We start from the raw sequence: 280,422 nt of genomic DNA on the forward strand, positions 1-280,422 counted from the left end.
GGCAAAGTAAATTTTTTTTGGGTGTTGGCCAGGTGGATTTTCATTGACATTGAAACCTGACGTCATCACTTTGTCATGTAGGCTTAGGTACCATCGGATGTTAGCGCCGGACGCCGGATTTTCCGCTTCATGTGGCGTATAATGCTTTCGCATTAAAAAACACGGCACAACCAGAAACCAATAATGGGTCACGTAACGAAACACGTAACAGTCAATGGAAAATATTAAATGGGCAGCAGCAGATGGATTTTCGCATGAAACCAATCCCAGCCCATTTTGTAGGTGCCAGCAGTAGAATGCAGTTCATTTAAGTTTACTCAACATAATTACATGATGGTAAGGGCACAGCCAAAAAACCATTTTGATTAATGGCTTGAAGAAGTCTGCTTGAATATGTAAAAAAACACCGTGTTTCAAACTTGACGCATGTGCGGCCTCACCATCTGAAAAGCCCACTGCCACATTAAAAATTCAATTATGACGTTCAGCATCACGAAATTGAACGGTGGGTTATAAGAGACTCCGTAATAGGAGGCTCCTGGTTAGTGTCGACCACCTGGTATTAATGAGGGCAGGATTTAAGAGCCGGACCAAGAACATGCGCTTGTAAAAGACCACGGGTAGCACAGTTACCACAACCATGAATACTGCATGCCGTTGAAGTAACTCCCGGGCTTACAATTCCCCTACGAAGATTGCTGCCACCTGTCATCACATAGTCAACATCATCCAAAACTGCGCCATGCAAGACGCTGCTAATGGCTCGCATGAGCGAGAAGATTGTTGAGACATGTCGCTGATGCCTTTTTCTTCAGATCAATCGGCCGAGACTGTTCATAAAAGGCTGTTTGCACCGAAAGCAAATAACGTATGAAATTTTTCGTATAACGTATGAAAAAATTTTCTGAACACAGTTTAAGAGATTCTGAGCAAGCATGTCCTCACACTGAAGATGGAATATAATGTCTAGAAAACTTTATTGGAAAATGTTCATCTTTAATGACAAAGGTTCAGTTCAGACAAGTTATAGAAATATTATGGGCTGTCAATGTAGTCACGAGAATTAAATAACTCCAAGTGTGGCTTAACACTAACCGCTTTTATTAACATGTTTCTGGAGCCGCCATCCACATCAGTTCCGGAAGCTAGGAGCATCAAACTCCCACGCTACGCTATGGTGCCAAAGAGAGCGCACATAAAAGGTCAAGAGAACGGGCGGTATGCCGAGCTGAGAATTTGTAATGAAATATTTACAAAGAGGGACATAAGGCAAAGGATGGCGTTCAGTACTTCTGCGCATAGTACGGGGCATGATATCTTCCATGCGTGCTCATGGTTGCATGAGGACCAAACGCCCTCGAAGAACCCTCCGACCAACGCCACAGCAGTGAACAGGAAGTGTGCATCTGAACAGTGAAATAAAGCGGCAGTATACGATCCTTCGGTGCGTGCACAATAAACAAGAAAACATTTGTCCCTATCTGTGACAAGTGAACGTAATCGCGAAGACCGCTCAGTTGGCGCCGCCTTACGGAATGTTTCTTGGCGAACAGCAGAGCGGGTGGGGTTCACAGCCACAGCAAACAACAAAGGAGACTGCATTCAGTAAAATCGCTAAATGGAAGCGTTGGTACAGTTTCACAGAAAACTGAACAACGTAAGCCACAGGGTTCAGTGAAAGAAGACATGTGCTGATTCACAACTAACCTAGTCGAAGCTAAGTTGTGAGCCAGCGCAACTCTTGTTTTGCTGAATACGCTAGTCAGCGCAGTTTTCTTTCACTGTCCTTAGTTGGCACTGCTCAGTATTTTGTGACCAAATAATCTGTTTAATTATTACAGATGAACGAGAATGAACAAATGCGGCTCCTTTGGTACTTGACGACGGCTGAATCTGAGTACATCAATATATTTGTTTACATCATCGCAGCACTTAGCCCCCCGCGTGCATTGTCGGTCAATAGTGACTTGACAAAAAAAGGATCGTGCAGAACGACGCGGTTCGGTAGATGTCAGCTAGCGAAACTAGTTCAGCCCTAGAATTCATGCTCAGTGACGTAGATGAAAATCTTTGCGAGCGCACTGCCACTGTACAGGCCGTTGTGGTAGATGCTGGTTCGAAGCTCCAGCTGAATGTCCTGCGGTCCCTGCAGCGGCCGCACGATTGACACCATGGCCTCGTTGACACCGGTATTTCGCAAAAAGAAGTGCTCCCTGGTTGCCACCTCGACGCCGTGGGCCCTGCGCGCGCGAAAAATGCGTCAGCGCATAAGCGTAAATCCATGTTAGCAGTATTGCTGGAATCCCGCACTTCACGGGAGGAAACATTACAGCACAGCTTTACTCTGGTGTGAGCTGTTACGCTGTTACGTGACTCGAGAAACTTACATCGCTATATATATATATATATATATATATATATATATATATATATATATATATATATATAACACTTAAAAAAGAGACGAACGTTATGGCATATCTTTTTACTGGCGTTTCAGCCGGAGGACCGGCCTTCATCGGAGTAAGCTGCAGAAGCAGGATAATCCTGCTTTTTGCCGCAAGGCGGAAGACAGCGCTCGCGTTCATTTTATATACACGTGTGCAGCTTGTGGTTTTTTAGCACCGCATGATTATGTGACTATATAAGGTGATGATTCCTATCTGCTGTAATTTTTTACATGGCATAGGGGGCCCCCGTGACACGTTGTTGCTGTAAGGTGCTTGAACCCGTGAAGAATCAGCATTACACATGTTACATTTGCTGCTCTACGAACCTGTACGAACTTGTCCGTACAATCATGTCGTGGTGTAAGGAATTTTTTTAACCACGTTTGACATGTGTTGTGTTGATTCGTCACGTGTTCAAGCACCTTACAGCAACAATGGGTCATGGGGGTCCCCTATACCGTGTACGTATTTAAGCACAACGCCTTACCGTTTCATGTATTCCCTGACGAAGGCCGGACCCCGGCCAAATCATTGGAAATAAAGCACCTTTTTTTTTTTTCGTAAGTGCATCCTCAACCTACAAGTTCCTGTTCCACTACCGGATCCCGGCATACCCTCACTTTATATATATATATATATATAGTAGTAACTGGATTTTTCAATGGGCCAAGCGTATTTAGGAAAATCAGAAGCACAACTTCGCGGTTATCTTAGGTTTAATATTTTCCCAACAGTTTCGGTCGGTGGACCGACCTTTTTCAAGTGATACAGGAAAATCTTGCAACAGTCTTTTTAGATCTTCAGGCAGAGAAAGAAGGCACCAAAAAAAAGGGTGAGAAAGGAGAGATAGAGAGATATGTGACAAAGTTGAACATGCAAAAAAAAAAAAAGGATGGAGAGTTAAAGGAAAGACCCCAAGACCTGGTCGTGCCAGACAAAGCAGAGGGCAAGGTCGCTGTTAAGCGTGTTTCACATGCACAATTGACGGACACGCCTGTCATGTTAAAAAAAAAAGAGAGAGAGAGAGAGAGAGAGTTAAAGGAAAGACACCAAGACCTGGTCGTGTCAGACGAAGCTTAGGGCAAGGTCGCTGTTAAGCGTCTTACACATGCACAATTGGCGGACACGCCTGTCATGTTAAGTTGAGCATGCAAAAAAAAAGGAAAAAAAAGAAAAAAAAAGAAAAAAAAGAGGGAGAGTTAAAGGAAAGACACCAAGACCTGGTCGTGCCAGACAAAGTAAAGGGCGAAAGACGAGAAACACGAAAGAAGAAGGAATAACCTGCAAATGTAGTAACAGCGTGGCGAATTCAGCATGAAATTGAAAAGCAAGGGCAAAAGACGAGAAACACGAAATCAGAAGAAGCAGCCTGCAAATATGACAGTAACAGCGTGGCGAAATCAGCATGAAGTTGAAATTGAAAAGTAAGGGCAATACACGAGAAACACGAAACAAGAAGAAATAACCTGCAAATATAATAGTAACAGCGTGGCAAAATAAGCATGAAATTAAAAAGCAAGGCACAATAATGTGGGTGGTTCGGTCCGCTCCCCCACTGGGGTAGTGGGCATTCTTTCGACATCACACACGTGTTCGGCTTGCCTATGCGGGGATTAAGTTCTGATTTTAGCTAATTTAACTTATGGACAAAGAAACGAGAGGTTTCCCATGTGTTCATTTATGCCGTGCGTGATTGTTCTAAATTTGTGGATAAAATATGACTCTCTTTGTTCCCGTTCACGAGAAGAGCGGAAGCCTGACTGGAGAAGAGTGACACGTATTTTATCAAATGAATGCTCAGGCAGACTGATATGTTTTGAGAATGGGAGATGTGGTAGTGCGCGGGTGTGAGCTCTGTGGTTGTTTAGACGGAGTCTGAACGCGGTTCCAGTCTGGCCTATGTACTGTTGGTCGCAGACTTCACAATGGAGCATGTAGATCACATTGCTGCTGTCACAATTTAGAGGTTCCTTAATTTTGAATGCGAAATCAGAGGAAGTAGCCTTAGCAAGACAGGTTGAAGTCATGTGCTTACAGACCTTGCAGCGGGGTTTACCACAAGGTCTGCAGCCTGATTCTATGTTTTGAACCGTGGTTGTCCTAGCTCTGACGAGGATATCTCTTAGATTTCTTCCCCGGTGATAGACAACTCGGGGTGGCTTTGTGAAAATTGAAGACAAACGTGTGCTCTGCTGAATGATATTAAAGTGTTTGGCTAGGATGTTGTTCACGTGCGGTAATGTAGATGAGTAGGTGAGGATAAGGTTGGTTTGGTTTTTCGGATGGCGGGGCTTTGAGCCAGTCAAAATTTCATTTCTGTCTAAGGCTTGTGCTCGGCTTATAGCATCATCAACAATACGTTCCGGGTAGTGCTTCGCCACCAGGGCCGTTCTGAGTTCCTTTGCATGACATTGGAAGTCTTTCTCGTCAGAGCAGATGCGGCGGTATCGGTGGGCCTGTGAATACGGGATGGCTTTCTTGCAATGTTGTGGATGGCTACTTTTGAAATGAAGATATTGGTGGCGATCTGTTGGCTTTTTATATAAGGTTGTGAATATGCGATTATCTTTAATTTGTACCGTGACATCAAGAAAGTTTACAGCTGATTTAGAATAGCTGTAAGTGAAAGCGATTGACGGATGAACTGAATTAAAATCTGCTACAAATTTAAGGAGACTTTCTTCGTCGTGGTGCCAAATAAAGAATATGTCGTCTAAGAACCTTTTGTAGATGAGCGGCTTCAAAGGTCTGGCCGCAAGAAAAGGTTCTTCAAGTGATGCCATAAAAATATTCGCATAATTAGGAGCCATCTTCGTGCCCATTGCCGTTCCGTTTATCTGGAGGAAGTGTTTCTCGTCAAATTCAAAGTTATTGTATCCTAGTACTAACCGCAGTAGCGTTGACAGCGTGTCCTCGTCTAGACTTACAGGCGTGTTTGCGTTCATGTAAGCGTTGACTGTCGCGCCAATGCCCTCTGCTTGTGGTATGTTTGTGTATAGGGATACTACATCCATTGTCACCAGGAAGCTTATATTATATTTGCAGGTTATTTCTTCTTGTTTCGTGTTTCTCGTGTATTGCCCTTACTTTTCAATTTCAACTTCATGCTGATTTCGCCACGCTGTTACTGTCATATTTGCAGGCTGCTTCTTCTGATTTCGTGTTTCTCGTCTTTTGCCCTTGCTTTTCAATTTCATGCTGAATTCGCCACGCTGTTACTACATTTGCAGGTTATTCCTTCTTCTTTCGTGTTTCTCGTCTTTCGCCCTTTACTTTGTCTGGCACGACCAGGTCTTGGTGTCTTTCCTTTAACTCTCCCTCTTTTTTTTCTTTTTTTCTTTTTTTTTCTTTTTTTTTTTTGCATGCTCAACTTAACATGACAGGCGTGTCCGCCAATTGTGCATGTGTAAGACGCTTAACAGCGACCTTGCCCTAAGCTTCGTCTGACACGACCAGGTCTTGGTGTCTTTCCTTTAACTCTCTCTCTCTCTCTCTCTCTTTTTTTTTTAACATGACAGGCGTGTCCGTCAATTGTGCATGTGAAACACGTTTAACAGCGACCTTGCCCTTTGCTTTGTCAGGCACGACCAGGTCTTGGTGTCTTTCTTTTAACTCTCCCTCCTTTTTCTTTTTTTTTTTTTTTGCATGTTCAACTTAACATGACAGGCGTGTCCGTCAATTGTGCATGTGAAACACGCTTAACAGAGACCTTGCCCTCTGCTTTGTCTGGCACGACCAGGTCTTGGGGTCTTTCCTTTAACTCTCCATCCTTTTTTTTTTTTTTTTTGCATGTTCAACTTTGTCACATATCTCTCTATCTCTCCTTTCTCACCCTTTTTTTTTTTTTTTTTTGGTGCCTTCTTTCTCTGCCTGAAGATATAAAAAGACTGTTGCAAGATTTTCCTGTATCCCTTGAAAAAGGTCGGTCCACCGACCGAAACTGTTGGGAAAATATTAAACCTAAGATAACCGCGAAGTTGTGCTTCTGATTTTCCTATATATATATATATATATATATATATATATATATATATATATATATATATATATATATATATACAGTGGTTGCATCTTTTGGAAGATTCCTTGCGGTCACCTAAGTACGACGGAAGTGGTACATGCCAATGAAATGCCAAAGGCAGCCAACCCGTTGTTAGCAGCAATCAGCAAAACTGAGCAACGTGAAAACGCGCGTGTAGGGCTAGCCTCCCTGGGCTGTCAAAGTTCATCATAGCGGTTGAGCGCTATACGTGAATACTCGGCACGACAGACACGGTTGTTTTGACTGCAGCATTCGTTGATCACTCATTATGCGTGTTGAGTGCTTATTACAGCGGAAACAACCTTGGAAAACGGCTCGGCAGGTTGCAGGATACGCTTTGCATATGAGGAAGCTTCGAAGCGCTCGCGCAGTGGCGACGATTTTGCACTCCTGGGTTACAATGGAGAGTGGATTAGAAACGAGGCAAATAAATCGCACTTCCACCTGACTGCCACAGACCTCTGAGGAAACCTGCATCTTGCAGCGAGTTTGTGCAGCGACGGTTAGGCGTATACCTGGAGGAAGCGCGTGCCTCGACCAGTTCGAGCTCAAAGTGGACGGTGGAGAAACTGAAGCGTGGGCCCCGCATGGTGAAGAAGTCCTGGTGACCCGACGGCGGTATCTTCATGTTGTGCGGCAACGTGAAGTAGTTGAAGGATAGCGACAAAGGCTCCTTCCGGCACTCCTGGTCCTCCGGGGCGCAGTCACGCTTCTCGCGCTTGCAGCGCCTGCGTGCGACAAAGAAGCACAGCATGAGCGATGCTGAACATATCAGACACGGTGTCGCAAAGGTAGAGTGAAGGTCACAAGTAAGTCTGTATTTCACTAGGTATCCTAACATCCGAGCCCTTCAGATTTTCGAGTAGTTTTCCCCGAGCAGCTTTACTCATCGGTTCCCATAAACAGACTCGCACTCTGTTGTCTTTCTCTCGCTGTATCGAACTGCTCGGTGATTCTTTATGAAGACGACAGAAGCAAGTTTCGTTTGGGGCCGAAGCTCGGGAACGAGAAGCTTGAAAGCGACGAGGGCGCGATGATGCCGAATTTATCGTGTCCCACACACATCGCCTCAGGCTGGAAGAGTGGCACAGTTGTGTTAAACATTGTTGCAACGGCTGTGGTCGCCATCCGAAGATGCGACCTCTCGGCAGAAAGACAACAAGGAAAGCAGAGATTCAGTATATGTCACAAAACGTCTCGCAAAACCAAAAGATTGGAAAATCACGATGAAATTCTCACACGAAATACACGTGAAGTGAAAGACTGAGTCACTGCCTCAGTGCTGGTTAGCCTATTATAATTAACAAAATAACTAAGCCTCGTCCAGGCAATTTCTGTAGACTTACCCAGCACAAAGGCCAAAACGCGCGAAAATATGGTAAAAATTGTGACGTCATAATAGATTTACCCGCACCTCAATTTGGGCCCTAAAATGAACGAGAAAAGCTTGGTTTTTACTTTCTGTTTCTACAAAGCATCATTTTAAACAAAGAAAATTCAGGGGGAGTTCCAGAAGATAATTTATATAGGTCTAGCCTGATTTCGTGCGTTTTCGTAGTGAAACCGTAAGAACACAACCACCGATGTATTTTATTATTGCGATAGCAATTATATGGACACTTCAACCGGATTTCTGCCGTCGGCGTCGCCGTGAGGTTCCGTATAGATTCCAAGGACGATAAAAGCGTCGCCGCGCGCCCTATGCGCGAGCGAAAGCGCGCGGGGGACGCGCGCTATACGGAGGGCGAACTCCCCCCGCGCGCTATCACGGAGAGCGAACGCACGGTGGAAAGCAAACGCGACCGTCGCGCGAAAAGCGGTGGGGCTATGGGAGGGAGGGATGCGGGGCGGCGCTGTGCTCCGGCACCAAAGGCGTATCTTGCCCCTCAATCTCCCACACGAAAGCAAGAAACGGGAAGAGGGGGGGGGGGGGGCAGCTTCTCCTCTGCCAACAACTTCTCCTTTGCAGTTTGCCCGGCGGTGCCCGTCGCCCGCAGCGTCTCTTATCTCCCCACGGCTCTGACCTTTGTATGCGCTGTGCATTCGCCGCTCAGTTTCCGTTGAAGCGATAGACCGCGCGAACCTGCGCTTGCTGCCAGCGTTTTGACAGTCATTGGCTGTGGTCATTCGGTGTGATCTATTCATGTTTGCTTGTGGGCGCTGACACCACGATTGTTAATTCAGTTAGTAAGCCAATGTGTCCAAGTTTATGCAGCCGATAAAACTACTATCCCTACTCCGAATAGCTCTCTACTAATTTGCTATCGCAAACGATGCTTCGCCTTTCGGGCGAAACTGCGACATTTTTTGTTAGGTTATTTTATGAACGTCGATATCTTGTTTATGCCTAGCCCGCGCCACACCGTTAAGTTTAAATTGATGCAAGCAAATCGAGACGCTTTGCTGCTTCAACCGCAGTGTCCACGAGCAACATGAAAGCATTAATTACACGATATCAGTGCCACCCGCGGTGGTGACTTAGCGGCTCTGACTTTGCGCTGCTAAGCACGAGGTCGCGGGATCAAATCCCTGCCGCGGCGGCCGCATTTAGATGGCGGCGAAATGCAAAAACGCCCGTGTACCATGCATTGGGTGCACTTTAAAGAACCCGAGGTGGTCAAAATGAATCCGGAGTCCGCCACTACGGCGTGGCTCATAATGAAATCGTGGTTTTGGGACGGAAACGCGCAATCTTGCAGCGTCACGCAAGATTGAGCCGTACAAAGCAAGCCATTGAAACGCTGCAGTGAGTTTTGCTATAGTTGACCGCAGGAGCATAGAGTTTCCTACAATAAATACTCGAGATAAATCTGGCGCTGAAATCGTTCAGCCACATATACGAAGGAAAGACTTACTCAAGCACTCACAAATATATACTGAAAATAAAGGGGAAGTGGAGCGCAGCAATAATAAAACATATAGAGCACTTTGTGGCCACAAGAAATATGAGGTGGTGCGTGAAATCTGAAAAAGAGTAACGGGGACAGCGCTAACGTGCGCAAATGCTATCTTAAAATCGGATGTCTTGTCGGGCTTGGAAGTTGACCATATATCTGTAGGCCGATAGGCTTTGGGAGCGCACGGCAAAATCACAAATGAGCCAGTGCAGGGTGACATGGGTTGGGCCTCGTTTGAAGTCAGAGAAGAGCAGAACAAAATTAGTTTTGAAGAAAGACGCAGAAACCTGAATCAAAATAAATGGGCGGCTAAAGTGCACAAGTATCTGTACCTCAAAATCGTGGACACAGAATGGAGGAATAGGTCAAGAAAGTTGGCAACCAAGTAAAGGGGAAATGAAAGTGTAAATAGACAACAGGAATCCCCAAAAACAAAGTGAGAGAAACAGAGACAGTGAATTGGATGCAAAGAATATAAACGAAAAATACCATGAAGACTTACAAGAATGAGAAAAAAGTTGTCGCAGTTTCACCTGAAAGGTGAAGCATCAATTGCGATAGCGCTATACGGAGCTTTGTAGAGAGCTATACGGAGTAATGATATTAGCTTTATCAGCTGTATAAACTTGGACATGCAGCAGCACCGGCAACGCGCAGAACTGTTGTCGACGCCGTCGGCGTTTTGCCCGCGTTCGCTCAAAATGCGTGCGGCGTTGGTGACTGTTGCCGGAGCCTCTCATATAAATAGGCACTTGGTGCCGCAGCTAAACGTCGCCTCCCTTCCCTGCCCCTTCCCCCCCCCTCCCCCACGGCCTCTCGCGCATCGGAAGAAGGCGCGTTTGCTCTACATATATGGTGATTGTAAAGGAGGAAAGAGACGCCTACTTCTGCAGCCCTTAAGGAAGCACGGCGCAGAACGCGCGTTTGTTCTCCGCCGTGCGTTCACTCCCCGTGAAAGAGCGCGTCCCTCGCGCCCTTTCACTCGCACATACAGCGTTCGGCAGCGCGCGGCCACGATTTCATCCCCATTGACGTCATACGGAACCTCACGGCGACGGCGACGGCGACGCGACGCCGACGGCAGAAATCTGCTTTTGAGTGTCCATATAATTGCTATCGCAATAAAAGAAAATAGAAGGGAAAATCTGTACGATAACACGAAGGGAAGGGCCTTGCTATTCGAGGTTCGAGCTCGTTGCGTAAGGCCAAAAACACACCGGAGCAAATATTCGCAACAGGCTGAGGCATGTGTATGCTGCAGCAAAAAATGTTGCAGTTTCACCCGAAAGGTGAAGCATCAATTGCGATAGCAAATTAGTAAGAGCTATACGGACTACGGAGTAAGGATAGTACTTTTATCAGCTGCATAGACTTGGATATGCAGCAGCACCAGCAACGCGCACAACTGTTGTCGACGCTGTCGGCGTTTTGTCCGCGTTCGCACCGAACGCGCGCGGCGTTGGTAACTGTTGCCGGAGACTCTGGGGGCGGCTCGGAGGTTTTCGACGAGATCAGAACGGCACACTCGTCGAGCAGCGTCGGAAGTCTTTACCACCTTTTCGCCTCGCAACGTTTTTATATAATTACACATTTGGTACCAAAGCTATAGACGTCACCTCCCCTCCCTCCCGGGAGGGAGGGGTAAACCTTCTATATAGAAGCGCTTGGATTTAAAGCGGACGGAAGCATCAACCAGTCAGCAGTCGAGATAAGCAAGAGACGTTTAGAGTAGTGGTGGTGAAAAAAAAATGTCACAGTTTCGCCCTAAGGGCGAAGCAATGATTGCGATAGCAACACAGCAATGTCATACGATGTAAGGTGAGCGGCTTTGGTAGCAATATAAATTGTAGTAAACATGAGCTGATTATGTAAGCAGGTGTGCTGCGGCGTAAGTAGACCGACATGAAGAGAGACTCGATGACCACGAGAAGGCGCGTGTGAAACGGTGGTGTTGATGAGAAGCGCTTCCCGTGGGCAGCGCGTGCGAAGCGACACACCTGTAGCGCTGCACTGCCGATCCGGGCAGCATTACATGTGTAGCGTGCGTTGGAAAATGTGGCCCGACTATTACTAACTGAATGAACAATCGTGGTGTGAGCGCGCACAAACAAACATGAATAGATCACACTGAATGACTGCAGACAACGACTGTCAAAACGCTGGCAGCAAGCGCATATATACGCCGCAGCCGCGAAGGTACGTGCGGTCTATCGCGTCAACGGAAACTGAGCGGCGAATGCACGGCGCATAAAGGTCAGAGCCGTGGGGAGATAAGAGACAGTGCGGGTGAGACGAGCGCGGTTGTTGGCAGAGGAGAAGTGCGCCCCCCCCCCCCCCCCCTGCTCCCTCCGGCGCTGGCTTTCCGCTTCCTTGCTTGCGCGTGGGAGAATGAGTGCGTTCGCTCTCCGTGATAGCGCGCGTCCCCGCACGCTTCCGCTGGGGCATACGGCGCGCGGTGAAGATTTTATCTATACGGAACCTCACGGCGACGGCGACGGCGACGCCGACGGCAGAAATCCGGTTGAAGTGTCCATATAATTGCTATCGCAATAAAAGCAGGCAAGAGATTGATACGACCGAATCCGTTACAGACAGGTAGCGGTACAAGCAAGCTGAATAAATTTTAAGGGAGAGAAAAAAGATGAAAGAGATGTATACAAAAATGTCGCAGTTTCGCCCGAAAGGCGAAGCATCAATTGCGATACCAAATTGGTAGAGAGCTATTCGGAGTAGGGATAGTAGTTTTATCGGCTGCATAAACTTGGACACATTCGCTTTCTAACTGAATTGACAAGCGTGGTGTCATCGCGCACAAGGAAACATGAATAGATCACACTGAATGACCGCAGACAACGACTGTCAAAACGCTGGCAGCAAGCGCAGCCGCTACAGCGGGCGAAGAATCGTGCGGTCTATCGCTTCAACGGAAACTGAACGGCGAATGCACAGCGCATACAAAGGTCAGATCCGTGTGGAAATATGAGACGGTGCGGGCGACCGCCACCACAGCCAGTGCAAGCGTATTTGTTGGCAGAGTAGAAGCTGCTCCCCCCCTCCCTCCCGCGCTGCCTTCCCGCTTTTTTGCTTTCGCGTGGGAGATTGCGTTGCCAGTTCCCCTTGCGCTCGGTTGCAAGATACGCATTTGGTGCCGTAGCACAGCGTCGCCCCGCCTCCCTCCCCCCCCCCATACCCCCACGGCCTTTCGCGCGACGGTCGCGTTTGCTTTCCGCCATGCGTTGGCTCTCCGTGATAGCGCGCGTCCCCCGCGCGCTTTCGCTCGCGCATACGGAGCACGGCGACGATTTTATCGCCCTTGGAATCTATACGGAACCTGACGGCGACGGCGACGACGACGGCAGAAATCCGGTTGAAGTGTCCATATAATTGCTATCGCAATAAAATGCTAGAATGAAAAGCATGTATAGCATACCTGAGTAACTCAGGCAGGCTATGTGGCTATTTGTCACCTCCCCGTTTCAAAGTGGTTGTCTATAAATCATCATAACCACAATGGGAATGATGGGTAGTACGGATGAGGTTAAAGAAAAAATGTCACAGTTTCGCCCTAAGGGCGAAGCAATGATTGCGATAACAACACAGCAATGTCATACGATGTAAGGTGAGCGGCTTTGGTAGCAATATAAATTATAGTAAACATGAGCTGATTATGTAAGCAGGTGTGCTGCGGCGTAAGTAGACCGACATGAAGAGAGACTCGATGACCACGAGAAGGCGCGTGTGAAACGGTGGTGTTGATGAGAAGCGCTTCCCGTGGGCAGCGCGTGCGAAGCGACACACCTGTAGCGCTGCACTGCCGATCCGGGCAGCATTACATGTGTAGCGTGCGTTGAAAAATGTGGCCCGACTATTACTAACTGAATGAACAAGCGCGCACAAACAAACATAAATAGATCACACTGAATGACTGCAGACAACGACTGTCAAAACGCTGGCAGCAAGCGCATATATACGCCGCAGCGGCGAAGGTAAGTGCGGTCTATCGCTTCAACGGAAACTGAGCGGCGAATGCACGGCGCATAAAGGTCAGAGCCGTGGGGAGATAAGAGACGGTGCGGGTGAGACGAGCGCGGTTGTTGGCAGAGTAGAAGAGCGCCCCCCCCCCCCCCCCCCCCCAGCTCCCTCCGGCGCTGGCTTCCCGCTTCCTTGCTTGCGCGTGGGAGAGATAAGAGACTGTGCGGACGAGCGACGAGCGCGGTTGTTGGCAGAGAAGTGCCCCCCCCCCCTGCTCCCTCCGGCGCTGGCTTTCCGCTTCCTTGCTTGCGCGTGGGAGATTGAGTGCGTTCGCTCTCCGTGATAGCGGGCGTCCCCGCACGCTTCCGCTGGGGCATACGGCGCGCGGTGAAGATTTTATCATACGGAACCTCACGGCGACGGCGACGGCGACGACGACGGCGACGTCGACGGCAGAAATCCGGTTGAAGTGTCCATATAATTGCTATCGCAATAAAACTGCTGGGGTGGAAATAATGTCACCATTGTGAAGCCGCACCGCAGCCATCTTAGGAGGGACATGACAAAACCATAAGTCGACAATAAAAATGACGAAGAAGCGCTTTTCGCACACTTCCCCGGAGTTAACAGATAGTACTTATGTAGGTTTATCTCTGTATTACTGGTATTAGAGTGAAATCTGAAGATCCTGGCAAATTTTATTGGGGAGAACGTCATCAATATTCAGAAGAAGTTACTATTTTCGTTCGGAACAACCAGCTTTTATTTTCTAATTACCATAGCATTACAATAACAGAGCCAAATCACTTACTCTGTAAGCGCACATCATCTGTGAAGGCTCTATTTCAGAGGTGAAGGAGGGGCAAGCATTGGCGTCACCTCTCCTGGTATGAAGCTACCGGAGCTTCCACCTTCAGCAGTTTTTCTTTAACCTCCTCATGCCTTTGCAAAATTGATTTAAAAAAGAAAGACGCCTCGCCCTGAATTATTAGACTCCGATAATTGTTTTCCTTCAATCACCCGATTCTTGGCCAATCCCCCATAGTGGGTGCGAGCCACTTTTGAAGGCAAGCAAGCAAGCAAGCAAGCAATTCGCAAGGACAAAACGAGCAAGTCAACAAACTCATGGTGCTAGGATGTGTGCGCTGCTCGCGTTCCCTCCCCCCCCCCCCCCCCCTGGAAAAAAAAGCTTCCTTGTATTCGCGTTAGCCACAGCACACCACTTGCTATGGACATGTCCTGGCCTAGCCTCACTGCGAAGAATCTGCCTTGCTGGGCTGCAGAGTTCAGTCGTCACACTCAATGACTGGATCCTTCCTAGAGGGACCCCTCAACACCGCAAAGCTATATATGACAGCTTGCTCACCTACCTTATAAGAAGCGAAACCATTAACTTAATCTAGACACCTCACCGGAAAAACCACTGGGGTTGCCTTTTCATACAGGTACAATTTTCTATTTTTTTATGATTTAATAAACGTCTTTCTCTCTCTCTCTCTCTCTTTAACCTCCTCGGGTAGAACATGGATTTGTCTTACCTTCGTATTTGCGGATGTAGACGTTCTTGTGGCTTTGTCTATCACACTTTATCTGCCTTCATTGTCCTAAATTTCAGAGCAATCTATACTTTTCTAAGCACAGAAGACTGCGAACACGCACAATCGCTACTATAAAAAATTGGGAGAACGCTTAAGCTTCGCTTTGGAGAGTGGAACGCGATAGAATTCAAAGATCCCTGACTGCTACTCTTGGTTCCCGACGACTGCAGCTTTTGTTGCTGGCAAACACTGGCGGCGAACGCTATGCAGGTAGGCGAGCTTTCTGGTGGAAACGCGGCCTCTTGCGTGGGCCGATCCCGGAGATAGTGCACAACCGCGCCAAAGAAATTACATCATTTTTAGGTTTCCGTATTTGTTCCTCACTTTTAATATTTCAGTCTGAGAAGATTTAACATAAAAGGAATGTGCTGTGGGTGTTTTGTTTCATGTCATTTGTTTGTGGATTGTCATTCTCAAAACTCCGAGGAATAGCTTTGCCAAGAATGCAGGACAAGGTATGAGCAACATTAATGATAGAATGGTGTGGCTAAACGTGGTTGGGGGTGATTTTCTCGGCCGCGGGTGCCAATGCCGACGCCGAATTTGGTGCGACACGGGGTCCTGTCGAGGTGGCCAAATAGAAACGCACCAAGTGTCTCAACGCGCTGGCTTTCCCGCGAGAAATTCATAAGCGCGTTTGATGCCGTTGTCGATGCATGCGTCCGTGGGGTAATGGTGTCTATATCGGACTTCTATGCTAGAGGTATTGTGTTCAAATCCTGCCGTCGGACGATTTTAATAATATTAGGGGCGAAGCACCTTAGGGCCGAGCCTTGCCCCATCTCGTCGTCCGTCGTCCGTAGCTCTGGTTTGCGGTCCGTAGCTCTGGTCGTCCGTAGCTCTGGTCCGTCGCAGTCAGCTAGGGGCGCTGCGGTGCACAAGGGCGTTCGTTCCCGAAGCACGCTCTCTTTCTCGCTTCAGCCATGGATGATAACGGTCGCTTCTGATAACGGCGCGCCCGCTATCGATGAAAAGGCGAGAGTGGCGGCTCAACTGCTGCAAGCGGACTCGAGGGCTCGCAAAGCTGCTGCAGTACAGCAACGCCGGCAAGCGGACTCGGAGCTGAGGGCTCGCGAAGCTCGCGCTTGAACCGAGCATCGGCGCCAGCAACCTCAGGTAAAGAACGCTTCCGGCGTTTTGCCGCCACTTCCCGCGCTCTCGCCGCCTCTGGGACCGCTTGCCGGCGTCGGGGGATTCACGGTTAACCGAATGATCCCCCGGTGCTTCGCTCACTCATCATCATTCACTTCGTGGATATGCGGTAATTTTTTTATTTAAATACTTATAACGCACTAATTCCTCTAACATGATCCGTTTGCAAAGTCACAAAGCTATTTACAGCCAAAAAGACAAAGTCTAGGTAAACCCATGTACTAACCATCATGAAGGCTGAACCGCCTGGCTAGAGTGAGCTAGGTCGCTCTAGCCGCGCTTTTGCAGCTCCCGTAGACACCATTCTCTCTATAGTAATTATTGTGTGAAACTCTTTTCATAGGAGATTCCCGTGCTTGGAGGAGCAGCTGTTATCAACGAACTTAGTGGCCCATACAGTTTCCTGCAATAATTATGAAACTTTATGCAGCGGCCCATAGAAGACATATGGGTGACGGGAAGATGAAATCTTGAAGCGACCAACCGAGGGCGAACAGGGGAACCTCAGCCCGAAGCCAATATTTCTACAAGGCCATTGTCGATAAGCTGGTTCAGGGGTAGGGCTTCCAAAAACTCGTATACGTCCCATAGCGATTATTTGAGTGACATGTGTGCGCGACACATCATTCGGGTTGCGTTTTTTCTCTGGAGGGTTGTGTGCTTGCGTGTGATAAGGTTTAACGAGTCCTACGTTTTGTGGTCGGCGTCCCTGAAGTATCCGGGTGGACAGTCCAGCTTGTTGCATCGGTAGCCGCCGCGAGTGTTCAGGCACACCTCGTTCTCACCCCGACAGATATCACCACGCTCGCATTCGTCGATGTCTGCACAGATTGAAGACGGTAACCACACCGTAACATCACGAATTAGAATACCACTTTGTGTTTAATTACCTTAAGTGCCAACATTGCAAAAGACAAGAAAAAGACGATCAAACCTTGTCTCTTTCATTGTTGTCTCCTATAGACGGTTTCGTGCTCGCGATCACAGCACCGAGCGTGCCGCCTCCAAGAAACTTCCGGTCACGTGCCTTATCAGTCTGGTATGTTTTAACGCATGGGTGCTTCTTTGCCAGTTACATTTAACAGCTACGTCAGTGGGCAAAACCGGAAGACGTGCAGGGCCTATCTTTGTAATCAGTGAAAAGGTCTATAGTGAGGCAGCACTGAAGATCATGGATTACACTGGCACTAACACGCCAAATCACGATTTACAGCGATAACAGACGCTCACATTCCCGTTAGTGACGTCATGGCCACAACAAACGGAGTATGTATGACAATCTAACGATTCCACCGTCTACATCCGACAGCAGTGACGCTGCTTTGATAGACTGCGCGGGTCACTCCATGTTTTCAAGATGCCCCACACCTCAGTAGACTGGAGCTTCTGCATTCGCACTTCAAGACGCTGTCGGCGCAGCCGGTGGTTGGTCTTGCGGCAGCCTTCGACAAAACAGAACGTCAGTGCGGCTGTTACTTGGAGAGGTGCGCGTTAGTCCGCTAAATAAAAATTTAACTGGCATACCCCATTAGCAGAATGTCTTAAAAGTTTCTCAGATCTTCCCAGAAATTTCAGAAGGTTCTTGGGAAAATTGACACAATGATTGCTAAAGCTGAGTCAAAATAGCGTTAAATGTGGTTAACAATATACTGGAGCTGTGTGGCTCTTGCAGTGACTAATTGTTCGAACAACACTGCGAAAAGACAGAACCGTGTCGTATTCGTGTCACCTATACCAGAATGTACAAAAAAGGGCACAGCATCCCGTAACGTTTAAGTTTATAACTAGTAGCACAGCTCATAAACAGAACAGGAGCGGAAGCCATACTACAACTAAGGAGACAAATATTTCCCAGTCGACTGCGCCTGCGCATACCATTATGTCAAAACATGACTAATGAATAAAAGTGATAACACGTGTAGCCCAAAAGGGGAAAATACACATAGCATTGTATGAGCACTCGTTAAGTACCTTGGCAAGTCCTCTTGTCATTGTTGAGCACATAGCCTTCAGGACACGTGCACGAGTAGGATCCCGGCTCGTTGACGCAAGTGCCGATACAGAGGCTGCCCCGACCTTTCCACATTTCACACTCGTCCACGTCTGCAGACCAAGGAGCAGCGCATGATGAAGGTTAGCATTCGCGTATGCACGAACTGTTTCTACTTTTACGTGCAAGCGTACATGTCCCGTCTGTTAAAGTGGCGAGATTAAATCGGAGGCCACCGAGCTGGGGGTGGCAAGCGAGTGCCGGAGGAGGAGGGTTCCTGGAGGTGGAGAGGAGGAGCGCACGTTGGGAAAGGATGGAAACGCGCGCGGAGGAGGGGGGGGGGGTGGAGGAGGGTAGACGGAGGCGCACTGGGTTCACCTCCTCTGGCAGTTACTACGGGCTCTGTGTGGGCAATGGATGTACCCGGTTCGTCTGGCGATCGAGAAGCCGAGCGAGAAGGACGGAGCAGCGACGCAAGCGGCAGCAGGCCGAGCGCGAGTCGAACGACTCCGAAGTCATCGGCAAGCGACGGGCACGAGCTGAAGACCGGCAAAAATTGGAGGACGCTTAAGATGGCGCTCCCACTCCGGCGGCACGATCCCCCCATTTTCAGTACTTTTGGAGCAACCGTGGCGGCTCTCCTACTTAGGATATAAAGTTGTCGTATATGCCATAAAAAAGCTTAATTCTTGTAGATTCCAACTATATGTAATATAAAGAAATTGATTAATGTGATTTAGAAATAAATGTTAAAGAACAAGCATGAGATACATGGTTTTTGCGAACTGCGTCTCAGTTGTGACCACATTTAGAAGAAACTACCGCATTTACTGCATTGCGGCTTGCGCTGTAGCTTTAGGGCATATTTATCTGTTTCCTACACGCAGCAAAATAATTTTGAATTTTTACTTTATTTATAATTTGCTTTTGAAAATGGCCAAATATTGCAAACTTCTGTTCTAAACAGCCCGGCAACTACACGCTCAAGGAAGCTAAATTTTGGATAAATTAGAGGTCAAGGAATTTCCATTTAATACGCAAAATTTCATTCATGTACCTTTATTAGTTTTAAACTGCAGCTTCGTAGCTTTAGTACCTTCCCGCAAAAATGGGCAAAAGTAAAACCACAATTCTTAACATTGCTTAATTTCGGCCACATTATTAGGAAAACTAATAAAGGTACATGAATGAAATTTTGCGTCCTATATGGAAATTCCTTGAACTCTAATAAGCCCAAAATTTAGCTTCGTTGAGCGTGTAGCTGCCGGGCTGTTTACAACAGAAATGTGCAATATTTGGCAATTTTCAAAAGCGAATTATAAATAAAGTAAACATTCTAAATTATTTTGCTGCGTCTAGGAAATAGATGAATATGTCCTAAAGCTACAGCGCAAGTCGCAATGCAGTAAATGCGGTAGTTTCTTCTAAATATGGTCACAACTTAGACACAGTTCGCAAAACCATGTATCTCATGCTTGTTCTTGAGCATTTATTTCTAACTCACATTAATCGATTTCTTTATATTATATACAGTTAGAATCTACAAGAATTAAGCTTTTTTTATGGTACATACGACAACTTTATATCCCAAGTAGAAGTACTGAAAACGGGGGGGCTCGTGCCGCCGGAGTGGGACCGCCACCTTAAGATTCGCCTTTAAGAGTGGAACACGATAGCGTTATCGGGACCCGTTCGCAACGCATTTTTATTTGAGTCCTGTTTCACTGCAACACAGGACGTGGGAAAGCCAGCTTACAAAGACCAAGCTTGCACTGATCCCTTTAAAGGTCGGCTTCACTTTTAAACAGAAATGCATTGCTGGGAAGGCGTTTTTCAGGGGCAATATAAGTCTTCCTATATTAAAATGTGAAAGCCCTAGGGCCTTCTTAATATTATTTTATTAATTGTTTGCTATTGCCCCGACGCGCACGCGTGTCCAAAACGCATTAGGCAGGCCAAGTCTCAATTGACCTGCCGAGGATGCGAGCGCCATCTGGATAAGATTTTCGCAAGTAGCACGAGCCGGCAACGGCGAGCGGAGACCCGCGCCGAGTAACGGCAACCTCGTAGACGACGTAGGCCCTCGTCGGGGCGCGAGAGCGCCCAACTGCAGGCACAAATAAAGTTTGCTCCAATCCAATCGGTTTTCCAGCGTATACGTTGCTGGAAAACCGATTGGATTGGAGCAAACTTTATTTGTGCCTGCAGTTGGGCGCTCTCGCCCTTCACGCAGGCAGAACTCCACGTAGCCCTAGCCAAGCTGACTAGAAATACCAGCCCCGGCAAAGACCGGATTGCAAACAAGCATTTACGCAACCTACCGCAGCAGGCCACTGCGGCTCTCCTCCGGTACTACAACGAGTGCTGGGAGAAAGGAGAACTGCCTGCTGTATGGAAGCACTCGGAGATCACTACGATACCGAAGCCCAACAAGCATCTAAGCTTGGAGAACCTACGCCCGATCTCCCTCACCTCGTGCTTGGGAAAGCTCTTCGAACATATGGTGCACGACCGCATTACCCAGTACCTCGAAGATAACGGCCACCTACCAGACACCATGTTCGGCTTCAGGCAGCACCTTTCAACGCAGGACGTACTCTTACAACTGAAAGAAGGCCTCCTCGATCGCCTTAACAATCGAAGCAAGTACTGCATACTGGCAGTAGACGTCAAGGGAGCCTTTGATAACGTCAGTTACGACGCGATCCTCCACAACCTCGAAGGCACCGGCTGCGGCACTAGGACCTACGCGTACGTCAGAAACTTTCTGACAGACCGCACGGCAACCGTCGGGATCTGTAACATCCGCAGCGAAAGCTTCCAACTTCCAAACAGAGGCACCCCGCAAGGGTCGGTCATCTCACCGCTACTCTTCAACGTGGCTATGATCAAGTTACCCAAACTCCTCGAGACCATACCAGATCTGCATCACGCGAAGTACGCTGATGACATCACGTTCTGGACCAGAGCTGAGAACATTGGAAGGCAAGAAACCGCCCTACAAGAAGCCGTAAACACCATCGAAAGCTATCTCCAAAACTGTGGCCTCCGCTGCGCCCCCGAGAAATCTGAGCATCTCGTCCTGAAAGCAAGAACGAGAGGCAGGCCACCCAGCTACGAAGAGCCCGACCCCTGCGTCACCCTCAATGGGACGCCAATCCCGAAAGTCGATACGCTACGAATACTGGGACTCCTTATTCATAAGGACGGATCCGGAGCGGCCAGCCTACCAAGACTACAACGCACCCTTTCGCAGCTCACGCACCTCGTCAAGAGGATCTCAAGCCAAAGAAGCGGCCTCAAGGAGCAAGACACGCTCAGAATAATACAAGCACTGCTCACCAGCCGCATCACATACGGTATGCCGTACCTGGCTTTAAAGAACGCAGAGATCGAAAAGATCAACATCATGATAAGGAAGGCAATCAAAGTCGCCCTGGGACTCCCCCCCATGGCTTCTACTACACGTCTCCTTAAGATGGGCGTCCACAACACGTGGCAAGAGCTCGCTGAAGCGCACAAGAACAGTCAACTGGAACGACTCAAGCTTACACCCACCGGGAGATCAGTACTCCGACGCCTGAACTACAGTGAGACGTACGTCGCAGACACGGACAAGAAAGAACGAATTCCATCGGACGTTCGAGAGTCTCTCTGCATTGCACCCATCCCGCGCAACATGCATCCCATATACCACAAGAGTAGAAGGCAAGCTAGAGCCAACGCCATCAAACGAAGATTCAAGCAAGACCCAGACGCCCGCTACACCGACGCGGCCAAGTATCCGCATCGAAACGCATACGCTCTCAGCGTCGTAGACTCCCGAGGCCGCGAGTTAGCATCGGCAACCGTCAAGGCACGCAACCCGGAAACGGCGGAAGAAGCGGCAATCGCTCTCGCCACCACCACATGCACAGACGCAGCAGTCATTTTCACCGACTCTCAGGCCGCCTGTAGAAATTTCTCGAGGGGCCGCATCTCGGCTGATGCACTCAAGGTACTACAACGACGTAGCACTCCGCTCCCGTACACCTGCGTAACGTGGGTACCCGGACACGAGGGGCTAGAGGGGAACGAAGCGGCCCACACCGCTGCCCGCGAGCACGTCAGCCGGGCTCCCCTCGCCCCACACGCCCTCCGACTCGCGGCAGAAGAGGTGGAAGCCGTACCCAACAACTATAAGGCGATATTGCAACACTACAGGCTCGAGCGCCGCGTGTACCCTCCACCGCACCCAAACCTCGGCAAAGAAGAAAGCGTGGTCCTCAGACGCCTACAAAGTAACACCTACACTCACGGCACTATAATGCACCGCCTCTACCCGACACTCCACAGCTACCTCTGCCCACTCTGCCCACTCTGCAACGTTCCCGACACCCTGGCACACTTGCTCTTGGAATGCCCGTGGCATGAAGACAGCGAAATGCAGCCGGAAATGGACGCTAACCGAGCACCACAAGCAAACGAAGACCACCTGTTTGACACGTGGGAGGCCAAGCTCGCCCTCGGGGACCTGGAAGACCAACGACAACTCGTCGCCAGGGCCAAGAGGGCAACCGAAGCCAGAGGGTTCCTGGACTAAGGAACCTTCCCACCTCAGGGTGATACCGGGCCTCGCTCGGGACACTGCTTCAATAATAAACGTTTCTCTCTCTCTCTCTCTCTCTCTCTCCAATCCAATCCAATCGCAAGTAGTATACCCGAGCGCGCCCCTGTTGGTATGGTAGAAATGCTGGCAAAAGGGGTTTGTGTTTGAGTTTCCTCGTAACAGAATTATGTTTTCTCGTACATTCAAATAACAGTTCGACGCCGTCATGTATGTAGGTTGTGGCTAAGTCATACTTTACCATTTTTCTGACGGATTCCACTCTGAGAAATTCTATTTTTGTTCACTAACACCTTGCACCACGCGGAGAGGCCGGCGCGGTCGGGGTGGTTCGGAATGATTTTGTCTTGCACTAACACCTTGCGCCGCGCAGAGAGAGAGAATAAACTTTATTAAAATATCGCGGAGACCAGTTGTGCCTCGAAGGTGGAGCCCTTAGTCCGGGGCCCCATAGGTAGCAAGCCACCGCCTCGGCACGGTCGACCAGCCATTGCTGGCCAGTCGCCGTCCAGGAGGTGAGGGTGGGGTTTGGAACGGGATGGACGTTGGGAATGTCTTGGCAAAGCCAGACCATATGCAGTAGGGTGGGGCGGTCACCGGAGTGTGGGCATTGAGCTGGACCACGGGAGGGGTAGAGGTAGGAATAGAAAAGGGGCGTCGGGAAAGTATTCGTCTGTAGTTGTCGCCAACAGACAGCCTGTCGGCGAGTAAGGGAAGGATGAGGTGAGGGGTAGTGTTGCCGAGTTAGGCGTATCTCAGCAAGTTGGGATGCGTACGAGAAAGGTTGCGGTCGGATGATGGCAGAGCGATCCCCAGCGGCTCGGTATACGCAGAGCCTGCGCGGTCGGGGTGGTTTGGGATGATTTTCTCTCCCACGGACGCCGGATTTTCTGCGACACGGGGCCCTTAACGCTCTCGCGCTAAAAGGCGCGGGCTAGGCGTGCCCAGGAGGCTCCAGAAGAACGTGCTAGGCGTCTTGCGACAATGCGGATGTGTCAAGCAAGACTGCATAGGTTAGAAACTCCGGAGCAGCACCCATACGCTTGCGCGTAACCCGCGTTCACGAAGTCAAACGTCGATATAATTTTGTCATCCCACTTGGACACACTCAAGAAACTGTATTTCATCGCTCTTCTCTCATAAATACAGCGGCTTTATGCCTGCGCTTTGCCTTCAGAAAATTTTATTTTCAGTCTATAGCTGTTGTGAAAGCTTCATGAATTTAAATTTAGAGATCCAGACGACAATCATTGTCACGTCGCCTCAAGATGCATTTAAATACTTGCAGCTACGTAAAGTACCTATGTGTGCACCTTTCTAAATGTTTTGAACTATAATCGCCAGTCGGTTTAGGTGTGTACATTCGTATTCGGAAACAAAAACCCGAGAAACTCTACCGCTTTTCTGTACTGCGGCAGGCTTGTTAACATCTTATTTATGCGTGCATGCGTACGTAGAAGTCGCCAGCGCCTCTTACCCACGCACATCCTCTGGTCCTCGGCGAGGCGGAATCCTTTCTTGCAGATGCACTGGTACGAGCCCCACGTGTTGATACACGAATGCTGGCACGCGTGCGACTCCGCTTCGCATTCGTTGACATCTAAACCGTAGCAGAGTATAAAACGCAAGCTGTCAACCCTGCTGTGGAAACGCCACTCGGCGCAGCATAATATGCCAACTTATGTCACGCAGTGAATTAACGCGGCATCTCTGATGGAGACCGCGTGTAATAAGTACATGGTGTAATAAGTACATGGCCGAGTAACCTTGCACCACTGATCTGTAGCGTGCGAGGTCACTGGCTCGACTCGGTGTTGAAGTGCCCGCATTTCAATGGAACCAATATGCAAAGCGATATTATAGAGATTATCAAGCTGTGCTTATTTCTTTTGGGTATTTCCATCACCGGGTGTAGCATGTGAATGACCGTCTTCCGTTCCTCTGCATCTCCGGTCTCAGACCATGGTGTATCCTCGGAGCGTGAGTAAGCCAGTAGGCATGGACAGCGTTCGTAGCACTCGTAAGCATCATTTTAGTACACCCCCGTCGCCCCTTCTCCATTTTGATTATGCTACAGAGGAATACTTGGTTCATGAAAGTTGTCTTACCGATGCAGGTGCGTTCATCGTAGCCCCTCTTGAATCCTGGCTTGCAGTGGCATGTGTAGGAACCCGGCGTGTTGATGCACTCGGAGTTGACGGAGCAAACTCGGCCCGCGAAGCGCGTGCACTCGTCAATATCTGCGCGCAGAAAGTAAACGGGTCCAGCCTTCGTAATTCGCGAGATTAAGTGTTCGTCGGCGGCCACAGCTAACGCTCAAGTGCTGTTTCAGTGTGATTGGCGCGAGCAGCAAGAGCGGGGATCCGGGTTTGCCTCGCAAAAATTTAATTTAATGAATATTGATTTATTACGATGCAAAAGGCCTATTTCAGAAAGAGGGGCAAGGATGAGCTCGCTAATATGAGATAAACTGATAGATTTTTGGCTGCAGCCTATAAACGATGAGTGGAACAATGCGTCACGATAAATTTTCACGATATTCGGTGCATCACGAATATTATTGCGATAGCAATTATATAGACGCTCCAAGCGGGTTTTTGTCGTCGTCGTCGCCGTGAAGTTCCGTATAAAGTCCAGGCGCGATAGAATCGTCGCCGCGCGCCGTATGCTGTATGTGCGAGGGCCGCGCGCTTTCGCGGAGAGCAAACGCGACGTCTACGTCGTGCGAAAGGCCGTGGGGGGATGGAAGCGAGGCAGGGAGGGCGCCTTTGGGTGCGACTGGTTTCGCAACAAATCCGGGCAGGGGCGGGGCCTCGCTTGCGATGACGTATCACCATGTTCTTTTTTTCTGTCTCTGTTTGGCGGCGTTGTCGGTTGTGCCCCGGTGCCGCTGCGAAAGCCGCGGTGCCGGACGCCGACGCGAAGCGGCGGTCGTTGGGGTGTTATGGAGTGCAGCATAGCAACACCCCAAATAAAAAAATACTCCTCCAGTCAGGTAGGCTGCTCCCTCACTGATAGCGAGATTATATTTGGATCATCAAAACAGTGATGCGTTTATTTAGGAATAGCCTCGATCCCTTAACAGCAGCCACAGTTGTGCCTAGTCACCACCAGCCCAGCGTGTTCTCCGAACGCCGCCAAACAGAGAAGAAAGAAAGAAAATGGTGATACGTCATCGAGGCGAGGCCCCGCCCCTGCACGGATTTGTTGTGAAAACAGTCGCACCCGGCGCCGTTGTGCTCCGGAACCTAAAGTCCTTATACAGTAAATGTACCGCCATCTACTCTTTCCTCCGCCTATCTCCTCTCCTAAAGCGTTTGTTTTTTTCTTTATTCTTTGCTTGCGAATGTAAGTCGATGGTGGCGGCCCTAGAAAGTCCACGTTGAAGCTTTCAGGCCGGGCGCGCGCCGCCGCCGCCGCCGCCGCCGGAGACTGCGGCTGCGCAGTGACTTTCAACATGGCTCTGAGACGGAAAAAACAAAATATAAAGAAGTCAAAGCGCGCGCTATCATCGTCCAATCGGTGATACAGGAGAGAGGGAAGCGGCGTTAATCAAAGGATGGCGGTACTTTTCTTATATAGGGACTTTACCGGAACCAACTGGCATTTAGCGACCCGACGCAAGGGGATCTGGCCATTCAATCTCGCGTGCGAAGGGAGGAAAGCGGGAAGGCAGCGCGGAAGGGAGGGGAGGCTGCTTCTACTCTGCCGGCAACTGCGCACTTGTACTTTGTGCGGCTGCGAGCGTTAGCGCGCACCGTATCTTGAAAGCGATCTGCACACGGTTCCTGCCTTTGTATGCGCTGTGCTTTCGCCGCTCAGTTTCCGTTGAAGCGATAGACCGTACGAACCTTCGCTCGTTGCTGCTGCCGCGCTTGCTCACGTTTTGACAGCGGTTGTCTACGGTCATCGAGTGTGATCTATTCATGTTTGCTTGTGCGCGCTGACACCTTACTATCCTTACTTCGTATAGCTCTCTACTAATTTGCTATCGCAATTGATGCTTCGCCTTTCGTGCGAAACTGCGACTCTTTTTATTATGGATTACGTGCAGACATGCGTGCTTCCAAGCGACCGCATCACCGATTGGATTGTCAGTTAAGTTAAAGAAAAAGTATGAAAAATATGTCCTCTGTCTCAGTGCAACAACATTAGGCTGCAGCTCGACTCCACTCAAAAGGTTCAAAATACGAAGCCTGTGGTATCATAAGACAGCTGGCTGGCGAATGCTGCTGTTGACGCCACTGTATTTTCGAACTGACTTTAGTAATACAAGTGTTCTGCCTGTGATCTCGATGCTCGGGGCCGATAACAGACTCGGAAAAATACAATATTACCAAATTATTCGGCGAAGAAATAAATTATAGCTATTCTGCTATCGGCGCGTCCGTCCAAACAGCTTGCTGTGACAAAGTTGGGGCACGTCGACGATGCTTACTATCGTTATCTTCTTTTTTCTAGAATATAATAAACCGTTTTGGTTTATTCATTTTAGCGTTTTTGTTCATTTAACTGGGCTTCTGCTGATTTTTACACCAAAACTTTATGAAAACTTCCTCGTTTGCACGTGCTACTCATCACAAAAGAAAACAGCGACAGGAACCGTAACCACTTCCTTTTGTAACGTTTAGTGAAGCCACTCGCTTCTTATTTGGTAGTCAACATGACCATCTTTCTTAATATTGCTTAATTGAGTGATTAATAAGTATTATGAACTTTCCATCCATATCCATCATTGGAATAATATCTGGCCCTTGCTCCAATAAACGCCAAATATCATCACCATATGGGTCACGCTATAAGCTAACAGCAGTAGCTCTTGCCCAAAGTGGCTTATGAACGCAGGCTGCTATATAGCGGCATCCATGACGGACGGAGTTCGGTGAAACTGCGAGATTGGTGACAATAATGGAAAAATTGCGAGACCTTAGTCGAAACCTTGACGTCTTTTTTAGGCGCATGACGCTCATAAGCATTCTTGATTATATATGATGTTTTCATCCGTATAGTTAGTGCCGCAGAGCGGAGTTCAAAAAAAAAAAAAAAGAAAGAAAGAAAAAGTCAGCGCCTGCGTAGCGTAATTTACGGAGTCGGTTCCTGGTTGTCCGCAGCTTCTAACTGTACATACTACTACCGCCCTAAACACACATCTCACAGACGTCGACGATGCGCTGGTCGCATTCAGTTATATAAATGGCTGGTGCGACCACCTTCATGTTTATGCGTCTCGAGTTCGGACCCTTTTATTGTTGCTCACAGATAAACAGTGCTCGACAACTAGTTTTTGTGTGCAATCCATTAAAAAAACATGTGCGGCCGCGGAAAGAATCTTCGTTGCTAACGGCTACGTCGATTAAATTTTTAACGGATGGTTGTAGCTGTAGCCTTGAAGCAAACAAGAAGCTCGGTGAACCTCTTCATATAAGACCTATTTTCCCGCGTCATAATGATCAGACAAAAAAATGCAGCAATTAAAATATCTTCAGGGGTAATGTTGGCATTGTTCGCGTGACACTTGGATCTCATAACAAGTATTACACTCTAAAGAAGCAAGTTGCAAGAGTAATGCGACATCTGCTGCGCCCACGCGGCTGAACTGCGTGCCACTGACCTTCACAGTCCCGGAAGGAGTTCATTCGGAACCCGATGGGGCACTCGCACACGTAGCTGCCGGGCATATTGCTGCACGTCTGGTTCACCCGGCAATCATGCGTGTTGGTGGCACACTCGTCGATGTCTGCGCAGTCGTTGTAGAGAGAGGGATAAAAATGAACGAAATGCTTCACGGTCAATTTTGCTGCTACTTATGCTGATCATAAACTGAAATTTGTGCTCATACTGTCGCTACGTTGCTCGCATGGACAAAAAAAAACATAATGGGGCAGCGTACACCGGAATGTGATTGGTTGACAGCATTTAGCGTTATGAGGCACACCGTAATGTAGGATGCCGAATTAATTTATTGGGACACTACAGGCGCGTCGTCAGCGCCTTCGTGCTATTCTGAAATCGACGGCCCGCGCTTGGGCGGTTAGAAGGTCTCCAGAGGCGCGCAGTGCGTTGGGCCGCAAAGCGCCGAATCCAAGCGGACGCACCGCCACGCTCCGCTCAATAGACTCTGCAGTGAAACCAGGGTAGCGTTCTGGCTTCAGTCGCTGCCACGAGCGTTGTGCGCGCACCTGCTCAGTGTGCATTCCTCACCGTGGTTTTCACTGGTCTGAGCGAAACGGCACGCTGACTCTCGTACTTTCAATGGGCGCTGACAAACGCCCGCAGTTTTCCGTCCGTCTAGAAGAGCAATAATTATGTCGTGCGAGTTGGTTCTGGGCAGAATCGAAGATACCATCTTAATTTCTAGGACGATCCCTTTTGGCGATACTATCGCCTTCGCGTGACGTCATCAGTGTGCGCCTGATCGCCGAGGCGATAGTATCGCCGAAAGTGATCGTCCCAGAATACGTCCCCTGGTGTACTGCAGCGCAAAAAAAGAAAAGAAAAAAGGTGCACCATGGGGGTGCGACGACCGTCTTCGCGCTAGCGTTTTTGCTACGCCTGCTATATCTGCACAGGGCGCTTTCCCGCTGCACAACAGCAGTTGTCTCGCGTGCCGCGTCGCACCCTGTCGCCTCCGCGTATTGCAAGAACACCGTGTGAAAAGCTCGAGAACAGCAACGCTACACCATACTGTTGCATTCAATGCTTTGCCTTTGACCGAAACTGCAAACTTTTTCACGACCACCAAAATGTGACCACCTCCTTTGGGAACCAAACCTGCTCAGCAGCCGGACGCCGTAACCACCGAGCCAGCGCTGTGGGTAGAGCAGGATGCCACGCAAAGGAAACATTTGATGCCTTTAAAAACAATCTGACACTGCAACGAAAGCGGCGAGGCGCGCTTTGGAGCTAGAGACCAGACTTGCACGTAATGAATTGCGTGTAATTGATTGTTCGTAATCAGTTATATTTCTTGTAGTTATGTAATTGATAGAATACTTATTTTACTCACTAACGTTCACTGTAATTCAATTACTTTTTCAGTATCCAATTACATGTCCCCCGTTATTTTATTGACGAGACAAGCCGTAACAGGCGACACACCTTTGAGCACTTGAATATGACTGGAACTACAGTAGAACGCCCACAGTTGTGCCACGCAGTAGCCGTGCGAATGCATATATATGCAGCACGGCTGGCGCTCAGTGTTTGTTTCCTCATCTCACCATTCCACCAGATAAGCTGAACCGGCGCTGCTCGATAGCGATGGCCACTGCGGTCGTTGATGCCAGTAAATCAACTGCGGACGATTTCTCCAACTTCTATTTGGCCCTGTCGGGAGCGCCCTCCTCGAGCCCCAGCAACAGTGCGCTTCATACGAGCTTCGCGGCATCAAGTAACCACAATCTTGTGCGTAAGGTGTTCGTATGTTACAATACCACCCTCCTCGCCAGCGCGCACATCGAGCGAGCTTTCAGTGTCGCTGCAGACGTCTTCACAAGAAAATTAGGGATGATTACCGAAGAAAATTTTGAAAAACCAATTGTTAGTGAAGATAATGTGTCAAAATTTGCAGAGGACGGACTCAATTTTAATTAAAGTTGGAATCAAAGTAACGTAAAAGTAATCGATTGCTTATTAGTAATTGCTGAATTGCTTTTATGTGGCCACTAATTGGTCACTGTAATCAATTACATTTTTCATAGAAGTCATTGTAATCAGTGCCTTTTTTTCTGTAACGTGTACAAGTATGCTAGAGACTAAGCGCGGACGGCATTCTCACGCGAAGGAAGACGTGTCATAGTGACGCGAACACTAGCATGATCTCGCTCCTGCGAGATCATGCTAGTCACCGGCGTGCTACTCTTGAATACATTGAAACAAGGCAGCGAGCTCATCCGCATCGCCAGTTAGATTATTGATTGGGGCTTTCAAACGTCCACAGATCATTATAGCCAGCCCCTGGCTCCGTCAGAGGTACTGTGCCGCTTTGTGAGGAACTCTTAGCAAGAAAGCAGCTGCATTCAGTTGTAGTTTTAACTGAAGCACATCAGAACTGATGACCTCGTGGTGCGAAGATGTCGGACGTCGATTAATCCTGTTTTCCGGTTCAATATTTGCCTAACACAAAAAATAAAGCACGCACAAGTCCAGTGGCCTACTAGAATTCCCCTTCTTGATTTTTTACATAATGCGGAATTTCTTCCTTTTTTTTTCACTCTTCATTTTCTTTGTTCTTTTCATTTGTACAGCGTCTTCTTGTGAAGGTATCTCTTTCCTATCATTTTATTAAACTTAAGAGTCCTCGTTTTGAGCTTTTTAAATGCTCGCGTGGCTTACAAATCTGAAAAAGCTGGCCAACGTTCCATTGCGGCCGAGGGAAAAAGCAAGATTTTTGAAGCCAAATAAAACAAGTGCTAATTCGACTACATTTATGGCATAACTGTTTGATCATGCTGAATAGTTGCTCTTTTTTGGATGAGCGGAGATGGGGGGGGGGGGGGGGGTGCAAGGTGTAGGTGCGTTAAGTTCAAAACAAAGGAAACTTGGAAATTTACTGTTGTTGTTGTTGTTGTTGTTGTTGTTGTTGTTGTTGTTGTTGTTGTTGTTGTTGTTGTTGTTGTTGTTGTTGTTGTTGTTGTTGTTGTTGTTGTTGTTGTTGTTGTTGTTGTTGTTGTTGTTGTTGTTGTTGTGGCGCCTTCCTATGCTAATGGCAACCTGACATGTCAGCCGGCGCTGCTTGAATGTAATAGAAGAATATGGCTATTGGCACTGGTTAAATCGCTACTGCTTACCGAGACACTGGTTTCCTTGTGAATTCGGCTCGTATCCTGGCGTGCAGCTGAGCAGGCTTTCGCATTGGTAGGAACCCACCGTGTTGATGCACCGATGGTAGCGGCCACACAGGCTGCGGTTGTGCGCGCATTCGTTGATGTCTGCGGCAGAACAAGCGGCAGGAAGTGGGGAAGGACATGCGGAGGGGGATGAATACGTTGATAAAATGACTTGCATGGAAACGTACATTTCGCTTGTATTTACATTTGCAGTACATTGTGCTAGTATTTATATTGCCACGAAATATTTGCGCAAGAAACAGTATTTCAGACAGAACATGATGATAAACATCACAGACCAGGCTAGTTCGTAGTTTTCGCCCATTGCTGCTTAAAAAAAGAAAAAAAAAGAAGAAAAGACATGGGGCACACAGGCAGGCTCAATTCAATAACGGTCATTGCAGGCTTATGTTTCTGAGAGTCCACCGCACTGTGGGATGGCACCATCATAAAAAATGCTCATTGACGGCGGTCTTGCCGAGGATAGTTCCGCCTCTCTCACAATGTTGCCCTCAACCATTACGATCATCGTCTTGTACACACCTGCGCAGTTTCCGAAGCTGTCGCTCGTGTGTCCTGGCGGACAGTTGGTGGCCTGGCAGCTGCCGTCGTCCAAACGGCGGCTTCCGACAGGGCACGTGCTCCTCACGCAGCGAAAGGAACCCTCCGTGTTCTGGCACTCGAAGTTGGGACCGCAGTTGTGGATCCCCAGTGCACACTCGTCATCGTCTGACATTCCGACCGAATGAAAAGAAACCGTAATAAATAATGCGCGCCCACCAGCACTAAGATGACATTAGAATTCTTCCATCATGCCAGACAGACATTCTGATGACTACACCCAAGCATATTGATCATCTGCAAGGCTTTTCATCTTTGCAAACCCTATTTTTTATTTATTTTGTTTGTACACATAAAAACAATCAACGAGAAGAGAGCTAGCGGGCGACTGCCGCCAGGAGGGACACGACGCCTGCCGGCTGTAGAAGAGAAAAGGTATAAATAGACCAAAAAAAGTTTACGGACCACGGGATCTCAGAAAACGCTAAATATCAGAGCAGCCTTTAAAAGTAGCCAGTAAAACCGTACATCACAATGTTGTTCGCATATACCAGTAGAGGCTGAAAACGTGAATGAGGCTGCGGAGATATTCAGCTTTTTGTCCGATCCCTTGGTCCGTAAACTTTTTTTGGGCGATAGTACATAAACGACCGCATGCAATAATTTATTTCATTTTTCATCAGAGTTGGGCGTTTTCACAAACCGAAGCACATGCAGGTTTCGTTGCCTAAAGTAGCACTTCCGCTTTAGTTGCACGACAAATGGACTGGTTGCTTGACAGTCACCAAATATCTACTAGGTTCTTTGACTAACACTTCTTCAAAACTTCGCAGAACGTGCGTGAGATAAGACTAGTAGCATTTCACCATTTCATGACTGCCCAACCTGTCACTACCTATGCCATAATTTGCCCACGACACTTGCTATGCACACAGTGGAAGAACCGGTATAAGCTGTTCACTAAATACATCGCAGTTCGAAGCTACTACTGGACGCCACAAGTGCCACATTCGCACTACTTCGTATCAGGTAGGCACGCAGACTCGCCCGGCAAAACAATTTGTTAAGATAATCTGCTCAGTAAACACGTGCTTCAGTTGCTTTCACTAGGTTGCAGATATAACTTGTCTTGACGTTGATTGCCCCCTGCCGTGCTCATCAAGCCGGCCAATTTCACTTAGCTCGGCCAGTTTCACGAGCATGTGCTCCTAAGGAGTAGCCCCTCATTAGAAGTTGTCAGCTGCTGCACTCGAAACTATTTTTCTATGCGCTGAAGTCGTCACTCTTGGGATGACTGAGGTACTCAACGATATGCTTTTACGGAGCTAAATTCTGCATGACAGAATGGAGGTGGCATCAATTAATGCGATAATGCAAGGAAAATCTATATAATTCATTATTTGGCTCATCCCTCGAACTTCGCGGTAGCTGGTTAGGTTCCAGTCTCTCCTCGTTTCGGGTCTCATCAATAAAAAAGAAGTTCAAGTGCCCGACGATCAGATTGAACCTCTAACCACTAGAGCCAAACTAATTTTCTGTCTTTATTACATAGTAACACGCACGCACGCACACAAGCTCCTAAAGCTTCCAATGAAAAAAGAACTCGGGCTAACAAGCACAAGCGTCTATAAGCGAAAACCGCTCAGGAAAAGGATGAAAGGTCTGTCTCTTCTCGAAAGACACACCTTTTCAAGCAAGGTGGCTCGGCGTGTCTGTCGATCATGATGTGCCTATATAAAGAACACACATACCTATGTCGTACAATGCATTGAGACATCTGGCGCGTGCGTTTTCGACACAGCGTTTCATGTGACACAGTTCCAGCACAGAGTTTTGACATGCATCGCCTTCGGGATCGGCTCTCTTTTGCCAGACCTTTTCTTGTAGCAGCTAACGTATACGTAGGAGCTGTCCGACATTGTACCGCCTTCGTTATCGGTCCAGGTGCAGATTCTTTTAGCGTTTCTTCACCGGACTACTGATTTCATTGTCATATTACCATAGACCACATGACACAGGCATTCGCACGAGCGATTGTGTAACGTTTAGTCGCAGATAATGCCAAAATTTGTGCGTTTCTCGCTTCCGTCCGTCGAGTATGCCTACATGTATGCAGAACCTATAACAATCGTGCCTTAGCGCCGAACGGCCGGAGTAGAAATCGTGCCATCGCGGTTATGCGACCGTCGTCACTGTCTTGCTGCTGTCGTCACACACACGCTTGCTCCACACATAAAAGTGGTCGTCTTACACAAACACGTCAGTCCACCTGGTAACGCTTTACGAAGCTCCTAACGATACTGGATAAGCAGCTACCTGTAAAATGTATGCTTAGCATAGCATCGATTCCCACAATGCATGTAACCTGCATTGTTTTTTTTTATGCAGATTCAACGCACAATTTGGAATTTATGTGAAGCGATCAATCAGATGCTACAAATTTGCCCATTTCATTCCTGCGTCTTTGGCGTAAAGGGGACCCGTGCTACGCAATGTGTCACAGCAAAGAGCTATTTGGCGTTGGCACGATACAAGTGCACGAGCGACTGTGTCCGGTCAGCAGTGCTAGGGCACAGAGGTTCGGGACCGCAATTCGACGTTCTATTTAATGAATGACCTATTCGGCAAGACAGCGGCAGCGCCCGGTAGCCACGGTCACGAAAGTCTGCGGGAGGGTTCGCGAAGGAAGCTTCGCTTCAAAGAAGGCGCACGTTTACCTTCGCACTGTCCGGTGGCGGCGTTGACTGTATAGCCGGTGCCGCAGCCTGAAATGCGGACGCAGGTGAATGATCCCGGTGTGTTGTCGCACCGGAAACCGATCTGACAGTTGTGGCCGCCGTACTGGCACTCGTTCACATCTGCGTACGCATGGCAAGGGGGGGGACAACTTATTAGAGAAAAGGCAAAGGAGGCCGACCTGAGCTAGTATGCCCCGCTTGCTACTATGCACAGGGGGAAAGAGAAAGGGGAGAAAACAGAGTGAGTACAGGAAGAAGGGGGGACGCGTGTATGCAATGTAGCACAGTAGTTCTCCTAAAGTTCCGAGTCTAGTCCGGTGCTCTTTAAATAGCCCCTAACAGTCCTTGCAGCTCTCGTTGGTACTGCGTGGGCACATTGCGACCAACAAAGTGTTTGCCTTCCAATGCGTGCCTGTCAGCGTAGAAGCAATGGGTCTCACAATAAACATAGGTCATTCTCATGGTGACATAAAGACTAGACATAAGTTAATGCTACAGCGAACACAGGCATTCCGTAGGAATGACCGACAGGTCCTCACTATTTGGGGATTACAGGGGACATAAACGTCGCACAGGGCGACAGAATGTGGAATTCAGGGTTCAATCGAAGCTCATCTTAGCATCCGTCTTATCTATGGCGTCAAGTGCCCCTCGCTGTAGACACTACCATGCTCGCGAAAAAAAAAAGCAATTCTCAGACCATAGCTACAATTTTCTATTGCACATAAAGCTACGACAGAGCTGGCGTAATTTCTTAAACGGAAGCTTTAGCTCGAGAGCTCCTGAATACATGGCAGGAAAAAAATAGTTCTTTTGGGACACAATTGCACCCAATTTGATGAGGTTTGTTGCATATAAAAATAACTTTAGAACCTAATAACTCTAGTAAGCGGATTTTCAATTCATCCTGTGAATTTTCCAGAAAAGCTCTCGAATGCTAAAAGAAAAAAAAGAATCTCAAGTATCAAGTATACAACTCTAACTAAACAATAAAAGACGATACACAATTTTGTGAGCTGCACCTAAAAATACATTTAAAGCGGACAAGACAGACGTGTTCTACACCACACTGAAATATACGACTAAGTTGTGCTAGAACTTTTTCAAGATGCTCGTAAACATAGTAAAAACTTCACGTAAACTGGAAATTCATATATTTAGTTTCACTGCTTGAGATGCTCTAACAGAAGCAGTTTACAGAACTACGATATTTGTTTTTGGTTCAGAGTTACGGGTTCCTAAACTTCTTGCTTCTATTTTTTCCCTATACTTGCCAATTTGTCACATGTTTTGTAAAAACTTCGATGTACTAAATCAACATTCTTCTGAGAGTTACTAGAATCCAACCTTCTCTCTCAAATGCAACATATGTATTTAAAATCGGTCCAGAGGTTGCCTCATAAAAGGATTACTGCGTTTTACATGTGTTTGAATAGTAAAAAAAAAGTTGTCGCAGTTTCACCTGAAAGGCGAAGCATCAATTGCGATAGCAAATTTGTAGAGAGCTATACGGAGTAATGATATTAGCTTCATCAGCTGTATAAATTTGGACATGCAGCAGCACCGGCAACGCGCAGAACTGTTGTCGACGCCGTCGGCGTTTTTCCCGCGTTCGCTCAAAATGCCTGCGGCGTTGGTGACTGTTGCCGGAGCCTCTGATATAAATAGGCATTTGGTGCCGCAGCTAAACGTCGTCTCCCTTCCCTCCCCCTCCCCCCTCCCCCACGGCCTCTCGCGCGTCGAAAGAAGGCGCGTTTGCTCTACATATATGATGATTGTAAAGGAGGAAAGAGACGCCTACTTCTGCAGCCCTTAAGGAAGCACGGCGCAGAACGCGCGTTTGTTCTCCGCCGTGCGTTCACTCGCCGTGAAAGAGCGCGTCCCTCGCGCCCTTTCACTCGCACATACAGCGTTCGGCGGCGCGCGGCGACGATTTCATCTCGATTGACGTCATACGGAACCTCACGGCGACGGCGACGGCGACGGCAACGGCGACGGCGACGGCGACGCCGACGGCAGAAATCTGCTTTTGAGTGTCCATATAATTGCTATCGCAATAATTGGAGTTGGCCTCGATCTAAAGCTTCCTGTGGCCAGTAATATCAGTAAACACTGCATATTCTTGCCGCGAGGCATTGCTCATTTTCAATTTTTTTAAAGAATATGCACGGTCATGAAAAGCTGTTTACAGGGACAGCTTTCTGTAGCCATGTATATCCTTGCGTTTTAAGTATTTGGCTTGATATAATTCTCCTTCATTAATTCATTTTTTTCACAGTGCACGGAGGCAAGGGAATTTGCGAGTCTGGTTTACCTCTCTGCCTTTTGGATCTCGTTGTCTAATATATCTGTCTTCCTCAGACCTCCAAAGGTTGTAAACGGTTTTGTTACAAAGGCACGTGACGTTGAAATGGGTATGTGATTAAAAAAAGTTATGCGCATCCAGCCCGTTTTGCCCGCGTTCGCTCAAAATGCGTGCGGCGTTGGTGACTGTTGCCGGAGCCTCTGATATAAATAGGCACTTGGTGCCGCAGCTAAACGTCGCCTCCATTCCCTCCCCCTCCCCCCCACGGCCTTTCGTGCGTCGGAAGAAGGCACGTTTGCTCTACATATGTGGTGATTGTAGAGGAGGAAAGAGACGCCTACTTCTGCAGCCCTTAAGGGAGCACAGAGCAGAACGCGCGTTTGTTCTCCGCCGTGCGTTCACTCCCCGTGAAAGCGCGCGTCCCTCGCGCCCTTTCACTCGCACATACAGCGTTCGGCGCGCGGCGACGATTTCATCTCCATTGACGTCATACGGAACCTCACGGCGACGGCGACGGCAACGGCGACGGCGACGCCGACGGCAGAAATCTGCTTTTGAGTGTCCATATAATTGCTATCGCAATAAAAGAGACGCCTACTTCTGCAGCCCTTAAGCGAGCACGGCACAGAACGCGCGTTTGTTCTCCGCCGTGCGTTCACTCCCCGTGAAAGCGCGCGTCCCTCGCGCCCTTTCACTCGCACATACAGCGTTCGGCGGCGCGCGGCGACGATTTCATCTCCATTGACGTCATACGGAACCTCACGGCGACGGCGACGGCGACGCCGACGGCAAAAATCTGCTTTGGAGTGTCCATATAATTGCTATCGCAATAAAAGTTATGCGCATCCAGCTCGCATGTTGCAATCTGAGAAGCGAAGGTTTCGTGAAGCGGCTAAAGAAACGCCATGCAACTTATACGTATTTTGCACAGCATCTTGCACTGCATAGCGTTTACCTGTCTGCCAGTGAAGACGGCAAGACGCGGAGAACCTCACCACGTGACCGCGCATTATACTGTCCCCTGCTATGATACTGTATTGACGGTCGACTAGAGCGGGCCGATCTCGAAAAAGTAAACTACGCTTTACTCGGCGATCAAGCGGAGGCGCCAATCTCGAGAAACGTAGACATACAAAGGTTTTCTGCATTAAAAGAATCGCGCTCTTGATGACTTGTCACAATGAGGATATTTAGGTATCATTTGTTTTATCACTGCGTGATGCCACAGAACGTCACCAGTCCAATATATATTTTATGCAAGACTGATGTAATCCTTCCGTTTATGGCTCCATTCTTATTTTCTTTTGTTGTTGCGATTTTTGTACTCTTATGCATACGACATTGAATTGCATATTCTTATGCGAACTATACCTTTTGTTTTATACTCTAATAAGCACATCACCACTATAATTATTTTTGTGTAATCATCCAGCGTACGCGGGAAACCATGAGTATCCATTATTATTATGCCCATTAATCGTGTATGTATATTATGTAACCATTATGCATGCTGTTGTCCTTTTTTTTTTCTAATTCCCCCCTTACCCATGCCTCCCACGAGGTCCGCAAGGACTTTTTAAATAAAATAAATTTTAATTACGACGCGCTGTACGCGCTGATTTGACTCGGTGACGATTCAGTTACGTGCTTTGTCTTGCGCGTTGTATTAGTGTGTCAGTTACGTGCTTCGTCTTTCGCGTTGTGCTAGCGTGTGCAGCGTAGTGCAGCTTCCATATGCACGACGGTTGCTCATGGTCATCGACGTTGGTAGTCGTGATGGAGGAGACGTGCCACCAGGCGTCAGCGTGGGTGCATCAACGCCTAAGGGCGCTTTAGCCACAAAACACCAATAGACATTATATATCAATGTGCAATAAACATTACACTACTTCTGTGAAGACACGTTTCACTTTCGTGTTCTATACCGATTCCTATATAAGAGGGATCAACCACATTTTTTTTCTAATGCCCCCCTTACCCATGCCTCCCACGAGGTCCGCAAGGACTTTTTAAATAAAATAAATTTTAAAAAACGACTTAAAAAAAATTATGGGGTTTTACGTGCCAAAACCAGTTCTGATTATGAGGCACGCCGTAGTGGAGGACTCCGGAAATTTGGACCACCTGGGGTTCTTTAACGTGCACCTAAATCTAAGTACACGGGTGATTTCGCATTTCGCCCCCATCGAAATTAAAAAAACGACTTCAGCAATCCGGAACACCTATAAGGGTAGCAAACATGGTAGTGCTAGCCTGCATATGAGCTATTGGGCAAGACAGCAGCACCCAGCAGCCAAGCTCAAGAAACTGCGGGAGTGTTCGCAAAGAAAGCTTCGCGTAAAAAAGTACTTGCCTTTGCAGGTTCCTGAGGCCTGGTCGCGCTTGTACCCATGGTTACAGGTACATTCGAAGCCACCGTAAGTGTTGCGACACACCTCGTTAGTGCCGCACGGCTTGTCCTCCTGGCACTCGTCGATGTCTGCATGCGCGTTACTTTAGTTACTTTAATCAGCAAGACGTTTATTAAGGGAAACGACAACGTTAGATACAAAATGTGCATGCAGTGATGAACGATTCGAACGCGATACGCAGAGCGCATGGGTGCGCCACCGGTGGGCGCAGGGGAAACCAAGCGGGCGCATTCTGGTATACGATGAGGGCGAGATCATTTGTGACAGATGGTGACTGCATTGCCCCCCCAGCGCTCTTCCAGAACTCAACGGTGGCGCAACAAGTACCGGCTGCCATGCGGTCCGAGTATCGAGTTTGAATTGCTGAGCACTGCTCCTAGCCGTAGACAACTCATATTCTTGCACTCCGCCCTGCCCCCGTACGCCCTCCCCAAACTTCAAAAATAATAATGTTCATACTTCGAGTCAATCTTGGCGCACAAGTAATCGACTGTGATCAATATATTATGGACAGTGGCAGCCCTTCAAGTCCCAGCCGTGTCTGTGAAGCTTCTTGGTTACCACAATATTCTAGGCAATTTTGCGAAATAACTTTGCAGTGCACTCATATTTGTACGACAAAGAAAAATACCACAGCTGACTTCCGCGTTGGAACGCGTGCGTTTTGCAACGAATTCAATTCGTTATAGAAAATGATTAAATGTACTTTGGCTATATCTCTCTGATGCGTTACGTTTGAGAACATTTCTTTAGGTTAAATGCCCTTCACCAGGCCCCATAGACAATTTTGGTTATACGCTGGAAGTGTTATGTGACCTCCAAGGAGTGTTCTACCGCAAATAATTTTTCAAATTAGTTCATTAATAGCAGAGATAGAAATATTTGAAGTGCCACTAACCCATTATTTCAGGAGGCGAGCGTCACTGCCAACATAGACTCTCTCCGCTTTCCACACCTAGCCTCCGCAAGCGAAATTCCTTCCCTGTGTTTTCTCACACCGGAGCCGCAGGTTCGCGTGACGAATACATCACGGACCCCGCCTTCTGTTTTCTTTTTCGTGTTTTTGCTGAGTGACGCACTTCCGGTGACGGTGTCGGGCGCGAGGTGTTGCGTTTGTCTCGTTTCGCGCAGCGAACGACTTTGCGCGCTCTGCAGGAGAACACCTGGGCCGCGATTTTGCAGCGATGACTTATGACTTATTCTATACTAGTCTTATCATCCACCGCTCACGGCCGGCTGATCCCGTTGATAACGCGAGCGGACCGTCGCTCTGACCACTGACAAAGTGCGATAAGCGCGAAAAGGCATTATTACCGAAATAGCATCGCTACAAAATACCGGCCCTGATTAGCGGTGTAAGTCAGTGCCACAATCACGAGCACTGAGACAGGCGTGATAAGATGAAAGAGCATGATCGTGGAGCTGGGACACATTAGAAAATGTCATAGTTTCGTTCCCTGCGTGCGCGACTGCACGACGTGGGAACAAGCAGACTAAACGGAAGTACCAAGCAAAATAAAAACACTCAGACATTCGTTTTGTATGCTTTAATTATTATTATTGCAATAGCAATTATTTGGACACTCTAGGCGCATTTCTGGCGTCGGCGTCGCCGTCTTTCGCGCGCGAGGCACAGGGGCGAGGCGACGGAGAAGGAGGGGTGCCTTCTGCTCTGTCGGTTGCTACTCACAGCACGGCCGCGCGGCCGCCGTATCTTGAAAGCGGTCTGCGATGTGGGCGAATTGCGCGCCCGCGTGGGTCTCATCTTCAAAGCGAACTGCGATGGGGACAAAGCGCATGCGCTGAGTGCCGGTAGCTTCGTATGCGCTGTGCTTTCGACGTTGCTTCGTATACGCTGTGCTGGCGCGCTTTCACACTCCGGCGTTTTCACGGCGAGTTTCCGCGATCATCGAGCGAGATGTGTTCATGTTTACCTGTGCGCGCGTGACACCGTACTTGTCTGTTTAGTTAGTAAGCGAATGTGTACAAGTTTATAGGGCCCATTAAACTACTATCCTTGCTTCGTATAGCTCTCTACTAATTTGCTATCGCAATCGATGTTTCGCCTTTCGGGCGAAGCTGCAACTTTTTTTTTCGCTAAAGTTTAATTGGTCTATTAAAGCAAAAGATTAAACACATAACTGATGTTGCCTTGAATAATTCTCGAAGTCACGTGTCACTATGAGCGATGTAGCAGCACTGCCATGTACGTAACTCTCCGGCTGGGAGCGCGCCGCCCGCGAGGAGAAAGGCAAACGGCGTTTGGTTTAAAATTTAAGCTAGCTCTTTCCGTGGCGCGTAGGGATGTAATACTTAGCAGACACGATCGTTAGCGTGCATCGTATACACTGAGCTTGTCAGCTCAAAATGGCCAGACCTGGTGAGGGGCCTTTATGCTGAAGTAAATACCAAAGTAATCGATGAGCTGCGACGAATGCCCACAAGCCGTGTCATGAAATCTTAGCGTGTCGAATTTGGTGAAATGAACATACGAGCTCGCCGACATTGGCATAAAGTGTTGTCAAGGGTTTACATATGCTGTGCGCGTTATCAGAGCTACAGCATGGCAGTTTGATAGACACCTGTAGCATTGATGGACCTCGAAAGCTTTGGACAATGAGACTGAAAGTCCTCTTTACGCCTGAACCGTCGCAGTACAGGTATCGTGATACAAGACACTCTGCACGGCTGGGAGTCACCCAACTCGTGGCTCGAGAATTTTTCACAAAGACTGTACCTCTGCAGTCTCGTGTGAGCGGATCGGTGCGGTACCCGGCACCACACGTGGGGTCGTCAGGCCTTAATCCCTTGCTCGCGGAAGAGCTCGGACCGGCAGGCGACGCATCGGGACGCCTCTCGCACAGGTAGCTGCCCCGTGTGTTGACGCACTGCAGATGGCCCTTGCAGCTGTGCACGTACTCCTCACACTCGTTGATGTCTGCCAGAGGATGAAGTAACAGAGTACGACGCCATCGAAGCCTATGTTGAACGATTCATATGATTTGTGGAAAGCAACATGTCAGATGAAAGGCGCAACACGAAGGGGAGAAGAACAACAGGACCGGCACTGAACAGGACAGGACCCTTTGTGCTGCGTCTTTCGCGACGTTTCTTTCTTTTTTTTTTATTCTTTTATTGCGATAGCAATTATATGGACACTCAAAAGCAGATTTCTGCCGTCGCCGTCACCGTCGCCGTCGCCGTCGCCGTGAGGTTCCGTATGACGTCAATGGAGATGAAATCGTCACCGCCGAACGCTGTATGTGCGAGTGAAAGGGCGCGAGGGACGCGCTCTTTCACGGGGAGTGAACGCACGGCGGAGAACAAACGCGCGTTCTGCGCCGTGCTTCCTTAAGGGCTGCAGAAGTAGGCGTCTCTTTCCTCCTTTACAATCACCATATATGTAGAGCAAACGCGCCTTCTTCCGATGCGCGAGAGGCCGTGGGGAGGGGGGGGAAGGGGGAGGGAAGGGAGGCGACGTTTAGCTGCGGCACCAAGTGCCTATTTATATCAGAGGCTCCGGCAACAGTCACCAACGCCGCACGCATTTTGAGCGAACGCGGGCAAAATGCCGACGGCGTCGACAACAGTTCGGCGCGTTGCCGGTGCTGCTGCATGTCCAAGTTTATACAGCTGATAAAGCTAATATCATTACTCCGTATATCTCTCTACAAATTTGCTATCGCAATTGATGCTTCACCTTTCAGGTGAAACTGCGACAACTTTTTTATTCTTTTTTTTCCACGATGAAAGTGCACCAACTTGCCCAGTTGTCCGTCCTTCTGTAAACTTTCTACGGATAGAGCTCACGTTTTGGGAAATTTCAATACGTAGTAGTTGATGTCACGCTGGAGTGCCGCAGTTACTGACAAATAAATTAAAAAACCTAGCTTTGCTTAGGTTTCAGCGCCAAACATTCTACGCGTCTTCATCTTGAGTCCTTAATCATCCAAACCATGGCGCACACTCTTAATTGCAACGAAGGCAATCTGCCGTCCATGTATGCCAAATGCCTTAATCATGTCTTGAGCCGTACATAAAAAGGGCGCAAGCTCTGCCGCTTGTTTCATCGTGAACAAGGCTCCCGTGGGGGAGCCGAAGCGTAAGTATATTTTTAAACCGTTTTGGTCGGTGTCCGGATTTCTTACTTTTGAATTCTGTTCAGCTTTTGTAGATAACAACTTGAACGAACTTTTAACATTGTTGCAGCTCCAATTCACCTTCGCAACGTCCAGTGTCGGTATTTCTCCGGTACCCAGGTGTACAGCCGCTGTTAGAGACCGGCACGCAGCTGAAAGAGCCGACACCATTGACGCACGCCTCGCCTTCGGCGCAGTTACTCAGCCCTTCGGTGCACTCGTTCACATCTGCAATTGATCACAGACAAAGCGAAAAATTATTTTTCTTTTTGCAGCAAGGCGAGATGTATTTCTGAAAAAGAAATAATTTTCGTCAGTCCAAGAGGGAACGACCATATTCCAAGAAGCTGCACAATGATTGAGTGGCTTAAGGGCAGTTCTCGGTAACGTCTCCGAAACTCTTATGCAAACTCGAGCATACAGAGACAGCAGAGTTATTTTTTTCTTTTTTTACGATATGCTCAGGTGATTTTTTGATGCAAAGGTCCCACAACTACTCAGAACAAGGTTTCTGTTTGATTTCATATTCTGGTCTTTATAATTGCTCTAGCAATAAATAATGAAGCTGCGATCGAGCCAAGCTTCTTTTTCTAAAAGAAACATATCTGCAGAATTTTGTGAATAAGGAAAGAAGAGGGTAACAGCTTTAAAGAAGCATTCTTATTCGGGTACGTAAAAACCTCAAACGCTGGAAAAGGCATCAAAGATACGGGCAATCAATAGCAAAACCCCATCGCCGCCTTTTTAACGACTCGGAAGAAGATTCCTGCTTACGTCATAAACTTCGCAAGGATAAAGTTGGCTCAGATAATGTTGTCTCACATAAAGTGGCTCAGCAACCTTAATTCAGAATGGCTGTTTTTCTAAGTTATCTTGTGGTGGAGGATTTTGATTCTGCAGGGGCACATTTAAACGACTAGAGTAAACAAAATTTTTCTACTCTGTCCTAAGACCAAGAAGGGGATGACGGATGGTGCCAAGTGAATGCTGCAGCCTACACTTACGTGCACGACAACTGATATAGAGCCCGAAGGCTTAGCCGTGTATACAATAAAGTGATTATATATAAAATAAAATCTTGTGTAGAGGCTCTAGAAATGATTTCGCTGATTGGGGAATCCACCGTGGTTCCTCGAATGATAGAGGTCGGCTTTGCCTGCATGCGCAATGCATATTCGCCATGTTCTGGTGGTTTTAGGATGTAAAAACAATTGTGCTAGCACAGATATAGTGCATACCACGTACACGAATTTAAAGAACCGTGCTTCCGTGAACGCGCATGAGCACTGTTGCTTGCATGAGGTCGTTTGATGTTTTTCCGGGTGATTGTAAGTAAGAGAAAGTGTAAAAGCGGTGGTTGGCATCATCTCGTAAATATTATTTGCATAAATACGGTGGCTGGCATCATCTTCTGAAAAGTTCATATAAGCTGAGCGCCACGGAAACGCGTTTACCTGACAGTCAATTTATGCGCCACGTGCTAGTAAGCATCGTTGATCAATTGGTGCTATTATTCATAAACTCTGCCAGGTAAGTTTTTAACTGTTCCCTATAACACTTAAATGAAAAAAAAAGCATAAAACAGCAAACATTGTGCGAGAACAAATGTTGCAACAGGTATTTTACTCCTGCTGAATCGATATCTTTTTGTGCTCGGTTCTCTCCGGAGCAAGAAATTGAGCAACGTTTGCCACGTGGTGTTTGTGCGGGACATATGTCTTTCTCCATCGCACAGCCTCCAGTTGCTTCTAACTCCAGCTGTTGGTGCCAGCACCGAAAGTGTGGCCCAGGGTGTTCCATCAGCAGCGATCCCAAAGCGTGGTGGTCAAGGGCAGAAGCTGGGAGGAAATTGCTATAGCGTGGAGCAGCACCTGGCCGTGCCATGCAGGATAACCCAGAAGGGCAAAGTCCCATGCGATGCTGTAAGGCGGGAGGCAGTTACGCGAAGACTCGGACGCGCAACAACACGTTGTCATGCGGGGAACCCGAAAGCGATCCATTCGCAATTGGTAGTTCTCGCTAGAGGAATAGGCACCAAGAAGCTCCGAAGCATCAAGCCTGTGTTTCACCGCCCGCCGCCGTCGCTTCAGAACACCCGTGGAAGCTGCCCAGCCGAGTGTAGCCACCAGAACAAGTTGCGTCGAGGCTTGCGCGCGCGCTGGCTTGGCCTGCTTATAGAAGTGGCGGCACCTTGGCATCCTTTGACCCGAGGATCGTAGCGGAAGCCTTCCTGGCAGGAGTGATGGCGGGACTTCTTGACACAGCGGTAGCTGCCCGGCGTGTTAACGCATTGCGTCTCCCTTTGGGGACACACGTATCGGTCTTCGGCGCACTCGTCGGTGTCTGGAATGACAGGCGGCACTCAGTTAACGATCACTCTGTGTTGCAACTTGATAACTTCCACTTAATTAAGATCCGATGTGGTACGGTTCTTGTAATGACAAATATGCAAGCACTTGCATTCACAAATGCAGGCGCACACAGGCAAAACAACAACAAAAGAAACAACACTTCGCGTTAGGAGCCACGTGACCGCGACCTCGATGTTATTCATTAAAACTATTCAAATTACTAGGTTTCACGTGCCAAGACCACTATCTGATTATGAGGCACGTCGTAGCGGGGGGACTCCGGAATAATTTGGACCACCTGGGGTTCTCTAACGTGCGCCTAAATCTAAGTACACGGGTGTCTTCGCATTTCGCCCCCATCGAAATGCGACCTCGTGCTGCAGCCCAACACCACAGCCACTAAGCAACCATGGCGGGTCTGTTCTTAATGCAGAATTTTGAGTCGCCAATTCTTTTTCAGACATTTACGGTGCAGTTGACGTACCTTCGGACACACTTGCTGAGAAAAATGTTGCTAAGAAAAAGCCGCACGACTTCTCCTGCTGAACTTTGAAAAAGCAGAAATGCAAAAAGAGAGGGGGACAGAATGCTTCGTATGACTCGTATTACGACCCCAAAACTTAAATGCTTGCCTGCATTAGGGTACATGACATGAAACGAGCCGAGCGCGTGACCTTAAACTCATTATGCTATGCAAGACGATTAGATGCAGAAGTTTGCTCATAAAAGTTTAAGGTTAGAGATCGAGTGTGGCGGGTGAGACAGATTTTGACCTCTCTACCTTTTTTCAGGGTTTTGTTGTGCCTACAGGGTGCGACAGAATTTTGGTGCGGGCTCTTTCCTCAGAACAATTCACCACTAAGGAAAACCGCGTGTGGGGCCGAGGGACGCCTGTGCCCATTTTGATAACCGGTGGGTAAGCGGCGACAGCGTGAGCACCACCGATACGTTTCTGACCATTCCCCTTTTTCATGCATGCTTCCTCCCTTCCCCCCAACGCGTGAAGGACATACAGGATACCGTGCGCTCTCTAATATTGCCAGGCTTTATTATTTGTCACTGGTATGTTATTTCGCCGGTTCTACTTGCCAACACGCATCGAGATACCTTACTCGGAAGGCTGACAACCTTGGTACTTCTAATCAAACCGCTTCATCAGGTATGTCACGTCACTCCTAGCTTTAAAGCCGAGCTTGCTTTGCCAACTTCCTCGCGCTTTGGCATGGGCAGATGGTTTCGCGCCGGATAAATTTGTGGATATACATGCGAAGCTTACATATGCTCCGAATGCAAGCACCAGCTAACATGCTCGTAAACCAGTAGTGCGAGTTCCTACAAAGAACCTGAACACATTATGCCGGCTCATCTCTAAAACACACCAAGCTCCTAATGGAATAGCGCAATTTATTAAGCGGATTCTTTGATTTCCTTGATGTTTTATAATAGTGACACATGCCCATTTGGTGTGTGCGCATTCTCGGCTAAGCCTCCAGAATGAGTATGTGACACTGTACAATTAGTATGTTCCATAGTGAAACAACAAATGATCCTAAATATCTTCAGTGCAACAAATTTGCGCCTGCAAGCGCATAATTCTTTTATTAAAGCAATATTTTCTACGCTTTTCTTTTTTTTCGCGGTTGGGCGGGTATGCTCGGTCGGTTTCTTGCCGAATAAGCTGGGGCGCTATAATGTAAAATGATTCCAAACTGTTTTGATTCCAAACTCCTGACGTCAAATTTACGTAACCACCGACGCAAGCATCGGGCGGTGACCCGCAGCGTAGTCTGAACAACCCAATCAAACACTCTCCTCGTTTATAGGAGGTCACCTTTGTTCGCTTTCAAAACCAATAACATTGTCTACACTTAGCGCTTTTTCTTATCTAATTGGCTGACCAGAGGCGAGGAGCACGCTCTAATGGAGAGGGTTTCGATGGGGTCGAGCCAGCACAGTGAAAATAGATAACCGCATGAAGAGGGTGGTGCCGGCTTCTCCGATTGGTCTGCTTCGCCTTACTTAGCATGCGGTGGCTGGTCGAAAATCGCGGCGGCGTGCAACGGAAGGTTAAGAATGCCGCTAAAACGGATCCTCGACAAGGAAGAGTTGGCAGAGCGATGTCATATGCTTGCCGGAAGGGCTCGATGACGTTTTACTGCCACGCAAAAAGGTTTATCATGCGCCAATAAATACATGCTCACCGGCAGGTGCGAGTAGCGAGGGCCTGAGCGATCGGCGGGCAGCCATCTTCTATTCCTTTCGGAACGGGGCAGTCTGTGGCTATTCAGAAAAATTTTCACATTTTTTTTGGCATATTAACGCATTTTTTTCGCGTACACGTCACTTTGACGTGGTGATTTCTCGCGGTTTTGTGAGGTGGCGTGATAGACAGGTGAAGTTGGGAGTGGCCCGAAAATATTTTGACCAATCGTGGAGGCTGATTGAAGAAATTGGAATCAAAACAGTTTGGAATCATTTTACGTTATAGCGTCCCTGGGCCTGTTCTGAAGTTAATGCAATAAATAGTTAACTGCGTTGACTCCGGAGATGGCGCGATGAAAGGTGGGACGATCACGGAGACAATGTAATCCACGGTTGCGTGCATCACGCGTGGTAGGATTCTCGCGTCTTGCTGATTTGCAGGGCTGAGACGAAATCGCTACGCTGCAAAACGCGTTGCAGAAGATGAACATTTTTATGGAATTTAACTGCTTCCCGAAAGCTTCGCTTACAATATATTCTAGTATGCGCGTCTGATCTGCGTAGTTACTTGCACACTAATGTTAGCCATAAAACAACACTGCAAAGAACAAAGTCGTCAACGCGCATTTGTGGTCTAGTTAATCCGGATCGTTTTACTGAATATGACTCAAGAATGCTCAGGCGGGAACACAAAAAGACGTTCACGACGACATGCTGTTCTATATTGAACCAAAGCACACACATCTTTGTTGTCCGGCGAATTAAGTTACAATAGCGGTGACAGGTCTCCGTATATTGCCGGATCGAGCTCACCAATACAAGAGCGGGTGTTCCGGTCCATGCGGTATCCTGCAGGACAGGGATTCCTGTCCCGGCAGGTGAAGCCGCCCTCGGTGTTGACGCAACTCTGCGTGGAGAACCTGCAGTTGTGCGTGTTTTCCCGGCACTCGTCCACGTCTGCGGGGAGGAATAAGAAAACGGAGCACACGCACAATCGGTGGCGTAAACAACAACGCTCTGTACAGAATGGGTGTATGATGACGATGGTGAATTTGGCGCTTTGTGACGCAAGGTGGCCAAAGAGCGCTAATGGGAGTATTTCGTGACGTTAAGTCTTAGGCGAATCTCCCGTTAGCAGCACCCAGAAGTTTTTGTCAAACGTAGGAGCAATGGTTTTTATAAGAACACCTGTTCCAGGCCCTCAATAATGTGCTCAGATTTCTCTATTTTTTTCTATAGCATCTTTAGGATGATTTCGCGGACTGTACAATTGCTTTTGTGACTGCGTAGAGCCCGGCACAAGAAAGGCGAGACATGGGTAGGGGTAGGCGAATATTCAAAGCTTTCGAATGACCACTTGAATATCGGCCTATTCGATGCGAATCAAATAGGGCACTATTCGTAAGTATGATTGTTCTACGAATATAGAAAATAGTTTTTCAATATATGAAATCGCGAACATTGCTCGATGAAGCATGACAATTGAGTAAACGTGCAACACATTTAATCCCGGCGACCATGGCACACATAATACACGAGAAATTTCATAGTGGAGCACGCTAAGTTACTTATCCCGCCAAACCGCTGTCAATCGCGCTCACCATTGAATCGTGAATATGCGAATAAACTGCTTATTTTCTCCTAATTCTCCATTTGCGCTTTTTAGTAAAGAACGCTTAATAACGTGCACTGTAATGACAAAAATATACTAGGATTCGAAGATCGTTTTACACTAATAATAAAAACGACTGTACATTATAGGAAAACTTCTATAGGATTCCCTTCTGGCACATTTTCATTCGTATTCAATTCTTTCTCGAATCGCCCCTACGTGACATAGAAAAAAAAACTGTCGAAAAAAGAAAACTGTTTTGCTGTTCGTTGCCGAGCGGAAGTTTTTTGTCGTCCTTATGTCTTGTGTAATTATGTCATCTTCTAGTGATGAATTCACTCACTGTAAAAAGCAAAAATAATACACGCTAATACTGTATTCGCCTCTAAGAACCTTCACTGATGTCACAAACATCTGACTGTACCATCTTCCGCATATTCCACCTGCTTCACACGTAAAGAGCGGCATTTCTTAGACCCCACTAGGGAGATGATGTCTATCAGTAAATGGAGTAACTGGTCGACGAAATGAACAGCCAGGATTTAGTAATAATTTTTCTTTAATTTATAGCACATGTTGTAATTGAGTAATTGAAGCCAGTCAGCGCTCAAGACATGTACATCTTTAGAAATCCTCGGATTAGCCCGACTTTTAAGATTACTTCCGAACTTGCGGAGAAATGCATAAGTTGCTCTAGTTAATATTTGCCCAAGAAGTCCACCTACGTGCAATATCGGACAAAACTAAGTGAGACACGAATTCTTTTGGTGACAGAGCTTCAGAATTAACATCTTCGAGCTAGTGCTGCAAAAGTGTGCGACGTTGAGCTAGTTGATTCGTCTTAGCGTAAAACCAGCACGAGAAAAAACAGATTGAGAGTACTGGTGGGCTCGTCTACACTTGGACTTGTGGACAAGACGACCTTGGGTCTGAGGACCAAGGAATTTCGATGCGAATAGAGGAAAAACCGGAAAATTAGTGGGCCTGTTATTTCTTTCCCTGCTGATACCCTAAATAATAGAATTGTGACAAGAAAGTAAATAATGATGCTATGTGCAGAACAAGTGAAGTGGTCCGAAGGGCCTTGCTTCAGACTACTCGCCTGCCAGTAGCGTAATACGGCACTTTGTCCTTTTTTTTTTCGGTGATCGGAAGTAATTTGCTGCCTGATAAAGTTACTTTATTTTCGCTCGCACCAATTAACGCTAATATTTCACACCATTTCCTGCTATCAAGAGCTCAAAATTCCGTAAAAGCAAAGCATAGCATAACCCACCTAGCGCACAAGCAGGCTTGACTGATCGGGTTTAAAGTCCAAGATCAATGATACACAAAGCCGTAGTGGATGACACCGGATGAATCGCATCGTGCACCATGTATCATGCACGGTGCAGGAGCGTTCCTGCACTTTACCCCTATCGAAATATGGCAGCCGTGGCCTGAAATTGAACCCGTGACCTTGTGCTCAACAGAAGGACGTCATAGCCACTGGGCCCCCGTGGCGGTTCCCGCAAGTGCGATAAGCAGGGGCATTATCTCTCCACTCTCTTCTGCAAAGCTTCGGCAATTGGGGGTATTTATAATAAATAAAGAAATAAATTGCTCGCACAGTACGCTTTTCTCCCCCTGTGTACCGGTGACCCGTGCAGACGTTTGCCCGGCTTTACAAATATGCGAGTAGTAAGCAACTGCAGAAAGAGTACAGTAACACAATCAAAAGATATTCAAGAACGTAAACTGAAGAGGGGCATAATAGGTGAAAAGTAAGAGGGGAGGGGAAGGGGGGTAGCTGCTACGACAGAAGTTCGCTCATGAAAACAGCGCAAATAAACGCATCAGTGATTACCATGTTTCGCGCACGCTTTTTATTATTACTATTTATTCAAGTACATTTTTGGTAACGTCGAATTTCTCAAGATGAAATATTAGGCAATGTTCGGTCTAAGTTGGAGGGCACTGCTTTTCAAGGAGCAAAGAATTTCGAATAGCGGTCAGTGTGCACGCACCTTGGCATTGTCGCGTGTGCCGGCTGTACCGAAATCCTCGCGGGCACTGGGCGACCCGACCAGTGGCGTGGGTGGCGCCGCGCAGCTTACACTGGAAGCCACCCTCCGTGTTCACGCAAAGCGCCACCGAGCCACACGTGTGGCTGCCTTGCAAGCACTCGTCGATGTCTGGCGAGCGAGGAAAAGTGTCACGACACGCATGTACAAGTACACACACGCACACACATTCATTACTTGTGTAAAGATGGCAAGTTTACCAGGCAGTCTTAAGTACGGTCACCAGCTATGACAGCGTCAACAGCAATAAGCTACTCAATAAAGTCTAAAAACGTCTGTTTGCGTTTGCTGGAGATAGCGGCTGCCATGTGGGAACGAGAGCCGCTTTCTGAATTTAGTGTCTACTGGTTAAGTGCTGACGAAGCTTAGATAACACATGATTATGCTACGCTGACACAAAGTTAAACAGCTTGAGTGACACTATTTATTTTTGGGGTGAACACGCGATCACATGCGTGCCACCATTAACTCTCTGACTTCTCTCCTTTTGTTCATTTATTTTACCTTGCTTTCTCTAGTACCCCAACGCAAAGTGTGAGAGTGAGCTCAGTACTGGACAACTTATTAGCGTCGGCCTCGGCTCGGATGTAAAGTGGAGCTCAGGTCAACGTGACAAAAAGAAAAATAAGGATAGATGCAAGGGCGTGTGTTCAGTGATCAATCCTGCCGTCTACGTGTCGGTTATCCTTTTCTTTCGAGCTCTACAAGTTCTATTTCTTTCCCTGCTATCTCTGTTTCCATGCTATGTACTAACAAAAAAAGTAGCTTAGTGGCTGTACTTGATATATATATATTTTAATTCGCACCGGCTCAGTATATACCAGCAAAGTACACAGAGCTCAACACTTACGGAGTGGTTGAGTGAGTAAAGATCTAGCTTCTGAACACTTTAAGCATGTCTCAGCACTTTAGGCATGTTATAAGCAAATTGTCCAGATGTGTGCCTATCGAACTCGATTGTACTGCCTCACTCCATCACTGGCACAGGTATTTGGTAACCATGTTTCTCCTTTACGCTTGCATGTAGCTACTTTTATGCTCAGTTATAAAATATGATTGTGCGTTTTATCACTTACATGGAATATTTCACTCCAAAACCAGAGAAGATGAATTCACGAGCAATAAATAACAGGGCAAGTTTCATCACTGTGCGTTCGACCAGCACAGAAGCTGACTCTCCGAGTTTGTGAGAAGCAGGGAAAGACTGAAAGCTGTCACGTTCTACACTGCACCTGCACAAATCAAGATACGTATTGCCGATCGATAACTCTGGTGGACACCACCTTTAGTGCGCACCAATCGGCTAATCTAAGGAGAGCGCTAATAAAGGCATAGTCATGTGTTTTACTCTGCTTGGGTTTACATCCATTTTGCGCTGTAATTCACATGAATCTTAGTTAACTAACTCTCTCGGCTTGCTTCAATCTATCTCCTTTTCAACAGGGTCGGCTTTTCCATTATAGTGCTCGTAAACTGCGTGAGCCTACGTCCTTTCGTTCCTACGCAAGTGCGTGTAAATGCAGACGGGTCAGTTTAGTGGTTCGCCTCCAAGAAGAAACAATCATGTGCTTTGTCAGCGATCTGCTTGTTATTTCTTTACCCCGACGTACGCTACAACCAAGATATCGCCCTGCCATAAAACATATTATGTCAACGTCGCTCGGTCGGTCGGCCTATCTCACCTCGGCTACGCCATTTGCATCGGCTTCACGTAAACAAAGGCTGCCGGCCGTTGCGTAGCTGCCCAGTGAGTTGACAATGTGCGTAGCATTTGCTATACAAGCAAATGCTCACGTGCTGCAGAATACCGCAGAACCGTGCCGGCGTTATCAGTCTGCGATGCTTCGATTTTCAACTTGGTGCCATAAGGAGTATCAAGCAGCCTCAGGTGAGGAACTTGCTAAGTATAGGATCCGACCGTCTCAACGCCAATCAATGCTGTTACTACGTACGGGAAACTGTGTCTTTATTCGCATTAAAATCGTGTGATTGGCTTCGAATAATGTTCAGTCGGTGCCTAACAAAGTTCTTGAAGCAGGCTGACCAATACATCTCGGTTTGCTGATTACCTGCTGTAAGCGGTATAAAATGGCCAACAAATATATGCCCGTCATTTTGTTATCAGTTTTATGAGGACTTGTTCACCAGCTTTGCATCCCCATGTCTACAAGTGTTCCTCAATTCGGACGAGAAACATCGGTTGGGAGCTGCAGCAAGTGGCACAAAAATAAGAAGTTATCGCACAGCCGAGTTTACGCGACAGCCTAACGAATCCAGAACTAATCTACCTAAACAAATTATGGCACCAACGGCAGTTTCCCGTAATGCACGGACTGCTGTTACATATAGACATTCGGTTCTTCAATTTTAGTTGCGTTTACTATTCTTTCAACAAACAGAGAATGGATTGCAAATTTGAAGGCGTGAGTGGCTTCCGAAATTAAAATGGTGTTCTCGGCTCCTCATTGTTGACTACTGACATAGAGAAACGGCATCCTTACTGAAAGTATTCCTTAGCATTGCGAGTATGTGTGGCTAGACAATTTCCTGTTGAAGGTCTATCACGAAGGTGCATGGCTCATCGCCCTAACTGTCTTGCGAATTCTCGAAGTGCTTTTCATTGCCTTCGCTTCTTATATCACTCTGTCTCTCTGGAAGTACTTCTGCAGTAATTAATCGTGCAACGTGGGTGAATGAAGCCATTCGCAAAAATAGAGACCCATCCACGTCTCTGAAATGAGCTTGATCCCTGCCTTACTCTGTAACACCCCTCCCACTCCCTGATCTCCATACTCGGAGAGATCAGCCAACTGCACCGAATACATTGCACGTTTTGAAAACGTCACGCGTGCCACATGCAGTCGTGTTTGTTAACGCGAATCTGCCACTGTTCACTACGCACGCATCGGTCAGCACCGGTGAAAGCGCACGCTTAGCGTCAGCACGGCCGCGGCCGTTCGCTTACCGAGGCACTTGTCATAGAGGGTGTTGTAGCGATGGCCTTGGGCACAGATCGGGTCGCACACGTATCCGCCGACTGTGTTCTTGCACTCTTCCTTGTGTTCGGCCTCGCACGCGCTCAAGCCTTCGGAGCATTCGTCTACGTCTATGGACACATACATAACACAACGCATGTGCGCGCTTCCACCTCTTTTCGTTGTGATGCAACTGCATAATGCAGAATCCTTGTCAACCGAAGCACATTTTCGCGATCTCTATGATTGTGGTCACAGAGAACAGCAGCTAGCCAATTTTTACATATGATCTACTTATTAAGAAAAAAGCTATACTCATATTGATGAACTTGGTGGTATTTTTGTAGACGGTAATATCAATATGCAAAGGATTTGCAAACGATTTCTCTGCTTTGTACAAAAATTGTTGCAAGTTTTTGCAAAGTAGGCGAAACCTAGCATGTGCTCTCGCACGGAAAAAAGAAAAAAAAAAGAAAATAAAACACATTGAGTACAAATTATTTCAAACAGTGCGCAAACGAAAATTATTTAGAAAGACGAACTCTTGTAAATTTTTGAGGCACAGGTCGCACTGTCACTGTATGTTAAATATGAACTAATCTATGCTGAAACCACGTTCCTGTTTGTAGTAGCCAAGTGCTAAAGGCAGCCACTGGAAATGAGAGTCAGAACCTGCACTTAGACAACGGATTTATCGAGCAGGAGCTAGTTTAGTGGCAAGCACACCTTGTGCACGGAACATGTTCATGTTAAGCTTAGCATCACCTTTGAACGAATACCGTCTCCGAACGAAAACAGTGAAGACGAAAAACAATCATAGCTGCAAATAAACAATTGTCGCCCTGTAATCTCACTCGCTTAAACAATGGGCGCACAGACATTCACGCGCTGACCTGCTAATTCAAGTACTTTGATGTCCTTGCCTACACAACGGAGAGCTTTTTGCGCAATAGTATGTCCGTTGAATTCAGCGCTGACATGATGCCTTGATAAATGGAATAATAAACTATGGGCTATAGGTATCGTTTCTATGCGCGATATAAACAATGACAGGGGGACTTGGTAACGTAGAGAAATGTGGACAATAACATGGGCAAGCAACTGCAACATATAACTTGATACTCTTTCTTCTTTTATTGCTAGACAGCGCCTTGCTGAGGTCTCTGTGTGTAAAAATGCATACGAAATAACCTGTGGTGCACGTCTTGTAGGGAGGTTGTCTCAGGAGAATAATATATAAATGAAATTACACGTGCCCAGAATATTGTAGTGATTCATGGGAATATTGGACTAACAAAGTTTTAAAGGCAACTTTCGCAAACCTCACATCCGTGCTTTGCAATTTTTTTCTTTTTTTTTTCGTAGACGTGACGGCAGGTATTGGGCAGATACTACGTGACAAAAACACGTTAACAGAGACAGATGAAAGCATGTTTGTGTTACATGTTTTTGTTTGTACGTGGTTGTGCTAAGCATGTTCTCGTCCATTAGTTCATGCGTAAAATCTGCCCTTTTGGTATACAGATACCAACTCGTACTTTCTTGGGGACGTTTGCTACAGGACTCACTAACAGCTGCCTCAATAATGAAAGTTACCATAGGCAAACCTTCTTCAGTGGCTAAAGCAAAACATGGTCAAATGCATGACAGTTTCCGTAGCGCAAAAAATACAGAAAAAGGAAAAAAAATAACTTGCGACGGAAAGAGCAAAAAGTGAAACAGCCGCTAGACTTAAAGCTGTTTATTAGAAACAAAGCTTGCTACCTATATACTGCGCAAACAGGCCACAACACGGGGCGACAAATAGCAAGAGAAGAATCATCCATGCCAAGAACTTAGCAATTTCATGTCAACAGCATATAAATAAACAGAGGTTTGGCTATCACAGGGTTGACCATTGATTTGAATTAGATACGCATCTAACAGTTCCCGCGTTGTTTTATGTTTAGATCTGCCCAGTATCCTCAATTCAGGAAAACATCGTTCACAGCAGCAAAATCTACAATGCGCTGAAAAATGCAACACTCAAATCCGAGTGTTCCTTCATTCGTTCGTTGACTCAATGGCCAATTTGCCCGACGTAGGTTCGTCCACAGCTCAGCGGAATCTGGCACACCACTGCAGTGGAACACAGCACGTAGCGATTCGCATTCTTGACTGCACATCTTTGCACAGTGCATCCCAGGATTAGGGGACAGAGACGGGCCAGTTTGTTTGAGATCGAAAAAAAAACGAGAGGTACTCCATACCTGTTTGCTACCTTCGTAAGGCTGTGGCTCACTTTGTTGAGGTACGGCACTGTTTGGGTTCTTTTTAGAGCAATGTGTTCGACTTCCTCACCGGCCTTGGGGCAGTTGTTCTAATAAGCTTTGTTCCTAACAAACAGTTGTCAATGTAGCGCCTGTCTCACTTCCTGCGCTGTCTGTCGCTTGTTATTTTTTGCCTGTATTCCTGCGGTGCAAAAACTGTATATAGCATTCACCACGTCGCAAAAAAAAAAGTTATGGTCATAGGTGTGTAGAAGGAAGAGAAGATGTTGGGATGATCGCAACAGAGCCGAATATCGCGTCTTCTGCGATCGCTGTACCGAGCCTATACCAAGACTCTTGATACGAATACCCTCTTTAGTCATGATTAAAACCAGAGTGTTATTATAGATCCTCCAAATTTATGCATATTTACGATAAACACGGCGCAAGTATTACATAATAAAATTTAATACTTGTAACATGAATATTTCGGCCCAATAAGGTCAGTCACCATAATTACAAAAGTTAATTCATTACGGATAGTGAGCTATTAAGCAATGCGTTATATCCTGGAAATTACTGAAATCGTTGTTAGAAGTAGAATCGCTGGTTACTGTTGAGCTGAGGGCCTCCTGACGCAAGAATTAACAGTATTTAAGAGCAGCGATACAGAGCAACACCTTGTAGTTCGCGTAAGACCTGGTAGTGCACCTTTTAAAATACCAGTGTTTGCATTACTTTCTATAATAAAGGATTACGATTATATTACGCATAGGTTAAATATCTTTTGTCGTCCCTATTGGGAACATTCAAAAGTACGTTGCGCCTTCAGAGACTGAAAGGAATACGGAAAAGCAAGGAAGCATGCGACACTCGCTTTAGCGCACTTTTGTTTCTTCGACAATTCGATACCGTGTGCCAAGCCTGTTCCTAGTTTCGTACGTTTTCGCGTTCCTTGCTGTAAATTCTGCTGTTAGGCGTACAGTACGTTCCCTTCTTATAAGGGGAGCACCTATATAGCTAGTAATATAGTCAATGTATCAAACACTTCAGCTCTTTCGGATAGAGCAAGTGGTTGATATGAAGCGTAGGCAAGTAGACTGCATGCCTTCATACCACTACTAAGCTGTAATTGGTGGCCACATACTAAATCAGTGTTCCTTTAGCATAGGACAGCACGATAAGCTTTACGAATCTATACACAAGTCGTTCACTCACCGACGCATGCCTCGTCCTTCCACACGTATCCACCGGGACACTCCTTGCTCTCTTTAGAAAGACACTGGTATCCGCCGTGCGTATTCAGACAGCTCTGGGTGTCCAATTCGCAGTCGTCCAGTCCCTCCGAGCATTCGTCCACGTCTGCCAGAGCAGCGATCCATGAGCTTGGTGCCGTAGTTATATAAATATGGCGCGCAACGTCATCTTAGGCATTCCCGTAAAGCGATTTGCGCTGGGCGACGTTTATCGTGCGATCAAATTTCACGCTTTGCTGCTCTCAGTCAATAAAAAAGAAGGAACTATTAAAAGCCAAGTAAACTGAGCAGAAATTAATTTAACTTCAGTTTGATCCTGATCGTCAAATGCTGCTTAATCGTATAAGATTAGCTCGTAGCTTTCAATACGGAGCCTTTCTGCATCATCATCTTGCAATGTGTGGCAATAGTGTGACATTAGCTTCAGAACTGAAACTTTTCATATTACCCATAGTAAATCACTTTATTTTGGTGCCATTTACAGAACGTGGACCGATCGATTGATATAAAATTCCGCTCTCAATGTAAGCTTAAAGAAAATGTAATCACAGAATGAAGCAAAGTTGCTAATTTATGTTTGCCTCGACTGAAGTTACGGTTGGCACCATATATACTTCAGGCTGCCCAGGTGCACAAATGAACATGTCATAAGTGATTCACTAAGTGACTGTACAACGAACGCCTGTGCGCGTAAGGCGCCAGAAGCTCGAACTACGGTTCCACTTACCTATGCAGTCCTTGATGGCAGTGTTGTATTTGAAACCAGCGTCGCACTGGGGCACGTCTCCGCCGACGTCCGGCAGAGCAACACTGTCTGCGTTGGGTATGCACTTGAAGCTTCCCGGAGTGTTCATGCACTGTTCCCGGCTTTCGTCGCAGTCATCCATTCCGTCAGAGCATTCGTCAATGTCTGCGAGAAAAACGGGTCGCCCATAAAGAGCTCCCTATACAGGCACCATAGCCACAGCCGGTGTACGCTCCGCAAGCCAACCATTCTGCTTGTTGATTGAACAGCGTCAGAGTAGTGTTACCTGCGCAGCTGATCAGGTCGTCCTCCAAGCGGTATCCTTCATGACATTTGCAAACTGGTGAAGAGTTCACGACATGGCAAATTTGTTCGCACGGATTATTCCGGTCACACGGCCGCTCGTGAGCGCCCCCTGCAAATGGCAAAATTGGACTGATAACATCCGGTGCTACTATAGATTAAACAATGCACCCCTTCCAACATTTCATGATCGTGCTGGATTACGAGTAGCAGCAGATGATGTCGTATTTTTTTTTTGTAACATATGTCAAGGAGGAAGAGGAGGAGGAAAAGAAGGAAGGAAAGGTAGGGAGGTCAACGAGACACACTTCCGGTTTGCTACCCTACACGGGGGAAGGGTTTAAGGGATGAATAGAAAGAAAGAAGAGGAAGGGAAGAAGGTACTCTCAGTGTGAACACGTGCGGTTGTCAATCACTTCACGCCTACAATCGGTCACTAAGGCCAGTCAATTTCCTGAATCGTAGCAATGCCCACGTCGCTTTGTAAGCCTGCGACGCTTGGGGCCATGGTCCAAGAATATTTGTCTGTGAAAATGGCCTGCTGCCAAATCGTTTTAACACACTCCGAAGAACGTCGCGTTAGATTTCATAAAGATTGCAAAAAACACAACACGTGCTCTATCATCTCTTCCCAGTTGCATGAGTCACAGGTAGGTGTATCGGACATTCCAATAAGGAATGAATAGGCTTTCGTACATGCCGCCCCTAACCAGAGGCGGCGCAGTAAAGTTGCTTCACGGCGGGAGAAGTGCGATGTAATCTGCAGTTTCAGTGTAGGATCCAGTCGGTGGAGAAGACAGTTCGAGAAAATTGGGGTGTTCCACGGAGTATCATTGTTGTTTTGAGAAAGTAAACGAAGACCCCTCGCAGCGTCTGTCCTTGATAAGGGTATAGGAACTGTCAGGCTTCCTTTATGGGCTGACCGGGCGGCATCATCAGCAAGGTCATTACAGATGATGCCACAGTGCCCTGGAAGCCATTTGAAGATGATGTCATGTTTGTTTATGAGGGCTTGATGGAGAACCTTCCTAGTCTCAAACACCAGTTGTTCATGGGTCTTGCGTCGTAATGATGACTGCAGATTCTTAAGGGCTGCCTAGGAGTCACAAAAATGACCCACTTCCGATGTTTTGCTGTGATGTTGAGCGGCACGTAGGGCGGCAAGTTATGTTGCCGTAGAGGTCGTTATGTGGGACACGTTGAACTTCATTGTGACTTGTAAGGCCGGGATGATTACAGCGCCTGTGGAGCTGGTGACTGAGACAGTCCATTGGTGTAAATGTGCGTTCTTTGTTCACATGCCTCGTTCAGTAATGATGATGTCAACTGTCGTAGAGCCACTGTAGAATGACGGGTAATTCCCGTCATTCCGGTAATGGACTTCGTAATTCCCGGAATTGTGAGGCGTACTTGTGGCTGTCGTAGGCACCACAGGGGTAACAGTGGTCTTGCTGCTGGTGTAAAGGCCGACGGAAGGCAGCCTTGAAGTGTCGCAACAAGTTTGGAAAATGGGGCTTGAAGTCTTTGCCTACATTGTTATATTTAATGGTTTATGCCGTTAGGCGAACTTTCGAAATAAAAAATAAAAAAAGTCTTTGCGCCAGCAAAGCCGCAATGTAGTGACTTGGTACGCGACACAATTGTCGAATCTGTGCTCTGAGGTTGTCAACTGTGATGTATGTTGAAAATAAGTAGTCTCTAGCAATCATGATTGTTGCCTGAGTCGAGGCGCTTCGTGGTAGTTTAAGACATGTCCGCGGAGCCTGGCCTTGCAAACTTTCGAGGTTGCGAATATTTGTTTTCTATGTGTTCGGCAAAACCGGCAAACTGTACCGTAAAAAGCCCAGAAACAGTGTTCTGTACACCTACAGCATGGACAGTACCGACGTGCGGCAGGTTTTCCCATGCAGGAACTTAATTATATGTACAATCTTAATTAGTCTTCCCTTCAGGTAGATGCAGTGGGGGCTCCATGAAATCTCTGTCAATAATCACACCTAAGACGTGATGAGACTTCTGGTACGTATGTGATAGCCTGGCCATTGAAAGGAACAAGGTACAGTGTCATGGGTTAGCGCGTAAACGCGAGTAACGCGAATTTTTCGATGGACACACTAAAGTCTTGTTTGTGGAGATACGAACAAGCTAGGGTGCCTGCCCGCTGAATTCTTGCGCGCACTTGAAGACGAGTCATCGCAGAGGAGGAGGAGGAGAGAAAGAGAAGGGAGAGATGTTAACCAGAAATGCGTCTGGTTGGCTACCCTACTCTGGGGGATGGGAAAGAGGGAATAGAAAGATGAAATAGAGGAGGGGGGGTGGGGGGGAAGGACACGGTGAGCTCGCGCACGCACGCGGAGGGCCTAAGCAATTCAAAGGCGTTCACATAGGCCAGTCGCGAGTCATCGCAGAAGACCAAAGACAAATATCGGGCTAATAATACTGACATAGTTCAATATCTTCCGACGGGTATACGTTGTAAGCTTGCCAGTTAGCTTTAACAACATTTAGTTTTTTGGACTAAAAGTCAAAATAAAGAATCATCAGGAAAAAGTATATAATTTGTCACTCAATTAAAACGCCGATGACGTTACACCGGAACAGCGAAGAATCACTGCAGCGCTACCCTTCGTTCTACGGATTACGGAGATCACTTTGTTGGAGTGAACACAGTCATTTATAAACAATTTCCGAACATGTCAGCGACGTATGCGTACACGTGTCAGCAGGCGCGGATCCAGGGGGGATGTCCGGATGTCCTGACCCCCCCCCCCCCCTCAGATTTCTGCATCGCCCCCTCGCTGACAGGGGGATGGCCCTGTCGCAAAAAATACGGCCACCAGCATTCTTCAAAATTATTTTTCGCGAGTACCAGTGGTAACAGCCATGTAGAAGTAAAGCTAGCTCGCTCACAAGCTTAGTTGTGTTCCGTAGGGGTGTGGTGTCGCGAAGTTGCCGTAGTTATTCTCATGCACACCTTGGACCTCCTGGCGCCGGCCGTGCCTTACTCGTCCCGTCGGTGGCGTCGAATGAACGAGGGGACGTCCCTTTTGCAAGCATGCCGATGTCCGCGCGAGCGCCTTCGCGCCTGATCAACTTAGTTCCCCATTGGGGTGTCAACGGTTGCCTCATTGGCTGTTATCAGTTCCGCGACCAACCTGCTTAATGAAAGAGATCTCTCGCTGAAGTGTTCATATATAAATAATACCTAACAGCTAAACTAAGAACTACGCATAGGTGACTTTTTTTAAAAAAACTGTAGCACCAATTGTGATCACAGTTACACGTTGACAATATCCAGTACGAGCACCGTACCGTTCGTATGCTACAAGTTTTTCATTGTAACTTCGCAGTTGCATTGTCGTACATTAAGCATAGGAGGCTCAAAGCCGCCGGATACGTTTATCTGAGTGGCCGTGCTCGCGGAGCGGGGCGAAGCCTCGAGCAGCGGCTGCGAAATGAGGGAGCGTGACGTCAGCGGCCAACGCCAGCGCGCGGGCATAGAGAAAGGAATTGCGCGGGCATAGGATGGCGTCGCGTGGTTACAGAAACGGGAGCAGATGCGCGCCTTGTGTAAAAGGCTGACTTCGCGTGGGAAACAAAACGTCAAGACGCTAGCTGGCCAGCGCTCACGGCTACTACGCCACATCGTTCTTCTTGTAGGTGGCGTCGTGAGTCTTCATACGCGGTGATTCGCATATCGTAAACAACCAGCGTAGTGGTTGCCGCGTTGGAGCGGAGCTTTTCTCCAAAGCAAACGAAGGTGTCTCAGCCGAACACAAAGAATCTTCTTGAGGAATCAAGGTGTCCCAACAGAACTCCAAAGATGGACCCGTGCTTACACGTTTATAACGAACCTGCGACAGATCATCCAAATTTTATTTTAAGAAACAATACAGGCTAGATATACCGGGTGTTCAAAATTAAGCTTTATGGTTTTCTTAAAATGAGGCAATGGGAGGCACGTGAAAGCCACCTGCGCAAATAAGTTATATGGCCAGGGGGACACAAAGTGAGATGATAATTCTCGCTAGTCAGCAGCCGAATTGACTAAAATTGAATAATTAACTTTTTATTGACTGCAGTAAGTGTGTATGTTTGTATTCAAAAGTTAAATGCAGTCGTGTTTCTACACAGTTTCACTTCGAAGAATCCTTCTATACTCGCGGACAACTTTCTGTGGCAATGAAGGGAAAGCTACGGAGGCAAAGCGCTCACAAGTGAGGGTGCTTCTGAAAAAAGTCCCGCGTTTTAATCCACGTTGGTTTACGTTGGCGAAGAGTAAACATAAGCAGCTTATTAGCAACAGTTAAATAAGACAGAACACACCACTGAGTGTAAAAGTTTACTCATTTTGCGGCTTTTCCCTTCCGCGTCTGGGCAAACGCGAAATCGTCACACGTGGAAGTTGCGTCGATTCAGCGTCTGTTCCGAGCAACCAAAAGCACTGTCAAACGCTGCCGAACTACTTGGCGCGGTAACACATGTGCAGCATCCACGCGCCCGTAGCTTTCCCTTCATTGCCGCAGAAAGTTGTCCGCGAGTATAGCGTGTCTATGCTCCAAGATTTCCAACTACAAATTTTAATTGTCGTTTGCGTGATTACGCATGCAAGAGAGTGAGGATCGGCGCAAAGCTCCTCCCTGGTGTGCCGTGGCTGTTGGGTACGGCGCTTAGTCTGACAACGCGGCGGAGGCATTGGAAAAGATAATAACTGTCCCCCTTCCCCTCACGGCTGGCGAAATAAAAAAAAAATCGAAGAACCCGTAACCGCTGTCGTAACACGCGACCGCGCAGCCTGTAAAGATGGCGGCAGCTGCCATGCCGAGATAATGGCGCGCGCAGAGAATCCGGAGGGCAGTGCGCGTGCGTAATGGTGACTAGACGACCGGGCGTGGTCCTTGCCTGGGCTACGCAAATAAAGTGACTGCTGATTTCCAAGTATTGTAAGTTTTATTGAAATCAACAGCAACAACTGTACCATCACAGCAGAAACCTTTTTAGCTATGCTAACGAATATTTCATACTGTCGCTTTAAACTTGGTGTCATGCACAAATTTTATGACATCAATTCACCCATCAAGATGTCAATGCCCTAAAAATGTTCAAAATGCCTCCCTTCCACAGCAATGCAAAGCATAAACCGCTTTCGCGTCGACTCGATAACTCTGCGAAGTACGACAATTGAAATTTGGAGTCGGATATCTCGGAGCACGAACACGCTAGAATAATTCTTCCGACTGATGCTGTGCAGACACACGACTGCCTCTAAGATTTCAATACAAACATACCCACTTACTGCAGTTGAGAAAAAATTATTGTTCAATTTTAGTTAATTGGGCTGCTCACAGCGATAATTATCATCTCACTTTGTGCCCCCCTGGCCACATAACTTATTTGCACAGGTGGTCTTCGCGTGCCTCCCAGTGCCTAATTTTAAGGAAAACATCAAGCTTAGTTGTGAACACCCTGTATTATCAGGCACAGCCGCCAAGCACATGGCTGTATTGGGTAATGTCATTTTCCTATAAGCTCGGAGAAACCGATACCTGGCTTCGCTATAGGGCTCCTTCATCTTTCGAGGGTTTTACGTAGATGATAACAAGACGTTTAGTCAAATTAAAGTACGAATGTACAGTTAAAGAGTGGCACACGACCCTGTCGGCACAAGTAACCGAGATGAATATTTGTTGGACGGAAGGATGGACAGACGGATTGTCGTATGAATATCTACCATTGTTTGTCTTGACGGGCACGCAAGTTCGCCCGTCGTTGTGGAGTTCCTGACCACTCGGACATGTCGGTACGTCGTGCCCTCTGTCACCAGGACCTGCAGGCACTGCAGTTGAGAAAGCAAGCGGCTGAGTGCCAGGAAACATATAGGAAGATGCGACTCATCATGGTGGAATGCATTCCACCGGCTATATTGTCCAAAGCCTTGCACTACAGACAGCTGTAATTTTCAAGGACCGCGAAGCTTTGGTTGAGCAGCTGGTCACCGCAAGATATTCAAGAATATACTCTCCTACAGGGCGCTGTTGCCTTCTGTTTACATCTTCGTTTTCCAGAAATTCGGAGTGTAAGTATTGTACATGAAGCCCTAATATCAAGGAAAACCGGGATATATGTGGGGCAGTCTCCTAGTGGGAGCTCGAGCACAGCCATACTGCGAGCTGAGACGCTCCTCCTTTCACGCACCGAATTAAGCGAAGAACACCTTTCGAAGCAAACGATAGTGTAAAATGTACACTCCGTAATAGTTATTTACTTGTTAAAACTTTATTTATTTATTTATTTATTTATTTATTTATTTATTTATTTATTTATTTATTTATTTATTTATTTATTTATTTATTTATTTATTTATTTATTTATTTATTTATTTATTTATTTATTTATTTACAACGTACTATCATAGGTCCATGCAACGCAAAAGAGAATTGGAAAACGGAAAGAGAAATCCGAACCATGTTGGGTCAGTCCAATTATTCATGAGATGTTAGAGTATGTCTTACTGAAATTTTCTCGTGGGATACAGAACGCTCAGTAAAAGCCAAAGTCACTATTGCAGTATCTCTATGAAACGGGCTTGCATGCCTATACTTAGTTTCATGTTGACGTTATGCTGCGTGGCAGCCCAAGCGAATAAAAAAGGAAAAGCCAAAGAAACATGCAATTAACTGCCCACTGTCGAGCGAGATGCTTTTCATGTTTGCGTTTCATTCCCTGCATACGTCTTGGTCAACCACGTTTGTGCGGGGTGCAAGACGAGAGGAAAGCTTGTCGCCCTCACTTTAAGTCTAGTGCAACAGGCACAAGTGAGCGGGCCAGTTGCAGAGCCTTCAGTCATGGTCCCCACCTATAATAGCCTCCGAGATCGGACACAGCGACGCTCAATTTCGGAGTTCATGCACCAGTACGCATGCCTGCAGTTCGTACCGTCGTTGTCGTGGCCCGTGGCGCTCGTGTCGTCGGGCAGGTCGTCTCTTCCCGAGCAGCACTGGTAGAAGGCGTCGTCCCAGGGCAGGCCGAGCGAGAAAGTCTGCGGTCGGCACGGGGCTCCTTCCTTTACGGCGGCCAGGCCCAGGCGACAGCCGTCGCAGCAGTCCTGCACGTACCATGCAAAAATACACAACGAAAAGTTAAGTCCATGCTGGTACCCCGAGGCCCTTGGCAACCACCACATGAGAGGGAAAGGGAGCGCGAAGGATAAACAGATCGTGAACAGGTGAACTGTGAAACAGGTGGCGAGTAGCTAGACGCGTTCACAGTGCGTGCTGATTTGTTATGAGTATATTGGAGACAAACTAACAAACTTTAGTCGCCATAAAAGAGCGTCAAAGCCCATCAAGGTCAGCCGAAATGACGAAAAAAAGCAAATATTGCAGTTTAGTACCCGAGACATCTCGGATGCCTCCCCACCCCGAGCGTTAAAAAATGTCTCGGATGTTCAAGTTACAATAATCTAGCCCAGATTTCCGCACCAAGAAAATGTTGTTGCTTCCAAAATTATGAAGACAATGGAAAGACAATGGGATTTTGTTTCTTTATAACATTGACAAAACAGGAATTATGCCTTCTAAGAAGCCTGCTATTTCTACTTCATACCTAAGATTCAAGTCTCTAAAAAAGAGAAAAAGAAAAGCCGAAATAAAAAAAAAACATCCTACATGAGAGGGGAAGACATGTTAAAAAAAAAAGCTATAACGCAAACGACTTGCAGCATGAAACAGACTGACAAGAAAAGACAAGACACAAGACAAGACAAGATGGACAGACAGACGTCATGATATGAATGGAAGGATTGAAATCTTTTACAAGTCAAAAGAGCGCAGGCGGGAAAACAGCGTCGAAAATCTGCGCGATTATGTAGAAACTAGACTTTTTTGTCACTCTATCATCAACATCATCAGCCTATATATATGTCCACTGCAGGACGAAGGCCTCTCCCTGTGATCTCCAATTACCCCTGTCTTGCGCTAGCTGATTACAACTTGCGCCTGCAATTTTTCTAACTTTATCACCTCACCTAGTTTTCTGCCGTCCTCGACTGCGCTTCCTTTCTCTTGGTATCCATTCTGTAACTCTAATGGACCACCGGTTATCCATCCTACGCACTACATGGTCTGCCCAGCCCCACTTTTTTCTCTTAATGTCGACTAGAATATCGGCTATCCCCGTTTGCTCTCTGATCCACACCGCTCTCTTCCTGTCTCTTAACGTTAAGCATAACATTTTTCTTTCCATCACTCTTTGTGCAATCCTTAACTTGTTCTCGAGCTTCTTTGTTAACCTCCAAGTTTCTGTCCCATATGTTAGCACCGGTAGAATGCACTGATTGTACACTTTTCTTTTCAACGACAGTGGTAAGCTTCCAGTCAGGATTTGGCAATGCCGGCCGTATGCACTCCAACCCAATTTTATTCTTCTGTAAATTTCTTTATCATGATCAGGGTCCCCTGTGAGTAATTGACCTAGTAAGTAAGTAAGTAAGTAAGTAAGTAAGTATTTTATTTACAGTAAGCAATATACAAAGCTCACTGCAGGGGCTTTCTTGCAGCGACGTACTCCCTGCAAGGAGTACGTCTACCTAGATAAACGTACTCCTTTACAGACTCTAGAGGCTGACTAGCGATCCTGAATTCTTGTTCCCTTGCCAGGCTATTGAACATTATCTTTGTCCTCTACATATTAATCTTCAACCCCACTCTTACACTTTCTCGGTTACGTCCTCAATCATTCGTCCCCATTGTTGCTGAATAGGACAATGTCATCTGCACACCGAAAGTTGCTGAGATATTCGCCGTTGATCCTCACTCCTAAGCCTTCCCAGTCTAAGAGCTTGAATACTTCTAAGCATGCAGTGAATAGCATTGGAGAGAATGTGTCTCCTTGCCTGACCCATTTCTTGATAGGCAACTGTCTACTTTTCTTGTGGAGAACCAAGGTTGCTGTGCAATCCTTACACTCTCACTCTATACTATCTCTGTGCATATTTCAAACTCTATACATAACTTCAAACAAATTTTATAGGTAGAGAGCGGGTAACGTCTGAGTCATCCGCGCAGCAGAGTTACCCGGTAAGTATCGCCGACGCACTCGCTCTGGTCGTCGTGGCAGGGCCGGCCTCCACGCGCGGCCGCCTTGCCAGCGTCGCACAGCCTCTGCCGCAGCGCCGATCGGCAACAGATCTCCTGGGCGATGCGGCACGACTGCGTCGCCGGCAGCTGGGGCAGCGGGAGGCCATCGCAGCCCGAACGGGACGTGCCCCACTGGCTGCCTTCTTCACAGCAGTTGTTCAGCCCTTCTTCGATGTCGGAGCTGCCTGCTCAGGTAGAGAAAAGAACCGCGATTCAGACAGTTGCCTCGACTTCCGCTCCCGTTTCGTGCGCTTGTCTCACACGCTACTTGTCCACTCGCATATCTTGCCTGGTGCCTTGTATGCAAAGGTGCCGCCCGCAACGCCCGTCATCTGGTATTTTCTTTAACAGCGAAGCTGTTTAAGCCAGGCGTATTGTGTGGTTCGTATCAAGAAACTGCCGCGCCGTAACCATGACAACCAGGAGGGTGGCGACACCTAGGAGGGCGGCGCAGCGCATGCGGACGCGGTCTCCGTCTCGCCAGCTGCCTCCCTTCCGGACCCCCGCCTCTCTTCCCAATAAGAAAACTGTCCAAGCGTCCGTCCGTCCTCCGCGTCAGACGATCGCTTTCAAGCAAGCTGTGGAAGAAGACGACGACGAACGCACATAGCACATGAGCGCGTCTCTGTGACCACGTGACGTGTGCAATCAGGCACACACTAGGCACACCTTTAGTAAGCCAGAACTGTGGAGCAGACGTGGCTTCGGATCGAAACGTCATCAGCGCACCTGGCGCCGCCACCTGCAGTAGTTTGCTTGCTGTTCACGTTGCGCCGCTTTCCGCAGTAGTTCGTGTCGCCGCAGCGCTGTCGCATTTACCGTAATGACGCCAAGACAGCCGCTGAGCAGTGCTAGGATTACTAGCAGTGTTGAGTGTGAGCACTCAACAGCACGTCGTTACTACGAAGTGATTACGCATCATTCAGATAACTCTCTGAGGAGATTCTACGTAAATTTTTTGTTTTTCCTATTGGCCCTAAAATAGGAAGCACTGCCTCTTTAGAATTATTGTCCCCACAACTAGCCTCATGTGCAAGCTGTTCGTGCTTGATAACATTTTTACTCCGTTCCTCTCTTGTTTCGTTTAATGTCGAGGCAGTCGTTGCAGTCGCAGAATGTGGGTCCTGCGTGGTCTCCTACGCCGACAATGTGTTTTCATAGGCCGTTGATTACGGCTGAGACAAGCTGAGTCCCCTTACCCACCGAGCGCGTCACCTACCTTTATGTGCCAGTGATGCAGTATTGCGAATAAACTCCTGGTGGAAACGTCACAGGGATAATGGCACGAGATACAGAAGCCTGAGAGCCCTTTAATTAAGGACACAAAGAGACACCAACATAAAACATTAAGTTTGCACTGGTGAATTGTTTTGATTTATTGCGCGGCAAATAGTTGTGAGGAAAACAAGGGCAATGGTCTTCAAATAGCGCGCCCAAACCACAGCCGGTACGTTACTATCTTCGAGTGTTTGAGCCGCCCTTGCTCAAAAAAAAAAAGAAGACAGAAAACGTTATGAAAATTTATGGCGATGAGTTATGGTTTCTTTAAAATTTAATTTGATCATTACGCATAGTTAAACTATGAACTAGTCCCGAGCGCTAGGTGTCCATATCTTATCACGCCACGAGCGGCTAGCGCGCGCCTGTATTCCTTTTCTCGCATATAATGGCTTATGAAGACATTTCTTGTATTCCGCATGTGTGTTCCAAAAGAGTGTTACTATACAGTATTGCTTAGCATTCACCCTCAGTGTCATTTAAAAGGTAGTCTGAAAAACTGCTCTCGCCTTTTCTTCTACTTATTACCTTTCAGTTGCGCATAACATAGCACAGTATGACCTCGGTAGCCCTCGCACCCAAAAAACGGGAACTGCTGCTACTTTTCTTGTATCTACAATGTTCGTTGTCCCTCTTCAGATAAGGTCTTACAAAATAACGTTGAAAGCCACAATAGAAAAAAGCTTCCAACAGTAGGTAGACCTCATATACAGGGTGTTTGATTTTAGCTGCACCAATTTTTTAAAAATTGCCTGTGGCAGATAGCACAATTATAATCCTTGATCTAAACTACTCGATGAGGCGGCCATTACTTCCACGACAAATCAAAACGCCTAATTGATTAATTAACTAACTTTTTAATTAATTATTTTGTGGCACATCTTTCTAGCTACGAATCATAGCCGCTGAGTTTGCAAGGCGTATCCACTTGGAACGAATTCTCAGTACTGAACCTAGTTCCGAGATATTAATTTTCAAAGTGTCCGGCGAAATGCATGGGCCTTCCAGTTAACGTTTTGCTTCAATGCATAAAACAGTGTTTTCCTCAAAAGTTAACTGGAACGCCCATGCATTTCGTCGGACACTTTGAAAATTAATATCTCGGAACTAGGTTCAGTACTGAGAATTCGTTCCAAGTGGATAGGCTTGCGAACTTAGCGGCTATAATTCGTAGATTGAAAGATGTGCCGTAAAATAATTAATTGAAAAGTTAGTTAATTATTCAATTAGGTGTTTTGATTTCTCGTGGAAGTAATGGCCGCCTCATCGAGTAGTTTAGATCAAGGATTATAATTGTGCTATCTGCCACAGGCACTTTTTAAAAATTTGGTGCAGCTAAAATGAAACACCCTGTATATCTTGAAAATGCAATAACCCCCATAAAAGCTGGCTAAGTGAATGCTGAACAAAACGAATACTACTCGAGTATGCGCACAACATAATAACATTATTAACAGCGAAAAACGCCAGTCTTGCTTGCTTGCCCTAAAGCGATAAAATATAGCCCGAACAGATTACGCCGTGATGAAATTTCGACGTTATCACTTGATTATCATTTGCATAGCACTAAATATCGCTTCATCCGAGGAAAGTACCGGTTGTAGTTAAGCGATTATTGAAAAGTGTGCCCCCTTTGTTGCTTTTTTATTCAGCTTTCAACACCATAATCATGTTACGAAGCCTCGAGAGCGCCTCAAATAACCTCTTCAGTGACGGTGTACACATTTGTTTGTGTACGCGACTTATTCTTGCCATTTATGCAGCAGTTGTGGCAAGGAATAGAGCACAAAACTTACTCTTAGGGTAAATTAAACGTTCTGCTTACCTCAAGTACCTTCATTTTACTTCTGAGGGAAATCTATCGCTACCGAAGAAGGCACTACAGTGTTTCACGGGAGGTGGGACGTTTCTGTAGCAATTGCGAAATATTTTTTTTTCTTTCTAGTAAAGCTTGCAACCAATAATTGACTTGTGCAGGTAATTCACACTAGTGATTCAATCTGAAGAAACGTATCATTGCAGAGTGCACAATAACTAGACACTTAATCACTGTGTAATTATGGTGACTCATCATAACATGCAGAAAGAATCATTCTACCACCTTGACTTGCTCTTAATGGAGTCACCTAGGCATAACATTATTTATTTATTTATTTATTTATTTATTATTTATTTATTTATTTATTTATTTATTTATTTATTTATTTATTTATTTATTTATTTAGTACATACTGCAGACCACATTGTGGTCCTTGCAGGACGGGCAGACATTGAATACAAGACATTTACAAGATACGTTCGTATACATTCATAAAAAATATAAATAAAAAATAGTACTATATATATATATATATATATATATATACTTTACAATGATATATTGCTCACAGAAACACTTCGTGAAAAGATCAAAAACACAATGCCTTAATCAATCTATGGTGCAATTAACAGAATGATGTAAAATAATTGTAAATTTTTTGTAAATGTTATACATTTATCGACAGTAGATCACAATTGGTGACTGAAGGAGATAATTAATTACAGCCCCTTTTATGCGATCCGTTCAAAGCGTGCGCCAAGCGTGACTTCGGAGGAGGAGCAAGAAACGTTATTTGAGGGCAGCACTAAGGCCCAGTAAAGGCTACAACAACAACAACATAAAGAAGAGCGATTGCTCCGCTAAGGCCTGCTGATGATCCGCCGAGTCCGAGTGGAGCCAAGCACTCCAGGAAGGAGGGGGAGGAAAATAAGCAGAGGTAAGGGCAGTGTTACACGAGTATATGATGTGTTCTGTATCTGCCCTTATCTCCGGACAGTTGGGGCAGTGAGCTTTGCTACGCCATCTCAAGTTGGAGAGTATTAGTGGGGTGAGGAGAGTGTTAGTCTGAACTTTGCGAAGGACATGCTCCATGTTTAGTGAAGGGTGAGGGTGGGGTAAATTATGTTCTTGGTGTGTTCAGCTATTTGCTTTTTGTACGTGGCTGCGTCTTCCACTGTCGTTGTATTTGGCCAGGAAATCGAGGGCGCCCGGAGGTTAATTTCGCGGGCACGTTGATGTACCAACTCATTTTCCTCCATCCCAGCCATGACTACGCACCCAACGCAGGGTGATTGTAATGTTCGGGATGGGGTTACAGGATTTCATTAGAATGTCATGTAGGTTGGTTTCCAGAAGTCAGCGTTGTATGTTGCGAATGGCTTTGCTGGAATCGGTATAAATGATCATGTTTTTGGACTGGTGCTTAGTGAGTAGAGAGGCTTCTTGTATGGCATATATTATCGCGTGAGTTTCTAGAATGTCTACGTTGAGAGAGTTGGAAAACGGCCCAGCTGTTTGGGTGATCGGTGCGGTCTGTCAGGGTGTATATATTGCATACGCGTATGACCCCATGTTAGAGCGTGTGGCGTCCGTATATATCGTAATGCAATTTCTGTCTCTGTGGTGATGTTTTGCTTGCGCTTGACGTCGACCGTCATGTAGGTGAGGAGTCATATTTTTGTTATGTTTGTAAATGCAATGTTGCGTGGTAAATCAGGCCCAGGGCTTTGACTAACTAGTGTCAGCTCGATGGGGGCGATCCCGGCTCGTTTCAGGATGTCGCATCCCTGCTCCGTACAAGACAAACGCGCTACTTCGGAGGTGAAAGCGGAAAATATTCACGTTACCGAAAGCGGAAGCGGCATCACGTGCCATCACAACAAACTCGAATGCGCGCCAGTCAGCCTGGTGCGGTAGTTGAAGGCCGTAAAATGAGCGTGTTGCTGAAAGCTTCTCTAAACGTGGGAGAAGCCACTCTGTCCTCTTGTCTTGCCGAGTTCAGAAATTACTCTGTAGGTGTGTGCAAATATTCTAGATTTTGGATTAAGAAAAAGTAGTTTATTGATTGAAAAATAACTGGAATAATGTTCGAACAGTGCTCTATACTACTCGGTCTGCGAATCGAATAGTCACTATTTGTTAATACATTTTTTTTTCAAATACTTTCTGAATATTTAAAACCTCAAATGTGCGAAACTAAACATTTTTTCGCAAAAGTATGATAAATTTTATGCTTGCAGGTATAGTAGAACTGGTTTTGGCACGTAAAACCCCACAAAGAAGAAGAAGAAGGCATAGTATAGCATAAAAATTTGGAGGACGCTTAAGCTTCGCCTTTAAGAGTGGAACGGGATAGCATTCAAAGATCCCTGACTGCTTCTCACGCTTCCAGGGAACTGCAGCTTATGCAACCGTAATGTTTTCCTGGAAACTCTGGCGGCAAACGCTTTGCACGAAGGCGAGCGTCCTGGTTCCTTTTTTGATGGTGTTGCAAGGAACCGAGCGGGCCGCGCCGCTCCTACTAAGACAAACCTCAAAAGGTAGCTGGAAAACGCTATCGCATTAAAAGGTGTTTGTGTCTGAGTTTCCGCGTAACAGAATTATGTTTTCTCGTATATTAAGATTACAATCCGACGCTATCATGTCTGTAGGTTGCGTGTAAGCCGTACTTTACAAATTTTCTGACGCATTTTACTTTAAGAAATTCAATTAGTTATGTAACGCATCTGCGCCACGCGGAAGGCCTGCGTGGATCGGGATGCGTGGTTCGAGATGATTTTCTTGGCCGGAGACGCCGATGACGACAACGGATTTTCTGCGACACGGGGCCCTTAACGCTATCGCACTAAAACATGAGATCATACGTAAAGGAGCAGGCTACATCGGTCAGGGTGCTAGACTTTACCGGCTTTACCGCAACCATACGCGCTTTCCGAAGAGTCACGTGTATGCGAACAAACTGCTTATTTGTTCCTAATGCGCCATTTGTGCTGTTAATAAAGAACGCTTCATAACGTGCAGTGTAATGACCGAACCTTCACTAACGTTATGAATACTAGGATGTGTCCATCGCTTTATATTGTGAAAACGGCTGGTCTTCATTGGAAAAGTATTCGATATATGATTCGCTTGTGCCACTATTCGATACAGCTCGCTCTCAAAAATTACTATTCGCACACCCCTAGTGCTCAGCTTTCGGCAGCACGACCATAGTGTTTGTACGCGTCAGTGGCGTCTAATACAACGATATCGCTGCAACAGATATCGGTGATGTGATGGGGCATTTTTTCCCGTCAGACGCGCACGCTGCACTTGGCGCATGTTTTGAACAGTTCGCATAAAAAATAATGTAATAAAATTTGTTTTCCCATAAGTACCGGTTGGTTGAAGGCGTGAGACTAAAGAGCGAGAAACGCTTGACCTAGGTCTCACACCTTTTACAACAAGCAACAGCAGGGAACGTCACACATTTTACACTCGTAATAACAGGTATAACCTAATAACATAACAGCGCTCTCGACAAATTGAAGCTCCACAGCGCAATTAGGCCTACTATCCAATAAAGAAATAAATACGAGACCAATTTTCTGTCAGTACTCCTTAGGTGATATAAGTAGAGAGTAATCGTGTAAATGAACTTGGTTCCTTTCTCGCTACACGAAGAAAACATTTCGTGGAACACTTCAATATTGATTTTGTCGTTTTCCTGTTGGCGTCAGATAACTGTTTTGTGACAAAATATGACGACTTGATGTCTTGCTTTATCTAGAGTAAAAGATCAGAAACCTAGGAGAGTAGATGTGAACGTCAAGTTGTTAGTGGCGACATTTCAGACAACGAGTAGCTATCCTGGTGTTAGCAGCTTATCTAATCTATGCGTAGCCCCACCCAGAAAGCTATTGCCTTATCTCCAACGGTTACTTGTCAAAAACACCAGAAAGGTTCGCGAACAGTGAGGACGGGAAGGAGGAGGCGGAAGGGAAATCTGAGGAAGACGGCTTCCTTCACTTGCTCCTCACACTGCATTATATTATTTTCACGACATTTAGGACGTTCTGCATGCTGTCTAGAAGTATCTATGACACCAAGCCAATTTAGCCACTTCATTTAGTGCGCTCAGAAGAATACCCAAACAGAAAGAACTTTTTATGCGAAATAATTATTACAATATGGCGTCAGAATTTATGTTGTCAGCGTTGCCATACTATTTTAAAAAAGCTAGATGGCTGCTTTTTTTTTTAATCCTTATCAACAAAGCTTTCTCCTAGTCCCAAGATTCCAGCTAAAAACGTTCAATACATTATGTCACATGCTTTAGTGACAATGACTGATTATGCACGAAGCCAGCAGTAAATCATACTATGACGCCAGAGCTTCAACGAAGTAAATGTTTGTAAATGTTGTTAGGAATGCTCAATGAACACGCTCGGGCCTCCTGGTTCAGCACATTGGGGATTCGTAGCAACAATGACACGGAATTAGTCTGCTGCAGCGTATTTGCTCACGTCGCATGCCAACAATTCACTCGACAGAGAAAGAAAGAGATACTAGATAGATAGGAAAGGTTAACCGGTTTTCGGTGTGCTATTCCGCATTATGGTGGATGCAATGAAATTGGCCTTCCGATGTTAATGAGGATAAGTTCTGTCGATAATCTGTTACGGTAGTATAAGATGTGATGTGAATACAAGGCTTAACGAAACATGACTCGAGCTACCGACCAACTGTGAAACACGTAATCGTCTACAAGCCACGTAGATGTTTAGCGTGACGATAACGCCAGGTTTGCATTTCGGATAGATAAGGCTATTTTCTCTACGCAGATATGAGAAATCTTTCAAACCTTCTGTTCAAGCGGGATAGCCATACAATTGAGCAAATTTTCACTGTAAGGTTATATTTAGACTTGTTTATTGCTTGAGAAGCATAAAGAGAAGATACTAAAGGTGACTTTAAAAAAAAAGGTGTTTTTTTTTCTTTTTTTTTTTTACGCGATTGTCACGAGATTTAGTGACGCATGCATACTGCGCCTTGTAAAGCAAGCCCGTTTGCAATGCACACTTAGCATATTTGTTTTTCTTGCATCGTTGTCGAAAAGGGCGTTTCCCTTCTGAAAGCACAGCTGCTTATACCTTCTGCGTGAATACAGCAAAATCGACATGCCCGCTAAGGATTCCCTATAACGCAAGAAAACAAAGCAGAAGTTTTGAATGCTGCGTGCTGGCCTTAGTGCAGGTTTTCAGGAGCCCGCATCTCTCTCGAACCTGCGCCTCATAATTCTGCTACTGGGAACGACATTGCGAGATTCGGAAATGGCAGCGCCGACCACGTTCTGATGTGAGAATATTGCAGAAACGCGCTAGTACTTGGACAATGCGCACGTTGCAAAACTTAGGTCAGAAAAGCTAAGCAACAGATCACCACCAAACCCCTTCCCACAGAACATGGCGCCCGTTAGGGTTGTTAAAACTGATGAACTATTAGATATATATGTGTCGATCAACTTACCGTCAGCAGCGTGGAAGGCAAAACAGGCCCCGACAAGAATCGCATACCAGCGCATGGTCTTCAATTCACGCATCGCGCTTCAGCGTGGTCAGTCAGCAACGCGACTGGTACTGCCAGGTCCGTCCGGCCGGTCTTTGACTATCGTCTCCAAGATGTGGGCCGCTCTGTCAACGTTTGAACGAGAGGCGGCCGATAAAGCGTCTTCGACTGGGTAGATAGCGCCCGTCTTTCGACCGTTACCGTCATTGCCGTCGGAGCACCTCGCAGAAAGCCGTAGGAGCCGACAAAGTCTCGCTGCGAACCCACTTGAAAAAGACTTGGAGTTTTGAGTCACTATCGAAGACCTCGCTATCGCCGTCAACTGACGCGGCAATGCCCTGGATGCGTCGGCGTAGCGCCTCACTCGCGCGTTCCTGCGGGGCATTATGCAACCGGCAGATTCACTTGTGACGAGTGAATGACGCCAAGAAAGAATGCACATCGTGCACGTTCCCAACCAGTCTTGCCCGTGACGTCAGTGCGTTTGTCGAGAGCACGCATTTCAGCGCCTGTGAAGGTCTGGGCGGTGTAGTTTTCCTGTTATGGATGACATGCAACGACTGCGCAAATCGGAACTCGAAATATTATAAAAGTCATAACATACACAACTGATTTAGTTCTAAGCCCAAAAGCGGTAGAGGTGCCATAACATACGTAGTAGACGATGCCGGATTGATTCTGACCACTTGTAGTTCTTTAACACGTGCCCACGAGCCAAGTACAGGAGCATTCTTCCATTCCGCCTCCACTGGATTGCGGCCTCCGCGGCCGGTAATCTGCGCGCAACCTTGTGCTGAACTGCAGACCGCCATAGTCACTAAGCCTCCGCGGCGGGTAACCGACCGCTTGTGTGTATGCATACTTATCGAAAATTACGTGCGTCACTCTTACTACGCGGTCCAGGCTGCACTGGAGAATCCGCTCGTTAAATGCAACGGTCCCCACATATTCCGCAATTCCGCGAGGCTCCCAACTAACACAATAGAGCCACCTTACCATCGTAAGAAATTATAGATAACTACTCGCCGATGCGGTTCAGATAGAGCAAGTCGAGAAAAATAGGAACACATATAGATGAAGCTATTTCTGTGAGACAGTGGCAAATTCTTGCTCTTGAGAAAAGATTCTCAACAACTGGCACGCATTGTGAAGTGTCGTCCATATATGTTAAGTTGCAATAGTTACGGCGACCGTTTCCGCGGAGGTTTCGGTGACGTATTAACGGAAGCACATTCTGTCATGTGCATTACAAGTGTCACTAAAGTCATTCTGAAAAAAAAAAGCGTTGTATGAATTTTTATTACTGCGACAGCAGTTTATTACTCGAAACTGCTTTGACCGTCCGTCCTCTCCGCTACTCTGACGAGGACGACAACTTGGCGACAACAGTGTCATGTGTGCCCGTTTACTGTGTCCAGTGTTTTGTGTTCTGGTAGTCACGTTTTCAAGAAATACCACTCCAATGAACCCAAGTCACAACTTTATTAGCGGTGTCATCATCGTCAAGTCGCCTTTGTACGGACACCCCATCATCATCAGCCTCACAATACGACGAAAAAAAAAAAAATCTTCGCTCACCACCTCAAATGCAGCCCTCCCGCTGCTGATACTCAAAAACCCAGCTAACCAGCTTAACCAGCCAAGGCCCCTTTGCATAAGCAAACAATAAATCATGATATATATATATATATATATATATATATATATATATATATATATATATATATATATTATAACACTTCTAAGCAATGCTATGCACTGCATGCTTAGAAGAAGTATTCAAGCTCTTAGACTGGGAAGGCTTAGGAGTGAGTATCAACGGTGAATATCTTACCTACCTTCGGTTTGCAGATGACATTGTCCTATTCAGCAACAATGGGGACGAATTACAACAAATGATTGAGGACCGTAACCGAGAAAGTGTAACAGTGGGGTTGAAGATGAATATGCAAAGACAAACAAAGTTCCATAGCCTGGCAAGGGAACAGGAATTCAGGATCGCTAGTCAGCCTCTAGAGTCTGTAAAGGAGTACGTTTATCTAGGTCAATTACTCACAGGGGACCACGGTCATGAGAAAGAAATGTACAAAAGAATAAAATTGATTTGGAGTGCTTATGGCAAGCATTGCGAAATCCTGACTGTGAGTTTACCACTGTCGTTCAGGGGCGTAGCCAGGGGTGGGGGAGCTGATGGGGATTCAGCCCCCTCCCCCCCCCCCCCCTCCGAATTTTTTTCCTGCTGACATGCAGCGCCGACCAAAACAACCACCGGCGCCGGTAATCATTCAGAATTTTGTCTACAATGTCTTTCTCATGCTCGACAAGACATTTCGGCATGAACATTGCGAACTAGGGCTGGATTTCATGGCAACGCCCTTGCACCTGGAGTCACATAACGCAAGGAGCCCCATCCAAGCACCAACTTTCAACGGCTTTTCGATAGCTAGCGGCCGCGTTGCGGCATCTCGCAGCGGCCGCGGAATCTACCGAACGCATAGATTTCAGTTACGAAACTTTATGGGTATAAAGTTCTCATAAACGTTTGACGCGAAAGGTGCACTGACATTTACAAAGGCGTGCTTTAAAAGATTTTCAATTCTGGAACTTTATGGGGTTAATGCTCTTATAAACTTGGGCCAACATGCGTGCACTGGAGCCCTCGTGTCCAAGCCGTTCCAGAAATGAAAGCACGCGCTCGCAATCTTCCACACACACAAAAATACTAAATATCACCATGACTGTCAGCTGATAATTTTCTCCAAACATTTTCAGGAAGCGCGCCCTATGTGATCGATGAGCTGGACCAGGGCAGGGAAAGTATAATAAGAGAAAACAGAAGAAAGTTAACCGCCTATTATTCAGGCAGGTTTTTTTTTTTTTTTTTTTTTGTTTTTTTGCGGGCGACAAGGTCTGGCTCTCCATGGCCATAGGGACAGTGAGTGGTCTTATGGATTTAAGCAAAGCCCCCACTGAAAAAAAATACTGGCATTTTCAGAGCGCTTCCTCGCATGCGAGCTGATTGTGGAGATACATATCTGAAGAACCATTTGGAAAGTTGCCCCAGTAATGCCTCGTATTTAAGCCCAGATGTGCAAAACCAAATTATAGCAATTTGTGGTGAAGTTATCAAAGAAAGCCTAGATGCAAAAGTAAACGCTGCAGGCTGCTTCTCCGTACTTGCTGACGAAACGACGGATATTGCTGGAATCAAACAGCTTACTGTTTGTGCAAGGTGCCTAAACAAGGATGTCAACGACATCAAGGGAGTGTTTCAGGTTTTAGCACCGGAATAGATGCCCATCTCTCACTGCGACAGCAGGTTCTATGTAATTGTGTACAAACTGCTGCACATACTAGTCACCCTTCCACTGACCCCTGCCAGCGCAGAGCGAATATTTTTTAACATGAGATTACTAAAAAACTACTTGCGCTCTACAATGTCTGAGGAACGCATAGTTAGGCTGGCGCTTCTATACGCCCACAGAGACGTCGGCATCAACGTGTCCGAAGTCATTAACCGCTTCTCTAAACTTCCCCGCCGAGTGAAGTTTGTCCTTTAGGTAGCGCAGCAGCAAAAATCAATGCAAGTAAGAAGCTCTGTTCATTCAGGTCCATAAACTCGTAATTATGAAAACGTATGACTGCATTCATTAGCTGTTAAAACCGCAGAAATATTCGCCGTTTATTTTAACAGTTAGCATCATGATCAAAATTATCATGTGAATACGAAAATTAAGAGGACATCAATAACCAATTTTGACCGACCTTGCTCATTGAAAGCCCGGCCCACGCGGCGTTTGCCAACAAACACACTCGGATATTGGGTAGTTAAACTTGCCGCATCATCTGTGGCTTTCGTGTGGCCTTTTCTTTCCTTTTTAGCTACCTGCTTTTACTTCTTTTTTGAACCGAAGCAATACCCTTCTTTAAGTTGGGGTGTAGAATATTTGTTGCTGCTGTGCAGGCAGTTAAATTACACATTTACGTACTGATTTCTGCATTATTCCTCTATTATTCTACCCATATGGTGCTGTCGCGACCGCCGCATTACCCAAGTACATACCACGATTTCTGCGATCATAGATAGTTTTGTTCTTGCCTGGATCGTCTGTCTTTCTATGCGTAAAGTTTACTATCTGTGACTGCGCAACATGTTTATTTGTCTTGTTTGACGCATTATATACAGTGACGTCTGATTAAATACGTAGATTTATTGGCAACTTATACATATATTTAAATATCTTATTGCGAGGTTTTGTGTATGCAAGCAGTGAACTTTGTTTCCAGCGACATGTTTTTTGCCTTCTATCGAGTTGTATGTTCGCATTAGTATATTCCATTCTATCTTCGCATTTCTAATGTATATTTTGCAGAACAACTGCTTTTTATATGTACTCACTGTTGCGACTATAATCTCGGTGTAATTACAATACACGACCGGTAACAGCTGCTCCAGCGCAATCTATTGCAATGAAGGACAGCGTCATTGAGGTTTTTCCCTAGCCGTTGCATATGTATAAAAACGTAAACAAGGTTCTTGAATGACAAAGATTCATCAAAATATTTGTTCTTAACTTGTTCATTTCATGGCATTTACGTTTTTCATATCAGCTGCATGAACGGCTTTGCTGGTTTCGAACTGATGTAGTTCTAAAGTTCGTGTGAAACGCGGAAGCATTAATACCAGTGATTTCTGCCACAATTTTTTGGACATACGAATATATTATTTTGCGAAAAAATACATATTTTACTGGACAGTAATGCGTTTGCAGCATCTAATATACAATGGCATTGGCAATGGCAATGCAGTTATTATTCATGTATTTGATCCCTCAACAAATTCTACAAGGAGGAGGCCTTGCTGGAACGTGACCCCCCCCCGAACAAAATTTCTGGCTACGCTAGTGCTGTTGTTGAAAAGAAAAGTGTACAATCATTGCATTCTACCGGTGCTAACGTATGGGGCAGAAACTTGGAGGTTAACAAAGAAGCTCAAGAACAAGTTAAGGACTGCGCAAAAAGCGATGGAACGAAAAATGTTAGGCCTAACGTTAAGAGACAGGAAGGTTTGGATCAGAGAGCCCGGAAGAGCCAGGATTAAGAGACAGGAAGGTGTGGATCAGAGAGCAAGCGGTGATAGCCGATATTCTAGTTGACATTAAGAGGGGAAATGGAGCTGGGCAGGCCATGTATAGCATATGATAGATACCCGGTGGACGATTACAGTTACAGAATCGATACCAAGAGAAGGAAAGCGCAATCGAGGACGGCAGAAAACTAGGTGGGGTGATGAAGTTAGGCAATTTGCAGGCGCAAGTTGAAATCAGCTAGCGCAAGACAGGGGTAATTGGAGATCACAGGAAGAGGCCTTCGTCCTGCAGTGGACATAAATATAGGCTGATGATATATATATATAGGCAACGAAGGGAAACAGAGAAGCTCGATTTTTCAAGGAAAGCATAGGAGTTTTTACCTCTGGTTGACATCGAAAACTATAAAATAATGAAGACAACAGTGAAAGTGAACGAAAAGATAACTTGTCACCGGTGGGGACCGAACCCACAACCTTCGCAGTACGTGTGCGATGCACTATCAATTGTTCTACTGTGACGGCCATCAATTCACTAACTTGGGTATTTATGTGTACTAGATCTAGCCCTGGGAACGTCAGCCAGCATCATTCAGGCATCTCTAGATGGTATCGTAATAATATATATATATATATATATATATATATTACGACCATATAAAATTCATTACATAAAGAAGACGGAGAAAGCATCTGCAAAATTTATACAGAGTGTCTCAGCGAACACTTTAATTTTGTTAAAGGTTGCCTATGGCAAATAGTACAATTCTACTTCATAAGGTAGTCTACTCGAAGAGGCGCACATTACTTGCACAAAATATTGAAATGCCAAATCGACTAATGAAAAAATTAACTAATTTAGTTTATAACTAACTACCTTATGGCCCATATTGAAATTTACAAATTTTAGCCATGGAGTTCACAAGGCGGTTCCACTTCGAACGCATTCTCATGATGAAACCAGTTTCGAGATATTAATTCCCTAACTTTGCTGAGAAATTAGTTAAAAACGTAATTAGTGAATTTTTGTTAATTAGTCGATCATGCATTTCAATTTCTTGTGCATGTCTGCCTCTTCGAGTGGACCTGCTCATGAACTAGAATTGTGCTACAGGCAACCTTTAAAAAATGTTGAAAGTGTTCGCTGAAACACCTGGTATATACAGGGTCATCATTTTTAAGTTTTACGGAATTTTTAGAAATAGCCTGTTGCAGATAACGGGATTGTAGTACTTGAGCTGGATTGCTCAGAGAGGCGGAGGTTACTTGCACGAGAAATTGAAACAGATATTGAACTAATTAACAAGAATTCCCTCATTATCATCGGAACTACTTTACGGCACATATTGCAATTTACGAATTCTAGCCGGTGACTTTGCAAGGTGTATCCATTTGGAATAAAATTCCAGAACGACATCAGTTAGTAGATATGCGCCATCAAACTCACCATCAATATGCACTGTTGCTCCACTTACTTTTTTAAGAAACATCTCTTTTATGCACTGAAGCACAAAAGTAACTGGAACGCCCATGTATTTCGTCCCACACTTCGGGAAATATCTCGAAACTGGTCTCATCCCGGAAATCCATTTCAAGTGGATTGGCCTTGTAAGCTCACCAGCTACAATTCGTAAATTGCAGTATGTCTCATAAAGTAATTAATTATGGAGTTAATTAGTGAATGTTTGTTAATTAGTTGAATATGTGTTTTGAGTTCCCGTGAAACTATTGTCCGCCTCTTTGAGTAATCCAGCTCAAGAACTCGAATTGTGTTATCTGCAACAGGCTAGCTATTTAAAAAAAATTCCATAAAACTTAAAAATGATCTCCCTGTTCCCCATGAATATATGGCTGTGCAAAAAAGATAGAAGGACGAAGTGCTCGAAACCTGGTCAGCGAAAACGTGTATGGAGCTGCTTTACTTGAAACTAAGTCCTCTGTGCTGTTTATGTAATGAAGAAACAATTCAACGCTTCTTTACATGTTCTCGCGAATTCACTATTGCAAACAAAAAATAACAAATCTTGGAACTCCCTCTTCAAAGACTTGGCCTGGGCTTCACAGATCCTGTCAACCTTTCCTTTGGAACCTGGACTCTGCTGGCTTCCGTATTCCCAAACGATCCTCGACTCAAAGCTCTTCCTTCTTTCCATTAAGTTAAGCACAGCGCCGCCCCACGACTGAAGACCAGTTTGTTGGGACCACTATATCCGCATTTGAAAACTCAATCAGCTTGCTATATTTACCTGCGGGCGAGGGGGCGGTCCGGATTAAATATTACAATCAGCCGGCCCCAACAAATGGTGTGCTTACAGCATGGAATCGTTGGATTATCAAATGCTGGAACTACTTAATCTCTGTCCAGAGACAGTCTACATAGCTTTGCAGTCTGAGTGTGTTATCACCATAGAAAATCTAATAAAACATCTTACAGGTATAACTGTCGACTTTCATTGTGTAATCACGACTTGTCGTAGATATTTTCGTGAAAATGACCTTGGTCGAGCGTGCAGAACCATTTCAATACCAGTGACTTGAATTTTTTTTTAAGGCATGTGTCATTTCCGACTTTGTCGATTTCATTGTCAGGCTGTTTCTAAATAAGGCTACACTGTTAATTTTTTTCCCTGCAGGAGCAAGAACACAGATATTTCATATTTAAAAAAATGAGGGCCACTCTTTGGTGACGTCTGCCGAAAGTTTGCACTGTGTAGGTTGCTTATGTGCTCTGGAAAAAATTACTGAATAGTCGCTTTCTCCCAATTTTTAAGCGTTATACACAGCATTTAGTTGTTTTCTCCCGGTACCCTCGGTAAACTATGCGGGGCACGGCGTTTTTATTTATTTGAAGTACGAAGCAATGTTCTGAGTGACGCGTGATAAATGTTCAATGTGTGTAGGTTCATTGCAGCCTTTGTAGAAAGTTACTCATTGAAGCGTTCCAGGGTGCCATACTGCCGGTAATCGAAATGTTTCCCAGACTTCTAATCAGGATTTATCCTCCCCCTCACAAAAAGCTCAGCACTGAAGAGGCAGTAGCTCGCAGGCTTATCCAAACAAACACATTCCCAAAGATACACAAATACAGCAAAATATACCCACAAACATATCGTGGCATCTGCCCCTGGTGCGGCGACACACGCCCTACACTCTTTCACATCTCGTGGGGGTGCGGGGGCAAACCTCACCACTTAAAGACGCCTAGCACGTCATTTGAGCGGTGGGAGGGTGGGAGGTACAGCTGACCTGCGATACCCTGGCGGGACAAGAAGCTCTCATCCAGCAAGTACGTCGAGCAACCATGGCCAATGGAGTCCTGGAATGAGGACACCACCCACTCGTCCTCAAGATCAACGACCTAGATGATTCAAATAAATGTTTTCTCTCTCTCTAACACAATAGCACGACATACGGTCAAAATTCCGAGAAAATAGCAGTTTATGCGCAATGCGTTGAGAAACATTCACTTTCCTGCTTTAAATGCATGTGATACAGATAATATACTAAGCTGTCGTTTTTCCACGTGTTTCCGCACATCATACGAGATTCGTAGTTTGTTTCTCGGTGTTTTCGGTGAGGTAAACAAGGCATCTTGTTTATATCTGATGGGAAAGTTAGGAGCATGGTATGGGTATTGTGTAGGCAATGTTAGAAATGGGTCGGTTAAAGGCGTATTTTCTAATACAATACATATGCAAGTGGTGCATAGCGTTATTTGTCTGTTTTGCGAGCGGTGTAAAATTTAGAAGGCTGCGCTGGCAAAATCACAACTAAAACTGAGGTCAAATTTTGCGAACATGGGGGGAAGAATACGCAAAGTTTATGTGTGATGGTAAATGCGTGTTTATGAAATACAGCTTTGAAAAGACTTGTAAGCAAATGTTCGAACATTTCACGCTGCTGCAATTAGCTAGGTTCCCGAATGTCCCGGGACAACTCTGCGTTTCAAATATTTTATACTTTGAAGCAATAAGTAGCATTTAAGTGCAATATGTCACGTAGTTTTAAGGTTTCTGGCTTACTTAGAAGCGTTACGAATAATTATTGAGCCCTTATCCTTCTTCTTTTTGCTTTTTCATGCGTGATACATAGGTTTGCCTGGTGTCCTCAATGAACTAAAGGAGGCGGCTTAGTTATGTTTGGTGACTATAAGGACAGGTTGATAGGTGGTGTGTAGGTGAAGTTCAAAGTAGATGGGCAATTGGGGCTTTCGTGATAAAACGTATGCAATCACTCTAGAGTATTACGAGCGTGTATAAAGAACGGGGAAGAATTGAGCGCGCTGCCTTGGCAGAACTATAAAAGCCACCAAGACAATATTTAGTGAAAATTGGTGAAAACTTTCTGTGCAAAGTTGAATGCGGTTGGATTGCAAACATAGCCTTTGTAACAAGCAGGCAAATGTAGATTACAGTACGATTGCCTGATAGTCGACAACGTTCGCTACAAGTGGGACAACGTTCGCAAAACAATCGTTCAGGCTCCTCGTGCCACCGCTTCTAGGCGCACAGAGTGACTTGGTAATGAACATAAACTTACACTTTTGAACATAAATGCTCGAAGTATGCTTAACAAGGTTGAGGATTTCAATTGGTTAGCAGAATGTCACAATCCGTCAGGAATCTGCGTAACTGAAACATGGCTAAACAACTCCATATCGGATTCTGAAATTTTGCCTCCAGCCTATTCGGTCGTAAGAAACGACAGGCAACTTGGTAAAGGTGGGGGCGTAGCTCTCTTTATTAAAAAAGGCATTGAATTTTTAGTACTCCCAGAACTTCCGCATGCTGAGTCTGTTTGGTGCCGCATAAAGGTTTCTGGTATTGTGACAGTAGTGGGCGCTGTTTATCGACCGCCTGGTTCTGAAAATGTATTTTCCCATATGACAGAATACATAGCCAAAAACAGACTTCATAATTATAAAATGATCATCACAGGTGATTTCAATACGCCCTGTATTGATTGGGCCTTATTAACCTCAACAGGTCGCGAAAAGGCAGTTTGTGACTCCCTGATTAATATGGCCGTTTCATTTGATTTGACACAAGTGGTTGAACGTCCAACCAGAGCAAACTCTGTTGTTGACCTTGTTTTTATTAATCAACAACTGCTACAGTACGGTTTTGAGTGTGACATAGTTGATAGTTTATCAGATCACAAGGGTGTTTTGGTACAAATTAACGTGGTCTGCGAACCTTGTAACCCGAAATTCAACGTTGTTACCGACTTCGCCCCTGCTAATGATCGTGATATTGTTGAACTGTTGGAATCTTCCTTTGGTGATTTCGTGGCAAGCAGTGAAACCTGCAATGTTGATGCTTTGTTAGAACAGTTTTATAGTATAGTGCGTACCTGTGTGCTGCAGTTCGTGCCACAAAAGTGTGTAAAACATAACCCGAATCATCCATGGTACACACGTGACATAATCCAGCTCATACGACGCATTAAACGCATGCGCAAGCGTAACCGCCTACGCAGCGAAAGTCACGATGCACTCCTTTTCTCGCTCAAATCTGAACTAAAGACAAAGATGATAGAAGCTAAAAACTTTTACTTTAACACGACATTAACAAAGTTCATGAAAGAAAACCCATCGAAATTTTGGAAAACAATACTTCCCTCTTCTCATGACTCTGTAGCGATCATTATCAACGATCAGATTTGCACTGATCCTATCACCATCTCTGAAGGCTTTAATAACTATTTTCATTCTGTCTTTCATCAAGATGATGGTTCCTACCCCCACTTCGTTCATAGTTCCGCACACGAATTGCCCAGTCTCGAAGTAACTTACGCAGGGGTTCATAATCTGTTGCTGAAAATTGACGCAACTAAGAGCACGGGACCTGACGCCATACCTAATGTGTTCTTAAAGAGGTACTCGGAATGGAATGCCCGGTATCTTACAGTAATTTTCAACAAATCGCTGGACACGTCAACCGTTCCCCGAGCTTGGAAAATTGCTAGTGTCATCCCAGTGTTTAAATCTGGCGATAAACAACTAATAGCTAACTACAGACCGATATCTCTTATTTCCACTTGCTGCAAGCTTTCTTGAGCGCATTATTCATAAACACATGGTTCAGTACCTAACCTGTCATAATCTGCTTTCCGAAAACCAGCACGGCTTTCGAACCGGTTATTCTACTGTCACGCAGCTCATTCAATTTACGCACGACATAGCTTCTGCACTCAACAATCGCGATCAAATGGATGCAATTTTTATTGACTATTCGAAGGCTTTTGACTTAGTCTGCCATAAAAAGCTTCTGTGTAAACTGCGTGCAATATTCTATGGGTCTAAATTACTAGACTGGATTACTGACTACTTACAATTAAGAACTCAGTTCGTCACTTTTAATCGCGCACAGTCATCATCAGTCACAGTCACGTCAGGTGTGCCTCAGGGTTCGGTGCTTGGACCTCTGTTATTTGTAATTTACATTAATGATGTAGTAAATGTTACTGGTAACACCGCCGTCAAGTTGCGTCTGTATGCTGATGACTGCGTCCTATACCGCACTGTTACCAATGCTAATGATCAACAGGAATTAAACAATGTTTTTTCATTGTTCTGCGAATGGAGTAACACTTGGCAAATGAAAATTAATTTCACTAAAACAGTCGCAGTGACCTTTGGTAACAAAAAGAAACCGCTACATTTCTCTTACAATGCTAATGGTAGTCACTTGTCCCACGTTAATGACTTCAAATACCTGGGTGTGATCTTTTCACATAACTTAAAATGGCATGCTCACATTAATCACATCTCTGGAAAAGCACTTAGGAAACTCGGTTACCTTAAACGAACCTTAAAACATGCAACAAAGGAATGTAAACTAACTGCCTACAAATCGCTAGTTCGCCCGATGCTGGAATACGCGTCAACTGTTTGGTCCCCTCACTGTGCTTGTGACATTGACCTTTTGGAATCAGTTCAGAAAAAGGCAATCAGATTCATCTGTGGTCGTTATGATCGAGACTTTTCACCTTCATCACATGCTCGCATCTTATCATTGCAGACTTTGAAACATAGGCGCACACGTGAAAGAATCATCTTGCTTCACAAGATTATTCACACGTCATCCGGTATTCAGGCTCCCTTCTCTTTTAAATCTCCTAGCGCACGCGCAACCCGTCATAGCCATGCACTAAACATTGTTCCTTTCAGGACACATATTGACTGTTTTAAATTTTCTTTTTTTCCGCACACAATTGAAATATGGAATAACTTGGATGGTTCACTACGCGCATTGCCTTTTGCAGAGTTCATTGAGCAATTACCTAACCTTATCGCCTGTTAGTTTGTTTGTATAATCTTAGTGTTTGTTCGTTTGTTTGTACTAAAATCTTGTACCCACTCCTGCTATGTCTCGAAATAGAGACAGCAGTATTTGTAAATAAATAAATAAATAAAATAAATAAATAAATAAATATTCCTATTCAAGTGTTAGAGCAGGTGATATGGCAGCTATGAGCGATGCCTCCCAGTGTCCCGACATATCTATAGGCTACAACAGGTTTATATTTTTGTGGAAAGGAGAGGGGGGACATGGTAACTGCAATGTGCGACAAAATTTTGGCATTCCTGGTCCAATTAGAAGCGTTGCAAACAATTACTGAACCGTCATTTTTCTTTCCCTATTTTCAGGCGTCATACACGTTCCGACTTGGTTTCAGCGATGTCCGCAGTGAACTCCTCAGTGAATGTCCTCAGTGAACTAAAGAAGCCATTTCGTTTCCATTTGGCGAAAACAAAGGGCGCGTTATGGGCAATATGTAGGTAAACTTCAGACAGGGGACTATAATTATGGCATTTGCAGTAAATTGCGCGTACAAGCGATCCGGAACTTTATGGATGCGTTTTGCGAACAGCGAATATTCATCTCGTTGGCCTGGGAAGACTGTGAACTCAACCGATATCAAATCTAGCGGAAATTGAGTATGCGGGGGGGGGGGGGGGGGGGGGCGTCAGGGAGAGAGGGAGGGAGGACACCATGGTAAATGCTATGGCGAAGTAACATACGTGTTGATGAATTACTGGCTTTTTAAGAATTCCCAACAAGAAGTGCTCCAAAGCATTTCTTGCGGGCAAGGTTTCAAACGGAACAGATGTATACGGGCAACATTTTAATGTATGCGATATAATTACAAGAAACTGAAAGTTTTATTGCAACTGTTCAAGTGACAGAGCTTCGCAGAAAGTGGGGCTTGTAATTCTCCAAGGTCGCCCACATTTGTTGTCGTTTTTTCTTTGTGAATATTGCAAGTAATTTATGTTAATTGCAATTCGTTGAGTATAACCTCGGCAATACGATTACCTAAACTAGTGATACATTTATGCTGTGGAATTAAACACCAAGTACAATTCTTTGTTTAGTTATTAAAATTGTTTATTAAAATGTGCATTTTTTATGTGCGCTGTACTGCTGCTACTGGCGGTGTCTGGTACCCCTGTGAGACACTCATTGCCTTTTCCGTTGCGTCATCTTGATATTTTATACAGTTGCAAGAAATAAATGTTAATTCAAATAATTTTTCGGGCCCCCATTGTTCGCCATGTGTGATTGATAAACAAGCATATGTCTGTTCTATATAAAAATAACTGACAGACTCTCCGGGCTCTCTCACTTACTGTAACACCGTAACCACTGCACGAACACCGTAACCACTGCACCAACGCGGCGGCGCCGAGCGATGAGTTAAGGAATGAAACGCTAGAAACCAGATTATGATTATTGTTTCGTGGCAGAAAGGCTCCCCAAGTATTCGTCTATATATATATATATATATATATATATATATATATATATATATTTTTTTTTTTTTAAGACATCGGAGCCGAGCGTTAGTCCGTAACGTGCGAACAGAAACTGTGGACCGATCCTAGCGGTGGTGCAGAAAGGGTCCAAGCGCAATGGCAAACACCCCTGTGAACTAGCGAAGTTGAGCCTGGGTAAGTCTAAGTAAGCATTCTTGGGACTACTTAAGCTTACTCAGTCCTCGATAGCCAATTATAGCTAATCGATAATCGATCAATAATCAATTAATTTCGGGAAATGCTGGGGATGACTTGGTAGTGCTTAGCCTAGCACAAAAGCCAAGACTAGCTATAATGCCCATCAGCTCCGCTTTCTCTAGCATTGCGCCTCCAGTGCAAGCTACGCTATTTTTTTTTTTTTTCCTGCGAGTGTTCAAGCAAGCGCGCTTTGGTCACGTATCGCGTAGCGAACGAGGCCATTAGACAAGCTTTTAGAGGCAGTGCTTCGCGGCAATATTGTTACCTTCATGGCCTCCTTCACTCAGTAACTTTACACGAGGTGTGAAACGCATTTCGAAAACCGCTACCCTGTTTGGATAAGTTTGTCGAGGTACGAATGAAATCTAGTTTTATACCTTGTGAGTTTTTTGTCAACAACTAAAGCTTCGCCCCAACACACGTCCCTGCAAATGCTCTGTGACAGTGCACAGCGACGTTACATGCAGCTGTAGCATGCTCATTGGCACTAATTATCTTGCACCATGGCTGGCACTTGCGAGAACACCTAATCTAACAGAATATTTCGCTTTACGACGCGCGGAAATCAATGCATACGTTTTCCGCAAACGAAAATGCGTCGCCCTCATTGCGACCACGATACCGCGAAACTTTAGAAAAGTCAAGCGTGCCCTTGATCCGACGCGTGTTCTACTGCGTTCGTCATGCGTACATAATGCAGAAGTGAAATGAGTATGCACTTAGCAATTTTAAGCGTCAACGGCCCCCTTGAAGAACAATTAATTGCCAGCGCTCCTGCTTCCGCCAGTGCGGCGATTCGCGGTGCACGCAGTCCACAGCCAATGCTCGCACCGCGGCGCCAACCGTCGCGAGAAAATGGCGGCGCCCAAGAACAGCCCTGAAATCTAGTCTATACCTTTGTGTCTGTATGAGAATGAAATGTGTTTTTTTACAGATATTGCCTTTGGCAGTTCATTCTGCGGAGTACGGCTACAGGCCAGGTTTAGTGTGACACTAATAACACAGAAAGTTTTTTTTTTTTTTTTTGTAAGAGCGTAAAATATGAAGAGGCTTACGCAGAACTCGTCAAGGCGATAACGTTGGACCCTATTTAATATTACCATATTTTAAGAATCCATTGGACCTCTCTACCAATGTTTCTCTTTTCGGAACAGGTAACGTTCTGTACTAACGAGACACCTAACAGCCATGTCGTCCACAACTAAATGTTTTAGGATATTATTGCTACATTTGCAGAAAACCGGAAGAGTTATGCCATAACAAAGAATGAAGCGCTCGCTGTAATCAAGGATCTGAGTATTTTGGCAGCTACACTGAAGGGAGGCACTTCAAATTTTTCACAGATAACCCGGTTTCCCCCGGCATTCTCACTTTTGCTCAACTGATGAGCAGAATAGCGAGATGAGCGAGAAGAGAGAGAGTGAACTTAATTTAGAACCAGCAGTTTAGTCGGCTGGGCCTAGGTCCTCCCACGATGCGACGTCGAGGTCTAGCCTATACGCCGCTTCGTAGGCCTGCTGGGTAGCCCAGAGTTGGTCGTCGAGATGGGAGCTGTGCAGGGCGGCGTGCCATCTCGACGAGAGAGTTACGGGATTAAGGTCTGGGTATTGATGTTTGCACTCCCATAGCATGTGGGGGAGTGTTGCTGGTTGATTTTTACAGATCTTGCACGTGTGGCTTGTGTAGATGTCAGGGGTATATGATGTGATATCGTGTGAGGGAGGGGTACGTATTGGTCTGTAACAGGCGAAGGGTGTTTGCCTGTGCTCTAGCTGTTTAACTTGCCGTTAGGGGTGGGAAAGATTGTTCTTGCGAGGTAAAATGACTTCACAAGGTCGTTGTATCTTGTAAGGCGGTCGCGTCCTGCGGGTGCACATGCACCGTCTCCGGCACGGTAGGCTAGTTCTCGTGCTGCGGAGTGTGTAACCTCGTTGAAGTTGGTGAGGTGCGGGTGTACATCGCCGGCCGGCGTGTGCTGGGATCCAGACGAGGGGGATTTGATTTTCAGATGAATGCGGGGCTTTATGTAAGATACGGAGTGATTCTTGAGAAATACGACCCTTGATGTAGTTATTGATTGCCGTGCGAGAATCGCTCACTATGGTGTGACAGGCTGGGTCAAGAGTGGCCAGGGCGATGGCCACTTCCTCCGTCGTCTCAGCATTTTGGGTAACGATGCTGGCAGCATGTTAGAGTACGCCGCCTGCTGTGGTGACCGCCGCGAAGCGACGTCCATCTTGGTATTCAGCTGCGTCGACGAAGGTGACACCCGTGGTGTTGGCATAAGCTTTGATGAGGGAGGTAGCTCGTGCCTTCCTGCGTTCTTTGTTGTGGTCTGGGTGCACGTTTTTGGGAATAGGGTCTGCGTGTATCCGTTGCTGAATGTCGCGTGGTATTGGGTGTTTGTCTTCATGTTGGCGATGGTAGGTGATATCAAGCTTGGTTAGAATGCTGCGGCCTGTTTCCGTGAGAGTAAGCCGCTCCAGTTGCGATCGATGTTGCGCTTCAATTAACTCGTCTAGAGTGTTGTGGATACCTAATTGTAGTATAATTTCCGTGCTGGTGTGGTTGGCTAGTCCAAGGCTTGCTTAGAGATGAACGAGAGAAATACAACAATTTGACATCGATGTTGCACATCGGCCTGGTGGCAAGCTGCCTGATGCGAATGCTTTGTCTAGACTGCACGTGCTGAAGAATGTTACGAGTGAGAACGTGCACGTTGCAAGTATCTGGCAGGTGACAGAATATGTAAAGCTGTGTTAAGACATGGTTGAAGTTGCAGGGACATGCCACTGGAAGATCCTATAACTCGACATAAGAAAGACAAGAGACGGAACTACCATGACAGTCCTGCGTCAAGAGGCCCTGATCACTTCTGAAAAATATGTGATGGCTTCTGGAAAGTTGCAGCAGCATTTTCATATGGGAAAACATAAAAAATTATGTCTACGATTATGTAAAAATGTGCCGTAAATGCTAGCTAGCAAAGGCCAATTATAAACCACGTGAGACAGAAAAACCTATTCCACTTTACTCGAAGGTGCCTTTCGAGGTTGAGCACGTGGACTTTGCCGAAGTTAAACAGAAGAGTGAGACTCTGCATTGAACACAAGCCTTCATCGTTGCCATTAGTCAGAGCACCAAAATGGCGGCAGCGAAAGCAGGGAGGGAGGACGCTACCATCATGCTACAGCTATTTCCCTTATGAACCGCCGCATGTTTAAGGCACAAAGGTGATACCGTCAGATAAACAACCAAACTTTCCTAGAGGAAGCTTAAGGAACAGGTAGAAACGAAAATATTAATCCCAAGGGTCGCCACATATCATCCAGAAGGGAATGCTTTCGCCAAGTGGTTAAACCGGGATATCAAGAAGTTTTCAGCTTTATACCCAAATTTTCGTAGAGGCTATAAGAGTGCACCAGTAGCCGCTGTCTCTGTCTCCTCTTGAAGTTTCAAGAAATAAGTTTCCATTTCAATTCAATTCAACAACAGTTCTACCACTCTTTTGCGTTGCAGCCCTCATTTCGCTCTATGGTGTAACAGTCCTCGGTTACCAGCCGACCACTTTCTAAGGGTTGCAGAGCGGATCACTGTCATAAAGCGCTACAAAACAAGAGAACAGACGGGGAGATGCAACATAGGGAGAGATGGAAAGGAACGTTGACGTAAGACGCGACACAAAGATCACGGAGATTGAATCAGGAAACTACATTCTTGTGCAGATACGACTCGATGCCTCCAAATGACCGTTCATAGACCCATACAAAATAGCAAGAACTGTGAAACCACAAGTTATTCTCAAGACGGTTTATTATGAAGGACCTGAATCGACAAAGGAGAAACACTTCGAAGCCAGTGCGTTGAGAAGTTGCCTTCTTCTTCCTCTTCTTCCTTCTTCCTTGCCCCAGAAGGGGCAAGGAAGAAAGCCGCACAGGATGAGAGGTGTCGCGGATGGGTTCACCATATGTCCTGGCTGACGAACACAACTTCAAATCCCAATTCATAGCAATAGAAAACTGTCATCTAAAATGTACCAGTAACATCCGGAGTTGCGCAGGGATCTGTGCTTGAGCCAGTTTTATTCTTAAAATTTATTGATGACATGACCAGTAACATAGAGTGCAGTATAAGGTTATTTGCTGATGACTGCATTATTTACAGAGAAATTAACAGCCACAATGATCACCTTCTACTTAACAGATCTCTTAGCATGCTGGCAGATTGGTGCAATAATTGGCAGATGTCAGTCAACATTTTTTAAAAAATCCGTAACCGTGACCATGTCAAGAAAGAAAGAACCCTCTCGCTACACTTACCTTATTAATAACCAACCCCTAGCAAAAGCAACAGAACAAAAATATCTAGGTATTACGTTAACAATTGATCTGAACAGGGACACTCACATCACAAACATCACTACCACTGCACTGCGCAAACTGTTCTACCTTAAACGATGCCTAATACTATCCCCTCCGTCCCCCAAACTCCTAGCCTACACGACCGTCGTAAGACCTATTTTAGAATATGCTAATAAAGCATGGTTTCCGCATTCGAAGACTAACATTAAAAAAGTAGAAACTGTTCAACGTAATGCTGTTAAGTTTAGTCCCAACAAATATAAACGTACGAATTCCCCTACTAACCTGTCGGTTGTCTCTGGCCTTCAGACATTAAAAGCTAGAGCGAGACAGGCCCGATTAATATTTCTTTGTCAAATTCTCCATAATACTTATAAAATTTACCAGTGCAAATATGTCGTTTATTCACATTCACGTAAAAGCCGACATAAGCATCTGCATACATTGGTATTAATATTCTCTCAAGCTCGACGCATTTAAACACACATTTTTTTCATCTGCATTACGGAAATGGACCCAATTAGATCGTGATATAACAAGCGCTAACACTTTGAGTTCCACACGAAAATAGAGGCACTAACTTTAAATTGACAACCAGTATGTTTACGCAATTGAACAAGCTCATCGCGAAAGATATATATATTGCGAGACAGCTGTTCTTTTAATTTTAATATATATTTATTTTAATTACTTGATCGCCTTTCTTTTCTTGTGTTGTTTTTTGCGTGTTAAATTTTATTGTACGCTTTCTTGTTTTATGTTCAAATTAAGTATATACGTAGTGCTCAGTGAACCCCGAAACCGGGTCAACAATGGTGGTGTCGGCGGTGGTGTCTTCGCAATGGGTGTCGTAGACACGAAAGGAAAGACCATGACGGCGGGCTCCATCAGGACCAGATCGTCGGAGGCAGCGGAAGAAACGGCAATTGCATTGGCCGTAATCAACGGTCGGAAACAAGGCAGAATAATAATCAGCGATTCCAAGATGGCCATTAGGAACTTCACAAAGGGTTGGGTCTCCACAGAGGCGGCCAAAATCCTGAACAGCAGAGCAGCAGACTTCGAAAACGGCAAAATCACACCCAAATACCTCAAATGGATCCCGGCACACATGGGGGAAGTAACCACAGAAGACCCGAGCACCCCTCCCAACCTCAACGGGAAGGCCCACCGAGTCGCGCGGGCATTAACCCACCGTGGCTCGGACAGTGACGGCCCGACACCCCGCACCCCCAAGGAGGGGGTGAGGCATGCGGCGGATTCGATGGGGAAGATGGAGGAGGCGACAACGACGAAGTAGCGATACAGAACGACAGAGACAGACTAGTCATGTACCACGACACACTGACACACTATAAGAAACAAAGAGAAGCATACCCACAACCGCACAAACAACTAGACAGATCTCAAGAAACAGATTGGAGAAGGTTGCAGACCAGAAACTTCGCAAATCCAGTGCACTTAAACACAGTAAATTCGACACAATACCCAGAAGCGAGCTGCAAGCTCTGCAAGCATGAACACGCAGACATGGCACACGTCTTATATGGAAATGCGCAGAGATCAGACCAATATACAGAGGACAACATAACCGGACCTTCTCGAGGAGCGATAGCTATGCGCTCTGACTAGCTCAGATCTACACGACCAACTATGGGCAATCCAGCGGGCCCGGGCAGCGGTGGAAAGGCTATGCCTCACCGCACATAATGCTATGGTGGCCTGAGCCTGGGACGGCAACCTCGCAGGTGCCGTCCGTTTTTTTTTTTTTTTCGTCAATAAATCAATAAAGTTTTTTTTGCCGTCCGTCCGTTTTTTTTTTTTTTCGTCATGTATGTTACTGTATAAAGTGTTGCGAATCACACGCGTAAATATATGTGGATATGTATGTTGCAATTGCATATTCCTATTCATATATATGCATACCTATATGTTTTTATTCTTCTCATTTTTATTGTACACTGTACCCTCAATATGTCCACCTGTTATGCTCTCGATCAAGAGCGGCAGTGTTGTAAATAAAAAAAACATGAATTTCACAAAGTATATAACAGCTTGGATATATGAATTTATGAGAGATAGGAAATTTTATTGTTGTCAGCGCGCTCTTTCGACGTGTAAATACAAGCAGACAAGAAATGTGCTGCATGGTGCCGTACTTTCCGCTGTTTTCCCTTGTGCCGTTCTTTCCTCTGTTGAATTTTGGCAGCAGCAGTTGCGTTCCAGCAAGCGCGTCTGAGCACACTTCGTGCTATAGGCGAAAGAAGACTCCACGCCACTAGCAAGAAGGTTCCTCAGCTCACGTGTTTCCATCAGTGAGTGACATGTACCGCCGGAGCTTCTATTAAGTACTTGACACAGTGCTGTCTTCGTTAAACAACAGGTGTCCACCTGATATGTGGCAGCATAAGTCCCACATTGAGCAGCTTGCTATAGGAAGGAAGACGAAGCATATATAACATAGTAGTTCTACGGTGGCGACCTTGAACCATGCGCCTGATTTTGCACAGAGATATGCTGACTGACATTTTAAGCCAGGAAAGGTCGGCATTATTGCACACATTTGGGGACGTTGTGTACATGTTTACGGGGGGGAGGGGGGGGGGGGGGGGGGGGGCAAGGGCGAACACCTGCGAAACCTTTTGCCGGAAATGGCCAAGCTAAAAAAAATGCGTTGGCCATACCGGTCTCGTCAACCACATCCGAGAGGTCCTTTTCTTGCCTTCGGCGACTGAAAATGTACTTGCGGTCGACGACTGGACAAGCCCGCTTGAACCATCTGGCCATTTTGCACACGCACAAAGAACTTTCCCGCAAAATCAATTTGAATAAGATTGCCGATGACTTCATTTCCAGATCAAGTGCCCGAACACTTTTTCAATGATGGTGAAATCATCGTATTAGACAACAAACTGATGTCTTTAATAGGAGAGAGAAAGGCACCAACTTAAAGTCAAAGCAAGCCACCTGGCTTAGAAAACAACGCAAAATGTTATACAAAGGAATAGAAAATGGGGTCCATAACAGTGCAAGCAGCGTGAGGGCATTTGGGTAAGAAAAGACGCGTGGTTGCGCTATTTGTAAAACTACCTAGTCTATCTGTGCATTTTCCTTATTAATTTTGATTCGTCGTATGCTGCAGTTGCCTCTCAATAACACAATCCACGTTGTTCCTATATTTGGTATCGAGTCCTTTTGCGCTTTTGAGATATCGCTGTCTTATTTATTTATTTGTTAATATGTTTATTTATTTTGGGCATCTGATAATTTTTACTCTATAATCCTTTGTCCTGCCTCCGGAAAATGAACGATACCAGTGGCATAAGGCATGCTTTGACATGTAATGAAACTATGGCGTTATGGAATCACATTATATTTACGCTAATAATTATAGTCATAAGTTGTGTGCAGAAATTGTTATATATCGTTTAATGTTTCTATGTGTTATGTCTTATCTTCTCAATAACTGACCTTTCGTCAGGAAAAGATTTCTTGATTGCATCTTTTGTATTAAATCTTTTACAAGGCGTTACATTGTTTTTTCATAGATGTGTACTTGTGCGACTTAATACGCACAAAACACAGGTATCTCCCTAACGTGTTTAACTGAATCCGCTTGTCGCATGGCTCAACCAAGAGACGCCGGTCTCTTGGTGGTGCGAGGGGAGTCAGGCTGTAAAACTGAATTGTCTCCTACTCTGAGGTCTTGCAAATACTCATATAAGCTCGTCACATCAGTGAACAATCTTTCGAGGTCACACGAAGTTTCCAGTGTAACTGTTATGAAAGGTATATATATATATATATATATATATATATATATATATATATATATATATATATATATATATATGCATACATGGGTGGGGTTCAGAAAGCTGGTCAGTCCCCCCCCCCCCTCCCCTCCCCGGGAAAATGAAAACTTTCCGCCTATGGGAGAGAGAGTAGCGGCGTTGTTCAAAGGATGGCGGTACTTTTCCGCAGGTATAAGGACTTTTAACGCTGCTGCCTGGCCGTTCACGTGCATCGGCTCATCTCTGAAACGTCCACGTAACTTGGCTGCGTGGATCACCTACGTAGTACCAGATCTGCCCAGATCACCGGTGCAGTCGGCGTGACAGCGTGCTTGGCAGCTTTTTAACGTAGGAAAAACCGGCGTGGCTTCATTCGGCAGCAGCAGTTGCGTTCCAGCAAGCGCGTCTGAGCACACTTGTTGCTATTCCAGGTTGGTGCAAATATAACTTTTTGTATTTCTGTCCTCTTTTGGTGTAATTTCTTTTCCCCCAAAAAAATAGTTTTAAAAGTGGTTTAAAAGTGTTTTATTTGTCATGCCATCGTACGCAGAAGTAACAAAAAGAGTTCAGCAGCTGGAAGCTTGGTCAGAGAAATCGATGGAACAAATAGCAAACAAACTTCTTGTCAAATGTAGACAAAATTAGCTCTGATGATACACTCATCTACGAGTTAAAAGTTAAGACCCTCTGATACCAGTGTGCAGCTGCTCACTTCTTTAGAGGAAGGCCTTAGAGCAGAAAATACTTGTCTTAAGAACTACAAAAAAATAACTTAAGTCTAGAAATTAAATATTGATGAAACGAGTAGGAGATCTGGAGCAGTATTCCAGGCAGAATAATGTTGAGCTCAAGGGGATTGGTTGCAGCCAGGAAGAGGATTATGTAGCAATAATCAAAGCTCTGGGGGCAACAATTAACTGTGTCGTCCTCGACACTGACATTGAGGATGTGCACCGCGTGCCGACTAAAGCAGGCACGAATAACAAAAACATCCTTGCTAGGTTCCATTCTCGCGCTAAGAAGCAGGAGTTCATCAGTAAGGCACAATATACCCGCGTGGGCACCAAGGACCTTGTATTCTCTAGTGCAGAGAATTTCCCAATTATGCTAACGACCATCTAGCTCACGAAAACAAGCTCTTCGCTAAAGATCCGTCACTCTATAAGGAAAATGCCTAGTAGTATCTGTGGACAGACATCGGCCAGATCAAAGCCAGAAAAACAAACGAGAGCCGTGTCTACCGTATAACTTCTAGAGACTGATCTATCTTCCGTCTATCGGTCTATCTTTCGTTAGATAGGAACTGATGCGTCATCAGTAGGCAGTCATTTCAACGCATGTCACTGCAACATCACAGGCTTGCAGTATAAAAACACGCTGCTCAATAAATCGTGCTTCTTGTTGCTTTATCTGGCTTCCTTGTAGTATCACTCATGGCAGCTACATAACAGTGGCGACGAGAGTGCGCACTGGCGCTACACTAGTAGACCCACGCAAATACGAATGCGAGGCGACCGCAAGAGTTTGGAGATACGGGAAGTACGTGGCCGACGTATCGTGTTCGTCTGGAGGCTTACTTTGAAGCCCATAACATTACAGACCCGACGAAGAAACGAGAACTACTTATATCATCTCTCACGGACAGCGCAGTGGGGATGGTTCAAGGGCGTAGTCACCCGAAGGAGGTCAAAGAGCTTAACTACATGGTAGTCGCCGCGCATTTGAAAGAACATTATGCCCCGCAAGTCAACAAGATCGACGCCCGCACAAAAATCCGGTGAGACTGTTCAGGATTTCATTGCTGAAATTAGACGGCTGGCGGAGAAGTGCAATTTCGGGACATCATTGGAGCGCATGCTAAGAGACCGAATTGTGTGTGGCGTGCAGGATGAAGACGTTAGGCGCCATTTACTGGCGCAACAGCAGCTCACACTGGAACAGGTAGAATGCTTTGCAAGTTCGGCACAGAAAGCTGCCGAGAACGCGAGGATAATGCTCTCTACAGAGCAAAGTGCTGTAAATTTTGCAGGCCAAAAGAGCCGTACGAGGAAAGTGCGGCTAAAGCCGGATACGCGTGGCCTGTGTGGTAGTGAAAGACCTGCCGAGGATAAATGTAAACACGTGCGCACGGTGTGCAGGTGCGGCAAACGAGGCCACCTAAGCCGAATGTGCCAGTCAACCATATCGGGCCGCCGACAACAGATGTCATACAAGGATGGACGACGCCAGGTTTCGTACGCAACGACAGCTGAATGAAGCGCAACCTCAGACGATAACGATGCCCTGTGCACATAGAGGCTGTTCTTTATCAAGAGGCCAGCATCCGCAAGGTTAAACCAATTTACAAAGTCGTCAGTTGGAATTACGTCCCTCTGACAATGCTGGTGGACGCGGGATCACCTGTAAGCATCATTTCAGTTGCGGTGTTTCGGAAGGGCGAAATGGAGTGGCCGCCGTCGCGGAAAACACAGCTAAAGCTGTCCTGCCTATTGGGCGAACTTCCAGTGCTTGGACAACTAAGCATGACGACCATGTGCGATGGGAAATTAAATTAAATTAAATTATGGGGTTTTACGTGCCAAAACCAGTTCTGATTATGAGGCATGCCGTAGTAGGGGACTCCGGAAATTTGGACCACCTGGGGTTCTTTAACGTGCACCTAAATCTAAGTACACGGGTGTTTTCGCATTTCGCCCCCATCGAAATGCGGCCGCCGTGGCCGGGATTCAATCCCGCGACCTCGTGCTCAGCAGCCCAACACCATAGCCACTGAGCAACCACTCCAGGTACGGTGATAGTGGTCAACAGCTCGGGACCGTCGTTATGTGGCAGAGACACGATAAAAGATTTTACATACTTACATACATACTTATTATGTAAGCATGTATACCACTCACGAATGAAATAAACTGAAACTGAAATGAGGTCGGCGATGCCATGCTAACGAACATGGTCGCGAGTGTGCATCCGATCAATTGGCAAAAACACAGCGCAAAAAAGACACGGACACGAGAGAGCGACCCGCACACAGCGCTGACTTGCAACAGTTTAGTCATGAGGACATGAGGGAAGAAATATATATGGCACTGCCATGCGCAACATGTGAATAATTAGCAAAATACTGCAGCATCATTTCGAATGACGATAATGATAGCCACGTGCTAACAATGCATACTGGCTGTTTGCCATTCAAATGTTGTTAAGATATGCGATTTCCCGAGATGAAAGTGCAATAGAAGGTGAACTGACGCACGAGCTATCAAATTTCCAAATCAGAGTTATCAAAGTGGTGTACATGATTCCTCTCCTCTGTGGAAAAAAGTTCGTGGGACAGACCGGCAGGTGCATAAACGATCGTCTCAGGGAGCACTATAATAACGTGTACAACACGATACAGGGTCATCTGGGCATTCATTGCCGTGATCACGGGTGTAAGCCCTATTTTGACAAAAGTGAAGTGCTGGCTAGGCATAATTCGCAGCTGACACGTGAAATCATTGAGGCAGATTTCATAAGGAAATTTGATAGCTCATGCGTCAGTTCACCTTCTATTGCACTTTTATCTCGGGAAATCGCATATCTTAACAACATTTGAATGACAAACAGCCAGTATGCATTGTTAGCACGTGGCTATCATTATCATCATTCGAAATGATGCTGCAGTATTTTGCTAATTATTCACATGTTGCGCATGGCAGTGCCATATATCCCTCATGTCCTCATGAATAAACTGTTGCAAGTCAGCGCTGCGTGCGTGTCGCTCTCTCGTGTCCGTGTCTTTTTTGCGCTGTGTTTTTGCCAATGAATCACCAACACGCCCAAGCTTCCACGCATACATCCGATCAAGTTCAATGGAGCCAACACGAAACTAGAAGCACTACTCAGTGGTTATGCTGACGTCCTTGCTTGAGGTCTCGGGACATTTCAAGGGTCCACCGGTGACATTTCAGTTTAATAAAAACGCGTGTCCGTGGTTTTTTCAAGGCCTGTACTGTACTTTACGCCTTGACGGACAAAATGTCGGAAGCGATGGACCAGCTAGTTGCAGAAGACGTCCTTATGCCCGTGAAAACCGCAGAGTCAGCAACACCAGTCGTACCCGTTCTAAAGAATGATGAGTTGCTCATAATTTGTGGGGATTTTCGAATGGCTGTCAATGCGGCCACAGCGACGGAGCGATACCCTTTGCCGCGAGTGGGTGATATTTTTGCGAAGCTGAACGGCGGGGAAGTTTTCACGACGTTGGACCTACGCCAGGCTTACAACCAGCTATATACCGTTGAATGAAGACGCCCAGAAGATTGCGGTCTTTAGCACTCAAAAGGGCCTTTTCTGTTTTAAACGACTACGTTTTGGCGTAAGTTCCGCACCAGCCATATTTCATAGACGGACGGACGGGCTGCTGGGCGATATTCCAGGCGTGCAGGTAAATCTGGACGATATTATCGTCGCGAAAAAGGAGAACGACATGTCATGGCTACGGAAAGTCCTTCAGATAGTACGGGAGTATGGTCTGCGATTGCATAACGAAAAATGCAAATTTCGATAAAGCGAAGTCACATTTCTCGGCCATCGTATCGACGCTAACGGACTGCGGCCAAAGGACGAGAACATAAAGGCCGTTCTCGAAGCGCCAGAACCCACTTCGGTGTTGAAAGCCTTCCTAGGTCTTGTGAATTATTACGGCAAGTTCCTGCCGAATCTGGCCACTGTGCTCGCTCCACTATACGCCCTTCTCGCCAAAGGTGCCAGTGCAAGCAGGAACACAAAGGATGTTGTCGTCGGCAAGTTAAGGAGGCAATTGAGGCCTCCAAGTTCATGGCCCATTTTGATCCTGATATACCGTTGCGGTTGGAGTGCGATGCGTCACCAGTAGGAATTGGGGCCGTTTTTTCCCACTGCATCAACAATGTTGATTACACCATTGGGTCCACTCCTGGAAGCGCGCAAGTGCAGTTCGCAATTACTTGCAGCTGGAAAAAGAGGCTCTAGCACTCGTGTGCGGCATTGCACGGTTCAAGGACTACTTATACGGACATCATTTTGTCGTAGTGATGGACCACAAACCTCTTACTGGTTTATTCAATCCAAGGAAGGCGATACCACCACTGGCGGCCACTGCCGGTTACAGAGCCGCGAAATGAGCATCACGACGAACAGGAGTACGTTTTGTTTGCCCAAGGCCTGGAAGAAGCGGTAATATGCGCCCGAGAGGTGAAACAAATGGCCGATCGAGACGCCACTCTTCCACAGGTCAAACAATGGATTTTAGAGAGATGGCCGCTGTTTCGCCCACATGATCGCGAGCAGTACTTGAACAGAAGGATGGCCGTAAGTGGCAATTTGGTGCTCTGGGGGCATCGCATTGTTTTACTCGTGGCGATAAGAAGACGTTCACTACATGAAACTCAGCCCGGTATGGTTTCCGTGAAGAACACAGCCAGAATGCTATTTTGGTACCCGGGACTAGACTCGGACATTGAGCGACTGGCGACATAATGCTATGTTTGTGCGCAGGCTTCCGCGATGCCACCTGCACAGGTACTGGCGGCGTGGCTGGCGACCGGGGTAGGATGGAGCCATCTGCACGCTGATTTCGCAGGCCCGGTGGATGACTTGGTCATCGTAGACTCGGAAACAAAATGGATCGAAATGGTGCCATTGAAGGTTGCCACGTCGGTAACCATGATCGGAGCACTAAGGTTAATATCTGCATGGTTTGGGCTTCCAAGGACGTTCGTGTCCTTTAATGGACCACAATTTGTGGGCATGGCGACTTCCTGGCACGTAACAAGATACTACTCGGAGCAGCACCCTATCACCCACAATCTAATGGGTTAGCCGAAAGACCGGTGCACACACTCATCATCATCATCATCATCGTCATCATCATCATCATCATCATCATCATCATCATCATCATCATCATCATCATCATCATCATCATCTTCTTCTTCTTCTTCTTCTTCTTCTTCTTCTTCTTCTTCTTCTTCTTCTTCTTCTTCTTCTTCTTCTTCTTCTTCTTCTTCTTCTTCTTCTTCTTCTTCTTCTTCTTCTTCATCAGCCTATATTTATGTCCACTGCAGGACGAAGGCCTCTCCCTGCGATCTCCAATGACCCCTGTCTTGTGCTAGCTGATTCCAACTTGCAGCTACAAATTTCCTAACTTCATCCCCCCACCTAGTTTTTTGCCGTCCTCGACTGTGCTTCCCTTCTCTTGGTGTCCATTCTGTAACTCTAATGGTCCACCGGTTATCCATCCTACGCACACTCAAGGAAGGACTAAAGAAAAATCCGGGAAAGGACTTGAAAACGCGGTTGGATCGTTTTTTTTTTTTCCCCTTTTTTTTTTTTTTTTTTTTTTTTTTTTTTTTTTTTTGCTCACGTACCGGCGAACACCTGGAGAGAATAGCAAGTCACCGGCAGAACGTTTGCTGCGTTACCAGATTAGTACGAAAATAGACTGCATCACGCCCAAAGAGAAATCGGCCGGTGGCTCGCCCACAGCAGGTACGAGAAAACTTAATACAGGTGAACTGGTCTGGATTCGCAGTTTTCGAAGTCGAAGGTGGATTCCAGGGGTAGCGCATGACCAGTAAGGCTCCAGGATGGTCACCGTGGATTCTGCGCGAAGCCTCCAACCGCAACGTCTAGACCAGCTGAGACGTCGGGCTGAATCAGAGGACTGCTCCCCTGGCGAGAAAAACAAGCAAGAACCAGCGGAAGATAATGGGAAAAGGAGGGCGCAGGACAGTCCGGAAGAAACCATAGTAGAAGCGGCACAACCTTGCGAAGATCAACACGGCCATGGAAACTACCTGAACGTTATGCCTTTTAAAATGGGAGAGATGATGCGTCATCAGTAGACAGACGTTTTAGCGCACGTCAATGGAACGTCACACTCTTGCAGTATAAAAACACCCTGCTCAATAAATCGTGGTTCTTGCTGCTTTATATGGCTTCCCTGTAGTATCACTGTCAGCGACATAACAGGAAATACCTATAAGTACCTAACCTACTTTCACCATGAAATCTTACTTTTCTTCTCAACATGTGAAAAGTTTTCTCCGAAAATTTTATATTTACTATTCATTTTCAATGTGCTCAGTATTAAAAAACACCATGACGGAATCTGTGCTCTGCCGTCGTCACTAGACCATGCTTTCTCATTCATCTACACGTCAGAGACATGGCTTTCTCCTGACGACTAGAATTTTTATTTTCCTTCATATGCTTCCGAACGTTGTCTTCGTTTATCGAAAACAACATTTATCTCATCAGCACTGTCTTACAAGCGGAGAACCGATCATAAACTTTCTTGTGAAAACTGTGAATCAGTATGGATATAAACACAGTCATCAATGCTACCAAGCACAAAGAAAATTATTATTCGCTGCGGCCATCGTTCACCGTCATAATCAGTATCATATTTTTGTAATGAACTAGTTGCACTACTAAGCACATTGGCTGTGAAACAGAAAAGCGTTGCCATCATGGGGGACACCAACGTTTTAGACGACAGTACCTTCGACTATACTCGTTACACTACCTGTTTTTTTTTTCGGTTATGGTTATGAACCCCGAATAACCCTTCCAACAAGATGTGTTCTTGGTAAATCACACGCCCTGATTTGCCACATATTATCTAACATTGTCTCACACTAACTGCGGCGTCCTTCAAGTTCCCATAACTGACCACTACCCTATTTTCTTTCGGCTTCCATGCAGCTCCATTACACAAAACACAACTTTTCACAACGAATTCACTGATAGAAAACATTTTCTTGACTGCATCAGCAAATAGATTGGTCATTCGTAACTTCACTTAGGTATAATAACATGGCTTATACTTAATTCCTGTCTGTCATAAATGACTGTCTACAAGCGTCATCTACCACTGTAACGTGTAAAAAAACATACCCCGCCCAGAACCATCCTTGGCTGACTAATGCTCTCTTAAGCTGCATGCGGTAAAAAGCAAACTTATATAAAAAGTAAAATAAAAAGCGGCCGTTCAATGCTAACCTTAAGTCTAGGTACTGTACACACTGTAATACTCTCAATAAAGATTTGAGAAAAGTCATGAGACAGCACTGTGACACAAAAAAAAAAAACACCGCATATCCACGGGGTGAATGATGATGAGTGGGCGAAGCTCCGGAGGGAATCATCGGTAAACCGTGAATCTTCCGTGTAATTCGCCCAGTCTCGCTGCACTAAATCGAACGATTGACTTCCACCAATGACACGCGCCATATGTGACGTCATTCCTATTTTATAACAGCGCCCTTCATTATAATTGCACCATCTCCCGCTTAAGGGACGCTAGCACAAACGCGTTAGAAACGTGCAGTACTCACTAGTAAGGGGAGAGGCCACAGCGCCTTACGCAGCCGTTTACACATACCGGAACGTGCACCGCGTTTGCCGACGCCATCACATGACTGCTGAGAGAGTATAACCCCCGTATTCATAAACGCTCCTCGACTTGAACTTGACCAGCCACCGCCTTCAGCTCGTTTCGAACGCGCTGCCCAAGGCGGTGGCAAGTCAAGTTCAAGTCGAGGAGCGTTTATGAATACGGGGGTAAGGCGGAGAGGCCACAGCGTCTTACACCAGCTTCTTACACGGGCCGTAACGCGCTAGCACAAACGCGTTAGAAACGCGCAGTCTTTCGTTAATGTTGGGTATTTATTGTCATCGTGGTGCGTGTGTCCATGTGCGCTTCGTGGCGTAGTGGTTAGCGCCGCGCGTTCGGAAGCGAGGGGTCCCTGGTTCGATTCCGCGCTACGGACACGACTTTCGGAATTTTTTTTTCATAAAAGTAGACGTGGCTACCTACTACGACGACTACTACTACATACTACAGAGGAGGGACAGACCCACACCCTAAGGAGCTTCGCCCCTAAAAGATCCATCAGGCCAGTAATAATACAAAGCAGCACTGAAAAATATTAAACTCTTTCTTGAACAGGAACAAACATGACACTACAGTAGATGAGTTGCAATCTGAGGGTCAGCCTATTACGTGTCCGTATGACATTGCCAATGCATTTAATGAGTATTTCATTGACAATTCCTCGAATCATCGCAACACATTACTTGGGTCATCTAATCGTTGTGCCAAATCTTCCTTCCTCGTTCTTACACGTCTTGAAGAAATCGCTACCATCATCACACAGCTTAAACTAGCCAGTGCCGGCCTTGACAATATTCACCTAGAAAATATAAACTAGTTGCCCAGATCATCGCTTGCCCTTTTTCCCTCATTACAAATCTCACGTTCAAGACAGGCGTATTTCCAGACGAACTAAAAAATCGAAAATAATCCCAATTTACAAAAAAAGGAGACCGCAACCATCGCCCCATCTCTATCTTACCTTACTTTAGCAAGGTATTTGAAAAACGTAGAGAAAAAACGTTTAAATAAATACCTAACTAAATTTGACTTGCTATCATCCCATAAACTGGAGTCCGCCCAGGTTTTTCAAATAACCAAGCACTGCTTTCATTTATGGACCATATTAAATTTGGCTATCGACTCGGGATTATATGCCAGTGCACTGTACATTGACCTCACTAAAGCCTTTGATTTCATCAGTCATAGCATTCTTTCAACTAAACTAATCGTTTTAGGAATAGTTGAACTTGCACTAGCTCTCATAAAAAGTTACTTATCGGACAGACGACAGACTGTTTATATTTATGGAGTATTGTCTAACATCAAAGTTACGACAAAAGGCGTACCTCAAGGCTCTATAATTGGAACGCTTGTATTTCTGACCTACATTAACCATATCGCTAACTGTCTTTAAAACTCCACACATTTTCTTTATGCAGATGACACGACAATAGTAGCGACAGATTCATCAAATATTTCCCTAACTACAAAGCTTAGTAATGAACTCAAGAACTTGACAGAATGGTGCTCACTCAACTCTCTCCAGAATAATCAATCTAAAACTACATTTATGATCTTTAAATCTATCTCCAAATCATCAACCTACTCTCCAGTAATTACGTTTCAAACACCTAAATTATATGTCGCTAAGCAATGCTCCTTCCTATACATTATTTTAGACTCCAACTTAAAATATTCGAAACACATTTTGCACCTAAAACAAAAAATGGCATATGGCATAAGAATCCTACTAAAAGCGCGACGATACTTTAGCCGTCCTACTTTACTTTTATTATATTACGCCTTCATTCACAGCCGTTTTACTTACTGTACATCGCCCTGAGGTAATACGCATCCAACACATTTACTTCCAGTACAGTATTTACAGAACCAACCCATCCGGTTAATCACCTTCAGTCCTTTCCGCGCCTACGCCCTTGCACTCCTTCGGGTATATAAGATCATTCCGTTAACGCGTATGGTTAAATATCACCTAATCACCGCGCTATTCAATACTATAAACAACCTCATTCCAATTAATGATTGTGACAAGTATGCCTTTACAATTCCAATAACACCAGGTTTGCTTTGAATAACAACTAAAAGTACACAGTAACTATGGAAACACATGTGTAAGGAAGAAGAATGGCACTGGAAACTCCCGTCGGCCATCTCGTGTCTCGGAGCCGGAAGAAAACTAGAAAGCGCTGTCGCCATCGTGCGTCGCGCGGCCAGTTCGCCAATCTATCTGAGCGATCGTTACTGCCGTTTGACGAGTCCAATAAACCTCGTCACACAAGGCCCAATTTGCAGCAGTAGCTGCAAATTGAGCGATGTTCAGTTGGTGATCCTCATGTTTACTACTACCGTTTTGTTGTATATGAATTATGTTTAATAATTGTGCTTACTAGTCGTTGCTAATGTATAATCACTATTGCTTACTCACTTCTCTTCATGCATCTCATGCGTCCCCCTTGTAGCCATGAGCTATGGGACCTCCTTCTGTATATTCAACCCAATATGTACCACCTTGGTAAATAAGAAACTTTCTTTTGATTGATTGATTGATTGATTGATTGATTGGTTGGTTGGTTGGTTGATTGATTGATTGATTGATTGATTGATTTAATATTCTGCTTATCCCCACCCCTCTGTCTCGGGAAGTACATATTTATGGTTATGCGGCCGATATCCCACTTTTACATCCTCAATTAATATACACACTCATTACATCAGTCGTTACTGACTTAAGGTTTGAGACATGGCTAGATGGGTTATGCATGACGTTAAATGCTAGTAAATGTGTTCTACTCTTTTTTTTTCCCCGCTTGGGTTGCTCACGTGGCATAACATCTACTCGTCGTTCCGTTAACTGCACAGGTGCGTACGATATATCTCTCAATACCGCCGAAATATCATTCCTCGAGTTGACTCGGTCAAGTACCTCGTTGATGGAAATCGCTCTTGGCGTAGTCACATTGCACATATTAGGGCAGAAAGTGTCGCAGCTATGCTACACCGGCTCAGTCAACCTCGCTCAGGACTACGCAGGTATACTTTACTGATGATGTATAAGATGCATGTTCGGCCCATATTGGAATTCGGCTGCGTATTATTTTCCGGTGGTCTCACCTATAAAATTAAACCTCGTGTTTTAGAAAGAAGCTCTACGCTAACGCCTTGGGCTACCTAGATTCGTTGCCAACGCTGCTTCCCAGCGTAGGGTAGCAAACCGGACGCTCGTCTGGTTGACCTTTCTTCTCCTTTCTCCCTCTCTCCCTGTTTTGTATTAGGAAACTCATATACTCGCCCTAGATTGTAGATTCCGCATGCCTACAGTTGAGACATTCTTAAGAATTAATGATTTTTCAAAGAGACGAACACAATATGTATTTATCACTGAACCGTCCGAGTTCCTTTGCCTATCGTGGTCGCCGATTACACAGCTCTCAGACAATATTTGTGCAAGCACAGTTAGAACACTTAACCTACGGAGAGTTCACCATTTGAATGATGCCTTAACAGACCTCATAATTGAATTTCAGGAAATAGTTACAAATCATGCTGAGTTACTGCCTAGCAGACATTTAATTGATATAGTGAACATCATCAAAGCCAGCTAGCGACTGACAACATAATAGCTACTAATGCTTCTCTGTGCAACAAGAAGACAGGATTGGGGACCTTCTCTGAATCTCTTCAATGGTCTTCACATTTCCCACTTCACACCCCTATTTCAGGCACAAATATTAGCGAATGTACTAGCATTACGAAAACTTCCCCAAAATGACCTCATTAGCTGTATTGTTACCGACTCACTTTCTGTATGCACAGCTCATAGTGCATCCTTAACCCTTCATTGACGAGTGCTGCCTGCTGGTGACATACCAGAAAATTTGTTTTTTTCTGGTCGAGTTTCAGTATTGAGTACGAAGTTTTTTGGCTAAATGTCTTCGGCCAACACTGAATGGCATGCAGCAAGCGTCATTTGTTGGTTTAGAGCAGGAACATTGGACGCAATTTACAACAATATTAGGGATACAAAAGATTTCCTTGTTGAATTTGTAAAATTATTAATCATTTCTATTATTTTTTAAATTATTTTGTCTCAATATTCCTCTGCTTTCTTTCTAATTTCTAAATTTATTTTTCTTTAACGCACGCTCTGCTATGCAATTTTTTTATAATCCTAAAAAAATGCGGGCAGCTTGCACTAGTGGTGCAAGGCTGGAGTAAGCAGCGGAGCTTGTGATCGACCTAGCTTCTTCCATTTTTTACTAGGTTTGTCTAAGTTTTGCTAGGAAATGCTAAGGGCTGCTAAGCACGGTATTCCGAATCGGCTCGCCGCCGAAGCGCAGATTCTCGCTTGGCCGCGCAACGCGCTTCAAGATGAGCGGCTTCTTATTCGGGTGTCTGGAGCTTCTTTGGTCGTCCCATGTCAAGGCTACATGTACTCGCCACAGAGTCAACGAGAGTTCTGCCGCCGTCGCGGCGGCTCCGAGCTTTTATCTCCCGGTGACGTCACGACTAAAATCCGCCTCCACACTTGCCGGGCACAGCCAACACCACCTAGACTGCACAAGGCCTTGTTCACTTCGATCCATGACGTCATGCTACCTGGCCCGACTGCCATATAATCTAATTGGGATGCTCCCGCGTAAGCAACAGTGATTTTGACGTCACCGCTTTCGTCACGCCAGCCTTGGCAATTGAAATTCCGGCCTAGGTAGCACGACGTCATGGATCGGAGTGCGTAGGCCTTGTGCTATCTAGGTGGTGTTGACACAGCCTGCGAACCATGTTGGCGCGCAGTGACGTCACGGTGGCCTGAGCCGGAGTTCTGGTGAGGTCACGTGATCCCTCGGCGGGCGCGCGGTATCGGTGTGACTAGGCGAAGCATGTGCGCGGTAGCTGGGAAGGGCGGCGTGAAAAGCTTGGCGAAGCTATGGCATGCCTAAGCGAAGCGGAGGAGCAGCTATGCCCTGTGGTTGCTAGGCGACGCGAAGTGAGGTCATGGCTAGACGGAGCACGTGCGCGGTTGTAGCAGCTGGCACGGCGGCGGAGGAGCGTTGCCGAAGCTAGACGAAACGAGGCGCAGTTGTGCCAAATGGTTGCTAGGCAACGCGCGGTGACGTCATCGCCAGGCGCAGTTTCCGTGTATGGTGAAGTGCCGAAACAGTCCGCCGATGAGGAGCTTGGAATTTCGAACAAACGTCAGCTAACCGAACGACCAAAAACCATCGAGGAGCGCAGCAGGTATCGCGCAGCGATGAAACGCCAGTTCGACAAGAGACATCATGGACATATACCGGATATCAAGCTAAATGACTTTGTGCTTGTCTAAAAGGGACTGCCAGGTACCGATGTAAAAATCCTTGGTCCATTCCAGGTCGTGAAAACGTATGTGCAGCAAGGCCTACTCAAGACTGTTGGGTATATGAACAGTGGACAATTGGAGATTGCAGCTGTGAGCAACATCCTTCGTTATCACCCCAGAAGGGGTGATACTTCAAAGAGGGGGAGTGTAAGGTCGAAGAAGAAGAGAAAATGGGGGGAGAGAAGAAGAGAAAGAAGTGACAATAAACAAGGGTGGCTACCTTGTCATACTGGTTATCTCAGTATTATTACATCAGATATGAAACTGAAAAATATTGCCGTTAAAATGAGCTGCGAGCCTGTCGCAATGTATGACAACGCATGATTTAGCACCCACTGACTTGATATTTTGTAGCAACATCACTTTAGATTTTAAAAATATATTACAGGAAATGCGCTGATAAGATATTGTTCTGCCACTAACGTCCTAACTGCTGCGCATGGCGCAATGCTACAGTACGTCGTGGGGAAACTGCTACGTGGGGAAACTCATAAAAGCCCCTTTAATGTATACACTACTTTTTACTCGTCTTGTCTGTTCAGTAATGTGTAGGCGAGTTGGTGATTAATCAACATACGATATTGGTGAAGCAGCGCACTGACAAGGACAAAGTGGAGAGACACAAGAATACGACGCGACACTCGCTGCACTCGCCACCACTTTATTTTTGAACGAACACTTCATCTTTATATACCTGCGCACCCTCAGACGTCAAAGATGCGCAAGGCAAGATTAACAGCAGTTTCGAAATCACATACCCGCGCACACCTCGCGCGTCAACGATAGGCAACATATCTAACACGCTGTGCAATCATATCCTAATCGTTGCACCCCTAACAAATTTATTTTTAGAAATCTATTCTAGTGGCCTTCCAAAAAGCCAACCTCACGATGGCTCGGAAGAACAGATGGTTGAGTGATACAACCCTCTTTTCTCTAGTCAATGTGAAAAGCTTCCACTATTTCACTGGTAAGCTGATCCTTATGGTACGAAAGAACTGTAGTGTCATCGTAAAGCGGTGATCACCCACCCTGTGAATTAATGTGTGAATGAATGTTCCCCCCTTTTGTGTTCCAAAAGACTTGTGCTCACACAACGACCCGTTTGGCCGATATAATACCTTTCCACAAAATATGGGTAAACAGTATACAATGGACGATCTACACTTGACCAACTCTTTTGTATGCTTCACCATGCACCTATATCTATTTACTTTTATTTTTGTTGAAACTCTACGATCCAGTCCGGCACGTATTTTACCGAGTTTGTTAGACTTTTGTACTGTGGAATAATGTTGTGGATATGTACCAGTAGTCGGAACGAAATGGTTTAACGCGAGAGCGTTAAGGGCCCCATGTCGCAGAATATCCGGCGTCGGCGTTGGTGTCGGCGTCGGTGTCGGCGTGGGCGAGCCGGCGTCGGTGGCTGAGAAAATCATCCCCAACCACCTCGACCGCGCAGGCCCTCCGCGTGGTGCAAGGCGTTAATGAACAAAATTGAATTTCTCAAAGTAAAATCCGCCAAAAAATCATTAAGTGACTTAACCACAACCTACAGACATGATAGCATCGGATTGTAATTTGAATGTACGAGAAAACATAATTTTGTTACGAGGAAACTGAAACGCAAACCCCTTTTCCAGCATTTCTACCATACCATCAGCAAAGCTGCGGTTGCCGGGAAGCCTGACAAGCATTCAGGGATATTTGATTGCTATCGCGTTCCACTCTTAAAGTTAAAGCTTAAGCGTCCTCCAGATTTTTTCGTTATACTTTTAGTTTTATTCTGCTGAAAAAAGTTCCGTTCCGGTTCTGCTCCGGAACGAAAAACAATTATCCGTAAAGCTTCATAACGGTTTTGGTTCGCATGCAAAAATTTTCAAAGCAAAGTAGTGATAAAACATAGTATTCATTTTTGCCAATATGTGAATTCCGAATTATGAGACCATGCTCAGTGCCTTTAGTCAAGGCACTGAGAGTGATCACAGAAGCAGCATGTTATCCAGTGTACTCGCCTTAATTCAGGGACGATACGACGCCACGTCTAGAGGTGCCTGAATTAAGGCGAGTACACTGGATAACATGCTGCTTCTGTGATCACGCTCAGTGCCTTGACTAAAGGCACTGTCCCATTGCTCTGGCCAGTTGTCTAGGAAAGGTGATGGAGAAGATGGTGCTTACACGTCTGGAATGGTACTTAGAGCGATACGAGATATACCCTGACGCTATGGCAGGCTTCCGACGCGGACGTTCTTCTATATACAACGCCATAGATCTTGTCTCGTCGGTTCAGCACGAAAAAACATTAAAGAGACTGTCAGCGGCGATGTTCCTGGACGTTAAAGGCGCTTATGACAACATAACTCATCGAGCCATCCTGGACGCTATGGGCGATGTTGGCCTGGGTGGCCTTGTTTTTCGATGGATTATCAGCTATTTGAAGGACAGGTCATTCTTTGTGCAAACAGAGGATGGTATGACATCGCAGCACAACACCTACCATGGCGTACCGCAAGGTGGAGTCTTGAGCCCCACTCTATTTAATCTAGCGCTCATCGACCTAGTTCATTCCCTTCCGCAATCCGTCCACGTGTCGATCTATGCGGACGATATATGCATTTGGTCATCAGGAGTTACGCGTCCCCAGGTGCGCGCCAGACTCCAAAAAGCGGCCACAGTTACATCAGGTTATCTCCGAGCACGAGGTCTGGAGGTGTCATCGGAGAAGTGCTCCATGGTCGCTTTCACGCGCAAAGCAATGAGACCGTATGTTGTCAAAATTAATGGACAGCCAATCATCTACGAGAAGACGCACCGTTTTCTAGGAGTGACAATCGATCGAGACCTCTCCTGGAGTCCTCATATCTCCTACCTAAAAAAGAAGCTGACCATGGTAACCCATGTTCTCAGATTTCTCGCGGGAAAGTCATGGGGTGCATCTGTGAGGGCGATGCTCCAACTCTATAATGCACTCTTCCTGGGTCTCCTACGCTATAGCTTACCTGTACTGAGTGGGACCGGTAAGACCAACCTCCGGGTCCTCCAGTCTGTGCAAGCTCAAGCTCTGAAAATATGTCTTGGCCTTCCCAGGTGTGCATCCACGGCAGCAACAATAGCCATCGCGCATGATCACCCCATCACTACGTACATTCAAGTCGATGCTTTAAGGATGCACATCCGGCACTTCGCCCGACTTCCATCGCATCATCTCGCCTCCCTTCCTGCCGCTCGACCTCGTTCAGCGTTTAGCAGGATTATTGCCGCCAGCCATGGAACTTTACCGTCGAACTTCACGCCTGCAGCACGACCATCTCTACCACTGTGGTGCCTGCATCCAATCCAAGCCCTTCTTGTAATTCCCGGTATCAGAAAGAAAACGGACATGTCGTCATTCGCCTTCAAACAAACCGTGCTTTCATTCATGCATGAAAAGCACAGAGAACGCACCCACGTTTTCACGGACGGTTCTGTCTCCTCCAAAAGTTCAGCTGGAGCAGTGGTAATTCCCGTAAAATCTGTCACCATCCAATTCAAGACGTCTCACATTACATCATCGACGGCTGCAGAACTCGCAGCTATCCGTGCTGCTCTGGAATTTATTGGCCCCAAATCGTCACAGTCATAGGTCCATCTTTTGTGACTCGAAGGCAGCTCTCCAGTGCCTGCTGTCCCCTTTCAACCACGGACCTAACGCACAATTAGTAGCAGACATCCGACTACTTCACCATCACGCAACCGACAAGGGGCACAACATCATCTACCAGTGGATACCAGGTCACTGCGGAATTTTGGGAAATCACAGTGCGGATGACGCTGCCCGATCGGCCCACGATGGTGCCCCTATTGTATCCATACCACTGTCGAGAACAGACGCAGCCACAAAACTTCGTTCCCTCGCACGCGAGCTTACGCAGACTCTGTGGAACACTTCAGCAACGCACGCCTCCACAGATTGGATCCATGTCTGCAACTCCGTCTTCCACCAGGGTTACCACGAGCGGAAGCAACACTTCTGTGCCGCCTGTGGCTCGGCGTCGCATTCACGAACGCCTACTCCTTCCGCATTGGAATGGCTGACAGCCCTGCTTGCGACAACTGTGGCCGCGAGGAGACAATCAAGCACCTACTCTGTGACTGTCCCCGCTACAATGTGGCAAGAAAAGTGCTCGCGACTGCGCTTGAAAAACTGGACAATCACCCCCTCACAGAAGAAAAAGTTTTAGGACATTGGTGTAGACGGACTTCGGCACTCAAGGCCTTAAGGGCTCTGCTGAAGTTTTTAAAGGCTTGTGAATTGTGCGACCGGCTTTGAACGTTGTAGCGCGTAGGGTCGCGTTATTGCGCAAATTTTCTTACTTCAATGGTTTTTTTTTCCTTCTATCATCTTTTATTCCCTTTGCCCCTTTCCGCAGTACAGGGTAGCAAGCCGGTATTCACACTGGCTAACCTCCTTGTCTTTCTCTCTCTCTCTCTCTCTCTCTCTCTCTTAATTCAGGATCGCTGTTCCGATAAAACAAACTTAAACGAACACAAACGAAGGATAAAACTTGGGTAACAAAGCGTTGTACCCGCAGAAAACGAAACGATAAGCTCTTGGCGCGCAAGCCCCGGGCTTTGCTACGATGCCGATCTGCTAGGGCATCGAGCGGCAGGCTTACATCAATGGAGCGCTCGACCGGCTATCGCTCGCACTATGCCCCCCTGAGATACGCGCCTATGCGGACCCCTGAGATACGCACTAATGCTGACGTTGCCTGACGTCGATTGTCTTGGATTGCTGACTTTCCCCTTGAACCGTAAGCCGATCAAAAATATTTCGGCTTCACTCCGAAACAAAATAATAAATAACGTTTCGGTTACATTTTCGTTCCGGTCAAAGGTATCGTTTTGTTTGTTTTATTGCGATAGCAATTATATGGACACTTCAACCGGATTTCTGCCGTCGGCGTCGCCGTCGCCGTCGCCGTCGCCGTGAGGTTCCGTATAGATAAAATCTTCGCCGCGCGGCGTATGCCCCAGCGGAAGCGTGCGGGGACGCGCGCTATCAGGGAGAGCGAACGAACGCACTCAATCTCCCACGCGCAAGCAAGGAAGCGGAAAGCCAGCGCCGGTGAGAGCAGGGGGGGGGCATTTCTCTGCCAACAACCGCGCTTGTCGCTCGTCCGCACAGTCTCTTATCTCTCCCACGCGCAAGCAAGGAAGCGGGAAGCCAGCGCCGGAGGGAGTGGGGGGGGGGGGGGCGCTTCTTCTCTGCCAACAACCGCGCTCGTCTCTCCGCCCGCACCGTCTCTTATCTCCCCACGGCTCTGACCTTTAAGCGCCGTGCATTCGCCGCTCAGTTTCCGTTGAAGCGATAGACCGCACGTACCTTCGCCGCTGCGGCGTTTGCGCTTGCTGCCAGCGTTTTGACAGTCGTTGTCTGCAGTCATTCAGTGTGATCTATGCATGTTTGTTTGTGCGCGCTCACACCACGCTTGTTCATTCAGTTAGTAATAGTCGGGCCACATTTTCCAACGCACGCTACACATGCAATGCTGCCCGGATCGGCAGTGCAGCGCTACAGGTGTGTCCCTTCGCACGCGCTGCCCACGGGAAGCGTTTCTCATCAACACCACCGTTTTACACGCGCCTTCTCGTGGTCATCGAGTCTCTCTTCATGTCGGTCTACTTACGCCGCAGCACACCTGCTTACTTAATCAGCTCATGTTTACTACAATTAGTATTGCTACCAAAGCCGCTCACCTTACTTCGTATGACATTGCTGTGTTGCTATCGCATTCATTGCTTCGCCCTTAGGGCGAAACTGTGACATTTTTGTTTTCGTTCCGTTCCTACACGCTGTTATGTACAGACAGAAGTACGGGTTACGTATAGGCTCAAAGATTGCTCCGGTACTCAACACAATGTTTCTAGGTAATATTGACAAGGTATTTGATGCAAAGCTTAACGGCCTTGCATTAAGGGTGTTCAATTAATTCAATCAATTTATTGATTACTGATCGATTATCGATTAGCTATTCATTCGCTATCGCAAGGTATCGGCTACGTATTTGGGCTAGGCTAAGCACTACCAAGTCATCCCCAGCATTTTCCGGAATTTATTTATTATTGATCGATTATCGATTAGCTATTGATTGGCTATCGATTGGCTATCGCAAGGTATTGGCTACGTATCTGGGCTAGGCTAAGTACTACCAAGTCATCCTCAGCATTTTCCGGAATTTATTGATACTTCATTGATTATCGATTAGCTATTGATTGGCTACCTATGAATGACTAAGCTTAAGTAGTCCCAACCATGTTTAGCTAAACTTAGCCAGGCTCAGCTTCGCTAGTTCACAGGGGTATGGCCATGGCCCATTGAGCTTGGACCATTTCTGCAGAATCGCCAGGATCGGCCCACATTTTTTGTGGACGACTAACGGACTAACGGCCGGCTTAAGCAGCTACGCTGCTAAAATTGTGTCAATACCATATGCGTACAAGATTGCGCATAAACTAAAAATGTAGGCAGAAGGTATGGCCTACAAGTAGTTTTTTCAGCACCTAAAAAACTCGGTAAAATATGTGCCGGACTGGATCGTAGAGTTTCAACAAAAATAAAAGTAAATAGATAGTGTGCACGGTGAAGCATACGAAGGAATTTGTCAAGGGGAGATCGTCCGTTGTATACTGATTACCCCATATCTTGTACAAAAGTATATTTCAGCCAAACGGGTCGTTGTGTGAACACAAGACTTGTGGGACACAGAAGTTCACTGGGGGGAAACATTCATTCACACATTAAAGGGCATCCTCCAGCGATGCCATAAAGTTAACGTACGAGCACCGCAAACGCAGTCGCCGGCTGTTTGAGGACTGCCGAGTGAACAAAGCCCATGACGCGACATGGAATGCGTAAGCGTAGGCTCACATGTTTCAAAAAAGTTCATTCTGTTATAGCACACGACAATATCATGCCGACCGGCTTCAAAGCCGTGGACTGCGCTGTCTCACAGGCTGCTTATTTACCGTCCGCGCCAGAGTTGCACTTCTGCTGCGACAGGTGCCGCGGCAGTCGCTAGCAAATTAATAATTCCATGTTATGACGGCCGAAGTTTTGCCGTGTTCACATAACACATATCGCATTTCAGTTCGATGGTGCACACTGGAAGTCGCTGCTTGCCGGAACAAGAAATCGCATCTCGTCGTCTGCGCCTGCGCGCCTGCCTATAGGGCGCGTTTATAGGGCATTTTTCCGCTACCTGATAGCAAGCGCTTGTGTAGATCAGTGGTAGAGTATCTGACTCCCGCGCAGCGGGCTCGGGGTCGATCCCGGCGGGAACCGGGCACTTTTTTCCGCATTTCCGGCGATAGCGGTTACGGTCACCGGACGCCCTTGTCGGAGGCTGCGGACACCATCGCGAACCGAAACGGCTATTGGAATGAGCCCATGACAGCTTACGCTGTAAAACAACCTAGAGCAGGGCCAGCAGCTTCAAGTAGATTTCGCAGTATGTAGCTAAAAGTTCGTAGGGCGCTGTCTTCTACGTGCGGGAAGATCCTTCGTGAGTCTGCCCATTCGGCGAGGACTGTGTGACCTCAGGAAGTACGGGGCCACCAGTGTGTTGTCTGCACGGAAACAGTTTGACACCACACCGGACGTTCTATGCTCAGCATGCTCTGGCACCCAACGACACAGCCAGGGCGTCGCCGTTGAATTTCGCCCGCATTTTCTTCACTTTAAGGAGGCTACAAAAGTATAGTAGTAGTTTAATTACATTTTCGCCCCACTATTTCGTCTTATATTTTGACCTAACATCCTCCTGCATTTTGGCCCATATCCCTATACGATTCGTATGAGCATTAGTTGCATATCCCTATACGATTCGTATGAGCATTAGTTGCCTGGCAAGTCACCACTCGAGCTCGCGTCATACCGCCCAATCGCGCTGGCAAGTTGCGTAGGGAAGGTGATGGAACGCATGATCCTTGCCAGATTGGAGTGGTACCTGGAACGCTACCAAGTTTATCCATATGCTATGGCCGGCTTTCGACGTCCCCGCTCCTCCATCGATAACGTCATCGATCTGGTCACTTACGTCCAACATAAAAGAGATGTAAACGATTAACGGTCGCTATGTTTCTGGACGTAAAAGGAGCTTATGACAATGTTGCTCATGATGTCATACTTGATGCTCTGGAATCGGTTGGCCTTGGTGGCCACGTGTACCGGTGGACCCGCAACTACTTACACATGAGGTCATTCTTTGTGCAGACCGAGTACGGTCCGACGTCTCAACACTGCACATACCGTGGTGTTCCTCAAGGTGGCGTTTTGTCTCCCACACTATTCAACCTTGTTCTTGTCGGTCTCGTGGAACGCATACCAAATGCTGTCCATATATCAATGTATGCCGATGACATCTGCGTGTGGACGTCAGGTGTAACACGTCCTCAGGTGCGCGCGAGACTTCAAAAATCTGCGACATCAATTTCGGCGTATCTCAGCGAACAAGGCCTCCAGATTTCACCTGAGAAATGTGCGCTGGTCGCGTTTACGCGGAAGTCAATGACGCCTTACGCCATATCCATCAATGGGCAAAACATCTGTTACACCAGGACGCATAGATTCTTAGGGGTGATCATTGATCGAGACCTCAACTGGAGTCCCCATGTGACCTACCTGAAGAAGCGCCTAATGGCCATTTCACACGTTTTCAAGTTTCTTGGAGGGAAAACGTGGGGAGCGTCAGTACACGCAATGTTACAACTATACAGGGCACTGTTTCTCGGATATCTGAGATACAGCTTACCTGTACTGAGCAATACCTGCAGAAGCAACATCCGCACAATCGAAAGTGCTCAGGCGCAGGCACTAAGGGTTTGTCTTGGATTGCCACGATGCACATCGACAACGGAAACAATTGCAATAGCTCAAGATTACCCAGTGACAACTCATATGACATTGGAAGTGCTCAGAGCACACATCAGGCACATTGCCCGCTCCCCTTTCCATCACCTCGCCACTCTGCCGAATGACCGACCCAATGCCTCCTTTTGCCAGGTGATATCGGCGTACCGTGACTGCCTCCCTCGAGATTATACGAATGCCGAGAGACTGCTATCACCTCCTTGGTGTTTGGCTCGTCGACAAGTTCGACTCTCGGTACCAGGGATTCGAACAAAAGCAGGACTCTCGTCCCCAGCTCTCAAGCAGCTATCTCTCCTCATGCTGCACGAGACATACAAGGACCATTTTCACATTTACACTGATGGCTCGACAACTCTTGACGGATCTACAGGGGCTGTAATCTTCCCCGCAAAAGCTGTGACCCTTCAGTTTCAAACTTCTCACCGGACAACGTCGACTGCGGCGGAGCTTGCTGCACTTCGCTGCGCACTTCACATAATTCACGAAGACTTACCACGAAGATGGAGCATATTTACAGATTCAAATGCCGCCCTGCATTGTCTGCTATCCGCTCTACGTCGTGGACAACAAGACCAACTTGTGCTGGAAATAAGGCACCTTTGTCACCAACTGGCAGAAAAAGGACATGACATCACTTTTCAGTGGCCCCCAGGCCACTGCGGCATCATGGGCAACGAACAGGCCGATGAAGCTGCGAGGAGGGCTCACGAAAATGCTGTGAAGGAACCCATCCCGCTATCAAGAGCCGATGCAGTAACAAAGCTTCGCATAATCGCGCGTGATTCCACACGAGCCATGTGGAACACACCTGGTTTCCAACATACTCGACTGCACCGCCTGGACCCATCCCTCCGACTACGCATTCCATCTGGACTTCCTCGAATAGAGACAACTGCTCTCTGCCGACTGTGGCTTGGAGTATCCTTTACGAATGCTTTTGCTTGTCGCATCGGAATGGCCGACAGTGCTGCCTGTGATACTTGCGGCAGCGAGGAAACACTCCAACATATCCTGTGTCATTGTCCCCGCTACAGCTCCCAGAGACAGTCGCTCGTAACGGAGTTGGCACGCCTCGACGACCGGCCGCTTTCTGAGCAGACGATTTTAGAATGCCGACTGATACGGTCTTCACAGCAGAAGGCGACGAGGGCGCTACTGAAGTTCCTCCGGTCAAGCGACCTGTTTGAACGACTGTGACGCTTCTGAGTTCCTTATGTGTGTGTATGTGTGTGTGTGTTTTTTTTTTCTTTTCTTTATCTACCTCTCTAGGTGTGTGCATTTTTCTTTATCTTTCTGTCTCCCCTTACCCCTTCCCCAGTGTAGGGTAGCAAACTGGATATTTACCTTCCGGTTAACCTCCCTGCCTTTCGCATCTCATTTATCTCTCTCTCTCTCTCTCTCTCTCTCTCTCTCTCTCTCTCTGAGCATTAGTTGAACAAGGAATGTCGCTTAAGCCAATGTTTCGATGTCTCCCTGTAAACGTTTCGACAGGGCTACTTGTCTTCGCCAGGGCCTCGATTCGAAGAGTATTCAAGATTTCTTTCACCAGATACTCACACTCCATATTTTCCCGCACGTACTTACTCTCCGACGCCAACAGTACTTGGTTTCCCATCCACCTGTACTTTCTATTTCCCAACTAAATATGTTAAGATAAACTATGTACGTTAAATACCGCACTATCTCTCTCTCGGTTGTTGTATTTTGAAATTAAGAAATGTATCTTTCTGTATTCAACTGTAGTATGAAGATTTTATTAGATAAATTATATTTTGGATTGCCTCCATCTTTCAGAGTGTTTTTCATAATGTTGGCACGTTGTTTCTTCACCTTGTTAATTTACAAATAGCGCAACTACTTACCTCATTACGTTCATGCAACTTTTGTGATCACGTTGCTTCTTTTTTTGCTGCACTAAGACAGCAAATACTGCCTGCGGTTTTATGACCTTGGTACTTACTCTGCAGTATATTTTGCCATCCAACACTTATTTTTATTCAGTAAAATAGGGAATACATTTTTTTTACTTCTTGTAAAGAATGAGAAGAAACTAATGATCATGCAGAGATCAATAGAGGGAAAGAAATTGGTAGGTTAACGTTAAGCGACAGGACGAAGGCCGTGTAATTGCGCAGCTGATACTCTAGTTGATATCGAGCGTTATTTGGAAGCTTATGCAATCCACTCAGAAATTATAGCTGGCCTATTATATTTATGATCATCGTCATTATCAGCCTATTTTTATGACACTGCAGGGCGAAGGCCTTTCCCAGCGTGCTTCAATTGCCCCTGTCTTGCACTAGCTCATTCCAAGTTTTGCCTGCAAATATCCTAACTTCATTACACCACCTGCTTTTCTGCCGTCCTCGACTGCGCTTCCCTTTCAAACTTGGAATCTATTCTGGAACTCTAATAAACCACCAGTTATCTGCCCTATGCATTACATATGGCCTGTACAGCTGCATTCTTTCATCACAATGTCAACTAGAATATCGGCTACCCCCGTTTCTTCTCTATTATATTATCCCTACAGTAACACCCCAGTCACAGGAGGCACTTTCGATCGCGATCGATCCGGTGGTTCGATCGCGATCGAAAGTGCTGCTGTAACTGAGATACAAGAAACTAGGTGCCAAGGTAAGGGAAAGGCAGCTGAGGACCGCAGAGGATAGGTGCTGTGAAGACGAGAAATTTGCAGGTGTGTAGAATGGAGACGGCTGACGCCAGACAATAATAAGTGGATATGAAATGGTTTGGTGGTGATGATGATAATGATTATGATGACGACGACGATCATGGTGGTGCTGGTGACTTAGATGACGATAAAGAAGAAGAATGAATGAATACGTTTGTTCAAGTTGGACTTTGAAGGGCTGCCATCCGTATGGCACATGGACTATTTTTGAGCACAACGGAGCATGCCCAATAATGGTGGCAGCTCTCATTGATTGTGAGCACTAGGTGAAGAAACTTCGCGGAATTCACTTCATTAACAAAACATAAAAATGCCAATGAACTGTAACACCAACTTAAGTGCTTGCAAATCTCCTGACTTATGTAGCCAACCTCTGAGCATGCGAAAGTCTCAAAATGCCCAAAAATCATCCAAGGCGTACCTGAAGGCTGACCATGACATCTGTGCGGAGAAAATCTACGAGGAGGTCGTCGAAGTTGTAAAAAAAACTTTGCACTGCTCAGGGTTCAGATTAGCGGAAATACAGACCCTATCCTTAATGTATACGTCGCTTACAAGTTCTATCTTTGATAACAAATTGAATTCGTATTCAAGAAAAGCGTTAAGTGTTGAATGTAGCACATACGTTTACGTGCGCGTTCTAACCGAGACACGGCGCCAGTCATCGATGACCACGCACATAGCTTCGAATTTTTTATATTGCGAAAGCAGTAAACCGAGCTCCTAATTGCTTCACTGAACATGCATGGAATAATGAATTAATTAATGAATAATTAATTAAATAACTAAATCAATAATTCAGTACACTCACCTCATAACATCTTCACGCAGCACAATACTTAGTATTACATTAAAATTAGTCGACTTGTCTGTCACTTATTTTAAATATTTGCTTGAGCTCATAACTAGACGACTAACATGCCTAGTTATTTGCTCAGGCAAGTCTAAGTGCTGGAACACATTGCGCGCGATCGTTTATAACAACAGAAAGCGAGGAAACACACACAGGCACACACAAACAGATATACATGCACCAGAAGAACCTGGGGAAATGAGTAAGCTGTCAAGGAGACAGGTGATTACTGAAGTACTGGAGAACATATAAGAAGCGAAATTATCTTGCAGGACCTCCTTTTTTTTACGCTTTACCCACTGTTTCGTAACCACCGGCAAACCTGGTGGCAAACGCACAAAACTTTGCATTAACTGCGGCCGAGTTATTCCTCGGCACAGGCACCAATGTTCACCTGGCGGTGCGTGTTAACTTGAGTCGTTAGTCGAACGCTGGCACCCTTTGAGCGTGGTATTTTCGACTGTCACTGACATCTATAGTCGAGCAAGGCGCATATCATTAGTTTGCGTGATTCTTAACCGTCCCTCCCACCCGGGATACTTCTCTCGATAGATAAACGTCAACTTGTGACGATGTCAAAGACCCTGTCTGTACGTACGACCTCGTCCAGATAAGGACACTTTCTGCAAAGAAAGTTGGCTGGCCCTCCGGCTTGTCTCAGCACAATGGACGGCATCTCGTGCAGAGTGCTCGTACTGCAGACGAAAACAATGCAGCGGCCGTAAAGGCCTATCTTGGCTCGGCACGCTGGGAAACTGAGGGCTGCCAGGTAGCGGCGCCCTTGGCACCTGATTTTCGAGCGAAGCCCCTGCAGGCCCGTTCTCGAGCTCGAAAGGTGAGGCGTTCCGTACCGGCCTTCGTCGGTAGACGGCTCTGCCAGACAAGATTTTTCATGCGTAAATCTGGCCTGGATTGCCAGGGAACTCCGTTGGTATCCATGCAGATGCACTGACCGTTACATATACCGCAGATGTGCGCCGAGTGTCGTGTGTAGGAGAACGCGGGAACATGAAAACGGGAAAGCAACATTAATTCAGAAGAGAGAGGGAGATATATAAAGCGGAAAGACAGAAATGTCAGACAAATCATTGTATTTTGAGAAACGAGAGAGAAAACATTATCGAAAAAGGACGGTAAGTTGACCTACGATGGGGAAGGAAGCCGTAGGGGGGAGCCGCTGATAACGAATTTCACGTCAGTAAAGGCTCCGACGAAGCTGAGGAACGCAGCTCACAGTAAAAACCAACAGGTGCTTGGTTTGTCTCATGGCCAGCAAGCTTACCCTTAAGAAGAAATACCGAATGATCTTTCTTCTTAAGGGTAAGATGGGGACAAATTAAGTTTTATTTTTGGGCGACTTTTTGTGGCAAGTAACATAATGACAGCTGCGACAGACGACACGAAAACTGCATGAAATGAGCTTTAATAGCTATAGTGCTATCGAACTCTCGTGTCGGATATTTCGGTACGCACCAGCTAGGAGGCCAGAATTAATACGTTGTTTTCAACTACGGGTTCTCTAATCACAGGCATGCTTCCAGCTCGCTGTCGTGTAGAGTAAAGAATGTTTTACAGCCTTAAGTGTAAGGGTGTTAACCATGGGACAAACAAGCATCCTTGAAAATTTAACTGTGCCCGAGCTTAGCCGAGTGTGTTTCTCGTTTTCGCACCCGTCAACTTCGCATCGCTATTTAACGGCGGATTTTTTCCTATTCAGAATTGATTTCTTTATTTGATCACACCGGCGACTTTCATTGCCGGCTTTTTCTCAACATTTGATTGTCACCAAGAGCCTATTGCTTGTGTAACCAGCTGAATTATGGAGCGTTTATTCCTTTGCTTCCGCTGAATTAAACACCAATTATTAAAAAAATACAAAATGCGTCGTAACTCATTAAATAATAACTTAAGAAGCCACGGAAATATTCTACAAACAATGCCTTCCCGCATTCAGGAAATTAAAAATGTCGCCATCGTTAAACCTCAATATACTGGAAACGCTTGCAACGCGTTGTTTTGAACTTTCTCTGATGTCATGATCCAAGTTTTTTTTTTTTCCTTCTTTTTTTCTACACTTCGCCATTGCCTCAGTGATACTTTTCCTGTGTATACCGGGCGAGATAGCTTAACAGTAATGGGGTTCTGCTGCTGAATGACTGTGGATTCGATGACGGCGGTGCAATGGAACTGAGCGCAAAAACCGTCGCGATTTAGAAACAGCTGCTGAGCACAAGGTACGTGGTCCGACTCCCACCCGCCTTTCACTTTGGGCGAAATGCAGGAATGCTTATGTACCGAGATGTCGGAGCACAAAAGCCCCCCTGGGGGGGATGGGTCTCAAATAATCCGCAGCCATGCATTATACAGCCTTTCTCCTGTTGTCATATCTAACGCATTTTGTTGGGTTAGTGCTGAAAGTAGTACGGGTTAGTACAGAAACGAGAGTTCATGTCTCGCCTCTGCCGTCGTCTGTTCGCGCTGTATGTAATTGCGAGTCCGTCATAGCCTAGGTGCCTGCTTTTGGAAGCCAAATTCCATCAGTCAGTATGAAAAACAAATGTTTTCGCGTGTATGGAGAATCACATATTTCCCCATCTTGTGTAACCACATAGTTAAGCATTGCGGTAGAATGCGTAATACCATGCAATATATGATTTCTTCAGCGGCGTCTTCGTCAGGTGAAGCGGACAGGTTATGACAATGTCACCCGATGAGCCCAGTCCAAGGGAGCCAGAGAATTCATGAGTCAGCATGACTCAGCACTTCCTTTGTCTGGAACAAAAACTGACCTCAGCATTCAGTTATGGCGCTACTATTATAACAGAACGTTTATGATAGAACTTGGTGAAACTGTGTACGTTCAACCCACTGTATGACTCAGTGTGAGAAACCAAAAAGTATGCCAGCCACAGCTGTCTGCCTCACCCTCTTTTCGGGATGGCAGAGACTGTTTACACCTACCTGACCTCGCGTTCGGGGGATCGACCAATGACTGGCAACCTGACTTCCGCGTCAGTAATTCTTATCCGCACTTCGCTATCGCAGAGGTCGCCCTCGGCTTCCTCTTCCAAGGATTTCCCGTTGGCGCCGGTTGCAGCGCAGCGGGACTCATCGCACACCGCTCCTCGGATTCACTCCGCGGCGGTCCGGACCGGAGAAGCGGGACCGACGCCACGCACGACAGTCAGGCCGGCTTTTCCAACGAGACACAGCGCGCGCGGGAAACCGCGGTGAGTGGTCCATGACGATGTGGAGTCCCCGCACCGTGGACTATCGGGCTAGTTTGTAATTCATTGCTGTTGTTTCTAAGTATGCATTCACGCAGAACAACTATAAACGGCACGTTGTGCCAATGCGTATCAGCAGGATACGCGGATCGCCTTTTCGTAGTGCGAAATGAAGCACGTGCATAGGGGGAAACGAATCAGGTGAATGCGTGTTGCGATTTGTACAGGTAAGTATATTCACGGTGGATGAAGCGATATTTATGGAGTGTTGAAGTGGCTGTTTCTTATATTTCGGTGTTGCTTAGGATGCTCGTTGACCAATGTGTTACCAAGGATGTCGACCTTTGTCAGGAGGCACGCAGCGCTTGCCTCCTTTTGTCACATCTCGTGGATATGTTTTAAACATGTCTGAATACATTGAAATGGAAACTGAAATTGGAATATTGAAGATGATGTAGACTTATGCAGGAATAATACGAGACCAAGAAAAGGAAACACCTAGTCCTTTGTCATCGTTTTAACAAGAGGAACTGCCTTTGACAAATGGAAGTTTTTTATTGTCGAAACATTAGGGGACCGAGGTGTCTCCTTGTCCTCCCGTGAATTCTTTGCATAAATCTCAGTGTTAGAGGAACAACCCCACTGTATGGAGACACCAAGCGGCTCTCAGATTCGGGTTTTTCGCTCCTCCTGGGCTGGACGACTATTTAACTGTTCCTTTTGAAGAAAGAATACAGATGACATCACGTACTCACACCCCGGTCCGTATTTTGTTGACCACTGCCTACAGCCTTTATGTATAAAGAATCACGATAAAGAAGGCATACAGACAGCGAGCGGGTGCACATCACGCAGTCACAGGCTGTCACAGCTGTCCACCTATAACCGTTAGAAGCAGACACACTCCAAAAGCGCTTTCTGCGCCGATGACATCCGATGACAAAGTCCTGAGATTTTTTTGTCATTGAACGATAGCGCAGCAGCGTGAAGCTAGTGCTGACAAAATGTATTAGGCGTTTGAAGAAAGGACAGCCGCACGGCACATTTTGTAAAATTTTACACGAGAATGATGTGAAACGTGATATGAGGATGATGAATTTGGCATTTTGTGGAACAAGGCCCAAGTAAACCTAAATGGCGCCAGGCCAGAACGTGAAAAGTGTCCACTATATAGCAGTTTACTGCGTTCGGGATATGCTTCATCGCTATAGTACTCTGTCGGGACGCCGCGGTTCTTGCGGTACTAGGCCCAAGTAAAGCTGCAGTTGGCGCTGTTTCCCTCTGAGCAAGCGTTTCCTGCCTGCTGTAAGCTCAGTTTTGATGTTTTCCGGCACTGCAGAAGCTCTTACCTACGCTGAGTGAGATCTCTCTTGAACTGTAGGGCACTGGGGAGAAATTAATTAACACTACCGCACCTGCTATTCGCCGTTGTCAGAGGCCGAGATTCCTTGTTTACAGGGTGTCCGTATTCTAATTTAGCTTTGTTCGGGTGCAATATCTGGTGGGCAAAAAAGTAATGTTTAGCTATAGCTTCTCTCTGTCCGATTTCATGTCATGTTCTTAGAGGCTATGGGTGGTTAAACAGCATCTCATCAAGACCATCTATGGAGAATCGAGATAAATTATTTAGCAGAGGTTTTAGCACGAAAAGACGTATATTAAACTGTAGTTGCAACAAAATATAGTGTACTAATCTTCTTACATAGCATACAGTGAACAATAATTGAATAAATTCGGTGCGTATTAAGCTGCAACCTAAAACGGAGTTCCTGTAACCAGTTTGCCTCTTCGATTGCACAAAAAAGAATATCTGGTTCGTACATAGTACTGATTACGACAGATGACCATCTACTGCCGACACTTTTCAATTGCCTTACAAGTTTCTCATACAGAAGAGACAGGAAATACTAAGCGAGTTTGTTAGAAAAAGAAACATCCGCCTCCATTCCACCCTGTGGAAGCTGTTGCCGACGTTACACAAGCGCAACCACCAGAAGATCTCGCACCGTCGTGATAAATGTAGCGTCCACGACCTCGCTCGCGCCCTTTCCCTTGGTGCTTCGACGCCCTGTGCACGTTCACGGCGTCCATACGCTTGCGCACAACCCGCGTTCACGAAGTGAACGTCACTGTAATTTTTTAAGTCTTTATCCTGATGTCGACTGCGGTCGCACTCTGCGCAACCGATGCAACGAACAGAGCGCCCACTCATCAAGGACAGATACATCGTTTGCACACGTTCACGCGCGCGCGCAGGTGTGCCGGAGTGCCACATATAACCTCATTCTAATAGACCCTCCGCCTGGCGCAAGTGCGTTATTGAACTAATTCAATTTCTCAAAGTAAAGTGCGTCACAATTTTTTTAAGGACGACTTGCACACAACCTGCAGACATGATAGCATCGGATTGTAATTTGAACATACGAGAAAACACAATTTTGTTACGCGGAAACTCAAAGTTACACTAGCTCTGAAGACGAAAATGTTCCTTTGTCGACGCGACGGTTTGCCCGGGGTAGCCATATACACACGGCTTCGCTGTAAAAAGGCGGTGACCATCAAGATGTCGGTTACCCGGGATGAGTGGCAATTTCCTAATGCCGGCAAGTTAACACAGAGCCTCGGAAACCCTTGCAATACTGAACCTATGACAAGAGGCACCACTTTTAGCTGCGTTTTGTTTTCTCGCTGCATTTTCTTGTTGACACGCAAATGCGAGCTCCATCAACAAAATTCTGAGAAAAAAATAATTCGTAAAAGTTGTATTGTTCGAAGTGCAATTACTGCAGTGTTTAATGCCTGAAAAATTGATCGAATATCCACAAGTTTGGACGCCACTTCACTGGAATATCGTTGCCAATTGAACACAAAGTGATGGAGATTATTTCGGAGTCCCTCACTCCCCTCATCTTTATCAACTATGGCATTCCTAGAAACCTCCGGTGATGCGAGGGATCCTCCGGCCCCAGATACAGCTGCGCTATTATTGTCGTAAAGGGGACCGATATACTAATCTACATACATACGCGCCAACCGCTTTCACCTTTACGCTCGCTGTCGACGCCTTATCTTTGAGCGAGTCGCGTGAGAATTGGCCGGCATTTCCGGGATTCTCGAGCGCTTACAGTAACTCCTCGAACATGCATCGCGCATCAAGCGAGACACTGTTGCCGTCGTGGCTCGTAACCTTGCAAGGGTTCTTTACAAACCGTGATATCTACCAATCCTATCAGGAATGGTGATCTCTAACCATAACCATATGGGATTTGTGAAAAAAAAAAGCATCAGGTTTTCTATCCTAAGTTACGGACACCAAATTATATCAATTATAGCAATAATCGAGACTATTTAATTAGGCTCCTGGTTTCCCTTAAGAACTCGAATATTATCTTCAGTGCACACATTGCAACTGCTGAAATGGAGCAGCCGAGTACTCGAGGTATGTCTGTTTAGTATGAATCCTGACTTCGGCAATTGTCATGATATCCGTTATCGAAATCGTCGATGAAACAAACTTTTGCCCCTCATTGCTCAGCAAACTTGGCTGAGAAAGCGTATTCTAAACACCAATCTATTTCTAAGCATTTCTACACATACCTCGGTTCGAGTGGCAGTATTCCTAATAAGTGATCATGCCTCCATTGCTGACCCTCTTTATTTATACGATTTCAACATGTATATTTATGCTATTAATTAGGACATTTATGCTATTAATTGATGCTATTTTCATAAGATGAGCTTATTAGCGGTCATCGTACAAATTAAATGTCCGCTGCTGCCATCATTGTGAGTTGGTAAATATTTTCTAATCCCCTGTCTTTAACTATTGCAGGCAGTATTCGGTGAAACAACCGCCCTACAGGAGGTTTCTTTTCAAACGTGCGTATCACGGAGCCTCGGAGCCATACAGTTTGCTACAAAAGTTACTATCGGGAAGTGTGGCACTAGTGCTTATGTGAACTGCAAATATGGCTGTTCAGCCAGCACGGGAATTATTGGCAGTACGCGCACTTGGCTAAACTTCGTCCTTTTGACTTTGCGACATTGAAAATTGATCATGTTCAACAAAATATTGCGTTATAGATGCAACAATTCACTATTATTAGGCATGTGCGTAGGTACTAATGTCTTGCCGTGTTTAGAAAACTATGAGTGCTTGAAAATTTAGGAAGATAAAGCCTAATAAAGAATGTCATCAGAACGTTGGAAGCCACACGCATGAAGATTATAGAAATCATCTACTAACCATCATCCCAATGGTAACGGAACGATCGCAGAGCCAGAGTTTAGTCTAGTAATTGTTTTAGAAAACTACGAACACAGCTACACGAAGGCAACAGATGGTTCACATGTTGACATCGTTGTAGTCCTTGTAGTCACACGCATTCTTATTTTCGGTGTCATCACAGTTTCCGCCGTGCAAAGTGCAAATAGGACGTAAAAAGGCTTTAAGTGGAGCAGGTCGTATTTGCTTGAAGCGAGGGTGCACCGCAGACTACGTTGCGCTACAGACTGCATCTGTAACCTGTTACCAAGGGCTTCGCCTCTTATCTGCCGAATGCACGACGATTGGTCCAATCTCACGAGGCTTGCACCATTGGCCGCGCTTGTTTCCTTGAACGTTATCTCTGCAGTGGGCCCCAAGATAACCTCGCGGAGGACACAGCACACGCCGAAGAATTGTATGCAGCACCCGCAATGTGTGCAGCTTTTCGATCAACGTGTATGAAGGTCGCGAAATTGCAGTCGACACCACACACCTGGAACCACTTTGCACTCCCGAATAATTGTCGCATACGCAGAGTAGCAAAAAACGACAAGAGGGATATTTAACATCCCATCTCTAAAAAAGGCTAAATGTAAGCGCAAAGCCTTTGCAATTGTATCATCGGCTTCTTGGCTAATACGAGTCGTATATATCGTCCAAATTGGCGCTGCTGGACAAAGGCGTTTCGCTTCCTTGTTCCTCCATATTTCCTTTACACCAGTCTCAAACTTCAAAATGCCTCTTGGTCGACCTTGTATCAGCATACCTATCTTACCTCGTACATTTTCTCAGATCGTGTCTAGCATAGCAGGGCGTCGGCATGTGATAGCGGTTATAAACAAAATGGTCCAGATCACACGCAGTTTTGCGCACCCCGCAAGCGTTTGCTGCTTATGCAGGCATCTGCATATGCCTCGTGATGCAGCTTAATCAGCTGGGCGAAGCTCGTCGAGCTCGGAGGCTATACGACACGTGGCGTTCTCGATAACTTGAAGCCTTTCTTTCCTTGAGATTCACTGTACTTAAGCTGTCGTTATTGCCGCTATCTCACTGCGGAAAAATTCGAGCGTCCTTTCGTCATCTTCGTCACGACCTTTGGTACCTACCCTTAACTTTGATAGGACACCATGTATCGCCATAAGTTAGCGCAGAATGGTCTTCTCCTGTAGCCCCGCGGTGAGCGAGCCGCACTAGCTTTTTGTAAAAACCGCTGATGGTAAGACGAAGGTCATTCCCCGTACTGAGAGTTTCATGGTTCGCTTTCTGTCTCACCCAGTAAGTTCACAGCCTTTGCTTTTACAGTACCCAATGGTTGGTGACGGGACCGCATTTGTGGGGTCTGTGGTGGAGAGCCTAGGAGAGCAAGTCATGTTTTGATACTCTAGTTTTTGGAAGACCTCGGAACTTAAAGGAAGTGCTTTGCTCGCAAGAGCACCTGCTCTTTGGTCACCAGAAATAGCATGTTGAAAGCATCGACCTAAATCTAACGCTAAAACAATTTTCCCAGGGCTCCGTTATTATATCGTAAGTTTTTGGTTACCAGAAATAGCATGTTGAAAGCATCGACCTAAATCTGACGCTAAAACAATTTTCTCAGGGCTCCGTTAGGATATCGAAAGCGAGTACCGGCAAAACATTGAAGGCAACCCACGAGACAGTGGCTGTTGCACCGATTTAGAATTTGAAAGTATGAAGTTCTGAGCTGAGCCCGTCCTAGGTTGCAGAGAGTGCGACAACGATAGTGATCTCTTGAATCATTTCCGAGGCCAGACAGCCTGGCCGCCATAGAGCATTGAGGGTCATAATCAGGTGCACAAGAGAGCGAGACAGAGAGAAGCTGCCTTTAATGAAGAACTGGGGATCTTTACGTGGCCGACGACCAAGCTACCATGCAACTTAAGGTGTTCGGTGAAAAATACGATACGCACACAATGATCACACTAACGGCACATGCACCCTATACACGCCCACACGCTCAAACTGATCATAGTCTTCTTAAGGCATGTAGCTTTCAAAAATATAAAGCTCGTTTTTGTTGCGCGCAACACCCATCACCCAACATCGCCAAGCACCTGGAGTAGCATGCCAGGCGATAAGCCAGGTTAACATCTCCAGCATATCATTAAAGCTTGTTTCTCTCTCTCTTTCTCTGAATAGCATGTGCACACTTACAGGCTGTCTTGTTAAGCTGCGTCCAAATGCTCAAGCACAAAAGGCAAAAAGAATAGAGCACTTGAAGCGTAGCGGATATATTGAGATAGCAAATGAAGTGTTCAAAGAACCAAGGCGGATCAATTCATCATTCTTTAACACTTAGAGCCGGGAACATGTAGCGATATTAGAGCTGCGTGTAAATAATGTCGAGGTAAGGTGTACATTCTTCGGGAAAGAGCGCTTTTATGGGAGGATTGACTGCGACGAAGGAGGTGAGCCTGCAGCAGCGGAGAGGCCAGAAGATGCAGCAGGAAAGACTGGGCTACGAGTAGCTCGCAGCTTTCTGCTTGAACTTAGTCAAGGGTGGAGGAGGGGGGATTCAGGGGGCACGCAACGGCAAGTAATGACCTTACCTGTTAACATCTAAGCGTTTTCGCTGGATATCACATAAAAAATGTGCCACCTTCCTAGGTTTCATTCCATGTCAACCCCGCTACATCGTTTTACTTGATATATTGTCTTGTCGGTAAGAGGCTTACTGAATCTAGAGGCTGGGGTGATAAGCCTACTCAACAGCGCCCGTTTGCGCCAACCCATGGTTACACTGATAATATCAGGCAACGTCGCTTTTATCTGGTAAGCTACGTAAACTTCTTGCGATATTTTCGAATTGCCGTGTCTATGTTCATCCTATCTCTCCAGTCAAGAAACTTAAGGCAAGGAAGATTGGTAGCATTGCTGTAACTCCATAATTTTAACATAACCGTGTGATTCCACAATTTGCGAGTCTGATATGATCGACCCCAAGTGGCTGTTGTGAGTGAAATGCGATATTTCTCAGCACCTCTGTAAATTTTAGAGCGCAGTTCGTAGGCGCCCGTTCCTGGGTTGAGCGTCGGCGTCCCTCTGCGTAACCGCGAGAACGCACTCGTGCCACTGCTCGCGCTTACGTCGTCGTCTTCTTTCACAGCTGGCTACGATGCCGCTCATCATGCCAGCGTTTCCACACTGCCCCTCCCTCTGCGAAGGCGCTGATGGCATTGGCCCACTGCCAGTCAGTGCGACGATTGCGGTCTCAAATTCTTTGCCTAAATATATCGCATACATGTCTCTCTCAAATTATTTGCTACAATATATCGCGAAATGAAAACACGTATACAACTGCGCTCAAGTTTCGCATTAGGGAGTATCGTAATCGTCGGTGACTATTTTTTCAGTCGGCAGTTTGAAAACATCAAAATATGACAATATTATTATTTCTTTTCCAATACCACCACAAATCGGTGATAGAAAGGCGATAGATTCACGAACTAGCACAGCTTCAGACTGTTCGCCAAGTACAGTTGACAATGAAATTGTAAATCACATGGCACTCATAGCCTGCGCACGCCAGCTCCTGTGCAATGGAGTTTCGCTCGCCGAGATTGATTGGCAGCAAGCTTAAAGGAGGCCATTCTCGGTGCAAGAGAGAACAGGCCTGCGGCTATCGCCAATATTCAGGACCTCGCACGCATAGGCGACGATAGCGGTAGCCTTTTCGCACTGTTTCCACAAATTCTACATCTCGTACCCATCCGGTTTTTGTCAGCGCAGCCGCCGTAAGTGTTTTCCGCTTTGCGCAAGCACTGGCCAAGGCTGTGGCGCGAGAAGTGTTTGCATTGGCTACGTTCTGTGAGAGGCCGCATGGACGGGAGCCCGGAACCCTCTCCCATCAGTCTATACGCGCGCGCCATTGTCAGAGTTGCTGAGGCACTGTGGCCTTGATCCTCTTTACAAATGTCGACACGAGCAAGTGATGTCCCTCGCAGAACTCCGAGCTCCAGCGGCTACTGTGGACTGTCATCATGCTTGGCGTGTTCTGGCGGTGCCTTGTCACGGGCCTCGTCACCGGAGTCGGTGCTCTCGTGCTGCAGTACCTGTGGGACATATTGAAGAGATGCCTGAGAAGAGATCTCCCGCCGGGCCCATTCGGTGTGCCGCTACTCGGCTACCTTCCGTTCATGCCCAAGGATGGCCACCGTGGCGTTGAGGCGCTCAGGCAGAAGTATGGCAACGTGTTCGGGTGCGTACTGATTTCTGTCCTCCTTTCGGAGTTTATCGTGGATGCGGTATTTCTGGCGATATGAGCTCTTCGATGAAAAAAAACTGATAGTCGGCGAGTACGTTACCTTTCGTCTCGGTAAACGCAGCACTGTATAGCGACGGCGCACTTGTTTTTCATTCTTTGTCCATGGAAAAAATGGATTCGTGTATCTATGAATAACGTCCTTTGTGTAGGGTGCTCTTCCTGCTCTTGAATTACACAATAAGCAATAACTTGTTCTTCTCTAATAAAATGAAACCGCACACATCCTCTGCGTCTGTGTTCTCGTGTATCGTCGCCTAACCAGCACCGTGTCTTCCAAGACGAGATATTGAGTAAGGGTGCACCTACTTTAGCTCAGCCAGTGTTTCGTGTACGGTCTCAAAAATCGCGAGAAACCAAACTACTATGTCTTTTTCGGCTTATAATAAAGAAACATCACACTCGGTGGCGCCTCAATACTATAAGCGGGGACATGCCCCACGAAGACCACGTATAAACCGCGATATCAGCTACAGGCATTAAAGGACAAACAAGAAGCAACAAGAAAACATAAAGAACACGGCATGCAACATTTAATCAGTCGGCACAAGATCTCTTGAATTACAGCATGCCTCGCGTGAGCGTCACATATTTGGAAAACTTGGGACACTCGAAGGTCGGTATCGTTACCACTTTTGAGTAGAATAATTTTTTCCGCCTAAATTGATCAAATATACAAAGCCTGGCCCCGCTGCTATCTCGGAAGTCATTGGGGCTACTCTTTTATGCTTAAGCCGGAACAAATAAAAGTATGCGTTTCACGCAGTGTTCACCTAGGCTGCCGGTACGTGGTGTTCCTGTGCGACTTCGGCTCAATCAAGGAGGCCTTATCGCAGGACTCTCTCCTCAACCGACCCGAAGAGTTTCCCTTTAAAGTCAACGAGCACTCGCAAGGTAGGCAAGTACAAAGCAGCTAAAATAATTTTCACATTTTCCTAGCAACTACGTTCTTGAGGCTTCAGCGAACATGCTAGCGTAACTAGTTGTCTAATGAACCGCCACAAGTATGCGTCACATGGATAAATACGACCAAGACTAGCATTGAAGAGAGTGCTCTCACTTTCCCCGGCCACGAGGGTTATCGCGACTGTAATGATAATTGTCCGAAGGCACTCTAACGTGCAGTGTGCATATCGGCTCTCGATAAATACGAGGACAGCAGACAGAGCGAGTCTCGTTGGCGCACTTCGTGAAGTGGGCATTGTTTAGGGAGCTTATCTTGAGACCATGGGCAAAGCCAGGATGTGCTGGTCAAGTGATAAGGACCGCTGTCGGGCGTTCTTTCTGCGTAACAGTGTTAGGGGCTCGAGACTTGAAACAAAGCTTCCTGACAATGTGCAAATAAGTGCTGCCATCCAGTCCTCCGCCTTCTTTTTTCCCTCGCCCTCTTATTTTCGTTTGCCCTACATAGAGTTTATCTTGGTTCTCAAGTTAGCAATCACCTTTTCACGCTGAGAACTAGTTAGGCAAAATCTAAATTCTAAGGGGCCTCTCTCGCGTTTCCTAAAGTATGATCTGTGTCTCTCTAAGTTCGTGCGGAAAACGTCATCTTCCAAAAGCAAAGCCGTTGGCCATAGCATTATGGGGCGCCTTTTACAATCCACTTAAATTGTAGAAAACTCTAACGCCGGGATTGGCGACGATTACACTTATTGAAACCGATGGGTTGCCACGGCGATTTTGGTATGGAATCAGCAGTTGGTACGCCCATGTCTCGCTAAATTAATGTGGACGCCCACGACGAGTCATCAAAACCGTCAACCAATAATGTTCATGATCAATCGCTCAATGATTATCAATGACGCTCATGCGGTACGCTTAAAATGGACAGCACAAAGTTTTAGGATGCGCACGAATTTTATTCTGGCAGGCGTTGATGTACTCCTGCTGTATAGGCTGATGAAAAAGAAAAAGAAACTGTGCTTCGCACCGTGTTGGGCAGGAGATGGCAAAATCGCATGCCGGTGAATATGAAAGTTTATAGATCCTCTTGAGCACAAACAAAATGAGAAAAGGAGTGAGCGATAAAACAAAGCGAGCGACAGCGATAGGTAGTGATGTGCGAGGCATCTTTTGTTTCTTCGTACGTACCATTCATCATTGATGGCTGGTATCAGATATGTTGGTAACAGTACATTGTTAATCTCGCATTTCCCGACAAAAAGTAAACGCACGGAGGCTTCGCAGTCACTAAATAAGAGCACAGGAACCTTAACATGCCTAGCTATATGATAGGAGCGTACACATTGACTATCAAGCCTCATGCCCGTGTTGAAATCATTTTTAAGCGATATGTAGCGGTCGTATTTTGTAGCCCGGAGCACTATTGAAATACAAGGCCTTGGGCCGTGAGTCTAACACGCAGGCTTTCTAAAGTTGCATGAAGTACTGACTGAGCTTTCTGACCACATTACCCACCTCCGTAGGGCTTCGGTTCAAAATCGGCAGGCGTCTTTCACTTACGTACTCTCACTGCAGGACTGATTGTGCTGAATGGACCACTATGGAAAGAGCAGCGTCGGTTTTCGCTGAAGCTCTTCAAGAACCTTGGCATCGCAACGCAAGCCATGGAGAAACACATACACGTAAGGTGGAAATAAGCAGCGCCGTTTCAAACATGAGTCTAAAAGGTTTTCACGATCCACAAGCAGAGTAGCCTTCGTCTGGCTTGGAATATTCACAGTGGCACTTACTCAATTCTAACGCCGTAAGCGCAGATATTATGGAGCAAACTTAGCGAACGCCATCGTGTGACGCGACGTTTCCCATTGACGTCAATGTATACTTTTTGGCTTCATAGTTATACACTTCATTGTTTGTTTTGTTGTTTTGTTGTTTTGTTGTTTGTTGTTTGTTTTGTTGTTTGTTTTGTTGTTTGTTTTGTTGTTTTGTTGTTTGTTTTGTGTGTTTTGTTGTTTTGTTGTTTGTTTTGTTGTTTGTTTTGTTGTTTGTTGTTTTGGTTGTTGTTTGTTTGTTGTTTGCTTGCTTGCTTGCTTGCTTGCTTGCTTGCTTTGTTTGTTTGTGGCGTGCCTCCTGTGTTCTGCCATAGTCATTTTGTTATTTGTAGTTCGCATATGGTTACCGCATGAAGGACTAGAGTGGAGAAATTAAATTCAATGGCACGTGCCCACTTCGTATAGTTGTTGCAGCAGGGACTCGTACAACTTATGCATAAGCCAAAACACGTATTTGCCAGGTCGATTGGTCCATAGCCTGGCTGTTTTTAAGTGACGGCAGCTACTGAATGAGAATTAGTAAAGCACAGCTGGCTTATTTCTGTATGCAGGATTCGAGACGAAATGCAAGAATAAGGCCGCGGATCTTCTGAGCATTCTTCAGTGCCCTAAGTTATGCGGCCGTCGGCGCGGCAAAGTTTTGAAGAAGTTTATTCTCCCTAGCTCCTGTCGGTGATAAATAATCGGACACACTCGAGTCCTGCTGCGCCAGTCTTGCTGAGAGTTATTCTTATCATGCCCAGAGGGAAGAACGTCCGGCCTGAGCCCATATATGTTCTTACGCACCTAACGCAACGTAAAGTATGCGCAATCATTGCAGGAGGAGCTGTCGTATCTCCTTCGCGAGGTGGAGTCAGTCAAAAGCGGCCGCATCGTGCCCACGTCCGTGCTGACGCCCAGCACATCCAACATCATCTCAGCTCTGGTGTTCGGCCGCCGGTTCGAGTACGACGATCCCGAGCGCGTCTACCTAGACAAGCTGATCGAGGTCATTCCAGCGCTGGCAGCCCAGGTGTCGGCCATCAACTTCTTTCCCTGGCTTCGCAAGCTGTTCGTCTTCTTCCGCATGGGCGCCTGCGAGCAGCTAAGGGACGCGCTGGTCCGCAGGGAAGATTTTGCCGAGTGAGTGCCCAGTGCTGTAGGGTTCCATTTTTCTGCACCATGCCTGCTTTGCAGAGAAATACATTCTGTGTTTATAAGACACACCCGCGCGTGCAGCCGGCAATGCGTGTCATACACACTTTGGCCGTGCACTGTCGTTTATAACGGAGAGAGAGAGAGAGAGAGGGGGGGGGGGGGGGGCTATTTACAGGAAAATGCAGAGGCGTGGGCCTGAGTTTTCACGGATTGCTGCTGCACGAGTTATCACGAACAGCTGCCTTTCCCGTAACTCTGATGCCTCCATAGCATTGTTGCAAAAAACACTTCGTAGGTCACTTTATTTTAACACGCTCGTACGTTTGCAGACTACGCACGCAATCTACAATGGTCCACAACAGCATTATACATGTGACGGTCCATTAGTAGACTAGGGTAGAAAGAGATGAGGACGAGGATTAAAAAGATGGTGTTCGTGTCGCCATGTTGTCTTCAGGCCTCTATCCTCACATACATACCATTAGATTAGCGCATAAGCATTTCCGTAGCAGTATATATATTTCTTTTTTTTTTTACTTTACTTTGGGAGCAGTGCACAAGACGTGATATTTGTGAGCAAAGCCTTAATAGGGACATATATGCATATCTTTATACCAATTCAAACATCAGTGATCTTTTGCGCCTGATACAGATGCAGAGACGCACCTGGCAGGAATGAACACATGAGCGCGCGTGATGAAATCCTGCATTTCTCATGAAGGAATGCATTTGCATCTGCATGCCTCCGCAGAACAAGGCGAGCTTGGCTACCTTAACACCTCGCGCTTTCCTCTCCGTTTCAGCTCCAAGATCGACTTCCACCAGGACACATATCAGGACGGCTTGGTGCGGGACTACATCGACGGCTTTCTCAGCGAAATGAAGCAGCAGGATGAAGGAAGCAAGACGTTCACGCGTATGTACATTACCCTAGTGGCACTTTGCACCTTGTGCAAACAAAGCATATACCACGACTCACGACTAAATAAAACAACAAATTACCGCATTTCTTGTTTTCATATAAGGAGTGGACTTAGAGGAGGTTGTCATAGTGAGCGACACTACGTTTACTAGCAACGGGACAATTCAATCTTAATTTTATTGCGTTTAAGGCATTTATGATTTTATTAAAACACCTGTCCCCTGTATCATTTTACTTTGGTTTTGTTTTGCTCATTTCCTGTAAGTATGGTGTTCTCTGTTTGTCTTCGGGAGTGCAGATACCGTCTAGTCTGTTAGGTGGATATTTGTCTGAATCCATCCAGTGTTGATTATGCCGAAATAAAAATAATTCATCGATTGCTTTTACTGTGCGATTGCCAAAAATAAAGGAAAGAAATTATGAACGTGCGCCACGCTACAGCGTCGATGTACACATCTTGCTGAGTATGCCTGAATGGGCACTCTTTGTAACAATTGGCGTTGAACTATTTACGCGCAGGCAGCTGGTAAACAGCTTGCAAACTGCAGTAAAATTTTGTTTTAACGATTTCGACGTACATGACGATTCGCTTAAGTGTAATTAGCAGCAGTTTTAGATGTATACTTATACATTACACATTTCAGAAGGCAAACTCGTCCAGCGAAGGAGAGACAACAAAAAGTTTGTTCGCTTCTCCATTGACGTTGTTCCTAGTTAAAATCCTTGTGCAGTTAGTTTTTTTTTAATTACTCCCCGACAACTGAAATGGTGCAGCCGGCAGCGTGCTGCTTCCTTACTCGTGCACCTATGTAGTTAAGCCTATCTCTAAATATACCTGCGTTATGGGGCACACTGCCGCCTAAACGCTGACTATGGAGTTGCTGAAACCGGTTCCCGATAGGACCTTACTTGCGCAAGAACTGCATGTTTCAGGCCCCACTATAGGTAACGCCATGTATCCTTCCGTCGCTTCGCAGGCAATTTGCTCAAAGGCAACGTGGCATCCTTCTTCGGCGCCGGCAGCGAGACGGTGCGCGCCGCCATCGAGTGGTTGCTGCTCATAAGCGCCATGAAGCCGGAGCTGCAGCGCCGCATTCACGCCGAGATCGACGCCGTGCTCGCGAGTGGCGAAAACTCGCACATATCCTGGAGCGACCGCTGCCGGATGCCGTACACAGCAGGCCTTCATATGGGAGACGATGCGATGCAAGCCAGTCAACCCACTCAGCCTGATGCGATAGTCAGTATCTCAACATTCGGCGCAGTTTTATTGCGATAGCAATTATATGGACACTTAAACTGGATTTCTGCCGTCGGCGTCGCCGTCACCGTCGCCGTGAGGTTCCGTATAGATAACATCATCGCCGCGCGCCGTATGCCCGAACGGTAGCGTGCGGGGGACGCGCGCTATCACGGAGAGCGAACGCACGGCGGAAAGCAAACGCGACCGTCGCGCGTGGGGGTATGGGAGGGAGGGAGGAGGGGCGACGCTGCGCTCCGGCACCTAAGGCCTATCTTGCAACCGGGCGCAAGGGGAACTTCCCACTCAATCTCCCACGCGCAAGCAAGGAAGCGGGACGGAAGCGCCGGAGGGAGCGCGGGGGGGGGGGGGGGGGGGGGGGGGAGCGCACTTTTACTCTGCCAACAACCGCGCTCGTCGCTCGCTGGCCGCACTGTCTCTTATCTCCACACGGCTCTGACCTTTTCTATGCGCTGTGCATTCGCCGCTCAGTTTCCGTTGAAGCGATAGACCGCACGTACCTTCGCCCGCTGCGGCGTATGCGCTTGCTGCCAGCGTTTTGGCAGTCGTTGTCTGCAGTAATTCAGTGGTATCTATTTATGTTTGCGTGTGCGCGCTCACACCACGCTTGTTCATTCAGTTAGTAATAGTCGGGCCACATTTTCCAACGCACGCTACACATGCAATGCTGCCCGGATCGGCAGTGCAGCGCTACAGATGTGTCCCTTCGCACGCGCTGCCCACGGGAAGCGCTTCTCATCAACACCACCGTTTCACACACGCCTTCTCGTGGTCATCGAGTCTCTCTTCATGTCGGTCTACTTACGCCGCAGCACACCTGCTTACTTAATCAGCTCATGTTTACTACAATTCATATTGCTACCAAAGCCGCTCACCTTACTTCGTGTCACATTGCTGTGTTGCTATCGCATTCATTGCTTCGACCTTAGGGCGAAACTGTGACATTTTTTCTATGCGCTGACCATGACACGTCATCGAGGAAATGAAATGTCCACTCACCTTCTATGGAAGATCAGGGCTGAATGTCGACAGTCAGCGCAGTGCTTCTCCCTCTGTTCATGTTCAGCCCGTCTTGCGCGCGATAAGTTCAATGTCGTTGGTGTTGTCGTTTTGCTTGCTTGCTTGATCCTCATCCGAGGCGCTAACTCACTACGGGGGATTGGCCAAGAAGCCGGCGGTTAAAGAGAAGAGCGAGAAGGAAAAAATAAATCCTAGACGAAAAAATAAATCAGGGTGAAGTATAACGTTTATGGGATAATTTGGAAAGAGATTTACAGGTCAGAGACAGAATTCAAATAATTGTATATAAACAGCAAAACATTTTGGTGGTATTAGAATAATTTCGAAACAACAATTAGCGATTTAATGAGTTATCCAATTATTTATTTCAAGAATTAACAGGGTAGTCTTTTTTTGTGTCACAGATATAGTCCCAGGGGGCCACGCAGATGTTCCTGGGGCTAAAGCCCAATGAAGAAGACCCGAAGGAGAGGATAGTTCGAGTAGTTAGAGAAATACCCAATTTCCGGAATGAAAATTCGAATTTCTTCCTCTGATTCCTAAAGCGACGGCATGATAATAGAAAGTGATCAATGTTTTCGGTTTCCTGGCAGGAACACGAAAATTAAATTTAAATTAAATTTTTACCTGTATAGGTAAAAATTTAATGGTGGGATTCGGCAGCGTTGTTATGGAGATTTCTAATTTACGTGTGGGGCACCATTTATTGTCCCACGAAAAGGACAAATGATTAAATTACGAGGTTTGGATTTTCAGTTTTGTAGAATCTTGAAATAGGGAAAATTTTCTAAACGTAGCCGCAGTGACATAAGCTGAACTAGGCATGACAGACATAACTGGTCCATCAAGAGATATCCGCGCAAGTGTGTCAGCCATTTCATTTAAGAATATGCCATGATGGCCTGGAACCCATACCAATCGTACCAAACGTAAGTTAGGAGGGGTTAACAATTTAAATGTATTGGCTACAGTAGTGTCTGCAGATGAAATGAGTGATGTGCATACTGACAATGAATCAGTCGCTATAACCACTGTTGAGTAATTTGAAGGAAGTTTCTGCAGAGCTAAGATAATCGCTGCTCGTTCAGCCAAAAATATGGGTGTGAAATTGGGAAATCCGGAAGGCGTAATGCATAAGACCAGGATAGTGACTCGGAGAAAATACCCACATCCGTTTTCTCTTCATTCATTGACGCGTCAGTCGTGATCACATTATCTATTCCTAGTTGCGTTAAATGATCTTGTAACATCCCGTTTAAGTATGTAGTGGGCAGGAGTTTGGCATTGATGGAAATATATCGTCAAATTCTATCGTTATATTAGGCAAGGGTTTGTCTGGGCAAACGATCTCGCGTACATTAACATTTAATGGATCGAGCTCAGCTTGTACAAACAAAACTTGAGGTCGAAGTAGGCGGGACCAATGCTCATCGAAAAATGTCCTCATTTCACTAATAAGTACAAATTGTGATCGTCTCAAAGAAGATGCATAAATGCTTAAATATGTTTTTACTGTTAGAATGCGGAATCTGCAGGGAAGAGTAGGCAGTCGTGCTTCTTGTTATAAAATATTGTTAGCAACAAATTTTGACAAACCGAGACAATTCCGAATAGCCTCCCGCTCTAGAAGAACCAGGGGGTTAATTTTGTACGCTGGCCCACCAGAGAATAGCACGCACCCAAATTTCAATATCGGACGAACGTACATGCGATAAATCATCATCATAAAGTGTCTCTGCGTAGCCCAGAGCGATGTCGGCCAAGTTTGCTTATCATGCCAACAGCGCGTGTCGCCCTAGATTTAACATGGTCAATGTGATTTCGCCAGCTCAGGTTTGTGTCGTATATTGCACCGAGATATTTGATAAAGTCAACTTGCGGAATAATTTCCTGATGATATTGGAGAGAGATATTAACTAGTATATTCAATGGAAACACAATCAAGGCGCTTTTGTTAACATTGAGCGACATTGGAATATTTGCAAACCAGGCTTCAAGTGTTCCCAAGTATGACTGCAGTGTACTCTGTAATGAGTGAATATCACTCGCAGACGCGAGTGATATTCACTATTTAGATAAATTCACTCATCAAGTAAATTTTTTTAATTATTTTTAAATTTTGCATAGTCCACGAATGTATGCGCATGTTTATTTAAAGAAATGAGGGGGTTGTTAATATTCAGAACAATCGGGCGGTGGTCACTACTAGTGGCGGCATCAACCACAGTATAAAAAGAAATGGAAATGCCTGAGCTAGCAAATATCAAATCTAGGACAGATCGTGACTGCGAACGCACGAAAGTGGCAACTTTAGCATTGAAACATGTAAAATTGTTAACATTAGTCCAATCCCACAAACGTTTTCCAGATGAGTCCGTGCGGAAGCCCCATGACACATGATGTTGTTGTCGTCGTCGTTGTCGTCGTCGTCGTTGTTTTGTCAATTGTTAACTCGCCCGAGTTTCTACGCACGACTGTCGCGAGATTCAAAAGCGCTATCGGGAATATGACTCAGTTTATGGAGCAGAGTTCTCTACAGAGAGTTAATTTGTTTATTTCTTATTTAATTTGTAGTGTTTCACATGCCAACACCACAATATGATTATGAGGCACGTCGTAGTAGGGGGACAACGGATTAATTTTGACCACATGTGGTTCTTCAACGAGCACCCAATGTACGGTACGCGGGCGTTGGTACGGGACGGGGTTTGGTAAACCTTCAACCGCGTCTGCTTGGAGCTCGAACCCGGTTGACTATCGGTGAGGGTCCGACAGGGAAGACGAGGCGACGTAAAAACAAATAACACAAGTTTAATGCATAGTTACGGGTGAACGGTGTGCTCCATTGAAAACATACAAGAAACGTTCAGCGTGCATGCTCCTGCACGCTAGGGCAAAGCAAAAGTGCTCTTCACGTGGCAGCTTGCTGGCTTTCTTATACCCTCCACCATCCGGGCATTCTCCTTATCTCGTGCCCTCACTGCAGAGGGCCTTGTTAGGACACGTTAGGGCAAACCAGGCGAAGTAGTGAGGGTTGGTTGCCGTAGCAGGGGTTGGTGGTCGTGCCGGGGTGTACGGCCCCAGCGGGGGTGAGTTGCCCCAAGCGGGAGTGAACTGGTCGCAAGGCGGCACGGCAGGTTTCGCACATTCCTCGGACCCACGCGACGGACACGTCTGTTCATGCTGACGAGCGAGGTCGTTAGGCACGCCGTTTCCCATGCGTTTGCATTTGTTCTGCAGCATGGCCACTCAAAGTGAATCGTAACAGCGTTCTTGCATTTCGCCCCCATCGAAATGTGGCCGCCGCTGCTGGGATTTGATCGCGCGCTCCCTTGGGCTTAGCATCGCAACGCCAAAGCCTCTACGCCGCCAACGCATTTTACCTGTTATTCAGCATGCTTGGATATAAAATTTCCGTTCGCAATTTCTTCAAACGGAAACCTCAAGTATACGACACATTAGCACAGTCATTTGATAAGTACTTGTGCCAGTAAAGCGAGCATTCTAGTCGTGGTTGCGGAAACCACGTATCATGTGCATGTTCCTTCCGCATGCAGCCGACGGTGTTCCGTTTCGCGTGTCGTCTATTCATTACGTTTTCATTTCTTGGGCGCAGTGCCGCCACAGACGTGAAGGTGGGCAAGTACGTCATCCCTCGTGGCAGCGTCGTCATCGGGTCACTCTGGTCCATCTTCTACGACCCCGCCTACTGGGGCGATCCGGAAGTCTTTAGACCAGAGCGCTTCCTCGCCAACGACGGCACACGACCGCAGAAACCGGAGAGATTCATCCCATTCTCCTACGGTAAATACTCTTCGGTTTCCTATTGCGTACTTGCCTTCGCTACGATGTACAACGCCTCTCTCTGGGGACAACTTTAAGCCGACTGGACTCGAGACCATTCTCTGAGTCAAATATATTCGGACCGTGGCTACACCCGTCACTGGCACAAAAGCGATTCGTGCACTAGTTGATTACTTGAAGTGCACCGGTATAAGAGACCGCTTATGCTGCTCCTGTACATCCGCCCACGTGCACTCAGTGCTCACTCTCTTCCTCTTTCTATTCCCCCTTTCACTAACCCTCAGTGTAGGGCAGCAAACCGGACGCTCGTCTGGTTGACCTCCTTGTCTTTCCTCCCCTTGCTCTCTCTCTCTCTCTTCAGTTTGGGTTATATGTGGTGAATGTCTCACAAGCGAAAGCGAAAAGCTAATCAATTCGTCATTAATCGTAAACGTATATGACCATTCTCAAGGCTTTCATTCCAACTATCCTTTTTCTTTTTTATTTAGATGAAAATAAATAGAACAGCTGCCACTGTTTGCTAGCCACGGATGCGCGTTTTTACTTGGCTAATAATGTAAGATAAAGAATGTTAACAAATGTGTCACCAAGTTCTTGAAAGCACGTCGTTACTAAAACGTAACCCCGTCACCAAACTTTTTTCAGCGCACCAGTATCCAAAAAACATTTACGGCTGTCTGTATTTTTATCTAAGTCAATGCGAAGCATTTTCCCCTGCACGTGGCGCAAAGCCCCAACGGACTCACGTCCTTCCTGGAAACGCTCACATGAGGACCGCCACATGCGCGGGCCGCAACACCTTGACGGAGTACGCGCGCGCATCGGCGACAAACTCTGCGGCCTTGGACAGCATCGTGTTTGACCGCGGCTCCGACTAGGCAAAATAAAATGATTCGCATGTTAAAAAAATTTCATCGCAGCTAATGCATCAGTCTTCGAATTGAGTTTACGCTTACACGCACGACAAGCACTTTGCTCGCATAAATTCCAAACAAGAGTCACGAATCAGCGAGGAAATCTAGCTTTTCGTGATTTCCGTGTTCAATAACCTCTGCGGTCTGCTGTATATGTCGGCATCCCACTTATTCAAAGACGCGCCGTACTGCTAAACTATCAATACTTGCCTGGCTGCACTATACGCTGCCTGGCATTTCGCGACTGCCAACTCATTTTACTTGCTGCCATAGCCTTCATTGATTGGTGCTCATAGAATTCTATCGGCATGAGGTCGAATAAAAAGGCACGCGCGCCTTAAGCATAGATCTTACTGATACGCCCTCGTAAAGTGGTGTAATCACTGGCGATATAGAAACATGGATTTCTGAAAACACTGAGGCCACGTTAGTAGTGGCTCACAACCTAAGCAATGCCGCCTTTTCCTCAGCGTGTTGCTATGTTTTGCAAAGTCAGTGACTGGGTTACTGCAGATTTAATTTTACAGTGTGAATGAAAATAATGTATAAGTGCAGCCTCTTACCCCTACAGCCGGTGGCAAAAAAAAAAAAAGACAGCGTGCCTCGATGGTGATTTTAAACAATTCATAGCTACTTTCTTATACACTACTTTCACTCTTTCAGTTTGTCACTTTTTAATCGTGTTTCATTGCGACTTTATAACACGCATCTTGTCGCAGGCAAGCGGGCGTGCCCAGGAGAGGTGATCGCCAACATGGAGACGTTTATCTACTTCACCACCATTCTCCAGCATTTCACTGTAGAGGCGCCACCCGATGGTCCAAACCTTGTGCTCGATGAAGTACTCGGCATCTCACTTCGACCAAAGCCCCAAGAACTTCTCTTCCGACCACGAGAAGTGCACGTTTGAGTGGACATTTAGTCATAAAAAACAACCTTCAGTTGAGCTTTGCTACTTCAAGAGTGTCTCGCACTTAGCTGAAGGTGTGAAAAAATGCCAACCTTTGCTTTTTTTTTTTTTGTACCTGTTGCCAACAACCATACCAAACGTACTAGTTCGCCCCACATGGTGTTTGGTGACAACGCGTGTCTAGAAGAGTGACTGCATGACAGATAACGGTGCAGTCAACGTTACCATGTTAATTGTAACATGGTATTTGCTTTTTGATTATCATCCCTCGTAGTCCAAACCATTATATTACGCCCACAGCATTATTTACCAGTCACACATAGCCCACTATACCATATAAATGTTTTTCGTAACTGTACACTTCTGCCTATTCTCGCACTTATGCTTTTTGTTGCCACCCTAAGAGCAATGTGTGGTGACAAAGGCGAGGTCACTCCGCTTCGCATTTTGGCCATTTCTTGGCGCAGATAGAGCACGAGGGCGTTCTGACAACAGAATGGCCGGATAGATTAGGGTAGCAAACGGGTCCCGGTAAACTCCCCTGCCATTTCTTCTCTCCCTACTGCGACAGCTGCCAGCCTCTTTTCTGCTGATTTAATTTATTACCACACTGTGCCCGATGTCAGCGTCCACAAAATACGTTTAGTTTTATGCTAACAACTAAAAAACCCGCATCTCCAAACTTGGTATTCGAAAATAGTATCTCATAGTACACAACCTATGTACAATAATACGAGGGCACAGAAAAAAAAAATTCCGGGTAGCTTGCACTAGTGGCGCAAGGCTAAAGACACAGCGGAGCTGATCGGTATCGTTCGTTCTCGGCTTCTCTCACGTCGGGATCTTCTCGGAGCCGACGCTTTTCTCCCGTTACCTAGCATTCTCTCGCTGGACGTACTCGGGGTCTCCGGCTCGCCGTCGTCGTTTTGTAGCGGCTTCTTCGGCAAACCGTGCTGGGTCCAATCGGCCTCGACGCTGGCGGTCTCGCTTAGCAGTGCGCCGCGATTCTTGGTAAGCGGCTTCTTCCTCGGCAGTGCGAACCTTCCCTGGTCTCCCCATGTCTACGTCTGGCGCGCCGCCGCCCGCACCGGCTTTCATATGAAACGAAGGAGCGCATGCACAGTTGGCCGTGACGTCACGTCTGACTCGCAGCGCATGCGCAGTAGTGCGCAGCTGGTGGCGAAGTCGTAGGGGAAGTAGGGCGAAAGCTATGCACAGTGTACGGGCGGCGAGCGTAGACGCGCCGGGATGACATTACGGCGCATGCGCAGTAGCGTGCGGCTGGCGGGAGCTCGGCGAAGCCGTGTCTGTGTCGGGCAAAGCGAGCGCGCACATGCGCTGGCGATTACTGGGTAACGCGAGGTGATGTCATAGCTCGGCACAGTTTTTAGCGCATGACTAACGGAGTTATAGATAGCTTAAACAGCTTCGCTGTTAAAAAAATAGGGGGGGGGGGGGGGGGGGGGTCCTAATGACTGTGCTAAAATTCAGCACACAGTGTATATGGTAGGCTTCCGAGGATTCCAGACATCCTTTCAGGGCATGCATATCAGTCCGTTGGGTCTAGTATTAGTAGCAACGTTAACTATGCTTACCAGAGTTGACTCTCCATTTTTCCTTCGACCCCTGGCGTCCAACATTATGTTCACCATTATATTCCTTCACACATTCCATTTTCCCTCTTTTACTCTCTCTAGGCTCTTTCAGCTTCCGATTAAAGCATATCGACGCATATATTAACATTACCAGACGTTGTATACATTCAAAACGATCACGTTTTGTTCATGCAGTGCGAAAAAGAAATAATGAAACATTGTTTCACAACAATTATCTTATATCATGCATGATTTGTTAATTGTTAGCCGCACGTGTGTGGTATGCTGCTGTATGTATTAAAGATGACAGGAAGTTTTGCCTTGAATTGTGTAACTTCGTCGAGAACGCATTCGAACCACAAGTATTAGAATGTATAGCCCCATTTAAAGCATCTGTCTATGTGAGTATACGTGGCCATAAAAACTGTTCTAGTAGATACAACGTCACTTGCTACGTCCGAGACCGCGCTTTTCTTCGCTGTGTCCGACGTCCTTTTGGCGTATTTTTGTCTCCAACGTGAAAGCGCGCGACTGTAGCGCATCCTGTCACATACGAGCAATTGACGGTTTGTTTCTTTGCTTAAGACGGGAAATATTTTTTTTTCTCCTGCACTTAAATGAATGCCTCGAGGAGCCCAAGACCTAGTACCGCCGTCTTGCATGCTATCAATATGGCGCTATACAGGAAACTGCATATCAGAGAGCAGGTCATCTACCATTACTAGGCACGCATAGTAGCACTTGTTCCGTCGTTCAAGCGGCTACCTTAGCCATCTTATGTAGGAGTGTGCTGCACAGGAAGAGGCCAAAAAAGCAATCATTATCCACATAAGGCTACATTTGTCCAGAAATGGAGAAAAAAAAAAGAGGATAATTCTTTCACGGTGAAGCTTCGCATGCGTGGCCTTGACAGTGTTTTCGGTTCCTTGGCGTCACATTTACGGCAACCATGTCATACGGCGCACATGTTACTCACATTAGCGTTAAGATAGCTAGCTTTATAGGTGCGATTTCACACAACAAATACGTATTGCCCACTAAGACTAAACTGTTCAAATATTACGCATTTTTCTACTCCTACACAAATTACTGTTTTCTGGTTTGGGGTCATACCACACTGGCTAACATTTTAACACTTCAAGTATTACAGCAAAAGATGTTGCGAGTAATGATGATTCTGAAACGAGGCCAATTTGCTTGGACTACAAAGTCATACCTATGAGTCATATTGTAAGTTTTCTTGTTTTTATAAAAGACAAATAAATAATGGCACATTTCTGCCAATATATACCACTTCAACGTTATAAAAAACCCTATACAACTAGGAAACTTGATACTTTTATATTACCAAAGTGTCATACAAATTATGGTTTCGCGATTACCGCCGAAATTGTTAAAAGCGTCGATCTGTGAGCACTTGCTAACTCTCCTTTTCTGCAATTCCTGGTTACTACTGTAAATAGTCTCTCCTAAGGTTTAGTACTTTCCTACCAATGCATCTTGTACATGTATAACTTTGCAAATACAGTTTAAGTAGTGCATATTTTTTTTTCGTCTTTATTTTCTTTTTTTTTTTTTTTGCTGTATATGTGTATTAGTTAATATGCTTTGTAACCAGTTAGGTTTATTAGTTAAATTGTGATTAATTGTAAAAAAATGTTTTGTTTTGGACATATTGTTTCGCAGTTTGTTGTGCATGCGCAACGATTGTTGTACATCCACCTGTATCACGCGCCGACACTGTCCGGCAAAACGAGGTGACGAGGATAGTCACGCGGTATTTAACACTTTTTTTTGGCCACCCTCGGTTGCCTCCCTGAAACTGAAATAAAAGATGAATTGAACTGACGTAGTCACCTCGCTTACCTCTTTCCTCCCCACGCAGGCCAAGTCGGCGCCCATTTTAATAAACTTATTGTGCTTTTCTCACCTACCAAGTTTTGCGGGTAAATTTTGCATCGGAAAGTCCACTCAAATGGTTTATAAGATAACCTCCAAAGAAGTGTGTTAACGAGCAGACGCGTTTTCTTAGTTTACTGGACTGCAGATGTTCACCCTTTTCTCGAGAAGCAAACGACGATCGAAGCATACAATTGGCTCAGCACAGAAGTTATTTCGACTGTTCTTTGCTTCCTCTTGATCTTTGTCTGTTTTCATAATTGGAATGTTCTCCGTCTGTCATTCGAGATTCATATCACTATTCACAGTCAGCAGCCATATATATACATGTACTGATGTGCACATAAATGAGTTGGGTTCAAACTGTATACGTCCCTTGTGTGGATGACCTCTTGATAACACCCGCGGACGAAAAATTCGGCAGAACCCATCTCACGATGACTGCCGACATCAATGCGATCAGCATTTGAGCAATGTAGCGACAAACCCTATTCCTAAAGACACATTTATTTACAATCTGTATAGTGGGGGGGTATACTAGGCTAAGAATTTGAATCGCATAATACAGCCATGCATCACGGCGCCATCAAAGACCATAACGCGTAAGGTTCATTAAACGCAGCCTCCCGACCACGGTCAGTTTTGTCCCGCTTGCACTGTGGAATTAGGGTTCGGCATATCTGTAATCAAACGAACTGCGGCGCGATTGCATGGTCATCTATTTCAGGCGTAAAGCTTTTAGTCATTGTCAGCTATAAAGAGCGGGCGTTCTCACATTTATCAGTATGACATGAGCCTGTCGAGTGCTCTCGCAGCAATTCGATAGAGGTTAGAAATATACTACTAATCACTCCCGCCCCGTGGGCATCCGTGGCGCATGCGCGCTAGAGCGTCGGGTTTTTGTGCTGTAGAAACTCGTGTGGCACGGGTTCGATTCCGCCCAGCACTGTAAATAGTTTCCTTTTCTTGATTTTCATTTAAATTGAAGGGTCGGGGAAAACGGTTAGGCAGTCACGGACACGGGGACAAGAAAGTGGGCGAGCATCTTAAGAATGCCAGTAGTATTTTAAAACGGGAGCTATTTCTACCGTGTAGAAGAAGATTTGGCAACACGTCCGCTAGAAAAAGAATTTAACGGATAGATCGATTTATTGATAAGGTTTAACTTTCCAAAGCAACACATAATCTTTGAAAACCGCAGTTATGCGGTGTACCGTATTAATTGCGACTGCTCGGAGTTCGTTTACATGCACTTAAAGCACGGCTGCGCGAGCTTACGTCCGCGTTTACACATCCCCGGCCACCCCGGGACACCTCTGTTCGCACTAGAACCAGTGCCAGTTTGCACTATGCCCAGTACAGCACAGGACAGCAGCTTCGTGTATATATATATATATATATATATATATATATATATATATATATATATCCACACATATATCCGCCTAGGTATATACCACTGATCTAGCAGCAGCCACGCCAGTCCGGGGACAGTAGGCAAAGAAAGATTCGCTTTAAAAATATTGCCCCGCTTTGTAAATGAAGCTTCTCCGAGGGTATGCATTAAATGCGAAATTGTGACAGCAGGCGTCCCCCCGCAAGTGATTGCCCCGAAGTGCAACCGCGCTCGTTCACTTTGCAGACTTACAAAGCGTCATCCGTTACCCCGGCGACAACTAACAAAGCGACCAAAGAACATTCCACACCGAAGGAGGAAATCGAACCCAGGACATCTGGACATCTTGATCACGAACTCAACACTCTGTGGACTAATAGCCCACATAGATATTGCAGGTCTGACCCATTTCTGTCCGAATCTGTGCGCCTATCCGCATTGTGTGCGTAATGCGGACACCTCGTATTCGAGGCTTATTGTATGTAGGGTGGCACCAAAATTTTGAAATACGCGATAGCCATGTAGCTGTACAGAAACAATGCAACGTTTGCCGTCGCTTGGAGCAAGTCATACTATTTTATTGCGATAGCAATTATATGGACACTCCAGACGCATTTATGCAGCCGCCGTGAGGTTCCGTATAAAGTCCAAGGGCAATAAAATCCTCGCCACGCGCAGTATGCTGTATGTGCAAGGGAAAGCGTGCGAGGGTGAGCCGGCGACCGCGGCTCAATTTAGCGCATGCAGGGGGAAGTAATTCCGGGGCGAAAGGAGGGAGGAGGGGTTCTACACCCGGGCGGGCACGCGCCCGCCCGGGCATCTTGAAAGTGATCTGCGTCGGGGCCACAGTCCGCCGTGCGCTGTGTTTTCGCAGCCTAGTTCGCCTTGTAGCTCGCTGCTGCCGCCGCGCTTCCTCACTCCAACGTTGTGACAGCGAGTTTCCGCGGTCATCGAGTGAGGTGTGGTCATGTTTGCTTGTTTGCGCGTGACATCATGCTTGTTAATTTAGTTGGTATACCTATGTTGACAAGTTTATACGACCGACAAAACTATTATCCTACTTCTTATAGCTGTCCACTAATTTGCTATCGCAATCGATGCTTCGCCTTTCGGGCATAACTGTGGCTTTTTGTGTGTTGCCTAATTATAGAATTAATTATTATAAATTAATCAAGTTCTCAAATATTATAATCAGAGCAAAAATTGTCAATCAGAAAATTGTACGCCATTGTGAAAATTATCGATCTATCTTTGTGTTGCTCTAAACGTGCGACATTAAAGTTTTTTTCCAAGCATGAATAAAGCCCGCAAAAGCACGCGAAAAGTGCCACGCGGCGCAATTTTCTGATTGATAATCTTGCTCTGATTATAATACTTGAGAAGTTAACTAATAATAACGATAGTAACGAAGTAATGTTAAAAACATTGGTTCTGTACAGCTACGTGGCCACTCACGTGTTTTCAAATTTTGGCACAAGTTACGCGGTGCGCCCTGTATATACTGTATATTGCATCGGGATCTGCACCTTTCTCTGCCTGTTTCCTCTTGCCCTAGCGAAGAGCAGCTCACCAGAGGCCCCCCTCTTCCGGTCGACGTCTTCTTATCTCTTACCCCCTCTCACTCTTTCTGCGAGAATATCTGTATTCAGGAATGGCTGTACGTTCCCTACAAGTTGCCCCCCCAAATCGCGCCGACCAAATCCACACCGCTTTGAACGGTCTCGTTAACGGTGCGTGAAGTCTCACAAAAACTGCTCAGTTGACTGCAAACAAGACTCCAGCTAGCCTCTCCTTACTTTCCTCCCTAGATCACGAGACTCGTGAAGATGTCCACGGTCACTCAACTGAGAAGCAGCTATACATGTTTACACCAACGCGACCTCTCACAGGCGTCTAGGGCCAATAGCGGCAACCTCAATTCTGTGCCAGATACGCTATCTTGGCGTCGCTATCGTGGAAGCCGGTGTCTCTTTTCTTCCGATGAGCTCCTCTCGGTTGAGCGGGCATTCCTATCATCGTTATTCTCCAGGTGCACAGTCAGAAGCGGAGCTGCTTCCCGCTCAATACTGGAACTTCGCGGCCCTGCGTTGATATCGTGACGTTTGCGGTGAGCAGAACACCACGACCATTCGGGACGTTTACGCGTACTTTTAGGCCTGTATCACCCTAGCATTAGCGGAAGTTACTTTAACGACATCCGCGTCACGTGTAAGATGCGCTCACGATTCTAGTATCGCGGCGTGCGCGGAAGTCGACGCCGCATTAGGCAGCGCAGTACTGCGGTTACCCTGCGGCCAACACCGCAAGCTCTTTGTTGCCGTAACGTCTGTTTCCTTTGCGGCATCAAAAGCGCCAATAATATTCAGCAATAACAAAAATCTTGCAGAAACCATCTCACGATGAATGTCGATGTCAATGCGATGAGCATTGAAGCAATGTATCGACACACCGTACTGCAACCTCCGGAACGCGTCATGCATATGAAGCGTGTATGCGGCCGGGTTGCTCTCTCGCGTTGCCGCTGAACACGCTGCGCCATCTGAATCTATATGACGGGTGTTCGACTCCGCCCACCACCGGATAAATTTAAATGATTTTTTTTTTTTTTCGTCGTTGAAGAGCAGCACATGCCCAGTGACCCAAGTTGGCATGAAACGGATTAACTGATGAGCGGCACATACGTGACCCAAGTTGGCCCGACGATTGGTTTCGATTCCGGTTCCCTCATTACAGCATCTGTATGATCTAACCATCAGGACATCGACTAACCAGTGACACAAGCTGGTGAGAAAACGGTTAAGGCTAATTCATACACTATAGGCCGACTCGACACCGATTTTGGTCTGCCGACTGTTGGCGACAACAGTTTACACGACGGAAAACGTGGTGGCCAACGGTTTAAAGAAAGGAAGACGCTGACGCCAACAGTCGGCAGACCAAAATCAGTGTCGAGTCGGCCTATAGTGTATGAATTAGCCTTTAAAGACACAGATAAGCCCCCGAAAAGTGCCTGAAGTATCGCATCAAAACCGAGCTGTACTTCTTTTTATGTGAAACGACTTTCAGTTCGGTCAGCATAGGGGTTGATTGCTAAAACCGCATGTAATGAGAACATGTTATAATATTATCGCTTATATATTTGCAACCGTACTACCCACGCGCCTTGCTTTGGTATCGTTGTGTAGCGGAAAGAAGCCATTATTCGATCATGCATGGGACGCGCGGTCAGATGGCGCCGTTGTCGCGCCACGAATGATGACGCAATCAGAGCTAAATTTAGCATCTCACTCGGCGTTCAGTGAGGCATAGCTCGGCAGTGCGTTTGTCGATCCAAGCGGCAGCCGTCACGTTTGAGAGCGCTCAATCTCCCATAGTATAGTACAATCTCAAGCTCAAACCTGTGCTCACAGGAGTTAGAAGGCTTACAAGGGTGCAGTTTGATGCAGAAATTTGACAGTTGCTCGGCTATGGCCCCCTCGAGTTCGACACGTAGGGTCCAGAAATGGCATGAACAGACTCGGGTAGCAAGACAGACAATTCGCGCCCACCGCCTCTGACTAGGGCGGGCCCCCTACGAATAGGGCGCGAGCACGATTGCAAGATTAGGCTGTAGGAAACCCTCTAGCTGTATCTTAAGTTAAGCATGTAAGACTTTGTAATGCGTGAATAAATGTATCTTGTGTGTTTCGTTAGGTCATTTGTCTCCTAGTGCCCATACACGCTCAGCAGCACGCACAAGACGTTTACGCGTACCCCACTGCGGCTGCGTCCCCGATACTGCCTACGTAATTTTTTTGCTTCTAATGTTGATGGACGGCTTCAAGTTTCGGTTGCACATGGTATCTCTCGGAAACAGCAGACATTAGTTAATAGATGCATATCAGCATAATCCCATAATTCACTTCGTTGGCGCTTGCTTCGAGAAGGATCATCCGTTTAGGGGCTGCATCTTTGGAAGGAACCACGGCGAAAAAAATACGCACCCCCTAACAAATTAACGGGCTTTAGTAATTACAATACCGAGTACGGCGTGAAAACGTTTCAGTTTCATCTGACGAATGTGTACTGCCTGGAACAGCACGTAATACTTAATGGCTCCAATTTGTTACAGCCTGTTTGGCTTATTATACGTACCACGCACAGATAACTTAGAGAGAGTACCTTTTCCTGGAAGCGACTACATTTAGCAGTATCTGGGAACCGCGTCTCCAGAGGCAATAGGTATTTTATTAAGCACACAAGCTCACACACTATAGATACGTTTCTGTTATCGTGAAAAAAAATTATAAAATTTCATTCTTGGACTTTACATACGTAGCAGAATCACGATCTGATAATGACGCACGCCGTAGCGGGTGTCTCGGACTAATTTTGACCGCATGGGATTCTTTCACGTGCATTTAGATTGAGTACGCGGGCGTTTTTCTTTCTTTTTAAATGCGTATTAAATGCGTAAGCATTTCTATGCTTACCCAACGACTGAGCGTCCGTCCGTCCTCCGCGTAAGACGATCGCTTTCAAGTTCGCCAGCTGTGGAAGAAGACTACGACGAAGGCACAAGCAGTGACACGAGCGCGTCTCTGTGACCACGTGACGTGTGCAGTCAGGTACGCACTAAGCACACCTTTAGTAAGCCAGAACTGTGGATCAGCCGTGGCTTCGGATTGGAACGACCTCAGCGCACCTGGCGCCGCCTTCTGCAGCAGTTCGTGTCGCCGCAGCGCTGTCGCATTTACCGTAATGACGCCAAGACGACTACAGCCGCTGAGCAGTGCTATAGCATTACCAGCAGTGTTTAGTGTGAGCACTCAACGCCACGTCGTTACTACGAAATGCTTACGCATCATTCAGATAACTCCCACAGGAGATTCTACGCATTTTTTTTTTTTTCGACCCAATGAAACGCGACCGCCGCGGCCGGGATTGAACGTGCGACCGCAGCGGCGCACCGTTGTGGTAACAAAACCCCGCAACTGCCTTGTGTCTGTGACGTCATACTTTTGTATTCTTATTTTGCTCTCAGGAAACCACATCATTCGACCTGAAACAATGCAAATGCTGCTGTCTGTGCACAGTACCCATCATAAGTAAAGTCCCTATATAAGAAAAGTACCGCCATTCTTTGATAAACGCCGCTTCTCTCTCTCCTGTATCTCCGATTGGACGATGATAGCGCGCGCTTTTCACTTCTTTATATTTCCTTTTTTTCCGCCTCAGAGCCATTTAGAAAGTCCTCTGCGCAGCCGCAGTCGCCGGCGGCGGCGGCGGCGCGCGCCCGGCCTGAAAGCTTCAACGTGGACTTTCTAGGTGCGCCACCGTCCACTTGGCTTTCGCAAGCAAAAAGTAAAGAAAAAAGTAAGCTCTTTAGGAGAGGAGGCGGCGGAGGAAAGAGTAGATGGCGGTACTTTTCTTATATAGGGACTTTAATCATAAGTGGTCCGTCACCGTCGACGCGTTGCCACAGTACGCGATTTCAATGAATGGGTTCTTCCATTGCTGCACAAAAAAGCTGCTGTAAGCCAGCTTTTTTTATACCAGCTGATCTAATCAGCTTACATTTGGATCATATCTCGTGTGGCGGTAGCGGCGCCCCATATCTTGTATCCGAAACGAAAGTTTTCATTGTCACTGACACCTGCACCGTTGGTACCTGCATCAGCGCACATTTTTGAAAAGCAAATGCCCACTGGTTCGATATTCCCCTCTCTCCTGTGACTCAGCGCGCCAGTCACGTACAGGTATTCCGTGAATCGATCTTATTCTTCCCACAACAAACCATCTATCATATTAGTCTGATGCGTATGTCAAGCGTACAACCCCTGGTAACAAGATTGCCATACCCTGTAGAATTTCTTTTCTTTAATTGTGCATTTTTACAAGACAGAACCACCATCTGATTAGGAGGCACGCAGTAGTGAAGCGCTTCGTTTTAATTTCAACCACCTGGGGTAGTCTGACGAGCACACAAAACCAGTAGGCGAACCTTGTTGCCTTCATTATAGAATGCAACCGCCGCGGCGGGTAATTTAAAGTGCGACCTTGCGCTCAGCAGCAGAAGATCGTATCCACTGAGCGACCACGGTGGGTGCGCGGAAGAGAGAGGCGACTGTACTGAGGAAGCGCAGACAGGTACTGAGGACATATCCTCTAGGCCTGCTACTCTGCTCAGAGGGGAGGAGGAGAGGTACATGATGAGTGATTGAGGATAGGTAGTAGGGTGCGATTATACGAGTATGCATTGAACGGCAGCACTGTCCAGTGCCAAGGGGTTTCAAGACAGTCACAAGCCCGCAACATTCCCCCACCCCCAACTCCGTCCGCCTTCGCAATAAACAAAGGCAAATGCTGAATCGTCCGATTGATTGATTGATTGTTTATGTTAATTAATTAATTAATTAATTGATCGATGGATGGATGGATGGATGGATGGATGGATGGATGGATGGATGGATGGATGGATGGATGGATGGATATTATCAGTATTTGTTGCCGAATCTTTCATAACGATCAAACCTTGCTTATAGTTCTTTATGTGGTCAATAAAGCTAAACAAAGTGAATCAGTTATCATCTAGTATAAAGGCAAACATTTGATATTTTGTGAGCTGTTGCGTAAAAGCTAGCTTGCGTGTTGCGCGGTAAAGATACAAAACATAGCAATCTTCCCCCACCGGTTCGTAAAAAGAGGCCAGTGTTAGTGCTTTTCTGTCGATTTGTGGGAGCCATATCTGTGCTGGCGTACTCCGCGCTCATATCGCTGTAGCAGTCCTCCTTTATCTGCCAAATTGTGCCACGCGCTCGTATTTTCTCGTCTGCTTGTTCTTTCGCACGTAAGAGACACTACAGCGTTATGGTGTCTCTTCTCTGTCATGTTTACTTCTCAATATTTTTCGCTGGTTTTCTCAAGTTTCAGTATGAACCAACTGGCCCAGCAAGCAGCACTTCTACAGTTTTGCTACACCTTTAGAGCAACTTTTGAGTAGTTCGACTTGTACTGGATCTAATTCATAGACGTGAATCTGCCTGAGTTACACCCTCTTAGTAAACAGATTCAAGTGTCAAACACCGGTTCTTAATGTCCTATGTACCCAACCAGATATGCACCGCATTGGTTCGAGCGTGCAAGAGACTCAACCGTCAAATAAGAGATCTACAGGCGTTGCAACTGCGCGAAACTGCTTTAAGCGCTAATATTGCAATATTCTGGGCATTGTATACGCTGTAACCCTATATACTAATCATTGGTTTACGATATCGTGTTTCTAGCTGTCCTCCTCCACGCTTGTCAACTCGAGTTACGACACGGTTCATTGGAAGCGTTGACGTGGAGTGCCCTCCATAAGCCTAACAGGTAAGAACGGTAACACTGCGAAGTTGCACGTAGCGTCCCTAAGTTATCTTTCTTTTGCTCAGAGATTCGACCCGACGTTCTCAACCCATCAGCCATCCCTTTGTGGTATTACGTTTGCTTAATCTGTCTATAGTGGAATCAGGATTGCATGCCAGGCGCGTTAATCACTGTGGTTGTGGGTGCAGCGCATCCCAGGTTATGCTTCGACGCAAACTTAGAGCAAACACCAAATCTGGTGACAAGTGCTTAATCTGTTTATTGGAATCGGAACCCGTCTTCCCCTCATGACCCGCAGCAGTGGCTCAATGGCTAAAGCGTTCTCCTGCTCAGCGCGAGGTCACGAGTTCGATTCCTTAACACGGCGGCCGCTTTCCGGCGGGGCGGAATGCAAAAACGTCCATGCACCGCGCTATGAGTGTGCGTTAAAGCAACACAGCTGGCCAAAATAAATCCGCAGGCCTCAGCTAGAGCGCCTCTCATAGCTCAAGCGTCAGCTTGGATGGTCAAACTTCATCATTCAATCACTTTGGTGTCCATAAAGTGGAATGTCTGCTTAATTGTTTCGCGTGTTATTCATTTTGCCGCTGCAATTATTTTGTTCTCATCTTAAGTAGCCTTGGTGCACTTGATCGCAAGAAGTCACGGCCAAATTTTTTTTTTTTTTTCGGAACTATCCTCATTTGCGTCCGATGTTTTCTTTGAGCCTTTCACTCACCTTGGCTACACCGCTGCAGGTCTATACCACGAGCGACGGGTGCTTGTTGCCTAGAACAGGTTGCATTTTCTGTTAGCTTTATATCGGGGACCAATGACACGGGTTGCATGTTAGAATCTTTCTTGGCATTCAAATGTGGTGAATGAAACAGTCGATTCGTTTCGCACCAAAAGCGTCTGGCCTTTCATGTCAGTGAGTATTTTAGTGATGTATTTTACCGTTTAGAAAACTAACTGGCATCATTAACACATTAGCGCCGTGGTGTAACTAAGGGTCGAGCGAAGGATATCAAGAATGGTTGGACTTTATTGCACCTTGTTGCCAGTTACCCTGGGTGCAGCAAGGAGGACGACTTACTCGTAAGCACTGATCATCACATTCGCCGCAGTTGCATTCAGAGTAGACAGAAAGAGGAATTCTTCGTCGAGTCTTCAGTTTTGTGTTACACTGATCATGTGCTGATGACATATAGAACACAATGATGCCAGTCGATGAGCCCTCCTAAATGACGAAACGCCTGCTAACAGTTCTGACACTAAGTGACTCGCCGAAGTTATCAGGTCAAATAAGCTCTTTCTCCTGCTATCGTCCCTCATCGCAATCAAAGTACTTGAAATATTTCTGGCTACACTAAGCCTGGCAGTCGCTGATTAGTGCTGAATAGTGTGCACATGAAAAAGGTACTTAAATACGCCTCTTTGACTTAGAACGCACATGAACTATAGGTCCCTGCTGACGCACCCTTTCTTTTCAGCGTCAACCAATGCGGCTGGGTCCACATACAAAACACTGAGCTATTACAGCGCCTATAGGACACAGCCATGCAGGGAGTCCTCTGGAAGTTTCTCGCCACTGGCTTGGTGGCTTGTGTCGGTGCACTCCTTCTGCAGCACCTGTGGGGCGTGATCAAGAGATGCCTGCGCAAGGACCTGCCTCCGGGGCCGTACGGTTTGCCACTGCTCGGTTACCTGCCCTTCATGCCCAAGGACCACCACGGTGTAGAGGTTTTCAAGAAGAAGTTCGGCAGCGTATTTGGGTGGGTATGCACTCGCGGATCAAGGGTGTATAGAGGTGGGCTCACAATGAAAGCATAAATCAAACGCTCACATGAGTTACGATCTACGCCCCGTCTGTATTGCGGGTTCGTAGGCCTCACAGATTGCGTTTCCACAGAAGCCAGGCGACTACAAAGGTGCGCCGGCCAAAGTTTTTAATTTTGAATGTGCAAGTACAGGTCAAACGTAATTTCCAGTAAGCGCTTCACTTGTAGTCATTCTTAAGTCATGTGTGCTTTTCACAAAATTTTCAGGAACAAATAAGCAAGAGGCCGACATACGTATATGTCGATCTTTATTAAATGTTCTGTAACATAGCAAACAAACTGGTGAAAGGAATGTGTGCGTTAAGCAAGATCATCAAAATATTGAAGAAAACTGCAAAATATTTAGGCGTACTGGAACATGATTTGTACACTGTTGATAACATTGGGGTGACTATTTTTATCTGCTGTAATCAGAAGCAATGCTGTCCACGAGGTCGCCAGCAAGCTGCCGCGGCAGCCGCATTCCGATGGCGACGGAATGCAAGGACGATTGTGCACACAGATTTCGGTGCACGTGGGGTAGAAACCCACATTCCAGAAAAATAATTTGGAACCCTTCAGATACGGCTTTACTCATAGCCCACGGGTTGCTTTGAGACGTTAAACCTAATCAATCAATCAATCAATTAATTGTAGACTTTCTATGCATTCGTCCATTCTTGTGCCACGTTACATCGCTAACGTTGTTGATCTGTCGTTTCTGGCATGCTCTTACTCCTTTAAAATATCCGTGGAACCTTGCCCTGCTAGCTACAGGGAAAATCGATCCGAGAACGCAGAGCAATGTTTACTTACCACTGCATGTTCAAATGAGTCATACTCTCGCTTTTCTTTAATCCACTGTCACTGCGTGTCCTCGTGTACGTCATCGCAAATGACGATCTGTGCGTGCAGGATTTACCTGGGAAGCCGATACGTGGTTTTTCTGTGCGACTTCGGATCCGTGAAAGAAGCCTTCTCGCAGGACGCTCTTCTCAACAGACCAGAAGAACTTCCCTTTAAAATCCACGAGCAGTCACAAGGTAGGCTTAGGCGCAGCGCACATCGCAAACAGACGCTTGAAGACCGTACACTTTTTTGACAAAAGTGACAATTTTGTCAAGGGCAGAAATTTTGGACTTGCCACTCATAGAAATTTAGTCACACTGCACTGCCCGACTAAAGTGGTAGTTATTAGCTTTCACACACCCATGATAGCCTGATGTTATTGTAATCAGTGCCACGTGATTGGCGAGCGCCTGTTCGCTCTCTCTCTCTCTCTCTCTCACTCTCACTCTGCGCAGGCCTTCTTTTAATCAATGGCCCACTGTGGAAATTGCAGCGTCGCTTTTCGCTGAAAGTCTTCAAAAATCTGGGCGTCGCCACACCCGCCATGGAGAGCCACATACACGTGAGTCCTCATGGTTCGTCACATCACTGATATCGTTCTGCTTCTAATCAATTGATAGGTCACGTATTCGGCCTCCAGCCACAGCGGCAGAATTTGGTGGAGGGGGACTGCAAAGACTCGCTCGTTTACTTAGATTTAGGCCCAAGCTAAAGGACATCGGGAGGTTGAAATTAATCTAGAATCCCTCACTGCGGCGTCTATCACAGTCTGCGTCTTCCTTTGAGACGTTAAACCCCCGTAAGTCGATGTGAGTTGATTTTCACAGAGTATGTTAAACTATTAAACCAAACCACGAAGTTACGGCGGGCAGCGATATCCGCATGTGCGAATAGCGCACATTCAAGCAGAACCTTGTGAGCATGCGCTGAGGCACTCCAGTACCCAGCACAGCGCCGGGACTGAACCCCACTCTCCCAAATAGATACCAACGCCCCAACGCAATATGATCAGGTTCGGGAGCCGCAGAATAGAAGTACGGCTTCCAAATGTTCAGCGTGTAAAGAGGTTTATTGGGCGAGTCCAACAAACAGGCGGTAGCTCGGAACAGTAGGCAGGGAGAACAAGATGGTGGTGTCCGAACGCCGATCTCGTGCCTTCTCCTCGTGATGATGATCGCCGGGATGTCATTCTCTTCATTTCTTCATTATAAGCGGTGTTTCTTATTTCAGACCCACGCGGGAAAGGAACAATTCAATTATGGAGTTTTACGTGCCGAAACCAATTCTGATTATGAGGCACGCCGTAGTGGCCGGGGGACTCCGGAAATTTGGACCTCCTGGGGTTCTTTAACGTGCACCTAAATCTAAATACACGGGTGTTTTCGCTTTTCGTCCCCATCGAAATGCGGCCGCCGTGGCCGGGATTCGATGCCGCGACCTCGTGCTCAGCAGCCCGTGAACACCATAGCCCCTGAGCAACCACGACGGGTCGCGGGAAAGGAACACTGAACAATTTACTGCAATTTCAGGAGGAGCTGTCGTACCTAATCCGCGAGCTGGAATCCCTCAAGTGTAAGCCCGTGGTTCCCACGTCCCTGCTGACGCCCAGCACGTCCAACATCATCTCGGCTCTGGTGTTCGGCCGGCGGTTCGAATACGACGACCCCGAGCGCATTTACCTGGACGAACTGATCGAAGTCATTCCAGCACTGGCTGCACAGGCGGCGGCCATCAACTTCTTTCCCTGGCTTCGTAAGCTGCTCGTCTTCTTCCGCGTGGGCGCATGGAAGCGGCTAAGGGATGCCCTGGCCAGCAGAGAAGATTTTGCCGAGTGAGTGGCATACAAAATAAGAGATATATCACATGCCTTCAGCAGTGAATTCTGCGTTGCTCAAGGAGGAGCAAGAAAGACAGAAAGGCATGGAGGTGCGTTGCTCAAAAACGCATAAGCGGTTTTACCGTTAGACTTTTTTTTTTAATTAGAAAGTTAGCCCTTCGTCATAAAACGAGTGAAGCACATTATATGTACATGTATAGCTTGTTATGTTCAATGAAGCACACAAACGTATAGCTCAAAAGCATGCTCAAATTTCACAAGGCCAGATTTTGCGGTGTGATTTGTTAAATACAATTTCTGGTTCAGTTCTTGCCTGTTTTGTTCAGGATGACACTTGTATATATACACTGTGTGCACAATTGTGCAATCCAAGACAGTGCATCAAAAGTAAAAGCACGTACGAAAATAATTATATTTAAAATGTGCATGTTGCAAATACCTTGAAGCAATTTTAACTGGACCTGCGCTGCAATTTTGAATGTGTGTAAGGCGTTGTAGTAAAATAGGCTGGCAGGATAGACGTCTGGGTGCTTGCTCTCGGTATCAGTATGCCACTATATAGTGGTTTCACTTCTTTCATTGTTTTTCACAATTTTTACAGCGTAAGCTGTTATGGGCTCATTCCAATAGCCGTTTCTGGTCGCGATGATGCCGCCGCCGCCGCCCCGTAGCCGCTTTCGCGGGAAATTTGAAAAAAAAGTACCCGCTCTCCGCCGGGATCGAACCCAGGCCCGCTGCGTCGGAGTCGGATACTTTACCACTGAGCCAGCACTTGCTGTCAGGCAGAGGAAATATTCCCTTTATACGCGTCCTGCGCCTCTGCGCCTGCAGGCGCAGACGAACCGAACCTCCGACAGTATGGTGACGCCATCTAGTTAACGTGCCTGCAACCGCCGCGTGCGACGAGATGCGATTCAGACGCGATGTTATTCAGACGAGGCGCGCAATCAACGCTATCCCAATGTTAGATGTGCGCCACGTATTCTGGGTACGTCTTCGGTACACGCTTTGGCGTCTCCTCGCAAGGTACGAACCGCTGCTCAAGAAGCGATCGTAGACCTACGTGCGCAGCTACCACCAGGCATTATCGGGCTCAGCACACTGCTGTGCAGAGAGCATTACAACCACAGCTCACTGTCGCCGGGCGGACAGTTCAGATCGTTCTCGTCAAAATCGAGGCGAAGACACTTTGCCGCGAAGACCTTGTTGTGCGTGGTGCCGAAATTGGAGCTACTCTTGCGCCGCTCAACCAGCTTACGCTGTGACTGTGCTGCGTGTGCCGCGCAGGCCTGTAACTTTTTACATCCCGAATATATTTCAGGTGCCTGAATGGGTGATTCCAAAGTATGGTGGACATGAAATAGTTGATATCATACCTGGCGTGCCGGTGGAGAGTTCTCGCTTGGATGGAGCCCACATCCTGTAAATTTGACAACACTAGTTGAAGAATTGAACTTTCTTAATTCGTTCAGCAGCAGTACGGTTCTCATTTTCAGAGTATGCAAAAATGTGGTGAAATTACATTTTTAATGGCCGTCTGCTGGAAAGAGTAACTCTTGCAACCGCTCCGCACTTTGTTACCTCCTCGGCTGAAGCATGTTCCTGTTGAAGGCAGATGGTACCGTCTTTCTAGTTGGAAAATCTGCCTTTCATGTCTGGAACTACCTCGGACATCACGTTATTTCGATTCACACACGACGAAACGAACCAGCAAGGCACACAAGTAGGGTGTTAAAACGCTACCAGACGCTGCGTGCGAAATGTGAGGGCGAACGAGCTAGTGTTTTAGTTGACAGAATCTTTTATGTCTGTCTTTCTGTACTACAATATGAAGCAATATAGTGCAAGTGCATAGGCTTAAACTATTACAGGACTGAGTGCGTATCACACTAAATACATTGTGCAGCTTCACTGCAGCTAAACAATCGGGAATATTTACTGCAATATTATATAAAACGTTCAGCAACAGTGACACAAGCAGCGAAATGATGTCTGAACTGTCACATCGACACTGTGACACAATCAACCGCAGCTAGCGATATTGCGTGCGCAACAGCAACACCACTACTTGCATAGCACGCTAAGCGCCTAGAAACATAGTTGTTTGCTAACGTCGCCTCATGCATATACATTCTGCAAACACTCGCTACCATACCCGCTTGTTTTTCGGCGACTAGAAGTGGCAGATGTAAATAACACTATCTGTAACCAAAGACAAGAACATACAGAGCCAAGCGTTAATCATTCTCCATTTTTGTGCCGTCAAACTCAAGATTGGAACGCTGTCATTGCTAACACTGTCCAAAATGAGCAGACCAAAGCGCAACGCTAGCGCCTCGCAGAGCTCGCCCCATGCGTTGGATACGCAGCTTAAGATATGCACACGTCGAGGGCTCGCGAGCTCCCGCGGGATGTGTCAGTTCGTTTGTCTCCGAATGCACAATTTTCCCCCGCATCCGCACAGAACTTTTGCCACGTTGAATTAACACGGTTTTTAAGGATCATGCAATAGTAGGTGAATGAATAAATTCAAGAAGGTGGTAGTCAGTGGCGGAACGCAAATCGTGTTTCTGAAATTAAACACTCAGTGGGAGAGTAAACCAAAATTACGGCAAAAACTCATCGGTAATGCATTCGAGCAATGTAGCGACACGGCGTAGTTCTAAAGTCACGTTTAACATCAGTAGTGGTCATTCGGAGACTGCTTGTGCATCGGCTATGTGCGACGTACTTCGGTATCGTCCCACTTTGTTATGGCACAATTGCCAAGGTCGCCCACGAGCATGGCGGCTTGACGACGACTGCATGATGTCGACGCCGTGACGACAATGGAATGACGTCGATGGAACGACAAAAGTAGTATGGTGACAGCGGCATGACGACATTGGGAAGACGACGAGTTTATGACGACGAATGCATGATATAGCGATTGTCTGACGAGGACGCGATCATGACAATGGCAGAACAACGGCGTAAATCACGACTGTATGACGACAGCATGATTATACGATGGCGAGGAAGGAATGACGTCGACGGATCGACAAAGGCCGCATGGCGACAACGGGATGACGTTAATGAAGTGGTTAATGTGCTAAAACGACAGCGTGACGGCAGGGCGACAATGGTATCATGACGACTGTCTGACGACAATGGCTGACGGCGACGGCATGTCGCGAATCGGATGACTCTCGTTAAAGTGACGACTATGGAACGACCGCGACGTCATCACGGCGACTGTATGACAACGAATTCATGACGACGAAGAAATGACAACTGTATGATGTGAAGACGAGTTTGACGACAACTAAGCCAACAAGGGATGCCATTCACGCTCCCCTGGCCATGCTTACGGCTACAGTGAGTACCGCGGCCGCCACCAGCTCTGACTCAATGGATGCCGTTCACGCTCCCTTGGCCACTGGTCCGGCTGGCCCGAGTACTGCGGCCGCTGCTGCCACCTCAGGGTGCGCTGATTCCGCCCCTGGCTCAACGGATGGCTCAACCGTCAGCTTAACCGACGTCATGCGGGCCATCTCGCTGCTGTCACAGCAGCGAGATGGCCATCACCTGCTGCCTCGGAACTACCGGAGTTCCATGGATTTCAGAATGACCCCATTCTGTGGATGCAAGCAGCCAACGCGCTCGGTGCACGCCATGCCTGGCCCGACAACACGATATGGCTGGTTGCAGCGGGGCGACTTTGCGATGCCGCTAAGGCATGGGAAAACTACGAAGGCATCAAGCAGTGGTCCTGGTCTGAATGGAGTGCAGCTCTGATCGCTGCTTTCAGCCCGCTCACGTATGCCTACGATGAGCCCGGCCAGCACTGATGTGCGGCGGGAGGTCCTGAGGAGCACCACCTTGACGCGGCAGTAGTTCCCAGCAACGTCTGGACAGAGAGGTCCGCAGGCTGCCCCACCGCGGACACCGGCTCCATCCCAAACGGTGGGAAGCGCATGGCGACGACCGCTCCTGCGTCGACTCGGGCGCCGCATCACAAACCGACACCACCGGCTCCACCCCAAGCTCTGAACACGCAGCAAGTCACCGCTGCTACTTTCACGTGGCAGTCTACGCCAGCTGAGCAGCTGCGACGAAAACCCTGCGGAGCTAGGAATCCGCAGCATCTCGCCGCTGTAGCTGCATTCGGAAAGGTTTTAGCAGGTCGCCTCGCCATCTGCCCCGCTGTAGACCCAGAATTCGAGCCATTTTTACCACCACGGGTCTCGGACTCTGCGTCGACTTCCGACTCCGGGCCACCACTTCCAGAGACTGAGACCACTTTCGGTCTACTGCAGTCAGTGAAACGGCTCCCGAACACATCTACGCCGGGGTGCGTGGAGGCGCCGGCGCTACCACTCCAGGCACCCGACCTGTCCGCGGATCGTAGCAGGGACATGATTCCTGACTCATCGGAGCCACATCGTTGCATGTCCCCACAGTCATTGGCCGAATTCGCGGCACGGAGGGAGGCCTGGCTGACGGTCATCATCATCAAAGACCTGCCCGCACGCGATAGATGCACAAGACGCACGGGACAGCGGACGAGACGCGCGGAAGAACAGTCGCGCATTCGTCGCGGTTTTTCTTCGGTCGCGGCTGATTCGAGCGCAACGGCGGGCCTCGATCAGTTTGCGGCAGCGTTGCGAGGGAGCACGCGACGGCTGAGCAGAGCACCTGCTCATCGTGCAGGATCTCCTGCCCTACGTGCCCAACTTCGACAGGATGGTCGTCGACGAAACGCGCGACCAGAGCGCAACAGCCAGTGCTGACACCCCGAGGAGCTGGTTGCGCGCTGGACGGTCTTAACGACGACTTCCGACGACGACTATGCAATGGCTTTCCAGCATCAGCGCGCCCTCACAACCGCCAGAACTATCTTCAGCAGTGTAGCCGAGTGTAATGAAGATGAAGAGATGCACTTGGGCTCGGGCGCTAGGGGGCGACCGAGGGAGAATACGACGAGAGAGAAAAGAACAGCCGGCCCAGGAACGGGTGCTGTCTCTGTTCCTTTACTATATATATATATATATATATATATATATAATGGCCACGACATGACGAGATTATTACGGTAGAATGACGAAATATTGAAGTCAATGAAAAGCGAACGTGGTATGACTGAAGTGATGATGATAGAACGACAAAGGGCGACCATAGCATGAGGGCAATGACATGACGACTGTGTGACGAAGATGTCTTGACGATGACGGGATCACGACCACGAGCGCATGCCTAGTGACCCAAGCTAGTACACAACTTGGGCCACTGGGTCGGCGTAAGAGGCTTGATCGAAAATTCGGCAGAATTTCCCATACATATCACGATGACTGTCGACGGTAATGCGTTTAGCATTGAATCAATATAGCGACAAAAAGTACTGCCACGGACCGTCAAAACTAATTATGTACAAGGCGTATACTGCAGCGGAAATTCTCTTTCGCGCCTTACTCAGAACACTCGGTGTCATTTGGCGCCGCCGCCACGAAGCCTCCGAAATACATGGCGGGTCGGTGAGTGCGAACGCTGAAAAACGCGTCATGCGGCAACCGGGCTCCTCTCTCACGCTTCTTTCTGGACAAGCTGCGCCATCTAGTGGCGCTGCCGAGAAGTCCGCGCATGGCCTCCGAGACGAGAAGTGTGGCGCACAAGTGCTTGCGAAAGCTGAGACTTGTTCCCTCGCTTGCCGCGCAACCAGGGGCACATACTCAGTGACCCAAGATAGCGAGAGCTTCATTGAGGAACGGTACATATACCCAGTGCATTCATGGCGCCGCGCGCTAGTGTTGGCGTGAAAGACGTGCATTGAAAAGCGTCACGTAACCAGTGCATACCTGCCAACCTCGCAACATGAAAATTCGGGAGACTGCCGCGCGAGGGGGGGGGGGGGTAAAAAAGTTTCACCCCCCCCAAAAAAAAATTGTTTTGCCGCTGTGTGAAACGGCGCACGTGGTAGAGTCCATACTTGTCACGGTGTCACCACTCCGCAAATTGACAAAGCACAGAAAATCAGTCGTGTATGATCTCAGAAATACTTGCAAGTATCGTATTTTCCGGTGTATAAGACGCGTTTTTTTTTTCTAAATTTTTCGTGGGTGCGTCTTACAGAACTGTAAGACATATGTACGTTTTTTTTTTTTTCGGAAAAACTGCCGTCAACATCGGATTCGATTTGATGGCCACGCCAAGCGCGCTTGACTTACCTGCTCCGGCTTCTGTACGCGATATCGAGGTGCCGGGTTCTTTTCGTGATCGAGTTCCGGAGCGCCGTGCGAGGACGGAGCAGCAACACAAGCGGCGGCCGGACGACCGCGAGTCGACCGACCCCGAAGTCGTCGCATCTGCAGATTTATATCAAGATACAGCACGCGCCGCTGAGCAAACTACGCAGTTGCTATCCGAGTACACCCCCCCCCCCTACCTTCCGCGCTAACGCGCCTTCCCGCTTTCCTCTCTTGTGCACGATTCGGCTCACCGTCGCAGGCTCTCACACGCACCTACAGCATACGGCGCGCGGGGACGATGTTATCGCCCGTGGACTCTATACGGTACATCGCGGCAGCCACGACGGCAGAAATGCGCCTGGAGTAACAATATATGCCACTCATACGCTTGCGCGTGACCCGCGTTCACAGAGTGAAACGTCACAAATTTTTTTTTTAATCGCTTACCGAACAGGTGCGTCTTATACACAGGTGCGACTTATGTCTTTGTCCGGAAAAACTGCCGTGTTGAGTGGGGTGCATCTTATAAAAAAGTGGTTATAGACCAGAAAATACGATACTTATTCTTGGCTTTTGAAAGTGCCATCGATCGTTCCAACTTAACTCAGGTAAAAAAAGTGTAGTTCGGCATTCGCACTTCACTCTACAACCTGACAAAGCCAATTGAACCCTAGCGCACTCACGGTCATAACGACTGGATTGCTAAAAACGCTCAACCCAGCCTGATACGAGCCAATCGGAAAATCCAATATGGCAGCACCCGTCGGCTGCTCGCGTTCGTGGTGGTAGCCACCCACCATATAGTGGTGGTGCCGGCGGCTGCTACCACGATTCACGGTGCATGCGGGTGACGAACTGCTCCCACGCCGCTTTTCCGCATGGTTATGTTACAGGCAGTAAAAAAAAAAATAAAAAAGTGGCGGCCACTTTTCGGGAGATTTGAGGTCGCGTCCATACAATCGGGAGATGCGAGAAAAATTCAGGAGGCTCCCGAACAATTCGGGAGAGTTGGCAGGTATGCCAGTGCATTTGTGGCGTAGCCTGTAGAGCATTGTAGAAAGGCACACACCTATTGCACATATACCCAGTGACCCAAGCTGGCATTGAATAGAATCCTGGAGTTTTACATGCCAAAACCACTTTTGATTATGAGGCACACCGTGGTGGGGGACTCCGGATTAATTTTGACTACCAGGGGATCTTTAAAGTGCTCCCAATGCACGGACACGGGCGTTTTTGCATTTCGCCCCCATTAAAATGAGGCCACCGCGGCCGGGATTTGAGCCCGCGACTTCGTGCTTAGCAGCGCAACACCATAGCCGCTAAGCCACCGCGGCGGGTTCCAAGTTGGCATCAAAGAGGTCCGTTGAAGACTACCAGAACAGACCGACTAGCACAGTGCTCCAAAGCGGCGTCCATTTCTTCTACCAGCAGTACCTACCCAGTCCTGCATCAACAGTGACAAAAAGGTTTGCTTAAGCGCGGCACATATGTACACATTGCTACATCCTCAGTGACTAAAGTTGGTTTCCAACCCTCAGCAGCCCGACGGTCTAACCATGCGACCGTGGACAACACAGTGACCCAGGTTGGCGGGAAAACGGTTAGATACGAACATACATACATAAAGGCACCATAAGGATGCTCACGCATTAAAGTTCTGGCAGAACCCATCTCACGATGAATGTCAACGTTAGTGCGATTAGCAATGTAGCGACGCTCCGTATTGCCACCACCGAAACGTGTCACGTATGAGGCGTGTATGCGGCCGGGTTCCTTTCTCGCGCTTCCCACTGAACACGCTGCGCCATCTAGCAACGCCACCGCGAAGTCTGCGCGGGGCGTCTGTGTGGATTCAGAGAAGATTCATATTCAGATAAGATTGTCGCGGGTTCGATTCCGCCAAGCACCGGATAAATTTTAAATGATTTTTTTTTTTTTTTGCCACTGAAGAGCGGCACATACCAAGTGATAGATATTCAGTGACCACAATTGGTCCGGCGGTCGGTTTAGAACCCTGTTTCCTCAGCAGAGCAGTCCGATGCTGTACCCATGCGACCACGGACTACCCGTGACCCGAGTTTGCGGGAAAACGGTTAGGAGAAAGATAGATAGTCCCCTGAAAGTGCATGAAGTTCCCAAAGAAAGCTAATCGCATTAAATGTGTGCGTGGATTTAGAAAACCGTCGGGCCTGCGAACATTAAGTACAGGCAACGAAAGCCTCTATTTTCTAGCTTTTTTTTTCGGTAGCCATAATCTTCGACTTCAACTCTGAAACCTGGTGACAGATGAGAGTAGAGAGCGAAAGAATAATCTCAGTGGTACACCGTGCACCTTTAGATTCGATGTCCGACAAGTCCAGCAGGCGCCGTCGAGGGGCAGGTTTTCCCGTGACCTGTTTTTCTTTCCAATGTTTATAACTCAAATTTGGTTCACCCAAACTACGCATAGTACTTAAGAGGACGCCTTTGCCTGGCACCAACTCTGATATCCCTATTCAAATAAATGTAAAAAAGCATAAATGCTTTTACGAGACAACCGCTGGACCGATCTGAATAAAATTTGTTGTATGCAGGAAAGTTAATTTATAGAAACTCTAAGAAGGACCATTTTTATTTAGGACCTCAATTTTTTACAAACATTCTCGAAAATTGGTAAGTTAAAAGAAATATAGAAGAACGATGTTTACCAATCTGTAACTCTGCACGGAGAACAGATATCGCAGTTCTGTAAACTGCATCTGCACGAGAACATCAAGCGTAAATGTGTAATATATGAACCTACAGCTTACAGGAAATCATTATAATGTTTACGAGGGTTTTGCAACATTCCTACTCACAAGTTAGTGGTATATTTGAAAGCGGCGTATGATATATATTAGTTATGTTTGCTTTAGATGTACTATTAATAAGGGAAATTTACAGAATTGTGATAGCGTTTTTTTATTGCTGAGTTACAAAGTTACAAAGTTAATACTTTATTTTTCTGAAATGCTCTGGAAATATTGGTCACATAAGTTGAAAATGCACTTTCTATAGTGACTATATTATAACATTTACTTTTCTTTTTAAGTGCAACAGAGCTCATCGAAACTGGGGCCGTGATTGCCGAGAAAAACGATTTCCCCGCTTCCCATGTGTTACGATAGGAATGCCCGAGCAAAAGCTTCCTTTTTTTGTATACGGTATTGACAAATAAAAAATTAGCTACCGGAAGATTCGTAAAAGCGAATTTACCAATAAATAATGATGAACGCTTATATTGACGGTTCAGAATTAATATATGCCCCTGCCTGTTAGGAACACCACCACAAGAGACTCCAAATAAGTGCACACTCTCTGAGCGTTTACTGTTTTCTTCTATTTCCCACCATGATATGAATTTATATAGGAGCTTTTTACGGTGCTTTCATCGAAATGGCGGTCACTTGCATGTGACAAAACAAAACTAAAATAAAGTGCATGAACGTTGAGTGTTTTTCAATTTCTACAGCAGAAGTTTCAAATGTTACTCTTCGTAGGCATGGATGTGAACACGTACACGCGCTGCAGTGACAATGAGAGAGGGCTAGGCTTTCTCATGTGTTGGTATCTCATTAAAACAATAAGCTGAAAATGACTAAATGCCTAATATTGAATGTCTCGTCCTTGTTTCAGCGTACTAACATGAAAACTTTTACTCCAGCTCCAAGATTAAGGAGCATCAGGACACGTACAAGGACGGCTTGGTCCGAGACTACATCGACGGCTTTCTCAGCGAGATGAAGCAACAGCGAAACGGAGGTTTCACTCGTGAGTACGCATAAGCGTTGCGGATGTTAAAGGGCAGTGAAATAAGCGGTGTCGTCCATAGCTTCTTTTGTTTTATTTATTTATTTGCTTGTCGTCAATCCCAATACAAATTATCGCAAGCAAAATGTTCACTCTGCTGAACAGAGCAGTGAAACCGCTTCGGTACGCTAAAAACGTCAGACGGAAGCCTAAAGAAAGTTAAATTCCGAGCTTTACGTGCCAGAACAACGATCTCGAGGCAGGCTGTGATGGGGGACTCCGCCGTGGTGAGGGACTATGGATTAATTTTGACCACCTGGGGTTCTTTAACGTGCACCTAAATCTAAGTTGTTGCATCTCGTCCCTACCTAATGCGGCAGCAGTGGCCGGGATCCAACACGTGACCTCAAGCTGAGCACCATAGCCGCTGAGCTACCGCGGCGCGATCAAACAGGAAGTTATTACTGAGACGTTGCCTGAAAAGGAAAGTTATCATACGCACGACTGTAGCACAAAGCTGCAGAGGAAACCCATACGAGTTGCTCAGAAAGAAAATTTCGCACTTGAAGAAGAATTTGTTCTGATCCGGATATATAGAACCCGCAACCAACGCTTTCCCGGGGCAGTCGCTGTGTCATCAAAGCTTTGGAATTCCGTAATTGACTGGTAGTGCACGTTCTTTTCTCCTAATTATTTCACGTTCGCACACAATGCTGCTTTGTCATGTTCCAGGATCTGTCAATTTTTTTATTAATATTCGTGTTGATGCTTGCTGGTGTGTCATTCTTTGTGGATTCCACATTGCACCCAATAGCCCTTGTAGGACTAGGGTATGTAAAATAACTAAATCAATGAATAAATGAACAAAAAAGTAGTGCCACTTGCCGTGCACAACGCATCCTACGCATGCAGGTAACCTTCTCAAGGGCAATGTCGCGACCTTCTTCGGGGCCGGCAGCGAGACGGTTCGCTCTGCCCTCGAGTGGTTGCTGCTCACGTGTGCCGCCAAGCCGGAGCTGCAGCGCCGCATCCACGCCGAGATTGACGCCGTCCTTGAGGGTAACCAGAGCTCGAACATCTCGTGGAGCGATCGCAGCCGGATGCCGTACACGCAAGCGTTCATATGGGAGACGATGCGCTACAAGCCAGTCGTCCCGCTGAACCTAATGCGATAGTAAGTTTAACAAGAGTTGTGCGAGTTGGTTCATGATACGGAATGAAAAGGTGTGCAAGAAAGACACGGACCGGCACAGCGCAAGCGCTCCACCAGAGCAGAGCAAAGCAGAGTTCTCTCCGCCATTTTACATTCGTTTTTCTTTGGGGTGAAAAGTCAAGAGAAAGGGAATAGTGGATGAACTTGCATTCCATTGCAAATGAAACTCTGCGACAACCTTTATGTGATCTCTTGCTTCGCGCATGTAGCACACGATGAAATCGCTGATCTGGTTGATTATGTACACACTTGCTGCGTAGTAGCTTTGCGCACCATCTTGTGAGCGTGGTGTATACTTTATATACCCTCAACCCTTTTCCCTTGTGTAGGGTAGCAAACTGGACGCTTATATGGCTGAACTCCGGATGCATAACTGACATAGGTTGAGGTCCGAGTGTCCACAGAGCTGTTATCGAAAATATCCCTGAAACATTTACGCCGAAGTTGACAAGAGGACAAGCGTAGTTTTCTCCTCTTTTGACAGCGCGCAGCAGTTGTGTCATCGTATGTAGCATCCGAATGAGCAATCCGACAGAACAGCCCCTCCACCCCCAACACAGAACAATTATCTCGAAAAACTTTTTGCACCTTCTTCACCAGAACCAATGCGGCAACAAACTTTCTTGAATACGCTTTGACAGCTGATACAACAAAACATTACCCTTAAATTTCACTTTTCGGTAAAAATTTTAAGCGTATTTGTTAACACCTTGCGCTTCGCTCACTGTTTCATGGCACAGCGCTGACGCAGACGTTAAGGCGGGAGGCTACGTCATCCCCCGCGGCAGCATTGTGATCGCATCCATATGGTCTATCTTCCACGACAAGTCCTTCTGGGGAGATCCGGAAGTCTTCCGGCCGGAGCGCTTCCTTATCGACGGTGAGACACGACCGCTGAAACCAGAGCAATTCATCCCCTTCTCTTACGGTAAGAAATATTTGATACTTTCTTACGGTAACAGATGTTTACCTAAGGGCAACTGATAACTCAAGAAGCTGCGTCTACGTGAGTGCAGTGTGAACGGAACAATGTGTTCTCAATGCAAATATTAACACCTACAATGAGGGGGGGGGGGGGAAGAAAAAGAAAAAAAACTCCACGGAATATACTTTGATGTGAGGACTCATCCTTACTGCGTGAGAACATCTTACGCAGATTTTGAGTTTGGAAAATGACGTACTTCAAATGTACGCAGCGCGCATATTTCGCCATAATGACAAAATGCACTGAAACAGCGCTAAATAAGGACAAAGAAACAAATAGGCACCACACGACAACCATTGTACCAATGAATAAAATGCACTCTAAAGAAAAGCGTGGCCTTCGGCACATTTTACTACGCCTTGATTATGATGATGATTATGTTGTAAGCAGTGACTTGTGTCATTCGGAGAACGGTAAGAACACACGATTAGCAAACGCGCCCACATTCCGCAAGCTACCCCTTTTGCAGGAAACATTGTGCATAAAACACAACGTTGAAGCTTTTCATACCATTGTTTTTCATCAATTTCATACAATTTCTTCATCTTTTACTGTTTCGCCTCAACTGTGTCTTTTTTTTTTTTTTTCGCTGCTCGTAGGCAAGCGCTCGTGCACCGGTGAAGTGATCGCCAATATGGAAGAGTTTATCTACTTCACCACCATTCTGCAGCACTTCACAATCGAGGTGCCACCCGACAGCCCGAGCCTTGTCTTTGACGAAATCACTGGCCTCTCTCTCCGACCCAAACCCCAAGCACTCATCTTCCGGCCGCGACGGGTACACAATTGAGCACACCACAAGTTGAACCTGCTCGACAGAGTGTTAGAGCTAAGGTATAAAGCGGCATGCTCATGATGCTAGTGATGATGTAAGCACTCGTTATATGAACAAACTTGCGATGTGAACAATGTCGTTTTATTGTTAATATCGTTTTTCTGTCAGCTTTTGACGAGTATATATGCACACGCGTAATTTTCTTTCCCGAGTGTCGCTTCAGAATTTTTTCCTCGGACGTTTCTTTGATCGCTATAGATGACGTAACAGTAATGATATGTAATAGATGCAACCGCTGTACAGTCAGCTCTTGGCTCACGGTGTACACATATGTGCTCGGCGCTCGCAACTTGTTTTTGCCAGTTCTGTCCAGTGATGGCAACAAAAAGTAAGGCACTGCCTGGTGACTGCCATGTTTGACGGGGTGTTCAACGTGCCGCGTTCTATCAGCAGTGGCGAAAGCATAGTTTTAATGCAATTAACATTATTAGGCTACTTCACGCACTTTCCGGTAGTACGAAATCTATCTATCTATGTCTACATCTCACCGTTTTCTTTTCCCAGTGCAAGAGAGAAGCGTGACCGCTCATACATGACGCGTTTCAGCGCCTTGCAGGGTTTACGGTATGTTTCAGCGGTGGAAATACAGTGTGTCGATACATTGCTTCAATGCCAATCGCATTAGACAGTCATCCTGGGATGGTTATTGCTGGATTTTTTTTTACTTTCTCGTAATGCCTGCAATTAATAACGTGTGCGTATGCTTTGACCTGATCAGTCTTTAAAAAAAACGGAACATATCTCACTGTACAACATACCAATAGTAATTTCCCCTATGTTGTCCTTGGTGTCGTTGTTTGTTGGCTTCTTATGATATGATTAATAAAAATCGGGCCCCTCGGTTCCCTTTATTCTCGTTCATTACATACGAGGACTCGAATCCGGCAACACTGATGCCTTCAGGTAGCATATGTGGGTTTATTGACCAGTTGTCATCACCCAAAAAGATCACGTGCTCGTGACGCCTGCGGCAGAAAGAATGTTCCACATCCGCCCTATGGTTTGTGAGTGGTGGCGCTGGCTAACACTCCCAGGGTTAGTTCTAGTTGTAAAACATAAATACCCCAGAAAGTGGATGGGAAAACGACTCCGCGGTAGCTCAATGGTGAGAGCATCGTACGCGTAATGCGAAGACGTGGGTTTGTTCCCCACCTGCGGACAGTTGTTTTTTCATCCATTTTCATTTCCATTAATTTATCATTTCTTTAATTCAATTAGTAAGTACAAGTAATTTCCCCTATGTTGTCCTTGGTGTCATTGTTTGTTGGCTTCTTATGATATGATTAATAAAAATCGGGTCCCTCGGTTCCCTTTCTTCGCGTTCATACCAATATTTAGTAATTCTGTAATGATCATAACTATAAAATGTATATATAAATCATTACCTGCCATCTTGACTTTCTTTCAATGAAGTCTGCAGCGCATTGGAATAAAATTGTCATTGACGCACTTTCGATATTCCATCTTAATTCACGACTGAAGGGGATAATGCATTTGGGTGCGATTGGTACAAGTAACGAACACGATGAATTCAGGAACACTGGTACGGAGACCATCGAAGGTGATTGCCAACGTAAGCGAATAGCTTACGTGGACCACGAAAATCACATTAACAAAAATTTAATTCTTGGGTTTTACGTGCCGAAACCACGATCTTATTATAATTGGGCATTCCGGATTCATGCATACACCTAAATCTAACTACACATATCCTAAGTACATCTAAATCTAAGTTTTGCATTTCGCCCCCTTCGAAGTGCAACCTTTGCGGCCGGGTCGAACCCGCGACCTAGAGTCAGGAGCGCAACGCTATAGCCACTGCCACGGCAGGTCAGATATGAAATGGATACACTAGCAATACTTCCGAAGTAGATTCATGCTGACCTCGATGACTGTGTTTTATGATGCCGTGGGAGGGCCACGAGGGGGAGTGCCTTGACGTAGATGCGGCGGCACATAGACGGAGACCCCATTGTGATGTGCATCCTTTCGCGGGGAAGAGCAGACGGCCAACCGCCTTTTGGACCTTCAGCACTTGAGCAAAGAGCGCCTTGACCGCTCTAGCCCACAAGAGCCGGTGCAGGCACAAGTAGGCCCCGGCCCGCTTCCATAGTTTGCGATTGCCGCCCAGCACCATCGGTACTGCTCGACGGCGTAAGGCCATGCTGGGATGGACGAGAAGGGCCTTTGTCTTCGTGGACGATACTGAGAGGCCCACTGCTTGGAAGTAGGAAACAATTTCGTCCAGGGCGCGCTGCAAGCAGGACCGCACAGCTGGAAGGCTTCTAGTGGGACCCCGCGTCCACAGAGCTACATCATCGGCGTATACAGAAATGCAGACACGATGCCGGAGGTCTGCTGGGATGGCAGAAGGGAGAGACGCCAGCGCCAAGTTGAAAAGGAAGGGGCTCAGGTTGAAAAGGAAGGGATCCTTGAGGAACTCCGGAACAGACCACCCGTGGGGAGCTCACAGCCAGTGTTGGCAGGTTTGGCTCTATATAACTAAATTGGGCTACAGAAAAACATTTTTGGCATCAACTTTGGTGAGTTGGTTATGTGGCTATATTTGGGCTACTGAAAATCTGCGACATGGCTTTGTCTGGGCTATAAGTGGTTCCCTAATCCACGCTCCAGAGGTGGCTCTCATCGAGTAGAAACAAATTTCAAAGGCTATGTTTTAGCTGGCTGCAAGCACCAAAGGAAATTGCGGAGCCGGAAACACGCCATGGACGCGATGTTGCAGAACACAGCCGACACAGAAGCGTGTATACATCTATGCGACAATATACCGGAGCCTAAAAATTTTTTCTTTTTACAACCACAAAGAACCGATGACGGCCGCCAAAACAGCGCGCGCGCTTAGTCGCAGCGCGTTTTGTGCGTACGTATACTCACACTTATCCTAACCATGGTACAACGAAGGACGGTATATACGGTTGCTCTATAGCAAAGGAGCAGGCAGCACGGCTGTGCGTGTGTGCGTGCGCGAAATGCTGCCCTCCTCTCTGCGCCGTTATCGTGGCCGGTGGCTTTGTTTCTTTATGCACTCTAACCCCCATATTCAGAAATGCATCTTAGTTGAAGCCCATGCTTGACTTCCTTTAAATGACGCCTGTCGTGAACGCGCCCGAGGAAGCACGATGAGCGTCCTGGGAGCGTTCACGACAGGCGTCATTTAAATGAAGTCAAGCAATAGCTTCAACGTAAGATGCATTTCTAAATACGGGGATTAGAGTTACACCACGCATCAACGTGCTTAACATTTGCGCCAGCAACATCGTCTAATCTTCGTCTTAACGGTTTTAGTCATCAAACACCCGATCCCTGGGCATCGGGGTGAGCGTGGCAGTAGACGGTGTTTCACAGTACATTGTGCTAATATGGCTATGCTAAGCAAGGGAGAGCAATAAAATAGGCAAAGGCGATCGTGGTGCTGGCATGAAAGAAGTGAAGCACGGGTAGATGACACGCTCCAGTGTGATCATGATGCCATGGCTTCTGGGTGAAGTATCACGCCGGGCAGAGATTTCGATGTGCACGTTTCTCACGGTAAGCTTTACTGCCATTTTCCTTTTCTTGCAAGATCAATTTTTGTGCGTGCTTCATTCGAAATTCATTTCGATAGGTTAGACTTATAAGATTGTATCTTCCTCAAAGAGGGGATACGATCAGAGAGGAGGAGGAGGGTCATGCAAAAAAAGGATTGCCGTAGTCGAATGTGAAAAATGTGTACAGAAATAAACCTGCAAATAATCATGGCTATATTTGGCCATGCATTTTGTCCCCTCTTTTTTTTTGTGTCTGGCTACATTTGGGCTACGATTTCTTTTAACTCTGGGCTACGCCGCCTCGTCCGACCCGGCAACGCTGCTCACAGCCTTTCCCACCCTACACAAAGGGAGCACCATGTGAGAAAGGCCGTGACGAAACGCCAGAGACATCCCGTAACCCCGAGATCGTCTAGAGAGTGCTCAATGACCGGGTAAGGCAAGCCTTTGCCTTTGGCAAGATACCCGTTTGCCGGCGCCCAACCATTCAATACGGTAGGCAAAGATATGTAATCACTTTAACAAAGAACAATAAGAAATGTGCTTCACCCAGCCTTATTCATTTAATGTTTTGGAAAGCTTCCTCCTCGCTCTCCCTGCCATTCTCTCGTCTTTAGAATCGCGCAGGTTTACATTATAAACGTCGCGTTGCTGTGCAGTTCACCGTTCTCCAAAGTGCGCCATTATGTAGTGCCGGGCTAAGCCCTTTGTTTACAAGTGCACAAGCAATAACAGATCCAAATTAAACGCAACCATTGACATCGCAATGCTTTAGTCTCGATACATCGTGACAATGTGGCTGCAGGATGCAGAACTCAAACAGCGTGCACTAGCGGGAAAAATTCCGTTCCCACCACACTTTTAAAGTGAAGCTTTCTGTGCTTGCCCTCACGAGTTTGGCGTGGCTGCTGGCTGGGGCACTCAGTATCTCGGTGGATATATTTGTGGATACACAGCCAAGCCTCACGATAACAAAGTTTAAGGGGTAGCCAGAACTACTTTGTTATATCCATTACTTTGTTATATCAACTACTGTACGCATTGCAATATGAATCCCTTTGAGGATTTCAAGGAAAATTTATCTTTGTTACATCCATTACTTTGCTAGTTTCGTTATAACGAAGTTTGACTGTATATATAAAGGTTATATGTGCACCGATTTAAAGTACAAGCAAACAGGCTTATATAAAGTGCAAGTATGTGCATCTCCTGTTCCGCATAACAAAAAGAAAAAAAAAGATCCTACATAAAACTTCCGACATATGACGTCGGCTCACAGGTATCTCTCAAGCACACCAAATTGTTAATGGAATGGTGAATTATATTGCCACGGTGCAGCAAAAACAGGAGACGAGGTCACCTATTACAAAGAACAGCCTCATCTTGGTCTTCAGAACTTTCATCGCTTCGAAGTCCACTTCGAAGCGATGATGTTTTGCGCGCCGACAAGCACGCTTCGCGGGACTGTCCTATGAGAGCCCTCGGAGTGGGACACCAGGATAGACGAACACGATTGTTCAAACATGCCACCGTTCACGTGACTGTACACGCGAACGATAAGGCGTTGGTGTCCGGCATGGGGTGAATATATTCACTCGATATCCTGTCGCTGCGGCTCGGACTTCGTCGGTTTGTCAGCACCCATCAGCACATTCTATTTGTATAAATACGGCTAGCTAGGTCGGTGTATAGAAGGTGCAGTAAATGCACTTTTGAATATTTGCACTACCGTGTTGTCGTTCCAGTGTCCCAAGAGCACATCTGATACCCAACAAACTCCCACCGTTGTCGTTGTGAACTAATTCCTTGATTTGCTTAATTTTCTTTGATTTGGCTATTCGGTATGTGCCACTGGGGGTGTGCATTTCTTGGCTAATATCATCAGAATGGGTATGTGCCACTGTGACACAAGAGGTACAGAATCCTTAAATGGTGCTCGATAGGTGTCATACTTTTCTGTGAATACACCTCTCATCTCCATTTTTCCCTCAACAAGCAACATACATCACCTTCGTCCTTGCAACATCTCTGCGTAGTTTCGCACTGTGCACCTGCCTGATATAGAGTTTGCATTTCACTATAGCTTGTGATCGACTAAGAATAACGTTGCAACCTTCGTGGTGAATAAACAAACATTTCATGACATTACACGCTGCACAGTATGAAAATAAAAGTGTATTCATCCATCGTCTTTACGTGTAGGGCATTTAATTAACCACTTTAAAGCTTCACTCCACATAAATTCCAACATCTGCATTGGATCTGTACTTTTTTTTTTTTACTTGATTCACTTCATTGAAGTAAACACCCCTATCCTAGTAGTATTTTTCAGCTGCCTCATAAATTCATCCATGAGTCATTCCACACCAAATCAACCAGCGTTTTTTTTTTTTTTTTCACATTTCAGATATCACTGAAAAAATTTACACGTTCGTTGACGTTCAAGACTCATTCTCCCAGTTTATTTTTCTCTACAAAAAAAATGTCACAGTTTCGCCCTAAGGGCGAAGCAATGAATGCGATAGCAACACAGCAATGTCATACGAAGTAAGGTGAGCGGCTTTGGTAGCAATATGAATTGTAGTAAACATGAGCTGATTAAGTAAGCAGGCGTGCTGCGGCGTAAGTAGACCGACATGAAGAGAGACTCGATGACCACGAGAAGGCGCATGTGAAACGGTGGTGTTGATGAGAAGCGCTGCCCGTGGGCAGCGCGTGCGAAGGGACACACCTGTAGCGCTGCACTGCCGATCCGGGCAGCATTGCTTGTGTAGCGTGCGTCGGAAAATGTGGCCCGACTATTACGAACTGAATGAACAAGCGTGGTGTGAGCGCGCACAAACACGAAGAGATCACACTGAATGACAGCAGACAACGACTGTCAAAACGCTGGCAGCAAGCGCATATACGCCGCAACGGGGAAGGTACGTGCGGTCTATCGCTTCAACGGAAACTGAGCGGCGAATGTAAAGGTCAGAGCCGTGTGGAGATAAGAGACGGTGCGAGCGAGCGACGAGCGCGGTTGTTGGCAGAGTAGAAATGCGACCACCCCCCCCCCCCCGCCCCCCTACGCTCCCTCCGGCGCTCGCTTCTCGCTTCCTTGCTTGCGCGTGGAAGATTGAGTGCGTTCGCTCTCCGTGACAGTGTGCGTCCCCGCACGCTTCCGCTCGGGCATACGGCGCGCGGCGAAGATTTTATCTATACGGAACCTCACGGCGACGGCGACGACGACGGCGACGCCGACGGCAGAAATCCGGTGGAAGTGTCCATATAATTGCTATCGCAATAAAATTTGCAGCATTTTGGCGACACTTTAGTTTTCCTGCCTAGCTGAGCCAGAAGGCATCAATAAACTTTTTTTTTTTTTCAAAGATACATTGTATGATCCAGTCGTTCAAATGGTGTGTACGGCAAGACGATTAATGAAGTCATGTGAATACCAAAATTACCAATATTACAAATATTTGAACACTTCGAGTGCTTTTGGCACCGGCAAAAGCCAGTAAAATTGCAAAGCTTGAATTATTTTCTCGGAACGTAAGAAAACCTAGAAGCCACAAGTTAAACATAGAATGGCAGCCCGGTCGACATATTATAGGTGAAAAATATTTTAAGCTTTGAAGGTTCAGCAGATTGCCTGAAAAAAAAAAATTGAAGTTTTTGCAAAAAGCTTCATGTTCATGATAAAAAAAGTAGCTTTGGTGGTCGGCTCAGAAATATATGTGATGCATCATTAGAAAGCTCCACATGTCTGCTATTCATGTGAGAAGTTACAAAAAGGGATTTTTAATTTGCAAAAAAAATTTTTTTGAATTTTTCTGGCACCACCGGCTTTTCTTTCACATGTGTCCAAGCTGCCCGGCCTGGTATTGGTTATTTTGGCAGTCACATCACTTCACTGTCTTGCCATGCACACCATTTGAACAACTGAACCATACAATGTGCCTTTGAAAAAATGTTGCAGTTTCGCCCGAAAGGCAAAGCATCGATTGCGATAGCAAATTAGTTGACAGCTATACAAAGTAAGGATAGCAGTTTCATCGGCCGTATAAACTTGTAAACATAGGCATACTAACTAAATGAACAAGCATGGTGTCACACACGCACAAGCAAACATGAACACATCTCACTCGATGAATGCGGAAACTCGCTGTTAAAACGATGGAATGAGGAAGCGCGTCAGCAGTAGCAAGCGAATTGACCTTCGATCTGCGTCTAGCATCAACGCAAATAAGTCGCAAAAATAACGCACGGCAGACCGTGTCCCCAATGCTTTCGAGACACAGCGGCCCGAAGTAAAACGCGAGCCCCCCTCCCTACTCCCCCCCCCCCCCCCCCCGGGACGTTACGCGCAACGGAAGACGGCGTATTTCCTTCCCACTTTCCCCTTTTACGTGCGTGAGATTGAATCGCGATTGCCGGCTCACCCTCACAAGCTTTCACTCGCACATACAGCATACGACCCGCGGCGACGATTTTATCGCCCTAGGACTTTATACAGAACCTCACGACGACAATGACGGCGACAGAAATGCGCCTGGTGTGTCCATATAATTGCTATCACAATAAAAAAAAATCGCACAGAAACTTCTCTGGGAGTTATCTAAATACGCGTACGCATTGTGGTGCTTGCTCATCTCCATGCAGCCCAGTGTCATTATCACTGTTATGACACTTGATCTGGTCAGTACAAACGACAGCGCAGCGGCGACACGACCTGGAGCTGATGGCGGCAAAGTACTGCAGGTGTCGGCGCCAGGTGCGCTGATGATGTTCCGATTATAAGCAGTCATCGATTTTGATGCACTGTCCATTCGTGTCGAACCATTATGAACCGTGACCAAAGGATGCCAGCAGCGGCACGGACCAATCAAGCGCATTCTGGCATGGCCGCACAGACCGTATCTGGAAAGCAATCTGCTAAGCGCACAGAGACTGCTGATAGCTCTGCGCGCTGTGTTTTTGGCCGCTATGTTCGCATTGAAGCGACAGGCAGTGCGAAAGTAAACTCACTCGTCACTGCGGGCTCTATCTTGAAAGCCTTACCGGTCGGACGGACAGTTTTCTTGTTGGGTAAGCAGTTGCAAACTTGCAACAGCAGAGCCCAACCCCCCACAACACTTTTTTAGATTGCAGTGACATTGCTGTTACCGATTTCACCTACTTGATAAACTTGTCTGAATAAACTTGCTTGAAGCAAGTACACCTCTGATTCACCATCAGAAGTATGTGGGAGGCTATGCTTGTGGTGTATGCTGTCCTGTGCTGCCACAAACATGTGGCACAGGCACTGCCCCAATTTCTATTTTGCAAACATTTTTTTGCAATATTGTGCAGTCCTATTTTTCAGCCCTATAAGCATTTTTGTGAACAGTTCATAGAACACTTAATGCGGCATTCGTAAAATCGTAGGATTCCAAATGCGTAAAGTTTATGAAAAATTAATGAGCTGGCAGGTATGGTTAACTGTGTTTGGACCTAAAATGTCCAGTTTCTTGAACTGACCTGTTCATTACGGCATGGAAGATTAGCAGCTGGGTCGATATGTCCCCTCAGTAACAGCAATCATCAAAGAATGGCCACAAGCACTGTTCATCAACAAACATTTTCAGGAAAGACCAACAGGCGTCCCGTCTATCTTGACTTCCTTGGAGTGTCACGAACCACAAACAACCCCAACTTTCCACCATATTTGGATTTATAGCAGCTAATTTCAGTGCATTATGTGTATGAAGGAATGAGAAAAATTCCATGCAACGAGGTTTAGTGGCAAGGGCTTTTTGCCACATCAGAAGTATGGATGGAGCATTTGCTCCATCCATACTTCTGATGTGGCATTCTTTGACGCCATTCACATTCACAACAGTTTTCTTGCAAATCTATTTTCTACAGTAACCATAAACAAGGAACTAAAATATAGCTGTCAACTTGGTATATACTGCACCTGTCTCACAGTAACAACCAGCAACTTAGCACGTCTCAAGCTCGGTCATGTCGCTGTCTTAGAAAAGGAGGTTGTTGGCTTGGAAAAATTTGTCGAGTCCTGTTCTCCACTGGTGGTCATCATAGGCGTACGTGTCAAAGTGGTCGCACGAGAAGAAGGCGGTATGAAATTGTAGAAGAGCTGTTTGGCTTGCTCGTAGGCACCAAGGAAGATGAAGCCCCCCACTGAAAGGGAGACCACTCTGGGAGTGACACCGCTAAAAAGCCTGAAAAGGAACAGAAAAAAAAGAAAATGTCTTGATTTGGTACAAAAAAGGCTATCGACATAATATGAAAACATCATTCAAATTCTAGAGGACCAGTGCTCAGATGAAGTACACAGAAGAAATTCGGCAGAGACTCCTAAAGCCCGTTTCACATGGTGCGGTGTTGCAGTGCGTTTTTCGCAGCTGTGATTTCCGCAGATGCGAAATTCACAATCCCGTTTCACATGGTTCTACGGCAGCTGCGTTTTTCGCATACTCGTTAAGCATTCTGACTGGCGATGACGTATGAGCGAGCCGCCTCCTATTGGTTGTCTGTTTCCACCGCTACAGTGGCTACCACCGCATCTGCATTTTTCGCAGAGAAGTTCAGCATGCAGAACATTGAAAAAACGCACGCACGAAGGGTCCGGCGGCCTATTTTCCGCAGCTGCGAATTCACACGTGCGAATTCGCAGACAAAATCGCACCATGTGAAACGGGCTTAAGACTGCTCACATGTGGGAATGCGAAAGCATTATAGTCGCTTTGGTGAAATGTACTCAATTGAAGTTTTCAACATGCATTAAAGTTCTTTCTGCTGATTTGGTGTTTGTGTTTGTGTATACATTGTAGAGATGGGTTTGCACAAGGCTCACCCTACGGGCAACGGTTGGGAAAGGGCACCGACACTCCTCCACTCCGCAACGCTTGTACAAAGGCGCTACGGTAGGGTTCGTAGACTCTCAGACACGGCGCAGAGAAGGCTCCGGAGTCAGTTCACCAACGGACACGGGTTTATTCACCCAAGATACAGCACAGGGCAATAGTCATGGCGCTTACGGGCAAAGGTTCCCAGCAAGACTGATCAAGTACGCGTGCACGCTGCGCTATCGCTAACTGGGTAGCAGTCCACCAAGCAAGAAAGCAAAGGTCCCACGTAACCAACTCGTTGCGGGCCTGTGAGCATCTGCCGCGGCGATGAGGCGCTCAGCTGAAGAGAGCTCGGGTGGAGAGGGCGCCCGGGGGCCGCTACTCGGGAGGCCAATCAGGGCGCGTCCCGGTGACGTGTTCTCGCACGGCAACTCAATCCTGGGGAGGGGAGAAACACGGTTTGTGCGGGAAATTAGCTCCGGCGCGCTAGCCGTGTCCACCATGTTGCCGTTACGGCGGCGGTTCCCGGATATCGAGCTAAGCACAACACGCGAGCTGGGGGATGAGGCGCAGCAAGGCACCTTGGTACAACATTGGCCACAGACTGGAAACATTCAGACCATTTTACGGTAGAATAATGAATTTCATTTCAAACTAGGCGATCCTCTATGTCTAATGGCAGGTCTGTCGTGATTATGTCATCTTTTGTTGCGACCATGTCTTCAGAGGGTTATTTGTCTGGCGCGTAATCTTCACGCCGTAATGGTTGCGGTGGTGTTGGCAGTGGTGGGATGAGGTCGATTGAGAGGATCATTGTCTTGTGGCAGTGCGTTGCAATAGATACAGCATATAAGAGCAGGTCATGGGAGGCAGCGCACTCATTTTATACACTCATGACGTGGCACCACCTCCTCCCCTTTGGCTGCACTGTCACGTGCCCAATGACGCACGCACTAGGCCACAGCTTTGGTCAGGCAAATTGCTGCAACGTGACGTGTGCAATGACGCACGCACTAGGCACACCTTCAGTCAGCCAGAACCGTGAAGCTGCCATGGTGTCGGGGAAGCGTGCTTGTCTTGCAGCCCGTTGGCCCAGGTTGAATTCCTAACCAGACCGAAATGTACCAAATTTTATTTTCAAAGTCATTAATTCACTTTGTTTACAGGAACCTCCTTGACAATTCTGACACCACTCTGAGAATTTCTGACGTGTTGTTACTCTTGGTACCGTCGGTCATTTTTGGTACCATTGCTCGGTCACGCCGCCGCCGCATTTTTGTGTAATGGGGCATATAATGCTTTCGCATTAAAGTGTCATCCAGATTTCAACAGGTGCCAGAGTGTGCGAAAATATTGTGAACTGCGTGTCCAGGAGACATTAAAAGCCTTTCTGATACACAAAAGAAGAAGACCTGATCGACAGCACAAAGTCACTTCTGCGCAAAAAGGAGATGTATCTTTCGTGACAGGTCTGATCTATGTTCCCAACACCTTCCTTTCCTTTCTTTGCTGTTTTTTGTGAATGTATAAAGTTCGAAGCAAGAAGCAATAAACTGATACGGTTGCTAGACCACGCAATGCTTGTGTCGCTCTTTTCTAGTACTTTGTCTGATCGCTGATCCTCTAGAAATTGAACTATGCTACACTAACCAGCCCAAGTTTTCACCCTATTGGAATGAAAACATAAACAATTAAGATCCTCGCATAAAAGCATGCAAGTCTAAGAACAACATTCTGAAGCCTTTCTTTCCTTGGGCCACTTTATTTCATCATAAATTATTTTAACAGTGTGGATGAGAGAGCAAATGGGCATAGCCTATATTTTAATTGATATTAAGAGGAAAAAATGGAGCTGGGCAGGCCATGTAATGCATAGGATGGATAACCGGTGGACCATTAGAGTAAAGGAATGGATACCAAGAGAAGGGAAGCACAGTCGAGGACAGCAGAAAACTAGTTGGGGTGATGAAGTTAGGAAATTTGCAGGCGCAAGACAGGGGTAATTGGAGATCGCAGGGAGGCACTTTATGGTAGGTAGGCAAGTAGGTAGGATAGTGTTTTACCCCCTTTTGTGCCTCTTCAGTAACAAAGAAAATTGCAGTTCTGATACTGGGAATGAAGCAGGATCTTCCAGCACAATAACCTGATGCTCTATCCATTAGGCCACATACGCATGCATAATTTTTTCGTGCCAATGCCAACTAACGCTTCAATAGATTGGCACATGCGCCACGATGCATAGCGACAATTTCCTTGATAAAGCAACAGCAAAGGTATGCAAATCCGCTTCTATTATGCTGCAGAATCAGGAATTGAAAATTGAACAATTAAGAAAAAATTTCATTATGGGGTTTTACATGGCAAAATCTCGATGTGATTATGAGGCCCGCCGTAGTGGGAGACTACTAATTATTTCTGACCACCTGGGTTTGCTTAACATGCCCAGGCGCTCTTGCGTCTTGGCCCCATTTAAATGCGGCCGTCACAGCTGGGATTTGATCATGCACCCTCGGGCTTAGCATCACAATGCCATAGCCACTACGCCCCCATGGCGGGTAATGTAAATAATTATCAACCTTACCACTGTGCTTCGTGTGACTCTCCTCACATAGAACAAGTTGCTTATTAAAAGCGAAAGCGTGCCATTTTCTCCCATACTGAGCCAACTTTGACATTGACCAAGGTTGTAAATGAACAGGTTGTAATATTTTTTTGCTGGAGTACAATCAATCAGTTGTCGTGCCATTGCTGTCATTGTCGCACTGCTGCTGCTGTCGCATACAAGCTCGAGGACCCATGCTATTGCACGCCTCACACAAACATGTTCCAAAATGATGCTGAATAGCTAGCTACCCCCACAAGAGGCTTCACATAACGATTCCCACACTGTGAAGAATTGGCATGAGCTTTTTTTTAAAATAATGCAGCGTTAATATACTGACATGTGGACTTCTTCCAATTTTGTTTATGTGAAAAACCAACAGCACAAAATGTAATGTGGTCCAGCAACAGCAGCATGGTGAGGTCAGAACAACTGTATTGTGAAATTTTCTTCCTTCAGGCCAGTCTCGCATCTCGCTGCCTGTAAGCAACATGCGACCACGCACACATGCAGGTGAGCCTCAGAAGGGCAAGGGCTTGGGTTTAACACTCACCCAGGGTAACTAAGTGAGTGAAGCGTTCATTTAGTGCCAAGAGTAGGGAAAGGATGATAAAGGTAGTTCCAGAACTGCTACACGGTAAGGGAGAACAAAGGAAGCCTTCACTAAGCATGTCTCAGCAAGGAAGCTTTCAGAATTGCCATAAGGCCCCCAACCTAACCGGAATAAAGAGTTCCTTACTGGGGTAAGGAAAGTTTCAGAATTTGGGCCAAGATATGTATTCAGCCAAAGGAACACTGGAAAAAAAAAAAGAGAAGGTAAAGTTTGTGCAGATATAAATGAACAATTTGCTGTGGAATCTTCTTCTGGCTTTCTTCTCTGGTTGGCTGATGCAACCCACGGCTTTCGCAGCGGTGCACAAAGTAGGTGAGGTGGAGTACAGAGAAATACACAAAGGAGAGCGACCATGAGAAATGCAGTGAAGACGAGCGAGAAACCACTGCAGCTGTGTAGACGTTCGTCAAACACCTCTTAACTTTGCTATATTATGGCATCATTTAAACAAAATTCTGGCGATTGTATGTTCACTGTAGACTGGCACACAGCTGTCACTATACTTGATGTTTCACTTAACTTGACCCAAACTTTACTAAAGATCGAGTGGCACTCGTTAGACGAACGAGACCAATAATATATTGTTCACAGTCACCTTAAGTTGGAGACTACTTTTTAAGCGCGCTTAGTTAGCTAATTAAGTTTAATTATAGAAAATATTAAATACCCATTTTAGGGCCTATGCCATATTTGAAAAGTTTTAAGTGTGCTCTGAAACATTGAATAAAGTTAGTTCCATGATATTTTTTACATGGTTGTTCTTTTACAGGATCTAAAGAAGGCCTGCCAAGTATGAAGTGCCGTAGCTGCACTCTTGCGCGTCTGGATGGCAGTGCTCTCAATCGTGTTTTCATAAGAACAAAGACTGCACGCACATCTTAAAAGAGAAGCTGACAAGTGTGTTTGAATACACATTCAATGCCTGCTTCTCTCCTATCCTTTACAACCGCAGCGGATAACTATCTTTGCAATAAAAGTGCTCATATATGCTTGACGACGTGGACGATACCTTTGCATGCAGATTTCATTCTGATAAAACAAGATTGAGAGCACTGATATCCAGACACGCAAGGGCCCAATTACGTCATTTCTTTTATAACTCATGGGCATTCTTCAGAACTCAAAAGAAAGAATCACACTAAAGCTAACATGCTGCAAACAACTTCCTTGAGTGTCTCTGAGTGCACTCTCAACTTTTCAAAATATGATTATGCCCAAAATGAATATTTATTATTTTTGCATAATTATGCTTAGCTAATTATCAAACTAATATAACTTTAAAATATAGTCTGAGTAACCCAAGACAACTCAAACAATGCACCATTGGTCGCATTTGTCTAAGGTGCACCAGCCTATTTTTAAAGTTTGGTTCAAGTGACATGAAACTCCTGGAATAAAAATTTTCGAGCTCAGATTGGCTTAGGGGCCCTCTCTGCACCAACAATGCAAAATCCAGTCTATCGAAAATAAGAAATTCCATGACACAAACATCAGCAGGCAATGTTAGTTACCCTGGAATCCCTTTCTCATGCCATACAGTCTTGAGTGCAGCATACATGCTCCCATCAGCCAGGTGGCTTGTTCGCTGCAGAGAGTTTGAGAGGTATGAGCAATGACAAAAATTAATTAAAAAGAAGATGTTTTCATAATGTTATAAACATGTTTAACATGTGCACCAGCAGCAAAGTTTACACTAAAAGCTAAACGATGACTCGTTTAAACAAAACATTCTCTTGCTCTTGTTCAACATTTGCAACATAAATTTGCTTATTAACTGTTTCTACATACAACTTCTCAGAAACAAAAACATCGAGGTTTGTCTCAACAAGGTAACCTACTTTTATCACAGGGAACACTGATTAAGAGATATTTATCGGCATTTTCACTGCAACATTCATTTGAAACTTGCTCTCAATTATTACAAAATCGACTCGCCATGGTTGCTTAATATCTATGGTGTTGCGCTGCTAAGCATGAGTTCGCGGGATCAAAACCCAGCCATGGCGGCCACATTTCGATGGAGGCGAAATGCAAAAAACTCCCCTGTACCGTGCATTGGGGGCACGTTAGAGATGATTTTGACCCTGGTGGTCAAAATCAATCCAGAGTCCTCCACTATGGCGTGCCTCATAATCAAATCATGGCTTTGGCACGTAAAACCCCTAAATTCAATATTATAAAATTATGTGATCATCTAAGTTCAGTACATAATTCCCCAGTTATATTTATTTAAGTCTGTTTTTAAGCAACACACATAGTGCCTTACATTGCACTGCGCCCTTTCTTCTGTTTGACTATTTTCATACTATTTTGTAGCCTTGGTGATGAGTCTGTAGCCACTGTTAAGTATTGACTTTGTATCTTCCAAATATTCAAATTTTTTTTTTTTGCTTTTTTGCTACGTAAAATCATGTATGCTTGTTTTACAGGAGGTGCCCCCCTCTAACAGTTTTACTTTGTGGCCTCCTTTTCCAATTTTTCCAAGCAGATTTTTGTAACATGAAATAGACAAATGAACTGGAAACTGAATGCACACTACATTAACATGAAGCGAAAAAATCTTGCTGACCGAAATCCTACTCAAGCCCCTCCATAAGTGATTATGAGTGGCCTAGGGTGGTAGCAAATGTGGGTTTATTGACCAGTTGCCATCACCCAAAAAGATCACATTCTCGTGACGCCTGCGGCAGAAAGGATGTTCTACATCCGCCCCTAGGTTTGTGAGTGGTGGCGCTGGCTAACACTCCCAGGGGAGTTCCCTAGTTGTAAAACATAAAAACCCCAGAAAGTGGATGGGAAAACGGCTCCGCGGTAGCTCAATGGTGAGAGCATCGCACGCGTAATGCGAAGACGTGGGTTCGTTCCCCACCTGCGGACAGTTGTTTTTTCATCCACTTTAATTTCTGTAAATTTATGATTTTCTTTAATTAAATTAGTAAGTACAAGTGATTTCCCCTATGTTGTCCTTGGTGTCATTGTTTGTTGGCTTCTTATGCTAGGGTGGTTAGCTTCACAAGTTTTAAACATCACCTTACAGGAAAGAACAAAAATGTAATAGTGCTGCAACCAGCTAAGCAGCCCCTGTATTTCAGCTTCCTATGAGGCTGCTTCTGAATTTATCCTTGATAAGTTGTCTAGGTGCCCCATGCATGAGCGAAAAATCATATGGCCTAGCAACAATTAAAAATATATGCACGGTTAGTGATTGGTAAGCTTTAACCCTTTATTGACAAGTGCTGCCTACAAGCAACATATCAGAAAACTGTATTTTTCTTCGTGCCAAGTTTCAGTATTGAGTAGAAAGTTTCCGGATAAATGTCTTCGGCAAACACTGAATGACAGGCAGCAAGCGTAATTTGTTGGTTTAGAGCAGGAACATGGACGACGAAGAAGAAGTTTGGCACGCGACTCACTGTCTCTTGAAAGAAAGCAAGGTCAGAGGAGACAGGCCAATGCAAGATATTCAACTGCGGTGGTGTCCCACATGTGATGTAAAGCAAATTAAATGTACACCTATGGTTCACATATGATCAGAGCTGTCTATACAAATTAGAAACTGAAGCCTTAGGTGGCTTGGGGTGAAACTGCACTTCCAGTTTCCTGCCTGGGGTTTTTCCCTCTACACCTGAAAAAATTTCCACAAATTTTTTTGTTGTGGTTGTTGATTATGCTTATCCTTGAAGTGTTTTGCCGATTTAGATAGAAAATTAATATTTTTTCTGGGTTTTTAGATGTCTCGTCATTAAAGGGTTAATTGTCGACAAGGCTCACTTAGGAAACAAATATCATTACTGAGACCAGTACCTCATTAATGTTACAAACACCTTAAAGGGACACTAAAGGCAAATACTAAGTCAAGCTAAAGTGATGCATTAGTGCACGAGTATCTCTAAAGCGTCAATATTATCGTGAGCAGAGCCTTAGTAATAGAGAAATTAAGGTAAATGCAGGACATGATTAGCGACTCCCCCGGGACATTCAAGTACTCGCCCGATGACGAAGGCACTCCTCATTTAAATTCTGTCACGAGTACTGAACCACTCGTTATAAAACATCATTGTACTGTATTATAAGAAGAAAGAAAATACTACTTCACCAGTTCTATTACATTTTCACAAAAAAGAACTAACTGACATTACACCGTTGACAACAACGCGGGTGGTCAAAAGGTTTCGCGTTCGCTCGACTCTGCACCGCCCGCACTTTCGCTTTTCAGTTTTTGTGTTATCGTGTAGTGTGGCGCTTGTTTTTCTGGCTAGCGAACTTCGCAGTAACTGCAAGTAGCAGATAATTGCACTTCCATGGGACGTCACGGAATGCCTGAACGGTCTACGCCACTTTACCAAAATCAGTTGCAGCGGCGCACCGTACCGCCATCTGTCGGGCGCCGTTACACTCACCAACGGCAGAAAATGGCGTATGCAACGTCACCACTCCTCGGTTGGCGTGGCGGGTGATTTGAATTGCAATAAAGGTATTTGGACCCTTCAGATCCAATTTTTTCGTAAACTAAGTCTTTTCTTTGCACGAGACAAGCGTTTTGAGGTTTCTGGAAAGGTATTTAAACAGTCCACGTCGACTTAGTATTTGCCTTTAGTGTCCCTTTAATTGTAGACATCAGCACTTAAAGAGCTACAAAGTCTGCCTCAACTGACAGCGCTCATAATGCATAAACTGTTAGATGGTGCTAAAATTTGTTTTTTGCTTTTCTACCTGCCACAACCCAGCAGATCAGTATCTGATGATCTAAGCAGATAATGGCACTCCACAGAGGTATGGAGGAAAATAAGAGTGGTAGTGTTTCTATCAATTTTTCAGAAAAGTAATGGCATGAGCACTTTCACGTTCAAATGCAGCCCATGATAGAAGAAAGGTTTAACCAAACTGATTAAATTGTACTTGATGGGGTTTCACATTGTCTCAAGGCAACACGGTAGCTAGGAGAGATATTGTAGTGGAAAGCCCCATAATATCTTGACCACTAGGCACAGCACATGAGCATTTCTGTTCTCCACCTCCGTCGCTATTTAGCCGTCATAGTTGGAAATTGCACCTGTGAGCCAGTCTTCAGCTACTAAGCCACTGTGTCAGCCAGTTGAGGCAAACTAATACAAGAAAATTCACAATCGTGTCTGTGCAAATGAAGCTCAAATATACATAAAGGCCAGCAAAGGGTATCCTGTCGATTCCGACTGGCCTGTTAACAGCTTGCAGTGCTAATACATGACACGTGAACAATGCTAAATTACAAACATGTTTTGCACCATCATTAATATCCAACAATACAATCAAGTGTAATGACATGAGATTAGCACTTTGGCTTGCTAGCAGTAGGACGGCCAAGACAAGCCATGGGCCAAAACATGCATATACATCCAGACTGTCTTTTCAAGCAGCTCTTGCTGAGCATTTGACATTTTTGCTACCAAAATATCTTGAGCTAGTGAGAAAACAAAATTCACTTCACTGTCTTAGATAATGTCTCGGATCTTGCATTTTCAGTTTCATTACATAGTAATGGAATATTCATGAAAATAAAGCATTGCCCTATTTTAGATTTACTTTATGTCTGATAATTATGTCCCATGTTTGTCATACTAGACAAGAACAGCACACAGTGCCATTCGGAAATTCCTCTGAAGGTAATGACCTGATAAACCCTTCAGGCCATCAATCTAGTAAAACTGTACAATCGCAAGAAAAAAGTCTGCAGACCAAGGGTGTAACAAGAAAAACTATGTATCACGCTATTCATACGCATATTCGCTGAAATTCAGTGATGCAATGCACATGTTTGAGCAATGTGGTGCACGTTCCAATCTAACATTGCGCAGCCATGCACTAGCAAAATGAAAATATTTTTGTTGCCCTACTGTAGTGTAAAAAATCTTTCTTGCCCTAGATATCGGCTCAGGCCCACGGCATCCTGGACTAGGGACGCCGCCCACCTCAGACGATTTTAGCGTCTGCTCATTTGCCTAAATAAAGTTTATTCCTCCTCTTCCTTGCCCTAGTAATGCCAAAATAAGGTCCCGGATCAACAGGCACTAACAATAACTATGTTTGAGGTATATTGCATACTGATTAATACTGCATTGTTTAATTAGACCTTTGCTGCAAAACTGTTTCATGCACAGAATAGGGAGCTTTAGAAATATTGCACTTAAGCCTTTTTGTGTACCCTCTTGCATTATTTTGCAAGTCAAGCCGTTTGCATTCCCGAACTCTGGGCGCCCTATTTCTGAAACTAACCTAATATTTGTCAGAACAATGTGCCAGTCTACGGACACCTGGATGGCTGCTGGCAATGACAATACAGTATAGACAATACTTTTAACGTAACCGCTTATAGTGCAGGACCGGATATAGTGCGGTCTTTTCAGACTACCGTTAATTTTCCCATAGCACTCCATGTATACACGTATCACTTATAGTGCAGTTGCGGGAAACGAAATACCTTTTACAGTGCGGCTGCCTGGAAGTACGGAAGTCAGCGGAGACGGCGAACACTCCCCTCAAACGGGCACCCCAAGGAGTGCTCGAGTAAGAAAGAGAGACGAAGTGGAGGAGAAGGGCAGGTTGTGCGAACGAACAGCCAGTGAGGCTGAAACCAGAATCTTGAGTGCGAGTCGTGAAATATCACGGCAGGCATAGCGAGTGAGGGCCACGAAACTGCCAACGCCGGCTAACGCTCGCTTCACGATAACAGCAGTAAACAAAACCTCAGGGAGCGGGCGGCGCCGGCACAGCACGGCGAAGGGCGCACGTGGAGACCTTGGAATGTGAGGGAGGAGGGCGGCAGGGAAGCGGATTTCGCCTCGGCAACTCCGCCGCTTCGGTGGCTCCCCTCGCCATCCCTCGTAGCTCTCTCACTTTCGACTGTCACCATGCGCGCCCGCCGCCGTGCAGCCGGCCCGGCGCCAGCTCCCCGAAGTTTCGTTTTCTGCCGTTATCGGGAAGTGGGCGTTTGCTGGCGTGGGCAGTTTCGTTGGCCGGCCTGGGACAGCGCCGCTGCTTCCCTCTGTGCCGTAGCCGCAGCGTGCAAGGTCAACACGTGACTAGAAAGTAGAGGAAGCATAGGAGAAAGAAGGGTCCACTGCCATTTTTTACGCGTGGCTGAGACGTCGGCACGTACACGCATGTTCCGGCGCAACGCAGAATCGGTGACTGTGCCATTTGAGAGAGGGTGAAATTTCCGCCGCATTTTTTTCCTTTTTTTTTGTTTTGTTCGCGCGCGACGTTGAGGGGTCTCTCCTAAGCTTTTACTCTATGGCGGTGCCGGAGCAATGCCGGTCGGAGGCGCCGCCACGTGATTTGGTTCGAATTAACGAGATTCAACTGTAAATTGAATGCAAACATTCTAGCCACATCCTTGACTGTCACATACGCGTGGCGGCTAGCTGCACATGTTTTGCATATGTGCGGGCCTTGAAAATTGTTGCTTTGGTTATAGTGCGGTACCGCTTATAGTGCCGATATTCGCGACTCCGGCGACTTACGCTATAAGCGGTCTACACTGTATGTTGCTTAAAGTAGGTTCTCGTGTGTTGCTGTTTATTACAATAATGATTTCTATGACACAAAATTCTAAAACTGCTGTGTGTTTTCCAAGTATACTGCACACAAGAGAGAGAGAGAAGACTTTATTCCAGGTCAGACTAAGACCTATAGATATTCCTCTGCCAGAAGGACCATGGCCAGCTGATTGGCGAAGGCCGCCGACGCCACCACCCACTAGTGGGGAGGTGGGGGGTTAGGGTAGTGAGGGTATTGTAGGGCTGCGGGGCAAGAGAAATTCTACATTTGTGTTCTAGATTTGCGAATGTGGAGGGGCAGTTGGAACACAAGCAGTCGAAGCGGTAACAATAAAGGTATAGGCGTGATCAAAGTGTTGAGCTGGTTGGCCCTGAGGGTGTGTACTTGGGTAGTGGAGAGGAAAGGGTGCAGTGGCGGAAAAGTCTGCAATGAATGCCGGAGGTGTTTGTAGTGTTGCTTTAGAGTTTTCTTATAAAAGTGTGCCTCAACTGCTATTGACGGGTAAGGCCAGGGGATCGAAACGATTTTGTTCATCTAGAACTTAATATTTTTTTTAGATTTCACACATGAATTTCATATCTGTTGATGCAATGACTTATCTTGTAAAATATAAATTGTTTTAGGACACGAATTGGATTGCAAAACTTGTAGAGCATGCTCAGAAACACCCAATGAAGTTGTTTATCTGGCATCTTTTACGTGGTTCTTTTTGCAATCTCAAGAAAGCCTCTAGTGGCACAAGTCTAACAGAAGATACAGAAGCTTCAGGGACTGAACAAAGGTCTCATGGACATAAAAGGTAGCCACATCAAGAGGCAATACACTACAAATAAAGGCAGCAAAAGTCATGTGATAATAAATACAAATAACCTACCTCGGCCAATATGATTCTTGTCTTAGCAACATCAAGAGGAGTGGTCAGTCCTCCTGCAATGCCACCTGTAATAGTAGTAAGGTGTTACCATTCTACCTCACACTGATGTTGCCTCCTGTCATAAAGGTTGTTGACTGATGAGGTTTAATGTCCCAAGAAAACACATGAGGCTATGAGAGGCATCATAAGGAAAGTTCCCAGATTAATTTTTACCATCTGGGGTTCTCTATTCTCCCCGCAAAGCTTAGTACAGCAGACTCCTGCTAATTAGACTCGGCTAACTTGCTTTTTCGGTTACAGTGAAATATCGATATAACAAACTTCAAGGAACCGTGGTAAATGGTTCATTATTCTGAAAAGTCGTTATAAGGAAAGCCCAAAAAATTAACCATTTCGCCCATTAACCCATCAGTTCATAAGTTGTCACCATACGAGCTATCCACAAAGTTGTCGCTGTTGGCTCTCGACCTGCACTGTTGCTATTTGCCACAGATTCCGGCCCCACGCACCACCGAAGCACCGTGTAATAAGAGCGACGCACTCAATACAGATGCTGACGCCAAGAAAACTACAGACAAAAAGGAAGCTCCATGTCGCCTCTAAAGCTTGTTTGTTTGTTTTTTCACTTTCCTCGCCGTGGACACAGCAACTGTCTCGCTCAAGGCAGACACATGAACTTAGCAGGGTTGTCCGTAAAATAAGATCCCCAAGGTGCTGCAGTCGCGAGGTACGCTGTTACGCGGGATCCGGCAACACTGGCGTGTAGCTTGGTTCCCCCTCTCCCAGTCCCCGCCTCAGCGAGCTACTGAGCCTCTGCGACGCTCAGTCTTGGCTTGGCAGCCATTAAAGATGGAGTTCCCACTCGCTTCTCCCACCAGGTGGGTATTACGCTCTGCAATTCCTGTTTTGTGCGCAAAAAACACTGTGCCGGTGGACATTCATTCCCAACTGTGTGAAGACTACAGAGAAAAGTGTATGAGTGTACAACACGTGCGCGAATGATGCAGAGAATTCAAAGATGGACGTACAGACATCCATGATGAACAGCGTTCTGGACGGCCATCGGTTTCGGACGAAACGATTGCTGATTATGTTCGATGATTTTGGCATAATTTTTTACAGATGAATCAAGAAAGTGCTAAGCCCAAGAACTATCTTATGGTGCAGACTAAGAAAACACTATCATTATGTGAAATACAAGTGCGAAAAGCTGCAGAATGTACAAACTTTACATGTTTACTTTTTTAAGTTGGCCGAGTAAAATGCATGAAGTCAGTATAGTTTCACAGAAACTGTCACAACACACCTGATATAGCCCCACAAACAGCAGCCTGCCAGGTAAGTAAGGAGTCCGGGTTTGCAAACATGTTCTAAAAAAAAAAAAAAAGGCACAAGTCCCAGAACATCTGTGAAAAGATGAGCTAACAAAATGCAACAAAGTAGGGGCACTTATTGAAAAATGCTACCACGCAAAAGTGGACACTGGCCAACAGGTATAAAAGCCATCAAGTAAACCTCATTCAATAACACCCAACATCGTTTTTATTATATAGTATTTAGCTGACAAGGTCGAGACAAGTGGAACTGATATCGCATTTTATAAATTAAAATGTTTTAGCTCCTTAATTTGCATTATAATCTTACATTCCTTTAGAGAACACAGATCTTGTCCAGCGACACTTCCAAGATCTAATAAACTTTTCAGATGCCCACAGCTATATTACGAGCACCATTAGACACAACAGCTTGCACATTATTATGTACAGCAAGTATGACCCACTATTTCGTGTGGTATCAGTTAAAGTACACATTTCCAGATACATATGAGCAATCTCCTTTCAAGAAGTAGAAGAAATAGTCAGTGATGCCTCTAGTCCATGGCATCAACTCGGTGTTGGAAAAGTGGAGATATGACTCTGTAACTAGTGCTGTTAAACGGGCTAGTTGTTTGCTAGTTTTTCGACTCATTTTAGCAGTGCAAAAGAAACAAAGGGCACAAATACCACAAATGCTGGGCTACAGGCAGGCAGGCAGACAATGAACTTTATTTTAGCAAGAGCCACAAAACATGCAGCATATTTACCATGCATGCATGCCACTCATCCTCTAAGATATCCAATTTTCTTTCTGCGTGATACCAACAGGAGATGAAAATGCAGTTATCACCTTTTTTTCTGATGCATAATGCTTCAAATACCAATTTAAAGGGGTTCCAACCTCAAGTTTGCGAATTGACCCCAGCACCACTCCTTCCCCTGGCAGAGTGTAGTTACACCATGTATTAGGTGAATGGCATCGCGAGGCACTCGCAATGCCTGCAATCTTTCTGAAATTGCTCCTCATGTCGCCGTTGTTTCGTGATGCTTTGTCGGTCGGGCAGCCAAGGTGCCCGATACTGTTGCGTGGTGAAATGCCACATCAGTGACAAGAACACCCACGGCCTGCAGCCACCTGTCAAGTTCTACAGTTTACCGGGTAAGCTGTATGAAACGGACTGTAGTCAGGCATGGATAACCGCCATCCACAGAACAAAGTAAGTCGGAATGTGAAAGTTTGCTATTTTACTAAATGTTTGCTATAATTCGCAGCAGTGTTGTTGCTTCACCTTATAGATCAGTCATGACAGTTCGCTCATGACAATGAGAATATTGCTGCAGCTATACTTCGACATGCTTTGAGTGACACATTGAGTGTCGGCTGATTTGCACGTGCAAAACAGCACATTGTGCTTTCTTGCATTTGTTTGACAGCATGTGCTTGGTCGGTAATATTTCTGTGGTAGAAAGTTCCAAGCAGTTGAGCGCTTCAGCACAGGCGTATGAATAGGCACCCCATTTCTAAAAAGAATGCGAACTGTACGGTGTGGCACCTTGACTCCACGAGTCATGTTGCGAGAGGAGGGCAGCGGTGGTTTGAATCGCTTTTTCTCTCGCTCATTCTTTAATACTGGCGCAACACAAGCACTTTCGATTGCAATCAAGCCCGGTACGGATCAAATTTTTCGGTCGCAGTCAGAAATGGTAACTGTTCCACGATACAACAAGCCAGAGATGGTCCAACAATCCAGATCGAGTTTGTTGAGCTCACTCAGCATTACGGTGAAGACGACAGCCTACGAATGCGATCTACTGGATCCGGTCGTGCAAAATTGTGGTCAAAAGTACCTGTGTAGAAGCACTCGATCTGGACTGGACTTAACAGTGCTCTTAAGCGCCTGAGTGACAGGGGTATAAATTCATCATGAGTTTAGACACCTCAGGGATGTCGCAGTCGTGTCATGCAATGTGATGGTAAAATCGTCTTTCTTGGTACTATTTCTGAGGTGTTCATCATGGGTGTAGACACCTCAGGGATGTCGCAGTCGTGTCATGCAATGTGATGGTAAAATCGTCTTTCTTTGTACTATTTCTGAGGTGGCTTTCCATGCAAGTTTCCTTGCGCATTTTTTTTATCTTTGAGGAACCCTATGCCTTTCTTTTTTTTAACATGCAGTGATATTGCATCGCATCACGCCACTCGCTGCACATTGCGTGAAGCTGCCGCTCCTGCAGATGCTTTGCGGTGGCGCCCAGCGTAGGCTATGAGCCCCAGTGTCTCCTTTAATAATGGACCCCAGTTACATGCGAGAGCCCCCTCAACTGACTGCATGACACGGATAACAATTTTGCATGTGAAAACATTAAGTAAACTATCATGCGAAAGCGAACAAGCACGACTTACTTGACTCTGCCAACAACAGGAGCAGTGCACACTTGTCTCCTCTCTTTTTTGCACTACCTGCCTTAAAATAAGTAGAATTTCACAGGCGGGTGTTCGCCCTTCGCATTTTTGAGGCTGTTGTGGCACTTATTGCAGGCTTGTGTGGTCAAATGCACAGGAGACACAACCTCGCAGCCAGTACTCCCGTACACAACATGCCTTCGCAAACATGCTGCCTGGCGACTTTTTCATTTGCACCCATGAGCGGCGCTGCTCAGCAGCACTTGTAGCGCCGCCTAGTGCAGGTTGGGAAGTGTATTAGCTTCCTATTTAAGCCTATGCAAGACGCGTGTGCTATCAAAAAAGTTCAGGAAATCTTGCTGGTCACTGTCAAAGATATCAGTGTAGCCAGCTTTTGATAACATACGCATCTTACGTAGGTTTAAATCAGAATATAACAGATTAATGTTTGAGACATCTTCCAACAGAAAAGAAGGTGATAACTGCATTAGCACCACTTCTGTTGGTATCACCCCCAAAAAATATGAATATCTTAGAGGATAAGTGGCATGCACGCTCGTGCAGCCTTTTGTGAGGTAAATTGCAGTTGTAGTCCAGCGTTTGTGGTGTCTGCATGTCCTCTTTGTGTTGTTTATTTCGTGTTGTTAAAATGAATCAACGTGACTTTTTTCCCTTCTCTTTCCTATTCTGTCTTTCACTTCTAGCCCCTGGCTTCATTTATATTCTTTCGGTTCAGTGCTGGTTTATAAATAAGCTGCAGAGCAGCATTAGTCAATTATTTCAAAAAGCACACAAGAGGTCAGGCACAGTATGCTGCAGCATGGGTAAAGTGATTGAGAGGCAGAATCTTCATCTGAGGATATATGAGTCCGGCACTGGAATCCTCACGGGACACTGACTATTTTTCACAGTAAAGCTATGTCTTTTATTAACATTCATTTGGCCTTTGGCCTCAAAATTTTAATGCATTAGCATTCTTAGGGTGCTTCACTCAATTTCGGGGGCTATGTATCCGTCTGTCTATGTATCTATGTATGTTTGTATCTAACCGTTTTCCCGTCTAAGTGGGTCACTGGGTAGTCAGTGGTCAAATGGGTAGCGCTACGTATTGGACCACTCTGCTGAGGTAACAGGGTTCAAAACCAACCATTGAACCAACTTGGGTCACTGAGCATATATAGGGACATGGGTCCCTATAGATGCGGGAGTGGGTAGGTACCGCTGTTTGAAGAAACTGTTTGATGTCGCCTCGGAGTACTGGGTACATGCCAGTCGGTCTGCGCTGGTCTTCAATGAATCTCTTTGATGCCAACTTATATCACTAGGTATGTGCCAGCACGTGTGTGCCGCTCTTCAATCAATATCTCTGACGCCAACTCTCGTAACTAGGTATGAGCCACTGGGAATGTGCTGCTCTACAATGACGAAAAAGATCCCTTGAATTTCTCCGATGCTGAGTGGAATCGAAACCCCATCAGAAGGGTTCCTCAAGGAACCCGACGCATTAGCAGACTGCGCCACAAATGCACAGGGTATGTGCCACTCTTCAATGAACCCCTCGCCAACTTGGCTCACTGAGTATGTGCCACTGAGTGCGTGGCAAAACGAAGAAATAATTCTTAGTGTTCGCAGGCACCGGCGCGCCACTTTTCATCTCGGAGGTCACACTCCGACTTCTCGGCAGCGGCACTAGATGACGCCAAGTGTTCTTAGGGAAGCACAAAAGAGGAGTCTCACTGCAGTGCACACCTCATACATAACTTGTTTCAACGGTGGCAATACGCTGTATCACTAGATTGATTCAATGCTAACACATTATTATTGACAGTCATCACGAGATGGGTACTGCCGCTATTTTTTTTCAACACACAATTTCTGCCCTGCATGAAGTTCAAGAAAAGGGGGGGGTGGGGGGGGGGGAATGTGGTCCACGAGTCCAGTTGAGCAAGCCTGTCGACCTGGTCGGATGAAGACCCACAGGGCCCCCGTGAACCCAATGGATGGTTTACAACCATGGCCTGCCCAAAGAAGGTGGTTTGCCACCCACACTGGTTCAAGGTAGACTGGGCAGCTTGTAGAGTCATCAGTATACTCCCTCTGCACGGTTGGATGGTGTGACAGTTGCATTCGAACTGTTTGGCGCGGTACCTCCAGTTAGTGTAGCTAGAAGTACTTGAAAATGTTATGTGCATGTTTTCCTGGTATACTGAGAGAACTAGGCCATTCACCGAGTTTACATTTAGAGGAAATTGGGGTGATGTCATGGGGGACGTGCAGACAAATTTTGAAGTGTGAGTTATACCCAAGACAGACAAGCAAATTTAGTGACACTTTGAGCGAGTGCACTTTGCCTCGCTCAGTATCGTTTCAGCGGCGTGGTGCTAGATGGCAAAACGAAGTGTCATTTGGGATTGATGACAATGACAATCTATGAAGCCATAGAGGTTGATTGATTCTCAGCATTTTGAGTTTTAGGAACGGTTAGTTCTATTATGAAAAAAAAAAAAAAAAACGCTCATGTACAAGAAATACTGTAATCCCATTAACACGTGTATGTGTTTTGAGCCAATACAAGCAAGGAACATATCCCAAATCCACAGGGTCCAAATGGCAGAATCCACTGAAAATAAACATTTCAAGCTTTTTTTTTTGGCTTCACTGGTGTCACAATGCGCCCATAACATTTGAAATCACGAGATAGCGGTCTCGATATTAATTTTGACCAGCTGGGGTTCATTAGCATGCACCCAATGCACAACACACATGCGTTCTTGCGTTCAGGCCCCATTGGAATACAATCGCCGTCGCCAGGATCAAACCCGCAACCTCAAGCTCAGCAGTGCAACACCATAGGCTACCATGGCAGGTGCATGTTATGCATGATGTGGATAAATAGTTTGAAGTGTGCAGGTTAAGTGTACTATATTAATTAATGAATACTCGTTATGTCAATATTTTTATGCATAATAGAAGGCTTGTAGGAGGTTTTTCTGGTGTCGTCAGTGAACGAAACGAGGCACCTTGGTATATATATGGAGGGGCCAGATTATGGGTGATGTGTAGAAAAAGGTCAAAGTGTGTGGGTAAACTACGGCTGTTACAATAACTAACATATACAAGCACTCCAAAGAGGTATACATGTGCTTCACATCCCTTCACAGCATTCAGCCCTCTGTCCACGACAACTACAATGGCCACAGAGAGCATTTCAATGAAAATGAGGGGAACATTAGGACTTATGCGCATGGAAAGTTAAGTGTGCGGTTGAATTACAGCCCCCCCCCCCCCCCCTTTGTAAAAAAAAATTGCTGAACTTCAAAAAAGTGTTACATGTGGGCAAAGTTTCCAATGGGCAAGTCTTATACGGGCAACATTTTAAAACATGTGGTTTAATTACAGGTAACTGAAATTTTTAGTGCAACTGTTCCAAAAAGACCGCTTCACTTGAAATCTGGCTGTGATTCTGCAAGGTTGCATAAGTCTCCTACCTTTATTTCTTTAGGAAATCACGGCAAAGCACTCCGATTCCTGCAACGGACATCAAAGCCTAGGGGAGTTAGCCCAAAACAGCTATCGCTGTAAAAACTAGCAACATTCACATAGAAACTCCTCTGGGAGTTGTCTAAGTATGCGTAAGCATTGTGCCACTTGCTCATCTCCACACAGTGTGGTGTCATTATCAATGTTATGAAACTTGATCCGGTCAGTACAAATGACAGCATTGCAGCGACACAAACTGGTTCGGACAGCGGCGCAAGGTACACTAATGACACAAGCAAAGTAATGCAGGTGGCAGCGGCATGGTGCACTGATGACTTTCCGATCATTATAAGCCGTTATCGCTCTTTAGCGCCTTATCCATCCGCGTCGAACCATTATGAACCGTGATCAAACGTACTCCGGCAGCAGCTGTGTATGGCACGGCCACGCGGACCGTATCTTGAAAGTGATCTGCGATGCGGACAGTGAGTGCCGACTGCGGATTGCCGACTGCGGATAGCTCTGTGCACTGTGTTCTCGCCGCTTCACATTGATGAGAGCCATGTAGGCCCGCATCTTGAAAGCGATCTATGAAAGGGGCAGGGTGTGGCGTGTGCCGAGAGTGTCGTGGGCGCTGTGTTCTCGCCGCTTCGTTCACATTGAAGCGATAGGCAGCATGAAGGTAAAATCGCTCGCTGCTGCGGGCTTCATCTTGAAAGCGATCGTCTTATGGGACAGACGGACGGACGATTTTTCTCATTGGGTAAGCATAGAAATGCTTACGCATTTCAAAACTGAAATGTGTGTCTGTGCTTCACCACACTACAGAACAGCTTTGCCCAATGGTATAATCCATGAAGGTTGAAATGACATTTCATAGGTCAAAAAGTATTTCAGCAAACAAATGTAGTTTTTACAGAGCTTTGTTGACCAAATGTAGGAGACTTTTCTTTTTTTTCTTTCTTTCTTTTTTTTTTCCGACACATATTGGGTGTGGACCAAGTTTTGGAAAGTTCTCTGTTTGAAGAAATATTCTGTAGACCTAAATACTAATAAGGACTGCACATTGAAATTTACATAATAAAGAAGCATTTTTATTAAGCTTCATTTCTTGTAGGGCATCATATTTCAGACTGAACTCTTATTCCAGAAAAAAAACAAAATGTAACCTAGAACCACATTATGAAAGGCTTATTCCACAGTCAGGAAAGAGTTACCATGCACCCAAAGCTGGCATACAAGCGTGTTTGCACTCAGCCCCTACAGGAATGCAGCAGAGGCGGCTAGGAATAAAACCTATGACCACATGCTGACAGAGAGAACTTGACAGAACATGACAGACAGACAGAATTAAGGCGGCATTCGAAGGAGTACGTACCTTGAGAAACTCCCAGAGGGGGAACTGTATAAATGAAAAGGGAATCTCTCTTGCTACTGTCGAAAAGTAGCCACGGTAGAAACCATGAATACCCTGCAACAAATGTTCAATAGTTCAGCCATGACAATTTGTTTTTCTCAGTTAATGCAATTAACGAAAGAATGTTACTCAAACTATAGAGGAAAAAAATGTACACTATCTTTGGTGCTCCACATGCCAATCCCACAAATTGAAGAAATTGAAAGGAAAAAGTTGTTATCCACATGAGTGGCGTGAAGCTACAAAGGAAGCCTTTATGGCTTCGTCACGTTTCCGAGAAAATAGAGCCTGAAGCAGAACCCAAGAAATCCATGAAATTTTCTTTGTAGCTTCGTGGTATGTATATGCTCAGGTGGATGACAATATTTCCCTACTGGCAAGAATATGTCGTTAGAAGTTGATGAAAATGAAATGGCCATAATTTATAGTGATAGAAACGAGCACGCTGTTCACGATTTAAGTAGAGATTATAATTTTAAATTGGCAGAGGAAGTCTCAAAAACCAGTACGTGGCACGAACTGGCAGTAAAGCCTAGGTACTTTTGATGTAGCACATGAGATTACTGTACGTAAGCCAGCTGTTATTAAGTACTGCATACCCATTGCTTAAAATTGCAGTTCATATATTATTAGGCTTTTGTACTTTATGCATATTACAAAGTAAGAGAAGTCCACGCTAACAAGCAGCACTCGCGTCCCTCAATGCATGGCAGCACACATGCTTGCTGTTGTGCATGCGCGAGATTCTGAGCACACATGCCAGCTAAAATCCTTTGTTCTAGCTCGCTCAAATCCTGGAGATACAACATGCTTTGGAAATAAAAAGCGCACTTGTGGCTGCGGCAACATGCTGAACTGCATATATATGTGTAAAAGCGCTGCTCCACTTTAGAGAACTTAACTTCGCTTGGCTAAAAAACATCCTTGGCTTGTTCATGACCAAAGCTGTTGGGCAGGAAGCCACAAAAGCACATAACCATTATTGTAGAAACAATTTAGACTTCAGAAAACATGAATCGTAAGAACATCGGTTTGATAAACAAAATAATACTTTCGCACGCTTGTCTTCTGCCTGCCTCCGATGCCGGCATATAATCGTTCTCGCGCTCCCCCATCACTGTTTCCAGCATGCTTCCAGTGAACAACTACATCCTCATTGCAGATTGAAACATTCTGATAAAAAATGCTCCACGGCAGTTTTCAGCACTACCACTGCATGATTTGACAGTTAACCAGTAAGCTTTATATTGCAATTGGTAGCATAAAAACTGATTGTCAGTCCCTTTATGGAACTTTCTCCACCATTCTCATCATACTGTTTGGGTGAAGCAGCGAAATGACCATAAGAAAGCGGAGAGACACAAGAATACACAACACTCGCTGCTTGCAACTACTTTATTTCAGAACAAACACTGTTTCCTTTCAACAAACACTTCATATTTATATACCTGTAAACCCTAGGATGTCAAAGATATGCACAGCAAGATTAAATGCACTTTTAAAATCATATACCCGTGCGCACTCGGCCGTCAAAGATAGGTAGGATATCTCTAACATGGTGTGCAACCCCAGCCTAATTGGTCCAACCCTAACATATTTATTGTATTATTAACAAAGTTATTCTAGTGCCCTTCCAAGAAGGTGACTTCACGATGGCTGATTAGAACAGATGGTTCGCTCATACAACTACCTTTTCTTTTGTTAATGTGAAAAGCTTCTATTTCCCTGGTCAGCTGATCCTTATGAGCAGCGAGTTTCGCGTATTCTTGTGTCTCTCCGCTCTGTCCTGGTCAGTACGCTGCTTCACCCACACGGTATGATGATTAGTCATCAACTCACCCAACTTTCCACATTACTGAACTTCATTTCCACCATGATCATTTGCACAGGACTGATTCGCCAAACTAAAGAGAATGAGCATGCAGAATGTTGTGCACGAATATGTGTAATATGAGTATACTATGTGTGTGTTGCGACATGCATATGATACTGTTTCAGAATTACATTCACAACTAGTAATGGTTGTTGTGTGGACAATGGTAGTAATAAGGAAGATGGCAGAACCATGCTACATACCTACATCTGCGCCTTTTCAATATCTACAAGTTCACAGCTGAGTCAAAATTGATTAAAAATTTAATAAATGGTACCTGCAAAATCAGTTGATCACACATGCAACACCGTAAGCATTACTAAATATTCACGAAGAAGAAATCAGGTATGTGTATATTCACCTTGATATTTAGCACACTGAGCAGCCAACTTATTTCTATATGATATTCATCAAAATTCTGGCTGCATTTAAAAATAAGCCTGTGGCAAATTTAAGTTAGCTACAGCAGCAAATCTATCATTAATCAGGCAATTTAATATGGTACATTTTTAGTGAATTTAGTGATAACTGCTGCTTCACAAACATGCATAGCATTATCAAAGGGTGGACTTAAGTAACTGTGTTTTAATATTAGAGTGCTTAAAAAAGATGGCCCACTAGGCTAAGAACTACATACCTCAACGTGCAACACACTTTTAAACATCCTCCAACTACTCATATCATGGTTTGCTTGAGTACGTTGTTTCACAACTTCCACAGGAACTCTTAAAGAGCAGGCTGCCTGCAAATAAAGTAAGTTGCCTGTAAATAAAAGTTCACTCTCAAAAGTAATAAATTAAGTTAACACGAGACTACACCCATGGTAAAGAATCCACGGGCACAGTACCTGCATAATGATAGGTGTTCCAATTAGTACTGAGTTAAAGATTATTTGATACAAGAAAGAACACTTGCTAGCAGTGTCGATTAAGAACAGAGCAATAAACTTGCAATCAGGTCTGACAGTGCATTTCCAACTTAAAAACAATTGTATGAAGATGACAAACACTAGTCGAACATCATCACCAGTGCTAGAACCGAGACTGGTGCTCGGGCTCAGACACGATGTGCTGTTCCTGACCACTGTGTTAATCATTGCAAACTCCCATTAAATAAACTGCGTTAAACAATATTTTTCTGACATTACCCTATTCAGTAAAGTGACTTGTAAGATTGTTTTTCTTCAGCAGAGGGTGATGCTTACATTCAGCACTAAGTTTGTGTATTCTTCTTCGCTATCACTAGCCGTAACATGCAAAAATAAATCGCACCTACATACACCGACACCGAGACTGCTGGGAATAATGTGTGAGAAGCTGGTATCAAACGTCACGTGCCTAATCCTTGTATACACTTGCTGCACTGCGGCTTACCATTGCTGTACTTTATCCCTGCCTCAAAGACACTGGTGACCACTTTGCATATCTATGCAAAGCAGGTATTTTGCAGAGAGCGACCACACACTCAATACATATGTACTACACCTGATCTCTGCATAAGTAAGCCATCCACAAATTAACAAGCAAAGGATGTGTCGGCAAGAAGCCAGGTGTAGTATTCATTCATTCATGCATTCATTGAAATTGACCATATGGGGATGGCAGTCGTATCACCGAGTGACCCAGGTGGAACACAATCACAGCTCTGTGCAGATTGAGTTGAGCAGAAAGGCTACAGCTTGGAATACACGTAGCTTGTAATGACATACAGCTTTTTTAATATAGCACGCAGCAATAAATATTTGCCAGAAATGTCAGTTTCAGATAGCCTCCCTGTGTAAACAGTTTTCGTAGGAACAACAAAATCATTGGCACGTGTTGCTTTGTTTTCTTGTCCAATTAAAAGCTTTTGCTATTTCTGGTAGTGTTTCTGCGTCTTCAATGTCAATACACCATGGAAATAGTCCCAATGATCCCACACGTAATAATGTATTACTTATGACGATGACACAATGACAGAGATGGCATGACAATGGTACGAGGACAATGGGATTACGACGTGTGTATGACGAATATGACGAGAAGATTACTGTACCATGAAGCCTGTATGACGACGACGGCACGATAAGAGTCGAATGACTAAGCTGGAGTGATGACTATGGCACGACCACGATGGCTTGACAACGGCAGTATGACAAAGGACACATGATAGCGACTGTCTGACGACAATTGCATGATGACAATCAGATAACATGACGGAAGTGATGCAATGATAAAATGACAGCATGGCGATGACAGCATGACAACAACAATATGACAACAACAGCATGATGACAGTCGGATGATGAAGTTAGAATGACAACAATGGAACGACTGCGACAGCATCACGTCGACAGTACGACAAGGAATGCATGATGACAGCTGTATGACAACGACACAACGACGATGATAGTATGACAATGGTATGCGGACACTGAGATTATGAGTGTATCATGACAATGGTGAGATCACAAATCCTGTACGACGATGACAACATGACGAGAGTCGGATGACAAAGTTAGAGTGATGACGATGGAACGACCCCACTGGCATCATGACCATGAGCACATACCTAGTGACCCAAGCTGGGAGACAACTTGGGGCATTGGGTCGGCATAAGAGGCTAGATAGATACATCGGTAACTCAAAACGGCTGCAGTAGGCAAAGTATGCTAATCGCATTAAAGGTGAGCGTTAGAATCAAGTGACTATGGTATACATTCAAAGATGAACTTAAAGATTGATGCACAAACTTAAAGATGTCGCCACTCGTCTTTTGTTTATGCGTCTTTTCTGGTGTTATCAAGTATCCTTTCTCATGGTAAAAATGGCTTTTATAGTATTGCAGAAAGGTAATTCATAAATACAGTATATATATATATATATATATATATATATATATATATAATTTTTTTCTTTTTTTTTCGCGTTAAAGTCCCTTTAAGGCAACCTCGTTATCCTTAGCATTAGCTTAACGTTGCAGTAGAAATGTCATATCGTACTGAAAACACCAAAAGAATGGACAATTCAGTTAAAATATTATGCCTCCAATGCGAAACATGCGTACCACTTCACCACATGCAGCTGCAATACTGTGCACCAAAGGAGCCATCAAACTTGGCATGACTGGACCAACAAATTGCTTCACTCCTTCATAGGTGCAGAAAAATAGTGCCGCTGTAAAGAAAGAAGAAAACTAATAAAACAATTCGTTTCTCAATGCAAAATAAATCAGCAAACTGCACACACCAATGATGTAATTTTTTTTAATCATAAACACTGCCAAAATTTCGTGAGCGCTTAGCATTCCGTGGGAACAATTTTGCCACAGCCAGAGGTTTTTGTCAAGTGCGCATCACATAACAGAAAAATGAAGCTCCAGTACCATGTAACATCTATCATATCATGAATGATTAATCTTCAGTGTGGAACAGAAGCTTGCCGAAAACAGCCATGGTTGAGTGCTTTGCTGAGACCACTGCCAGCACTTGCAACATCTCTTTACAAGGTACAAAAACATGTTACTATATTAAACAATTTCGTTCCGCTCAACTTGAACAGAACTACTTGCAGAAAAATTACTTGCTTTCCTCACATGCGGGAGCGTGTCCAAGGCATTCTAGGCAAGTTTATTTTCAGGCCAGAACGAAGGAAAACTTCGCACGAGCAAATTTTCCTTGTCGCTGCTAAGTGGTAGCCGGTTGGCCACTAGCTGCACGGTTTCGTGCATGTAAAGCTTGTCCTTTAGGTACGAAAAACCTAAATAAAAGGCGCGTATAAGTGGACCTGAAATGAGCTCTATCTACTAGTAATGACTGCAATGCACGTACTCACACAGCGATCGCCTGGTGCGACTACGACCGGGGAGCAAACATTACTATTCCCTTCTAGAGCGTGGAAAAGGCATTGTTATGGACTGATGTCTTACTTTATACTTGAAATTATTGAACTTACATGTTGGTGCAGAGCCAAGCGCAGCAGACGCGATACCGGAGTAGATCTTCTTGAAGCCCCCTGCTTTCAGAAACCCCTGCTGGCTTTGCAAGCGTGTCTTAAGCGTGTCGAGCGGAAAAAGAACGACGTCCACAGTGGTGCCAGCAATTGCACCAGCCTAAAAACGAGAGAAAGGTAAAGAGAATAAGCGATGTCCTGAACTCGGCTGTTTAATATACTGCAGCAGCGCTAGACATTCACGGAATTACACAAAATGCATACCACTAGCGAGGCGAAAAAGGACGGATTGTCAACACTTCCCATTGTGCTCAGTAAAGTTCTGCTCCAATTGACTTCCGAATCCCTTTAACAACATTTGACATCACTCATTCTACTTCCACAGGGCGCCCGTAGCCACAGCTGTAGCTACCAGCATAACACGCACATGGCACGGACCGCACGGGCAGCTGCCTAAGGAGAGGAGGTGCAGGAGGGGCAAAGAGAGCGGGATTGGTGTTTCAGATGTTCCGCCGGTTCCTATGGTAGAGTGTACTAGAATACGGTTGAGTGGGACGAGCGGCTGGGGCAGCGCATGCTATGCAGTGAGGCGCCAGACGTGTAAAAATACTGTGGCGGCGCTGCGATCGAAGTGAATTGGGCCACATCAAGGTCGCGCCGTTGGAAACTGCTGGCGAAACTGCTCAGCATGGTCATTCGTACTAGTTCGCGCGCTGGTATTTGCGTTCAGACCGCTCAAATGGTGTTCATAATTGCATACGACATGTATTTATGTCTTCAAAATAAATTCCTTTCTTTCTCTTCTTTATGTTATTTTGTTTTTTAATGACGCTCGGTGATAACGCGTGCATTGCGGCCGCAGTGTCGGCTTTTATTCCACTACGTTATATTGTACGGTTCCCTTTGGAGAACAAATATTTTTCTAATTTTTTAAGTAGCATGTATCTCTCGTGTGTATTGTTGCGCATATAGTTTTCCATCAGCAGGTCTTGCAAAACGCAGACGAAGAAACATATTTAACCTTCCTGCTTGCATGCCGCTTCAAACAAGTAAAGCATATCTGCCCCAACCGGCGCCTTGTACTCAGATTTACGGGAGGCACTGTTATATATAAAAAAAGAGTAAACTGCAGCGCAACATTCCATTCAAGTTTCCGCCTTCCACGCGTAACAGAATGCGGAGTAATTGGTATGGGGTCATTTATTGTGATCGGACCTCGAGTGCCGAAAACGGCTTTAGTCATTCTATATGGTAATCTTTGGCCGTAAGCCGTACGTGGATTTTTTCCCCCCAGTCGATACTTAAAAAAAAAAAAAAAAAAAAGCCTGCGCGGTAGCCTAATCAGTTACTATATAGTGGATACGGCGTTGCGCTGCTAAACTGGAGCTCGCGAGTTCAATCCAGGTCGCAGAATTCGATGGGAACGAAATGGAAAAAAGACTCGTGTACTTCTATTTGAGTGCGCGTTAAAGACCTCCAGGTGGCGAAAACTAAACCGGGTGTCTTATAATATCATATCTTGGTTTTTCCACGTACTTAAAACAGAAGAATTTGTTTCAATTAAAGAAAATGAAAAAAAAAAAAAAAAAAAAAAACAGGCACGCGTGGGCTGCGTTCACCAGCTTTTTTCTAGGGGTGTAAACAAAATAAATTATTATCGACTCTGATTTCTGAGAAAAACATGTTACGCTTATTCCATATTTCTTACATAATGTAATGCCGTTCCCAAACGTATGACTGCTTAACTCAGCAGCTTGTATATTATAAACGGCTGCTTTCAGTTATCCGGTGCACTGTCATAACGACCATAATGAAACAAATAAAGGAACGACATGTTTCACATACACGTAGAGATATGTGCAGATCTGTTGCGTTCGTTGAAGAAGTGTGGTACCACATGGGTCACCCAATTTTAATGGGTTGCAAAGATGGTGAGACTGTCAAAAAAAGTTTTCCTTGCCTGAATCAAGTTAGCAGACTTACAGGCTGCCCCAAAACGGGGCATTTATATTGAATGACAGCTAGGAACTTGTTAAGCAGGACTTATTAACACCCATACGTTAATTCTCTCAGGAACTGCGCCTCTGCGCAACAGCCATATGACTCTCCGGCAGCACAATCATTCGGAATAACAGTCCTCACTTGCATCGGTCACTCACCTTTGAGACTTCAATAGTGCTGTTATGTGTTACATTCGAACGGAAACGACTATTCGGCATCGTACAGTATATGAATAACACTTGCACGCACGCACGCACGCACGCACGCACGCACGCACGCACGCACACACACACACACACACACACACACACACACACACACACACACAATATATATATATATATATATATATATATATATATATATATATATATATATATATATATATATAAGATGATTTGGCCTGCTATGAAGAGTTTGAGAGTTTTATGTGCAGTATTCACTCACAAGTGTGTTTGTTACTGCAAACACGTGCGCTCATTCCCGGAAGGTCGGGCGTTCTCACTTTTTCAATTAGTGCATTTAGAGTATGTTATTTTTTTCCCTTAACCCACAGCGAAAGTACGTTGAATCAACGCCTCCTATATGTCTTTATAGGAGGCGTTGGTTGAATATGCCGCGTAGGGTGCACGGCGGCGCTGGGCATCGAGGCACCCTAATGCCGCGGAGCGCGTCTCCGCTCCAATCCAGTTCGCTCGCAGCGTCCTCGCACACTTTTTCCACACGCGGCGCCGCAGCGGGAGAGCGCCGTTCGGCCCACTTGACCATTGTCCAGTGCACTCTAGTTCGGATCAAGTCGCCGTACGGGCCGTAGCGTACCAATCCGTTCCCAATCCAATCCCAGCCACTTCTCACAAGTTTGTTTTATCAGCGCTTCGAAGGAGGCACTGGCTGGTGGTTTTATCCACAGTTTTAACCGTTTTATCAGTGTACGGTTGTACCGGTGGCTGCCAGGAGCAAAGTTCGTTGTAGGTGTTCTGTAGTTGTACCGCGGGTTGTCAACTGTTTTGAACAGTTAATTGGTCAGCTTATAGAGTTTCTCACTATATTGTAATAGTGAGAAACTCGGCAAAGTTCAAACCATTCAGAACTTTGCCAGAACTCTATGGTTCAGCCAAAATGTCACAAAGTGTCCTTGCACCAGTCTAGGTAAGCGATATGTGCGCGGACCGTGTCTTGCCAAACACCTGTTGCGTGCACCCGGTTTCTGTAATAAGTGCCGTTAGTAAGTGCACGCATATTCCTTTGACTCTTGGATAATTAAATATGTAACTTTTTTTTTTTTTCCAGGCTGTCTATACTCGCAATGAAGAAAGCGGCTGTTCCATGTGGCGCCGACCAAGGAGGCCGTGTTAACGACCCCGTCACACACTATGTGCTGTTTCAGCCGGAAATCGGGACAGAAGAGACCAGCCACACCTCCGAACTTCCAGGCGACGACGCTGTGTACGTGGTGGCCGATTCGCCTGAGCCTTCTGGGACTATGACCACGGAGGAATGGCTGTCGGCATCGGGCAGCCTTTCGGAATGTAGTGCGGCGGAGCAAACTGCGAGGAAAACGAAGAAAAAACATTCGTTCGTTTGGGAACACTTCGACCGCCACACGTTGGACAAATGCAGCCAAGTGTGCAAGCACTGCAATATGAGTGTGCGCCTCGGCAAAGAAGGCGGCTGCAGCAAACTAGGCACCACGGCAATGCGTCGTCACCTTGAAATCCACCACGCGCACCTTTTGCCCGACCTTCCGCCTCGAGTGGACGCTGTGCGGGCCAGAAAATCACGAGCTGCAGATAGTGTGAGTGATGATGTTGGAACCAATGGTGGTAAGGAGAAAAATTGGATGGGAGAAAGAAGCGGCAGCCTTCGTCGTCAGTTTGGCAGCACTTCGATTACTATGGTAGCGACAGATTTCAGGTGGTGTGTAGAATCTGTAGAATGCAAGTGCGTCTGGGAAAGAATGGTGGGTGCAACAGGGTGGGAACAACTGCAATGCACAGGCACGTCACTATTCACCACAAATTCTTACTTCAGAAAAACCCCACCCTCGGAACGAGAAAAGGAGATCATGGCAGGAGAAGTCAAGAAGTGTCCTGTAATATAACCAAAAGGTCGCAAGTATCACCGGCAGTTGCAGCTGTGCGTCAAAAAGCACCTGAAACCAAGCGAGAGTCCTGTGGTGTGCATCACCCTAATTCAATGGCTCTAAACCATTGCTTGGCAGTGTTTATGGCTAATGGTATCCATCCATTCTCACTTGCAGAAGAACCAGCATTTCTTGAGTTCATGCGCTGTTGCGCACCACAGTGGAAGGTTCCCAACAAAGGCTATTTTGCCAACTCTGGCATTCCTGCGCTTGCAACCATGATTAAAGAAGCAGTGAGAAAGGACCTGAAAACTTGTATCGGAGGTACCGTGCACCTTGGTACTGAAACATGGCAGGGGCCCCACATGTCTGATCTAGTGTCTGTGACAGCATTCTGGGTGAAGTCTGAACAGCCTGAACAGAATCTTGTGAGGTGCAAGGCTGTCCTGGATGTTGTTAACCTTGGAGAGTCATGTACTCTTGAAAATGTCAGTCAAGCGCTGGAGACAGTTATTAAAGACTGGCTGCTGCCTGCAGAGCTTAAAGTTGGGCATTTAGTTACAGAGCGTCTACCTAGTGAAGCACTACCTTCCTCAGAAGTGCAGCTGAAGCACATCACTTGCATGGCCCACTGTCTCGATTTTGAAGTAGAAAACCTGCTCTTCACATTTCATAATAAGCTAGCCGACTCATTTGACATGGCCCGCACCATTTGCAGCCAACTGTGCCGTAATGATGTAGCTAGAGCCAAATTGAAGGCAATTCAGTCACACCACAACCTCAAGCAGAGGCCGCTGGTGCCAGATTCTCCTACAAACTGGAAAAGTACACTACGCATGTTAAAGCACTTCTGTGAGCAGAAACTGGCAGTAAATGAGTATCTGAAAGGATCAGGTGGAATTTCTGTCAGCCCAGAGCAGTGGTTAGTGCTCAGGGATGCAGCTAGTGTGCTACAGCCTGTGGAAGAAGTTGTTCGCCTCCTGAGTATGGATACAGCCGTGCTAGGACAGGTCCTCCCGCTGCTCTGCTTTGCTGAGAAGATGCTGCAGAGTACACTAGAGAGATCTGAAAGAGGCAGTCCTGCACACTGGCTTTCAGCCCACCTTCTTTCGAAGCTTAGCTCAAGTAGCCATGTAACTGCTGTAAAGGCAGACCTTACCTATTGGACTGCAAGCTTCTTGGACCCTCGCTTCAGGGACACATTCTGCAGTTACATTAGCAGTGATGAAGCAGTGGCAGAGCAAAAGCTAAATGAGGTGAAGAAGCATCTTCTTGTGAAAATACGCGAGACTTACATGCACTCCACAAAATTGTTATATGCAGCTAATACTGGCAAATTGCCGCAGCAAGATGACGCTGCCCCATCGCTTGATGAGGACTTTTCACTATGGCTTATGAATGCCGAACAGATGGGGCTTACAAGGTCCAAGGCTGAAGTTTCTTCAAATGGCACGAACACAGAAGGAGCAGCAACAGCTGCGTTTGAGCTGGAGGCTTATGTGCAAGACAGCATTGCTGATTTCTCTGCACCCATGAGCGACCCAGCACTGTATTGGCAGACAAAGCGGATGATTTGGCCATCCTTGTACACTGTAGCAGTCACATACCTGGCATGCCCTCCAACCAACACATACTCAGAAAGAATGTTTGAAAAATATGGTGCCGTCGCTTTAGACGGAAGACAGGGTATTTGTGCTGATACTCTGAGCATCTTGTGTTTCATACGAATGAATCACGTGTGGGTGCCAAAGGACATTTCAGCAGCACCAGCTGATGTGATCAACTCATTGCGCAAAGCTATGGACAAAGGCAACACTGAACAAGATAGCATTCAATTTATAGATACAGAAAGTGAAGTGTTGCTAAAGAGAGTTCTTTTTCAAGATTGAAGTTATTATACTTCATCTACACTGCAAGCATGTGCAGGGTTATCTATTTGGCCAAGGTCATAGCAGCAACCCCCCTTCACCTTTTCTTTCTCATGGTGCCTTCTCCATTCTCCAGCTTGCATCCTCTTTAATTTTACCAATATGTGCTGAGCCTTTCGAATAGAGCTACAGTGGAATACCTGATTAAACTAAGAAACGTGGTGCTTGCATGTTCAGTTTGGCATCTTTACATTTAGCCACTCACATAACACTTTTCCATGTTGCATCTCCCCCCATTTCTGTTACTTTAATGTTCTACAAGACACTAAATACTGTGAAAGAATGGTAGTCCTCCCTAATGTGTAGAGGGGTGCCATTGACCCTTTTGCCTGCTCTAAATTGATGGGCCCAATAGGCAAAGTTGATATTTACATAACATGCAAGAAAGTAAAATTTGTTGTAGCATTTGTGATAGCCATGTGCACACCATACAATATGTTAACTGCAGTCTTCTCGGTCTTTAGATGCAGATTGCATCAAATTTGCTAAATGTGGGACTGACACAGGATAAATTATCACTAGATTGCAGTACAGCCTTTAGCACATTAAGAACTCTGCAGTGTCGCTCCAACAGGTTCACAGACTACAAGTTTCATTCTAAACGAGCACTGCCACGTGGAACTTTGCCTATGTAAATTAAATGCAAGTATAATCGTAATAGTTTTTCCTATTTGATATTAAAGGTTGAAAAATGGGAAGGTAGGCCTTCGCAATATTGAGCAATAAGCCATATGTGCCATTGTTTAGGAAAATTGCACAGCTTGTCCCTGGACGAACAGGCTTTGTAGTTCACTGCATCACCTGCATTTCTATTTCTCCATTGCACTTGTACATGACATAATACTTGTACAATGCCCCAGTCTTTGTGTCACTATCCTTGTTTCTTTTAAAACCTTTGCACAGTGTCGTTTTGTGAACAGGGTGAATAATAAAAGCCAAGCATAACATTGCCTTCATATAAAAAATTGCAGTTTCACCCATAATGCAAAGCAGTGATGCAATAGCTGGATGCAGCAAGCCTGTTTTGTCTGGTATCAATTGGAGTAACATTCGCAGTTGATTAAGTGCAATCTGCTTTTAAGAAAACTTCCTTCAGCGTGAACTCTAGTCAATGCTGTCTTTGTGGAGGCGATGCTCCCCAGTGGTGAATGTGAGACGCGGCTTCTGCCTTCTTTTTCCTATCCTGCCTTCCACTTGCCACCGCTGGATTCATTTAAGTACTTTTAGTTCAGTACTGATTTATAGATCACATGGGAAGGTTTACACTAATAGCAGCTAGTGACGTAACCATACTCTCTAGGCACGCATTATCTTTTTCGCTGTAGCATGACTGGCGATCAAATCATTGCAGGGCACAGTTATTTTTTTCTTCACATTTTTATAAGCTTCTTTAAAACTTAGTGATTCCTGTGATGGACAGTCAAAGCAACTACGGGAATGAGCCCAAAACAGCTATCACTTTAAAATTTGTTGTATTATATCCAGTGCATGAATGATTATAGTTTGTTCTGGCTTTTGTACAAGCATGTAATGCAAGGAGTGTCGTGCCTTCTTTTCGTTTGAAGGCAGTAATCCAACAACCTGTTCCCCAGCACAGTGTACCAAGGAGCCTAGATCTCTGCATGAGCGCATTCTGTAGTTTCAATGCAATATTCATGCAATTGATGAGAAGCCATGAGTTAGACAATGCTTTGTTCATGCAGCCCTTTCAGCAAACACATTATCTGCAATCTTGCACAACATAGTCTGGCACAGTGGACTGCTGTACTGATGTAGAACTGGTATTAGGCATTAAAAAAAATTAAGCTAGTATAATTTAATTACAGAAATTAAGTGCGTGAGCTTTGCAAAGAAATTGCTCATTTTAAGCTACATACTGCTTGCACTTTATGCCCCAGAATACCCAACAGATGAAGATGCATGCTGATTGTGCTGCATCGTTAACTCCTCAAATACACACATTAAACACTAGCACTGAAATGCCATTTGGATTTGCCTACTTGCCCTTTAGTATTCTTGGATTACAGCTTCCAACAGAGATTGGCGTCAGGAAACCAAGTGGTGTTGAGAAGCAGGACACCAACTACAGTCATCATCATCATCAGCCTATATTTTATGTCCACTGCAGGACGAAGGCCTCTCCCTGCGATCTCCAATTACCCTTGTCTTGTGCTAGCCTATTCCAACTTGCGCCTGCGAATTTCCTAACTTCATCATCCCATCTGTTTTTCTGCCGACCTCGACTGCGCTTGCCTTCTCTTGGTATCCTACCAGTAGCGCACCCAGGATCTCTGCCAGGGGGGGGGTTGACAGTTTGCCAATACCACCTAAACAGCACTAATTTCGATTTCTTCACGGGAAATTGTCAAAAAAATTGGCTTTTTGCGAATGTGCAGACGATTGCGCGTCTTACATCTTAGTTGCAGTACTCAAATGCGTAAGGAAAGAAAAGGGGTTAAACAAAAGCGGGGGTTAAGTCGGCCTCAGGGGGGGGGGTTACAACCCCCGAATCCCCCCCCGTCGGTGCGCCACTGTATCCTACAGTAGACTTTCCTAAAAACCAACTGTGAGGAAATTTCACTTTGGCTGAATTGGTTATGAGCAGTACTTCCAATAGTTGGCAAACTGCAAGGCTGGTATTTGCCGAACTTTCTGAACAGCCTGTAAATAGCACCTAAGCAGATGACGTGGCCACTTGGTGGTTAGCAGATACAATGCAAATCCCAGAGCATGGTGACCCATGATTTTCAGTGAGTCTAATCTCTCAGGCCATTCATATTCATAAGTGCCTGCTGCTTGTCGATGCTCGGCATCATTTTCAGCAAGCAGTGATGGCAGCATTTTTTTTCCAGCCTCAACATGAGAAACATATTTCTGCAACATACCCGCTTGTATTTCAGATGAAATTTTGCACAGGGGCTGTTCTAAATCCACACTATCTGAAATTAGGCTTCTTGCGCAGTCCAAAATGCTGCTGCAGTTGGCCTTTAATGACCGTTATAAAACATGGCTAGCTTTAAAGGGGCTTCGCAACTATTTTCGGATATGCTGACTAAAAGCATAGTCACTAGGCAATATTGCAAGCCAAATACCTCTGAACATGCAGTTGGGAGCTCAATTTCTGTCAATAGAGTGCCCACTCTTACTTTTCAAAACACCTTTTGCACAACAGTGAACATAATTGTTACTGCCTGAATTGTTTCAAGCATCACGACTAAGCAGTGCTTTTGACAAAATCGGTGGAGAATTCTCGTAAGTGCCAAGGTGGTGGTGGTATCCGCTGTGCTGAGAATGAAACCACTGGGCCGACACTATGCAGTGATGGAAGTGCTGCTCCAAAATGGCACTGAGAAATTTGATCTCGCACTGATAATATATGCGACTGATTACTTTTACATTGTGATGCTCAGCTTTAATCTCATTTCTGCCACAAGAACTGGCATTTTAAATATGTAGCTCATTTAGCTATATTTTTGAACTTGACATGCAGACTATTTTGGTGAAATGTGAAAAGAGACAGACTACTTCAATCTCATACCAATTATCAACTGCTCCTTTGGGAAAGATTATATGTGGTTGTGGTTACTTTTATAATGCGGTGCTCAGCTTTATTGCTTTGATCTCATTTCTGCCACACATACTGGTATTTTATATATATATAGCTCATTTTACTACGCATTCGATAACAATCCACCTTGTTTGTTTCTTCCATAAGTGAAAACACTTATGGCTGCTCCAAAGTGGCATTTTTTCTGCTCCGAAATTTGCTCCAAAAAGTAAAATGTCGCTTCCATCACCGGCTACGGCTTCCAAGATGGGCAGCTCAATGGAGGAGGTTCATGCCACATGACCTAGTTGCCATGCAATACAAAAACCGAGCACAGCATGGTGGGCACAGTTTTGCATGGCTCCAAGTGCAGCATGGACAACAATAAGGAGGGGAAGCCCACACTGGCATGATAGTGGTGGCATATGATTACCAATAAATCCCCGAATACAAGGCACACTCAAAAAATTTTGTTGGATAAGGTTCATCAGAAGAGGAGACTTGTTCCACACTTTCAGTAAAAGGCGCTGTGAAAATCAGAGTATCCCAGACCAGGCCCCGTTGGAAATCTTGTCTTACACACAGGAGTTGTAAAAGGCTGTTCAGGGAGCGTTGCAGCGCAACAGTTTCTCGTGCTAGCCAACATAGATGCAAAGAAATGTTGTAAAGCAGAGGTGGAAGGAGACACGCCATCCTCCAGTTGTCTCAACCAGGGCCCACAAATGAAGTCCTTTTGACAGTGGAGCAGAGGACCCACCTCCTTTTGCAATGGCCAAAGCCTGCGGCGTCCACTTCCTACTATTTTACAATCTTGCTGCACAATGTACTACTTAAGAGCTTCTGCATGCTCCCTCTGCCATTGGAATCCCTAAGCTGTTTCTAATGCTGCAGACTATGGAAGTGCCATAGGTGGCATGCATGTTGGCAACATTTCACGGCCAGAATGTCTCCTTGGAGGAGAAGAGCGCCTGGGCTTGAATTTTCAGCGGCTTTTGTAGTGCAAATCAGTGTAATATACTCTGCAGACATGATTATCACTGCTGTGATCTACACATTGCAATCGTCTGCCTGCAAGGCCTGAGCCTGGTGAGGAAACTACTACAAGATGAACAAATTTTCCAAGGTCCTTTTATGTTCCTCACGGCAAGTCTACCATATTAGGTAAAGTATTGTAGGATGCTTTGTAGCATGTAGCTTGACCACCAGAAAGAGCATATGGTTTGTGCACTTGCACCTTTGCAAACACAAATTATAGCACAAAAAATGAACTTTATTGGCTATGTGGGAACCTCGTTACAAGAGTACTTGTATGGAAGTCAAGGCAGCAGGGCAGAATTCTTTTGCATAATGGGAATTGCAGCATGAACAGAGAAAATGCGCCAGATAAAAGTGACTGATGCAATTGTGCAATAAAGACAGGAATGGCTAAAAACAATGGTCAACACAACGTCCTGTCAGCAAAACTACTGCCCAGCTGACTTGTTCTTATATTTTCACTAGTAGTACCTATTTTCAGCACATTTTTCAGTGAACTGGCGAGGCTCCACCAATCTTTGTAAATGATAACTTTGTCGACAGGGGTGACACACGCTGACCACAATCAAGGCCAGAACAGTGGTGTTACATTTCTCGGGCTATTGAAAAATAAATAGGAGGACCTTTCCCAGATGCCTCGAGAATGCACAATTGGTTGTGCTTTCCCATTGCGTCTATTTCTAAGAATGAATGTCTAGACATGGCAATTGCATGAACAAAAAATGATGCAAAGTGCCACGGCTGTTCAGAGGCAAATACTCGAGCAAGAACAACCGTTATTAAAAGCTCACCCAACAAATTATGCCTGCACGTTGGACCATTACAAAATACAAGTGGGCATAGGGTCAGATGTGGCAAGTTCATTTCAAGACAACTGTATGTACAAAAGAGAAGTGTGTTGCTCATCTCAGGCAAAGGTGTAACAAAAGGCAGATAAGCGGCTTTTAAATACAGAGTGGCGTGCCACCAGCAGCGGTACAGTGTGAATGTCACTGGGCTCTTGCTGTAAGACACAAAACACTACTTTGCAGAACTCTCGGTACTGCACACATTGAGAGATGCTCACCAATGTAACCCGTCTGGCGTGCGTCGGCAAGTTGTCTTTGGTAGCCTGAGAAACCTGCACTTGCTCTCCTGTTGTCCTCAGGCCACAAGCACAGCTTTGAGTGTCCAAGGCCACATCGCCATACCCCATTTTACGAAAACATTAGACATAGCTCCCCCTTCCGCAATTTACATACACAAACACTGCTTTCTTCGCTGATGCTTTACACAGCTTCCAATGGCCACTTCACACTCAATCCTTCCTCCACAAGCTGAATAACACACACAAAGGAAAAGTGGTAAATGGACAAAACACAAGGTCTCATCACTTCTCACACATGCGTGTTTGTGACGGCAAGAAGGGTATGCAGAACCATTACAAACAAGGCAGCACAGTATTGTTGCCCTGTTCAGGCCAGTCACTGCATTTCACACTAAGACCGCCTGCAGCATCCAACATACAAAAACCAAGGGAGCGCCAATACAGCAACAATGCTCATCTTGATTGTAAATTCCTTTTTGATGCAAACAACACAATGACAGAAAAATGTATCAGTTGGTGAAAAATACAGTAAAGCAAAATTAAACCAACGAAACACTGTTAAGCCAACTGGCACACACACACACACAAAAGAAAATGTTTGTCAGTGCCGTTGCAGATTGTTGCACATTATGAAACCAAAGCACGTCACCAAAAGCGCTTGTGGCACTTTTTATTTCAAAGACTGATTTGTCGCAGCTGCTGCCAGTGGCCACCCCCTGAGGCACCAAAACAAAAGATGGCAAATGGCATCACCCTCATCCGTCACACAAAATCGCAACACTGTGATTCCTCCTTATCCTTTGTGCACTTGGCCAGTTACATGCCAGGTAACAGGAGGAGCCCTCCGTCATTGGTGTGAATGGACCGTCCGCATCGTGTGTCTCTTGGGATTAAGGAGACGGAATGAGCACTGAGGTGCCGGGAGCAGGGCCAAAGGAGGAGAGAGAAAGGAGGGGGGGGGGGAGATGAGGAGTAAGGAGGTCTTGTAGCATTGTTAGGAGGTGTCATCATTGCTGAGAACCAGGAGGGAGCTACCGCTGCCTCGACCTGGCGGAGGTCTTGACACTGTGTCGCCTGAGGTGGAAGTAGTTGTGGAGGTTGTTCCCAGGCTGCTGCTGGCCAATCTTTCAATGTCATCAAGGCTCAAGCCAGCAACGGACTGGGAGAAGTCCTGCACAGATTTCGGACACCAGGTTCAGGACATACTCTAAGTGATCACACATAATCACTCACACGAGAGGCTGCAATTTTCGCCACTCATGTCACTTTCAGGGTGGACAGACTGGTTGAACCTCCGCTCAAGCAGGCATAATGACAAAAACTTTGTGCAGGGCAGGCTCACGCCAGGGTCAGTAATTTGCACAGTTGTCCAATTGCACAAGCATAACGAACAGCAGAAACAATGACTAAAGGATCTCCAAAATGCTAAAATGTGCTGGACATTAAATCAAGTGAAAGTACCACCAAAGTGTGTTAAAACATGACCTGGTATGCAAATACAGGTGAACCTCATTAAAACAAAATCATACCCACCACAAGAACACCTTCCTTTATATGATATTCAATATAAGTACACATATTGACATCGGCAAAAAAAGAAAATGACAATCAGGTCCACGTGAAAGAAACGCAGACGTAATGCCTCCAACAGGCAAGCAAAGGGTATCCCGCGGAATTTCATGTTCCGTTGGCAGACCCCCGTGCTGTCACACAGCACGAAAACAATAAAATTACATGCACTTTGCACGATCACCATTACAAAGCCATGCAATCGATGTGATTGCACGAAATAAGTATGATGGCTTGCCAGTTGCAGTCCAACCAGCCACAGGCTAAAAAAATGCACTCGTGGCCAGAATGTGCCAGTTCAAGTTGCTCTCGCTAAGCGCAGTTCCAGGCATGATTTTCCCCACGGGGGGCGGCGGTGGTTTTGCCACCAACCACTCTGGCCGACCACCCACCTCTATGACCACCCGCCCACCTCTTGGGCTTCAAGTTTGCAATACTCTGGGACAACTCTCTGTGCCTATGCGGTGGGAGCTACGAGTGCAAGAGGTCGGCTTCCACAATCGCTTTGTTATGGGCAAGCATGGACGCCGTCGCGAAAACGCCGCACATGCTCATGAGCCAGAAAGACACGCCTGGCAGTAATCGTGGACGATCGCAGTACTAGACCTCGGTAAGTGCGACCGTGTGGCATCCTCGAGGGCACTGATATTACATTTCTCCGCGCGCGTAGCTTGTACCGGCACGAAAAAAAAAGCGCGAAAGAAAGAAGAGGCGTGCGCAGAAAGAAAAGCGAAATAAGGAAGAGACACAACTCCGTTGCGCAACTCTTCTGGCACTTGTCTGAGTGGAGCATGCGCTCGCAAAACCGTCGTTGCCTCCGTAATAGTATAAAAGAAAAAAAGAGTCCCCTCCTGGTATTTTTCTTTTCCTCCGATGCCATCTCGGGGTTTTCCTAACTCATGTGCCGCTGCGTCCACTTTTAAAATATTAGTTCGTAGCACTGAGCCTTTAACATGACACGGAAACTGAATAACGATTGTTATTCTGAAAAGTTTGGTATTCTAAAATTCGTAGTACTGAAATATTTTTACATTGAGACTATAAGCAGTCAGCAGGAGAATTTTTATAAGTTTGTTACTCTGAAAAGTTTGTTAACGTGGTTTTCGTAGTAACGAGGTTTCACTGTATTCTGGACAAGTTGAAATCTGCCATGTTGAAATCTCAAAGTCACGTAATCTGATTGGCTCAGAGCTTGCTCTCAACCAATCAGATGAGGCGACCTTGAGTTTTCAACAGTATGGTGGATTTCAACAAGTATTCGAATAGCACCTCCGTAAGCTGCATTTGCAGAAATAAAGTCTCTTGCATTGTTGCCTCGTGTGATTGCGCTCAAACGTCAGTATGTGCCTGCAGTGAAGGGATGCTTTATTTGAAAGGGTTCATGAAACGGCTAGGACACGTAGAGTACAACTACAGTAAAACATTCACGCCGCAATTTAGGTGAAGCATCTCATATCAAGAGAGCTACAAATGATTACAAGTTACCCTCCTCCCTAGCTATGCTTTTTCTCAACTCATTCACAGAGAGATCAGGGCTAGCTCTGCCTTAACTTGCTCTACGCAATGATGTGATGTCGTGTCATTACTTCCGGTTCTCTTGGAGCCAGAGCGCGAAACCTCTCCAACATCTCCGCTAGCCGCCTGGCTGTCGATCCCCAGTGAGAGCTACCAAGCAGGTGTGTTGCGTGTGTTCTGTTGCAGCGCCAAGCATTTACGGTAAACGCGGGTAAGCTGGGCGCTTTGATGGATGGGTGAAGGCGTAAAGTCCCTCTCTATACAGTATAATCCCGCTGTTACGTTCCCGGGTGCTACGTTTTCCTGTCTGTTATGTCGTTTTCGGCCGGTCCCGGCACAGCTCCCATAGAACCCAATGCATTGGTAACCCCGCCGTTGTGTCGCAACTGTGGAACCGTTCTCGCATCATACGTTGCGAACTGCCCCCCGTGCCAACCCGAGCGGCCATTTTGACTTTTCATGTCGCTTGGCTTGGTGGCTTGACAATGTCATTGGCCGCCCAAAGTGCCAGGGGCGACAACTATGACGTATTTTCGGTTTCTGCCAGCAAAAGTATGGCCCTTGAGATCCGTGTTTGCTATCTAAAGATGGTGTCTATGACGGGTTGTGGCCCTAAAATTGGTCTTGGCTCATAGATGTTCCGTATAAAGTCCAAGGGCGATAACGCCGTTGCCGCGCGCTGTATGCTGTATGTGCGAGTGAAAGCGTGCGAGGGGAGCCGACGACCGCGTCTAAATCTCGCACGCGAAAGAAAGAAAAGCAGGGAGGAAGCGTGCCTTCTTCCGTTGCGTTCGAGGCACCGGTGAGCGAGGAGGGAGGGATAGCGGGCGGTGTTGTACTCTGGCATCAATTGCGCACTGCGCTGCGGTGCGCGGTCGCGCGGGACGTATCTTGAAAGTGATCTGCGTTGGGGGCAGAGTCTAGGCAATGTAGGTGCGTCGGTGGCTCCTAGCTTTGTGCGTGCTGTGTGTTCTCGGCACTCAGTTTGTGTTGAAGCGATAGACAACAGCATGAAGGGCACTTCGCTCGCTTCTACAGCAGCGCTTCCTCACCGCCAGCGTTTGACAGCGTGTGTCCGCGCTCATCGAGTGTGATGTGTTCATGTTTGCCTGTGGGCGCTGACACCATGCTTGTTAATATAGTTAGTAAGCCAATGTTTAAAAGTTTATACAGATGATAAAACTACTATCCTTACTTTGTATAGCTGTTTACTAATTTGCTATCGCAATCGATGCTTCGGCTTTCAGGCGAAACTACGACTTTTTTTCACACGCAAGAATTAAAATTATATTGAGTGCAGTTCAACACTACTGTATTTTTCCTGTTTCTCGGCTCTTGCGTTTCCCGGCTCTTACGTTTTTTGTTTACGGTCCCATGATCAGCGGGGTTCTACTGTACTACTACCACTGTCATGAAGCTTTACTGTAAATGCCAGCGGCCTGAGTAGTGCAGCCACCTGGTAGCGCCAAGCTTAACCAGCCAAGCACAGAGCTAATATTGCTGTAGCCAAATGTAAAGTATTTTAAACACTTAAAAAAGCAATGTGTTCAGGATTACGCTACTGCCGAAAATTTACACCAGAAGCAAAGTAGAATAGACTTGGTTACTGCTATATTAGCTCTGTGTATGTCTCGAGATCTGTGGCAGCACTCTGCAGGCCGCTCATGTTTGCACCTCCGCCTATCTGGCAGAGCCTATCTGCCTGTGCTTATCAGAATACCAGACATGCTAAAGCTTCGTATTGTGGTAGCAATCCTCCGGCGTGAAGTGACGGCCGTAAATGCATAGATACTCAATGCTGATAGGATACCTTGCAGCCACTCCGCTCGCCTGCTGCCTTGCAGAGGGAGACAATGTCACAGCTTGACATGTCACCAATCGCGATGTTTGCAGTTGCTACACCAATCGCTATGTTGGTGCAACCCCTCTTTCCCCTCTGACTGTGCTGCTGTCCAACTCATCCAACTCTCAGTGTTCCTTTTCGTAGCAAGCTAGACGTAGCAGTTCTCGCCCCAGAAAAATGTAACGATCGGCGATGGAATAACTAGCACAGAGATTCTTCAAGCGATAACAGCACGCTAACAAAATTGGGCGTGAATAAACATGACCATGGTCATCCTTCTGCTTGAAAGTAGGTGCAGGTGTGATACGATGTAGCCCCCTCAACATATTATTGTGGCAACGTGCCGAGGTTAGAAGAAGACAAAGAGGTGGTGTGGAGCGCGCTCATGAACTGGGCGGCTGATTGTACCGGACTGGTCTTTGCCTTCGGCTGCTCCCTTCATGTGTTTTTATCTATCCTCACCTGTGAATAAACCAATACCTTTGTAATAATTTGGTGGAGATGCTGGGTGCATTGCCCTGGACGACCACTCAGCTCTACTGACTGTGATGCAGAAGACGCTTGGCTGGCTTGCCACCACAGTCAGCGGACATGGAAGATTCGGGAGAAGGCAACAACCCCATTGATGGTGAGCCCCAAGACTATCGAACAGGCCAGGCTGGCTACGGGACACTGGAGCGACGGCCAAGCACCTTTTCGGAGAAGCAGGTGAAGATGTGGAGGACTGGTTGAAGCACTACCAAAGAGTGTGTCACCGCAACCGCTGGAGTACTGCGAAACAGCTCGAGAATGTGGTATTTTTCTCGCCGGGACCGCACTTCTCTGGTTTGATAACCATAAGAGTGTGCTGACAACCTGGGCCGATTTCATAGATGAACTTAAGAAGTGCTGTGGTGACTCGATGTCTAAAAAGAAAGCTGAGCAGTCACTTTCACGCAGGGCTCAATTACGTGGTGAGACATGCACCACTTACATTGAGGCTGTTTTGAAATAATGTGGAATAGTGAGCGCTACAACGTCTGATGAAAATAAAGTGGGGCATCTCCTGTAAGGAATCGCGGAAGATGTTTACAATTTTCTGATAACGAAAGAAGAGCTCAGAACCCCTTCTGACCTAAGGCAGCACTGTCAGACGCTTGACGCCCTTAAAAAGCGGAGAACTTTACCAAAATTTGGCCGTTTAGACAATGTCACCACCGCTGCATGTTTGACAGTCCCATCCCATGACGACATCTCGGTAATACGGCAAGTCGTTAAAGAAGAGCTTGCTCTGCTTCAAGTTGCCTACCCAGCTCATGAGTTTCATCAATGCGCGTTTGACCAGCGCCCTCATGCACCACAGGCACCTCGGTCTCGCCAGAGTTATCCGGAACCTTGTGTGTCCTATACCGAGCGGTTTGAAAGCAGGAGCATGCGCCCTATCGGAAATCAGGGACGTAGCTAGGCCATTTCCACCCCAAAGATTTACTACTCGAGCTCCTTCTCCCATCTACAACCAGCCAGCCTGTTCTCACCGGGGACAAGTGATGGCTCTTGCACTTGCTACCACTGTGGTCGTCTGGACACATTGCTAGGTACTGCCCTCGCCGCCAGCAGCAAGCTCCACGATTTAATGCCTACACCCCTACCTACGCCGTCAGACGAGCCATGGTCATTCCCCAGTTCCTTTCAACGCCAGCAACAGGAACACGCGACACGAGCTGGTACCCCGGTGTCCAACCACAGCCTTAGCCTGCCACCAATGTGACAACGGCGATCCCCGTCACCGTGTTGTCGCTCTCAGTCACTGCCACTGCTGGGAAACTAGCTGGTGAGACCGATGGGGGCGAGGCTGCAGTACGATCACCTTCATCAAGACCCCCTTGTGCAGTGATGGTAAAGAACGAAGTGTGTGTTTATGTAGACAATATGAGTACCGTGCATTCGTCGATACCGGGGCTGCAGTCTCTACAATGAGTATTGCTTTCAAAGATCGTCTTGGGCAAAAAGTATTATTTGCTTGGGACCGGAACACTACCTTTCGCGGTGTTGGTGGAGAAATGTTGCGCCCAGTTGGTGTTTGTTGTGTATCAATCACCATAGGGAGTCAAAAGTTTAGGACTGAACTTACTGTGCTCGCATGCGCTACTCATGATGTTATCTTAGGTATGATTCCTTACGTGAATGTGGGGCGACTTTGGATTGTGGTAGTGGTGCCACTTCTCTTCGCAGCACCATGCGTACTCCAGTGACCGAATTTCTTAATGATACCTCGGCCGTTTTTTCAGTGTCGCAAGATGTTCGGTGCCCCCCCGAACTGCAATGTTCATACCCATACACTCTTCTCGTCCTCGTATGAAATCCTGTTATGGTTACGTCGAGCCCAATCTCAACAACGCGCTCAAGAAAAATCTGATAGTGCCTCGTGCTCGCCGTCGACAGTTCTACCCACTTGTGGACAGTAAATGTCTCAACACAACCCATATCTCTGCCGGCAGGACGTAAACTGGCAAGCTTTGACGAATAAACTACGGTAACTGTCCAAACCGTTGAACTGTTCAGTTATTAATCAGGGTATGATGGGATGGGATTAGGGATGGATTAGGGAATCGGGATGGGATTTATTTCCGGCAGGCGAAATCCGGGAATCCCATCCCAATTCCTACCCTGATTATTCCCTTAACTGAGCGCATGATCAACAAGTTGCTCCCTTCTGCTCAGTGGCATCTCCTTCAAGATGTGCTGGCAAGTTACGCTTCAGTGTTTGATACAGTTGAACCTGCTTATAACGAACCTCCATATAACGAATTCCTGGATATAACGAAGTTTTTCTATTCCCCGCTATTACTCCATAGAAGCACATGTATTTGAGACCTCTACGTAACGAAGTGGCAGCGGGAGACCCCCTCGATATAACGAATTCCCCCCTCCGACAACCTAGAGATTTCGCCCCAAATATTGTCATTTTTGCGCGAGCGGCAACCGGAAGCACCTTGTCCGCCGCGACGGAATGCGAAGCGAGCGCACGTGTGCGAGGCAGGCCTGCATCCCCCGACCCGGCGATCTTGTCGCCGCGGGTGTGACCTTTCCCCCTCCCTTCATTCAAACCTGATCCTGCCGCTTGCTGCAGCTGGCGTAGCCTGCCAAGCCGTCACTCTCTCCTTTTCCAGTTGATGTTGCCGACGCGCTGGTACATGCTGTGACACATCACACTCAATGAGCGCGGACACGTGCTGTGAAACGCTGGCGGCGTGTGGAAGCGCCGCTGGAGAAGCGAGCGAAGTGACCTTCGTGCTGTTGTCTATTGCTTCAACGCAAACTGAGCGCCGAGAACACACAGCACGCACAAAGCTACGAGCCGCCGACGCACCTACACTGCTAGACTCTGCCCCAACGCAGATCACTTTCAAGATACGGCCCGCGCGCCGCCGCGCAGTACGCAGTTGATGCCAGAGTACAGTACAACGCGGCCCCGCTATCCCTCTCCCCTCGGTCGCTGGTGCCTCGAGCACAACGGAAGAAGGCGTGCCTCCTCCCTGCTTTTCTTGCGCGCGCGAGATTAGACGCGGTCGTCGGCTCCCCTCGTACGTTTTCACTCGCACATACAGCATACGGCGCGCGGCGACTGCGTTATCGCCCTTGGAGTTTATACGAGATATCTATAAGCCAAAACCAATTTTAGGGCCACAATGTGTCATAGACACCATCTTTACGTAGCAAATACGGATCTCAAGGGCCATACTTTTTCTGGCGGAAACCGAAAATACGTCATAGTTGTCGCCCCCCGGCACTTTGGGCGGCCAATGCCATCGTCAAGCCACCAAGCCAAGCGACATGAAAAGTCAAAATGGCCGCTCGGGTCGGCGCGGGATGGCAGTTCGCAACGCATGATGCGGGAACGGTCCTACAGTTGCGACGCAACAGCGGGGTTACCAATGCATTGGGTTCTATGGGAGCTGTGCCGGGACCGGCTGAAAACGAACAACCGGGAAAACGCAGCCCCCGGGAAGTAACAGCGGTGTTGTACTGTAACACTATACGACGCTACAACGCCATCGTGACGCTCGCTCTTCGTTTCCGATGCCTCACACTTGTGCGAAACGACACGCGCCCACGCATCCGGTACCTGGTGTGAAATTCCAAGGATGAGTGCTTCGACGAAAAGGGAAAACGGGTGCGCGTTACAATTGAGGGCGCGTTAGAATCGAGTAAATACGGTAAGCGTTTCTTTTTCTAATTTTTGTGTCGAACCTGCATATAAGGAAATCTTCTTTATAACGAAGTGTTTCAGGAATTTGTGAATTTCGTTATATCCAGGTTTAACTGTATTGCGCAAGACCAAAAATCAACAATACGCTGCCGCCGTCTCGTACGCAACATCGGATACATATGGGGCAAGCATCGCCAATCCGTCAGAAGCCTTATCGCGTTTCACCTTCTGAGAGGAAAATCATCGCTGAGCAGATTCAAGAAATGTTGCGGAAAGGAGTCACACAAGGATCATGTCTGTGGACAGCTCCGCAAAAAAAAAAAAAAAAAAAAGGACAACTTGTGGAGGTTTTGTGTGGACTACCGCCATCTAAGCGCTGTCACAAAAAAGGTCGTGTACCCACTGCCACGTATAGATGACGCTGCCGACTGTCTGCACTCTGCGTCCTATTTTTCTTCCGTTGACTTGTGGTCAGGATACTGGTAAATTCTTATGCACTCCTCGATATCGAAGTCGATAAATGCCTCTGGAGTTAAAATAGACCATTTCAGAAATACTTTGTTGCAAAAAGTACTTCAATGCGTTCAGCAGCAGCAGAGTTAATGGCAATCAAAGATTGCGTATGATCCCATTCGCAGTGCTCCCCCGTTCTTCTTCAATGCCTTGCACTGCGAATGCTACAGCAGGAGCAGGGCGTGCCCACAACTATCCACCTACTCAAAGTCACCGTGGCGCGCAGTTCAAATTTGATTATAGATGTTCACATAGACACCACTACCGATTTTGGCACCTATGACGCACCAAGCGCAGTTGTCCTCATTGAGCCGCAGTGCGCTCAGCCAGCAAACTAATCGCAGCACCCCGCAGTTGCCGCAGTATCTACGCTACGGAGCAGACCACAACTACATGCAACTGTAGTGCGTATGCACAGCGTTGGCTTTGTGCACAAGGCTTGAGCGTGCGCTCATGCTCATAAGCTCCATCTGGCTGTGCTACATGGTGCGGATCGGCTTGAGCAATGGATAATAGCCACATCCAACTTGCGCATTTTGAAGCGCTATAGCTCAATACAAAGCGAAGTCTGTCGAGGCATCTAACCAGGAGTGAGCACACGCTGGCAAGCATGTGTGTGGTCTGACCATAAGTTTCGTATGGCTCAAGGCTAGTTGAGTGTTCAAAACTAGTCGAAATTTGCAAGACTCGACGGCTGTGCCACCGAGAAGCAGGGTGGCCAAAGTTTCATTTCTATGTGGACAGACGCAGTCGAGCACGAGCAGACGATAGTCGGCTTCTTCCGGAAGTACTAAATTCTTATAAGAATTCAAACAAATTTATTTATTTATTAAACTGTGTCAGTAAACATACACAGTAACAGTAGGAAGAAGCGCACTGATCCAAACACCTTTCGTGCTCGATGTCAGCTATTGGTCAATAGCATATGGGAATCTGCTATATTGCGAAATAAACCAACAGGAAGAGATCAAAAACAGGCTTCGTGCTTTGCTTGCAAGCTCCACGTACGACTGCAGAATTTGGCTGAGATGTTGACAGCAGGGTATGCTATTCGTGGACTGGGCTTTTTTTACCAAGCCCAAGGGGGTAGTTTGGGACGCCTTTCAGTGAACTTCTTTGTCGCCAACTTGGGTCACTGGGCATGTGCCAGTAGGTGTGTGCCGCTCTTCAATGAACGTCTGACGCTAACTTGGGTAACTAGGTATGTGCCACTGGGAATGTGCCGCACTATGATGACTAAAAAGATTCCTTAAATTTGTCCATTGCTTAGCGGAATCGAACCCACATCACAAGGGCTCCTCAAGGTCAGCAACCCAATGCTTTAGCAGGCTACGCCACAAATGCACCGAGTATGTGCACCTATTTATTGAACGTCTTTCACACGAACGCTTTAGCGAGCCGCGCCATGATTGCACTGGGTATGTGCCGCTCTTCAAGGAACCTCTCACCAACTTGGGTCACTTGGGTATGTGCCACTGAGTGTGCAGCAAGTAGGGAGCAATTCGCAGCGTTCGCAGCCACCTGCGTGCCATGCTTTTAGTCTCGGAGGTCACATGCCGACTTCTCGGCAGAGCCATTATATGCCACAGCGTGTCCAGAAAGAAAAGTGAGAGAGGAGCCCGGTTGCCGCATGACTCGTTTCTAAGCGTTCGCATGCACTAGCGTGCCATGCATTTCGGAGGCCACATGCAGGCTTCGCAGTGGCGGTGCTAGAAGGCGCCGAGTGTTCTTAGGGAAGCGCGAAAGAGGAGTCCTTTGCAGTATACGCCTCATACATAACTTCTTTCAATGAGGGCAATATGTTGTGTCACTAAATTGATTCAATACTAAACGCATTACTGTCAACAGTCATCATGGCATGGTTTCTGCAATTTTTTTGTTTTCTCCCAATATATGTTCAATCGCTCTCCGAAACTTTTCTTCTACATAAGCAAAGAATTCAGGAAATCGTTTCTGAACATCGAAACTAAAGAAACAGAAAATGCATGATCTCTTCGAGGCAAAACGACAGTGAAGAATGTACGTACCTTTTTATATTCTTCTAACACTTTCTCGGCATCCTCGTGGGAGAATTGAGACAGCAGAAATTTTCGCATTTGGTCCCACACGACTGTGGCGTTGTCGGCTGCCTTGAGAACAAATAGGTGCAGCCTGTTCCCTTCCACAATGTTGTAGTCCCCCAGAGATAGGCTATCTGCAGAGAGCGGGATGCCCTTATCAGATTCAAGAACTTCAATGAGTCTCGCTTAAATAACGCTTCGGGAACACCGACAAGAAAGTTACACCGCAGCTTGCATATGACATTACTGAGAAACATATGCAGTTGCGAAAGCATCACCTACACGGCACTGCTTGCCATAATAAAATATGTCAAACCCTACAAATAACATAACCACGATAGATGTAATGGTCGGCACAGCCTGACCAAACCAATCCCGGCAAAGGTGCTTTATCACGAAAACAAACGAGAAAGTACTGCCGACCCGTGGGCAGCACCAGATCAACACTACTGGCTTTTTTAAAACTAAACACGTCCACATCTTGAGCAGCACGGCGACTTCATTACGTTAGGCCATTGAGAGCGGGCAAGCGGATTAACTAAACATAATGCACACGCGCACAAATACAGATCACACATACCTGAGAGCGTCTTGCCTCTGAACACTAGGCGCTGCTGGTCTACAGGAATTTGCAGTTGTTGGGCAACAAGATGTTTCACAGCGCTGATGGAAGAACTGGCAGATACCTGCGAAAAAATATTTTCATGGGAAACTGTACACGCTGATGAATGGTGCCGCACTAGCACAAGCTCCAAAGGCAGCAAATGGTTTCAAAAGACGGTAAAGAACTAATCAAGTGCAAAGCAGCTGATGACGCTACCGAGAACCTAACCGCAGTACGGTAGCTGCTGACGTAGATGCGTGGGTTCACATCGAATATATCGATCTACCAGAGGTAAATAAAACAGAACGATGCGTGTTACAAGAGCGCGGTGTGTAGACGCAGAAATGTAAAAAGAATAGTAAGTTATTACGTACCCCACTTACCTCTATTGTGCATTCTTCACCCTGAAGAATTTTCACCGATATAAACATATTGCCTATACTGTTTGTGCGTTCTTGAGACTTTTTAAATATACTCTACTGCCCTATCATGACCGCGTCACTGGTTCGAGCCTCACAGATACGAATTTTGGGGTAAAGTTCCACTTGAACCCCTCCGGTCTACAAACACAGAGCAAACGAAGCATAGGCCTAACGTAAGTGAACGCGGAAGGATACACACGATGCGGTAAAACTTATCATTTACCAATTTTACAAGCACAGCAATCGAATTAAAAGTAATGAATCAACTGGAATGTAAATTTTCTTTCTTTAATTAACTCAGTTTTTAGGAAGTTACGCATGATTGCAATAATAAGACTATTTTTTATCGCGCTACACTGTTTTAGAGGTGCTAAAGCTCTTCCAGCTGTGTGGCCCTCTAGTGAAGATGCTAGCGCTGGAAGAAACTGAGAAAATTGTGACTTTCTGTTATTATACTTCTGAACTTTTAATTTCTATAACGCTTATTTATTATTTGTTTTAATTAGAATAATTTATATTTTTACATATTTGAATTAGCCGAAACCGAAACTATTTTGCACGCTGTTGCTCCGCTGCGTATGCTCATTGCAAATTTTTGTGGCTCGCAGTACGTAGCGATGGATGGATGGATGTAAAACTTTAATTAAAGACCTGAGGTACGCGACCCAGCGCGCAGCTCCCACGTTGGGACAGTCAGGCCATTCCCTACCGCCGCATCATGGGCCTTCTCGACAGCCCATAGTTGCGCCCCAGTATCGGGGCTCTTGATAGCGGAGAGCCACTTGTCCTCATTGATTTGTTCCGTGCCTCGCAACGAGGGGCAACGCCAGATCATATGGTCTAGGCTAGCGAAGTCATTGCAGTGCCTGCAAGAACTACTGGCATAAGTGTCGGGATAAGTACGTATAGCGAGACATTTTATCTTATTATAGAGGTAAAAATACAGCGCAAATGCCGTAACATGCAAAGAAGCAAGGATTAAGAAACTGACAAATCATCGTGCAAAAAAAAAAAAAAAAAAAAAAAAAACCGCCACGAAAGCGTGCAATGACCAATGAACATACAAGGTAACATTACATGGTATTTATGCTGTCACAGGTGTCTCAAATGTTGTTGCAAACGTCTGATTAATGAATATAAGACTGTTTTAAGAAATTCTACATCCTCCAAAATTTGAAATAATTTTCCACGATTCTCGTTTCGTCAAGAAACTACAATTGCACGTACTGCCCGTATTCGGAATGTTTTGTTTTCTTTTCTTTTTTCTTTTTTTTTTCCTTTTAGGCGGATTGTCTTGCACTTGTGTTCTAGCTTGTGTGCTTGGATTTTGAACTAAGAGTTTTTGTGTCACGACTTGTGAACTCGTTCTGAATGCTTTAATTTGCATTGCTATGGCTCTGCTAATCCCAGGAGGGTTCATCTTTGTAACTGACGTCAGAACAGGAGTAGCTGGCGCCTCTATGAGGCGCCAAGAACTCCTTATTTACATTTATTACGAAAAGAAATTGTCCAGATCGCAGCATATATACGAATAGTGAATGTGCAAACTGGAGTAATAGAGCAAACTTCCGCTGTAAGGCGATGTCTTTCCTAATACCCCACCCCTCCGAGCAAAAATCCTAAATGTCTCCTTCGAAACAAAAAATACGCTATAGAGAAAAGTTTTAATATTGCAAAGGTGAGGAGTCCGCCTGAAGGACAGCTGAAGGAAAGCACATGGGAAATCATTTGATATTTTGATTGAAATGTAGAAATGATAAGGTAAAGGGAAATTAAAGTGGACGAAAAAAAAAATTCGTCGGCCCTTTCACTCCGTGAAGATGGTTAACCAACGAAGCTGAAACGTGTGGCCCTGGTGTTTATCACTGGGTTAATCCCGAGGGTTCATTAAAGTATTTCTCAATTATGAGGTTACAGACACGTTCGGCTGCGACGGAGAGACGACGTCACTGACGGTATGCCCGCAGTCCGCCGTTGTCGTTTGCGTTCGATGTCTCGAGTTTGCTCGACGGCGTTAGCAGCATTCGCCCGCCATTTTGCCGCTTGCGATTCTTCGAAATTAAATCTGTCCGTTAGGTAGGACAATGAATGGCTCATACCCCCGTAAACGCGGCCTCCCCCATACGACGACACAAGAGAAGTGAAATTCAACGCTGGAATGATGAGCAGCAACGCACGCCAGCTGTGGAAGAAGACGACGACGAACGCGGGAGCAGTGACACGAGCGCGTGCCGAGCACGAGCGCAACACGAGGGGCTCCAATGAACCAGCTGCGGAAGAAGACGACGACGCTCGAGCCAGTGCTGATGATGATAGTTTTCGGTACGATTTCGCCTAACCATATACGATTTCGCCTAGACGTATAAAGCTTCGCTTTAAAATAACTTGCTGCCTGTGGAAGCAGAACCTACAACCTCCGCATCACGCGTGAGATGCCAGCTATCTTTGAGCTACGGCGACGGCTGTTCCCATGTCCACATTCATGACTATTTATGTACATACGTACAAGGTATGCGTCAAGAACATAAAATGTCCTGGTAATGTGCTTGCTGATGAAACAGTCTGCTTTCATTCGTTCACGAAGTTTTATAGAAAACACCAAGATCGATTCTACCATCAAGGCTGTAGCTGGAATGACGGTGTGCACGTATTGCCTCTACACTCGATAGCCCGAATGTGCTGCCTGGACCACTTGGAAGCTGGCGCCGTGAAAACCTGAATTTCTGCGCAGTTTGTTCCCGCAGCTGGTGAAAGAGCATACCATTATGCTTGTTACTTCTACCATGTGGAAGATGAAAGTTTGAATACCATGGCCAGACATGCCCAGCCGCGTTAGTGTTTACCTCTCTTGTAGATACCATGCACTGCAATTCTATTTTGACGTCAATGGTGCTCGCGCTTTAGCAATCGGCAACGCTTTGAAACTATAGGCCAGTTGGTGGGGAAGAATTTAGTACAAAAGACAATTGACTCCAAGACAGAAATACACATCGCAAACGCCTATACTGGCTGCAGTCTGCGCTTGTGAAAGTCAATTGTCTATCTCGTTACGAGTCCCGTCCTTCGCACTGCATTTCGAGCGCGTGTATTCTTAATGAAAACACTTCGTCCATGAGACGTCCAAATCATGTCCCAATATTTTTGCACCACTTTGCAAACGAATAGGACATATGCGCTCGACCTCCAATTTCTGATGTTCTACCAAGGATGGCCCAATAATAATTATTGTACCTGGACATTCTGCGTCCCCAACCGTCAATCATTTTCTTCCCAGGTCTTTCAGTTTCTTTCTGACAGAAATATTTTCTAATATGTTCAAATTGTAATTCGTAGCTGTCATGTTTGCAGCTCATATGTACATTGGGCTTTCAATGTTTCCTGCCGCAATTAACTTTAAGCACTTCAGTTACCTCGCATGTAAGGTCCTTCATTTACGGTTTATATATATATATATATATATATATATATATATATATATATATATATATATATATATTAATTTGGGTGGGGGGGGGGGGCTAAAATTAAGTATATGAGGATGTTTATTGGACGGCACTTGAAGCAGCGCAAGGGCGACAGTCCAAAAAGCGCAGCACGGACTCTCAGCACGAGTGGCGCTCGAGAGCTGAATTAAACGACCCACTAGAAGGTACTGGAGAAGGAGACCCACTTCAAGGCGCTGGAGCGGACGACCCAATTCAGAGTTCCAACGCTTCGCTACAATTACCCCGGGTGTGAAAAGGGAGCCGCCCGGCGACTTAACAGGTTGTCACCATGAGTAGGTCATGGTATATCTTGAGGCGCTCCCCATTGACGATGTCGCGCCCTCGATGGCGCATGTCCGAAGATCGTTCAACGGGTTCGATGAGGTAATTTACTGGGGACGTGCGTTCGACGACATGGTAGGGGCCTTCGTATTTGGGCAGTAGTTTCGAAGAGAGTGCAGTTGCGGTGGTAGGTATTGAGAACCAGACGAGCGCCCCAGGGAAAAACGTGGGCGCAGAAGTGGTGGTGTCACCGCGAATGCTCTTCTGCCGCTCTTGTTAATTTGTAGTAAAGGTCCAGGCAAGGTCACGACACGCTTCAGCATGTCTGGCTGTGGCAGATATAGCGTCTGGCTTGTATGGAAGGATCGTGTCGATCGTGTGCGACGGGTGGCAGCCGCACAATAAGAACGGTGAAAAGCCAGTATAGGACACTGAGGGGCGGTATTGTAGGCGTAGGTGACGAAGGGCAGAATGGCATCCCAATTTGTGTGGTCGGCGGCGATGTACATTGAGAGCACGTCGCCGAGCGTGCGGTTAAATCGCTCTGTGCGACCGTTTGTCTGTGGTAAGCAGCTAGTAGTTTTGCGGTGAACGACGTGACTCTGAGAATGGCTTCGACGACTTCCGACAAGAAGACACGGCCTCGATCGCTGAGTAGCTCCTGGGGTGGACCGTGATGCAGTATGAATCGGTGGAGCAGGAAGGAGGCAACGTCTCGTGCTGTAGCCGCTGGAACGACGGCAGTTTCGGCGTATCGCGTGAGATGGTCAACAGCGACGATGGCCCAGCGGTTACCAGCCGACGTCAGAGGAAGAGGTCCATATAAATCGATGCCAACGCGCCAAAACGGCCGGTTAGGACAAGGTAAAGGTTGTAGACCTGCGGGCGAGAGGTTCGGCGAAGATTTCTGGCGCTGACAATCGAGGCAGGAGCGAACAAATTTCTGCACGTACCGGTACATTCCCCGCCAAAAGTACCGTTGTCGAATTCGGTGGTAAGTTTTGTATACCCCAGAGTGCACTTGCACACTGCGGATCAGAGTTGAACTATTCGCATATTTTAGAACGTAGACTGCGGGGTACTACCAGTAACCACTGGCGGCCGTCGGCGCTGTAATTGCGTCGGTGAAGTAACTCGTCGCGAATGGCGAAATGGTGGGCTTGACGACGCAATGCGCGAGTGGGTGGTGTTGCCGACGGATCAGTGAGCAAGTCTATCAGCGAGACAATCCATTGGTCCTTGCGCTGTTCTGTAGCGATGGTGTGGAGGTCGATGGGAGAAACGGCCAGCTGAGTTCCTGAGTAGCGGGCGTTGTCGTCGGGTAAGGGGGAGCGCGAGAGGGCGTCGGCATGTTGGCGTCCGTTGCGGTAGAGCACGCGGATGTCGTAGTCCTGCAGACGAAGTGCCCAACGGGCGAGACGGCCTGAGGGATCCTTCAATGACGACAGCCAGCTTAGTGCACGGTGGTCAGTAACGACATCGAACGGGCGACCATACAAATAAGGGCGAAACTTCGTAAGGGCCCAGATGATCGCCAGACATTATTTTTCGGAGACGGTGTAGGTGGCCTCGGCTTTAGTAAGCGTACGACTTGCATACGCCACGACATATTCAGGGAACCCTGGCTTGCGCTGCGCAAGGACAGCGCCAAGGCCAACACCGCTGGCGTCCGTGTGTACCTCTGTAGGGGCCGTAGGGTCGTAGTGGCGTAGTAAGGGCGGAGACGTCAACAAACGACGGAGCTTTGCGAACGCGTCCTCGCACACTGACGACCACGAGTCGAGGGGCCCCTTACTGCCAAGGAGCTTCATCAGTGGCGATATAATAGTGGCGAAGTTTCGAATGAAACGTCGAAAGTAGGAACACAGTCCTACGAAACTGCGCAGTTTTGACGGACGTAGGTCTGGGGAACTCGGCTACGGCCCGAAGCTTGGCTGGGTCTGGGAGAATTCCATCTTTGGACACGACGTAGCCCAGTATTGTCAGCTGCCGTGCTGCAAATCGGCACTTCTTTAGGTTCAACTGTAGGCCGGCGTTGCTCAAACGCGTCAAAACATGCCGGAGGCGTTGAAGATGCGTGGAGAAGTCCGGAGCGAAAACGACGACGTCGTCGAGGTAGCACAAGCACGTGTGCCATTTCTGGTTGCGCAAGACGATATCCATCATGCGCTCGAAGGTCGCGGGCGCATTACACAGTCCGAACGGCATGACGTTTAATTCGTACAAGCCGTCGGGAGTGACGAAGGCTGTCTTCGGTCGAGCGTCCTCAGCGATAGGGACTTGCCAGTAGCCTGAGCGCAAATCGAGCAATGAAAAGAATTCAGTTCCTTGGAGGCTGTCAATCGCGTCGTCTATTCGTGGCAGCGGATAGACGTCCTTGCGGGTGATCTTGTTGAGCCGTCGGTAGTCCACATAGAACCGTACGGAACCGCCCTTCTTCGCAACAAGAACGACCGGAGACGCCCAGGGACTGTTTGATGGTGGAATAACATCCCGTCGAAGTATGTCGTCGACTTGCTCGATAATTACACGACGCTCTGCAGGAGATACGTGATATGGACGTTGCCGCAGTGGCGGTTGGGAGCCAGTGTCGATGCCATGCGGGACAGTCGAGGTGCGGCCCAGGGAAGTCTGCGCGACATCGAAAGATGGGCGAAATTCTTCCAACAGGCACAGAACTGTGAACGCTGCTGTGAATGCTAGACCGGCGTAAGTTTTTCAGCGATGGAGGAGCCAAATACATCTTCCGGTGACGAATCAGACTTCGAAACAGCACTGAGCGTGCAGGAGCTGGGCCGGTGCGTGTCATCGGGTGCGTCCACAATTTGTGCGTCTTCGAGGGGTTCCACTCTGCCGAGACATTCCCCTCGCAGCAATGTGACAGTATATGGGAATGGATTGCTAACAAAAATAGTGCTGTCACCGTGAGCGATTTGCACTGTCGCAAAGGGCACCAACAATCCTTTCTTAGTGCGAATGCGGTCAGATGGCGAAGGGAGTGCAATGGTGTCGCAGAGACCGTCGCAGTACACTGACACAGCCGCTGACGCGTTCGGAGGCACTTGGGTATCGTCTGTGACGAGTATCTTGTTCGAAAGCGAAGGTCTGTCTGCCAGCGTCATCTCTGAGAACGGCGAGAGTTCTATTTCGGCGGGTGTGCAATGAACGACGGCGTTGTGGCGGGAGAGAAAATCCCATCCCAGGATGATGTCATGCGAGCATGCAGGAATGATGATGAATTCGACGGCATACATGGCGTCCCGAATGACGACGCGAGCTGTGCATACTGCTGTTGGGTGAATACTTTGGGCGCTAGCCGTACGAAGGGATAGCCCCGAAAGTTGCGTCGTCACTTTTCGTAGGAAACGGCTAAGTTTGGCGTCCATAACGGATACGGCGGCTCCAGTGTCTATAAGGGCAGATGCGCGAACACCGTCTACAAACACGTCTATTATGTTCGATGGTCTCTGCTGAGGGCTTTCACAGTTCGACAGCGTCGCAGCCCTTGCCTCGTGGTCTGCGACGACTAGTTTTCACGATCTCATGCGACCTGACGTGGCCGCATCGACGACAATGAGCGACGTCGTGGAGACGGTGAACGGCGGGTAGATGGAGCTGGGAGTAACGTCGGTAACACAGGCGGCGGTGGTTCGTAATTAGGGCGGCTGGACTGGCTCATGACAGGTGATGCGACACGAGGCGGCTGCACGCGATTGCAAAAACCTGCAACGTGGCCGGCGTAACCGTACGCAAAGCACATGGGATGGTTGTCGGAAGTGCGCGAACGGTTTGCCGGAGAGGGTCCCACCCATGGCTCAGGACGCGATGGACGTAGCGGCTGCTGATATGGCTGCGTGGTGGGCTGCAGACGGAGCCTAGTGACATCGGCGTACGTAGGCGGCACAACCGCTTCGAACGACGGAGGTCCAGCGACGGCTTCGGCGTAACTAAACGGGGCAGCCGCAGAGATTGCTTGGGCCTGCCTGGCGACAACTTGAGCGTAGCTAAGTGGCGCCGGCGCCGGAGAGCGCTGGTGATATTCGGGCATGAGTTCGGCGATTTCGTGTTCAATCACTCGGCGGATGGGAGGCGGGAGTGTGGTTGATGGCTGTTCCACATGCTGCCGGTGAGCAAAGGGTAGCAGAGAGATCTGGCGTGCAATTTCTTCGCGCACAAATGTCTTCATTTCTGCCAGCAAAGTGGTGTGGTCAGAAACGGTTGACAAGCCAGCGAGATTTGCGTCCCGTGCTGGTGGCCGACGGATCAACGACCGTTGCCGGCGTAGCTCCTCATAACTCTGGCACGTTATTATCTCTGCCACCTTGCGAGGATTTTTGGCGAGGAGCATGGTGAAGGCGTCGTCGTCGATGTCTTTCATGACATTTTTGATCTTATCCAACTCGGACATGGTCGCGTTGGTTTTCTTGCACAAGTCCAGAATGTCCTCTATGTAACTGGTGAAAGATTCCCCGGCCTGCTGAGCGCGTTCGCGCAAACGCTGTTCTGCTTGCAGCTTACGAACAGCAGGGCGGCCAAACACGTCGATAATGGCAGTCTTGAAAGCGGACCAGGTCGGGAAATCGGATTCGTGGTTGTTGTACCAGACTTGCTACTCCCGCAAGGTGAAAGACCAATTGCTCAATTTTCCTACCTCGTCCCATTTACTGGGTACACTCACGAGCTCGTAGATAGGGAGCCAGTCCTCCACGTCGGTGCCATCCGAGCCAGTGAAGATAGGTGGGTCGCGTTGACGAGGGATACCGGGGCATGCGGGTGGTGCGGGAGGAGGCGTTTGCTGGGAGGCGTCTTGCGGCATGGCAGATGGTAGTGCACGGGATCGAAGCTCCAAGGGTTTTGGAGTGGTTTTGAGGGTACAGCACTCTCCGCCAATTTATAAGAATGTTTATTGGACGGCACTTGAAGCAGCGTAAGAGCGACAGTCCAAGAAGCGCAGCACGGACTCTCAGCACGAGCGGCGCTTGACAGCCGAAGAAAACGACCCACTAGAAGGTACTGGAGAAGGAGACCCACTTCAAGGCGCTGGAGTGGACGACCCACTTCAGAGTTCCAACGCTTCGCTACAAGTGCTAAATTTAAAGAGGAAGACACGGAGAAAATCGTGGAAAAATCGGGTGTTTTCTTGTTTGGTATCCCAAAGTTCAGAATTTTCCGGTTAACATTTACAAATGATAAACACATTAAAGCAATGATCTCCTTTTGAAAATCATCATCATCAGCCTATCTTTATGTCCACTGCAGGACGAAGGCCTCTCCCTGCGATCTCCAATTACCCCTATCTTGCGCTAGCTGATTCCTACTTGTGCCTGCGAATTTCCTAACTTCATCACTTCACCTAGTTTTCTGCCGTCCTCGACTGCGCTTCGCTTCGCTTGGTATCCATTCTGTAACCCTAATGGTCCAGCGGTGATCCATCCTACGCATTACATGGCCTGCCCAGCTCCACTTTTTCCTCTTAATGTCAACTAGAATATCGGCTATCCCTGTTTGTTCTCTGATCCACACCGCTTTCTTCCCGTCTCTTAACGTTAGGCCTAATAATTTTAGTCCCATCGCTCTTTGTGCGGTCCTTAACTTGTTCGCCAGCTTCTTTGTTCACCTCCAAGTTTCTGCCCCATATGTTAGCACTAGCATTAGGGTTACAGAATGGATACCAAGAGAAGGGAAGCGCAGTCGAGGACGGCAGAAAGTCAGGTGGGATGATGAGGTTAGGAAATTCGCAGGCGCAAGTTGGAATACGCTAGCGCAAGACAGGGGTAATTGGAGATCGCAGGGAGAGGCCTTCGTCCTGCAGTGGACATAAATATAGGCTGATGATGATGATGATGATGATGATGATGATGTTAGCACTGGTAGAATGCAATGATTGTAGACTTTTCTTTTCAACGACAGTGCATGGTAATCTCCCAGTAAGAATTTGGTAATGCCTGCCGTATGCACCCCAGCCCAATTTTATCCTTCTATAAATTTCTGTCTCATGATCCCCTGCGAGTAATCGATCTAGATGAACGTACTCCTTTACAGACTCTAGAGGCTGACTGGCGATCCTGAATTCTTGTTCCCTTGCCAGACTATTGAACATTATCTTTGTCTTCTGCATATTAATCTTCAACCCCACTCTTACACTTTCTCGGTTAAGGTCCTCAATAATTTGCTCTATTTCGTCCCCATTGTTGGTGAATAGGACAATATCATCTGCAAACCGAAGGTTGCCGAGATATTCGCCGTCCATTCTCACTCCTAAGTCTTCCCAGTCTAAGAGCTTGAATACTTCATCTAAGCATGCAGTGAATAGCATTGGAGAGATTGTATCTCCTTGCCTGACCTTTCTTGATAGGTAACTTTCTACTTTTCTTGTGGAGAACCAATGTTTCTGTGCAATCCTTGTAGATATTTGCCAATATATTCACGTATGCATCCTGTACTCCTTGATTACGCAATACATCTATGACGGCTGGTATCTCTACTGAATCAAATGCCTTTTCATAATTTATGAAAGCCATATAGAGGGGTTTATTGCACTCCGCAGATTTATCGATGACTTGATTGATGACATGGATATGACCCATCATAGAGTATCTGAAGCCAGCGTGTTCTCTTTGTTGATTGAAGTGTTGCCCTGATTCTATTGGAAATTTTCTTGGGAAATATTTTATACAATACTGAAAGCAAGCCAATGGGCCTATAATTTTTCAATTCTCTAACATCTCCCTTCTTACGGATTAGTATAATGTTGGCATTCTTCCAGTTCTCTGGTACACTTGAAGTCGTGAGGCATTGCGTATAAAGGGCTGCAAGCTTTTCAAGCATGATATCTCCTCCGTGCTTTATTAAGTCGACGGTTATTCCATCTTCTCCAGCCACTCTTCCCCGGGTCATACCTTGCAAGGCCCTTCTAACTTCATCGCTAGTTATAGAAGGAGCCTCTGTATCTTGTTCATCACTACTTCGAATGAAAGTAGCTTGGCTGCTCTGGGTACTGTAAAGGTCAGTATATAATTCTTGCGCTGCTTTTACTATGTCACCGAAATTGCTAATGATATTACCATGCTTATCTTTCAGTGCATACATCTTGCCTTGTCCTATGCCAAGTTTTCTTCTCACTGATTTCAAGTTGCATTCATATTTTACGGCTTGCTCAATCTTTTCCACATTTTAATTTCCAATATCCCTTACTTTCTTCTTGTTGATCAGTTTTGACAGTTCAGCGAATTCTCTCTGATCTCTTGAGTTTGACACTTTCATGCTTTGTCGTTTCTTTATTAGGTCATTTGTTACTTGGGAGAGCTTACCTGCTGGTTGTCTTGGTGCCTTACCTCCCACTTCAATTGCTGCTTCTGAGATCAGCCTAGTTACGGTTTCATTCACTGCCTCTATTATCTTCCTCTTGTTATAAAGCTGCATATTTGTTTGCGAGCATCAGCACTAATGGGTCTGCTTTTACCCTTACTGCGTCTAGGTTGGCCTGTTTCTTTTTGACTAATGTTATTCTTTCTCTCTTCAAATTGAGAGAAGTCCTAGACCTTACTAACCTATGGTCACTGCACTTTACCCTACCTAACACTTCTACATCCTGCACTATGCTGGGATCGGCAGAGAGTATGAAATCTATTTCATTCCTTGTTTTTCCATTAGGGTTTTTGCAAGTGCACTTCCTGTTGCTGCGCTTCTTGAAGAAGGTATTCATTATTCGGAGCCTATTCCTTTCCGCGAACTCTACCAACATCTCTCCTCTAGTGTTCCTAGAATCGATGCCGTAGTTGCTAATTGCTTGCTCGCCAGCCTGCTTTTTCCCCACTTTTGCATGGAAGTCGCCCATGACTACAGTATACTGAGTTTGCACCTTTCTCATTGCTAATTCAACATCTTCATAAAATTGTTCTATTTCTTCATCATCGTGACTGGAGGTTGGGCCGTAGGCGTGTACAACCTTCATTCTATACCTCCTATTCAGCTTCATCAATCAGAATTCATCAATGTTGCCCGCTATGTGCTCATGGACTAGAAATCCTACTCCAAGTTCTCTCCTATCTGGAAGACATCTGTAGCAGAGGACGTGGCCGTTAGTCAGCACTGTATAAGCCTCACCTGTTCTTCTCACCTCACTAAGGCCAATAATATCCCAGACAATGCCTGATAATTCTTCAAATAGCCCTGCAAAGCTAGCCTCACTCGATAGGGTGCACGTGTTGAACGGTGCCAGGTTCAGTTTACATTGGCGGCCTCTCTGGACCCAGAGATTCTTAGCACCTTCTGCCGCGTAGCAGGTCTGACCGCCGCCTTGGTGAGGTGCTCCGCAGCCGCTGGGGACTGAGGGCCATGGGTAAATATTTGGAGTCACTAAGGAGGTAGCGGCCGAATACTGTACCGGGGAGGCCAATTCCTGTTCTGGCGTGGGAGTGACTTTGTTGAAGCTTAGTGGGCCTTCCTAATTTGGTTGCACCTTGACTAGTATAGCCCCACTAGCTCTCGGCGATATTTTTTGTTTTTTGCTGGTGTCAGGCGCCACTCCATGCCTGAAAATGTAGTGGACTGGAGGAGTATTCGGACTTAGGACCTTCAGATTACTATACTATATAAAAAAATCAAACAGAACATTACCCTAAATAAATGGTCATTGAAATATCATATGCGGCACAAACGCCATGAACTGTCTGTTCGTACTCTACACCCGTTCTTAACGCACGTAATAGTGCCACTGAGAGCCTCGTTGACTTCACGGATCTACTATCAGAGTCGCTCTCACTTTGCAGTCAAAACTCTTGTGTGTGGCTCACGCATTAAAAAAAAAAAAAAAAAAAAAAAAAAAAACGCTCAGGACTACAAGAAGATTCGCGCTTACTTCCACGCACTAAATGAAACTTAAATGCTTACGTATTCTGAATATACATGCGAGACACTCACAGCCTTAGATATACCACATAATATGTCAAAGAGAAAAGAAATCTGTAGAGTATACCCTTACTAAAAGTGATCCGCGCGGTCTAATTCTCTAATTTCTCGTTTCCAGAATTTGTGATCCAGGTAGCATTCTTAGGTCTTTGAGAGTACACTAATGAAAACTCGCCTATCTCTATACTACCCAATGTACTCTGGATAGCTTAAGAACATATAAAAACACCATTCAAAATTACCCGCATGGGAGAACAGATGCTACGACGGAAATTGGTTTTCTAGATTCTTGTCCTCAACAGGAAGAGGATCGCTCTATATATATATATATATATATAGCGCGTTTGTACAGCGACTGATTTTAGGCCGCTTTACAGCTTTACAGCCTTGTTACACCTTTGAATTCATGTACCATTGTTTGCTCATTGCACCACATGTTTGGCGCTCTTTGGCCAGAACTGGCCATTGCGCCATGAAAACCCCATAATCAATCAATCAATCAGCCCTGCCACATATGTGTTCTTGAGGCACGTAGCCCAAAAAACCAAAAAACAAGGAACAATGCGGCAGGAAGGAAGATTGACACAGCGCTGTGTACGCCTGATCTGTCGGATTTCTTTCGCGCTGCTTGCCTGAAGAAATAATTACCAACCCCCCGCCAGAAAACAATCATTTCCATACGTGTGTGGTTTTGTACTTTGAAGTTCATTTATTATGAGTCCCCTCTCTCCTTGTTTCAAGTATAGAGGCCATCATTTAGTGAAGAAACAATTTCTTCTGCATTTCTCTACAATAAACGATCTGCGAACGCCACAGGACACTGCCGGTCTTCGAGTTGTGCTTTGACAAATAAAAGTGTGCATGAATGAATGACTTAAACTTCCTTTTTTTTCTATGCAAAATAAGAAAACAAAATCAGAATAAAACAAGATAACGAGCGTGGTGCACAACACCGCTGAGTTCAATGTGCACATGTGGGGCACTTCTAGCGCCGGAGTCTGTACACGGCGAGAATGCTGACTAGCACTGCAATGGCGTTCAGAACCGACGGAGAGCATAGCCGGCTCGACGAGGCGACGCTCCTGGTCGAGAAGTCCTGCTGGCAGAAGACGAAGAGGAAGTCGATGGCCGTCGTGTTGTAGGCGGTGGTGGCCTCGGGCCGGCAGGGGGAAGAGCTCAGCGCTCTCACCAGGCAACGCGTGTGGCGCACCAGGTCACTGCAGTCCCGCTGCGTGGCCCGGAAACGGAAGATCCGCTTCCACGCCGTCGCGAGGTCGAAGTTGGCCGTCCGGCAGTCGCCCGCCCCGTCAGACACGGAGCCGATGCAGTGGCCGTCGTAGAAGAGATCTGCGCAGACATGCGCGCGCACCGCTATAAACTAAATTGTCGCCTTTAAGGGCGCAGTCAAGTGCGGAGAGAACACTCGCCCCTTTGTTAAAAGTGCGTAGCATTTATCGCGCTTTATCATGCTCCGGCGGAGCTCAACCTTTACACTGCAAAACTTTCAAGGAAAACTTACGCTCGATACCACATTAGTAAAGGCTCCTGCTAAAATTCTCTTAGTCAGGGTTGGTGGTATAATTAAAAAAAAAACTAATTGCGCTCTCTGACAACATCTAATGGTGTTGCAAGACTTGATGCACATTTGAGCACATCATCACAGACTGTTATTTTCAGTGACATCGTCACTTGAACAGCTAGACATGTAGTTTTGTTTTTCATATCTCGTATTTGTCTGTTTGCAAATTGCTACAGATCGGGTGCCAGTACACGCTGCGCCCACAAAATTATTCGAACACTGTATCAATGATGCATACTATCGATACTATCACGAGTGTCATTGAAAAGGAACACGCGAGCGCGTAGCCGTTTGGCACCGATAATGATGCACTGCGGCCAGAACTAAAAACAAGTACAGTGAGCAGTGCAGTTCTCTCATCTCTTGGCACCTTCGCGCAACGTTCTTTTCGAACATTTTCTCTAGCGAAATTTCATTCGAATGGTGTCGGCGTCCTGCCACCCATGCATATATCGCTGGTGTATACTCCATGCGCGAGTCCATTATATCTGACATAGAAACTGATGCAACCTTGTGCTCGTAACGTGCCGCGAATGCCGTGATGTAAGACTTTGAAGCAAAAGATCGGTTTCTCTTCTGGATGCAGCCCAAAGAATGAACCAATACTGATGGGGACAGCACAGTGTAGCGCACTTTATCCTTATGGTCGACAAGGAAGATCTGCTTGCACTGCTTACGCGCAACTAAAGGAACTGCACCACTCTCGACACTTGCTTTTAATTTTGGCCGCAGCGTCAAATGATACCAAGCAAATGGAGCGTCGTCGTTGGTGCGATGCACATTACGTCGCGCACTCGTGTGTTCTCTTTTATATAGCTGACAATCTACGTTTTACTAAAAAAAATGAGGAAATTAAATAAAAAATATGAATGTAGGAGCTAGACCTTGCAGGATTTGCTGATTAATGCGCCTGTCTGCGTTGTGCACTGACTTCAGGGCTAATCTGAAATTCAAGAAGGAAGCAGGACGAACAAGTAAAGGAACAAGTTTTCTGGTGATCCACTGTGAGACCCATGAGGGAACTGCGCTTGACGCGCATATATGCTCACTCTGCAGCATGGTTCGGTCGGTGGCGCAGAGCAGCTGGAAAGAGGAGACCATGGCCTTGATGAGCCGCTCGAAGTATTCGCGCCGCACCCCGCCCAAGTCGGCGCAGTTCAGGTAGTGGAAGGCGTAGCACTCCAGCAGCTCGCCGAAGCCACTGCAAACAAGCGTAAAATAGCGCGCGAGATATTCGGCACGGTACGGCGAGGACTCTGAACTCGTTCTGTATCATTTACTGGTTTATGGGATTTCACGTCCCAAAAGAAAACAACAGTTTTGATAGGCGCTATACATAGTGCGCAAGGGGTAAAAAAAGGACTACTCGGGGTTCTTCGACGTGCACCCAATGCTCGGTACACGTCCTTGCATTTTCCCCCAATAGAAATGGGGCGGGCGAGAGTGGAACGTCCGAGCTCGTGTTCAGCAGCAGGCTCTGATCCACCTCCCCGCCGGCCGTGCTGCCAGCAGCCCAGTGCCTTATGCCAATTCACGTGCGTGTGGAACCCAAGAGCGCACTTGATGCGCCTATATAGTCACTACTGGTTTCAGCTGAATGAGAAGTCTAGCACTTCATTGGATAACCGTCGACCGAGTAGTTAAGCTATATGGAGCCTCAATTCCTATTCACTTACAAGAACTGCTATACGCACACCCATACTAAATGAACTCAACTTTCGGTAGCACGGGCATAATATGTTGTGTATACGCGTCATTGGCGCCACAACAGGCTTCGATGACGTGGCGATTCTTACTTTTCACGGCAGAAGCTGCACCGTGCCTGAAGTGAACACTGAACTGGTCGCATTAAATTTAGGTAAAGTAATTTATTATTAGTGACGCTGTCGGGAAAATGGGGCTTCGTACTGTAATTGTAGAGTCGACAGCTACCTGCATGAAAAAAAAAAAAAAAAAAAAAAAAAAAAACGAAAGAAATGTGGGATATAAAATTTTTGTGTCGGAAGTCCTCATGTAGGGCATTGAAGCAGAAGTGGTGTCCAAGTCACAGAGTCCTTGCTTATTCACGACTCACGGATTTGTAATGTGCGCCACGATTTGCCCTTCTCACAACTTTTATTACTTTGGTTAACGCATGCGTGTACAATATTTCCTGGGTGACTGAGTGAGTTGTAGCCCAATTATTGTGTGTTATGCATAATTACAGTAATGCGTGTGCAAGGATGCTAAGCGTGGACAGCTGGGCTAGTTGGTTGTGATTAGCATTATGAAACATCGTTCCAGCGCACAATTAAACATGGACGAGAAGAGAAAGACAACCGGCGTTTGTGTTGTCTTTCTCTTCTCGTCCGTGTTTAATTGTGCGCATGGAACGATGTTTCGTGTGCAAGGATGCTTCATTTTTGGTTTCTTCAGATTTAGTGCTTCAAATTTATGCGAGTTTTGCTTTCACGGGGTTGGTCACCATGATTTCTTAATTATAGCGCGTTGTTGCAGTAGTGCTTAGATAGTTTTCAGAGAGGTATAAGCAGTTGTTACAAATATTAAACGTGCATACGAATTTGCTCTAGCGTTGCACGCGCATTAAGCTACGTCTAGCGACTTTCTTGTCTCGTCGTCAATGTAATTTCCACATGAATTATGGACGCTTGCTTTTACTATTTCACAAGCTACATACTTGAATATATATTTGCGTGCATCTTCAAGTAGAATTGCACGTAACGATAAGAAGTATTTTGCTGCCGTTCTGCTTGTTTAGTGAAACGGAAATATTCTTACCCGATGACTTTATTTCTTCTGAACGTTTAGAAACAGAAGAAGAATAAAGTGTTCAGTTCGGTATTTTCAACTGGACTTTAATTATCCCCATTTCAAAATTGGTTACTGATCCTGGTCCCTTGCCCACAAATATGCCGTGGCCTGGCAACGTTATAAGAAGCTATATTTTGTAACAAATGAGACGCTGTTAAAGACGACATTGAACATTGGAAGGAACATCGCTGTCCCCCTGTAATCAACGCTTTTAGTCAAAATCGAGCTCTGCACAGGCACGCGAGAAAGTCTTTAGCGAGTGTGCGCGACCACCAGCAAATGAGGCGGTAATGGATTGCCACACCACGTGAAGCCAGCATCGACTTACGAGGAAGGCGTGCGTCAAGAAACGTACGAGTCAGAAAATAAGAATTACACAAGAAAGAAACGGAGAAAAAAAGAGAGAAAGAAAGGCGCCTGCGCATCTCTGCGGCCCGGGGGGAGTGATACGCACGCAGAGCGCAGGAGCTGCTTCTCGTCTGTCGGCGCTGGAGACAGCGCGCGACTTTCTTGGCTAGCTCATTCACTCCTTTTATTTTTATTTTCTACGCTCGTCGATGGCCACGCCGGCTCCGGATTTTCTGACGCAGCGTGCATATCTGCGCCTGTGCGGACGTCGTGTCAGTCACACTGACTCTCAAGTATCTCATCCTGAAAGAGCGGTACTAGGGTTTTATGTCTTTCTTTTTTGTTTTTTTTTTCTTTCTCTTTTAGAGACTCGGAACCAGAAGTGCTTTGAATGTCACGTGCGTGAGCATGTCGGGAAGAAAGTGGCGTCGGCGAGGCGCCCAATTTGACATAGAAGCAAGAAAGGCGTGCCTTTGCGGTGACGAAAAATAAAACGAAAGTTGGGGCAGAGATATGTGGCCTCTCTGACCTTGACTCCTTCACTGGTCGCTTCTGTTTACGAGGTTCTGTCTAAGTGGTAATATTTTAAGTGGTAATTTAAGTGGCTTCTGTTTAAGGGGATAATATAAACGCCAGCATAATACGCGGCCATGTATTAAAATTCGGGAATTGTTCTCCTGAATGCCGCTAATATCTGTTGCCAGATTGATTAATAGGTTTTCATGGCGCAAGGGACAGTTATGGCCAAAGAGCGACAAATTGTTGCCAGTTTAATAAGCGACTATAATAACGCTGCACAACTTAAAGCAACCATGCTCATTTGCGTTTCTCGCCAGCAGAGTGTGGAAACCAAAGTCATGTTCACGTCACAGGTGCAAGCATTGGGTGCGTGTGCAACTAGGATTTACATAAAGGAGATTTACTAAACTTACATGATGCGCATCATCGGCTTTGGACATGTCAGGACCTAAAGTATGCGTGAAAAGGCACTTATTGCTATACTATACGAAATAAACACTCCGAGAATTATGAACGACAAGTTATTGATGGTGCATTTTATGAGTCAGTATTGCACTATATGAAAAGGGCGTGCATGTTTTTACTTACGTTTTTTTTTTCGTTTATTATATCGTGTGGAAATGTACCTAAAAAAAGAAAACACCTCCTAGTAAACATTTTTTTCTTTATCACGAAAGCAACACTGAAAGGAGTTGGAGCCGAACCCAGAACTGAACTAAACATTTATTTCTTGCCTGTCTGTTCGTATGCATTAGAACCCACTGCAAGATTTTGGTTGAACGCACTTAGCCCTGAGGTTATATTTAAATCATCTCTGGAAGTACACACCGCTTAGCAAATCAACACTATATCCTATAATTTGAATGAGCGCGTGTAATCTCGATGGTATCAATCACACGCACGCAGCTGTATTGTCAGTGGCAAAAACAGGCTTTCTTTTTTTTTTTTTCTTTGCTAAGTGGAGTAGGAATTATAGACGGTAATCCTCCTCGCATTTGAGCTCAAGTTTCGTTCAAGATGACATCACGACGTTAAAGAAACATCAAGACAGAAAAGCCCGTTCCGAAATTGCTGGAAGGTGTGAAGGAAGAGAAATCCTGCGTGAGTAGAGAGTCATCAGACCCAGAATTTGTGCAAGGGGGGGGGGGGGGGTCAATTTTTTTTTTGGGGGGGGGGGGGAGGGAGCAAGCACTTTACATAATATGCAATTTCTTTGCTTTAGCCAGAGGAATCCAACAGCAAATAAAATGCCTAATGATTATAATAATAATGACACCAAGTATGATGACGATGTTCATTTCTTCAGCGTTTTGCTCAAAATAATTTAAAAGTGAATAAATAAATACAAGATAATGATAGAGTGTTTCTGTTAATCAGGAAAATTGGACCTCAATCCACCTCCTCAATTGTAATGACAATGTGAACAGAGCACTGAAGGTACACGTTGGACTGGTGGGGCTGGACGCGTGGTGTGTGTGTGGGGGGCGGGGGGGGGGGGAGTGAGAACCCCCCCCCCCCCCCCCCCCCTGTCGGTGCGCCACTGAGAGTCATTGTTACAGCTACAAAAGTAATATAGTGGAATAGTGGTGGTATCGGTCTGCAGAATAGCGGATGGTCTGACCGCGTCATGTCGACTAAAGTTTTGACAACGCTAGACAGCAAGACGGTATCGAGAACGAATAGACCAAGCTGACCACGCAAACAGTGTTGAAAAGAAACGCACAGTTTGGGCGCCTGCAGCGCGAACACATTTCTGACTTCCGCATAAACTGAACAGAAGTGAGGCGAATTTCTTTAACAAATTGTGGCGAAAACACGTACTCGCACATGGTGGCCAGGTCCCCGGGCTCCACGAGCACCCTGCCTCGAGATCCGAACGCCCTGTTGAGTAGGAAGGCCTCCACCAGGGGAAAGTCGCGCTCCAGGAAGATGTTGAAGCAAACGTCGTAATCTTGCAGTCCAGGCAGGCAGCACCAGGCACACGGCGTCAGGACTGCATGGTTGGCTTACTGTCAGCATTGCGTATACACCTATACACGCTATCGGCGATGCCCAACCGCGATCAACTGAACGTCGGTAAGCGGCGGAATTAAAGGTAAAGAACAGCTGAAGCCCAACCACAACGTGATGTGGTATACAAATGCGCGGTCAGTAGCTGAACGTGGATTAGACATGGCCATACAGGCCGAAAAACGGATAAAGCCACGAAAACGGGGAAGGGTGTGCGTTCCTTTTAATGTAGATTGTTCGATTTTATCTCTGGCCCAATAGTGCGCACACAACTCCAGGAGCCTGAAAAGAAAAAAGTGGCACTCCTGGAAAGCACACAAGTCGGCATTTCTTTTCAATTCAATGTATGGGGTGGAAGAAAAATTTGGTCAAGTAAAATGAGGTAAACAGAGAAACAAACAGTTCCGGAAGGAGGACATTTCAAGTTGTTAAGCGAAAGCAACAACAAAGCAGTCCGTTTCAGGAGAGAAAGGTTCGTGCGTCGTTATCTGCATACTTCGGTGTAACTTTAACATCTTCGGCGTGTGTATGTCGGCTTTTCCCTTAGGATTGATTAAGACGCGAGGAGGTTTCCGATAAGCCATAAGTGAACGCCCCAACATATTGGAATATTCGGCTACGATTCCGTCACCTAACTTATCGCAAAAGAGTATTCGCATAATCACACGCAGTGGACCACAACGTGCAAATAAAGCGTGCACATCTACGGCACCCTTTACAAGGAGGTCGTACTGAGCAGGGTAGAGATGCGAACTGCGTCGCTGGCCTATGCTCGGCAAAAGGACGAAGACAGTACGTTCTTGTTCTGCGTACAAGGGTATTCGTGCACATGTTTACAACGCGCGCTTGGCGAAATAGCCGCAGATGATTTAAATGGATTCTTCTAGATTGCACGCAGACGACTCTTGTTACCATGACAAAGACCAACGGTACTGCTACGATATGTGACTTGACAATATATATTGCGGCGCTTACTGAGAGGACACTGACGAAAAAAAAGAAAAGTACACCATATCATTTCCAAGCGACACCAAAGATATCGCTGACTTTATTTTCTTTTTTGACTCCACTTCCTCTTTGCATGCTGTCCGGAGATTAACTGCTGCAAGGCGCAAGCTGCGGAGAGAGCTCGAGTCGACTAACAACCTATCGAGGGGCGGTGCTCGAGTTATATTTCCTGTTCCGGTAGATGCATGAGGGGGGTGGCGGTGCGGTGAGACCAGCGTGTATACAGCACGCACATCCGCGTTGCCTGACAGCTATCGGTGGTTGTTTGGAGTGCAATTGCCTCACACTTCAACCAATTGATTCACGGATGAACAGCGCTCACGTTTCTGAGAATAGAGAAGTTAACAGAAAGTATCTCAAACCATTCCTTCTGATAAAGTGCACTAAGAGCGATTTAGTGTTTCTGCAAAAAGAAAACTGCAGAAAAAAGACGATGCATATGCACATTAAAGAACTCCACGTAATTCGAATTAATTCCAGAGCACCCCACGGTGATATCCCTGATTTTAAACTGCAGCTCTGGGACATTCAGTTGTCTAAATTATTAATGCTACTATTGTTCTGTATAAGCACTGCAAGCCCGCCACATTCGATAAAAATTGTTGAATTTTATAGCAAAAAATCACTTTCTCCACATATCGGTGGTAGTTTTTCGTTCATAAATTGAATACTAAACACCGTGGGGGAGTAGCTACTGCGAAATAACACAGCTATTCAATAGAACGACAATACTGAGCTTTGCTCTGTCATTTAATCTGCCATATGTTCTTTTTATAACTAGTCACCTTCCAGGTATAAAGACTATTTCTTTCCTCGTGGCAAGGAACAAAACATCAGAGGACACCTAAGCACTTCCTATGAGTTGTGAAAGCGAAAACATTAATATCCAATTGAACGCCACTGAGCGGTTCTTCGAGTTATGAACTCCTCGCGGGCAAGCGAGCGCGTTGAGATGGTTGGCGCTTTTTGATTTGGCCTTACCGTCACGTAGTTAGAACGCAGGCGAGAGCGAGCAAGGAACGCGCGGACAACAGAGGCTCCCGAGAGCGAGGATGGCGTGGCGTCCCGGTGATGCCCTCTCCCCTCACGCAACACCTGGCGCGCTAGCGCTGCGTCAAGTGTACCCTTTCCCCCCGCTCCGCACGGTTGAGGCACGCTCGTGACGTGGCGTCGCAGCCAAAGGGAATTTACCTGCCGTTTCGCAGCTACAGATGACAGACGCCGGCTTTTTCGTTCAATGGGCCATTTTACACTTTCGCATCAATATCAAAACGAATTGGGGACGAACGTCACGAGTTCAGTACAGCAAGCTCTAAACACGCAGGGCATTCCGATGTTGCCCGAGAAAGCAAGTTGTCTTCGCACAGAAGCTTTCGGTCAACTGTGAGCACAACTGGCGCACCACAAATTTCTTGCGTGTCAGAGAACCTGCGCACAGACTCGGTGGTCCTGCTTCCGACGCCACCCGCCAAGCGCTATCTCGCGTGCAACCGGCTCCTTTCCGCCCGACGGCGCAAACAGAGCGGGGGACGACAGCGTCTGAGGAACCCGTGCCAAGAAGGCGGTGCGCGACGTGTACGGAGGCCGGCAGATCCCGCGCATTCTTCGTTCGCCTCGTTTCGAGCGCGGGCGCGAGCCGTTCCTGTTCGTGGGAGGCGTGCTTGTGTGTATACGCGCCTAGTGTATACTACGGATGACTCGCGCTGTTGGGCGCAGAGCTCTCGAAGACAAACAGTCAGTGACTGTAATGCCTGCAAGGCCGTGACGGGGAATATTCGGTGGGACCTAGACGAGCAGCTTCCTACTGTAACAAAGGACAGGTGCTGCCAACAACAACAACAACAACAACGACGACGACGACGACGACGACAACAACAACAACAACGAAATAAACTGAAATTACGTTTTTGGACGCCGCGCATGATCAATAAGGCGAAAGTATTTAGACACATGTTGACGAGGGAAGCGTAGGGTCTTATCCGTTTAACTTTATATGCTTTTGTCGAGTTTTACTGCCTCTCAAATGTTATTTTGAATTACGTACAGAAGCCTCATGCTCTAATGAAAAACAAAATGCAGATGAAACACGCACGTTGCAATCTATGCGAAGCGAAGTTATTGTAAGGCGGTTAATTGAACTATGGGGTTTTACGTGCCAAAACCACGATATGATTATGAGGCACGCCGTAGTGGGGGACTCCGGAAATTTGGACCACTTGGGGTTCTTTAACGTGCACTTAAATCTAAGTACACGGGTGTTTAAGGCGGTTAATTAAATGCTATATAAAGGTAATTGCAATTCGTACAATTGTATTTATTTTTATTTTGGGCAACCATGTAACTTCATTCAATGTTTGCGGACCACACGGGTTACAACTTTATTGTCATGCAATAGTAATGTTTCTTCCCTACACATTGTTCACAAGCTATGCCGGATTGTAAACGCCAGTTCAGGTGGATGCACACTGTGAGACGGTCGGTGATTGCTATAGTCCTTGTCGGGCGAAGAATGGTGTACGGCGGCCGGCAGATCCCGCGCATTCTTCGTTCGCCTCGTTTCTAGCGCGGGCGCGAGCCGTTCCTGTTCGTGGGAGGCGTGCTTGTGTGTATACGCGCATAGTGTATACTACGGATGACTCGCGCAGGGATAGAGGAACGACACCATTGTAAGATACCCTATATGTCACAGTATTTATTTATTTATTTATTTATTTGTGGCCGATATACTCTTAAGGGCTCATAGGGCATTGCAGAGAAGAATGGGATGACATGATATAAGTTGTGGCACACTTCGTTAAAATTGGTATACTGTCGGTGGTAACAGCGACAGTACGCATATGTAAGTACATTAAAGCTTCCTATATAGCACATTATGGATCACTGTGAGACATACCCGCTCTGGGGCATTGGCATGGCCGCACGTACGCAGTGGCACATATACGAAACTGCCCAAAAATGGGGGCTAGCCAAATATAAGCATTTCAAGGAAACCGTCGAATATGATGCGCTATTTCATTAAGAAGTATGTGTGGGTTAGAGATACCTATAAGACGACATCCTATGTACATGTTTTACGTCGTTATTGATTGTTTGATCAAGTGCAACAAATGTGCACGCACTGGCACTTCTTTGGAGTGAACATGCAGCGCTTATATAGGCCGGTGCGCAAATGTATCGTGCGAGATACCGACAGACACGAAATCGTGGGGGGCTAGGCAAAGAACTTGGTGATTCATGATTTGGTAAGTTACTGCAAAAAACAAACGGGACGAAAAAAAAGACAAATTAAAGAAAGAAAGCTTCCCTTTAAAAAAAGAGATAAGTTTGCACGTTTGCTTGTGGCTAACCTGTTCTCTATTACGTTACGACCGCTATAGACGTCGAGTCATCACTCATGCATATTCTGCTTGTTTGACTGAGGACGGTACAAATTCTTTAAGCATTGTAGTGGAAATGAAGAAGTGCTTTTTTTTTTGTAGCGTGAGCGACAGTGAACATTAGGGTCTACGCTGTGCATGAGTACAAATTACCAGCCAGAAAAAGTACGCTGCTGTAACAAAACTGAAAGTTGGTATAGTTGGCGCATATATTATACATTCGCGCTGTAAAATACAGTGCAGACGGATATCACCACGAAAGGGAAACATCGACGACATGAGTGCTGTTGACGAAAATTATTATAGAAATTAAAAAAAAAGAAAAGAACGGGTGGGGGCGGGCTACGATCGGCCCTTGATTGAAGTCAGGTAGGTGAAAGCGTGAGGAGCAGCTGAATAAGGTGCGCTGTTTCATTTTGACCTCGGTTCCGTTAGCGGTAAGGCACAGGTTGCAACACCTCCTCTCTCTTCCCCCCCCTCTCTCTTAATCTTTCGAACGCCTTTTTACCCGCCCGCAGGGTATCGAAACGAAAACTCACACATGTTTAAGCTATACTTGCATTCTCTGTCTGGCTAAGACGCTGTCCAGCGCACACCTTTCGCAAATGTCCGATGAGCTTCACCGTGTTCCCGAAACGGCGCTGCGAGACGCAGTGGTGTCGTCCACGCAATGCGCAAGGAAGCGCTTCCGGCGATTTTTTAACTACAGTGCTGTCTCCTGTTGTTTCTTAACTCTGTCGCCGTCTATGTGCGCTGTTACCCCCTTAAGATTTTTATTGCGATAGCAATTATATGGACACTTGAACCGGATTTCTGCCGTCGGCGTCGTCGTCGCCGTCGTCGTCGCCGTCGCCGTCGCCGTGAGGTTCCCTATAGATAAAATCTTCGCCGCGCGCCGTATGCCCGAGAGGAAGCGTGCGGAGACGCGCGCTATCACGGAGAGCGAACGCACTCAATCTCCCACGCGCAAGCAAGGAAGCAGGAAGCCAGCGCCGGAGGGAGCAATGGGGGGGGGGGGGGGGGGGGCGCACTTCTCTGCCAACAACCGCGCTCGTCGCTCGCTCGCACCGTCTCTTATCTCCACACGGCTCTGACCTTTAAGTGCATTCGCCGCTCAGTTTCCGTTGAAGCGATAGACCGCACGTACCTTCGCCCGCTGCGGCGTATGCTTGCTGCCAGCGTTTTGACAGTCGTTGTCTGCTGTCATTCAGTGTGATCTCTTCGTGTTTGTGCGCGCTCACACCACGCTTGTTCATTCAGTTCGTAATAGTCGGGCCACATTTTCCAACGCACGCTACACACGCAATGCTGCCCGGATCGGCAGTGCAGCTCTACAGGTGTGTCCCTTCGCACGCGCTGCCCACAGGAAGCGCTTCTCATCAACACCACCGTTTCACACGCGCCTTCTCGTGGTCATCGAGTCTCTCTTCATGTCGGTCACTTACGCCGCAGCACACCTGCTTACTTAATCAGCTCATGTTTACTACAATTCATATTGCTACCAAAGCCGCTCACCTTACTTCGTATGACATTGCTGTGTTGCTATCGCATTCATTGCTTCGCCCTTAGGGCGAAACTGTGACATTTTTTAAGGCAGTCTTTCGCACCACTCCTGAATTCAGCAGTAAATAATTTGCCTCCTCACAATTTGTGTACGCCGTCGCGAATTTAGTTGCATGCGCGCACACGCACGAGTTTTACGTATGTGCGTGCAAGTAGGGTTTTATGTGTAGCAGCGTCTTGATTGACAGATGGATCGAGTTTAGAGTATCAACAATATACACGACGTCGTAGTGGAAAGCTCCGAATTAATTTGAGCCAGCCGGAGTTATTTGACGTGCACCCGTAGAGCGAAACGATATCGCTGTTACGTAATTCCGCCCCTCTCAGGCCGCCGCTGCACGGGAAGCGAACCCTCGACCTCGTGCTAAGTAGCACAATGCTAAAAACAAGGAGAAACATCACGCCGGAGAATCTCACGAACGCCAAAAAGCCCGTGTAATCTCGAGACACAGCCTCAAAAAAGTCTCTTGTGGAACTGGCGGCGCCTCACAATGCTTTCAGAAGACTTGCAGAGTCGCGGTTACCTCGGCGTCATCGCCACGAGGACGCGCAGAACCCGAGAGGCTCACGGCGGGCCCGCGTATGCACGACGTTGCCCGGTGATCGATAGCCTGAGTCACGTGCCGGGAAACGCACGTCGCCACTGAACAGGTCGGCGTCGCCCGTCCGGATGACACGCACTCATGCGCACGTCTCTGGCGAAATTCGAAGAACGCACGCGGTTGCGTTTAAACACCGCGAACATGGAGCACGCCGGATCGTTCTGATTCTCGGCAGTCACCATGATTCCAACCAGCCACCCTGAACGCATCACATGCACGCACACATCAGTGTAGCCAGAATTTTTGCTTGGGGTAGGGGGAAGAGCAGTGTTGGTAGCAAAATTTTGGAGAGAAGTCATGCTTTATAAATAAATAAATATATCTGTAAATAAATAAATAACATAAACAAAAATAGGTAAAAAAATCATAGTTTCGCCATAAGGGCGAATCAGTGAATGCGATAGCAACATGTTACAATATTACACGAAGTGTAAGACTCGTACCTGTAGTGGCAGTAAGAATTGAAGTATTAAACTTAAACGTACTAAGTAAAAACGAGCTGTTGTGCTACGGGTCCTCTGTCTGAATGCTGCCATCGGACCATTTCATTTATGTTTATTAATTAAAGCCAGCGTCTTTGTTAGCGACTTTACCACCACTTTTCCGTATCGGATATGTATCGAACTACTTCCCTGGACCAATCCCGGGGTTAGTGCCCAGCCGCGCGTATAAAATTACATAATTTTAAGGTTGGAGCTCCGTTATTGTTTCGCATGCTTAATATTTAAGTCTGCGAAGATTTAAGATAAAAGGTCAGGGGGAAGAGTTAGAAAAGTGACGAAAAGAAGAGAATATTATATATGAAGATATGTGAAATCAAGATAATACAAAATGCAAGGGATACGTGAAAACAAGGAGCTTGTCGCTTGGCCATTAAGAGCATAAAATGACCTTCATTACCAGTGAACTACCAGGAGATCTAAGGATTTGTGATGAATACGTGTTAAACTTACTATTTTTTTGTCCTCTCAATTTTACTGCTTTGCTTCTCTTTAGACCATGATTTCTGTCTATCTGAATGCAAAGACAAGCACTTTTGCCCCCCCCCCCCCCCCCTCTCCAATAAAAAGAAATAAAGCTGGCAAACAGCGGCCTAATTACAAGAATGATGACGAAATTTCGTTTCTTTTTCTCCATGTACAATGCCTTATTTTAAATATTGCACACGCCAACACACACAGACGACAATAAGCGCGCCCCGAACGCACGCACACAATAAATAAATCACAAAAATAAAATACGCACATATGGGTGTTGTCGGCGACATCTCGTGTGATTGGACACTTTATATATGTTCCCTTATCAAACACTTGCGCACGAGCGGAGTTCATTGCGGCCAGGCAGTCCTTATCATTACTGCAATCTCCATTGTTTCTTGGTCTCATTTGTGCCTGATCTTGCATTACGGCTTTTTTTTCCTGTATGCAAAATATGTTAGTTTGATCCCCAGAAATAAAGACAATGGCAAACCAACGAACAAACAAATAAGGCTCCGGTAGTGTCGAACTCTTTCGCAGTGTTCGCGGTGCCGAACGCACGCGGACACCTGACAACAAAAAGGTGGACCCGTCTCCCTGCGGCTTTCGCGCGACTCGCTGAACGCTGTTTCGATGTTCCCTCTTGCGAAGTGCCAGCGGCCTAACGAGATTTTGTCAAGGTCGACGGCCAAGTTCGTGACCCTCCCGAAAACATTGTCGCCATGTAAGTGTACAATTCGTGACGACGCCCGTGTCATTCCTCTATCGATTTGGGTCGTTCCCCGAAGGAGGGTTCGGTGTCCTCAAGAGCTAGCGGACAGCCCGAAATGAGTTGGGCAAAGTGCCAGGGTTTACGCCATACTTTATTGATTTATGCTTTCCCGAAAACCTGAGAGCGCCAACACGCGTGCGATACGCATGCTTGCTCGGGCGTGTGCAATACATAAAACAAAGCACTGAACATGAAGAAAAGAAGAAAAAAAAAAGAAAAAAAAAACATTTCTTCATTAGTCTCGTAATTGGGCTCTCTTTTTTTTTTCTCAGTACCAAACGACTTTGCTTGAAACGTCAATGTCGTAAAACAGTAGTGGTTGCTTTACTTGACAGCAAATTCGTTGGAACTGCAAGACGTACTTATCTTGCATATCTCTCGCAACCTTCGTTTTACAGCAGTTAGGAGGAATCTGAATTGTTGACACAGCATCAAGCTTTTCTTTCATTTTCGAGTTGTATGGTGAAGAATGGATTCTGTGCTCAGGCTTTCTCAGAGCGGGCATCACGAGTATTTCCACGCACCACAAAGCAGCGCTAACTACTCGGACGACTTGTTTAACTTATAACCGATGAGGGCAGGAGTTGTGTGAAGCTTCGGGACATGACACTGGAGAAAACACCACCACCACCACCACCACCACCACCACCACCACCACCACCACCACCACCACCACCACCACCACCACCACCACCACCAACAACAACAACAACAACAACAACAACAACAACAACAACAACAACAACAACAACAACAACAACAAAAGACTGCGTTAATGTGCAGAACACCATTCACCGCTGTGAAACTTTCGTTCAAGTGCTGAGAAAAAGCAACAACGCAGATGTCATTCATTCTAAAACGTTAAACGAAACAACATGTGTTTATGTTTAATTTAACAAAATTTGACGGGATGAAGGATACAAATAATTAGCTTGAGCTCCTTAAATTTTCAGGTATGCATCAATTAGAGAACAATTGAAAATTGGTGCAAGCATGTGCGTTTTCAAATTCGCAGACAGGCTAAGCAAATACGTGCTTGTAGTTCTATAGAAGCTAGGATTACTGCCAACGTGCACTATACATCTCCCAAATAAAATAAGCAAAGTGATAAAAACAAACGCAGGAACGTTCAGTGTGAACAAGATTGAGGGTTTGTATGGAGAAATGTGCGCGACAACCTTACTACACGATAACAAATATAGTACACCAATATAGCAGAAGAAAGACGAATTAAGCTGGCCACTTAAATGTCAAACAAAAATAATAAAAGAAAGAGAAGCAAAAGAAGATAGGAAGAAGTGGAAACGTGCTACGGGAGATGGACAATGTCATGGTGGTGAACAGAGCGACATCGCAGAACGCGGCTCGGCTGCCATTTCGTTCAGCACGTGGCTGCCAAACGGGCGTCGAGCGCACGAGAGCGCTTTCTGTGCAGGGTGACTTACCGGAAAGGAGCGACGCCGTCAGGAGAAGCCCAACGGCTGGTAAAGGAGCGCTGGGACGCATCGCTGTCCATAGTGTCCGACTTGTCATTTCATCTTACGGCTCCACGTCTCGATCGGGCCCCTAGAGGTCAGCTGGTGGGCCGCTCACGACGAGGCAGTGGCAAGCATGCCTGGTCGCCCAACCGCGACAGCGTGGTTGTGTGATGAACGCAGATCGAAAGCAGCGGCGACGGCGTATGACGACGCCGGGATTGCCCCATACCGACCGCCCGTCGCCCCCTTCCGTTCCGGGAGCGGGCGCAGAGGCTGCCGGGAAGGGGAAACACGCCGAGGGTAGAAGAGGCAGAGAGCAGCTCCGCATACTGCAGCATCATGACGGAGTGGTGCGCAGAGAGGGCAACCACTACGAAACGAGAGGCTGCGTGCCGCCCCCACCCGATGAAGCTGAGAGTGGAGGCAACGAAGGTCGAGGGGAGAGGGATGAGCTCAACGGAAATAGGAGCAGAAAGCACTTCCGGCTATTTCGCGTGTCGGCTTTCGAGTGGCGGGAGAGTCAAAGCTCGTTGTACCCTACGTCGCTCAATGAGTTGTAGTTCACGTGCTCTCGTAGTTACCCCGAGTACATGTTGCTTCTGCTAACGTGTCGAAGGGATATAATAACTATAATCACTTGCAATTGCGACATTTGGGTGAGTATGTTAGCAGGCGATCCAAGACGCACCAGCGAAAATCCCAGATTAATAATAATAATAATAAAAAAATACGATACGAAGAAAAAGGATAGCTATCGACGTTCGATGTTTCTTGTGTGTTATTTCATCTTCTTCCATTTTCGCCTTTGTCTTAGATGCTTCTCGCTCCACACTTGTTTTGCACGTCATGTCCCGCTGTGTCTGGCCTGACCAGCACGTTAGATTAACCGACAACACCTGAAATCAAGCCACGAAGGTAGCATAGATTATTCATTCTTTATCATAACATTGCGCTGTCGCCAGCATAAAATACCAATTTTTATAAATGATTGCCGCACGAAATCCTGGAGGCTTTTTACGAATTCCTCTCGAGGTTTCCGTAGTGACCACGGAAAACGAGGACGGATGAATCTCACAGGAGAAGCAGCTTTTCGGTGTGTGTGTGTGCGTGTGTGTGTGTTCAATTTATGTTCTCTCTGTAATTTTCATGTAAACAAAAAGTGAACTAACAAATTGCTGAAATTATAAATCGCAGCCATAAACCAAGGAAGGCTGCTTGTGTAAAGATCTGTCGGTGCATATTACTAAACATACCGTACCTGGCGCAAAGTAGACGAACGTGAAGCAGGGGAGCAGGAAAAAAGAGGAAAGAGCTGCTTTCTTCTCTGACCCTCTCCTTTTTCCTATTCCCCAGCTGCATGTTCTTCTACTTTGCGCCAGGATCAATATGTTTAGTAAGCCTAAGCACCAACTTGCCCAAGGACAAGTTCTTTTGGAGTATCTTTCAGTTGAGTAAATGCCCTCGCTTTGCCCATACAACTATAGCTGTGGTCATTGGCAAAGGTGGCTGAGGTGCATGAACACACATTGGCGCCTAAACTACTCTTTCTCCTTTACACCTTGGGGGAAGCACTGCTGTCGGAGCAAGGTGGCAGAAAACACTCTTTCAACACCAGAAACCGAGTGCCATTGATACAGCCTGCTTCTGGTTTGTCATTGGAGTTGTTAAAATGTCTATTTGGCGCTGCGAATTAGCTGGTACATGTACTCGCAACGCTCCCAAGTGTTGAGGTCTAACTACCAAGTCATATATTGACGCATTTTTTGTGAGTTCCATCAGGTTACAGGGATTGTGTGTCCCTCCTCGCAGATTGGGAGTGGTAACCTGGGCAAGAGCATGTTGCCTTCATAGCCCATGATTCCGTCCCTTATATGTTTAGGAATCTCACCGTCATATCAACATGGGGCCGAAATAAAATTAATGTTTTTTCCCACTCTCTGCGTAAATGAGCTTCGACCCCAGTATTGTTGTTCTCGTCGTCGTCATGCTCATCATGATGGTCGCATTATGCCGACAGTGAAGCAGCCATAAACCAAGGAAGGCTGCTTGTGTAAAGATCTGTCGGTGCATATTACTAAACATACCGTACCTGGCGGAAAGTGGTTTGAAGAAATGGACAAGGATGACGTGAATTAACATGGCTGTATATTGGGCGTGTTCGTATGCGAACTTGGGACAATATTTTAGCGCAAGCAGACAATGTCAAAAAGGAGACGTAGACACCACGTTGTGCGAACTTGAACAATTTCTTCTCAGGAGATTCTTACTTTTATACATTATGCGCAACTCCTGGTCAATTTGTCATACCAAATAAATTGTTGAAGTTAGCGCATCGTGGTGTCTACGTCTTTCTTTTGTCCTTGTCTGCTTGCGCTAAAATGTTATCCTAGTGAATTAACAATTTGGAAATTGCGGCTTACAGATAAAAATTATAATATGTGGGAAAAATAGCACTAAAAACAATATCAGTATATAACGTTCGATTATAAAAAGGGAAATAAAAGAAATAAATCTAGCGGAGTAATCGAATAGTTTCAGTTAGATGATTTCAGATTGCGGAGCAAATATTTCTGTGCCCGAACGCAAGAATAGAGGCTCGGTGAGACTTAATTTTGAATGTCCTTAATGACTCATTCCTTCTTCTTTTGTCAATTCCACAGTCTGCCAAGCTTGTTCCCGATCCGGCTGCATGACTCACAAGCTGATCGAACACGTCTTTCTTGTATATTTTGTATTTCGTTCCTGATCGCCTTTTAATTGCGTTTTCGCTCGTTCTTTTTCTTTTATTGATTTTTCGTTTTCACGTATCTTTTCGGGATGGACGACCCGTGCATCGAAACACAGCCAGCCAAGCGTTGTGGAGCCAACAGTTCAGGAAGCAAGCATGTCAATAGAATCCGCAGCACCTTGTCAGCGCGTGTTTCAGAACTCTTTAGAGATAACTTTAACTCAGTGAGACGGCACATAACTTTCCCCGTCACTTGTCGCCACGTCTGACCACGTCGCCAGTGGCGCAATCAGGCGAGGCCAACGGCACTGAGCCCGACGTTCCGTTGCTTATCGGTGCTCCCGCTGTCAAGATGGCTGCAGCCTGGTCCGTGATATGGCGGCGGTGGCTTTTAGGCCACCTGATGCGCCGTTACGAAGGAAGGGAAAACAGAGTCTGAAGAGAACAGCTGGACAGGACGGCACTTCGTTCTGTCCATTCACTTGCACGACCAGTTCTTTCCCCCCTGCGTTTTCTTTTGGCGCTTCTGCTCAAGTTGCTTTTATCGCCTGTTTCCAGTCACCGACAGCGCTTCTGAGGTCACAATGCGCGTATGTAGACATCCTGAGGCGCCGTGATCTCTGCCAGAAGCGATTTGCTTTATTGTTGTTTATTGCAGTTCCTCAGGACCTGAATAAAAGTTCTTTGTCTGTCTGTCTGTCTGCTTTATTGTCACACGCAATAAATTATATTTGCGCATATGTGAAAATTATACGTTACGGATTCTACAGTGATTTATTGCATGGTAATTGTTAAAAAGGTGAGACTTGATTAGAACCGAAAGAGAACAACTTGATTAGAACCGAAAATAATTAAATAACCAGATAAAGTGACTAGGGGCGTACAAACTGGGTTTGTTGTGTTCATCCACCTGTCCGCTGCGTCGTCGTCTTCGGGCCACCTCTCCATCCACAGCTTCATTATATCGCGAAGAAAAAGAAGTTTCGTCTAGAACTACCGCCACCACTACTGGGTCTCAAACTCTTCTGTGGCACTGTGTAGGTGGGGCCATCTCACGCCGAACACTGAATTACCGCCCAATTGTTTTCCATGCATGGTATTTGTTGTAGAGATACCACCTACCTATGCGCATAACTAGCAAGAGAAAAAAAAAATGCTCGCACATTCGCACCAAAAGGGAAGCAATGACAGAGACCTCAAGATGCATATGCATGAAGGGTACCAGTCTGGTTGAAGCTGTTCTATCACAAACATCCTTCCAATGAAAGACCGTTTGACTAAACTGCACTTTCCAAGAAACAGTCAGCTTATCATTGGGGGCCACGTGTGTATCTTTCATGAACTATGTAGTTTGAGTGGTATGCCGAATGCGGATTCAAGACAGTCTTTCTTTAGAGTCATTTGTAGTACGCCCCAAAACAATATATTTTTATGAGTGCTATAATGATGCTCTATATTTTCGGGTATAATCACGTGCAATAATAGCTACTACACGGTGCTCGTGGTCGAAGGGGCCCCAAAACTGCATGCGGCAACTTACGAAAAATGAGGGAACTAAATACCGTTCAACTTACTGGCATTTATTAAAGCAATTGTTCTTACGTTGGCGCCCGTGCAGTTTTTAGGCCCCTTCAACCATGGGAACCATGTTGGAGCTCATATTGTGAGCTCACAATATGAGATCATGTATGAGCGTACACCCTGTTGAAGCTCATACATCGCTAAGATGATTCGCAGTATATATAAAACAAGCATTTTCTTTGTTTAGCAAAGTTTCAAACATTCGTGATTGGTAATTTGTGCCGGGTTTTGCGCGCCCCGCAGACTCTGCAAATGGTGACGTGCATGCAGGTATTTCAGAGGCCACAGTGGACAGCACTGTTGCGATCGAAGACAACGTTGAACTCATATACATCCTTGATAAGATGACGGCGTTCGCTGTCTGACTGTGGGGCGCGACTTTATAGTCTATTAATTCTTAAAGACTCGCATCAGAACATCTAAATGGACACGTAGTGGACACACTAGATTAGCCAGACGAGTTTCTTCTATGGAAAGGTTAGCACTCCCGTTTAGAGCTCGGGGAGGGAAATAATTTACGAAGAAGGTGTGGGCTTCACGAAAACAAACATAGCAGGCAGCGGGAAAAGCGAGAAACTAATATTGCTGGGCTTAAAACCAGGGTGCGGTCGGTACGATGCCAGAAACTATTAAAGGGTTGCGTAAAGATTGCGGTGCACCATGGTTTCGAAAGTTTTATCGGAAACTACATATAGGAAATGTTGCAACGTGTGATGCGAGTACCTCCGCCGTTGACAGAACGGGACGGCCTTGGCAACCGTCCTTGACAGCGAATATGTCCGACCACATCGGCGCACCCAACACACACGAAGTAAAACTCCATTAATGTACTGGACGGTTCAAACCACCCGAACCTAAAAACAAATCTCTTGCACGACCACAAGACGCCGTTGTCAGCAGAAGGCATCTCCTTACAAGACACGTGGATCGCGCACATCGCTTAAAAGCGGATCTCCGTTCCTCGCTCTTTTTTTTTTCCTTGCACACTCTTTTTTTTTTTTTTCCTCCGCTCGCCTTTTATTCGCGACGAAAGAGCATCGATTCATGGCCGGCGTAACCATCGAGTTTAGAAATTCGTCGAAGCGCCAGCCGCCGTCGGCGTGCTAGCCCCATTGCGCGACACTGGCCGACATTCAGCTGGGGTCGTGTTGTTGCCCGACGACCATCGACCGATACGGCACGCGTTGCTTCGGCCCGCTGTTGACCCGACCGATTGTTTGAACGCTGCCGATGGCAAGAAGAAAATGTGCCCCGGGCTCCTTTCTCTGTTCCTGCCCTTCGGGACACGCGGCGCCGTGAATTCCCGTTGTCATTAGCCACCGATTGGCGGGCGAGATAATGTCTCTCTGGGAACACGATAACTTACTCTCTCACTCTCTCCTTTCTGTCGCCGCGTTCGGGAAGGTCGGCGTTTGTTATAAAAGGAATACGGGGTACGAGTTGCTCGGTCGTCGCCAGGTGTGGGCTGCCGCTTTAGGCGCTGCCGGTCCCGCGAAAAGGACAACACTAACGCCGGATAAAACATTGCCAATTGATCAATTGAACAACGCAGCCCGTTTGTCGTGACAGACATGACGGAAACAACGTCGAGCGTGCACCAATCGTCCGGCACGCCAAACTTAGTCTTTCGACACTTCTAAATCTCTTCCACCGTCCATTGACGATGATGCTGACGCTTCTCGAACGCTTGACAGATACATTCGCTCGCATATTACGATCATATTACGTAAGACGCAATTACGGGGCTCGGTGGCTTAGCTACTATGGCGTTCTGTTGTTGAAACACGAAGTTAGGGGTTCGGTTCTAAGTCACGACAGCCGTATTTTTAAGAGGGTGAAATGCAAGAACGCTCGTTTTGTCCGGTTTAGGTACAGGTTAAAGGAACATTCATGATTTACAACGGAAGGAGACGGCCACAGAAAAAGTAGGTACGACACGAGAGCTTTCTTTTGTCTCCGTCTTGTTGCATTGAAAATCGTGAATCTGTTCCGACTCTGCCAGTACTTGATTCTTATCTGTTAGAGAAATCCTGGCTGTCAAAAGGGAGCCTTTGACTGTTACGTCAATCACGTAGCCCATGTTTTATGTGTGTGCGTGCTCGGTCGGCTCGGTGCGTCCAAAGACGACAATCAATGCTGGCGTCCTTCGCGCGCATCGGTCACGCAGCGTACGCTATCTTTAAACCCTGGCCACACCGGCAATGCTCTCATCATGGTATACAATAAATGTTACCGCGAGTTTATTGCACAAGAGTGAACTGTATAAACGAAACTTTAAGGATAATTTTAGGTCTTGGTGCACCTAACATGAGTCATCGTCTGCTGCTCTGAAATCACAATCCCTTTATTCGAGCTTCTTCCTTTCACCATCCCCTCATGCGTTCGATGAGTCAGGGCCCACTTCTCTATTTTATTCTGTCTTAAGCTCGCTGTCTTATGAAGTGAGACCTCGTCAACTGCATTAGGATGATCACAAATTATAACTAGCAGTCGGTCAACAAACATCGGATATTTCATCTGAAGATGAAGAAAAAGACATTCAGGATGCAGCGGTTCAGGAAAAAAGTTGGTCTTCTGCTGTATCCTTCATGCTTTCTCGTTTTCTTTTTCAGACCGCAGTAGGTACTGCTGTTACGTCATGACCCCCCTCCGATGTGCTAAACAAAAAAAAAAAAAAAAAAAAAAAAAAACAACCCCTGAGTGCAGTGGTTCAACGAGACTTTACTCGAAAGTGCTTCGCATGCACGAAAGCAAAGATCAGCATGCGTGAGCGCGCACGCTGCAAGGAGCGCCAGGAGGTGCTGTAACTCGAAGCGCGCGCTCTTCAGACAACGCTTCCTGAAGTGATGACAACACCGGAGGAAGCCCTGTAAGACCTCATGTGTTTGGCATCAACACTCGCACAGTCCCGGGTGCGTTCTCAAAAGTGCGTGATCGCAAAGGCACCGCAACAAAGCCTGCGCGAGTCGGCATTGCATCTGGTGGCGCCAAGCGTCTACTCGCCTTTTATTTATGCGGGAGACGGGACGCGCTGTAAGTTACTACCCCGCTCTCAACATGTGGGCACCAGCTTCGCAGGATCAACGCACGCAGAAGCGTACATAAAGGGTGCAGCGGTATGTCGCGTGGCAGAGTTGAAACAAAACAAGGCACGCGGACACAGTAGCAGACGCACGCAAGAAACCGTGGGTGCACGCGTCCCCTTTTAGCATTTCTTGCTTTAATTTGTTGTCTATTACCATCAACGACAGCTTGCCCCAACTATAATCTGCAGCCAGGTCCTCTTGGTGGATGCGACGTCATTGCCAGGGTCACCGACCTACTGTTACACGAAGCACAACCTAGTAAAATACTTTAATGATGCACACCGTCACTGTTGGTGGACTTATATACGAGCCCAAACAGTTAAACTTACGTTTACATATTGTCTTATCAGCGTGTTTGGTTTTGTTTAAGGCCTTAAAGTCATCGAGAAACGTTCGCTTTTTATTTCCTATGCTGCTACAATTTTGGAGGTCTTACATTTCCAACTACCTTTATTGCGTCTGTGAACTCTGAGTTTTTTTATATTCCCTACCGGAATAGACTTCACATTTAAAGGATAGGTTTAGTTAAGAACAAAATATACGCTATGAGCAACAGTAACATGCCCTGACGCGCTCTGAAATTTCAGTGACACCTTGTGTTATAGTAGGTTCGATTAAAGCCTAGACCTAGCTTGGGTCCTAAGGCCTAGCTTGGGCCCAAGTATTTAATTTTGAAGCTCATAGGGATTATAGAGGAAATCAGCAATGAGCGAACGAACGTACGTAAGAACAAACAAACAAACAAACAAACAAACAAACAAACAAACAAACAAACAAACAAACAAACAAACAAACAAACAAACAAACAAACAAACAGAAAATCAATCAAACAAACAAACGAAAACAGCTACAATAAAAATGCGTATGTTAGGCGAAAAAAAATGAAGGTATTGAAGATCTGTGTCGGTCGAAATGTGACGCCATGCACTGCACACGCAAGTATCTGAGGCGAAGTCGTTCCTGCACACTCATAGGATGTCTTTCCGGGAATCGCGCATATCACGCATTCGCCAACGCGTCCATCCCTGTGGACGTATTCTAGAAATCCTGGATGATAGATGGCCTCCAGAGGCGAGCGCTTTCTGTCCTTGAACTGCGGTGCGCCGCGTATATATTTACGGACGCTCATCACCGGAAAGCCTGAAGGGAATGCACCAAGCCGCTTTTGGCGACTCCGAGCCCGCTTGCGCAGCTTGCGAGCCGCTTTGCAATAGTTGCCACCCGTTGTGTATGCGCCGAACCGTCGCTTTGCCTGCACGGCTCGCTTGCTAGCCGGGCACGGTGCAACCGATCCGCCTTATTAATACTGTGCATCGTTGCGAAAGACGTGCAGTCGCCATCCCTGTAATACTTGTGCAATATGAAGTAGCGCGGTATTTCGTCAGGCCTCACTTTGTACATCTGTTAGTTTACAGCGTTTAACGTATAGACATGTCTGCGTCACTTCTGTATAGAAAACGGCGCTGCCCATGGGAGTGAAGCACCTTAAAGATTTTCGAATAGCAGACGCTGCGAAAAAGCTTTTTCTCTCTCTCTCAACAAACGCACACGTCCTGGAAGAGTTGGTACTCAAAATACGCGGGATATGCCCTCCCTACTGGCTTATTCGGCATTTCCGGCACCTGCTGGCTGGAATTGCCTCCTTTGAATAAACTTATTACGTCAACGGGTTTATGTTCTTTTTCGCACAAGTATGCTCCAGAAATACACAAATATTTTGTATAGTGGAATAATTGCACGTAAATGCATTGCAGCTTGCAAATAAGATGTTCCACTGTTTTGGCGGCAAGCGATGAGTCGACCACCGTGTGCAACCGTATGCCTCCGCTATGGCGCTGTATTTCGTAGCAACAAGGTATCTCGGAGGACACCCGAAACTGTTTACTTGCACTGCATCGTCGAAATATTGTGAAGTTCGACAAAAACAGAATCCTTGTATATTGCTTACCGACCTTGCTGTCATGAGTACGCAGCCGTCATGGTGGGCAGCGGTAGTTACGCCCCCTCTTTCACACGATGCGTGCCGCGGGGGAATCGGGAGCTACTATGTGCACCTGCGGGTTGCTGGACGCCTTGCTATCCTTAGGGATATTTTTGTTTCGTCGTCTGTGCCTTCTCAAAACCTCCGGGAGCAGCCGCGCATGCGTCTTAGTGACGCTGTGCAGTGATTTAGTGACGCTGTGCAGTAACATTGTGCTCTTCGACAAAGCTGGTGCCGACTGTAGCTTCCGCTGTACTGCACCGTTTTAGGAAACTGGGCGTCGTTGGAATTTCATGGGCGCCGGAAAAGAAAGAAATAATTTCCGTCGTTCTCGCGAGACTGTGCCTGTCGTAGACTTCTTGATTCGTCGTATGAAAAAGCAAGCGTGGAGGAGGAGTTCCTAAAGACACCGGTGTTTTTGTGTTCGCCGTATTGAAGAGATCCGCAAATAGATGGACGCCGTCTTCTCGGCATCGTTTTTGAAAGCATAGGTCAATCACCTTTTAAAAACCAACGGTACTCCGTTTGTGCTCGCTACACGCG

The 280,422-nt window shown here is 46.3% G+C and overlaps 6 protein-coding genes and 1 pseudogene across 12 annotated transcripts; 3 read left to right on the forward strand and 4 right to left on the reverse strand.

Moving 5' to 3' along the window:
• Positions 1 to 953: 953 nt before the first annotated feature.
• Positions 954 to 77,478, reverse strand: LOC119460599 (fibulin-1-like). 5 transcript variants are annotated; one of them, XM_037721609.2, is made up of 24 exons: positions 77,188 to 77,478; positions 68,520 to 68,770; positions 66,382 to 66,550; positions 65,177 to 65,272; positions 59,429 to 59,557; positions 59,125 to 59,307; positions 58,360 to 58,503; positions 54,883 to 55,023; positions 51,861 to 52,028; positions 49,056 to 49,199; positions 45,880 to 46,032; positions 43,771 to 43,917; positions 42,288 to 42,488; positions 39,493 to 39,618; positions 34,814 to 34,954; positions 32,079 to 32,264; positions 31,497 to 31,637; positions 28,319 to 28,444; positions 24,816 to 24,947; positions 24,185 to 24,307; positions 18,083 to 18,214; positions 16,803 to 16,932; positions 7,008 to 7,220; positions 954 to 2,240 (listed from the first exon to the last, which is right to left on the reverse strand). In XM_037721609.2, exons 1-24 carry the CDS (start codon positions 77,258 to 77,260, stop codon positions 2,036 to 2,038), a joined length of 3,654 nt encoding a protein of 1,217 aa, XP_037577537.1. In that variant the 5' UTR covers positions 77,261 to 77,478; the 3' UTR covers positions 954 to 2,035. The 5 variants fall into 5 exon arrangements, with proteins under 5 accessions (XP_037577537.1, XP_037577535.1, XP_037577536.1 ...); XM_037721607.2 differs by having other exon boundaries at positions 65,177 to 65,281; XM_037721608.2 differs by having other exon boundaries at positions 65,177 to 65,281; positions 68,520 to 68,767; positions 77,188 to 77,477.
• Positions 59,714 to 153,648, forward strand: LOC119460600 (cytochrome P450 2J4-like; annotated as a pseudogene).
• Positions 153,649 to 157,064: 3,416 nt separating this feature from the next.
• On the forward strand, positions 157,065 to 184,142 carry LOC119460601 (cytochrome P450 2C15). 2 transcript variants are annotated; one of them, XM_037721618.2, is made up of 10 exons: positions 157,065 to 157,202; positions 162,361 to 162,445; positions 163,915 to 164,196; positions 165,157 to 165,284; positions 165,546 to 165,652; positions 166,620 to 166,921; positions 176,837 to 176,943; positions 177,835 to 178,096; positions 178,876 to 179,063; positions 179,720 to 184,142. In XM_037721618.2, the coding sequence occupies exons 3-10, from the start codon at positions 163,982 to 163,984 to the stop codon at positions 179,908 to 179,910; spliced, it is 1,500 nt and encodes a 499-aa protein (XP_037577546.1). In that variant the 5' UTR covers positions 157,065 to 157,202; positions 162,361 to 162,445; positions 163,915 to 163,981; the 3' UTR covers positions 179,911 to 184,142. The 2 variants fall into 2 exon arrangements, with proteins under 2 accessions (XP_037577546.1, XP_037577547.1); XM_037721619.2 differs by lacking the exon at positions 162,361 to 162,445 and having other exon boundaries at positions 157,074 to 157,202.
• A 3,012-nt stretch (positions 184,143 to 187,154) lies between these two features.
• LOC119460602 (S-adenosylmethionine mitochondrial carrier protein-like) lies at positions 187,155 to 216,916 on the reverse strand. Its single transcript, XM_037721620.2, has 9 exons — positions 216,651 to 216,916; positions 216,390 to 216,546; positions 215,503 to 215,612; positions 213,095 to 213,199; positions 210,546 to 210,638; positions 203,274 to 203,337; positions 201,968 to 202,032; positions 195,069 to 195,142; positions 187,155 to 189,712 (listed from the first exon to the last, which is right to left on the reverse strand). Exons 1-9 carry the CDS (start codon positions 216,690 to 216,692, stop codon positions 189,493 to 189,495), a joined length of 930 nt encoding a protein of 309 aa, XP_037577548.1. The 5' UTR covers positions 216,693 to 216,916; the 3' UTR covers positions 187,155 to 189,492.
• Positions 216,917 to 219,209: 2,293 nt separating this feature from the next.
• LOC119460604 (uncharacterized) lies at positions 219,210 to 220,885 on the forward strand. The gene is made up of 2 exons (XM_037721622.2): positions 219,210 to 219,536; positions 219,678 to 220,885. Exons 1-2 carry the CDS (start codon positions 219,493 to 219,495, stop codon positions 220,486 to 220,488), a joined length of 855 nt encoding a protein of 284 aa, XP_037577550.1. The 5' UTR covers positions 219,210 to 219,492; the 3' UTR covers positions 220,489 to 220,885.
• A 6,309-nt stretch (positions 220,886 to 227,194) lies between these two features.
• LOC119460605 (ubiquitin-like protein 4A) lies at positions 227,195 to 241,008 on the reverse strand. 2 transcript variants are annotated; one of them, XM_037721623.1, is made up of 4 exons: positions 240,735 to 241,008; positions 240,337 to 240,442; positions 239,724 to 239,890; positions 227,195 to 229,238 (listed from the first exon to the last, which is right to left on the reverse strand). In XM_037721623.1, the coding sequence occupies exons 1-4, from the start codon at positions 240,789 to 240,791 to the stop codon at positions 229,062 to 229,064; spliced, it is 507 nt and encodes a 168-aa protein (XP_037577551.1). In that variant the 5' UTR covers positions 240,792 to 241,008; the 3' UTR covers positions 227,195 to 229,061. The 2 variants fall into 2 exon arrangements, with proteins under 2 accessions (XP_037577551.1, XP_037577553.1); XM_037721625.2 differs by having other exon boundaries at positions 240,744 to 240,986.
• Positions 241,009 to 254,147: 13,139 nt separating this feature from the next.
• On the reverse strand, positions 254,148 to 270,770 carry LOC119460606 (uncharacterized). Its single transcript, XM_037721626.2, has 4 exons — positions 270,471 to 270,770; positions 260,538 to 260,709; positions 256,088 to 256,239; positions 254,148 to 254,806 (listed from the first exon to the last, which is right to left on the reverse strand). The coding sequence occupies exons 1-4, from the start codon at positions 270,556 to 270,558 to the stop codon at positions 254,445 to 254,447; spliced, it is 774 nt and encodes a 257-aa protein (XP_037577554.1). The 5' UTR covers positions 270,559 to 270,770; the 3' UTR covers positions 254,148 to 254,444.
• Positions 270,771 to 280,422: the final 9,652 nt, after the last annotated feature.

Source organism: Dermacentor silvarum, chromosome 8, assembly GCF_013339745.2.
Source record: "Dermacentor silvarum isolate Dsil-2018 chromosome 8, BIME_Dsil_1.4, whole genome shotgun sequence".
NCBI classification, from domain to species: Eukaryota; Metazoa; Arthropoda; class Arachnida; order Ixodida; family Ixodidae; genus Dermacentor; species Dermacentor silvarum.

Bases quoted from the DNA above. Each gene is read 5' to 3' on its own strand.
- LOC119460599 (XM_037721607.2), bottom strand. From the start codon at position 77,260: ATGCGTGAATTGAAGACCATGCGCTGGTATGCGATTCTTGTCGGGGCC. The intron at 39,619-42,287 runs GTACAGTCTTTG...ACGCGCATGCAG, and splicing joins GCTCACACGAGACTGCAGAG to ACATCGACGAGTGCCAGGAG. The intron at 2,241-7,007 runs GTATACGCCTAA...TCGCGCGCGCAG, and splicing joins GAGGCACGCGCTTCCTCCAG to GGCCCACGGCGTCGAGGTGG.
- LOC119460601 (XM_037721618.2), top strand. From the start codon at position 163,982: ATGCAGGGAGTCCTCTGGAAGTTTCTCGCCACTGGCTTGGTGGCTTGT. The intron at 164,197-165,156 runs GTGGGTATGCAC...CTGTGCGTGCAG, and splicing joins AAGTTCGGCAGCGTATTTGG to GATTTACCTGGGAAGCCGAT. The intron at 165,653-166,619 runs GTGAGTCCTCAT...CTGCAATTTCAG, and splicing joins CCATGGAGAGCCACATACAC to GAGGAGCTGTCGTACCTAAT.
- LOC119460602 (XM_037721620.2), bottom strand. From the start codon at position 216,692: ATGGGAAGTGTTGACAATCCGTCCTTTTTCGCCTCGCTAGTG. The intron at 210,639-213,094 runs GTATGTAGTTCT...CATTTGTTGCAG, and splicing joins AAAGTGTGTTGCACGTTGAG to GGTATTCATGGTTTCTACCG. The intron at 195,143-201,967 runs GTAGGTTATTTG...AACTCTCTGCAG, and splicing joins CAAGAATCATATTGGCCGAG to CGAACAAGCCACCTGGCTGA.
- LOC119460604 (XM_037721622.2), top strand. From the start codon at position 219,493: ATGGTTCAGCCAAAATGTCACAAAGTGTCCTTGCACCAGTCTAG. The intron at 219,537-219,677 runs GTAAGCGATATG...TTTTTTTTCCAG, and splicing joins GTGTCCTTGCACCAGTCTAG to GCTGTCTATACTCGCAATGA.
- LOC119460605 (XM_037721623.1), bottom strand. From the start codon at position 240,791: ATGTTTATATCGGTGAAAATTCTTCAGGGTGAAGAATGCACAATAGAG. The intron at 240,443-240,734 runs GTACGTAATAAC...ATTTTTTCGCAG, and splicing joins GCACAATAGAGGTAAGTGGG to GTATCTGCCAGTTCTTCCAT. The intron at 239,891-240,336 runs GTATGTGTGATC...CGCTCTCTGCAG, and splicing joins CAGAGGCAAGACGCTCTCAG to ATAGCCTATCTCTGGGGGAC.
- LOC119460606 (XM_037721626.2), bottom strand. From the start codon at position 270,558: ATGACAAGTCGGACACTATGGACAGCGATGCGTCCCAGCGCTCCTTTA. The intron at 260,710-270,470 runs GTAAGTCACCCT...CCAACCATGCAG, and splicing joins GACGGCGTCGCTCCTTTCCG to TCCTGACGCCGTGTGCCTGG. The intron at 254,807-256,087 runs GTGAGCATATAT...ATGTCTGCGCAG, and splicing joins CGACCGAACCATGCTGCAGA to ATCTCTTCTACGACGGCCAC.